The 247,850-nt window shown below is 43.4% G+C and overlaps 4 protein-coding genes and 2 pseudogenes across 4 annotated transcripts; 3 read left to right on the forward strand and 3 right to left on the reverse strand.

The window, feature by feature from the left end:
- Positions 1 to 4,354: 4,354 nt before the first annotated feature.
- On the forward strand, positions 4,355 to 17,202 carry TSKU (tsukushi, small leucine rich proteoglycan). Its single transcript, XM_047753018.1, has 2 exons — positions 4,355 to 4,421; positions 14,843 to 17,202. The coding sequence occupies exon 2, from the start codon at positions 14,851 to 14,853 to the stop codon at positions 15,922 to 15,924; it is 1,074 nt and encodes a 357-aa protein (XP_047608974.1). The 5' UTR covers positions 4,355 to 4,421; positions 14,843 to 14,850; the 3' UTR covers positions 15,925 to 17,202.
- Positions 17,203 to 32,586: 15,384 nt separating this feature from the next.
- Positions 32,587 to 33,707, forward strand: LOC125111575 (ferritin heavy chain-like). The gene is given in 2 exon segments (XM_047753558.1): positions 32,587 to 33,241; positions 33,243 to 33,707. Coding segments are annotated over 2 exon segments (819 nt in total). The 5' UTR covers positions 32,587 to 32,647; the 3' UTR covers positions 33,468 to 33,707.
- Positions 33,708 to 37,913: 4,206 nt separating this feature from the next.
- Positions 37,914 to 39,498, reverse strand: LOC125112071 (small ubiquitin-related modifier 2-like; annotated as a pseudogene).
- A 42,583-nt stretch (positions 39,499 to 82,081) lies between these two features.
- On the forward strand, positions 82,082 to 240,026 carry ACER3 (alkaline ceramidase 3). The gene is made up of 11 exons (XM_047752005.1): positions 82,082 to 82,273; positions 137,557 to 137,667; positions 164,531 to 164,583; positions 181,234 to 181,286; positions 183,565 to 183,646; positions 188,601 to 188,636; positions 211,798 to 211,856; positions 221,660 to 221,761; positions 224,991 to 225,095; positions 237,220 to 237,265; positions 237,907 to 240,026. The coding sequence occupies exons 1-11, from the start codon at positions 82,171 to 82,173 to the stop codon at positions 237,958 to 237,960; spliced, it is 804 nt and encodes a 267-aa protein (XP_047607961.1). The 5' UTR covers positions 82,082 to 82,170; the 3' UTR covers positions 237,961 to 240,026.
- LOC125111272 (protein MIX23-like) lies at positions 193,980 to 196,126 on the reverse strand (annotated as a pseudogene).
- LOC125110625 (uncharacterized) lies at positions 196,378 to 198,627 on the reverse strand. Its single transcript, XM_047752004.1, is given in 2 exon segments — positions 196,378 to 197,948; positions 197,951 to 198,627. Coding segments are annotated over 2 exon segments (1,662 nt in total). The 5' UTR covers positions 198,051 to 198,627; the 3' UTR covers positions 196,378 to 196,386.
- Positions 240,027 to 247,850: the final 7,824 nt, after the last annotated feature.

The raw sequence follows: 247,850 nt of genomic DNA on the forward strand, positions 1-247,850 counted from the left end.
AGATGAAAACTCTGCAAGAGGAGTGGTTAGAGATCCTGGAGGTTCATGGACGTACAATGGATTTGGAGGGCTTTCTGCTCAGGGCTTGACAGCTATGATGAGAGAGAGAAAAGAAAGAATTTTAGCTTTCGCAAAATGTGGGACATGAGCAAGGTAGCCAAAGGGAGGAATGGTGCCTTGATCTCCAGTCTAGAAAGTTCTGAGAGAAAGGATAGCCTCAACCAAACACTGCCAGCTGCAGTAGGGCTGGTCAAGTTAGTCAATTAAAAGTCCATAGCGCCCTGCAACTGACAACATATTTGCATATGTGTTCATGCATTTGATCCTCCTAGATCCCTGGGAAGCAGGATTTCGTATTTATTCTCATTTTACAGGTAAGGAAACGGAGGCTCAGCGGGAGGAAGCGAGTAGCCCAAAGTCCTTAGGGAGCAAGGACAGAGCAATGATTTGTACCCGGGTCTCTGAGGCTTCAAGGCTTCTCTCTACACCATATTCTGCTTCTCGTGTTGACGGTAAGACAGTAGAAAGAGACCTGTTGTTCCAGATGTGCAAAGAACATGCTGTGTAACCCCAGCCAGATCTCTTGCCCTCTCTGGAGCTATCAATCTAGGGTGGCTGTTTTAGAGATGAAATGATGTGATGACCTTAAAATTATCCAGCAGAATCCCTGGCGTGGGATAACAGCCAGGATGACCGCAGGAAGGGCGAAGAGGATGGGAAAGTGATAGTGCGTGGGTACAGAGGGCGTAAGAGAAGGAGGGACCCACCTCACCGGCGTTGGGCTTCTTAGGGGAGGGAATCAGGACAGGGATTTGAAGAAGGTGGAGGCCCTTCCTTCCCTCCCCTTCCATGTGACTAGAGGACTAGAGCCTGGGCTGTGTAAGAAAGGAGTGGCCAGAAATGAGGCGGAAGAGGTAGGGGCAAGGAGAGCTTGTCACAGGGGCCTTGAATGCCAGGCCAAGGAGTCTTGAATGCCAGGCCAAGGAGTATGGCTTTTGCCATTAAAAGGTTTTAAGTGATGGAGTTCCCACTGTGGCTCGGCAGGTTAAGGACCAGAGGTCTGAGAATGCACGTTTGATCCCTGGTCTCGCTCAGTGGGTTATAGATCCAGTGTTGCTGCAAGCTGCGGTGTAGGTCCCAGATGCGACTTGGATCCAGGGTGGCTGTAGCTGTGCCAGAGGCCGCAGCTGCACCTCTGATTCAACCTGACCAGAGAACTTCCATATACCACAGGTATATGGAAAAAGAGGGAAAAAGCAGGTTTTAAGTGGGCAAGTGTCATGATCCATTTTGAGATGTGCAGTTTAGGAAGGTCATTTTTGCCTCAGTGTGGACAGCATAGGGGAGGAGGAGACTGGAGGCCCAGGGCCCCTGGTGGGGAATGGGTGGGGGGAGAGGGCTGCTGGACATCCCCTGTCCAAAGTCCCTGGAGGCTTTTCCCCACCTCCCACTTAGGGAAGATCAAGGGCAATGGTGAACCTAGACGGACTCAGAAACTGCCACCAGCCACCAGCCAAGGTGGCAGGCTTCTGTCCCCGCTGGCTAGAGCCCACAGAGGACAGTGGGAGTGAGCCTCCCTGAGTTCCCTGGGAGCTGAGTATTTATCTCCGTTGCTCAGAGGAGAGCAGGAGCTGACCCACGGTGGGGGGGGGGTAGATGAGCAGAGGGTCAGGTACCATGCCTTCGTCTTCTCCCCTCCCAAGCCCGCTCGACGTTCCGGCTCTACTGCATCCCAGAGGGGGGACAGCTTGGTATAATCATAACGGCAATAGCAACCCACAGTGGTGCCCTGGGTGAGCCAGCCCAGTGCTTTACTGAGTTAGCTGTTTCCTCCTCACAACAGCTCTTTTCCAGGTGCAGAAACTCAGAGAGCTTAGGTAACTTGCCTGAGGTTACCCAGAGCTGGTAAGTGATAGGGCCGGACCCCAAACCCTGTGCGAGCTTGGGGCCCTCACCAAACACTGATTTGGGGGTCTCTCTCCCCTCTAGGCAGGGAGGAGAGTGCAGCAAGGGCTCTGAGCCCTCCTGAGGGCCCCAGGATGGAGAGAGAACTGCCAGGGCATGGAGACTTGAATGTTTGAATGCCAGCAGCGCCACTGGATGCAAAGGGGGCGTGGTATAATTTCAAAGTCCGTTTGATGAGACGTCTGAGCGGGTGGCCTCCCAGTTCTAGAAGCTGAGATTCTAACCGGGGAGAATGATAGGCCGAAAGGAGAGAGGGGCGCTCTCCCTGCTGCACATTGGTAAGGCCAGGCTCCCAGGCTTCTCCCCCGCCCTCCCTAACCGCCAGGGCCCCCTGGCTTCGGCCCAAGTCACCACGACCACACAACCACACAGACTGAGTACCAGCAAGGACCTGCAAGAGCACTTTGTTCTCTGGGAAGCAGATTTGATTTGGTTGCCCTGAGGCCTGAGGCAGTGGCTTCTCTCCCACCCCGCCTCCAATCTCCCTACTCCCCCCCCCCCCCCCCCCCCCCCGGCTTCCCCAGGCAGACAGGCAGACACAGACACACAAGCCCCAACAACTTTTTTTTTTTTTTTTTTAATTAAAAAGAAAAAAAGAACAAGGAAAGAAGGAGCAAAAAGGCCAGGTGTGCAAGCCTGGGCCTCGGCGAGAGGAACACTGCCCAATCTCGGCCCAGCGGGTATGGTCCTGGGAGGTCCAGGGTTCAAGGCCAAACCCTCCCTCAACCCCCAGGCTGCATACCTCTGGGGTGCCTGAGAACGACCCCCCTCGCTCACCCACCACACTGTCTGGGTGTGTAGACAAGGAGATTCAAACTCGCCCCCCTTGGAGGGAATGCATTCACAGGCAATTTCTCTCCCCAACCCCCATATCTTAAAAAAAAGGATTGGGGGATGTTTTCCTGTCCTTTTTATCACAAATTGGGGTGAGAAAGGATGGGCCACAGAGGGAGGAATAGACTTAAACTGCTGCCTAGTTACACTCTCAGTTTCCCTTCTTAGAAATCCAACCAGAAGTCGATAGCTCCCTCCAGAAAAAAAAAAAAAAAAAAGTCTGTCGCTTTCTCTCCTCTCCTGCCTGCCAGCTTTTCTGCCTAAGCCTGGCTCTCTCCTCTGGGTCGGTTTGTCTTTGAGCCAGCCCCTCTCACCAACGTCTCTTTCACTCCTTTAAAAAAAAACCTGAGGAGATGAACACGAGAAGAGGGAACCCTCACCATCCAATCTCTTACACACACACACACACACACACACACACACCACACTCCAGCGACCTCCAGATGTTCCCGACCGTGCGGCCATCTGCTGAGATTGCTCAGGCGCTCCAGGGAAGGGGGCAGGGACCCGGGATGCAGGAAGCTGGGAGCCAGGCCGACTGGAATGGGCGGGAGCTGCGTGCGCACTTTTGAGACGCTCCCTAGGGTGGAACCCGGGCTCCGCGCGGGCTCCGCCGGCGGTCGGGGGGCGGAGCGGGGAGCGCGCCGGGAAAGGCTGGCACTTTGTCGACACTCCCTAAATCGCCGGGCGGCCGGCCCGAGCCGCCCCTGGGCGCCGGGCGGGCGGGGGAGCGCCCAGCGGCGGGCGAGGGCCGGGGGGCGGGCCGCCTCGCGCCGAGAAAAGCGCCGGCCGGAGGGCCCGCTCCCTGGCCGCCCGAGTGAGCGTGCCGAGGCGGCTGCGGTACAGGCTTCCAGGTGGGTCCGTGCAGGAGGCGGAGAACCCGAGCCCCAGACCCCAAGCTCGGGGCTCCATCGGGCCGGCGAGCGGCGCTGAGCGCAGGGGCGGGGCCGGGGCCCCTCAACTTTTCCTGGACCCGGGGCGTCGGCAGCGGCCGCCGGGCGCCGGGGGGCCGGCCGGAGTGGGGACCCCAGACCCAGAAGGGGGCTTCCGGGAGACAAAGGCTCTGACCTGGGGCCGTGGGCGTGGGCCGGCGCCTCCGGGGTCTTTGTGCGGACACGTGCATGTCGCGTTTGGGGGTCTTTGTGAATTGGGGTCTGGGGACGTGCGTCTGCCCGTGCCTTTGTGTGTCCGTGATCTGGGGAGGCTGTTTCGCGCCTGTATCCCTGTTTCGTGGGCCCGGTTTGGTTGTCGGTGTTGGTGGGAGCATCGCCGTGTCCGCGTACGTGGTCTGCGCCTGTCGACGTGTCTGGATTGGGTGTCCGTGGAGTGTGTGTGCGCAGAGAGCCAGACACCGCCCCAAGCCCTCGCTCCCCTGCTGTCCACCCGGGGCCCCGACTTGGCTTCAAACTTTTCTCCCGGTTCCTCAGCAACGGCCCCCCATCCTCCTCCCCCTGCAGCCCGGGCGAGGGGCGCTGGCAGCCCTCCCCTCATTCAACTCCAGGGGCCCTGAGAGCCACGACGGGGTGGGATGGGATTGGTGGGTGAGGGCATCAGCAGTGCCTGGGGACTGACCCGAGAAGGGTGAGCAGAGCGTGCCGGACACCGCAGCTGGGAGGAGAGAGGTAAGCAGCCGGTCCTGGCCCCGACCCGACCCGGGGCTGAAGAGAGGAGAGGAGCGGGCAGCCGGCGTTGGCCGCCCCACGCTTCTTGGAGAAAGTGTATGTGATCGAGAGAGACGTGTCTGCTTGGCGGAGAGGCCAGCTCGGGGCCCCCCGCCTCCGCTTTGAGATCCGTTCTCGGTTTGCCTCCCGCCCCTGGGGTGGGGGGGTCCGGTCTTCGATCCAGAGGGTGAAAAGGCCATGGCTGCCCGGGGCACCAGCTCCCCGGGGCACCGGCTTCCCGGGATCTCCAGCTGGGCTGCGGGGCGTTGGAGGCTTGCACACCCTAGTTTAAAATGGGACGTCCACTGCTCCTCAGTTAGGGCCCTGGGCTAGCTGCTCGCCTTTCTGAGCCGCAGTAACCCTGTGATGGATGGGAGTGCGAACTCCTCGGGGCTGTGTTGGGGATAAGCCCCACCGCCAGAGACGCCTTGAGAGCAGAACCCGCCCACACTTGGCCTGGGCAAGGAGGTGACTCAGGAACTTCTGATCCTTCCTCCCTCCCTGCTCTACCCTGCAGATAAGTCCAGACTTGCCCAGCTCAGGTCTGACCCGAGAGGGAGGGCCCAGGCGGTGGCAGCCTGCTGGGCTTTTGATCCTGGGTGGCAAAGATAACCCTAACACCTTCCCTCCCCGCCCCGCCCCTGCCCTAGTCTTTAACCTAAAACTGTGCCTGTCCCTGGAGACGTAAAGCATGGGCACAGGCCACTCGCTTCAGAAGGAGGCGGCCGCGGGCGCTTTCCCTCCCTGGGCCTCAGTTTCCCTCCTGAGAAGGGAGGTGTGGACAGCCTCTCTCCTCCCTTCCTGTCTGGCTGACTGCTTGAGATCCTGGAGCCTGGAAACACTGAGATATTTAACAGCTCCAGTCCTACTTGACCAATTCCCAGGCACTTAATTTGCTCTTTGGAAGGGGGAGAGGGGCGATGGCTTGGAAGTTAGGTAGAGATGAAGCAGGGAGCCCCTGCGGCCCAGGAAGGAGCTTGGCTCTGAGCAGTGGAGAGCTGTTGGAGGGTTTTTTAAACAGGCCGAACAGGGTGGAGTTGGTAATTCTAGGAAACCTTCTTCTGGCTTGTGGGTGGTGCTGGAGCCTGGGAGACCAAGCTGGGGGCTGAGTGCTGCAGCCTCTTAGAGTCAGAAGGAGATTTTCACTGAGTTCTTTGCTTCCTTTGCCTCCCTCCCCGACCTTGCAGGCCAACCTGCCCCTCATCCAGTAAAAGGGCAGCCTCCCCTTGGGCCGCCCCCCCCCCGCCCCCCCCCCCCCCCCCCCCCCCCCCCCCCCCCCCGTCAAGGTACAACACACTTCGTGGTGTGTGGCCATCTCCAGATCTGACGTCCAGCTCCTCACCTGCGTGAGGCCTGGTCACGTCAAGGGGATAAGCCAGATGAGTGAAGTGTCTTGAACAGAAAGCTTCCCTCCGCTTGGAGAGGGTCCCCGTTGGCCCGGGCTTGCAGGATACTTAGGGCTTTGCCCGGTGGTGAAATCAGGTTTCGGACCAGAGTAGATGCTGGCTCGACCTTGCAGTGTCAGGGGCATCCTGCACATGTCTGCACAGTGTCATACCGACTACAAGCTCGCTTCACTTTCTTAGCACAGGTAATTCATTTTCCTATTTAAATGCACAAGAGATTGGTGAGACAGGGATTGCTACCCTCATGGGAGGAATAAGGAGACTGAGAATGAGGGAGGTAGAGGAGAGAGGGCCCACCCGGGCCCCCTGGCAGGAGGCTCTGGGGGCCGCAGGTGCCGTGTCTGACTACGCAACCCACTTCCTCTGCCCCGTACTGCCTGCCAGGCGGCCACACGTGCCTCAGACCAAAGGGAACTTGCAAAGCTTTAGAAAGGAGAAGACAGCACCGACAGCCCTGTCCATTGCCCTGTAGATTGTTCTCCTCAGGGAAGGTTGCTGGCCCCCCAGGCTCCCCCTGCACCTGGGGTGATGGCAGGGAGGAGGCCAGGCACTGGGTGTCAGAACTCTGGATCCTGAGTCCAGCCCCTGTCCTCACTGGCTGTGTGACTCTGGACAGATCGCTGAACCTCTCTGGGTCTCTTTCCACAGCTGTTAAATAGATATTCATCTCACCTGCTGCTTGTACCGGGTGACTGAACAGATGAGAGTTGAGGAGGCATTGCAGAGGTGTCTTGGGCGAGGTGGTAGTATTCTAAATTCTGCCATGTCTGCATACAGTACCTGCTCTGTGCCAGGCTCAGCGCTCAGCTCCAAGGACGTGAAAGTGAGTCTAAGCCTATCCCTGCCCACAGGAAGACAGAGCAGTTGTATGTGATCCACGCATGCTCATTTGTACATGGAGGCACAGCGACGTCAGGAGCATTGGGTTTGGAGCTCAGCCTTCGAAGTTTGAGACCCGGTTCCTCTCCTGCTCGGCTGAGTAATGTCCGTTTCCTTGTCTGCAAAACAGGGACAGTAATCCGCAAGGTCAGGGGTCGTGGTGCGGCAGAAGCCAGATGCCGCTGGAGAAGCGCGTGGCGAGCTGGTGTTTGCACAGATGTGCGGCTTCAGGGCTTCTGTTGGGAGAGCCAGCCTTCAAGGCTCTGGGAGTTTGGCCCTGCCTTCCTTTGGCCTTGCATCTCTGTCTCCAGAACCAACTAAGCGGTTGGGGGCCAGGCTGCTCATGGAATTTCCACCTGGGGATTTTGCTGGCATCCGCTTGAGTGAGCTCTCCATGAGCCTAAGCAGGGTGGGAGGCAGCTCAGCTTCCCGCAGCCGCTGAGACAAAGCCCATCTCAGGTGCATGTCGGCCCCCTGCCCGCCTCGTCCCTGTCCCTGTGCCAGGGGCTCCCTCTTGAAGTTGTGGCGATGAGCTGAGGAAGCTAGGGGCCAGAGATGCTGGGGTGCGGCGCCCCAGGCAGGCTGCTGGGGCCAGGAGGACCCAAGCTGGAGCCCCTCACCCTGGAGAGATCTCAGAAGGGGAGGGGGTTGGAGGCCCTGCCTGCAGACACCAGCCCAGGGACCAGAGGATGTTAGCACGGGCAGTCACAGACCCCTTTGGGAAGTCGGGTGGTGAGGCACAGAGCGGAGAATGACACGGTCACGGCCTGCAGGAAGCTTCATAAATCGTCACGCTCCCTGCCAACTGTGCCTTCGGCATCAGCGTGTGGCAGTTGTGGAGCCGAATGTTTCACGCGCTGTCCCTTCATGCTGTCCCCAGCCCTGCGTTGTCATCCCTCTGGAGGCCACAGAGACGGGCCCGAGGCTCGGAGGTGCGGACTAGACTCGCAGCTGGGCCCCAGTCCCGCAGCTGACTCTTGGGGCCGGGCTCTTCATTCATCCCTGGTGTTTGCCGCCCGCCAGGCCTGGCTCTGGCCCCGGGCCCCAGGCGGGGGAAGGGGGTGAACAGGTGAAGAAGGTGGGATCGCGGCCCCAGAATGTACTGGGTGGGTGGACCGTGCCGTGGGGGAGGCCCTGGAAGTGAGGAAGGCAGGGGCGCGGGGCCCAGGTGCCCGGGAACCTGAGGGCACAGAGCGGGTTTTGTGCCGCTGGAGGAGGGCAGGGCAGCGTGGGGGGTGTGGGGGTCCTGGCAGTAGTGCAGTGCATCAAAACCCAGGCCTGGGTCCTGCTCTGGCGACTCTTTCCATCACCGCCTGTCCCTGGGCCTCAGCTGCCCGTGGTCTCCGAGGGGCCTCGCAGCTCCCCGGCCCTGGAATTTTCTGAGCTCGGAGAAGTGTGAGCAGAGGCTGAGAGGTGTTTGGAGGCCACCGTGTGTTAATTCAAATCAAGATGAGGAATTTAGCCAGAGGAGGGGGGGAAGGCAGGGAGAATTCAACTTCTGCAGGTAAAGGAGAGGCCAGGAGCTTTCTGACAAGCGGGGAGATGCAGCCAAAGCTGTCGCGGAGGTTCCTCTTGCAGAGTGTGGGGTGTTGCAGTGGGGACCTCTTCAGACCACACCACTGACTTTTTTGGCCTCCCAGGCCAGCAACAAACTTTCCCTAGAGTCACAGGGGGCCCGCAAGGAATAATTCATGGCCCCTGCCCAGGGAATCTTATGCTGTGTCCCCTAAACCAAGGGTAGGTGGGTACAGTTACTAAGGCCTTGTCCTGCTGCCCCTGTGTTCTTTTTTTTTTTTGCTTTTTGGGGCTGCACTCTTGGTGTATGGAAGTTCCCAGGCTAGGGGTCGAATCGGAGCTGCAGCTTCTAGCCACAGCCACAGTCACAGCAAGGCCAGATCCGAGCCTTGTTGCGACCTCGACCACAGCTCACCGCAACACCAGATCCTTAACCCACTGAGCCAGGCCAGATTCATTTCCGCTGAGCTACGACGGGACCTGCCTGCCCTTGTGTTCTGTAACCTGGCCGATCAGTGGCTATCTTCTGTCTGCAGGTTGGAAAGTGAGCAGTGTGTCTTGGGCCAGAGGTCCTCCCTTGGCCATCCATGGTGCCTGTCTGCCTTCCCTTTCTCCCGAAGGTACCTTACAGGGTCCCAGAAGGAGAGAGGCAGAGTTGATACTACACAGATAAGAAAACTGAGGCTCCAAGGAAAAAAGTGTGAAGGTCACACAGGAGCAGAGCTGGGGCTAGAGTCCTGATCTCCTGGGACCCAGGCAGGGGCTAGTGATCTTGTTATGAGTTGGTCTCCTGTCCCCATTGCTGGTCTGTAAGCCCCATGAGGACAGGGGCCCTGGGATCCCCCACCCTGACAATGACATGCACCTCCCAAGGCCTGGCACACTGCCTTGCATTTGATAGCAATTTAGTGCTGTGGTTGATTAGTTATGTCTGCAGTGGATACGGGTATAGGTAGAATGAAAAGGCACCGTTTTTCCATTATGTGGCTGCCACTCCTTGGGGGCCTCCTTTGTCTATAGGAATATTCATCTTCTCTGTAGGAGTCTGATCTCCACAGCCACCCTCTCTGAGGCCGATGGGACCATCGGATTCATAGCTGAAGGAACTGGCCCCGAGAGGTAGAGTGACGTGGGCATTGGTGTCCTGGGTCTTCTGGCTCTCTGTGAAGGCCTCGCCTCTCAGGGGGCTGAGGCTGGTGTTTTTTGTCAAGAGGAACTCCTGTGACTCAGCCCTTTCCAGCCCCAGAAGCCCTGTTGAGAAACAGTGTGGCTTCCCAGGGCAGAGCCGCTTTCCAGGAGGGCGCTGGTAGGAGCCTTGTCACGTTTGGTATACGTGTGCTGGAGGAAGAGAGATGAGGCCAGGCCCTCCCGCTCGCCCCACCCCACCCCACCCGCTCTGTGTGTGTGGAGGAAAGCAGGGGAGCCCCACTGCACCCCTCCCTGAGCCAGGATCCTGCCCTGGGCTTACATCTACCACTTTGTGGTTTTTTGGGGTTTTTTTTGTCTTTTTAGGGCCATACCCGCTGCATATGGAGGTTCCCAGGCTAGGGGTAACCCGCTGGCCTACACCACGGCCACAGCAATACCAGATCCAAGCCACATCTTTGACCTACGCCACAGCTCATGGCAACACCGGGTCCTTAACCCACCGAGCAAGGTCAGGGATCGAGCCTGCAACCTCACGGATGCTAGGCAGGTTCGTTGCTGCTGCTCCACGACAGGCAGTCCGACTTTCACCCCTTTGTTTCATCTTCACCACAGGCCCGTGAGCTGGCTGTGCTGTCTCTTTTCCAGCTGAGGAGACTGAGGCTCAGGGACTAGCCAGCCAAAGTCAGAGAACGTGCTGATGGCCATGAAGCAGTGCTATTAGGAGCCTTTGTTACTCAGTGTGCTTCTTTTGGAGTGGTTTTGTGTGTGTGTTTGTTTCTCCTTTGGCCTCCCTGTGGCATATGTAAGTTCCTGGGCCAGGGATCAGATCCGGCAACACTGGATCCTTAACCCACTGTGCCAGGCTCAGGCTTGAACCTGCGTCCTGGCACTGCAGAGGTGCCGCTGGTCCCGTGTGCTACAGTGGGAACTCTCAGTGTTTTTTATATAAATACTGTAGGAAAGGAAATCAGGAAGGAAAAGGAGATTAAGGTGTTTAAATCATGGAGTTCCCGTCGTGGCGCAGTGGTTCACGAATCCGACTAGTAACCATGAGGTTGCGGGTTTGATCCCTGGCCTTGCTCAGTGGATTAAGGATCTGGTGTTGCCGTGAGCTGTGGTGGAGGTTGCAGACGCGGCTCGGATCCTACGTTGCTGTGGCTCTGGCGTAGGCCAGTGGCCACAGCTCCAATTCGACCCCTAGCCTGGGAACCTCCATATGCCGCGAGAACGGCCCTAGAAATGGCAAAAAGACCAAAAAAAAAAAAAAGATGTTTAAATCACGTGAAGTTCTGGCACTAATGGGATGACATATTTTCTTCTAGACGTTCTAAAATTAGGATTTAGGTTGTGTGTTTAATGCGTAGTTGGAGTTTTCCTAAGCAGTACATTTATCCTGATGATCCCACATGCTATGGCATCAGCCATGGGGTTGCAGATCCTCCGGGCATTTTTTTGGTTTCATTTTTGGCCACCCCATGGCCTATGGAGCTCCCGCAGTCTTGACCTAAGCCACAGCTGCGGTGACCCTGGATCCTTAAACCGGCTATGCTGGGCCAGGGATGGAACCCACATCTCAAAGTTCCCAAGAGGCCACCAATCCCGTTGCACCACAGAGGGAGCTCCCTTCTGAGCATTTTTATTGGCTCCATAGGGCTTCTGGGAGGCTCCACAGGCATCTGGAGTAGCAGGGCTGGGAAGCCCAGGGCCTGGAGTCAGGAGGTCAAAGCCAGAGCATCGGCTGCCACTGCCTGCAGGAGGATCCACAGACACGTCCCTGCGCACTCTTTGGGCCACAGGTTCCTTACTGCTAAAGTGAGGGATTGCAGGCCCTGCTCTGTGCCCCTGGCAGCTTCTTTTGGCGACTCTCCAGGGCTGTGCCCCCAACAGGAGTTTTCTTTTTCTTCCTTCCATTTCTTCCTGGGAAAGTGCTGCCCTTCCCTTGGCTCCTGGGCCTTTCGCTCAGAGGCTTGGAGTAGCAGCGCCAGGCAGACCCCGGCATCTCTGAGACACTCACACGAAGGCGCCCCTCCGTATGTCACCCCAAAGGGAATGTCGCCTCTGAGCAGATCAGTGGCGCCGAGCCTCACAGGTCACCAGCCCACACTTGCTGGGTCCAAAGTGGTGAGGCCACTCAGATTTCTCCTCTTCTCCCCACAGCCTGGAGGGGTCCGGAGAGGCCCCCGTTCCCCTGTGACCTCAGAAGGGCCCAGAGCCATTGCCCGTCCCGCAGTCAGTGCAGCCGAGCGCGGCGCTAGGTGTCTGGACGCTTGGCTCTTCTTTTCTCAGCAGCGCGCAGACGTACAGGTTCCGCTTCAACCAAACCAGTGACAAAGTTACAAACGCCTGGCCTCTGGGCTCTGCCACCTTCCTTTGTCCACGCTAACTTGCCTCCGCTCTAGCGTGGACGTGAGGCTGCTGACCTCCGGGAGTGACCGAGGCGGACATGAGGGAACATGTGTCCGGCATGTCGTGACAACTGGCTCTGTCGCTGTCAGCCCTTTCTCCTCAATGTCCAGGCCTGGCACCGAGCAGGGGCCCGGGGAGAGGTGTCCGCTGGGCTGGGCGAGGACCTTGTCTGGGGAGCACAGCTGCCCAGGACGGTCTCCGCATGCGTTCCTGTCCCCCCTTTGTCAGCTGTCACCTCCATAGCCACAGTGGCCCGGCGATGACCACCTAGCACGTGTGTACCGCTCTCCACAGTGTGCACCGCGCTGCAGTAAGCTTTGCGTCTCGGCAAGGAATTACTGCCTTGTGATACAAAGGACAAAGCGGGAGTTCCCATCATGGCACAGTGGTTGAACGAATCCGACTAGGAACCATGAGGTTGCGGGTTCAATCCCTGGCCTTGCTCAGTGGGTTAAGGATCCAGCTTTGCCGTGAGCTGTGGTGTAGATCGCAGATGCCTCTTGGATCCTGTGTTGCTGTGGCTGTGGTGTAGGCTGGCGGCAACAGCTCCGGTTAGACCCCTAGCCTGGGAAGCTCCATATGCCCCGGGAAGCAGCCCTAGAAAAAGGAAAAAAGACCAAAAAAACAAAAAAAAAAAACAAAGGACAAAGTGGAGGCCAGGAGAGGCCCCCTCTCTAGAGGGAGGAGGAGCTCGGGCCGAGTTACATAAGCAGGGGTGCCTGAGGGGCCATTTGACACTTAAGAGGCATATTGTATAATCACCTTTGGGAACCAGAGGGTAATCTCGGGGCCTCTTGGTGTGCGGTTTGGTGTTTGTTTAAAGCCCAGGGAGGGTGGGTGTGAGTAGATGGGCTTAGCAGGGAAGGCGAGGCCCTGCCTGGTCATGAGCCCAGCGGTGAGGCGCTCACCCCGGGAACAAAGCGGGTGTGAAGCAACTTAATATTTTCCCTTTGGTTCCAGACATTGGAACACTCTGTCCTGCCTCAGTTGGGCCCATGCCCAGGATGCACCTGGGCTGGCTTTAATCCTCAGCTTGGACTCTACAAAAGCAAGGGGCGGGAGAGGAGAGGCCCCCATAGGGGGGCGGGGGCAGGAGAGCCCCCCCTTCTCCCTGCCTCTGCACAGAGCTGGAGTGAGATCAAGTGGCCACCCCTTTAAAGTTTCATGGAGGGCAGGTAACTCTAGATCCTGCTCCTGGCTCCCCACACGGGGGCAGGTCCCCTCCCTGAAGGCCCCAGGGGAGGCTTGGGAGGGGATAAGGCGGGGCAGGAGGGCAGGGGTTCGGAGCAGGGCCCCGCCAGCTGAAGAAGCTGCTGGAGTGAGGCTTGGTGCCTGCAGCTCCCAGGCTTGGCGGCCGCTGTGCGTTGTGCGGTAAGAGCAGGTAGCTGCCGTCTGAGCAGTTAGAGGCTTTCCCCATGCAACCTTCTCTCTCAACCTCCTGCAAGCACCACGTCCCAGGAGCTACAGGTGTGCGTGGGTATGAGGACTGAATGTGACACCGGACGTGGAGTGCCTGGCATCCATGGCAGCTGCCATTGTAATTGCCCAGGGAGGGGAACTGAAGCCAGGGAAGGGACAGTGGCTCGCGTCATAGTGTGTGTCGGTGGGAAGAGCCCCTCTGACCCCGTCTGTCCTGCCAGTCCTGTGGGAGGCAGCAGATAAAACTAGAGGAATTAGAACTGAGCGGGCCTGGGTTCTGATCCCGCCCTGCTTTTTTCCCTGTTCCTCTCTGAGCCTCTATTTCTTCATCTGTATAATGGGGGGAACCAGCCAGCTGCCTGCCTGGTTTAGGAAGGGCCCGAGAGGTGTCCTGTCACTGACAGCCGGGGCGCGGGGCAGGGCAGATGGGAAGGCGCTTGGCCCAGGTGTCCTGAGTCCCTCCAGATGTCTAGACACAGGGTCCCTAGGTGGAATAAAGGATCCTGCCTCTGGAGGCCAGGCCAGATGAGGGGCCCCGGGACGGTGTACGCCCCTGTTACTTACAGAAGGACTGAGGTGGGGACAGTCATTGCAGGCCCCCCTTGCAGGGGGAAAGGCCTCGGTCTGGGAACCTGGAGTGCAGGTGTCAGGCATGGCTCAGACGCTGCCAGACCACAACAGGGAGCCACGCTTCCTCTGTACGCCATCAGGCTCCACGCCCACTTAGATGTGGCCGTGCAGGACTCTCCGGACCTCTGGGTCTCTAAGCCTCAGTTCCCTCTCCGTGAAATGGTGACGGAAAGCCTTGCCTTGCAGTTGGGGGGTTGGCAGGGTTATGTGAGACCTGCAGGGGGCAGGCAGCATAGCATCCCGCACGTAGCACGTGTTCAACAGAGGTGAATGGAACCCCGAAGCTGTGACCCCTCCATGTTGGGGCCTAGGGCCCAGGGAGAGCCAGACCCATCTGGTGCCTTCCAGCTGGGTGCCTTAACCAGAACAGGATGGTGAATGGGCCCAGGAGGCTCCAGGCCTCCACGCTCACTTCAGAACAGGCCTGCTTTCTTTCACCTGCTGATCTTATTTAAGAAAGGGTTCTCCTGGGAGTTCCTGTTGGGGCGCAGCAGAAACAAATCCGAATAGTATCCATGAGGATGCGGGTTCTATCCCTGGCCTCACTCAGCAGGTTAAGGATCTGGTGTTGCCGTGAGCAGTGGTGGAGGTCGTAGGCGTAGCTCCAATCTGGTGTGGCTGTGGCTGTGGCTGTGGTGGAGGCTGGCAGCTGTAGCTCGGATTTGACCCCTAGTCTGGGAACTTCCAAATACAGTGAGGGCGGCCCTAAAAAGCAAGAGAAAGAAAGGGTTCCTCTGCTTCCAGTTTAAAGTCTAGCCATCTGGCCTAACCCCCTTTACCATACAGACGGGTAGACCGAGGCCAGAGAGGAGTGGGCCAAGGAGTTATATGAGGCGTATTTAGGGAAAGCGTCGTGGGGCCCCGAGGGGCTGGTGGTCACTTTCAGCTGCGCCACACGGGCTGGTGTCTGACGGCGGGGGTGAGAACCATCTGGAAGGGGTCCCTGCTGCCAGCCCTCACCTGTGGCTCTCTTTCCAGCCCCCACCATGCCGTGGCCCCTGCTGCCACCCCTGCTGCTCTTGCTGGCCGCCAGCGGGGCCCAGGCCACGCGGCCCTGCTTCCCGGGGTGCCAGTGCGAGGTGGAGACCTTCGGCCTCTTTGACAGCTTCAGCCTGACGCGGGTGGATTGCAGCGGCCTGGGCCCCCACATCGTGCCCGTGCCCATCCCTCTGGACACGGCCCACCTGGACCTGTCCTCCAACCGGCTGGAGACGGTGAACGAGTCGGTGCTGGCGGGGCCGGGCTATACCACGCTGGCCGGCCTGGATCTCAGCCACAACCTGCTCACCAGCCTCTCGCCCACTGCCTTCTCCCGCCTCCGCTACCTGGAGTCGCTGGACCTCAGCCACAATGGCCTGGCCGCCCTGCCGGCCCAGAGCTTCACCAGCTCGCCCCTGAGCGACGTGAACCTGAGCCACAACCGGCTCCGAGAGCTCTCGGTGTCCGCCTTCGCCACGCACAGCCAGGGCAGGGCGCTGCACGTGGACCTCTCGCACAACCTCCTCCAGCGCCTGGCGCCCCACCCTGCACACGCCAGCCTGCCCGCACCCACCATCCAGAGCCTGAACCTGGCCTGGAACCGCCTCCGCGCCGTGCCCGACCTCCGGGACTTGCCCCTGCGCTACCTGAGCCTGGACGGGAACCCGCTGGCGGCCATCGGCCCCGGGGCCTTCGCAGGGCTGGCGGGCCTCACGCACCTGTCGCTGGGCGGCCTGCAGGGGCTCCCCCAGCTGGCGCCCCACGGCTTCCGGGAGCTGCGGGGCCTGCAGGTCCTGGACTTGTCAGGCAACCCCAAGCTCACGTGGGCCGGAGCCGAGGTGTTTTCGGGCCTGGACTCCCTGCAGGAGCTGGACCTGTCGGGCACGGCCCTGGTGCCCCTGCCCGAGAAGCTGCTCCTCCACCTGCCAGCACTGCAGAGCGTCAGCGTGGGTCAGGGCGTGTGGTGCCGGCGCCTGGTGCGGGAGGGCACCTACCCCCGGCAGCCCGGCTCCACCCCCAAGGTGGCCCTGCACTGCATAGACACCGGGGAGCCGGCTCCTGGGGGCCCGGATATCTTGTGACAAACGGTGGGGCCTGGGGCCGTGTCACGGACTGCACCCTGGGCTTCCTCAGGTCCGGGGTAACTTATATTTTAATGTGCCAATGCCCACGGGGACTCTGCAGGCCTATGTGGCAGCATCATTGAAAGTGAGGCTTTGGACCTGGGACCCGCCCGGGAGCTAAGTCTGGTCCCTTTGTCTCTGTTGCTCCCCAGACCATCAGCCGAGGGTCTTTGATGCCAAACCAGACAGCAGTCCCCTGCTGTCCTTCCCCACTTTTCCCCAAAGTGCCTTCCCTGGGCCCTGGACCAGCCTGACCTGTGACAGGAGGGTGGGAGGCACGTAGTGCTCGGGGGCAAGAGGTCAGGCCCAGCCACTGGGGCCCGGGTTTCTTTTAGGACAGAGCCCTCTCTTTGCTCTGGGCGTAAGGCCCACTTCATCCTTTTTTCTTCCCCTGGAACTCTGGGTGGAACTTCAGTTATGGAAAGGACTGGAAAAAAAAAAAAAATCAAATCTGCCTCCTCATGTGGCAGGTGGGGAAACGGAGGCCTAGAGAAGGACACATGCTCATCTGAGGTCCCGTGGTGGCAGAGGCATGACTGGACCCAGTGCCCTGCCTCCAGCAGGGCCCCTTTGCTCTCTGCTCTAGCTCATGCCCTCCCGCTCCTCTTTCTAGGCGCCCCCCCCCCCTTGCTTCCAGGATCCGCATCCTGCCATAGGTGCCCTGTCCCTGCCAGCCCCAGGAGGACAGGCCAGGGCTGCGGAGTGGGACTCGGGGCCTAGTAGCCAGCTCTGTGGCACAGGCTACGTCAAGTCACTTTACCTCAGAGCCTCTGGAAGCTTTAGGTATGCCAGTCCCAGCCCTGCCAGTTTCCCACTGGGGTGGGGTCCCCCAGCACCAAGAACAGAAATGCACCCATTGGCCCCTGAGGTACCGCCTCCAGGCAGTCCCCCAAGGAGCAGACGCAGCCCTGGAGCCCCGCCAGGCCCTGAGCTCCGAGGGGCCTCCTGGATTCACCCCCCCACCCCTGCCCCGGCCGGATCCCCAGCAGCCCATCTCATCCTACTGAGAAAACAGCGGAGGAAGCAGGGTAGCCTCCTGCTCCATGTTTTTGCTCCGCCACCAGCGGGCATCTCAGCTTCTCAGCTCTGGGCTCTTTCCTTAGTATGGGTTTTATAAAAGTTGTTGCCTTTTATAATGGACTGTCACTTTCAGCCACCCCACCCCCGTCCAGGCCCCTGCTGGCAGGGAATGGAAACGTGTCCTTTGTAAAAGATGAAAAGCATTGCGTTTGTTCACGTTTGTGGTCTTGTGTCCTGGGGGTGTTGGGAAGAGGAGCGGCGTTGGCTGGAAGCCAGCCATGTGTGGCCGTGGGGTCATCAGGGGGCTGGTCCCACATAGACACCCACAGGACAACGAGAGCTCTGTCCTCCCCCACCGGCCCCACCCAACATCTGGCCCTTGGTTGCATAAACACTGTCAAGAGTCCCTCTTGCTGTCCTTTGACCAGCATCCACCCACATTCCCTAGACGGGGCCCTGGGGCCACAAGGATGAATTAGGACAAGCTTCTTTGCAAGGCCCAGAAAGCTCCCAGGCTGAGGGGGGTGAGGGGCCATGAGGGAGGAGGTTCCTGGGGCGGGGAGGGGGGGGGGCGGGCTGCACCTGTCACTGCAGCCTGCACTCCCCACCTCCCTGTCTCCCTGCCGCCCAACTCCACACACTTGGCAGGCCCTCCTATGCCTCTGCTTTGGCTCAGGCTGTCCCTCTGGGACCTGGCCCCTGCCCCCATCCCTGCCTCGCAGCTCCTTCCCACTTCCCGCCTTGCCTCCCTAGAAGCCTCCCCCGAGGTCCCCTTCCACCTGCCTCCTCTGAGCCCCAGCAGTACTGAGTTCCTTCTCGTGGGAACTCTCGTTTGCACCCTTCCAGTGACAGGGACCCCATATCTAGCTCATCTAAGTGGCTCTGCCGTCGGCAAGTTCTTCCAACCGGCCAAGACCTGCAGGAATATCCATCATCGTCATCACCACCGCTGAGTCCTTCCTGCTGCGGGTGCCCTGGGACTTGATCTTGGGGCGGGATAAGGAAGGACACAGGCCCTGGACTGTAGGAACAGCACAGGGAGTTGGGGGGGGGGCCGGCCTGTGAGGGGTTGGGAGGGCTTCCTGGAGGAGGCGCACCCACAGAGCTGAGAAGGGCCAGTGGACCTGGACAGGGGCCTGGCACTTCGGAGGGGTCAGGGGTGAGCCGCGGCACAGATCCCAGGGCATTCAGGCCATGGGGAGGGCGGGGATGCTCACCCCTCCATGTGGCTTAAGCCCCCCAAGGGCTTGGGCTCCCTGAGCCGAAGTCTAACCCCCATCTATATGGGAAGGGGCTGGAGCTTGGGGAGCAGGGGACAGGAAGGTCGGGGTGAGACCCGAGCTTTCACAGTCCCGCAGGCTGGCACTCCATTCTCCCACCTTCCTGGGGACAAGACAGGCCTCTGATGCAGGGGCGGGAGAGATTCCTGGGACCTTCAGCCCCGCAGGGAGCTTCAAAGCTGCGCTTGAAGACGGCCTCCTGGAGGGCCATGGAACAGAGGGGTCTCAAAGTAAGCGCTGAAGGAAGGGGAGGAGAGCCATGGGCGGCGAGCAGGTCACCTCCGCTCTGAGCTGCAGCCTCCACATCTGCAAAGCGCAGCGCGGTCGAAGTTGCAGCGGGAGGATGGGCAGACGCCGCCGCACGTGCGGGCTCCTCCTTCCTGGTGGGGGCATCACCCCGCACGCCCCCAGCCCGCGTCTGCAGTAGTAGCGCGAGCAGAAGCCGCCAGGAGCGACGGGCCTCGCCAACCGGTGCGTCTCCGCGGCCCCTCCGGAGGCGCCCATGCCGCAGCGCCACCTCGTGGTCGCGCATGGCCGCACACCCCGGGTCCCAGGCCTGGCGGAGTAAGACCCGGGGCCTCTCTCTAGAGGCCAAAGAGGACCTGCGCGGTTTGGGGGGCCAGCCGCTCCCAGTCCGCCGTCCTCCTGCCCCTCTCCGCCTTCCTGGAACCCTGGGGCTGAGAGTACGCATCAGGATCTTACAGAAAGAGAGAGATTAGGGCAGAGATCCCGTTTTGGCGTTCCCAGAAAAGGGTTAAAAAGCCCGAATCCTTGGGTCACATACCAGTTGTGTGACTTTGGCCAACGCACTTTACGTCTCTGTGCCTGGAAATGGGGACGAACACAGGTCCCCCCCGCACAGGGTTGTGTGAAGAGTAAAGGAAGTAACATTTGAAAAGAACAAGTACAGGAGTTCCTGTCGTGGCGCAGCGGAAACGAATCCGACTGGGAACCATGAGGTTGCGGGTTCGATCTCTGGCCCTGTTCCGCGGGTTAAGGATCCGGCGTAGCTGTGGTGTAGCTCACAGAGGCAGCTCGGGTCTGATGTGGCTGTGCCGTAGGCTGGCAGCTGTAGCTCCGATTGGATCCCTAGCCTGGGAACATCCGTGTACCCAGAGTGGGACCCTCAAAAGCACACACACAAAAGAATCAAGTACAGTGTCTGGCACAAACTAGACACTCTGAAAATGCTTGCTTCCTCCCTCCCTCAACCAGACAATTACGAATTAGGTTGCAGAACCATGGTCTTAGACTCCTATTTTGATAACCGACTCAGAGCTGAAGAATTTCGTAATGATTTAGGACGGGAGCCTGGCAGAGCAAGAGTGTAATCCGCAGCATCTTCGCTCTGTGCACCTCACACAGAATAGGCTTTCAGCACATGTGTCTGTTGAGCGTTAGAGACGGGGAAACCACTGGGCCGCGGTTTGTCATCATGGCTGGGTCGCAACCATTCCACTGCCCTTCATTCATAATTCGGCTGCCATTCCCTGGGCACATGCCCTTGGCCTTGGAGTACATGCTAGGTTTTCTCCCCACAGCAACTGCCCTAGGCCTGGCTTCGTCTATCAGAATTTCAAGATGGCAAGAGCTGAGCTTTAAACCAAGCATTAGGCCTCTCTAAGATCCCGCGGCCCATGAAACCAGCCCTGCTATGCTTGAATCGTATCATTGCAGAGAAAGAAAAGGCAAAAGTCTGGCGTTGGTCAGGATGGCAGGAGAGCATCTGCATGGATTTGTGTGAAACTCATTCCCTCTGGAGCTCAGGGAGCTGATGAGTTTCAGACCCAGTCATTTCCCTCCATGGGGGTTATCACAACACGCTCTGATTTCCACAAATTGTCGCGGCCAAGGGCCTTTCAGAGACAGAGAGCAGGTGGTGATGGAGATACCAGCACCAACCAGCTGCCTCCAAATGGAAACCATACACCTCAGATTACAGCTCGACCCCGTGCATGGGGTCTCTAACACAGCCGAGGCTCAGACTGAGACTCAAACCCACCAGCCAGGATTCAAACCTGGCCGAAGCCCAGCCTGGGACTTGAACACACCGTGGTTGTTTGTCAATTACAGTCACACACCCGGTCCCTTACGGAAGCTCGGGGCCTGTATATCTCAGCGCCGGAGGGATTCAGCAGGAGGCAAAATGGTAGGTAAGGAGCAGGCGTGCTGAGAGATGGAGCGAGTGTGGGCCATGTCAAAGGGCCAGAGAGGCCGTGGGAGACACACACGCCACTGACAGAGTGTGGGCCCGCTCGGGAGGTGAAAGGTGAGAGGCCATAGTTCAGTATGGGGTGGTGGGGTTTTATGGGCTGGGCAATCTCACAGGCTAATGAGCAGGAGGATCGTTACAGCTATTTCAGGGAAGAGGGGAGGGTTTCAGGATTTGGGCCACCGTCCACTTTCTGGCCTCTTACGGTCAGCCTCAGAACTGTCCCGGCGCCTGTGGACACATCCTTCACGATGCTAATGTGTTACAACGAACGTATGATGAAGCTCAAGATCCACAGGCACCCCTGTCTTGGACTTCGTGGGTTCTAACCAGTTTGTGTCACATCCTCAAGGACTTTTTTGGGGGTCTTTTTTATTTATGCATTGTTTTTAGGGCCTCCCCCATAGCATATGGAAGTTCCCAGGCGAGGGGTCAAATTGGAGCTGTAGCCGCTGGCCTACGCCACAGCCACAGCAGCACCAGATTCAAGCCTCTTCTGCGACCTACACCATAGCTTATGGCAACACTGGATTTTTAACCCGCTGAGCAAGGCCAGGGATCGAACCTGCGTCCTCATGGATACTAGTCAGATGCGTTTCCACTGAGCCACGACGGGAACTCCCATATCCTCGCGGACTTTTAAGGGTCGTGCCTGCCCCCTTACCTCCTGTTTCAAAACCATCTCATAGGATGTTTCTCTGGACAAGACTGCCAGGCATCTAAGGGGCAGAGGCCTCCCTCCGCTTATTCCTAATGTCCACCAAGACTTTCGAGGTGATTATAGGCTCCCCGGGCTTTGTCCACTGACGCTCAATGTTCTGTGCTGGTGAATTTCATCAGGGAAAAACTGTCCATCGGTACCTCATATTTATCGGTATCTAAGGTCCATCAATGACAACCCCCACCAATGGCTGACATCCACAAAGGGAAAATGTCCAGTGGTGACAGAGTCCACCACGGCCCAACATATACCAATGCCAGCGTTCCCGGGCTGCTCATGGCCATGGTACTTGCCCTGCGTGTTAATAGCAAAGGTCAGTTTATAGCTCAACATCTAGCAACAGCAAATAGCCACCTAGTTAAGTCACATGCCCTGTGTTTATTCTCCTCTTTTATTTCTGTAAGTCTCAGTAGTTGAATTTATAGAGTTTATTGGGTTTGTTGAGCTGGGCGAGAAATTCTTCCTGTGTTTACTATTTAATTCCAAAAGCTATTTATTATTTTAGCATATCCATTAGTCAGAATATGCTGAATCAGGAACACAAACATCCATTATGTTTCCTGACATATACACCCATGTATATTAGCATGTATATATCATTGTTAACTAGAGGAATGACACAGGAAGTCGGAGGAAAAGAGAAACCGCTTTGAGACAGAAGTGTCAAGCCTGGGCTCCTTTTCTAATGAGCTGAATCCTGAAGGCAGCAACTTTCCCGAAGTTGAGTGATAATCGGAGACATCTGCCCTCCTGCTTTGACAAAGAAGGACAAAAAGCACAAAGCTGAACACAGCTGGGTTCTCTCATAAAGTGAAGGCACGGGTACAAGGGCTCCTCGGGGCAGTGTAACCAATGGTTAAGGCACAGACGCCAGAGGGGGGCTGCCGGCCTCAAGGACAGCTCTGCTGCTTAACAGCTAAGTGTCCTGGGGTAAGCCACTCGACTTCTCTTTGAGCCTCAGTTTCCACATCTGTAAAATGGAGATGGTAGCCTTCTCATAAGGAAGTCAGTCGATGTTCACCTAACACTTAGAATGGTGCCTACCATTATTATGCGATATGTGCCATATAATAGATAATATGAACTACGACGGACTCTTGCACCGCAGAGGTCAGGGAAGTCAACCTGCCCAGCAGTCAAAGGCCAGGGAGTCTCACTTTGTCGTCAGCTCCCTGCATCCACCCTTCTGTAGCCACCCACGGTTCCGCGTCCGTGGATTCAACCAACTCTGGGTTGCATGGTGTGCATTTAGTGAAAGAAATTGGCATCTAAGTGGACCCATGCAGTTCAAAGCCTTTTCGTTCAAGGGTCAACTGCACTTTTTTTTTTTTTTTTTTGAGTTCTTTCTTCTGTCAAGCTTATAAGCACGCTGTGACTCAAAACATTCAGGCAGGGATTCTTTGATGGCCATTGGCTCTCAGCAGGGGCCCTCAGAGAAGCCATGATGCTTAGGAATTTGTCTGAGAAGAGGTTCGACTCTGCACCGGGACAGTTCGGAATGGGCTCCCCGCACAACCTCCTTGCTTAGGAAGTACCCTCCGACCGTCCTTGCCTGGCCTGGCAGTCGTCGATGGAAGGGCCGACCTGCCGGGATTTGAGATGCGGGGGGACCTTGCCACTCCTGTCACGCTCCCCGACAGCTTCACTTTCTGTCTGAAATTTTGGCTTAAGCTGTGCCTGCTGTCTGGCGTCCTTGCTGGATAGGCAGGGGCCCACACGTGTTATGCTCTAAAGAGTGATTTTAGGAGTTCCCATCGTGGCGCAGTGGTTAATGAATCCGACTAGGAACATGAGGTTCCGGGTTCGATCCCTGGCCTTGCTCAGTGGGTTAAGGATCTGGCATTGCCGTGAGCTGTGGTGTAGGTTGCAGGCACAGCTCGGATCCCGCATTGCGATGGCTGTGGTGTAGGCCGGTGGCTATGGCTCCAATTTGACCCCTAGCCTGGGAATGTCCACATGCCGTGGGAGCAGCCCCAGAAAACGCAAAAAGACAAAAAAAAAAAAGAGTGATTTTAAGGCGACATGTTGGTAGGACAGTTGCTAAGATGTTGACTCTAGGAGTTCCCGTTGTGGCGCAGTGGTTAACGAATCTGACTAGGAACCATGAGGTTGTGGGTTCGATTCCTGGCTTTGCTCAGTGGGTTAAGGATCCGGCGTTGCCATGAGCTGTGGTGTAGGTTGCGGATGTGGCCCAGATCCCGAGTTGCTGTGGCTCTGGCGTAGGCCGGTGGCTACAGCTCCAATTAGACCCCTCGCCTGGGAACCTCCATATGCCGTGGGATCGGCCCAAGAAGTGGCAAAAAGACAAAAAAAAAATAAATAAAAGTGGATTGGTTCTATTTCCTATTTAAAAAAAAAAAAAAGAAGATGTTGATTCTAGAACACTGTGAGACCCGTGAAGAAGGTAGTGGGAGGAGATGGGCTTTTCCACATGCCACCAGTGTGATATCCTGTTGTACTGGTGGCTCCCAATGAGCCACGTCTGGAGTCCTCACCTTGTGTAGACCCGTCCTCTCGCATCTGGGCTGGGCCTGTGATTTGCTGTAGTCAGTACAATGCAATAGAAGTGGCTCTGGGTCCGTCCCCGACTGGGTCTGGCAGCTTTCCCTTTTGCAATGCTCAGAGTCTGGAGCTGCCGTGGAGAGTCTGGTGAGACCCTGTGGAGAAGTCCTCAGGCCTTAGAGAGAGAAAGAGAAGCTTAGCCATCCTCCATTCCTGCAGATCTCAGACCCCAGCCAACCCTTTCCACCCAGGAGTGATTGCAACAAAAGCAGCAGAAGAACCACCCAGCTGATCCCAGGCCTGATTGCAGAATCCTGCGCAAATAAAACGATTGCTGTGCCAAGCCCTCTACGTGCCTACATGGCAATGGATAACCAACACCACCAAGTCGGAAGTTCCACTCCTGCAACCCTGTTTCCCCTCCTCCACCCTCTCCGCCTTCCCTGGTAAAGGAAGTGCTAGCCTAGCCGTGGGATGTGAGCGGCTGAAGATGAAAAGGTGCTGAATGACAAAACCAGGCAGCTAGAGCTTCCCTGAGGATGGCCAGTCCGAAGGGACCAGGCAGAGAGGCACAGGTGAAAGGGAACACGTGTGCCTGGTATTTTAAATTTATGAGGTGCCACCCTACTCATAAACTCAGCTCTTGTTATTCTGTATTTTTATTTAGTTAGTTGTTTTATTTTAAATTTTTGTCTATTTAGGGCCACATCTGTAGCATAGGGAGGTTCCCAGGCTAGGGGTCAAATAGGAGCTACAGCTGCCGGCCTACACCACAGCCACAGCAACACCAATCTGAGCCGCGTCTGCGATCTACACCACAGCTCATGGCAATGCTGGATCCTTAACCCACGGAGCAAGGCCAGGGATCGAGCCTTTGTCCTCATGGATGCTAGTTGAGTTCCTTACCACTGAGCCACAACAGGAACGCACCTTCTTGTTATATTTTAGCCCCCCAGCAGGCCCCCCAGCAGCCCGTCTCCACTCAGCCTCACACTCTCCTCGCAGTCCAGACAGTGACTTGCAGGTCCCCAGACAGACCCACTTCTCACACTGAGCCTGCCTTGTCTACCCACAGCCCCGGCTGGGAACCCGGACAGAAAGGATCCAGACCCACTGTCCTGCTAGGGGCCTCCTCCTTCCCTCAGGCCCCTTTCTCCCACCCCAGGGACTCACAAGCAGGGCTCTGGGGCTGCGGTGAGGCCGGGCACTGGGTGGGGGCAGGTGAGACCAGTCAGAGGAGGGCAGGCAAGATGGAAGCGTCTGGAACACAGGGGGCCCCAGGGAAGGCGTAGCTTTTTAGCACTTCCCGCAGACTGTGGAAAAGTCATACTTAGCTCAAGCTTTAAAAATACTCTCCCCCAACACAGACACGAACGCTGTAATTCCCGTGACGGGCCCCACCCACCAGTAAAATCTGACATTCACACAGACGCGTGGAGGATGGGCGTTTGGAGGAAGTGTGCCTCGGGTTCAGGGCAGACCCCTCAGGACTGACTGTGCAGAACTTCCTTTTTTTTTTTTTTTTTCCGGCTTTTTAGGGCCACACCCACGGCATTTGGAGGTTCCCGGGCTAGGGGTCGAATCCGAGCTACAGCTGCCGGCCTACACCACAGCCACAGCCACGCCAGATCCGAGCTGCGTCTGTGATCTACCCCACGGCTCATGGCAACGCCGGATCCTTAATCCACTGAGTGAGGCCAGGGATCAAACCTGCAACCTCACGGTTCCTAGTCCGATTCGTTTCCGCTGCGCCACCACGGGAACTCCAGAACGTCCTTTTGCTAACATGTTCTAATGGAAGTTGATGCTCCGAGGAGCAGAGGAGGAGACAATGAATGCTCCCCCGTCCTCACGCCCACCAGCCTCATTACTTCCCACTTATCCCGTCCCAGTGCACCCCCGCCCCCGCCGCCGCCGCCACCTCCTCTGAGAAGCCTCCCTTGACCACCTCCCCCGACCCCACTCCAAGCAATGTGAGCTGCACCGCCTCTGGGCTAAGCCAGCACCTCATCTTCCTTCCAGAGTGCCACTTGTCATTTTGTTTATTTTTCCAGCTTTCACTTTACACAGAGGGCAAGAACTGTGCCCACCTTGCTCCCCAAAAGTTCCCTTGCACCCATGCTGCTGCCTGGCACCTGGTTGGTTATTAGGACACATCCAAAAAATGAAATACCTCCGTTTTATTGAAGGTTAAACGGAGACTCAGAGAGGCTACGGGACTTTTCCTAAGGCAGCACAGCCTGCTTATGGCCGAAACCAGCTCGTGCCACCTTCAGTTCTACAACCGGACCCTCTTCCCTGTCCCCTCCCCCTCCCTCAGGTGGCAGCTGTGACAGGCCTGAAAGGGGCGAGAGTCCCATGTGAGGGTCCACATGGGATCTTGCCAGCTTCTTGGCAATTGTACCAGAATTTTACTTCCAGAAGACATAATGTGATCGTTTTCAGGTTTTAAAAACAAATAAATCCAGATGATTGTACTGCATAATCAGGTCCCGGCAACACTTTAAAGTTTATACAGATCCGGGGAGTTCCGTCATGGCTCAGCCGTTAGCGAACCCGGCTAGCATCCATGAGGACGCAGGTTCAATCCCTGGCCTCGCTCAGTGGGTTAAGGATCCAGCGTTGCGGTGAGCTCTGGTGTACGTCCAGACGCGGCTCGAGCTGTGGTGTAGGTCACAGGTACAGCTCGGATCCTGTGTGGCTGTGGCTGTGGTGTAGGCCGGCGGCTACAGCTGCGATTCGACTCCTAGCCTGGGTACCGCCATATGCCCCAGGTGCAGCCCCTAAAAAAGACAAACAGATAAAATCAATCAACAATCCATCAAGTTTACACAGATCTGACACCTCACACCTGTGTCTCATCAAAGTAGGGCAGGGCCAACCACCAGCCCACAATTTCACAGATGGGGAAAATAGTGCCCAGAGAGTGAGTGGGAGGACCTGGGACTGGGACTCAAAGCCCTATTCCAACCCCGTCATCTTCCCACTCCTCCGTAGAGTGACTCCTGTTCAAAAAAAAAAAAAAGAATGAATGTAATTCCTTGGCTGGTAGACCTGCCCAGAGAGCTTGCTTAGCCCTGCCGTGGAACATTCGTTCGGTGGGAATCCCATTCTCATAGGAGACAAGGTGAGAGATAACAGGAATAATTAAACTCTGGAACAAAGGCAACAGGATGCTGAGAGAGGGACTCAAAGGATTAGGGCAGCTGAGGGTATGAGCCCAGGCCTCAAAGCTCTGGATCTGCCCCCCACCACTTTTTTCTTTTTCTTTCTTTTTCTTTCTTCCTTCCTTCCTTTTTGGTGCAGCACATGGAAGTTCCCAGGCTAGGGGGTAAATCCCCGGCCTATGCCGCAGCCACGCAGGATCCAAGCTGCTTCTACGACCTACACCACAGCTTACGCCAATGCTGGATGCGTAACTCACTGAGCTAGGCCAGGGATCGAACCAGCGTCCTCATGGACGCGAGCTGGGTGTGTTACCTCTGAGCCAGGAGGGGAATGCCCACTCCCCCCCCCCCACTGCCACTTTTAAGCACGGTGTTTATCAGAAAGACACCACAGTCCTGGCCGCAGGGCACCCAGAGGCGGGCCCAACACAGCCCTGGCCGCAGGCGCCAGGTGGCTACAGCGGCGGGGCTGGAAGTTCCCTTTTTTTTTTTTTTTTTTTTTGTCTTTTTGCTATTTCTTTGGGCCCCTTCCGCGGCATATGGAGGTTCCCAGGCTAGGGGTTGAATCAGAGCTGTAGCCACCGGCCTACGCCAGAGCCACAGCAACGCGGGATCCGAGCCGCGTCTGCAACCTACACCACAGCTCACGGCAACGCCGGATCGTTAACCCACTGAGCAAGGGCAGGGACCGAACCCTCAACCTCATGGTTCCTAGTCGGATTCGTTAACCACTGCGCCACAACGGGAACTCCGGAAGTTCCCATTTGAGAGGCAAACAGGAAGGAGGAGCAAGAACGTGCGGCAGGAGTTCCGCCCTGGCGCTGCGGAACCGAATCCAACTAGGAACCATGAGGTTGAAGGTTCAACCCGTGGTCCCTCGCTCAGCGAGTTAAGAATCCAGCTTTGCGATGAGCTGTGGTGTAGGTCGCAGATGAGACTTGGATCCTGCGTTGCTGTGGCTGTGGTGTAGGCCGGCAGCTGTAGCTCCGATTGGACCCCTGGCCCAGAAATCTCCTCTGCCGTGGGTGCGGCCCTAAAAAGCCAAAAAAAAAAAAAAAAAAAAAAGAAGGTCCACCTCCGTGCAGCAGCCGGGTCTTTGCTCGGCCGCAGCGTCCGGCTGTAGCGCTGTCTCCCTCCACCAGAGGGCGCTGCGAGCGGCACTCCCCCTGCGTTTCTCCCCGCGCGGCTTTTCGTTCTAGTCCGGAGGTGACGCTCTAGCCCCAGGCTTGGGGAGGGATGCGGGTGGGGGCGTCCCTGGGGAGCGCGCAGGGGGCAAACTCAGAGACGCAGAACCAGGGTGACAAATGGCTTTTGACAGTCGCCCAAGACTGCATTGCCTTCACATCTTCCCCCTCTGATGCAATAACTTCCCATCTGCGGCTTTTACAGAATTTTAAAACTAACGTGTATTCAGGTGGGTTTTCGTTTTGTTTTTTCTAGTTCAATGACTAGTTAATGCTCATCCCTCATTTCGTTCTCACTGAACCAAAAGATGTTTGACAGTTGAGAGAACTGAAGCTCAAAGAGGTTAAATAATTTGCCCAAGGTCCAGCAGCAGGTAGGTGACAGATTATAGATTTTAAAAGCAAGCCTGTTGGGTAGTAGAGCCCAGAAGTAAACTAATTAGGTGTGTAGAATGTACAAGTGGAATGCTAACTTTAGGAGTTCCTGTGGTGGCACAGCGGAAATGAATCTGACTAGGAACCATGAGGATGTGGGTTTGATCCCTGGCCTCGCTCACTGGGTTAAGGATCCAGTGTTACCATGAGCGGTGGTGTAGGTTGCAGATGCAGCTCAGAGCTCAGATCCTGTGTTGCGGTGGCTGTGGCATAGGCCGGCAGCTGTAGCTCCAATTTGACCCCTAGCCTGGGGACCTCCATATGCTGCGGGTACGGCCCTTAAAAGAAAAAAAAAAAAAAAAAGACTGCTAACTTTACAGATTCAGAAAGAGAATCCCAGAGAGTCAGCCTCCTTGACTCACTCCTCAGGGTTGGCCGTGACCTTGGAAGGGACTCTGGGCCCTGCCGCCAGTGGTCCAGGTGCGTTGATCCGGGCTCCAGCCCAGTCCACCAACCTCTGATCAGCCTCTAGTCGTGCTGCTTGGTTGCTCTCGTGGCCAAGGGCGGTTATTCTGGGGCTGGGAGAAAGTCCTGCGGCCCTAAGTTTGTGTTCTTCTTCTTAGGTAACCTGCTCAAGGCCGCTCGACCAAGTGGCCTCGGATTTGAACCTGGGTCCTCTGAGCTTCCTGGGCAGGTGTCCTCCTTGCGCCCCACGGGGCCCTGCTCAGCACAAGGTAAACACAAGAACGTCTCGTGGGCCACTGCTCACGGCTAGTCCGCGGCTTTTTAACAGGAAACAGAGATTTTCCTGAGATTATTTGGTTATGTGGGATTCCCAGGCACAAGGGGAGGCCAGCAGGGAAAGTATTTTGTCTCTCAAATGAGGGTGGCAGGGAAAGTTGGGGGCCTCTTGCATCCTGGCTGCTGCTGCCACTTTCTAATTGCATCACCCCATCCAAGACCTTTTACCCTCTGAGCTCTGTTCCCTCATGGGACTCTGGGGACATTAACATTAAAATGTGTTTACAACACGTTTACACCACACTCAGAGCCCCCATCCCATGGCCTGGCCTGCTGAGGGCCTCAGGGAGCTCCTTCGTGTGTTCCCCAAGGCTGAGGTTCAGGGCCGTGTCCCAGCACAGGGCCCCATGTCGGTTTGGGCTGGTGCCACACCAAATATTTCAATCCTGTGACCCTCTCCCTGCTGCCCTTACACCATTAGTCTAAGCCGGATCCAAGTGAGGACTGGGTCTTGAGCTCGTTGACGGCTCAGCCAGGAGTGCTGATAAGTTAGGAAAGGGAACTGCTAAAAGTAACAGTAAAAATGGGAGTTCCCATCGTGGCTCAGCGGTTTACAAACCCAACTAGCATCCATGAGGATTCAGGTTCGATCTCTGGCCTCGCTTAGTGGGTTAAGGATCCAGCATTGCTGTGAGCTGTGGTGTAGGTCGCAGATGAGGCTCGGATCCTGTGTTGCTGTGCCTGTGGCATAGGCCAGGGCTACAGCTCCTCTTGGACCCCTCTCCTGGGAACCTCCTTATGCCGTGGGTGCGGCCCTAAAAAGACAGAAGACCAAAACCAAAAACAAAAACAGTAAAATGAGTGATGCCTTATATCATGAATAGCATGTAATGTCTCAAAGCACTGATATTTTGTTTGTTTTATTTTTTTATTACTGTATAGTTGATTTACAATGTTGTACCAATTTCTGCTGTACAGCAAAATGACCCAGTCATACATAGATACACATTTTTTATATTATTTTCCATCATGGCCTATCCTAGGAAATTGGATATTGTCCCAGTGCTGTATTGTAGGACTTTGTTTTTTATCCATTGTAAGTGTCATAGTTTTCTGTCCATGATATATATATATATATATATTTTTTTTTTGTCTTTTTGCCATTTCTTAGACCACTCCCGCGGCATATGGAGGTTCCCAGGCAAGGGGTCCAATTGGAGCTGTAGCCACCGGCCTACGCCAGAGCCACAGCAACGCAGGATCCGAGCCGCGTCTGCAACCTACACCACAGCTCACAGCAACGCCGGATTGTTAACCCACTGAGCAGGGGCAAGGATCGAACCCACAACCTCATGGTTCCTAGTTAGATTCATTAACCACTGCACCACGATGGGAACTCCATGTCCATGATATATTTTGATCTCAGCAAAAACCTGTGAAGACCTCGGATGGCATTGTTAGTTCCCTTTACAAAAGAGGGTCCGAGAGGCCGTATGTGGTTTGTCCAGGGCCATACATCCAGTGACAAGAGAGGAGAGTACATGGGAGCCCAGAATCCCCCACGTCTGCCCCTCTCCAAATTGCCTTTAGTAATCAAAGAAATACAAATTAAAATACCATGGAGGAGTTCCCGCTGTGGTGCAGCAGGTTAATGATCCAGCTTGTCTCTGTGGAGGCGCTGTTCCATCTCCGGCCCAGCTCCGTGGGTTAGGGACCTGGCGTTGCTACAGCTGTGGTGTAGGTCACAGCCCTGGCTCGGATTCATTCCCTGGCCTGGGAACGTCCATGTGCCGTGGGTGCAGCAGAAAAGGAAAAAAACAAAACACACCGTGGAGAGCCCATGGGCGCTGTTCTATTTCCAGGAGGTGGTCCCTTCTGGAAGGAGTGGCCAGGGGATTAGGTGTCTCGTGCCCAGCTTGAGAGAGCACATTGGCACAAACTTTTTTTTTTTTTTGTCTTTTTGCCTTTTCTAGGGCTGCTCCCGTGGCATATGGAGGTTCCCAGGCTAGGGGTCCAGTCGGAGCTGTAGCTGCCGGCCACAGCCACAGCCACTCCAGATCCGAGCCGCTTCTGCGACCTACACCACAGCTCACAGCAACGCTGGATCCTTAACCCACTGAGCGAGGCCAGGGATCGAACCCGCAACCTTATGGTTTCTGGTCAGATTCGTTCACCACTGAGCCATGATGGGAACTCCCACATACTTTCCTGAAGAGCAGTTTGGCAATACGTACCCAATGCCTTAAACATTGCCGCAGGAATTCCACCTCTAAAATGCTCTTCATAGGGAATAATCATGGTGAAGAATATTCCTCGCCCAGTGAAGGATATTGAAATCATTCTGCAGATTCATGAGCAGGGCGGCTGTGTGAGGAGCTTATGATACGTCTAAGGATAGGATATCGGCCACCCGTTAAAAATTAAGCTCTGCATAGGCAAAACCAAAGCCGAACAAACCAAACCCAGCCCTTAATCCAGCTTCACACTTTATGCAAAATTAGCTCAAAATGATCGCAGCTCTACATGTAAGATATAAAATTACACGTCTTAGGCAAAAAGCAAAAGAGCCTCTTAAAGACGAAGGGCTAGGCAAAAAGATTCTTAGACTTGATATCAAAAGCACAGTCCATAAAAGAAAAAATGAATAATTTACATCTCATCAAAATTTTACTTTTTGCTCCGCGAAAGACCCTGTGAAGAGGATGGAAAAACAAGATACAGACCGGGAGAAAATAGTTGAAAGCCACATACCTGACAGAGGATTTATATTGAGAATATACAAAGAACTCTGAAATCTCAGCAGAAGAGGAACAAATACCCCAAATGGAAAATGGGAAAAAAAAGAAAAATTGGAGTTCCCATCGTGGCGCAGCAGAAACAAATCCGACCGGGAACCATGAGGTTGCAGGTTCAATCCCTAGCCTCGCTCAGTGGGTTAAGGATCCAGCGTTGCTATGAGCTGTGGTGTAGGTTGCAGACCGGGCTCAGATCTGGTGTTGCTGTGGCTCTGGCGTAGGCTGGTGGCTACAGCTCCGATTAGACCCCTAGCCTGTGAATCTCCATATGCTGTGGGTGCGGCCCTAAAAAGACAAAAAAAAAAAAAGACAACGGAAGTAAAAATGGAAAAAAAAAATTGAAAACCACAGTGAAAGGAGTTCCCGTCGTGGCTCAGAGGTTAACAAACCCAACTAGCATCTATGAGGACGCAGGTTTGATCCCTGGCCTTGTTCAGGGGGTTAAGGATCTGGCGTTGAGGGGGAGCTGTGGTGTAGGTCGCAGATGAGGCTTGGATTCCGTGTTGCTGTGTCTGTGGTGTAGGCCGATTTTAGCCCTAGCCTGGGAACGTCCATATGCCATGCGTGCAGCCCTAGAAAGACAAAAAGCAAAAACACAGAAAACACAAAAAACAACACAGTGAGATGCCACCACACACCTCTCAGAATGGCCCACATCAAAAATAGTGACAGCACCAAATACTGATGAGGCTGTGGAGACGCTGGATGTCTTGGGCGTTGCTGGTGGGAATGCAAAAGGGAAGGGCCGTTCTGGAAAAGAGTTTGACAGGTTATTGTAAGTCATTAGAGACAGTCTTTGTGGAGGGCCCCTGCGGGTTCCTGCTTCAACAGTGCTTGGACGGAACCAGGTGCTCGTCCCCCGCCCTGGCTGGCCAGCCGCTCAGAGCCAGCCCAGGCCACCTCTTCCCAGCGTCCTCGGACCGCCCCAAGGCCACCGCTGCCACTACCACTTCTCCTCAGCCTCCCACCATGACAACCTCGTGCTCCTGGCAGGTGCACCAGGACTTGGAGGCAGCCATCCACCGTCAGCCCAACCTGGAGCTCTGTGCCTCCTCCGTCTCCCTGTCCACGTCGTACTATTTTGACTGTGATGATGTGGCCTTGAAGAACTTTGCCAAATACTTTCTTCACCAATCTCGCGAGGAGAGGGAACATGCTGAGACACTGATGAAGCTGCAGAACCAACGAGGTGGCCGAATCCTCCTTCAGGATATCTGGCAACCAGAGCGGGATGACTGGGAGGACGGGGCTGATGCAGTGCAATGTGCCCTGCACTTGGGAAAAGAACGGGAATCCTTCCCTGCTGGCACTGCACACACTGGCCACTGCCAAAAATGACCCCTACTTGTGTGACTTCGTGGAGACGCGTCACGCAGATGAGCAGGTGAAATCCATCCCAGAATTGGGTGACCACGTTACCAACTTGCACAGGATGGGGGCCCCCGAGTATAGCCTGGCCGAGTATGTCGTTGACAAGCACACCTTGGGGAGCAGTGAGAGCTAAGCCCTAGGCTGGCCTCCCGGAGCCACGGGGGTGACTCCCTGGTCACCAAGGCAGTGCATGCATGTTCGGGTTGCCTTCCCCTTTTCTGTAAGTCCTACCAAAGCATCTACTTCAGTTCTTTCCTTAGTACCATTCCTTCAAATAAAGTAATTTGACACACACACCCCACAAAAAAAGTTAGTATGAAACTAAACAGTGTACTTATTGCATGCCCAGCAGTCACACTCTTGGGCATCTATCCCAGAGAAATGAATTTATGTTCACACAAAATCTGTACACAAATATTCATAATGATACAGAATAGTCAAGAAACAGACACAACTTAAAAGTCCTCTGACAGGTGAATGGTTAAACAAATGATGGAATATCCATACCGTGGAATACTTCATAGCAATGAAAAGAGTGAACTATTGATACATGCAAAAACCTGGATGGATTTCAAGGAAATTATACTGCATTACAAAAGGCAATCCCAAAGGTTATATGCTGTATGCTTCTATTTATATAATATTTTTTTGGGTTTTTTTTTTTTTTTTTTTGCTTTTTAGGCCCACACCCGCAGCCTATGGAGGTTCCCAGGCTAGGGGTCAAATCAGAGCTGTAGCTGTTGGCCTGCACCACAGCCACAGCAATGCCAGATCTTTTAACCCACTGGATGGGGCCAGGGATTGAACCCATATCCTCATGGATACTAATCAGATTCCTTTCCACTGAGCCATGACGGGAACTCCCTATTTATATAATACTCTTGAGGTTAAAAAAATCAATTGAGGAGTTCCCGTCGTGGTACAGTGGTTAACGAATCCGACTAGGAACCATGAGGTTGCGGGTTCGGTCCCTGCCCTTGCTCAGTGGGTTAACGCTCCAGCATTGCCGTGAGCTGTGGTGTAGGTTGCAGATGCGGCTCGGATCCCGCATTGCTGTGGCTCTGGCGTAGGCCGGTGGCTACAGCTCCGATTAGACCCCTAGCCTGGGAACCTCCATATGCCGCGGGAGTGGTCTAAGAAATGGCAAAAAGACAAAAAAAAAAATCAATCGAGATGGAGAACAGATGAACAGTTGCCAAGGGTTAGGAGCGGGAGTCGAGGAGTGGATGTGGTTATAAAGGGATAGAGGAGGGAGCCTTGTGGAAATGGAGCAATTATGTTTGTATTTTTAGTGTAATGGTGGTCACGTGAACGTGTACCAGTGATAACATTGCTTGGAACTTAAAATGACACAAAACACACACACAGACGAGTGTATGTAAAACTGGTGAAATCTGAGTACTCAGTAGATAATACCAATGTCCATTTCTTTTATTTTTTCAATTATTTATTTTATCTTATTTTTGCTTTTTAGGGCGGCACCTGCGGCATATGGAAATTCCCAGTCTAGGCATCCAGTCACAGCTCCAGCTGCTGGCCTACACCACAGCCACAGTAATGCCAGATACAATGTTTATTTTATTTATTTATTTTTATTTTGTCTTTTTGCCTTTTCTAGGGCCGCTCCCACGGCATATGGAGGTTCCCAGGCTAGGGGTCTAATCGGAGCTGTAGCCGCCGGCCTACACCACAGCCACAGCAACTCGGGATCCGAGCCGCGTCTGCAACCTACACCACAGCTCAGGGCAACGCCAGATCCTTAACCCACTGAGCGAGGCCAGGGATCGAACCCACAACCCCATGGTTCCTAGTCGGATTCATTAACAGCTAAGCCACGATGGGAACTCCTGTTTTATTTTTTAGAACTTATTTTTCACTGAAGTATAGTTGATTTACAATATTGTGTGAGTTTCAGGTGTTCAGTAAAGTGATTCCATTATATAAATATATATATATTTTAGATTCTTTTCCCATTTAGGTTATTACAAAAGATTGAGTATAGTTCTCTGTGCTGTACAATGATAGGTCTTTGTTGTTTATCTATTTTGTATATACTAGTTTAAATCTGCTAAACCCAAACTCCTGATTTATCCCTTGTCCCTACTTGTCCCCTTTGGTCACCACAAGTTCGTTTTCTAGGTCTGAAGCCGTAATCCCGGGTGGTAGGCGATGGTGGCTGGAAGGGCCTGAGGCCGCCCTCTGGGGGGTTGGTAATACTCTCGTCTGGTAATCTGAGTGGTGGTTGCACTGATGAGTTTGGTTTGTGAAAATTCAGTGAGCTGTTGTTACTGTTGTGGCGCAGCGGAAATGAATCCAACTAGGAACCATGAGGTTGCGGGTTTGATCCCTGGCCTCGCTCAGTGGGTTAAGGATCTGGCGTTGCCCTGAGCTGTGGTGTAGGTTGCAGACACAGCTTGGATCGCACATTGCTGTGGCTGTGGTGTAGGCCGGCGGCTACAGCTCTGATTGGACTCCTAGCCTGGGAACTTCCATATGCTGCAGTTATGGCCATATAAAGACAGAAAGACAAAAAAAGAAAACAAATTCAGTGAGCTGTACATTTATAATAGTTATGATTTTCTGTACTTATAATTCAATAAGATGTTTTCTTAAAGGTTGAACCTATAGACAAATGTTTAAGGATGTGAGAAAATGTTTACTTATATAGAGATATCTTTTTCTTTGGCCATGCTCACAACGTACAGAAGTGCCTAGGCCAGGGTTCAAACCCAAGCCACAGTAGTGACAATGCCAGATCCTTAACCCACTAGGCCACCAGGGAGCTCCAATATATACAGATATCTTAAGTAGAAATAAAAGCAGAGTACAGAATAGTATATGTTATTTGATACAATATTTGGTTTAAAAATTATATGAATGTATATATGCATAGAAAAGTGACTAAAGAAAGATATGCCCAGGAGTTGCTGTTGTGGTTCAGCAGGTTAAGAATCTGACTAGTATCCATGAGGATGCAGGTTCCATCCTTGCTCAGTGGGTTAAGGATCCAGTGTTGCTTCAGGCTTCAGCATAGGTTACAGATGTGACTCGGATCCCGAATTGCTGTGGCTGTGACGTAGGCCTCAGCTGCAGCTCTGATTCGACCCCTAGCCTGGGAGTTTCCATGTGTGCAGGTGCAACCTCCCCCACCCCCCCAAAAAAGGGAAAGATATGCCCAAATGTTAACACTGGTTGTCTCTAGGTGGTGAAATAATTCTAATTCTAAAATTTCTTCTTTGGTCTTATCCCCATTTGCTATGATAAATATGTATTACTTTTTTTTTTTTTTCCTGGCCAAAGCCATGGCAGGTGGCAGTTCCTGGGCCAGGGACCAAACCTGTGCCATAGCAGCAACCCGAGCTGCTGCAGTGACAATGCCAGATCCTTAAGCTGGTGTGCCACAAGGAAACTCTATTTTTGAAAAAACACATACAAAAAAGTTCTTTTATATGCTTATCTTTGATATTTGCATAGAATTTCTTAGCTTACAAGTAATTTTTAAAAATTTATTTTATTGAGGAGTTCCCTTCATGGCTCAGTGGAAACGAATCTGACTGGCATCCATGAGGACCCAGGTTTGATCCCTGCCCTCCTTCAGTGAGTTAAGGCTCTGGTATTGCCGTGAGCTGTGCCACAGATATGCCTTGGATCTGGCGTTGCTGTGGCTGTTGTGTAGACCAGCGGCTGCATCTACGATTTGACCCCTAGCATCTACGATTTGACCCCTAGCCTGGAAACCTCCATGTGTCAGGTGCAGCCCTAAAAAGACAAAAAAAAAAAAATTGTATCTTTTATAAAAAGACAAAAAAAATTGTATCTTATTGAAGTGTTGTTGATTGTGTTAGTTTCTGACGTAGAGCAAATGATCCAGTTGTGTATACACACACATATATACTTTTTTTTTTCATTTTAAACAAGAAGTTTATTTAAACAACAAGATGCTTGACTTGAAGGGAAACTGATCTAGAATTCATTTCTTTTAGAGTAATTTATCCCTGCTTACAGACAGATTGCCTTGCATGTAACAGCTACGGACAAAAAAAGTTATAAAATTGTCCTTGATTTTACAATGATAAATGAAAAACATTAAAATTCTCCAAGATATGCAAGGATTTTTATGTTGTTGGGTTTTTTTTGTTAAACAGTGAGAGCAAAATAACTTACTGGAATATAAAGATAAGAAATGAATGACCATGCCACTAATGGAGAAAGGGGGGATTTTCACAGAACCAGTATTTTCCCCATCGCATCCCCACTTGAATGTCACTCAAAACATACCATTGGCCGTTTAGTTTTTATTATTTATTTATTTATTTTTGTCTTTTTGCCATTTCTTGGGCTGCTCCTGCGGCATATGGAGGTTCCCAGGCTAGGGGTCTAATCGGAGCTGTAGCCGCCAGCCTACGCCAGAGCCACAGCAACGCGGGATCCGAGCCACACCTGCAACCTACACCACAGCTCACGGCAACGCCGGATCGTTAACCCACTGAGCAAGGGCAGGGACCGAACCCGCAACCTCATGTTTCCTAGTCGGATTCGTTAACCACTGCGCCACGACAGGAACTCCACCATTTAGTTTTTTTTAAAAATGCAGTGTACTTGTGCACACACAGCAGTTACTTTATGTGCAGTAAAGGAGTGGGGAAGGGGGAAATGACAGAACAGAGAAAACTGTTCTGTCGTCGTCAGGGTTGGGTAGAACCAGATGGCGGTTTTCGAATTGAGAGTGTCTCCTGGGTCTGGAGGAGCAGAATTCTGGAGTAAAGGAGCAGGTTCCCTTTTTAGAAGATGCCTCCTGTCTGCTGCTGGCGCACATCAGTTTCATCTTCATCCTCCAGAGCCACCTGTGCAGGTGTGTCTGTTGCGTTGATTGGCTGCCCATCAAGTCGGAATCTGATCTGCCTCATTGACAACCCCTGTCGTTCACCGCAGGCTTTCATTGTTTCCTAAGGGGTGGATGCCTCTTAGCCTTAAACTGACCGCAGAACCATCTTGCCCCACCTCCTGCCAGTTAATATGATGGTTATTCTCAGTCTTGACTCCTTCCTTGGGCTTTTCATTGGAGCCTCCTCCGCTGCCGCTTCACGAAAGAAGTACCAGGTCCGCACCGAGTGAGCACACAAGCAACCCCAGGAGCCATGTATACGTTTTCATATTCTTTTCCTCTTTTTTTTTTTTTTTGTCTTTTTAGGGACGCACCCGTGGCATATGGAGGTTCCCAGGCTAGAGGTCGAATTGGAACTGTAGCCGCCGGCCTACGCCAGAGCCACAGCAACTCAGGATCCGAGCTACATCTGTGACCTACACCACAGCTCACGGCAACGCAGGATCCTTAACCCACTGAGCGAGGTCAGGGATCGAACCCACAACCTCATGGTTCCTAGTCGGATTTGTTAACCACTGAGCCACAACGGGAACTCCATCACATTCTTTCCCATTGTGGTTTATCATAGGATATTGAATATAGTTGCCTGTGGTATACAGTATGCAGTAGGACTTTGTTTATTCACTCTGTATATGCCAGTTTGCATGTGCCAGCCCCAAATTCCTAGTTCATTCCTCCCCACTTCCTCCCACCCTTGGCAACCACAAGTCTGTGCTCCATATCTGTGACTCTGTTTCTGTTTCTTAGATAAGCTCATTTGTCTCATATTTTAAATTCCACATATAAGTGATATCATATGGTATTTGTCTTTCTCTTACAAGTGGTTTGTTTTTTTAACAGCCATGTTTTTAGAAAGGTCAGCCAGACAGAGGTCGTTATTCCAGTTTTTAAGATCAGGCAGTTGTCGCCCAGCGAGTAGGAATCACTTCTCCTAAGTCTCACCACGTTTACAAATCTGAGTGCAGACCAGCGCTAGGTCTGCCAGCTCCGATCCCGAGCATTCACCGTCACTTCCCTGCTCACCGGGCGAAAGGCCGTGCTGAGCACAAAGGGGACTTCCTGGTGACTAAAATCATAGCCCTCTGAGCCAGACTCACAGGTCATCCAGGCCAGTACAGCCAGCCTCTAGATCATGCCCCCGAATGGCCCCCGGCCCCTGCTTGCATACCTTCAGTGACGGGAGCTGCTTCCATTCTAGATCTGCTCTAGTGCTCAGGCAGTTGCCCAGAGTGTCCCCTGACTCAAATCTACACCCACTCCTCTGCCTTCCCTTATGCATCTTACCCCTTGGGCTGCACACGTAAGTGTGACGCCCTTTGCTTGTGGCAGTCCTGTCGAATGTGGAGACAACAGTCTGACCCTCGCCCTCGTTCCTAAGCATAGGACTCCCAGCTTCTCAATTTTCTAGATCCAGACCCTGAGGCCCAAGGAGATGGTGCGACTCACCTAAGGTCATCACGCAGCAATTTCAGTAGATGATGAATGAGTGTCTGCCATGGCACAGCACTCTGTCCACCCTGCTGACGTGGCTGGAGCTGTCTGGACACTGGGGAACCCCTGGGACCCCCCTTTCAGGAGCAGGGAGTGGAAAGGAGACATGGGAGATGCTGAGTGCCAAAGCTGCCTGAGGGCCAGCATCACCCTCCCCCCATGAACACTCAGGGGAGGCTGCTGGTGCTCTGCCCACAAGCTTTACTGCCCAGAACTACTTCCAGGCGGTTCAGATGCCTCAGAGCCCCCCCCCCCCCCCCCCCCCCCGCCGCCGAATCCCAGCTCTGCTCCTGCAGCCCCGAGGGAAGTGAGTCAGGTGGGAGGAGCTGGGGGAGAGCAGATGAGGAAGGCAGGAAACCAGGACATGGTTCCTGGTCTCCCATCAGGGATTCCAGGGTGACCTTGAACAAGTCACTTCTGGGATCTCCGCTTCTTCATTTGCCAACCAGAGCCCCATTTAGAAAAGTGGCAAGCGTAGTTTATGGGTTAAAACAGCTTAGTGCTGGAGTTCCCTCATGGTGCAGCGGAAACGAATCCGACTGGGAACCATGAGGTTGTGGGTTTGATCCCTGGCCTCGCTCAGTGGGTTAAGGATCCAGCGTTGCTGTGAGCTGTGGTGTAGGTCACAGACGCGGCTCAGATCTGGTGTTCCTGTGGCTCTGGTGTAGGCCGGTGGCTACAGCTCCAATTTGAACCCTAGCCTGGGAACCTCCATGTGCTGCAGGTGTGGCCCTTAAAGGACAAAAGACAAAACAAAACAAAACAAAACAAAAACAGCTTAGTGCTGTTTTAACCCATAAACTGTGGGTCCCCAGCTATTAAACCACTTCAGGGCTGCTGTGAGGATCCAGCAGGATCAGGGATAAAGAAGGGCCTAGAGAGTTCCCAAAGTGGTGCAACATATCAGTAGCGGCTTGGGAGCGCTGGAACACAGGTTTGATTCCTAGCCCGGCATAGTGGGTTAAGGATCCGGCATTACCGCAGCTGTGGGAGAATCCCAAGACAGAATCAACTCAGTCTGAGAGATACAAGGATGAAGGAAGCAACCTTAGGCGGGGCTTTGGGGAAGGAGGGAGAGTTTGCCCTGGCGAACAGGATGGGGAAGGACAGAGCTGACTCAGAGCAGGCAAAGGCAAGGATGTGAGAACGGGCCTCCCCATCCTGGTGCGAGAAGAACTTTCTAGAAATCCATGCAAAGACCAAAAAGCCTTCTTGGGAAAGAAGTGCCTGGGAAGGAGCTGGGTTTGTTTGGAATACTCTGGGGAGAAAACATTAACTAGAGAACAGAGAGGCTGGAATAAAAGGCCTTTCATGTCTTAAAAAAGGCTGAGATTCCAAGGTGGCCCTGATGAGAAGGAGAACATAAGGCCGTTTTCCCTCTGCACCTAAGAGGCAGTGTCACGTCTTGGGACTAAAGAATGATCTAGAGCCAAAGTTACAGGATTACAACACTCACAAGTGGGATTTGTATGCCGCAGCCGGCAACCTCAAACACGCACCCCACCCCGGCATCTCCTGCCCTGGGGGGCCTTCGTCTTCCCAGAATCAAGTTTTAGCTTCCCGCTCTGAGCTTCTCTAGGGAGGGCTGGAGCCCCACGCCTCCTGCCAGAGTGAGGCCTCGTGAAAGAACCCATGTGCAGGCCAAGGATGGGAAGGGCGCCGGCCTGTGGCCAAGGGCTGAGCTCCCACAAGCTGAGCTGTTAGCAAACACAAGTTGGAGTATCCGATGCGCGGTGAGGCCAAACAAACCAAGAGGTCAGAGTGTGGAGCGGAGAAAGGCTGATGGCAGGGCCAAGTCAGGAGAACTTGAGGGCGCTCAGAAGCCCTCAAACCCTCCAGTGGTTTGGAGGGAGAAGTTTTTATAGGCAAAAGTTTTTTGAGGGCTGCAGGGTGTGTGTCTTTCTTATGATGGGTGGGCAGTGAGGTAACTGGGTGGGGCTCCAGGAATCCTGTGCTCAGCCTGAAGTTACCATCCTCCACCTGGCTGGGGGCCTTAGTTCCTGCAGAAAAAGTCAAAGATATCGTTAGGTCTCTCCCTCGAGGAGGAGCCGGGACCCTGGCCCAGTGTTTCTGGACGGCTCTTCCCTTGTTTCGGCAGCCCCTTCCTGTCCTGAGTAGCAACTGTTTGAATCAGGGAAGGTCAGGGAGGTGGGATAAAGCCTATATCCCGTTGTGGCTCAGCAGTAACCTGACCAATATCCTGATGCCTGGCCTCGCTCAGTGGCTGTGGTGCAGGTGGGCAGCTGTAGCTCCAACTCACCCCCTAGCCTGGGAACTTCCATATGCTGCAGGTGCGGCCCTAAAAAGACCAAAAAGGAAAAGAAAAAGAAATGGGAGACTGAAGTTCCCGTCGTGGCTCAATGGTTAACGAATCCGACTAGGAACCATGAGGCTGTGGGTTTGATCCCTGGCCTTGCTCAGTGGGTCAAGGATCCAGCATTGCTGTGAGCTGTGGTGTAGGTCACAGATGTGGCTCGGATCCTGAGTTACGGTGGCTCTGGCGTAGGCCGGTGGCTACAGCTCCAATTCAACCCCTAGCCTGGGAACCTCCATATGTTGCGGAAGCAGCCCAAGAAAGGGCAAAAAGACAAAAAAAGGGGGGGGGGGGAGACAAAGGAAGGACTTATAGCCAGGTAGACCCTGCGGGGTCCTGCTCTGGTTCAGAGGCAGCCCAGCCAAGGCCCTGAACAACCCCCGGGGACTCGCAACAGGTACCTCGGCGATTCAGAAGTCCTTTCTCATTTTTCTCGTTCTGACTCCCCATCACTAATTTCTCCCCTGTCCCCAGAAGCTGCCTCCTCCAAGCAGGGCGCAGCCATGCCCACGAGACACGCTCTCATCCTCTGCCAAGAGCTTCTGGCTTCGTTCTCTTCCCTGAGGATACGGATGAGTAAACTGGCTCCCGTCCTGATTCCAGGATGATTCAGGGTGGAGAGGAAGAGGAGGCGAGGGGAGGCTCTGAGGCCAGCCCTTTGTGATGGTCCAGAGGGCGTCAGTGAGGTCTGAGCTAGGGCTCAGGGCCCGGAAGAGGAAGAGTCCACCGGGGGACTGGCAATGACTGGATGTGGGGGTGAGCAGCAGATTTGAAACGGAAGCAGCTCAGCCTCGAACCCAGCCTAAACCCAGCTTGGGACTTGAACCCAGGTGCCAGGACTCGAACCCGATTGGAATTTGAACCCACCGTTTTTTTTTTTTTTTTTTGTCTTTTTAGGGCTGCACCCACCGCATGTGGAGCTTCCCAGGCTAGGGTCGAATCGGGGCTGTAGCTGCCGGCCTACACCACAGCCACAGCAACGCAGGATCCGAGCCTCGTCTGCGACCTGCACCACAGCTCATGGCAATGCCAGATCCTTTACCCACTGAGCAAGGCCAGGGATTGAACCTGTGTCCTCATGGATACCAGCCAGGTCCATTTCCACTGAGCCACGATGGGAACTCTGAACCCATGGGGTTTTTTTAATTAGATTCACTCACCTGGTGTCTGGACTGACTGAGGCTCGGGTTCTTTGTGTCTCAGCGCAGAAGGAATCCAACGAGAGGCAAAATGCTAGGCAAGAAACGGATTGTTTTTAAGATAGGACGCTTGTTAGGGATACAAGCTGGCAGCCGAGGAGGCTCTGCCGGGGGGATTAGGTGGGCTACCTTTTTATAATCCAAGGAAAGTGGGGATTGACGAAAGACCACCTTCTTCCTCACTCTTGAGATTCACCGTCAGGCTTCCATCACTAGCTCCTGCTTCCTAGAGGGTGAGAGAGTATTTGACCCTATGAGGTCAAACTAGGACTGTCCTGGCGCTTAGTCATCAGATCAGCAGAAGGGTAGCAGGTGCTGAAAGAGGTCGAATCAGCTCAGGTTTGCCTGTAGTGAGGGTGTCCAGCTTTGGAATGTCATCTTTCCCTTCCATTCCTGTCCCTGGTCCCACGGATCCTTATCTTGCTGAACTTGAATGCAGGCCTCATTTTCTCTTTCACCTGATGCCCTGAGGCGTATCACATACTTTTATTTTGGTTTTACAGTTACGCAAGGCCGCTTCATGTCCCTCTGAGGTCCCTCCTGAGCCACCTGTCACTGACAGTGGTCTCCCGCTGTCTGCGGTCCCCTCCTGGGACTTCCACAACCGCCCGGGCAACTCTCCTACCCCATCCCTGTCAGATCGACTCTCGCGTTCTGGCCTGGCTGGCAAGCTGGTGGTGGACACAGATGGAAAAACCAGAAGAGAAGGATACATAGGAAGTTCATAAGAAATGGCCAGCCTCTCTTTGAAAAATTCACCTTTGGCCCAGTGGGAGAAAGACTGTGGATGACTTAGATGTCAGCAGGGAGTAAATTAACTAAACGGTTACGGCCATGTTAGGCACTATTAGGAAATACGAGCTATGGGGAAATAGTCATGATAATTTATGCTCTGGAAGGAGGTCATAAAAAGTATCGCAATGGCGTTCCTGTTGTGGCGCAGTGGTTAACGAATCCCACTAGAATCCATGAGGTTGCGGGTTCCTTCCCTGGCCTTGCTCAGTGGGTTAAGGATCGGTGTTGCCGTGAGCTGTGGTGTAGGTTGCAGACGAGGCTCGGATCCCGTGTTGCTGTGGCTCTGGCGTAGGCCGGTGGCTACAGCTCCGATTAGACCCCTAGCCTGGGAACCTTGGGAGAGGCCCCTGAAAAGGCAAAAAGACAAAAAAAAAAATCACAAGAGTAATCCTATTTTTGTAAAAAATAGCAGTTCGTGTCCTTATCTGAAATGTTCTCCAAATAAAGAAAGAAAGAAAGAAACACCAAAATGTTAAAAGTGGAGTTCCCATTGTGGCCCAGCAGGTTAAGGACCTGACATTGTCTCCATGAGGGTACAGGCTTGAGCCCTGGCCTCTCTCGGGGGGGTTAGGGATCCAGCGTTGCCACAAGCTACTGGGTAGGTTGCAAATGAGGCTCTGATTCTGCTCCTAGCCCAGGACCTTTCTTATGCCTTGGGGTGCAGCTGTTAAAAAAAAAAAAAAAAAAGTCAAAAGTGATTATCTCTTGATGGTAAATCACAGGGGATTTTTACTGTCTTTGTATATTTTCTTCTTTCCTTCATAAGGAACAACAGCAGCGCTGCTGCTCCTCCCTCTCCTCTGCTGTGAAGATGTGGAGTCTGGAATGACCGTCCCTTTGAGCAACACCAGAGCATCTAAAGGTACTTCTGCTCCCACCCCTGTGTGCCCCGCATCCTGGGGGTTCTGTCACCTGGGGAAGCAGCCCCTTGGGCCCAGGCAGCAGCTGAGCAGCTGCTTCTCTGGCTCCTAAGAGGCACAGTCCTTCTTGATGCCTAGATCCTGATCCAGGTGGGACAGAGGTCACCAATGAATTGCATCAGGCTCTCTGGCTTCGGAAGGTCCCCAGGGCTCCTTCCACGTAAGATGCAGAGAAGGACAAAGGTGAGATGCTGTCAAGCTGACAGGAGCACACGACAGATGTGCGGGAAAAACACTGAGGGAGTTCTCTTGTGGCTCAGCAGGTTAAGGATCTGGCATTGTCACTGCAGCAGCTCGGGTCCCTGCTGTGGCCAAAAAGAAAAAGAAAAACGCATTGAATTAATGAAGGGGTGAGGTCAATGTTGTGCATCTTTTGGACACATGGGGAATTCTTTTCTCAAACGAGTGACGTCAACAGAATTATAAAGAAATTAAATCCCAAATACAAGTCGCGGTATATCAGCTCCCCAGATTCGTCGAGCTCAGTCCTAGTGAAAGCCACTGACTCCTTGGGGTCCCACCGAGTTGGGGAGTGAGAGAGCGTGCTCTTCGCTCCTGGCAGGGCCCAGGCCACGCAGGGCTCAGTTACATTCCACTAAGTGCAGAGAAGACGATGGAACTAGGGGCTCACTCTCTGTCTTGTCACCTGTCCCCCCTACCCCCACCCCAGCTCACTAATCCCTCGCTGTTCCCGCCGGAAGTTCGCCACACCTGGGATGGCCCTGGACACTTGACTGAAATTGGCAGAAAGCCCCTGACCTTTTCCCAGTGAGAACGTTACTGATGGTCTCTGATGCCAGAATGACAGCCTACTGTTTTTTACTTCTTTTCCTGACACCTGTTCCTGGCGATGACCTTGACAGCTTCTCAGCTGCCTGCCTGGGGGCCCTTGGGCACTCAGTGGTGTTTCATGAGCCTCCCAGGAAGCTCCATGATTTCTAGACCAGTTCCCATCTAATCACTCTGACACCTACAGAGCAGCGGTTGCCGTTTCCCGGCAGTTCATCCTCATCCCGCCTCCCTCTGCTCTGCTCCGCTGTGATTTCTGCCCCAGCATCGGCAGAGGATTCGAATCAGACACTGAGGTGGATTTTTCTAATGTGTGCAAAGGCCCCGAGCGGGCTGCAGGTGGCCTGGTACTTGTGGTGTCTGTCTTTCTGCTTTCAAAAGTGAAGCTCTCACGAACCGGTGGAGGTTAGCAGAGCTTCAGGCTTCGTGCCTCTCTTAAGCGGTCTGCCCGGGAGCCCTCCCAGCCGCTTGGGCCACAGTCCACTGGGTCCCAGGTCTCTGCCTCGGGGCCTGGGCTGTATCCCCCTCAGTGGTAGACACCTTTCCCCACAGAAGCCCTGTAGGAGGTGGGAAGAAATGGGGCTCCTCCCCCCGCCGTCTGTTCCTCAGTCCCCAAAATTATATATCCAACTGGGTAGGGGGTAAATCTATCTTTCTTTCTTTTCTTTCTTTCCTTTCTTTCTTTCTTTCTTTCTTTTTCTTTCTTTCTTTCTTTCTTTCTTTCTTCCTTCCTTCCTTCCTTCCTTCCTTCCTTCCTTCCTTCCTTCCTTCCTTCTTTTTTTTCTTTTCTTTTCTTTTTTCTTTTTTGGGCCACAGCATATGGAGGTTCCCAGACTAGGGGTCCAATCGGAGCTGTAGGTGCCAGCCTACACCACAGCCACAGCAGTGCTGTGGGATCCCAGCCATGTCTATGACCTACACCACAGCTCACGGCAACACTGGCTCCTTAGCCCACTGAGTGAGGCCAGGGATCAGAGCCCTGTCCTCATGGATACTAGTTCGGTTCGTTACCCCTGAGCCATAAGGAAACCCCTGGGGGGATGAAGCTTTCTGCATGGAAGGAGTGGATAATCCTAAAGGTGCCACGGTGTCCAGGAGGAAGGGGCAGGCTCTCCCTGTCCTCACGTGGAAGGGGAACCCTCAGGATCCTTCCTAAAAGGAGAGGTTGCCGCAGGGCACACTCTACTTTCTAACCTCCCCTCTCTTGCTCTGAAATTCACACCCCTCTTCCTCCAAAAGCCTCCTCCTCACAAGCCGCTCACCTGCCCCGAAGCTGGTGCCACAGAAATCCAGTCCCCACCACGGGGAGGGCGGTCTCCTTCTCTGGATCCATCCACCCAGCCCCCACCCAACCCTAGTCCTGCTGAGTCAGGGTCCTGGGAGGTGGGTGGGGGGAGATCAGATATCTGTGCTTTTAACCTGTTTCCAAGTATTTTTAGACACGTTGAGGCTTGGAAACTTCTGCCCTTTGGTTCTCTCCCATAAACAAAGGAAGGACTCAGGAGTTCCCACTGTGGCAACTCAAGATACAACGGGATCAGCTACCTCTTGGGATCGCTGGGATGAGGGTTTGATCCCCGGCCCCACCCAGTGGGTTAAGGATCTCGCATTGCCGCAGCTGCGGCTTAGGCTGAGACTGCAGCTCAGATCTGATCCCTGCCCTGGGAGCTCCATGTGCTTTGGGGTGGCCAAAAAAAAAGGACTCAGATTAACCTTTCTAGTATGGATTTGATTAAATTCCTTAATTATCTTCTTGGTATATGTGTGTGAGGTGTGTGTGTGTGTTGAGAGGGCAGCAGGCAGCCAGGGGGATGGTGGATCTGTTTATCACACTACACACCAAAATGATAAAACTGTTTATCTTGGGGTCTTGGGGTCATGGCTATTTTTCTTTCTTTTTTTTTTTTGCTATTTCTTGGGCCGCTCCCTCGGCATATGGAGGTTCCCAGGCTAGGGGTTGAATCGGAGCTGTAGCCACCGGCCCAGGCCAGAGCCACAGCAACGCTGGATCCGAGCCACGTCTGCAACCTACACCACAGCTCACGGCAACGCCGGATCGTTAACCCACTGAGCAAGGGCAGGGACCGAACCCTCAACTTCATGGTTCCTAGTCGGATTCGTTAACCACTGCGCCATGACGGGAACTCCATGGCTATTTTTCTTTTGCCTTCCCTGTATTTCCCAACTTTTCAACAAGGAAGAGTTAATTATGTAATAACGAAAAGTTTTTAAAGACTTCACCATATTCCATTATCATCCATCTTGAATCTCAGGCCCAGCAAATCCTGCGAGCTCCCGCTATCCCAGCCTGATGTGCCGGTGGGTGAGAGCGGACAGACTGCTCTCAGAAGTGGCGCTGTTCACGGGAGCCATCTGGAAGCATGGCCCCTGCCCTGTTCTGTCGTCCAGCGCTTGCCCAGATGGCCTAGTAGGGCCTTGGCAAAACCCTGAGCATTTGATTCCCAGGGTTCCTGGCAGCTTTGGAGCTGGATCCAGGCCAAGGTCAGGGAGCCAGGTGCAGGCTCCAGCTCTGGAGAGACCTGATGAGAGGCAGGATGGCACCGGACCGTGCCGTCCAGGAGAGCGGTCTTAGCCCCTCACTCCAAGACTTGCATCATCCTCTGTGGATTGTTTTTTGAGATTGAGATGGATCTGAAAATTTGCATGTACATTTAGTGAGGTGATGTTCCTTGTTTTCCCAAAAGGTTCTTATTAGATCTGCAAGTTAGGAGTTCCCTTGTGGTGTAGAGGGTTAAGGATCCGGCATTATCACTGCAATGGCTCGGGTTGGATGAGTTTCCTAGCCTGGGAACTTGCAACATGCCTCGGGCCCAACCGAAAAAAATAAACAAAAAAAAACCCCTGCTAGTTATATACAGAATGGAGCACAGTACTTGACACATAGTGACATGTTTGTTAAGAAATGAATACGGGAGTTCCCGTCGTGGCTCAGTGGTTAACGAGTCTGACTAGGAACCATGAGTTGCAGGTTCAATCCCTGACCTCGCTCAGTGGGTTAAGGATCTGGCATTGCCGTGAGCTGTGGTGTAGGCTCGGGTCCCACGTTGCTGTGGTTCTGGCGTAGGCCGGTGGCTACAGCTCTGATTGGACCCCTAGCCTGGGAACCTCCATATGCCGAGGGTGCAGCTCTAGAAAAAGGCAAAAAGACAAAAAAAAAAAGAAAAGAAAAGAAAAGAAAGAAAGAAATGAATGTATTTATGAAAAAGAAAGAACAGTATCTAGCTTTTTGTAAGAGTGTGATGCCTTCCTATCATCCCAAAGTTACTGATGTTTGATTTAGGGTCTCCCTGGGGCTTGGTTCGCTTGGCACAGTCTCCTTGGGGACCTCACAGAGACACAGTGACCTGTGAGCCCTGCCTGAAGCCACAGGCATTTTCTCTCATTTATTTATGAGAAAGTTCCTTGCAGAAAGTTGAAGCTCCGTGCTGGGTCCCACCATGTGCCGGCCTCCTCCCATCCGTAGCACATGGATTCCTGTCCTGACAGATTCGTGCTGGACCGATTCCTGTCGGGAGCAGAGCCTTTCAGGAACATCTGTGATCACAGAAAGTAAGGGATGGAACTGAGTGGACGCAGCGTAGCCAGATGTTAATTTAAAGCAACAGGCCCCTCCTATTCCTATTCCAGGCCAAAGGAGTGGCAATCTTGTAAGGGGTACTAGATGGAACCTTACTAATATGCAAAAAAAAGGGGAGGGATTCGTTCCAGATGTGGAGTATTTCATCACTACAAGAAAATTAACTATTCTGAATGATTGTCACTTTGGCCTCCAAGGGGAGTGACTGGGTCCAGTGGGTGCCCTTGGTGGGCTGGCCACCTCCATGCCCATTCTCTAGCTACTGTTTTCACATTGCGCGCGCACGCGCGCGCACACACACACACACACACACTCTCTCTCTCTTTTTCTCTCTCTCTCTCACACACACATACACTCTTAACCCCTGTTAGGTGGAAGTGGACAGGCGGTGAGACGGGAACAGCCAAAGTCTAAATTGACAGGTGCACACCTAACTTGGCACTGGGGCCTCCTTCAAGATAGCTGTGCCGTCATTGGCATTTGTCTTGTGGGTGGGTCCACGGGTCCCTCACAGCCCTTCCCCATCCCTGGGGACCACCCACTTATGGCACCTTGACCCAGCTTTTGCCTTTTCTGGCTGAAAGCTATACCTTTCCCCTCAATTTGGCTCCCATTCAAGCCCTCTAGGAGTCACCTGCCCTTCTGGAAGGTCCTCTGAATCCAGCTCATCTCCATGGAGACACACCTGGCCATGGGAAACCCCCAGGCATGCTCGCGCAGCCAGAATCTGGGCCCTTCCCAAAGTGGCCCAGCTAGTGACTTGGCCCCCAGCGAGTGCTCTAGCCAGGCTCTCACCCATAGACATTCTCAGGTGTGGGTCAGGAACCAGTCCTACACCCACTAAATGTTAAGGCACACAAAACACATTCTCTAGATGGTTCCCTGGAAGCCCCCCTCTGTTGGTTTAAGAGAGGAGGAACTCCCATTAACCCTTCCCACGTGGCGGTGGGGACTGGGCGCAGGCCATGCCCACTTTCCAATGAAACCTTCATTTCTTCTTTTTCTGCCCAAGTCTCCGCCTTTTGTGTGTCTTCACGGAGGGCGTTTTGATCTCTCGGCCGGTCTCCTGTAGGTTATCGTGCCCTTGGTCTTTGGCGCCTCCAAGGATACTCCCAGACAAAGAGGAAGTCGCCTCAGCACCGAAGGCTTCCCTGATTCCAGCGCCCCTTAGATTCCAGCGGAATGTGGATTCAGATCCCAGCCCCTTGCTTAACACGCCCTTGGGGGCACCTCGCTAAACTCTTGGCTTCAAGCTCCTCACTTGCAAATTGGGTTTAAAAAATCCTTAGTTCACAGGGCTTGGGAAAAGTTTAGGGAGATATTATTGCAAGTGCCTGGCTTGTAATAACTGCTCACGAAATAGGACTCCCTTAGGATCCACGCAGCCCTACTGCGAGGTGCGCTTCCTGCTCTCAGTCTGAAGGCGTTCAGGCTTCCAGGGGCTGTTCTGCCGCAGAGATAACCTCATCCATTTTGCTGCTGGTGGCGTGTTTGGCTCCCTGAGGCAGGAGACCTTAGGGGTTATCTGATTCCCATCCAGCCTCAGCTAGACGACCTTCATAGCCCAAGCTCTGGGTTCTTCCCCTGAAAAGTGAAAACAGCATCAGACTGTATGGGAAATAAACCCTCCTTGACCTCACGGAGCTCTGGCAAGGATGAAATTAGGTGGCATATGGCAGGTGTCTGGCACCAGGCTTACGGCTCTCGGGGGCCCTCAGCAGTGGTGAATTCCATCACCTTCCCCACTGAGAGGGAGCAGTGGGGGTGGCATCTGTCAGCTACACGTCTTAATCCACAAAACTTGCCGTGGTTGCAGAAAAGAGTCTGCAAGCGTGTACGTTATAAAGGGTCAGGTGCCTTAGAAAGCGCCAGTGGGCTCTGACGGTTAGCAGGAGGAATGCAGTCTAGCGGCCTCGGAAGACTTTGTGGAGAAGAAACCACTTCAAATTTCCTTCCCTAAGGAGGCTTCAAGACAGTCTGTTTGGCTGAAATGTGTGTTTCTTCCATAGGAAGAGCACATGCAGTGCTGGTAAAGAGGGTGCAGTGTCCATAATACGTGGAAGCCCTATTGATCCCTGTGCTGTCTATGCCAGCACGTTCTTTCTTGTTTGCTTCTTTTTTTTGCTTTTTTAGGGCCACACCCGCAGCATATGGAAGTTCCCAGGCTAGGGGTTGAATCGGAGCTGTAGCCGCCGGCCTATGCCACAGCCACAGCAATGCAGGATCCGAGCCGCATCTCCAACCTACACCACAGCTCACAGCAATGCCAGATCCTTAACCCACTGAGCGAGGCCAGGGATCGAACCCGCCACCTCATGGCTGCTCGTTGGATTTGTTTCCACTGTGCCAAATACAGGAACTCCATCCAGCATGTTCTTTTGAGGCAGCTAGGAGCAAGCCTTCACACAACTAAAGAGGAAGCCGTTGCATTTTGTGAGGAGCTTATAAAAATGTGGAAAGTCCTGCAGAGCTGCTTTTTTCTGGTGCCATTCCTCATTGGGTTAATGGCTTCAAGAACCACTACCCTTCCCGGTGTTAGGCTCTCCGGGGAAGTGGGGAGTGCAGATACTTCCTTCTGATATTTATGAAAAAATTCTCAGTGTTCTTTTTGAAGAAGTCTAAAGCTTCGATCGGATTTTTCACTTTGGTAGCCCCAGTCTCTGTTAGAGGCAAAGATCCTACATCTGGGAGGAAGTTCAAAACCTCGGGTTCAAGGCTGTGAGGACAAAGTGACTGTGAGGCTGGGTGCAAATGCTGGCGGCCGCTTAGCCCTGCTGCTGTTTTATTAGGATCTGGGCTGGGCTGTGTTTGTTAGAGCGCTGCTTACCGAGACCTTTAGGCTCTAAATGATCTGTCCAATTTGGTTTTTTGTTAAACCCTATCATTTTTATACCACGTGATTTTTGCAAAAAGATTTTTTTCCTTTACCTTGTTTTGTTTTCAGGATCATATATATGGCATTATGGCAAAAAAGCCCCAATCAGGATCCTGCTGGCAAATCAGAATGACCCAGACCTCCAAGAAGCAAAACTAAAGTGCTTTCATTTCCCCTCACTCACGCATTTTCAAGGCTTGCTGAAAGCCATGTTATCAGGACAAGAGAATATTCCTCACATAGAAAAAAGAGAAACTCAGATAGCACCTCCTCCAGGAAGCCCTCCCTATGGCCGTCTACCAGACTGGGTTAGAGGTCCTTCCTCTGGGCCCTCCAGGTTCCTGCAGTTTTTTGTCTCGGCTCAGATTACATCATAGGGTCATTACCCGTGTCCATGTCTGTTCCTACCCCCTAATCCGATGTCACTGGGCTTCCAGGGTCCAGGGCCCAGCACGAGGCTAGCCACTGGGGTGACATCAGGAAGCCTCAATGCACTGAACAGGGTGATGCAGGAGCACCGTTGGGGGCTGGTGGATATAATAGTGAGACTCTGCCTGTACTTGTAGTCATTGAGAATTTACTTCAGAGTTTACTTGCAAGCCAGTAGTAAGCCCATTGGAAACACGTTTTATAAAGCTCGTGAAGTATTTCAGTTTTGTTTACTAGCTCTGGCACCGTCTTCCCACAGCCTAAAAATCCCCCTGGGCCTCAGGGAGCTATTTGGATGCCTGTAGAACCGAGGCCAGGATCCAGAATGCTGCGCGTGAACAATGAATAAAGCCAGAGCAGCAGAGACCGGGGCGGGGAGAGGGGACGCGCTGGGCTCTAAGTTAAGCCAGACTCTAAGCCACGCTCTGCCATTCACACGCGCGACCTGGAGAGTCACTCCGCCTCCCTGGGCTGCCCCTGCGGAATGAAGATCTTGGAATAGCTTCCCCTATTTGTTCAGCATATACAGGTCTTCAGGACCTGCATGGCCCTACCGAGGAAATGCTGAAAACAAGGCTGCCCTGGGGAGGTCACAGCCTGGAGAGGGAGACAGGCTCGTGCCTACACGGTCCCTGGATGTAGGGAGGGGAATTTAACATTGAGCATCAGCTGTGTCCCCAGCACTTTATATCTAATGTCTAATGTAATGCTTCCTCTAAGGCAGGTGTTATTACCCCTGTTTTATAGCTGGGGAAACTGAGGCTCAAGAGGTTAAATGACCTTGGAGTTCCCGCTGTGGCACAGTGGGTTAGGGATCCAGCATGGCTGCAGCTGTGGCTCGGATTCAGTCCCTCGCCTAGGAAATTCCATACGCGTGGGTACTGCCACTGGGAAAGAGGGGAAAAAAAAGGTTAAGTGACCGACTATGCTAGCAAGGAACAGAGCTGGCCTTTGAACCCAGGTCTGCCTGACTCTGAAAACCAAGATGATTCTCACCTAATTTGAACAGTCTATCACTCTGTGATTTAAAAAAAAAAAAAGAAAATTTAGTTCAGGAGAATGCACGTTCATTTCCTTCCTTAAATCTGGGCTTGCAGTTATTTAAAAAAAATTTCTTTCTGGCGTTCCTGTCATGGCTCAGTGGTAACGAACCCAACTAGTATCCATGAGGACACGGGTTCAATCCCTGGCCCTGCTCAGTGGGTTAAGGATCCAGTGTTGCCGTGAGCTGTGGTATATAGGTCACAGATGCAGGTTGGATCTGGTGTTGCTGTGGCTGTGGTGTAGGCCAGCAGCTATAGCTCTGATTGGACCCCTGGCCTGGGAACTTCCACATGCCTCGAGTGCGGCTCTAAAAAGACAAAAACCAAACAAACAAAAAAACTTTTCTGATTCAGGAAACGGATAATGTTCTGTTTCAAATTATATGTTAGAAGCTGAAAGATGGCTCCTTCCTTCCTTCATTTATTCATTCATTCCCTTAATTGTTCAACAGACACTTACTGTCCGCTGTGTGCTGACCATGTGCTGTTCGAAGCCCTGGATGCAGCATAATGAGCGGAGGTCTCCGTTCTCCTGGAAATGACTTTGTCATGATATGTTAAGACATGATGAAGATGAACACAACTAAATAAGATGATCAGATTTATTATAAGTTCTAGGAGAAATTTAATCTAGGAGTACTGATATGGTAGATTGGAGTGCCAACTAAATCAAGGTAGTTAGAAATGGCCTCTCGGAGCTGAAATTTGAGCTGAGATCAGGTTGAGAAGGACCCAGCCGGTGGTGCTTTAGCGGACGTGCTTCCTGGGCTCAGCGAACAGCCGGTGAAAAGGCACTGTGGTGGGGACAAGTGAGACTCTGGGTGGAACAGAAAGGAAGCCAGTGTGGCTGGGGTAGGTTAACGATAGGGAGAGCGGCAGAAGATAACCTGAGAGGCAGGGGGGATCATGTGCGGCCTCAGCGCAGCATCGAGACAGCTAGAGAAAGTCCCTGGCAGAAGGTAAGCAGGGCAGTGACATTCAGCCTTGGCGACCGCAGGGACAATGGACTCATTCTGACTCAAGCATCTCCCGTTGGTCCAGTGGAAGAGACCTGTCCAGAGACTGCCAGGGTCAGTTCGTGGCAGAGCCAGGAGTGAGTGAGAGACCCCGTTCAAGCAGAGCTCTCGGCCAAGCCACTGACACCCAGGTTGTAATGCAGCTGCCCAGCCACCACCCTGACCCTCCCCCCTCCCCCCGGGCTACCAATGTGTCTTTCTTTCTTTTTTTTTTTTTTGTCTTTTTAGGGCCTCACCTGTGGCGTAGGGCTAGGGGTCGAATCAGAGCTGTAGCCGGCCTACGCCACAGCCACAGCAAGGCAGGATTCGAGCCACCTTTGCTACCTACACCACAGTTCACGACAACGCCAGATCCTTAACCCACTGATCAAGGCCAGGGATTGAACCCGCGTCCTTGTGGAGGCTAGTCCAGTTCCTTAAGCACTGAGCCATGATGGGAACTCCCCAATGTGTCTTTCTCCTGATCAATTGCACCAACCTTCAATGGGCTTCTCACTCTCACCCTTACCTTCTGAGGATTCATTGTCTACGCAGCAGGCAGGATGATCGTGGTAAAGCTTCATTTAGATAATATTTCATCTTTGCTCAACCCCTCTGATGCCTCCCTGTATCTCACTGTATCTTTTCATTTCTTTGTCTTCCCTCCAGCCCTGCTGGCTCTTGTCTTAAATATCCTTGGATCCTCCATGCGCTGGCTCTAGGGTCTGGGGCACAAAAGGAGCTCAATAACTGCTGAATGAGTAAGTAAACATATGTAAATGTGAAATCTGCGAACATGACAGGAGGTGACTTAACGTAGGTCCATGTAGGAGAATCTGTCTGCTTATTATTTATGGATAGGACATTGGTTAAGAAGAGCATGGGCTTTGAACCAGACTGCCCGGGGTTCGAATCCTGTCTCTTCCCCTTATGAGTGGTTTGATCTTGGTTAAGTCATTAGCCCCTTTGTGTCTCAATTTCCTTGTCTGTCTAGTGGGGATGAGAAGCGCATCAAACTCAGTGATGTTGCAAGTATTAAACTAGTGAGTATACATAAACAAACCATTCTTGGTATCTCTCAACTCTCAGTCATGATGTCATGACTGCTGTCTCCATGTGCAGGGAGGAAAATGCCTGCCAGGAAGGTCTGGTGGCTTCGATGGAGACCCCTCGTGTGAGAGACACATTGCTGCCTTTGAGAGGTTCCTCTGATTTGCTGGTTCCACCTTGGGCAGGTCATTCACCCTTCAGGGTCTGTTTCCATATCTGAGAAATGGAGATCATCTTATTTGTTGCAGCTTCAAGACTGAGCATAGCAAGTTTCTGGCACAGTACCTAGCACCTGATCCAAAAGCAACAGATGCTTCCTTTCTCTCTTCTCCCCACTGGCCTGTGAGCCGCAGGATTCCTGTGCCTGCATCGACCCACACCCTCCTGCCCAGCACAGAGCCCCGCCCTGGGAGCAGACAATAAACACTGAACAGAGGATCAAAACTCGCAGACGCCTAAGGAGGCTGCCCTTGCCGCCCTCACACATCTGTCTCCACAGGGTCTTTTATTTTTCTGCCAGAAATCTCACCCAGAGAATCAGTCGTCATCTGTCACGGTGGCTAAGCCAAACGACCAGCTCCCATCTCCCCATTCGGGGAGGGGCGCGTCCCTCCCGTTTACTGAACATGGTACCAGACGTGTGTTTCTAAAGCACAGCTGAGAGCGTCCCCTCGCCTCACCCAGAAGCCTCTGGGACCCTCCAGAGCTGCCCCAGCCACCCCTGCTGGGGTTTGAGGCTCAGCACAGGCCACCTGGCCGCCCTTGCCGTGTCCTCTCTCCCTCCTTCTGATCTGGCGCGCGCACACACGCACACACAACACACACACACACACACACACAGAGCAGACCAAATCATCGTTCTTAGGCCTTGCCATCCCCAAACCCTTGCTCTCACTGTCTCCTCTGCCTGGGATGACTTTCAAAAGCATCAGACCCCCCCCACATCCCCAGGTCCCACTCCAAGGCCACCTCTCCACCTGGCCTCCCAACCACGCAAGCTAGAAGCGTCCCCCCTGTACCTCAGTTCCCACAGTGCTCTGCCCTAGGGCTCCTCGCACACTTATTGCTGCGAGCGTCGTATTTACCTGCGTGCAAGAGCTAAGCCGGCCTCAGTCAATGAGACAGATGACTGTGGGTTGGCCTCCGCCCTGCTCCCCGCTCCCTCGTACATTTTTCTTGCCTGCAGCAGGAGCACAGCTCATGCGTACTGGATGGGTCACCCAGCCTCATCTGTTCAATGCGCAGAGGTGTCTTGAATCAGCCTCTTGTTCCTCAGTCCTGCTAACGCCCGAGGTCAGACCACACTGTCTTTCACTCCACCTGTTACAACAGCCTCCAGCAGTTTTCCTTTTTCCTCCTGAGTCCCTCACAGACTATCAGAGTAATCGTTCTATTTTTTTTTCTTTTGTCCTTTAAGGGGCGCACCCACAGCATGTGGAGGTTCCCAGGCTAGGGGTCTAATCAGAGCTGTAGCCCCCAGCCTACACCACAGCCACAGCCATACCAGATCCGAGCCGCATCTGCAACCTACATCACAGCTCACGGCAACGCCGGATCCTTAACCCACTGAGCAAGGCCAGGGATCGAACCTGCAACCTCATTGTTCCTAGTCAGATTCGTTTCCACTGCTCCACGATGGGAACTCCACCTTTCTACAAAGAGAATCTCATCCTGCCTTTCCCCTGTGGAAAGCATTTCATTAACTCCCCACTGCTTCGGGGTGAAGCCTCAGCTGCCTTCCTCTTCTGCCCAGTCTTTGCCCCCCCAGCGCCTCCCATGTACTTCCTTGCACTTCTCCAGAGCTACTTATTTGTTTGAGCGTTTTAGAGCCACAGCATGCAGAGGTTCCCGCGTCAGGGATTGAACCCTCACTGCAGCAGCAACCCAAGCAGAGCAATGACAATGACAGATCCTTAACCCGCTGGGCCACCAGGGAACTCCCAGAGCTACTTGTAATACCACAGCCACCTGGTGTTGTTTCAGGCCTCTGTGTCTTGGCATATGCTGTTCTGTCTTTTTCAAATGACACCCACCCCCACTCCCCGTCCCCCAACATCTGATAACCACTACCCGAGCCTCAAAACCCAGTTCTGACAAAAGCTTCCTCTGTGAAGGGAGAGCCGGCTGCCTGCATGAACACCCCGACACTGGCCATACATCCACCCTGGAGCGCTGGGCATTCTCTGTGTGCCAGACGCTCCCTCTGGGCAGCCACTGCACTGGCCAGATTCCTGGGCTTGTAGTCATCAGCCTGTTTGACATGTTGACGTGAACTGTGCTTGTACCTGCCTCGTGTCCTGGCCTGCAGCCCTGAGGTCCAGGCCGCTCCTGGCTCTTGTCACTGAGGGTCCCTCATCATCAAGGACTCACACGGTGCTGGCACATGTGGGAGACCCATATGTGGAAGGGAGGAAGTCCAGTGGGAAATAGGGCAGGACCACTGTGAGATCTGACCCTAGGCTGCTGGGGCCTCTGATAGCAGAACCAGGATCCTGCTGCTTAATACAAAAGATGCTTCATCTTCGATAGTCCTGGGGCTCCTGCTCTGACTTTGGGTGAGTGGTTCTCAGTGGAAAAGTCCTCAGGAAATTCCCTGCAGCTGCCCAAATGCTGAGCCAGTGAACTGGTCCAAGAGGCTGCTGACAATCCAGCTCAATATGAAACGCAGCTTTGTTATCGGGGTGGCAGGAAATAAGTCAGTTCTGTCCCTGGCTTCAACTGCTCAGACCCTCAATGTGCCATTCTGCCATTCTTTCTCTCTCTCTTTTTTTTTTTTTTGTCTTTTGTCTTTTCAGGGCTACACCCGAGGCTTATGGAGGTTCCCAGGCTAGGGGCTGAATCGGAGCTACAGCTGCTGGCATACATCACAGCTCATGGCCACACCAGATCCTCAACCCATTGAGCAAGGCCAGGGATCGAACCCGAGTCCTCATGGGTGCTAGGCAGGTTTGTTAACCACTGAGCCACGATGGGAGCTCCCATCCTTCTCTTTTACAAAGCTTGCCGATGCCCCCGCTTTGTGCTTGGCACCGAGGACAGAGAGAGAAATTAGACCGTTCCTGCCCCAGAGAAGTGGCTTGTCTGGGGGAGCAGGCAGTGTGCTCCAAGACACAGCCCAAGACAGGTGAGTCACCACGTGACTGCATCCCCAAGAGTAGATCCCTGAAGGAGGAAGGAGTGTGGTGCATTCCAGGAACAGAGAGAAGACAGGTGAGGGGTACCAGGAGCTCAGGGACAGGACCCCACGGTGAACCTGGGGAGGCCTTGCAAGGTGGGGGGAGGGGGAGGGGCAGAGTCTTGTAACTACAACAACAGCTAATGTTACGTTACTTGGAGCTCTCGTTACCTGCATTCCTCTAGCTGGTTCGCTTACTTTAACTCCTTAACTCCTTTAGTTGTCTAATAACTCGTGAAGTTAATAAATGAAGTTAATAAATTGGGAGCTCCCAGCTCAGGTTACAGCTGCGGCTCCGATTCAACCCCTGGCCGGCGAATCTTCCGTATGCTGCAGATGTGGCCAATAATAATAATAATAATAATGTTGTGATTATTATTATGAGCCAAGGGAAGCCATTGAATGGTGTCAAGCAGGGAAAAGCAATCAGATCTCTATGCGAGAAAGTTCCCTCTGGCTCTGGCAGGGAGCACCGAAGGGGCTCAGAATGGATCCTCTGATGGGGATACTCTGGGTTCATACCTGACGGGGAGACCTGTGGGGACCCACATCCTAATGGGCCAAGGGGGTGACTCTGGGGTGGGGAGAGGGAGTGTGTCTGAGAGCTGCTAAGAGGGAGGGCTCGCAGCACTGGCTAGCACTTACCATCAGCAGGACTCAGCCCCGGCCTCCAACAAGCTTCCCCTCCTGCCCTTGGCAGGGTAGGGCCCTTCCGCCCGGCTGGCCCACACCTGGTCTCCTTCCAATAGCCCCGCTCTTACCCAACACCAGACTCCAGGTCAAGTTTCCAGCAAACCAAGCCAAAGAGTCAGCGGCGCAAATGAAAAATTCCCCAAACCATTACTTTGCCGTATGGCTAATAAGTCAAAAACCAATTCACCCAAAGCCAAATCAAAGTTAATCCCCTAAATTTGCATGTTTCTTTTCAAAACCAGTAGGCAATTTATAGCAGTTGGTATTAGGTGGGGTAGATTTTGGGTTTGTATTCATATTAAGTAGATAAAAAAGAATACTTACAAAATATGCATAAAGTATTAAAAATACAAAACCCTCACCACTAAAACCAGGTTTTTTTTTTTTTTAATTAACACTTCCAGAAACAATTTTTAAATTACAAAATGAACATTCCCGTAACTTTGGGAACTCCCTCAGTGCCCTTCCCCCGTCCTGTCGCCTTCCTTCCATCCCAGAGATAATCGCACTGCCAGATGTTCTGCCTTTCTCCTTTGCTTTGTTTTTTTTTTCTTTTTTCTTTTTTTTTGTCTTTTGTCTTTTTCCTTTTTTAGGGCCACACCTGCATATGGAGGTTCCCAGGCTAGGGGTCTAATCAGAGCTGTAGCCACCAGCCTACACCACAGCCACAGCAACGCCAGATCTGAGCCACATCTGCGACCTACACCACAGCTCGTGGCAACACCGGATCCTTAGCCCACTGAGTGAGGCCAGGGATCGAACCCGCAACCTCATGGTTCCTAGTCAGGTTCGTTTCTGCTTTGCCACAACGGGAACTCCTCTCCTTTGCTTTTCTTTATGGCTACATAATTGTATTTTCAAAGAGTATTTTTCTTTTAGTTTTGCATGTTGTTTTTTTTGGCCGTGCCCACAGCATGTGGAAATTCCCCAGGCCAGGGCTTGAACCAGAGCCACAGCACTGACAAGGCCATGTCCTTAACCGCTAGGCCACCAGGGAACTCTTGGTTTTGCATGACTGTAAACTTTATATAAAGGGAATTCGAGTGCGTGTATTTTTCTGACTTATTTTTTTCATTCAATATTACGTTCCTGAGATTCAGAGCTGTTGATGCTTAGAGTTCTAATTCATCCATTTTTCTTGGCTATATAGCTTTCTTCTGTATAAATACATTGTAATCTACGTATCATTGAATTGAGGGACACTTAAGATGGCTTCAGTGTTTTCCTTTTACGAATTGCGCTGCTAGGAACATTCTCGAAGATGTCTCCTAGGGCACATATGCTATGGAATTGATCTAATTCATTCTGTACAACAATCACATGAGGTACATATAATTAGCCTCGTTTTGTAGATAAAGTCATTGAGGTTCGGGAGATTTAAGTGACTAAAGATAGGAATCTAATAAGTGTGAGACTTGTAGGAGTTCCCGTCGTGGCACAGCAGAAACAAATCCCACTAGGAACCATGAAGTTGCAGATTCGATCCCTGGCCTCGCTCAGTGGGTTAAGCTTCCTGCGTTACTGTGGCTGTGGCTGTGGTTGGCAGCCGCAGCTCCAGTTAGCCTGGGAACCTCCATATGCTGCGGGTGCGGCCCTAAAAAGCCAAAAAAAAAAAAAAAAGGAAGTGTGAGACTTCTATACGTTGAATCTCCCCACCTCATGAAGTGGTCTCCCAGGAGAAATCCACCCTCTGACCCGTTCCCTGAGCGGAGTTCCTCTCTGGACACTTCTACGCCCCCTCCTCCCCTTCCCCCATCCCATTCCTCCCAGCATCCACCAGCCTCATTCCTCCTTGGGCCCTTCCTCTCCATCCCTACCCCCACTGCTATCGGGGTTTCAAGTTGCTGCCAGCCACCCCTGAGTTAGAACCTCAAGTCAAGGACCTTACTATCTCCCACCTACTCTCCCCACGTCCCCTGTCTTGCAGCCTCTTGCCCCTGGTCAGGCATCTCCCCTCCCCTCCTGAGCACCCACAGCTCTGCTCTACTCTGGGAACCCTGCCTCCTCTGCCTAGGATGCAGCATCTCCCTCTCCCAGTCTTTCTTGTCCATTTCCCCAGCAGTTCCAGAGAACTCCTCTCGTGGTATTTAGCACCTTCTAGCTCATGTCATTAGGACCTGTTTTATTCTCTTTTATCTCCCTTGGGCTTTGCACAGGATGAGTAACAAATATTTAATGAAAGGATTGATTATCACCCAAACCACTTCCTGTGCCGTGCCTGGATTCGTTTCAGTTAATGTTTACTGACCTGCTTTCAAGTACCAAAGGTTGTGCAAAGCCCTCTTGCTCTGGGCCAGCCGAGCCACACTCTCTCCATCTCATCTCTCCAAGCTCAAGCAGAGGGCCTCCCCTGCATCTGGGACCTTGCTGGGCACATTCTTCCTCTTACCTTAGAACTAGCCCCTAACAGCAAGCACATAGCTCTTTCAAGTTGAAGCAGCACTGTCAGACCCATTTGATCTGGCCAACCATTAAGTGCTACAGGTTTCATGATTTCCATTTTGCAGATAAGGAAAGTCCAGAAGTATGAAGTGATTTGTCCTGGTCCACACAGAAAGTCTCCAGAATTGAATCCAACTTTTTCTAACTTGGGAGCCATTCATTTTTGAGTTGCTTGCTTTATTTTATTTTGTTTTATTTTTTAACATACTGCCAATTCTTCCATGAAGGCTTCATGAAGGCAGTGGAAATTGACAAGATCGTGTGGCGTGGCAGAAAAGGATGCCAGCTTGGGGTAAGGCAGCCTTTAAGTTTGAGCTCCATCATCTAGTAACTGTGTGACCTTCGTCAAGTCACTAACCTTCCTTCAGCTCACAAAATTATGAAGATTCAATGGAAAAAAAAAAATGTCTATAAATTGCCTTACCTGTAGCCAGGGCTCAGTCAATCTCAGCCCCTTACCGGCCTCACTCTGCCCTCCCCCACCCCCAGTCCCTATGACAGTACTCCAGTACTCCCAGCTCTGGGCCCTAGAGCCAAGCGTTAGTGTGTGCATGCCAGGGATTGCTCACCCGCAGAAGATGGGGACACCGGGTTTGGGACAAAGGACAAATGCATATTTACGCCCTCACTCCTGGGTCCAGCTCTTAATGTTCCTCTGGTTGTTTGGTTGCCTTTTTGAAGCATGTATGTTTGGGTTTGCCCACCACCTCATGTGGCCTGGTGTAGCGACAGTGCATAGTCTCTGCGCTCCTGCTCCCGGGGTGAACCCTTCACCCTGCGCACGAGCTACCAAGCTACAAAAGAGTGTGGGCTTCCCTGAAGCCCACAGCACCTTCAAGGGATTTTTTTTTTTTTTTTGTGGTAGCTGCTTTTCATCTCAGAAATTATTCCCTGCCAGACAAACGGCCTATCAGTCCATTTCTGAAGACTGAACCAAGTGCCAGCTCATGTTACCACATACCAGAAATAAATACTATAATGACTGAGGCTGGCAGTTCGTGGGCATTTATATGTGTGCAATGGTACTAAGTGCTTTATACACATGATCTCATCTACTCTTACCAATAAAATATTGAGATGTGTGGTTACTCCATTTCAAAGATGAGAAGACCAAGGATTAGAAAGGCTTGGTGACTTGCTTAAGACTGCACTAGTTGCAGAGCTGTGGTTCACAACCCTTTCTGATTCCGAAGCTCAGAGTTCTTTTCCTGCCCGAAGAATCTTCTCAGTCTCTTAGTGGAAGGTAAAAATCCAGAAATGCCTCATGCATTGCAAATGTCCCTTTGCTTCTGAATATAAAAATCGGTTCTGAACATAAAGCCCTCCTCTAGAGAGAAAGGTTAAGGAACTGGGGTAAGAGGAAGACCTGCTTTTTTTTTTTTATTTTTCTGGCTGCACCAGCAACATTTGAAATCTCCCAGGCCAGGGGTTGAATCCCAGCCATGGCCGTGGCAACGCTGAATCCTTTAACCCACAGTGCCGGGGCTGGGGATCTAATCGAGCTGCTGCAGTGGGATTCTAACCCACTTGTTGAGTACTTTATCGTATTGAACTTTTGAACTTACTGACTGGAAAAAAGAAAGAAAGCCCAACGTAAAAGTTGAGAATTACGTCTTATTCGGACAGCTGCGAGAGATTGCTACAAAGACGTAAGGGAGGAGCCAGGATACGTAGGAGTTTTTGCATCAAAGACCAGTTAGTCCGAACGTCAAAAAGATTACTGTTAGTTAAAGAAAACCAGACATCTCAAGTTAATGAATTTAGGGAGGAAGGATCAAGAGGGCGGAGGAGTAAGACTTCGGAGCTCAGCTTCTCCCATAAGCACCTCACATTTATGAATGTAGTGCCTTTTTATGCATGGGAACGTGCAAAATAATTACGGAAATCCTTTCTTTGATATGTATCTCATCTGTCTGGGGCCAGTAGCCTGTGCTTTCTCATTCTGAGTCTCCTCTGGGTGCATCATTGGTGGTGGCTGCGGTGCCGGCTGCTTGCTGTCAGGCATCGCTTCTGTCCTGGGTGGCCTCAAGGCTCACTGCAGAGGGGTGGCTGTATTGGGAGGCTTGATGGCTGCAAGCAACCCTTTGTTTGTTGATGTGGCAGGCAACATTTTTTCATTGACAACCTATGTCGTTATTCTTCTTTTAACCTAATCCAGAGGGATGGAATATGCCACTCCACAGTGTGCCACTTTGGCATGTGGGTTATTCTGAGCTGAAAGCAATCAAAACCTAGCACTTAGGAAAAGCTTTTTACCTCTCCCTTAACTGCCTAAAACTATTTAGAAAGGAGGCCTGTACCAAGAAGAGAGTTATTACTAGAGACAAGTAGAGAAAACATATCTGAGGAACATATCTGCGTGGCAGGGCAAACGTGTTTGTCAAACATTTGGCTCTTCTCACTGTTATCAGATGAATCAGATCCCCTGCTTGCTGCTTACAAAATCAATTACATACGCAAAAATGTCTGAAGAAAGGAAAGGGGGCATTAATCAAAGGCAATCTGGGGAGACGGTGGACCCAGCATCCCCCCAAAACCAGCTCCAAAGATTCTGCTTGGCCGTGAACGCTTTTAAAGGGACCCAGGAAAAGAATCTCTGTTGATCATTGATTGAACTGGGGGGGCAGAGGGGTCGCCATTCCACACAAGCCTGTGTGCAGGCTTGGTGGCACCTCGAGATCTCCCCCTAGATGCTGTCACAGTTTGGTCACACGGTTTGTTCAAGAGATTACTCGAGGGGAAGCTAGCGAAGAGGTCTGGTCAGCTGTTAAGTACTTCTTCTTTATTTCTACTTCTTTGATCTGTGGAAGGAACCAACCAGTTAGGCGAGGTATAGTGTGATTAAAAGATTTGAAAGATGTGCGTGGGCCAGAGATGCCCTGTTTAAAAGTTAAGATGGAGCTTTGCTAAACTGACAAGGAAAGGGGCTTCCTGCTGAGGGGGTTTCCTGCAAAGAGCTGCTTACATCACCTCCCCCCTTCCTTCCTTTCTTCCTTTCTTTTCTTTGCTTTCGCTTTTTAGGGCCGCACCCGCGGCACATGGAAGTTCCCAGGCTAGGGGTTGAATCCGAGGTATGGCTACCGGCCTACACCACAGCCACAGCAACAGGAACGCAGGATCCGAGTTGTGTCTGCAACCTACACCACAGGTCATAGCAATGCTAGATCCCCGACCCACTGAGCAAGGCCAGGGATCGAACCCCCAAACTCATGTATACCAGTCAGATTCGTTTCCACTGGGCCACAGCGGGAACTCCTTCCATCACCTTTCTGGGAATTACCTTCCCTGCTTTGAAGCCCCAGACTCTTATCCCTTTCCTTAGCTCAGGATGGTAGATAAACCTCAATTGCCTGGCTGCCTTTGAGTCTCATATATTTGCATAAATTTGTTTTTCTCATGTTAATCTTTTTTTTTTTTTTAAATATGGATGTGGGGTGTCTCAGCCAAGAACCTAGAAGGGTAACAGGAAAATTATTTTTCCTCCCCTACGCAAACTTTTTAAACAAATTAAAATATAGTAGAACAGGAGTTCCCGTTGTGGCACATCAGAAACGAATCTTACTAGGAACCATGGGGTTACGGGTTCGATCCCTGGCCTCCTCCCTCAGTGGGTTAAGGATCCGGTGTTGCCATGAGCTGTGGTGTAGGTCACAGACACGGCTCAGATCTGGTGTTGCTGTGGCTGTGGTGTAGGCTGGCAGCTGGAGCTCTGATTTGACCTTTAGCCTGGGAACATCTATATGCCGTGGATGCAGCCCTAAAATGACAAAAGACAAAAACAACAACAAAAAAAACATAGCAGAACATTTAGAAGGTACAATCAGTAATTTAAAAAAACGCCATTCCTAATCTTACTTTCCCTAGGTACTCATTTCTGGCTTTTTCCACGCACATACTAAAACAATTGGATTATATTTACATATACCATTTTGTAACCTGCTTTTTTCTCATATTACTTTTCATGTCTGAATATAGATCTGACAGTAGTGGTGAAGTTTAAGCTGTTTCCAAACCTATGAGAAGACTGAGATGAAAAATTAAAAATAATAATAACAATAATAAAAGGAAAAAGGAGTTCCCATCGTGGCACAGTGGAAACGAATCTGACTAGGAACCATTAGGTTGCTGGTTCGATCCCTGGCCTCGCTCAGTGGGTTAAGGATCCGGCGTTGCTGTGGCTGTGATGTAGGCCAGCAGCTGTAGCTCTGATTTGACCCCTAGCCTGGTAACGTCCATCTGCCGCGGGTTCAGCCCTAAAAAGACCGGAAAAAAAAAATGCTGAGATGAACTTTTTTGATTGGGAATTCGTGGCATCCTGTGCCCTTTACCGCGGCATTGGCTGGGTCACAGTAGGGAGGCAAGAACCACAGGGAGGCAGCAGCAACAGCCGGCTCACCGCAGGGGCAAGCTGGGCCCCGGGCCCCAGGGCGCTGGAAAGGAGGAGTCCAGGGACGGGGCCAGGCCCGGGAGGCCAGCCGAGGGCAGCAGGGGCAGGTCTGGGCTGGTGTCGGCTTCTCTCCTGTCCCACGCTCTCTGGCTTGGCTGGAGCTGGATAGAGCACTGATGGAGCTGCAGAGGTTCCTGGCTGGGACCAGCTCCTGGAGGGAAACCTTGATTCTCCTCTGGATCTAAACTCGGTGGCTCTGGCAGACAGGTGTCCCCGCTGGGAAGAGGTGCAGACTAGGTCATGCGAGTGCCCAGAGCTTGCTACACTTAAGATCTGCAGGCGCCCAAGACTCTGGTCAGTCCCTTTGACGGAGTCAAGGCGGGGTCCATCCCCTGTTGCCTGAGGGGAGGCGGGTGTGGGCATGGGGAGGTGGCCACTCTCAGGGATGCTGGTGGAATGGTGGGAGGGGAGACTTAGGACCTGTGTGGACCACAAGGCCCCTACACTCGAGTTTCTTTCTTTCTTTCTTTCTTTCTTTCTTTCTTTCTTTCTTTCTTTCTTTCTTTCTTAATCATTTTATTTATTTTTATTTTTATTTTTTGCCATTTCTTGGGCCACTCCTGTGGCATATGGAGGTTCCCAGGCTAGGGGTCGAATCGGAGCTGTAGCTGCCAGCCTATGCCAGAGCCACAGCAACGCGGGATCCGAGCCGAGTCTGCAACCTACACCACAGCTCATGGCAACGCCGGATCGTTAACCCACTGAGCAAGGGCAGGGATCGAACCCTCAACCTCATGGTTCCTAGTCGGATTCGTTAACCACTGCGCCACGATGGGAACTCCTCTTTCTTTTTTTTTTAAGGCCTCACCTATGGCATGTGGAGGTTCCCAGGCTAAGGGTCAAATTGAAACTATAGCCTCCAGCCTATGCCACAGCCTCAGATTGGCCTGCGCGGGACCAAGCCATGTCTGTGACCTACACCAAGGCTCAAGGCAATGCCAGATCCTTAACCCACGGAGCAAGGCCAGGTATCGAATCTGCGTCCTCATGGATACTAGTCAGATTCATTTTTGGTGTGCCACATTGGGAACTCCCACTCAGAGTTCTTAATGAAACCTTTCAAAAATTATAAAATGAGGCATACACAAAAATAGAATAATATAAGCAATCTCTATGTACTCCTTCCCCAGCTCAGTCACTTCTTGTATTTTCCTATATTTGCTTGTCAGCTGTTTTGTTCTTTAAGCAATGAAGCATTAAATATACACTGAATGTCTCTGTGTAATACTCCCTAATTCCATTCCTTTCTCTCCCGTCTTGAATTTGGGGCTTATCAATTTATCAGCTCAATGCGTGTTTTTATGCTTCTAGTACATACGTATTTATGCACAAAATAGGTGGCTTGTTTTGCCTGGTTTTAGCTTTATATAAATGCTACCCTCCTGTAACTATTCCTGAATATCCTTTTTTCCCCCTCTCAACATTACGTTTTTGAGCTTCCTTCAGTATAACTGCTGTATACTGTTTCATTTTGTGATTATGCTCCAGTTTGTTTAAACGTCTTTCTGTTCGATAAAGGATCACGCAGTGAACATTCTTGAAGATACCTCCTCATACACATACACAGCTGTGTCCTAGGATTGTATTTGCTGAATCATGGTGTCCGCAACAGCTTCACCTTTGCCAGACAGCGCGTCCCGAAGTGATCATCAGTCATTTCCATTCCTGTCAGCCGTGTATAAAATTCCCTATTCTATGTGGTTTCCAAACTTGAGTTATCTTAAGAAAGGTTTAAAAAGTTTCCTTCCTGAAGTTCAAGTTTCATCTCTCCCATTCGCTCTCAATTATACCATGTATGAATTATTCTTCCTCACTAAGCCTGGACATTCTTATTTGTAAAATGGGGGGTAATGATACTTATCTTGCTATGATGACTAAGAGAGTTAAATAAAATAAGGCAACAAAAATTTGTACTTCAATGCTTGGCTAGAACTTGATAGTCGCCACACAGATAGTAGCAGTAGCTTCAGAAGCAGATGGTCAGTGTGTGTTGAGTTCACAATATGCGTCGGGTTGTCCTAAACGCTTAATGCTCATTATCTTCATTACTTGTAGTGGCGACCTTATTAGCTTGAGGTGCATATTAGCATAGCTTTTCAGGGGAGAGCCACAGTATAGATAGTTCAAACAAATTGCTCAGAGTTACAGTGAGAATTAGAGGCACTGCTGGATTCCGATCAGGTGTGTCAGAGTTTGGGCTTGAAACTGCAGACACTGGAGACTCACTGAAGGAGAATCATTCATTCATTTGCCTGGCAGCAGTCTGTGCCACCCTCTAACTAGTAATCGTTATGATTATATCCATGAGGCTGTGTAGGGGAGAGGAAGGAGAAAAGGTTGGATTTAGATGACCCACTGTATGCCTGGCCCCGTGCTGGGCACTAGGGATGCCCTAAAGAACAAGGCACTTTCCTTGCCCTGAGGCTGCCTGGAGCCTGGGTCCGCGTCTTTCAAGATCTGGTTCCCGGACCATCCTCTGACAGGGACCCTGGCTCCTAGTTCAACATGCGGAGTCCCGGGTCCCTGTTCCCCAGAGATTCTGATTCACTTGGTTTCTGGAGGAACATTATGAGCAGAGGTTCTGACATTCTCATCAGTTTGAGAGCCACTGCTCTTGCTGGTGAGGAAGACAAATAAAAAGACGGCTACCATACAGAATGATGAGAGTTACCAAGGCAGGTCCTAGAAGGAGGTTACAAAGGCCGGTTCTGGAGGAAGCTTGGTCTGAGCTGAGACCTGACAGATAAGAACAAGTTAGCTAAGAGGGCAGGAAAGAAAGGGGAAATTCAAGCTGAAGGGAAAATGAGAGAAGTGGCTCTTTTAGAGATTATTTTAAAGTATTTTCGTGTGACTGGAGGGTAGGAATGAAGCGAGGCCTCAGAAGTTGACAGAGGGAGTTCCCGTCGTGGCACAGCGGAAACGAATCCGACTAGGAACCACAAGGTGGTGGGTTCGATCCCTGGCCTCACTCAGTGGGGTAAAGATCTGATATTGCCGTGAGCTGTGGTGTAGGTCGAAGACGCGGCTTGGATCCCAAGTTGCTGTGGCTGTGGTGCAGGCTGGCAGCTGTAACTCCAATTAGGCCCTTAGCCTGGGAACCTCCATATGCTATGGGGACAGCCCTAAAAAAGCAAAAAAAAAAAAAAAAAGGACAGAGAGTCATAAAGGTCACCAAAGCCTTGCTGGTTATATCAAGGAGTTTGGGCTTTACCCTACAGGTAGTGGGAAATTTATTTTTTTGGAGGAAGGCAGCAGTAGTTTTGAATTTAAGAAAGAGCCCTCTGGGAATTCCCACTGCGGCACAGTCCATTGAGACTCTGACGACAGCAGCTTGGGTCTCTGTGGAGGCGCGGGTTTGATCCCTGGCTGGGAGCAGCGGGGAAGAGTTGAGAGTCTGGCATTGCCACAGTTGCTTCGTAGGTTGGAGTCAGTCCCTGACCTGGAAACTTCCATACGCCACAGGGGCAGCTGTTAGAAGAAAGAGAGAGAGAGAGGAAGAGGAAGGAAGGGAGGAAGGGCCCTCTGGCAGACACAGTGTAAGGAATAGGCTGTGGGACTGGAACAGGGTAAGGCTTTCAGGAAGGGCATAGGCATTAATGACTTAGAGACAGTGGCGAAGAGAGAAGGGGAGACGTGAACAGATGGAGGAATCCATGCGGGTGATAACTGATTAGATTCAGCCGGGTGGGGATAGAGAGGCGTTAAGACTTTCTTTTTTTTTTTTTTAATTAAAAAAAAATTGTAACCAAGTGTTATTTCCCCAATACATTTTTTTTCTACTGTACAGCGTGGTGACCCAGTTACACATACATGTATACATTCTTTTTTCTCCCATTATCCTACTCCATCATAAGTGACTAGACATAGTTCCCAGTGGTTTTTTTTAATTTTTAAAAATTGTAATCAATTGTTACTTCCCCATTACATTTTTTTTTTCTAAGACTTTCTTGAGGAAACTGGGTCAATGGTTGTGAATTTCACTGTAGTTTAAAAAACACTGAAAGAGAAACCAGTGCGGAGGAAAAGGACCAGATTGCTTTAGGACATTTCGAATTTGAGATCCTTATGAAATATCCAAGTAGAACTGTCTAGAAGATAGGTGGAAATACAGGTTTGTGGATATCCTGCTGGTTACTCGCTCAATATCCTCTCCTTCTGCTTTCCTAGCAGAATTCAGTTTTATTCGGGACAGTGACGTGCCCAGTTGAAACGTCCACCGCCGCCACCCAGCCTCTCTTGCCAGTCCTCCCAGACTTTCTATGGTCGGTCATGAGCTCCGGTTCTGACCAATAAGCTCTCAGTGGCCATCCCTGAATGGAGGTTCTGGGAAAGCTATTGTTTTCCTGCTAATAGTGTACAAGCCCAGTTGATATTTACCTTTCACACTTGTCCTCCTTCCTTCTTCCTGCATAAACATGGTCGTGATGCTTGGACAAGATGCAACCGTTTTGAACCGTGAAGATGAAGGCTCAATGCTAAGGGAGGCAGAGAAGAAAGAAGGAATCAGCCTTTGTGGAGCTATTGTATGGCCCTGGGCTGTCCACCCTCTGAGAAAAATAAACTCCAATTTAGTTAGGCCACCGGGACTGGTTTTCTGTCACCTGCAGCAAAACATGATCCTAACTGATTCAAGGACTAAAGCTCTGGAGACAGATCTGGGTTAGAGATAGAGATTTAGGTCAGCATCTAGATGGTAGCTGGCAGCGTTTGGGTGGATACAGGGAAGCTAGGTGCTCAAATGTGCTCAAGTGTAAGAAATTCTTATGCATAAAAGGACAGGGCTTAGTTTGTGGGGCAGTGTTGACAGGAGCAATATGTAGTCACCAGGCAAGTGTCTCTGGGTTACCTGTTTTGTTGTTGACGTTTCCATAACCTTATTCAAAACAAAACAGTCAATTTAGGGCTATTCAATTTATAACCATCCCCTCTCCCCCCTTAAACTTTATTTTGTAACACCTTTCCAGGTGCTTAAGCAAGGGCTAATGACCCTGGTGCTAAGCGTGACATGCTTCCCAAGGGTGTGGCGTGTTTGGGTCTCGGGAGCAGACTTGGGAAACCTCAGCTCTCCTCTCCAGTGCCCCTGGAGTACCTTCTGGGAAGGTTGGTGCAAGGACTGCCTGCCCAGGACCCGTGTTGCCACTTAACCTGACTGTCCTATCTTTTGTCAAGATTATTTGCAACAACCTCCTAATTAAGAGGCCAGTCAAGCTCATTTGCCTGATTTCTCTCTTCTCCCTACGCTGCCCCCAACAACCAAAACAATCCCCACACCAAGCCTCTTCTCCCTAAAACACATGGAAACAGGTGGTTTTCTTTCTTGATCCCTTTTGTTGTCTCTGGGATAAAGCTCAAATGCCTTACCAGAGCCTGTTAGTTCCCAACCTTCCATCCTCCATCCCTGGAAGCTGCCCCCGTGGCACTCCCACCTCTGCACACGTGGTCAGCCACCCTTGGTGTCTCATTCTGCCTGAAATTCTGTTGCCCTTTCAAGCCTTTGCGGGCTCTTTCCTTGCCTAGTAATGGCTTGTCCATCTCCTGCACTGACTGACTACCCACATCCACCCAGTGCAGCTGCATTAATCTGCTGGTCTTCCAGCAGCCAAGAAGGGCTGGAAACGCTGGAGCGGTCCACTTCCGAATCTTCCTCCACACCCCCTGCACTGAATCGCTCTCCGAATCCTGTTGATTTTACCCCTTAAATGACTGTAAATCTGTCCCTTCCTCTCCACCACTGCTGCTACTTGCCAAATCACTGTAAGTCCCTTCAGGAGCCTCCATGTCTTCAGTCTTGCCCAATGCAGTCTCAATCCATCTTCCCCTCTGTAGATGTTCCCATGTCAATCTGTTCCTTAAAACCTCTGGGTCCCAGAGGTCCCTCCTGGCGCAGCAGGTTAAGGATCAAGCCTTGTCACTGCAGCGGCTCGGGTTACTCCTGTGACTTGGGTTGGATTCTTGGCCCAGGAAGGTCCACAGGCCACAGATGCAACCCCCAAAACCCCCAAAACCCTTAGGTCCCTAAGGGAATTCCCCCGGCAGAACTCTCAGGCCTCATTTCCTACACTCCAGGTGCAGAGGGAACTCAACTCCAACGCTGGCCCCCAGTCCTCTCTGTCCTGCATAGCCCCTCTTTTGAGCCCCTGCAGGACCTGCTGGGCACAGTAGTGAGAATGTGGCCTCTGGTACCAGGGTGCTTAGATTCCAGCCTTGGCTCAGCCACAGTTAGCTGGGCGCGCTTGGGTGATACCTCACCTGTCAGTTTCATCCTCAGTCAATGACAGCGAAAGTTGCCTTCATCCACAGCGTTGCTAGATTTTTCAAAGGTAAAACTGAAGAATCCTCGGAACAGTGTCAGGAGCAGAGAGAACATTATCCAAGTGTTAACTCTTATCATTGTTTGCGAGACTTCATTTGGGTGCTTGAGATTTGTCTACTTTGGCCTCTCTACTGTCTAGAATAGTGCAAGAGAAACGGCAGCAGATGGCTTGTCGCTGGGGTACAGGGTGTGGGGGGGGAATGGATTGTGAGAGGAAATTCTGAGAGATTAGGGGCCAAGGAAGTTTAGCTGTTTCAAGGCCTGTGAAATTGATTTTTCATTCTCTGTAATCCAGGTTTCATTTTAGTTTAGAAAACAGGTCTTATGGGGACAATCAGGCCCAGATGTTCCCCATTCTCTCCCCCCAGCACCAAGGAGGCCTTCTCTTCCCTTCAGAGCAATAATACCGCAATACCAGGAGATGTATTGATGGCATTCCGTTTCCAGGTACTGTATTTTGCAACTATGTTTCGAATTTAATCCAAACATGAAGTGGGTACTACTGCTTCCCCATGTTTTAGACCGGGAAACCGAGGCTTAGAGAGGTTAATAGGGCCAAAAATCACAGCTTATTAAGGGTGAGTTTGGCCTACAAGGTCATGTCTGCCACAATCCAGAGCCAATACCCTTAGCTACTATGGCCGATTGCTTCATAAAAGTGGATTTGTTACTTCATCTGAGAAATATCTACAGACTTGTTCGCATGACGGGCGCTGGAAGCATGTGATGGATGTGGGTGATTCTTTCCCTCCAGGAACTCATAGCTGCTGCCTCTTGGGTACAAACTAGTCGACAGGCAATGAGGCCAAGTGTGAGAAAGGCACAGGCAGCTGCAAAGCAAGAAGAAAGAAGCACTAATTCTGCCTGAAGAGTGGGGCCTGGGGTCCAGCTACAGAAGCGACCCTTGAGTCTCAAAGTCTGGGATTGAGTGTGATAATTATACTAATGATGTTTCTGGAAGCATAAGCATCAGCAGGGATATAAAACATATTCTTTAATGCTTATCATGTATTATAAGTGACAACAGAAAGCTCCAAAATGATCTGTACTTTTTTATTCTACCTTAACAAAACATACGTATCTATGTTTTAATAAAACACACACACAGAAAAATGGAAAAATGTTTGACCAGTTATATAGCAAAATATTATCAGTGAGGAGTTCTTGTCTTCACTCAGTGGTAATGAACAAGACCAGTATCCATGAGGACAGGGGTTTGATCCCTGGCCTTGCTCAGTGGGTTAAATGATTGGGCGTTGCTATGAGCTGTGATGTAGGTCGCAGACGCAGCTTGGATCTGGTGTTGCGGCGGCTGTGTCATAGGCCGGCAGCTGTAGCTCTGATTCGACCTCTAGCCTGGGAATTTCCATATGCAGCGGGTGCAGCCCTAAAAAGGACACACACACAAAAAAATTATCAGTGGTTACTACCAGGTGACGAAATATCAAGTGATTCTTTATATATATTTTTATTATGAAGTATATGTTTATTGTATAAATACATTGTGTATAATGAAACAATTTTATTGTGGGACTGTAAATTGGTACAGCCACCTTTTTTTTTTTTTTTTCGTCTGTTCTGGGGCCGCATGCGTGGCATACGGAGGTTCCCAGTCTAGGGGCCTAATTTAATTGGAACTGTAGCCGCTGGCCTACGCCACAGCTCACGGCAATGCCGGATCATTGACCCACTGAGCAAGGCCAGGGATCGAACCTGCAACCTCAAGGTTCCTAGTCAGATTCGTTAACCACTGCGCCATGACGGGAACTCCTACACAACCCCTTTAGAAAACTATTTGGTGTTATCTAATAAATTTGAAAATGTGAAGACTCTTCCATTCATAAGTAATATGGCAAAGAAACTTTTGTGCATGTGTAGCAGATTTGTATAAATGAATGCTCAGAATAGCATTGGTTATAATAGCAAAAATGGGAAACAACTTATATTTATCTTAGGAAAATGGATAAATCCATTGTGGTATTGTCAAGCAATAAAATACATTATAAAAGACTAAAATGGGAGTTCCCGTTGAGGGTCAGCAGAAACGAATCTGACTAGGAACCATGAGGTTGCCGGTTCGATCCCTGGCCTCCATCGTGGGTTAAGGATCCGGCGTTGCTGTGAGCTGTGGTGTAGGTCTCAGACGTGGCTCGGATCTGGTGTTGCTGTGGCTGTGGTGTAGGCCAGCAGCTGTAGCTCTATTCGACTCCTAGCCTGGGAACCTCCATATGCCGTAGGTGCGGCCCTAAAAGTACAAAGGACCAAAAAAAAAAAAAAAAGACTAAAAATGAAGAAACTACAGCTTTATGGAGAAAGTGCAGCTTTATGTCACAACATGGATAAATCCCGTTTTTGTTTGTTTGTTTGTTTTTGTCTTTTTGCCATTTCTTGGGCTGCTCCCTCGGCATATGGAGGTTCCCAGGCTAGGGGTTGAATCAGAGCTGTAGCCGCTGGCCTACACCACAGCCACAGCATTGTGGGATCCAAGCCGTGTCTGCGACCTATACCACAGCTCACGGCAGTGCCGGATCGTTAACCCACTGAGCAAGGGCAGGGATTGAATCCGAAACCTCATGGTTCCTAGTCGGATTCGTTAACCACTGCGTCACGACCGGAACTCCTGTTTGTTTGTTTTTTAATGGCTGCACCTGCAGCATATGGAATTTCCTGGGCCAGGGATTAAATCCAAGCCATAGCTATACCGCAGTTGTTGGCAACACCAGATCCTTAACCCACTGCCCCACTGCACTGGAGCAGGGGTCAAACCCATGCCGCTGCAGTGGCCCAGACTGCTATAGTCAGGTTCTTAACCCACTGTGCCACAGCAGGACCTCCTGGATGAATCTTAAAATGTTGATCTTAAAAAAAGTTTTGGGAGTTCCCATCGTGGCGCAGTGGTTAACGAATCCGACTAGGAACCATGAGGTTGCGGGTTCGTTCCTTGGTCTTGCTCAGTGGGTTGACCATCCGGCGTTGCCGTGAGCTGTGGTGTGGGTTGCAGACGCGGCTCGGATCCCAAGTTGCTGTGGCTCTGGTGTAGGCTGGTGGCTACAGCTCTGATTCGACCCCTAGCCTGGGAACCTCCATATGCCGCGGGAGCGGCCCAAGAAATGGCAACAACAACAACAACAAGAAAAAGACAAAAAAAAAGTTTTGGAAAAGTACTATATGAGTCCACTTTTATAAAATTCAAAAACATACAGAATCTTTGCTCAGGGGTATATTCATGTGATAAAAGTGTATAGAAAGATAAAGGAATGATAACAAAATTCAGGAAGTTGGTTGTGGTTGCTTTTAGGAGGAAGAGTCGTGAAATTGGAGAAGGACAATCAAGGGCTTAAGGAATCCATCAAGTTCTATCTCTTAAGCTATATTGATTTTGCTTCATTATTATTCTCGAAACCTATGTGTAAGTGATATATTATTTTTATGTATTTCATAATAGAGCTTTTCTCTCTCTCTCTCTCTCTTTTTTTTTTTTAGGGTCCCACCTGTGGCACATGGAGTTGCCCAGGCTAAGGGTCCAATCAGAGCCGAAGCCTCCGGCCTAAGCCACAGCCACAGCAACTTGGACCCAAGCCGCATCTGTGACCTAAAACCACAGCTCACGGCAACGCTGTGTCCTTAACCCACCGAGGAAGGCCAGGGATCAAACCCACAACCTCACGGTTCCTAGTCGGATTCGTTAACCACTGCGCCACGACGGGAACGCCAAGTGTTACCTTATTATTATCGTTGTTCTATAAATATTCCCTGAGCAGCAATTGTGTCTGGCCTGGAGATTCAGAGATAGAATGAGTCAGGGGCTGAGAGATCAACTCCTAAACAGACTATTCTGCAATGTGAGAAAGGCTATGGTGGAAGGAAGGTCTGGGGCTGCAGGAACATAGAGGGGCCCCAACCCAGGCTGGGTTCCCCGAGAAACTTGGGGTTGTGTCCCCAGGTTGGGGTCTGTTGGACTTGAGCAACAGTCTAATCCCCCACAGATAGGGGCTGGGGAGGATGGGCCTCACTGTAAGAGAAGCTGAGAAGTAGCTTGTAGATCATAAGATCACTTAATCTGCAATGAGCCTACACACTCAGTCTTTGTGGGTTCAAATTTCCTTTTTCAGTTATGAAGTTATGGCGCAATGTATCTCATGTGGAAAAAATGGATTACAGCTTGATTTCTTTTGTTGTCTTGGAAACTAGTAGAAAGGGTTTCCTTAAAGGAACCTGAATAAAACCTTTCAAAATGTGGGTTCTCATTTGTTAGCTGGAAAATAAACACAAACAATGGAAATATCCTAAATACCCAGGAGTAAGGGACTAGTAGCATGGATATTTAATAATTAGGTAAATTGTGGTATAGCTGTAAAATTGATAATAACTATTAATATATTTACAAGGATTTTTAATGGCATGAGAAATGCTTGTAAAAATACGCTGTACAAAGGCGTTATTAGTTCTATCATGTAAAAAAAAATCCATAGATAAAATGCTCGGACGGAATATACTTTAATGTTGACAATGGTTATAGCTAGTTGGTGAGATTATAGGTGATTTCCTCTCTTTTGATATTTTTCCTCTATTTTTGTACTTTTTTGATATTTTCCAACATGAGAATGTATTTTTCTTTTTTTAAAAAAAAGCTTTTAAGATATAACTCACATACCACACGGTTCAGCCATTCAGAATGTTTAGTGTACAATTTAAAGTATACAATTCAATTTTTTCGTATTTCCGGAGCTGTGCAACCTTTACCAGGAACTGTTTTATTTTATTTTTTTTTTGTCTTTTTGCCTTCTTTTTTATGGCCGCACCCGTGGCCTATGGAGGTTCCCAGGCTAGGGGTCCAATCGGAGCTGTAGCCGCCGGCCTACGCCAGAGCCACAGCAACGCAAGATCCCAGCCTCGTCTGCAGCTCATGGCAACGCAGGATCGTTAACCCTCTGAGCAAGGGCAGGGATCGAAGCGGCAACCTCATGGTTCCTAGTCGGATTCGTTAACCACTGCGCCACGACGGGAACTCCCAGGAACTATTTTAGAACACTGTTGTCATCCACAAAGAAACCAACCATGTTCCCACGAGCAGTCACCAGTATTTTTATTCCCCCTCGCAGCCAACAACGAATTTATTTTCTCTGTGGATTATCCTATTCTGGATCTTTTGTATAAACAGAATCATCCAATATGTACCTTTTAGTGTTTGGCTTCTTTGATGAAGCATCATGTTTTCAAGGTTCATCCATGTTGTATCCTGTATCAGTATTTCATTTCTTCTTATTGTCAAATAATATTCCAGCATATGGATAGTCCACCTTTTATTAGCTCCTTCATCAGTTGATGGCATTTGCATCATTTCCACTTTTGGCTCTTGGGAATAGTGCTGCTGTGAACATCCTCGTACAGTTTTTTGTGGGCCTATGTTTTCAGTTCTCTTGGTGTACATCTAGGAGTAGAATTCTTAAGTCACATGGTAACTCCTCTTAGCATTTTGAGGAACTGTTTTTTTCAAAGGGCCTGCATCATTTTACATACCAGCAATGTTCGAAGGTTCCAGTTTCTCCACATCTTTGCTAACAATTGTTATTGTTTGCCGTTTTGATTATAGCCACCTTAGTGTGTGTGAAGTAGCATCTCAGTGATTTGCAGTTTTTTTTTTTTTTTTAAATGCCTGCACCGGCAGCATATGGAAATTCCCAGGCCAGGGACTGAATCTGAGCCATAGCTGTGAACTATGCCACAGCTGTGGCAGTGCTGGATCCTTTAACTCAATGCACTGGGCTGGGGATTGAACCTGTGCCTCCACAATGACCTGAGCTGCTGCAGTCATATTCGTAACCCACTGCGCCACAACAGGAGTCCTGATGTGCATTTATAGTATGGCAAACGTGAACACCTCTTCATGTGATAATTGGCATTTGTTTGTCTTCCTTGGAGAAATGTCTATTCAGATGCTTTGCCCAATTTTTTTTTTTGGTGTTATTTTTCTGTTTTTGAACCGTAGGAGTTCTTTATGCATTCAGAATACAAGTCTCTTATTAGATACATGGTTTGCAAATAATGTTCTGACATATTTGATATCACTTGTATCAAAAGTTTTTAATTTTATTGAATTCCAATTTGTTTTTTCTTTTGTCACCTGTGTTTTTTATATTTTATAAAAGAAATTATTGTCTAACTCTAGGTTACAAATATTTACTTTTATGTAAACTTTTTTTTTAGTCCTGCACCTACCTCACATGGAGGATCCCAGGCTAGGGTCTAAGAAGAGCTACAGCTGCCAGCCTACGCCACAGCCACAGCCATGCCAGATCCGAGTCTCGTCTGTGACTGACACCACAGCTCACAGCAACTCTGGAGCCTTAACCCACTGAGCAAGGCCAGGGATTGAACCCGCAACCTCATGGTTCCTAGTCGGATTCATTTCCACTTCACCATGGCGGGAACTCCACGTTCATGTAAACTTCTAAGAGTTTTAGCTCTTACATGTAAGTCTAGATCCATTTCGAGTAACATTTTGTTTATTCTGGCAGATGGACTCCAAGTTCATTCTTTTGCATGTGGATATCCAGTTGTCACAACACCAGTTGTTGAAAAAACTTTTCTTTTGCCTATTGAATTGTCTTGGCATCCTTGTTGAAAATCAATTGACCATAAATGTATGGGTTTATTTCTGGAATCTCAATTCTATTCCATTGATCTACATGTTTATCCTTATGCCAGTACCATACTGTCTTGATTGGTGTAGGCTTGTAGTAATTTTTGAAATCAGGAAGTGTAAGTCCTCTAATTTTGTTCTTCTTTTTCAAGATAGTTTTCGCTGCTCTGGGTTCCTTAAAATTCCATTCATTGCTTTTATACTCAGGGGAGAAATTTTTTTAGAAAAGAGGGAAAGGAAAACAGGCATTGCTGAAGGAACCATGAAATCCATTTTGTATTTTCTCAGTGATACCTTTTCTTTTGGTCAGGGAAATTCATTTTTCTCTCCTAAATTTTGTCCTGGTCGTGGTAGGTCTCCCCCCACCTCACCCCACCGCTGATGAACAACGTTCAAAATACTGACTTAGCCAAGCTGCATCCCCTACCTGAGTCACCTGGCTGGGCTAGGGGTTCTTTCTACAGAAAGGGCTCCCACAATACCCTAATTTTTGCTATATTCTGAGTAAGTATTATCCCACTCTGTGGTTGTGGTCTCTATGATGTTTTTATTGCAATCGCATCAACAAATCACTTTTAGGATGTATTTCTACATACTCATTCTGAGTATACAAATATGTATATTCATTCAGGTATAACTGATATACTTATGATTATTATCTACATTAAGAATATACATGAGACAAATTTTAGAGGACAAGATAAAAAATGAGTTAAAAGTTCATTAGAAAGAGAAGTTTTCCCACGCCTCAATATTATCTGTCTGAAGACTGCCCCCATAGAGCTTTCCTGTTTACCTCTGTGTGTTCTCAGCACAGAGCCAAAGTCTGAGTACATAGCAGAAGCTCAATGCCTGCTGTTGAAAAAGAATTTCAAATATCCTACTATTTCTATTAAAACACACTGCCTTGGAGTTCCCGTCGTGGCGCAGTGGTTAACGAATCCGACTAGGAACCATGAGGTTGTGGGTTTGATCCCTGGCCTTGCTCAGAGGGTTGAGGATCCCGAGTTGCCGTGAGCTGTGGTGTGGGTCGCAGACGCGGCTCAGATCCCCCGTTGCTGTGGCTGTGGTGTAGGCCGGTGGCTACAGCTCCAATTGGACCCTTGGCCTGGGAACCTCCTTATGCCGCTGGAAGCGTCCCTAGAAGAGGTAAGAAGACAAAAAAACAAAACAAACAAACAACCCCCCCCCCCCCCGTACTGCCTTTATTCCTAGGTTTTGCACCATGCAAGGAGACATTCTGCATCTATCATCTGCTAGTCACTTTGTAGAGAGGCTGTGGGTGCCTTATCGTTCCTTTTTTTTTCTAACCTTTTGATTCCACCTTATCTGACATTTCTTCAGAAAATAGCAGTTGTGTCATCCTCACCTATGCTCTTCATTTCAAACTGCATAGTCAGGCAGAGTCCTCGGTGTTAGGACGGTAAAGAATGAAGATCAAGCTTTCCGATCAGGATGTATCTGACACTGGAGGATGTGAACAAAAGGCAAAGGAGCTCTTGGGGGTGAGTATGTAGAAATACATCCTAAAAGTGATTTGTTGATGCGATTGCAATAAAAACATCATAGAGACCACAACCACAGAGTGGGATAATACTTACTCAGAATATAGCAAAAATTAGGGTATTGTGGGAGCCCTTTCTGTAGAAAGAACCCCTAGCCCAGCCAGGTGACTCTGGTAGGGGATGCAGGGTTTCCTGAAGCTGGATTCTAAAGGACCCTGGGAAATTAGCCAAGTTGTGATGAGAGGAAGGTGGTTCCAGCTGAATCGCTGGAGCAATGTCAGAGGATGGGAGTGGACCCTGCACATTCTGAGCTAGGAAAGAGTTTGGTGTAGCTCAACACAGGGGCAGGGCACGGTTGCATTTGCGTTTACATCTCTGCAGCAGTTTTATTACCTATCAGGGTCTTGAGGCTGGTAGTAGGGGAGGTTGTTGGTTGCCTGGAGAGTAAGGCCAATTATAGATTGTTCGAGCGTAGAAACTTCGGGGCTTGGAAGCGCAAATGGAAGCAGGCGAACTGCTTTAGTGCTCTGGCTGCACTGTTTTTTTAGGATCTCAAAGCCTCCTCTGCGCGGGTCTCCCCCCCACCGCGGTCCAGGGTTTGTTGCCCTTTCCCTTTGTTCCCAACTGACACTTACACCTTTATCAGAAATTTGGCGTTTATTTCCTGGGAGTTCCCGGCAGGGCTGTGAGTGTTCGGTTTCTGGGCTCCGTTTGAGGCCTGGGGCCAAAGGATACTGAGGTGCATCTGCGCACAGGTTTCATCAAGTCACGGCTCGATTGAAGGCTTCACTCCACCTCCGCCCGAATAAAATCACCCCCGCTTCCCCCCCCCCCCCCGGCCCCAACACACACACACACACGCGCGCGCGCACACTCGCCCTCTCCCTCAGACACCCAGACAGAAAACAGCCTCCGGGATGTCAGGAACGCCTAACCCGGGGCCCACCCGCGTGTCTGGGCGGGGCCGGCTGCGCCCGTCGCACCCCTCCCCGGGGGAGAGCGGGCAGGGCAGCCGGGGGCGGGCGGGCTGGGCCTGGCGCCGGCCGCGGTGGGCGGGGTCTCCGGCCCGGCCGGGTCGCTGATGGCGCCGGGCCCCGCCCCTCGGGGGAGGGGGGCGGCCGGGCGCGCGGCGAGCGCGGGAGCGGGGCCTGAGCCGGCCTGGGAGCCCGCGGAGCCGAGCGCAGCGAGAGAGCGAGCGCGCGAGCGCCTGGGCGGCTGCGGCGGCTCCTCGCGCGATGGCTCCGGCCGCGGACCGCCAGGGCTACTGGGGCCCCCCGACCTCCACGCTGGACTGGTGCGAGGAGAACTACGCGGTGACCTGGTACATCGCCGAGTTCTGTGAGTGCGGCCGCCGGCCTGAGGCGGGAGCGAGCGAGGGAGGGCGCCGGGCTGAGGGGAGGACGGCGCCGCGTGAGGAAGGGAGAGGGCGGACTCGGCCGCCGGAGGAGGCGCGGGGCCTGGCCGGGGGAGGCGGCGTGGGGAGCCCGGGGCCGGGAACGGGAAGGCGGCGGCCAGGGCAACCGGTGCGGCGGGCGAGGAGGGGAGGCCTTGAGTTCGAGAGGAAGGGGGAAGAGAAGTGAGGCGCGCCTGCCGGACCTCGGGGAGGCCCGAGGGGCGGCGTTGGGAATGGGGATCCCTCCCGGGGGGGCCGAGGGGGGGCCTGCTGGGGGCAGCCGGGAAGAGCTTGGGACGGTGGGGGACTCTGCTTATTTGAATGCGGGCTCGGGACACCTGCTCCTTCTGCGGCTGCCACCCCTTCGTCCTAAGGGCACAGGCGAAGGGAACAGGTCCGAGCTCAGTCTTCCCCCACATGCGAGAAAACTCGGTCCTTCCCTCTGTTCGCGTGAGACCTCACGGGTCACCTCCAGGGAACGGTTTTCCCAGTCTCGGATCCCGACCCTCACCCCCAGTCCACTCCTAGCCAGGGTATCTTCGGGCACCAGAAATCACCCCCTTGCTGAGGACAGTCATTCAGCTGTTACCGCCTTGCTCCAGAAGTGGAAGGCAGGGCACCTAGTCTGTACCTTCCGGCTCCCAAGAGCACAAGGGATAAGTCCCTGCTCCATTCTGCCTCCTCCGACCACCTGACTACGGTTAAGGTTCTTCTGAGGACATTACTTCCACTGATGACACCTTCTGAGGACTTGGGGAAGAACCCTCCTGCTGCCCCTGTGAGTGTGTGTGTGTGTGTGTGTTCAAGATGATTGTTCCTTCCAGGCTAGGAGAGCACCGGAAAAATCTGCTACTTGGTTTGCTGTTGTTTACTCTGGTCCACACACTATATGATCCCTCTTCAGGCACAGTACAGAGAATGTTTTTTGGCTCACGATTATTGTATCTTTTTAGTTGGCTCCACTTTCTCAGGCCATGAAGCAAAGCTCTTTTTAGCTAACCTTCCCATTGTTGGGTCCTTCTCCCAGACATGTGTTTGGTGTTGTGGAAAGAGGCACAAGGTTCATGCCAGCTGATTGTACTTTACTCTGTTCCCAGTAACTGACTAAGTGAAAATAAAAAGAAAACAGAACTCTTTTGTAGTTTTTAAGACTTTAAGTACCATTTCTTTTAAACCCCGATTTATGCCAAGAGTTTTTCCTGAACTACTAGCTTAAATTAATAACTTTTGTAAGCAATGAGATCCTGCTGGATAGCACTGGGAACTCTATCTAGTCACTTGTGATGGAGCATGATGGAGGATAATGTGAGAAAATGACTGTGTATATATATGTGTGTGTGATTGGGTCACTTTGCTGTACAGTAGAAAATTGACAGAACACTGTAAACCAACTCTAATGGAAAAAATAAAAATCATTTAAAAAATAATTTTTATGTAGTAATGGATGAATGTGGGCAAGGGGATCATTTGTAGTGTAATTATTTGGCAGTTCAAATGTTGGCAAAGAAAGTGCTTTACCAATTTGTTGTTAGATCGTATTGGCAAGCCCGTACATGGTCCAGAGGAGGCGCATGAGGGAAGGGACTTAAAATCATGCTTTCTGAACTAGAAATTTGTAATGTGGAAAAGTGAAACTCAGAGGTCTTCAAATATTGAATGGGCTGTGATATAGAGCAGTTAAACTTTCTATATTTCTCTAGAATGTGGAATCAGGGCCTGTGGGTGGAAACTGCCTGCAAAGGAAGAGATTTTGCTTCAACACAAGGAACATTTAAAACTAAAAATTTAATAATTGAATGGGTTGACTTGAGAGATAGAAGGCTTTCTGTCACTGAAAGTGTTAAAGCAGTTAAAGCAGGGCATTGTTCAGCCAACTCACACGAATATTTTAGGGGGAATTAATTGTTTGGTAGAGAAAAGAGATTGGCTCTAGATGGCCTTTAGGTCCTTTTCAGCTTTATGGGTCTAAGTAATAATGACTTAGTGTAGAATCAAGGGTTAGAATCAAAAGAGAAGACTGATGGTAAGTCATGTGAGTTATGAGGGAGCAAGATACCACTGTTTGGGCAGATAGCTTGAGAAATGGGAAATGGCTTTAGTTCTTAATGTCCTCAGAAGAGGAAACTGAGCAGATTGCAGAGGGTTTTGACCCAGGAATCAGGAGTTACCCAGAAGAGAATGAGTGCTGGTAGCCCTCTGCACAGGTACCTTGGGAGAAAATGATCTGGAGGAAGTTGACATCAAGTCTTCTTACCCAGCAAGTGGTGGGTATCTTTCATTTCTTTTTACTTTTTTTGACTGTGCCTGTGGTATGAGGAAGTTCCTCAGCCAGGGATCGAACCTGAGCCACAGCAGCAACTCAGGCCACTGCTGTGACAATGCCGGATCCTTAACTTGCTGTGCCCTAAGGGAACGCCTATCATATCTTTCTGTAAGAGATTTGGTCTTTGATTTAATAATGTGTTTAAAACATTGTAATATTTACAGTAATGATAGAAATATTAAGGGTAGTAATAATGGTGCTAATAGCTATAGCTAAGTGCTTAGTATGTACCACACTTTGTTAAGCACATTATATGTCTTGTCTTTTTTGATCTTTACTATAATTCCAAAAAGAAGGTTACTATTATCCATATTTCACCTATTAGGAAATTGAAATTCTAATGGAGTTCTCTTGTGGCTTAGTGGGTTAAGGATCTGGCATTGTCACTGCAGCAGCTCAGGTTGCTGCTGTGGCGTGGGTTCGATACCTAACCTGGGAACATCCCCAAGCCACAGGCATGGCCAAAAAAAAAAAAAAAAATGGTGTACGGGTGGCATTCAAGTTGAGGTCTGACTCTGAAACTACTGTACCACATTTTTTCTATCACACATTCATTGCTTTGCCCCTACATGTAAGGGATGAGGACAAGCATGAAGTAGTATACTGATCACAAATGACAAATTGAATAGCTATTCAAGAGGTCCCAACCCGCCAGGAGTTTACCTTCCCAACACCTGGGAGCCAGCACAGATCACCCAGGGCGACCACAGCGCTGCAACCAGGGCACCAACTCTAATTACTCAGAATGCACATGAGGAGGTGGGATTAAGATGGTGGAATAGAAGGACTGGAGCTCAATTTCTCTCCTAAAAACAACAAAATTCACAACTAAAGCCTGAGCAGTCTTCACCCAAATGGACCGGAAACCTTAAAAAAGATATCCTACTCCTGAATAGCTATTCAAGAAGCCTGTCTTTGAGCCTTGGGGTGTGTGTATTTTGGGTACTCTCAAGACAACTTTGGGGAATTGCATGTTAAGATGGTAGCAGTTCTTAGTCACTGACAAACTTGAAACACTATCTTTTTAAAAAAATTTTATGGCTGCACCTGGAGCATATAGACATTCCTGGGCCAGGGATTGAATCTGAGTCACAGCTGTGAACTACATACACTGCAGCTGTGGCAACCTGCTGTGCCACAGCAAGAACTCCTTGTTGTTTATCCATCCTAGATATACTAGTTTGCTAATCCCAAACTCCCAATCCTTCCTTCTTGTTGATCCATCCTAGGTATACTACTTTGGACCTTGTCGTTTGTCCATCCTAGATAAACTAGTTTGCTAGTCTCAAACTCCCAATCCTTCCTTTCCCTATCCTCCCTCCCCTTGGGCAACCAGCAACCACAATTCTGTTCTCTATGTCTGTATGTGAGACTTAACTTCTGTTTGGCTGTGTCTGCAGCATGCGGAAGTTCCAGGGATCGAATCTGAGCCACAGCAGTGAGGATGCTAGATCTTTAACCCACTGAGCCACCAGGGAAACGCTGTCTTCTTAACATCACAGAATGAGTAAAAATTGCTTTTTTTTGTTTGAGCAGACTGACGGGACCAGGGGAAAAGGTAGAGGGTTTCTCTCTAGCTGTGAAATACCACATTCCTTGATGTTCCAAGAAGTTAGAGGTATAGGCAGTCCTCACTTTTCATGGTTAGTTCGGGATGATGCAAATGACCACGCGAGATAAAACCTGGCAAAACAGCCTTATTCGTCAGTGAGAAAAGTTCTGAGTGTTCTGTGATCTTTAAACATTTTTATCCAACACTGTAAGTCCTCTTATTGTTAGTCATAATTATAGAGAAATTTTAAAAAATAGTAAAACTGAATTTATTTAGTACACTGTAATTTAAAACATTAAAAACTTTGAGAATTAAAATGTTTTCTTTGTAGAAGAACTTACCTAGTTCTTTCCTTCTTCTTGTCATTAACTGATGATACAAAATGACTGTTTTTCTATGCTTTGGTGGATTGTCGTACTTTTAAGCTTGAGTTAGGTTCCGACATTTCATTCTTCGCATTTTAAAATATTGTGACATATTTCTGAGCAATCCTTTAATGTAATTTTTTTTTTTTTTTTTTTTTGCTGGTGTCACTTCTGGTCCATCTTCATTCTTTTCTCACAACTACTTTCTTCATTGTGTCAGTAAGTTTGCCTTCACTAAATTCCTGGCTACATATTTAGGCAGCAAGGTCATCATTGTCATTTCAGCTCTTTCTTCTATTACTCTGTTAATGTTTGATTGGGGTTTTACTTCCAACACTATTACTTTTTGTTTCTTTGCTGCACTTTAATCATTCTTGGCCTGTTCATTTTTGTGAAATGTCACATACATTCATTGCCAAGAGACAAGGAGGCAGCTCAGCTACATAGTTCGCAATCTGTACATGAACTGAATGACAGATGTGCAGTGACTAATCACCAATAGACTTTGCTCTCATGCTTTATCTATAGTTAGAAATTTAGGCAGATATATATATATATATATTTTCTTATTTTTTCCCCAAGAGAGAGTTTTTTTTTTGAGCACTTTGAAGGTATTATTCCGTTATATCCTGGCTTTTAATGTTACTGATGAGATATCCACCAACTCCCTAGTTGTTGTTTCCTTTGCAATTTATTTTGTCAAATCCACCAACAAACTTTGAAAAAAATGACTTAGTCACCAGTCGTAATGTGCTTCTATTATTTACGTAGTGATTTGTGGATTGAAGATCTAGTAGTGACGTTTGTACCGTTTTCACTTACTCACAATTGATGTACTGGGGTAACTAAAATTTGAAATGTGTTGGGAATCTGTTTTATTTAACAAAACTGTGGTCACTGAAATTTATGCATATTAGAACTTTGCAAAGTGAAGACTGCTTGTGTATTTCTTTTTTCTTTTTTCCTTTTTTTTTCCTTTTTAGGGCCACACCTGCGGCATATGAAAGATCCCAAGCTAGGAGTGGAGTCAGGGCTGCACCTGTCAACCTGTGCCACAGCAACTCAGGACCTGATCCGAGTCTGCAACCCACGCCACAGCTCATGCTAACACTGGGTTGTTAAACCACTGAGCGAGACCAGGGATTGAGCCTGCACCCTCATGGATACTACTCAAGTTGGTAACCTGCTGAGCCACAACGGGAACTTGTGTTTGGTGTTACTTTGTTTTTTTTTTTGTTTTGTTTTTGTTTGTTTGTGACTGGCTTATTTCACTTAACATATGTCCTTGTGATTCATCCATGTTGTAGCATGTATTAGAATGTCTTTTTTTTCTAGGAATTCCCATTGTGGCTCTGTAGGTTAAGAACCCAGCTAGTATCCATGAGGATGCAGGTTTGATCCCTGGTCTCTCTCAGTGTGTTAAGGATCCGGTGTTGCTGAGAGCTGTGGTGTAGGTTGTAGATGTGGCTCAGATCTGGCATTGCTGTGATTGTGGTGTAGGCTGGCAACTGTAGCTCTAATTTGACCCCTAGCAGCAGGTGCGGCCCTGAAAACAGAAGAAAAAAAAAAAGGAGAATATCTTTCTTTCCAAAGGCTGAGTAATATTTCATTGTATATATACACCATATTTTGCTCATCCATTCATCCACTGATGGACACGTAGGGTGCTTCCACTTCCTGGCTATAGTGAATAGTGAGGCTGTGACATGGGTGTACGAATATCTCCTTGAGACTCAAAAGTGGAATCTCTAGATCCTATGGTGACATAGCAGCTCTTTTAACCTTTTCATTAGAAAGAAGAATGTTATTATTTACTTTCTTGGGCCTCATGAATTTATTATTTTTACATAATTGAAATTTATTATTACTTTTATATACATTAAATTATTATTGTACTTTATCTTCATCTCAGATATTCAAAGGCACGTGTGACTGTCCATTAGAGAAGATCTAGTCACTGTCACCACACTGTATTGATCCATATGAGTAAATGAGATAAGGTAATGCATAGTTAATACGTTACCTTAATGTATTGATGTAATTCTAGTCGAAAGCAAAACAGCATAATATTTTCATTGCACCCTTGTTCCAGATAAATGTGATTTTTGAGATATTGAAAATAGGCAGTAGAAATAATAAAAGCTAACATTATAGGACACAATGTGGAAAGCTCTATGTGTTAAGTTATAAGAACCCTTATTACAATCCTTAGAGCAACTCTTTTAAAGTTTAGAATGGTTAAGTAACTTGCCCTAGGTCACATACTATTAAGTGGCAGAGCTTAAGTGACCCAGGGCCACTTGATTCTAAAGCTATGCTGTTAGCTATCATGCTATCTTGCCTCCCTACATTTACTGCTTTTTCAGATCCCAGTGGGTTCAGGGACCTGAAATTGGTCACTGGTGATCTCACCTTCTCCTTTTACATATCAGGAGAAAGACCTGGAGAATCGAAGCAATTTGCCTAATTAATTGTGATACCTAGCCCAGAGTCTACATTCAGTAGTTTCTCAGCATGGGAGCTGTGGAGGATGATGTCAAGTCTTGTTGTTGTCATATTTTTAATGAGTTACCAGATTATAAGACATCGGAACAAAAAGAGCTCCTAATGAACTATTTTTTTATGGTGAAGATACCTTACATCTATAGAATGCTTTATAGTAGTGCTGCTCAGACCTGAACATGCATGTGAATTACCTGGAGGTCTTGTTAAAAATGCATCACCCGGTAGTAGGTCTAGAATGTGCCTTAGAGTCTACAGTTCTCATAAGTTGTCAGGTGATTCCAATGCTCTTGGTCTGGCGACTTAAGAGAGAAGCGCAATTTTACTGTTCACAGAGCAGTAGTAATTCCTTATTCCCTATGGGCTGTAAATGTTATCCCTGTTTGCATGGGATGAGCCACGTTACAAAGGGTGACTTGTTCAGGATCACAGCACTGGTATTAGAATCTAGGTTTCTGACTTGAAAATCAAATTAGGTGTTGATCATCCCCCCACTCCTTCACAGTAGTAACAGGCCGAAAACATTGCGTATGAAGGAACATTTGAAAATGATTCTCTTTTACTGCATGTGATGGAAAGTTTGAAAATGATTAATGAGCAAATTTGTACATATATTTTCATTTTGTTTTTTGTTTTTGTTTTTTTTAATTACTCAGTGAATTTTATTACACTTATAGTTGTACAACAATCATCACAACTGTATTTTCACTTTGGAAACAATTTTTTTTTTCTCATTTATTACTAATACCTTCACCACGCTCAAACCAAACTATCTTTTAAATTTAGGTCTATAGTTAGTAGTTAGTTTAGTAATATAGTAGTCCTCACTTATCTATGGGAGATTTGTTCCAAGATCCCCAGGAGATGCCTGAAACTGCAGATAGTACCAAACCCTATATAGTTGACTTTTATACAACACCGATCCTCTATGCAGTCAGAAAATCCGTATACAGCGTCACAGTCAGCCCCCTATATCCCTGGTTCTGCATCTATGGATTCAACTAACCGAGGATTGGATAGTACTTCAGTATGTATTTACTTAAAAAGGTCTACGGAGGAGTTCCCATCGTGGCGCAGAGGAAACAAATCCGACTAGGAACCATGAGGTTGTGGGTTCGATCCCTGGCCTTGCTCAGTGGATTAAGGATCCAACGTTGCCGTGAGCTGTGGTGTAGGTTGCAGATGAGGCTTGGATCTGGCGTTGCTGTGGCTGTGGTGTAGGCCGGGGGCTACAGCTCTGATTGGACCCCTAGCCTGGGAACCCCCATATGCTGCAGGTATGGCCCTAAAAGGACAAAAGACAACAAATAAATAAATAGGTGCACATATAATTGGATCTGCACAGTTCAAGCCTGCTTTGTTCATGGGTCAACTGAACATACTGTGCTTTTTTCCTGTACATAATACACATATGGTTATATTTAATTTATAAATTAAGCACAATAAGATTTAACCACAGCTCAAAATAGAACATTTATAATTCTATATGCTGTAGTAAAAGATATGTGAGGAGTTCCTGTTGTAAGCTCAGTGGAAACAAATCCCACTAGGAACCAGCTGTGATCTGTGGTATAGGTTGCAGACGAGGCTCGGATGTGGGGTGGCTGTGGCGTAGGCCGGCGGCTACAGCTTTGATTCAGCCCCTAGCCTGGGAACCTCCATGTGCTGTGGGTGTGGCCCTAAAAAGTTAAAAAAAAAAAAAGATATGTGAATGTGGTCTCTCTCAAAATATCTTTTTTTTTTTTGCTTTTTAGGGCCGCGCTTGCGGCACATGTTTCCCAGGCTAGGGGCTGAATCAAAGCTGTAGCCACTGGCCTACAACACAGCAACAGATTTGAGCAGTATCTTCGACCTACGCCACAGCTCACGGCAATGCCAGATCCTTAACCTGAGTCAGGATGGGAACTCCTCCCAAAATATCTTATTGTATTGTACTCATCTTTATTGTTGTGATGATCTGAGTTGATAAATCCCTACCTGATGAGAAGACATCGTGACCTAGTATTAGGCTAATATTACTTTCTGCCGTTGTGGAGGAGATTCATTTGCTTTGAGTGATCCTGGATCATTGAGCCACGATGTTGTTGAATGTCAGGAGCAGATGATGGTGATGGTTTAGGATCCTGGGCAAGACAGAGCAGGACAGTGCAAGATTTTATCATGCTACTCAGAACAGTGCACAGTTAAAAAATTATGGATTGTGTATTTCTGGAATTTTCCATTTGGTATTTTTGGCCTGTAGTTGATAGTGAGTAACTGAAAGCTTGGGAAGTGAAACTGCAGATAAGGGGGAACTACTGTACTAGGCTAAGTACATTTCGAAGTCTAATCTCTCTCTCTCTTTTTTGGCTGTGTTAGTGGCATGTGGAAATTCCAAGGCCAGGGATCAAATCTGCACCACAGCAGTGACCCAAGCCACTGTGGTGACAACACCAGATCCTTAACCCGCTGTGCCATGAGAGAAATCCCTATTATTTGTAGACTTTAATGATGGCCATTCTGATCGGTGTGAGGTGATACCTCATTGTAGTTTTAATTTGCATTTCTCTAATAATTAGTGATGTTGAGGATCTTTTCATGTGCCCATTGGCTGTCTTACATATGTATGTATGTATGTATGTATGTATGTATGTATGTATGTATGTATCTTTTGGCGAAATGCCTATTTAGGACTTTCTGGCTAATTTTTTTTTTTTGGTATTTTTATTTTTGTTTTTATTTCGCTTTTTAGGGTCACAGCATATGGAAGTTCCCAGCCTAGGGGTCAAACTGGAGCTGCAGCTGCCAGCCTACACCACAGCCACAGCAACGCCAGATCCAAGCCCCATGGGATCCTCATGGATACTAGTCGGATTCTTTTCCACTACGCCACAATAGGAACTCCCTTCTGGCTAATTTTTGATTGGGTTTTGGGGATTTTTTTTTTGATATTGATCTGTAAGAGCTGTTTGCATATTTTGGGAGTTTATTCTTTGTCAGATGCGTTGTTTGCAGATATTTTCTCTCATTCCGAAAGTTGTCTTTTTGTTTTGTTTATGATTATAGCAAGCTGCTTTTAACTGTAAGTGGAAAGACTGGATGGAGTCAGAAAACAAAACAGAACCCCAAAATTAGGCACTTTAAAATCTTGATACCACCATAAAAACTGTTTTTATGACTTAACATTAACTCATGTATTCATTCATACAAAATGATAAGGAGAGATTCTAGATAAGATAGTGTTCCCACAGTGAAATATTACAGATTCTAGGCTATTTTACCTGCTGGGTAGCAACTACTGCTTCCCCCAACCCCATGTACACACACGCTTTTTTAAAGCAGACATCAGGGCAGTCTGGCTTTGTTGTCTGATATTCTCATGATCGTTTGATCACTGGGGTTGTTTCAATTAGACTTTCCAATCAAATAGATATTCTTTGTTCTTTCACTATGCTAGAAATGTCCAATTTAATCTTGACACTTGAAGACTTTTTTGGTTAAGAGGAGCCATTGTTAGATAAACATTTAGCCTTAGCCCCCTCTGTGCCCTTCCCTCATCCTGTCATCTTCCTTTTTCTTGAGAGATAACCACCAAATGTATTTAGTGTTATCATTTCCTAGCTTTTTGCCACTTCTGAATTTCTAAAAAATACAGTTTAGGTTTGCTTGTTTTATATTTTACGTGACTGGGATTTTACTATATACGTAGATTTTTTTCTTGCAGCTTCTTTTTTTTCCACTCAAATTGTGGTCCTTAGTATCATACATGTTCTTGTGAATTCTATGGTGATAGGTTAGGTGGTTCATTTATTTTTACTATTGTTGGGAATTTCATTGTATGAATATATTGATTTATCCATTCTTCAGTCACTGGATGTTTTTTTTCCAGTGTTTGCTGTTACATATAATGCTGTGAACATTCTGGTACATCTTATGGACACAAATGTAATAGTATCTGTATATATTTAGGAGTATAATTATTAGATTGTAGTCTATGCCTATATTCAACTTTTATTAGATCAGAAGACTTTTTGGTCTTATGACACCTTTATACATTTAAAGTTATTGAGAACCTGGGAGAACTTTGTGAGTTAAGTCTGTTGGTATTAGTTAAAATTGAAAAAGATTGAATGCTTTTTTTTTTTTTTTTTGTCTTTTTGCTATTTCTTGGCCCGCTCCCAAGGCATATGGAGATTCCCAGGCTAGAGGTCGAATCATAGCTTCAGCCGCCGGCCTACGCCAGAGCCACAGCAACGTGGGATCCGAGCCGCGTCTGCAACCTACACCACAGCTCATGGCAACGCCGGATCGTTAACCCACTGAGCAAGGGCACGGATCGAACCCTCAACCTCATGGTTCCTAGTCGGATTCGTTAACCACTGCGCCACGACGGGAACTCCTGAATGCTTGTTAATCTATTTAAGATTTATGCCATATCTGCGACCTACACCACAGCTCGTGGCAACACCAGATCCTTAACCCACTAAGCAAGACCAGGGGTCGAACCCGCAACTTCATGGTTCCTAGTTGGATTCGTTTCTGCTGCCCCACGACAGGCGCTCCTCTTACTTTTGAATTCTTACGAATTTTTTTTCTTGCCTTTATTGCAGTGCCTAGGACCTTCCAGTTCATCCTTGAGTAGAAGTGATATAAACAGACATCTTTGTGCAGAGGCACAAGTTCGATCCCTGACCCAGTGCAGTAGGTTAAAGGATCTGGCATTGCATCTGTGGCCCAGATTCAATCCCTGACCCAGGAACTTCCACAGGATACAATTGCAGCCATTAAAAAAAACCAAAACAAAACAAGCAAAGGAGGAAGGTATTAAATATTTCATTATTAGCTATATGGTTTTTTGGAAACACCTAGGAACTATTTTTAATCAACTTTATTAAGATATAATCTACACACAATAAAATTCATAGTTTTAAGTATATGGGGTCAATGACTTTTGAAAATGCACAGACTTACTTAGCTAGCACCCTAATTAAGATGTAGAGAATTTTCATCTCCCAGAAAGTTGTCTTTCATCCCTTTTCAGTCAGTCTTTTCCATGCTGTTCCCTGACACAGAGAACCACTGATAGGGTTTTTGATCAGGATTAATTTTTCCTGTTTAGGAACTTTTTTTTTTGTCTTTTGTCTTTTTAGGGCTGCACCTGCGGCATATGGAGGTTCCCAGGCTAGGGGGTCGAATTGGAGCTGTAGCTGCTGGCCTACACCACAGCCACAGCAATGTGGGATCTGAGCTGCATCTGTGACCTACACCACAGCTCATGGCAATGCTGGATCCTTAACCCACTGAGGCCAGGGATGGAACCCATGTCTTCATGGATGCTAGTCGGGTTCGTTAACTGCCGAGCCATGACGGAAACTCCCCTAATTTCTAAATATTTGGAATTTGCAAGGTATCTTTCTGTTACTGATTTCTAGTTAATTTCATTGTGTTCAGAAAATACATTTTTAATTTAAATTCTTTTCAACTTTTTGACTTGTTTTGACTCTTCATATGTTTTACTTGGTGAATGTTCCATGTGGATTTGAAAAAGATATGTATTCTTCTGTTTATATACGTAGTATTCTATAAATGTCAGGTTAAATTGGTTGATAGTGTTGTTCGTCTTCTGTATATTTATTGATGTTTCTTTCTGCTTCAATTAGTAGAAGGTTATTGGAATCATTATAATGATATATATTTTTTCTGTATCTCCTTCCTATTTTTGTAATTTTTGCTTTGTTTTTTGTTTATGGCCTTGCCTGTGGCATGTGGAAGTTCCCTGGACCTGGATTGAACCTGAGCCATAGCAGTGACAACAATGCCGAATTCTTGATCAGTAGGCCACCAGGGAACTCCTATTCCTAAGCACGCCTTTTTTTTTTTGCTTTTTAGGACTGAACTCATGGCATATGGAAGTTTCCAGGTAGGGGTCAAATTGAAACTACAGCTGCTGGCCTACACCACAGCCACAGCAACATGGGATCCAAGCTGTGTCTGGGACCTATACTACACCACAGCTCATGGCAATGCCAGATCCCCAACCCACTGAACGAGGTCAGGGATCAAACCCACATCTTTATGGGTCCTAGTCGGGTTCATTACTGCTGAGCCAAGACGGGAACTCCTTAAGTGTTTTGATGATGCTTTTCTTTTTTGGGCCACACCTGCAGCATATGGAAGATCCCAGGCTAGGTGTCAAATTGGAGCTGCAGCTTACGGCCTATGCCACAGCCACAGCAATTCTGGATTGGAGCCCCATCTGTGATCTCCACCACAACTTGTGGCAGTACCGGATCCTTAACCCACTGAATGAGGCCAGGGATTGAACCCACATCCTCATGGACACTTCGTCGGGTTCTTAACCCACTGAGCCACAACAGGGACACCCGAAGCTACATTTTTAGGTATATACACTTCAGGATTGTCATATAATATTGAGGTCTTCCTGCTTTATCATTAGATCACCAGGGAACTCCCTTTCTTTCTTAATTAGTACAACCAGTGTTTGGAATTCCTGTCGTGGCTCAGGGGTTAACGAATCCGACTAGGATCCATGAGGTTTCAGGTTCCATCCCTGGCCTTGCTTGCTCAGTGGGTTAAGGATTGGTGTCGCCGTGAGCTGTGGTGTAGGTTGCAGATGCGGCTCGGATCCCATGTTGCTGTGGCTCTGGCATAGGCTGGCAGCTACAGCTCTGATTGGCCCCCTAGCCTGGGAACCTCCATGTGCCATGGGTATGGCCCTAGAAAAGGCAAAAAGACAAAAATAATAAATAAATAATTAGTGCATATAATTCATTTACATTTAATGTAATTATCACTGTGATTATGTTAATATCTTGCTGTTTATTTTATATTTTTTCTTCTCTCTCACTTTGTTTTTTGGCTTTTCTCCCCTCATACTTTTCCTGATTTCTTTTAAGTTAATTTATGGTTGTGTGTGTGTGTTTAGTGTTTTATTTCATCTTGTTTACTAGTCTTTGTGTTACATCTCCTTTTTATTTCATTAGAAGTTGCTACGGAGTTTACAGTATATATCTTTAACTTATTATAGTTACCACTTTAGGGAGTACCTGTTGTGGCTCAGCGGGATAAAAACCCGATGTTGTTTCTGTGAGGATGCAGGTTTGATTCTTGGCCCCACTCACTGGGTTAAGGATCGGGTATTATCACAAGCTGCAGCATAGGTTGAAGACGCGACTTGGATCCAGTGTTGCTGTGGCTCTGGCATAGGCCCCAGCTGCAGATCCCATTTGGCCCCTAGCCCAGGAACTTCCATATGCTACAGGTACAGCTTTAACAATGTGTATATTGTATACCACTTTAATGTATAATGTAAGAACATTAAATTGTATACTTTAACTTGTAGTACACTTCTGTGATAAATTTTGTCAGCTTACATTTATGTGAAAATGTCTTTTTTTACCTTCCTGTCTGAAACATTTTTGCTGGCTGTAGAATTCCTTCCTTCCTTCCTTCCTTCCTTCCTTTCTTTCTCTTTCTTTCTTTTTCTCTTTTTCTCTCCCTCTTTCTCTCTCCCCCTCTCTCTCTCCCCCTTTCTCTTTCTCTCTCTTTCTTCAGCTGTGCCTGTGGCATATGGAAGTTCCCAGGCTGGAGTCAGAGCTGCAGCTAGGGCCTGCGCCACAGTCGTAACAATGCTGGATCCAAGCTGCATCTGCAGCCTATACTGCAGCTTTTGGCAACGCCAGATCCTTAACCCACTGAGCAAGGCCAGGGGTTGAACCTATGTCCTCATGGGTACCAGTCAGTGGTTCATTACCGCTGAGCCACTACAGGAACTCTTTTCTCTTTATTATTGGATTTCAGCAGTTTATTACTGTGTTCCTTAGTGGTTGTGTGGTGGTGTTGCTGGTGTGTCTGTGTGTGTGTTAATCTTGCTTAAAGTTTCTTGATCTTCTTAGATCTGTGGTTTAATTAAAAAATAAAATAGGAGTTCCCATCGTGGTGCAGTGGAAACGAATCCAACTAGGAACCATGAGGTTGCAGATTCCATCCCTGGCCTCGCTCAGTGGGTTAAGGATCTGGCATTGCTGTGAGCTGTGGTATGGGTCTGCTTTGCTGTGGCTGTGGTGTAGGCCAGCAGCCGCAGCTCTGATTCAACCCCTAGCCTGGGAACCTCCATATGCAGTGGGTGAGGCCCTAAAAAGTAATAAAATAAAATAAAATTTGGACTATTTTAAATCAGTACAGCTTTAATATTTTCCTACTTTGTTTTCTGCTACCTCTTTTTTCCTAGTACTCTAGTTATACATATGTTAAATATTCTGATATCATCTTATCTGTTTTTTTTTTTTTGTCTTTTTAGGGCCATACTCATGGCATGTGGAGGTTCCCAGGCTAGGGGTCGAATCAGAGCTGTAGCCGCCGGCCTACGCCAGAGCCACAGCCATGTGGGATCTAAGCTGCATCTGTGACCTACACTACAGCTCTTGGCAGTGCTGGATCCTTAACCCACTGAGTGAGGCTAGGGATCAAATTCGTAACCTCATGGTTCCTAGTCAGATTCGCTTCTAGTGTGCTACGATGGGAACTCCTTATCTGTTGTTATATTCTTTTTTTTCTTTGCCTGTTTCACTGTGTGCTTCAATTTGTATAGTTTCTATTTCCTTGAGTTTAAGTTCACTGATCCTCCTGTTAACACACATACAATAAAATTTTTTATTTCAGATACTGCATTTTTCAAGCTCTAGAAGTTTCATTTGATTTTTATTTATTTATTTTATTTTAAATTTTTTTTGTGTTTTTGCCTTTTCTAAGGCTGCTTCCCACAGCACATGGAGGTTCCCAGGCTAGGGGTCTAATCGGAGCTGTGGACGCCAGCCTATGCCAGAGCCACAGCAACTCAGGATCCGAGCCACGTCTGTGACTTACACCACAGCTCATGGCAACGCGGGATCCTAACCTACTGAGCAAGGCCAGGTATTGAACCTGCGTCCTCATGGATGCCAGTCAGGTTCATTAACCGCTGAGCCTCCACAGGCACTCCTGCAGTCATATTCTTAACCCACTCCACCTCAGCAGGAACTCCACATGTTACATTTAGATTTCATGTCTGTTTGGTCTCATTCATTTTTTTGGGGGGGGGGGTTGAGGGCATACAATAAATTTTTTTTACTCAGTGAATTTTATTATATTTACAGTTGTGCAAGGATCATCACAACCCAGTTTTATAGCATTTCCATCCCAAACTCCCAGCCCCTGCCCTCCAACCTGTCTCCTTTGGAAACCATAAGTTTTTCAAAGTCTATGAGTCAGTATCTGTTCTATAAAGAAGTTCAATGTATCCTTTTTTTTAGATTCCACATTTAAGTGATAGCATGTGATGTTTGTGTCTCACTGTCTAACTTCATTTTGCATGATAATTTCTAGATCCATCCATGGTGCTGCAAAAACCATTTATTTCATTCCTTTTAATGACTGAGTAGTATTCCATTGTGCATATGTACCACATCTTTTTTTTTTTTTTTTTAAAGGCTGCACTTGTGGCATATGGAGGTTCCCAGGCTAGGGGTCGAATTGGAGCTATAGCTGCTGGCCTATACCACAGCTACAGCAACGCCAGATCCATAACCCACTGAGCGAGGCCAGGGATCGAACTCACAACCTCATGGTTACTAGTCAGATTTGTTTTTGCTGAGCCACAACAGAAACTCCAATGTACCACATCTTCTTTGTCCACTCCTCTGTCAATGGATATTTAGGTTGTTTCTATATCTTGGCTGCTGCATATAGTGCTGCAGTGAACACTGGAGTATATGTATTTTTTCAAATCAGTTTTCTCTGGATAGATGCCTAGGAGTGGGATTGTATTTAGTCTTATTCTAACTGGACTATTTCCTAAATCTTATTTGACCATTATCATCTTGACACTTTTAAAGATTGTGTACCTTTTACTTTGTGGAATGTCTGCTGTTTACGGACTCCTCCTCTCATAAGGATTGGGTTAGTGTTAACTCTGGCAAAGAACAAACTCTTTCCTCAAATTAGATTAAAGTTCTAACCTGATCAAACTCAAAAGCAGAAACGTAGAATTTCAGGACAGAACCCAAATAGTTACTCCTTTAACTCAACGCATAGACTGTGCATCTGAATTATCAGTAGAACCCTTGAACTTTTTGTTTAAGTAAGAAATCCATTAGAGGTTGTTTTTTTTTTTTTAAACCACCTTGTAGCACATGGAGTTCCTGGGCAAGAGATCACGTCAGAGCTGCACTTGTGATCTGTGCCTAAGTTGAGGCAGTGCTAGATCCCCCAACCTACTGGCCCAGGGATTGAACCTGTGTCCTGGCACTGCAGAGACACCACTGATCCTGTTGTGCCACAATGGAACTCCCAGAGTCATAGTTTTATTTTACCCTTTTTTTTTTTTCTAGCCATTTCCGCAGCAAATGGAAGTTCCTGGCTCAGGGATCGAATCTGAGCTGGAGTGGTGACCTACGCCACAGCTGTAGCGACGCTGGATGCTTAACCCACTGCATAAAGCTGGGGATTGAACCCGAGCCTCCCAGAGACAAGCCAGATCATTAACTCACTGTGCCACAGTGGGTACTCCTTAATTCGTTTTTAGGTATAAAGGGAGAAGGACATTCCTTTTTTTTTTGTCTTTTTTTGCTATTTCTTTGGGCCGCTCCCACGGCTTATGGGGGTTCCCAGGCTAGGGGGTCGAATCGGAGCTGTAGCCACCGGCCTTCGAAACAGCAACTTGGGATCCGAGCCGCGTCTGCAACCTACACCACAGCTCATGGCAACGCTGGATCGTTAACCCACTGAGCAAGGGCAGGGACCGAACCCGCAACCTCATGGTTCCTAGTTGGACTCGTTAACCACTGCGCCACGGGACGGGAACTCCCAGAAGGACATTCCTAAAGCTCTTGTAACAAAGAAATATCTTAAACATTTGTATTTTTAAAAACAAAGAAAACCCTGAGCAGATTAACACTTTAAATAGTATCAACAAGGCAACAGAATATCAGTTTTTATCTCTGGTTAATATGGTTGAGTTTGGGTCTACCATTTTATTTATTATTATTTTTACATTGGTTTTCTGTGTTCGTTTCTACTTTAAAAATATTTTGTTAATTTTTGAGAATTTAATTTTCCTGTTTGCTTTTCAACTGTATTATTTATTTAGTGGTCTCTTGAGGAATTACGTATATACATCCTTAACTTTTTACAGCCCACTTCATGAAAAATACAGCAACATGCAGAATAAGATAGTGCTGGAGGTCCATATCCTGCTTAACTTGTTCTTTCTGCTATAGTTGTTACATGTATTACAGCAACATATGTTATGAAATTCAAGACAGTTACATGTTAGAAGTAGATAAATTATAAAAAAAAAGGCAAAATAATTAACTTTTGCATTTGACCAGAAGTTTACCATTTATAATAATGCTCTTTATTCCTGTCTGAGGATCTGCATTTTCCTCTGGTATCATTTCCCTTTAGCAAGTTGAGCATCTTATAGCTACAAATTTTTATCTTTAATCATATTTTGGAAAAATTTGGTCACTCTTTAAATATTCTTTTCTGCCTCAGTCTCTCTCTTCTATCATTTGTTTCCAGTTACAAGTATGTTGAACTGTTTAACAGGCCTTTAAATTCAGTTCATTTTACCAAAAATCTTTTCTCTCTTTCTGCATTTGCAGGTTGGATAATTTTGATCTGTCTTCAGGTTCACATACCTTTTTTTTTTCCTCCTGTCATCTCCATTTGTTTTTTAAGTCTATTCAATATTTCAGATATTTTCTCAGTTTTAGAACTCTAGTTAGTGCTTTTAAAAATCATTTCTATTTTACCCCCAGAAATACCCTGTCTTTTCATTATTGTCAGCGTACTTTGTTTTAATTTGTTGAAGACAGTTATAATAGCTGCTTTAAAGAAAGCCCTTGTCTGCTTTTATTTTTTTTATTTTTAATTTTTTGTCCATGGGGTGGTTTTTGGAGTTCCCAGGCCAGGGATCATATCTGAGCTACAGTTGCAAACTACACCACATCTGTGGCAACACTGGATCCTTTAACCCACTGTGCCAGGCTGGGGGTCAAACCTGTGACCTGGTGCTGCAGAGATGCTGCCTATCCATTGCACCACGGTGGGAACTCATTGTCTGCCTTTTGAACATCTAGGTGATGTCAGGGTCAGTCTCAGTTGATTTTTTTTTTTTCTCTTAAGGATGTGTTTCATTTTCCCTGTTCTTGGTATGTTGAGTAATTTTACTTTATTTTGGATAGTAAGAATGCTAAATTGTGGGGAATCTGTTCTTTTGTTTGTTTATTTTTTTCCTGGTGAATGCTGTTTTTTTGCTTTTAATTGACAGTTGTCTTGACTGATTTGACTTGAACTGTAAACTGTTTCTTGGCCAGCATCTCTTTTGCATTTAGCCACACTTCTTTCAGTCATGTTAATAGCAGAGATACAGGCAGACAGAATTTGTGGAATCCCTTCTCTGACTTGTTCTTTTTAAGGATCCTCCATTGTCTTCAGTGGTCATGTTTCTTCTGGCTTCAGTTTTCTGGTTCCCCAAGCTAGAAATCCTGCAGTCTGCTCCTTGTGTGCTGTGCTTTGCCCAAGGCTGAAAGCTGTGCAGGTGGGAACTCACTTTGTACGACTCCCCTTCTTCAATGTGTACTCTCCTTTGGAGTCTGTCTGCTTCTCTTTTACTCCCCAGTGCTTTTACTTCAAATCGCTTTTAGTATTACTCCAGATATTTACCTTTTTTTTTTCTGAGGGAGAATTAGCCAGTAGGATCTTACTCTGTCATTACTGGAAGCAGAAATATATTTGGTCTTTTAAAATATATTCCCTTTCTCTCATCATTTTCATGTTTTCCTTCAGATTCTTGAACGAAGTTACAGTAGCTCATTTAAAATCTTTGGAAATTTCATCATCACTGTCATTTCTGGGTTGTTTCTTTTGACTGATTTTCTTGCTTTTTAAACTTAGCAATTTTTGTTTGGATGTTGAACATTATAATGTGATGTTTGTTGGGTCACTAGATTTTGTTGTCTTCTTTTAAAGGGTGTTTGGCTTCTTTTTGGCCAGGAGTCATATTTCTGGCCAGCTTCTCCTTTTGTCAGGTTCCTGTGCTCTGCATTGTCTCTGTCGGCTTTTGCCTACACAGAGCAAGGATTTGGAGGTGTAGGCCCAGAAGCGCGGTAGCACTGTAGTGGCGCTGGGATACAGCTGGGGGCTCATGCAAAGATGGAGGCAGGCGGTCTGGAGGGAGGTTGTTCAGGCTGGGAGGTGAGCAGCAGCGCCAGGAGAGACTGAGTGGTCTCGCTGCATAGGGATGGAGAGCAGGAGCTCTGGGTTCAGGATGGGAGCAGTTCAGGGTGGAAGAGAATTTCCCTTCAAAGCTACACTGCCTTCACATGGCAGCTCACATCTGGGATCTTTTTTTTTTTTTTTTGTCTTTTTGTCTGTTTAGGACCACACCTGCGGCATATGGAGGTTTCCAGGCTAGGGGTCTATGGGGTGCAAGTTTTGATCCTCTGATTGGTTCTGGGCGGGGACGCCTTATTTGCAAGGGGAAAAGGTTATAGGGAACCTCCTAAAAGCATGTGTCATTGTTTGATCACAGGCAAGCCTCCTATTTTAAATACCAATAAATGGCCTTTTTTTTTTTTTTTTTTTGGTCTTTTCAGTGCCACACCCACAGCATATGGAGGTTCCCAGACTAGGGGTCCAATCGGAGCTACAGCTGCCGGCCTACGCCAGGACCACAGCAATGCTGGATCCGAGCCTAGTCTGCGACCCACACCACAGCTCATGGCAACGCCAGATCCTTAACCCACTAAGCGAGGCCAGGAATTGAACCCACAGCCTCATGGTTCCTAGTTGGGTTCATTTCCACTACACCATGACAGGAATTTCACATGGCCTATTTTGAATCACCCTGGTCAAGTCCCTATCCTATCCTACCTAATGATTTTAAGGCTTTTTTTTTTTTTTTTTAAAGCTTGTTTTAAAACATATTTCTGGGTGGGTTTAGAGTTGTTTTTACTCTTTTGCTAGTTCTGCTTCATTACTAAAACATGGTCTTTCTGGAATCCCTGTTAAATGCTTTCGGTGTTCAGTGTGATCTCTATTCTGTGTGGTCACACTCAAATGTCTCCAGTTCTGTGTGCTCTGGTCGTTGTTCAGTTTACAGCTCTATAGTATTTTTCCCCCCAGTAATTCATTTCTCTGCCTAGTAGAGTCTCACTCTGTGCAGGTACAGCTTAGTATTTAGCAGTAGACTCAAGAGGATTCCCCTGCAGACTTCTGGACTTTTTTCTCTTTGGTATTCTGTCCTATAATTCTTAATGTCTCAGTATTTTTGAAGTCTCATTTCTGTCTCCCCTAAAATTTAGTGAGACTTCCGTGCTGTTTGGATTCCCTTTCTTTGCACCAAGATTTGGAAAGCTCATCCTCCAGAAAACTGGGGTGATCTTAAGATTTACCTTGTGAACTGAAGTTTGGCACTTGCCATCAGCCTCTGCATGGAGTAAAACATGAGCCATTGCAGCTACCAACCCGCAGCACCCCCTGAGTGGAGCTCAGGGTGGAGACCAGGAGTTAGGCACTCTGCTCTAGGAAAACTGGGAGAACAGGCCTTCAGATAGTCAGATACATTTAGGACAAGATTTTATGTGCCCAATTCTTGCATCTCCTCATATTTAGGAAAAAACTAAAATCCTTCATGGTAATGTCTCCTCCTTGTGACTGGTAGTAACCTTCACAAGATCAGCCACGAACTTTTGTGTATGCATTGTAAAATGTGTGTACACTCATGCGCCTCCCCCTCACCTTTATCATATCCCGATATTCCCCCTTTTTCTCCTTGGGCGGTATTTCAGCCCGGTTGGCAGTTAAGGATAAAGAATGTCACAGTCGTTTGTAAATGCAATCCCCTCCAAGGGTGAGAGCCGGTGAGTCCTGCAGGCTGCTAGCTGGTGTAGCTGTCTTCTGTTCCTGCCTCCTGCCCTTTGTTGCAAAAACTCCTGTATATCCTTGTTCCTCCCTCACCGCCTTGGAGCAGTTTCTCTGGGCTGCCTGAGCTGCAGTCTCCTGGACTTAAGTCCTGGTTTCACCCCAAATAAAACTTAACTCTCAACTTTCAGGTTGTGGATTTTTTTTTAGTCACCAATCTCCTTTGCTTCCCTTTGCTCAGAGGTCCCATTTCTCAGGGGTACTACTTTGTCGTTCAATTTCTGAAGAGGTTTTTTTCCCCCCATATCTTTTGCCCTCTTTTCTAGTTGTTAACATCAAGGAAAAGTCCAGTCTCAGTCACTCTATCATAGCTAGAAGTAAAAGTCCCTCAGATCATTGTAGTGTTATGTCTATTAGTGCTGTTGTGTATTAGTTCAAGCCAATTAAAACCATGAGGCTGTGGGTTCAATTCCTGGCCTCGCTTAGTGGGTTAAGGATCTGGCGTTGCCATGAGCTGTGGTGTGGGTTGCAGACTAGGCTCGGATCCAGCATTGCTGTGGTCCTGGCGTTAAAATCTTCTGGAACCCTACTGATTTTGGGGCGGGAGGTGGTGTGGAGAGGGGAAAGTTGCTTCCTCTTTCAAACACTGAAATGGCTCTATTCAGTATTCCACCATGTTGATGGATTTGATTATTTTCCCTGTTTTACTGTCCATTTTTTGCTTTACATGTTTTGAAGCTGTGCAGTTAAGTTAGATACAGGTGCATTTAGGGTTATGATATCTTCCTGATGAGTTGGATCCCTATTTTTGTAATACTTTTGTTTTAAAGTTATTTTTGTCTGATATTATGAAAGCTATACCAGCTTTTTATCCTGAAGTAATTATAGATTATCTTTTTCATTCTTTTATTTTCAACTTTTCTGCATTCTCATATCTTATTTGAAACTCTAATGATCAGAATATGCCTATGTTTTATTCATCCCTGTATCTTTAATGATAGCTACCTCTTCTTGGGCAAAGAATACATGTTTTACAAATGATTTAATTATTAAAATGTACTGAAGAATCATGAGTAAACTCACTCATGCTAAGAACGGAAAGAAAACAGAGGAATTTATTCTCCAGGTTTATTAACAAATATTTATGCAGCAAATTTATTCAACAAATATTTGTTGAACTTATACATTATGCTGTTCACCTGGGATACCTGGGATTTGTTTTAATTAGTTATGATGAGACACACAAACGTGGAAATGATTGCCGTAAAGGAAGAGGTTTTTATTACAGTGTCCTAGAAATAGGCATATGTACATGCAGGACCAGACGGGGAAACACCAGGGTCAGTCCAGCGAGGGGAGGCTATGGAGGGGTGCTGTGGGTGAGCGCCTTTACTGTGGTTTCTGTAGGAAGGAATGGGAGAGGTAGGGTAAGCAGGTCTAGAATTGGTTAGTTTGAATAATGTCAGTGGGCTCTGGGGTGTAGCGGCTGTCTTTGTTGTCTGGTATTTTGCTCTGAAGTTAGGACAAGGGTGAGAATCTATAAATTTAAGAATCTAATAAGGTAATTGGGTTACAGGCTCTGAATTGTTTGGTTTTCATATAAAAGCTGTGCTTACAGGCAAGTAGTATGCTAGCCCTGAGAAGAATAGTCCTGCTAAGGTCAGCAAGACCCCACATGTCAGAGCATCAATTACAAAACCCAGGAAACGTGGCTATTACGGTATTGTTCTAGGAGTTTGTGATATAGCAGTGAATAAAATACTTAAGATTGCTATTAAAGCGAAATAGCTTTCTAATGAAGGGGGATGTCGAATGCATAGGGAGTGTATTAATGGTTTCTATTGTGATAAATGCTATGGAAAAATAAAGCAAGGTTATATGATAGAGAATGGCTAAAGGACTTCTTTAGATGGGGTAATAATTAAGAAAGGCTTCTCTGAGTTGGTAGTATCTGGCATAATACCTAAAGAATGAGAAGGAATGTGCGGTAATCTGGGGTAATGATGATCCCGGCACTTCGGCATCTGGTTCTGAGACTGGAATGGACTTGGTTTGTTTGGGAGCATTAACAAGTTTAGTGTTGTTGGAGTGGGTTAGCAATAATCATAGTTAGAAGAGGCAGGCGGGGGTTGATTGTGTTGGCTTTGTAGTCCATGGTAAGGCTTTTATTTTATCTGTGATCCAAAGCCTTTGGAAGATTTTAGCCAGAGGAGTAAATTTTTTTACACTCATTTCAGAACAAATAGTACAGTACTAGTGACAATGACAGTGTAACATTTGGGAGATACATTAACATGTTATGATTATGTGATTGAAAATGTTACTAAATTGGGAAAAATTTCATGAAACATCTGTCTTCTAAGGAGGATGTTGATCATGGAGGGAGACTAAGATTGATGGAAGATAAGAATGAAATTTTAAAGGGGAAGAATCTAACAAAGCAGACCTATGTGCTTGGGGTAACCTGACTTTTTTACACATAAGAACTTATCAAGAACAACATATAGATAAGAGTTTAAGATTGGCTAGAATAAATGATGAGAGAAGGGAGATATAAAATAGCTTTAAAGGTCAGACAAGGCTATTTTAAAAGTCCTCAACTTTATGTAAAATATTTTCAATAAGAGATTGGGGTAGACCTTTTTTTTAGGTCTGCATGTGGAGGTTCCCAGGCTAGGGGTTGAATCAGAGCTGTAGCCACTGGCCTATGCCACAGCCACAGCAACACCAGATCCAAGCTGCTTCTGCGGCCTACACCACAGCTCACAGCAACACTGGATCTTTAACCCGCTGAGCAAGGCCAGGATCGAACTTGCAACCTCATGGTTCCTAGTTGGATTTATTTCTGCTGAGCCACGACGGGAACTCCTAAAGGTAGATTAGCTTTAAGAGAGGGTAAAAATTATGAGTGGGTGATGAGAAAGCAAAGGAAAACTCAAACAGTAATACAAAGGTAGTTTAAAATAAATTTATGTCTTTGCATTAGATGGATCAAGAGAATCATCTTCATAAAAAACACATAATTGGTTGCCAACATATTATAGTTTTAAATATTTTACATTGTGTAAACTGTTCGTGCTCTTGTTAGTTTCTTATAATTAAATTTTGTTTCAGTATAAGAAATGATGATTTTTAGGGTATGGATTGGCCATATGTATTTTATTTTATTTTTTTATTTACTTATTTTCTCTTTGGGCTGCCCCACTGCATATGGAGTTCTGGGGCCAGGGATCAGATCAGAGCTACAATTGTGACCTACGTTGCAGCTGTGGCAGTGCCAGATCCTTTAACCCACTGTGCCAGGCTAAAAGACTTTTACACTTTTGCTCTGTATCTACAGTATTTAGCACAGTGTCTAATATAGATTAAGTTCTCAGTAAATGTTGGCTAAACCAGCGAGGAATTGCTTGGTATATTCTGCCCATTGTAATCTAAAAATGAAAAAGATATTTTGCCTGGTTGTCATTCTGAAGCCATTTTGATAAAAATGGAGAATACTAGAGAAATGATGAATCAACTCATAACTACTAGAGTGTCTTGGTCATGATTGATTTAGGTAGAACCCTTTTTCAGACTAAAACTCTTTAAGTCAGAATTTAAAGACCATTGTCACTGATGGCTAATCATGTCATCAGCTATTCAAGTACTTGCTGATTTCAGGGCTTTGTGGATATGCTAAGTATTCAACCAACAAATAAATACTTAACACCTACTGAATATATATATTACTTTGCAACATCATATAATTTTTTTTCCCCCCATAGTTTATGTTCTAGTTAGGGTATGAACTTAAAAATGTGAAAAGATAAATAGCACAAAAGATAAATGATTCTCATTACACCAGTGAAGGAATTGTCTTAAAATGGTATTATTTCCTTAATCTTATGGATTACAAATGAATACATTCTATAGTGGTTTAGATAAATCTAATATAGTTGCTAGAATTACATGATTTGCTTCCTTTCTAAGAACTATTAGAATAAACTAATGCTCATGATTATATCTCTTTTGCCATTTTCTTCTCTTTTTCTTTTTAAATGATGTAGGAGGAATACAGCTTTGTTGTTAAAGAGAAATGGCATGAGATTGAATCTAGATATTCCCAGATATGATGCTGGGCAAGTTTCTTTTTTTTTTTTTAAGATATTTATTTTTTAATTTTTTTAGCTGCACTTGTGGCATGTGGAAATTCCGGGGCCAGGGATCGAACCCCCACCACAGTTGCAGCCTGTGCCACTGCTGTAGCAATGCCAGATCCTTAATCCACTGTACCACAAGGGAATTTCCTGGGCAGGTTTCTTAATCTTAACTGTGTCTCAATTTCCTAATATATAAAATAAGAATGATAACACCCAGCTCACAAGGTGATAGTTTATATTAAAAGAGATCATGTAAATAAAGTCACTAGCATGATTCCAGGCATACAAGTTCACTAGATGTTAGTGCTCGGTTTTATTCTTTTTCTTTTATTGTCTAATTTGTTACATTGTCTTTATTTTTAAAAAGAAAATTGAAACCAAGTTTTTAAAAAAATGGTATTTAGATTAAAGGTTAATGGGAAAGACCATAGAAATATTCCAGTTATATATGTGTAGGAGTGTAACAGCACTGCTATTTTAGTTGGCTCACAGAGAAACGTCTGTTTGCTACACTGCACACTTGTCTTGGCTGTCCTATTTCATTTTCGCTGGTTTTCTTCAAAGCAGATTTTTTTCAGACCTTTAAAAGCTGCCACTTGGGCAGTGAATTCCCTGGAAAACAGTCTTATTCCAGTGGAACTTGGTCTAAGGGATTCAGATAGAACTAGAGAAGTTCATTTGAGAGGTTTGGGAATTAAAAAAATTTTTAAACCTGTGTTTTTTAATTTTTTCTTCCTGCTTAGGAATTTGGCTTAAACACTGCTTAAGAATTTAAGTTGAATGAATTAAGTTCATAAACTTTTTTTTTCCACAGGCAATGCGGGATCATTAACCCACTGAGCCGGGCCAGGGATCCAACCTGTATCCTCATGGATACTAACTGGGTTTGTTACTGTTGAACCACAATGGGAACTCCCATTAACTTTTTTTTTTTAACTTAATTAATTTTTATATAATGATTTTTATTTTTTTTTCATTAACTTAATGTATTTTTTGGAAAAAATATTTAGTTGCTTACACTGATCAAGAATGAGATACTGTTAAACATTAACAACTAGTCATTCATTTTCAAAAGTTCCACAGCTCAGATAGCTTTTCATGTTTAAAAAATATGTATCTAAATTTAATTGTGATCTGTAGGCTGACTAAAAGAAATGAATGATTTTTATTTCATTTACCAAAAAACTGTTTAAAATTACCTGGAGGTTAAAGATAGGTAATTCAGTAAATGTTTAAGAAACATGATAGTAACCATCAATTAGAAAGAGAAGTAGATCAACTATGCTTCAATTTAAAAAAGAAGTTATTTTTCGGAGTTCCTGTCATGGTGCAGCCGAAACGAATCTGACTAGGAACTATGGTTGTGGGTTTGATCCCTGGCCTCGATCAGTGGGTTAAGGATCTGGCGTTGCCATGAGCTGTGGTGTAGGTTGCAGATGTGGCTCAGATCCTGCTTTGCTATGGCTGTGGTAAAATAAGCAAATGTTTTACTTAGTTATTTTCATTTTGTGGATTTTTTTTAAAACAGAAATTGAAACAGAACTTTGAAATTCAAATCAGCATAAGGATAAGAGTAGTTTATAAGGTAGAAAGAAAATAAATTAATAGAACCCTTGAATTTGAATCTTGGCTTTGCCTGATACAAGCTATGTGATTTTGTATATATTAGAACAAATTATTTAATTTTAATTTTCACTTTTCCTTAGTTCTCAAATTCAATTAGAAATACCTTATAGGTTTGTTATGAGGATCAAATGAGGCAGAGTAATGACCTCACACACTGTAAAGTACTATATAAATGTTAGTTAATAGCTTTCTTAAGAATTTAGAATATCAGATTATGTACTTAGATTCAAACTTTCTATTCATCCATGGACTAAAAAACTATTAGTTTTTCTGCTTTAGAATGTCTCACTTTTTCACCAAAATTGTAAGCTCTCCCTAACATAGCCTAAGTTGGATCATTTGGTAGTTCTATTTTTAGTTTTTAAAGGAACTTCCATACTGTCCTCCACGGTGGTTGTACCAGTTTACATTCCAACCCACAGTACAGGAGGGTTCTCTTTTCTCTGCACCCTTTCCAGCATTTGTTATTTGTAGACTTAATGATAGTCATTCTGACTGGTGTGAGGTGGTACCTCATTGTAGTTTTGATTTGCATTTCTCTAATTATTAGTGATATTGAGCATTTTTTTAAATATGCCTGTTGGCCATCTGTATGTCTTCTTTGGAGAAATGTCTATTTAGGTCTTCTGCCCATTTTTCAATTGGGTCTTTTTTTTTTTTTTTTTGTCTTTTTGCTGTTTCTTGGGCCGCTCCTGCAGCATATGGAGGTTCCCAGGCTAGGGGTCAAATTGGAGCTGTAGCCTCCGGCCTATGCCAGAGCCACAGCAATGAGGGATCCGAGCCGCGTCTGTGACCTACACCACAGCTCACGGCAACGCCGGATCATTAACCCACTGAGCAAGGGCAGGGATCGAACCCTCAACTTCATGGTTCCTAGTCGGATTCGTTAAACACTGCGCCACGACGGGAACTCCCGTTTTTTGTTTTTTGTTTTTTTTTTTTGTCTTTTGTCTTTTTTTGTTGTTGTTGTTGTTGCTATTTCTTGGGCCGCTCCCGAGGCATATGGAGGTCCCCAGGCTACGGGTCGAATCGGAGCTGTAGCCACCGGCCTACGCCAGAGCCACAGCAACTCGGGATCCGAGCCTCGTCTGCAACCTACACCACAGCTCACGGCAACGCTGGATCGTTAACCCACTGAGCAAGGGCAGGGACCGAACCCACAACCTCATGGTTCCTAGTCGGATTCGTTAACCACTGCGCCACGACGGGAACTCCCCGTTTGTTTTTTTGTTGTTGAGTTGCATGAGTTGTTTAGGCCCTTGTCTGTTACATTGTTGGCAAAGATTTTCTGCCATTCTGTGGGTTCTTTTCATTTTTTTATTGGTTTCCTTTGCTCTGCAAAAGCTTTTGAGTTTGATTAGGTCCTATTTGTTCATTTTTGTCTTTATTATAATTATTCTAGGAGGTGGATCAAACAAGATGTGATTTATGTCAGAGCATTCTGCCTGCGTTTTCCTCTAGGAGTTTTAAGAGTGTCTGACCTTGTATTTAGGTCTTTAATCCATTTTGAGCTTATTTTTGTATAAGTTTTGTATAAAACTACAATGAGCTACCACCTCACACCAGTCAGAGTGGCCATCATTAACAAGACAATAAATGATAAATGCTGGAGAGGGTGTGGAGAAAAAGGTACCCTCCTCCACTGTTGGTGGGGATGTAAATTGGTACAACCACTATGAAAAACAGTAGATCCTGTTCTACTTCCATTTTTTTACATGTAGCTTTCCAGTTTTCCCAGCACCATTTATTGAAGAGGCTCTTTCTTCCACTGTATGTTCTGTCTTCCTTTGTCATAGATTAGTTACCCACAGGTATTTGGGTTTATATCTGGGCTTTCTATCCTGTTCATTGGTCTATATTTCTGTTTTTGTGCCAGTACCATATGTTTCTATGACTGTAGCTTTGTAGTATTGTCTAAAGTCAGGAAGCTTGATTCCTCCATTTTTCTTTCTTTTCTTTTTTTTTTTTTTGTCTTTTTGCCTTTTCTAGGGCCGCTCCCACGGCATATGGAGGGTCCCAGGCTAGGGGTATAATTGGAGCTGTAGCCGCTGGCCTATACCACAGCCACAGCAACTCAGGATCTGAGCTGCATCTGTGACTTACACTACAGCTCATGGCAACGCCAGATCCTTAACCCACTGAGCAAGGCCAGGGATCAAACCTGCAACCTCATGGTTCCTAGTTGGATGCATTAACCACTGCACCACAACGGGAACTCCTCATTTCTCTTTTTCAATATTTTTTTGGCTATTTTGGGTCTCTTGTGTTTCCATACAAATTTTAAAATATTCTGTTCTAGTTTTGTGAAGAATATCTTTGGTAATTTGGTAGGGATTGCATTAAATCTGTAGATTGCCTTGGGAAGTATAGTCCTTTTGACAATATTGATTCTTCCAATCCAAGAACATGGTATATCTTTCCATCTGTTTGTGTTGTCTTTGATTTCTTTCATCAACGTTTTATAGTTTCCAGAGTATAGGTCTTTTGTCTCTTTAGGTAGGTTTATTCCTAGGTATTTTATTCATTTTGATGTGATTGTAAATGGGATGGTTTCTCTGATTTCTCTTACTGATCTTTCATTATTAGTATATAGAAATGCAACTGATTTCTGTGTATTAATTTTGTAGCATGCAACTTTGCCAAATTCATTGATGAGATCTAACAGTTTTCTGGTGCTGTCTTTACGGTTTTCTAAGTGTGGTATCATATCATCTGCAAACAGTGATAGTTTTACTTATTTTTTTCCAATTTGGATTCCTTTTATTTTTCTTTTCTAATTGCTGTGGCTAGAACTTCCAAAACTGTGTCGAATAATAGTGGTGGAAGTGGACATTCTTATCTTGTTCCTGATCTTGGAATATTTTCAGTTTTTCACCATTGAGAATGATGTTAGCTATGGGTTTTTCATATTTTTTTTTTTATTATTTTGAGGTAGGTTCTCTCTGTACCCTGTCTCTGGAGAGTTTTTATCAGAAACAGGTGTTGAATCTTGTCAGAAGCCTTTTCTACATCTCTTGAGATGATCATATGGTTTTTATTCTTCAGTTTGCTGATGTGGTGTATCACACTGATAGATTTGTGCATATTAAAGAATCCTTGTATCCCTTGGATAAATCCTACTTGATCATGGTGTATGATCCTTTTAATATATACTTGGATTTGGTTTGCTAGTATTTTGTTGAGGATTTTTGCATCTATGTTCATCAGTGATATATATTGGTCTCTAATTTTCTTTTTTTTGTGGTATCTTTGTCTGGTTTTGGTGTCAGGGTGATGGTGGCCTCATAGAATGAGCTTGGGAGTGTTCCTTCCTCTGCTGTTTTTTGAAAGTTTCAGAAGAATAGGTGTTAACTCTTCTCTGAATCTTTGATAGAATTCACATGTGTAGCCATCTGGTCCTGGACTTTTGTATTTGGAAGGTTTTTAATCACATTCAATTTTGGTACTTGTGATTGGTCTGTTCATATTTTCAACTTCTTCCTGATTCAGTCTTGGTAGGTTGTACTTTTGTAAGAATCTGTCCATTTCTTCTAGGTTTTCCATTTTATTGGTGTATAGTTGCTTATAGTAGTCTTTTAGGATCCTTTGTATTTCTGTGGGGTCAGTTGTAGTTTTTCCTTTTTCATTTCTTTTTTGTTTGTTTGTTTGTTTTGTCTTTTTGCCATTTCTTGGGCTGCTCTCACGGCATATGGAGGTTCCCAGGCTAGGGGTCGAATTGGAGCTGTAGCTGCCGGCCTGTGCCAGAACCACAGCAACGTGGGATCCGAGCCGCGTCTGCAACCCACACCACAGCTCACGGCAACGCCGGATCGTTAACCCACTGAGCAAGGGCAGGGATCGAACCCGCAACCTCATGGTGGTTCCTAGTCGGATTCGTTAACCACTGCGCCTCGGTGGGAACTCCTTTTGGTTTTTTTTTTTGGTTTTTGTTTTTTGTTTTTTTGTGTTTTTTTTTCCATTTCTAATTTTATTGATTTGAGCCCTCTTTCTTTTTATTTTCATGATGAGTCTGGCTAAAGGTTTATCAATTTTGTTGATCTTTTCAAAGAACCAACTTTTGGTTTCATTCATCTTCTCTATTGTTTTCTTTGTCTCTATTTCATTTATTTCTGCTCTGATCTTTATGATATCTTGCCTTCTGCTAATTTTGGGTTTTGTCTGTGAACACGTACATATCTTTATAAAGTGATTTAGAAGGTCAGCTTTAGTCTATAGGAACTTACCTTTAAATTAAAAAAAATAAATATCAAACCTACATTTTTCTATCAAAAGTAAACAATATCTGTTGACCCTGCTTGTAAAGTAATACTCTTATCATTCATTGTTCTTTTACTTTTTTGCTTACTTTATTTTGTATCATACAAGTCAAGGGTAAGGCCTTAAGGCCGCGATAGTGAGGATGGATGTAAAGGAACCCTACTCCAGTGAGTATTTCCATCCCTTGTCAACTGACTTTCTGCCTCCTCTGATAGCTAGGACCCCTTTCTCTTTTCTCTTTTCCTTTCCTTCTTTCCCAGCTAGAAGGATATATGTATATAGAACATAAACAAGACGTCAGTATAAAGGTACGTGGAGGATTTCACTGAGATACTGTTTAATAGAAAAATATAGGAAACGACGTAGAATGTCCATTGGTATGGGAAATAAAATTCAGTATATTCCTAGGATAACATACAGCAGCTGAAAGCAATGAACTAGAGCATCTTATAGTCTGTTTAATGGATCTCTCAATCAATTTTTTTGATGAAAACTATTGGTAGAATGATGTATACAAAGTTATTTAAGTAAACATCAAAAACACAAGGCAAAACTATATGTTTATGGTTACACATATATGTAAAATAATTTTGAAATGAATTACAATGATGTATACCAAATTAACTGTAATCACTACCTCTGGAAGTTTATGAAGGTGAATTGGACTGGAGAGATGAGTGATTATTTTCTGTAATAATTCGTTATTAAAATGAAAAGCTTGAGGTAGACATGACAGCATATAAACTGTGATCAATTCTGGGTAGTAGATGTGTTTGTCCCTTTAGTCTTTATTCTGCATTTTACGGTTTCTGAAATTAAAGATCATGTTGTATAGCAGCTGGATGGATATTTAATGAATTTCAGCTCTCTTTCTTTTTTTCACCTATTCTTTTAGAAGGAGTGGATGAGTAACTTGTATTACACAGCCAGTTTATAGCTTCTCTAGGCACTTTAAAGAAACTTCTCCCCCAGTGATGATATTCTGAGGTACAAATTCAGGAAACATTTTTTTTAATTTATAATGATTTTTATTTTTTTCCATTATAGCTGGTTTACAGTGTTCTGTCAATTAGGAAACTTTTTTTTTTTTTCTAACGATGACTGGGCCAGGAACTAGTTCTTATGAGAAATACCAATAATCCCTGTCTAGAAACTTCTGCACTTGAATGTCTTCTGTAAATTACAACTCTCCAAACACGATTTCAAATGAATTTATTGTGAAACCTGTGCTCTTTAGCTAATTTGTTCTTAGTGAACATGCTATTAGTGTGATTGTCTGTTTCTGTGGTTACTTCTTTCATATCATTGGCAACAAGGATAACTAATAAACCCATATGGTGATTTTCTTGAATGCTTTTATTTGTTTCCACCTAGATTTTTTTTTTTTTTTGTCTTTTTAGGGCCACATCCACGGCATATGGAGATTCCCAGGCTAAGGGTCCAATCAGAGCTGTAGCTGCCAGCCTTCACCACAGCCACAGCAACACTAGATCCAACCTGCATCTGTGACCTATATACCACAGCTCACGGCAACACTGGATCCTTAACCCGCTGAGTGAGGCCAGGGATCAAACCTGCATCCTCATGTATCCTAGTCAGATTTGTTTCTGCTGAGCCATGACAGGAACTCCCCATATTGATTTTTAACTATTCAGATTTACAAGATTATTTTTGAACACAAGAAAATAAGCCAACGATGTTCAGTTTCATAAAATTATTGTTGCTTATCATGGTATACAAGCTATAATTTTCACAGATAAGTCTTAGAATAACCATTTCTTATTTTAAAAAAAATTACATGTAATTCCAATGAATCTATTACTGTTTTTTTTCTAACAATTTTTCTAAACTGTTTTCACCTTAATAGAATAAAACTATTATATCTTATTACAGAATAAAAATCTTAAGAAGGGAACTCACATTTATTGTGTATTCATTTCACTTTTGCAGTATTTTATCATGACAACAATAGGTATTACACCTAATCTACATATGAGATGATTAAGCCTTAGGGTGGTTAAATAACATGAATAAGCATTTATAAAATAGAATATATCACTAATAAACAAGAGGAAAAGTGAATAAACAAACATAAAAGTGGTTTAATAACCCAAAGAAATATACTAATATATAGTTGTCTACCTCTTAAGTATAAAATTGTTCAATTTTAGAATTTTAGTGTGAGACACTCACCCTTATACACTGTGAATAGGAGAGTAAGTGGTCCAGCCATTCTGGGAAGCATTTTGGTTGTGCTGTGAAGTGTACCCACAAGTATAATGATGAAAGTGATTAATTACATGGTGGAACATTATACTGACATCCAAATGATTTTTTCAGTGATTATTAAGTTACAGGGATGGATACTCATGTGATCATGTTAAGTTTGAAAATTGGCATTCAGTGCTTTTGAAGTTATAACATGATTCTAAGTTTATTTTTTTAAAATTTTTATTTATTTATTTTCTTTTTGCCATTTCTTGAGCCGCTCCTGTGGCCCATGGAGGTTCCCAGGCTAGGGGTCGAGTTGGAGCTGTAGCTGCCGGCCTACGCCACAGCCACAGCAACTCGGGATCCGAGCTGCACCTGCACCTCCACCACAGCTCACGGCAACGCCAGATCCCTAACCCACTGAGCAAGGCCAGGGATTGAACCCGTAACCTCATTGTTCCTAGTCGGATTCGTTAATCACTGAGCCACAATGGGAACCCCTCTAAGTTTATTTTAAATAGTATATGGAAATATAATTAGTGAAGGGCTTATGCGTGATTTTGATTTTATGTTTCTGTATTTTCCCTTTTTTAAGTAGGTATATAGTACTTTTATAGTCATAAAAACAATGACTTTTTATTTTTATTATTTTTTAATGATTTTTATTTTTTTCCATTGTAGCTTGTATACAATGATAAGCATGGTTTACAGTGTTCTGTCAACTTTCTACTGCACAGCAGGGTGACCCAGTCACACATACATGTATACATTCTTTTTTCTCACATTATCATGCTCCATCATAAGTGACTAGATATAGTTTCCAGCACTACACAGCAGGATCTCATTGCTTATCCATTCCAAAGGCAATAGTGTGCATCTGTTAACCCCAGATTCCCAGTCTATCCCACTCCCTCCCCCTCCTTCTTGGCAACCACAAGTCTGTTCTCCAAGTCCATGAATTTCTTTTCTGTGGAAAGGTTCATTTATGCCGTATATTAGATTCCAGATATAAGTGATATCATACAGTATTCGTCTTTCTCTTTCTGACTTACTTCACTTAATATGAGAGTCTCTAGTTCCATCCATGTAGCTGCAAATGGCATTTTTGTTCTTTTTTTATGACTGAGTAGTATTCCATTGTGTATATATACCACATCTTCTTAATCCATTCATCTGAACAATGACTGTTTTTAGAACTTCAAAGTTACTTGTAGTTATTAAGATTACTCTCTGTAGTGTCCACTGCTGTATTGTATGTCATGTCAGCTACTCTCTGCCCATCTGTGCCTTTTCTCTATTTCTATGAAGCTTTCTCTACTTCATTATTCACAGTCTAAATGTGGATGTCTTGACTTTAGCTATTTATCACCTTCCAGTAGAAATATCCAAGAGTGTTGTTTTATTTGAGTCCTAATTTTAATTTACAGACAAAATGTCTGGAATTACTGTGAGATTTGTATAGGATAATGAGGGAATGGGGAAGATCTTTTAACCCTCCCATCACTGCCAGGAGGGGATAGGGAGCCAACACTGAAAGGAAGCTGGACGCTTGCTCCAAGAGATTTTACCCCTAGAAATTCATCCTGCGAACTTAGTAATATAAAAAGACGAATATGTTTAAGGATTTTGTAGTGGCTTTAAAAATGTTTCCCCAAAACTTATGTATATTTATAGCCTCAGAATATGACCTTATTTGGAAATAGTTTTTTAGATATAATTAAAGATCTTGAGATGGAATTATATTAGATTTAGGGTGGGCCTTAAGTCCAATGGCTGATTTTTTTTAAAAAAATTTTTATTATTGTCATTTTCCCAGTACAGTTTTTTTTTTTTCCTACTGCACAGCTTGGTGACACAATTACATATACGTTTATACATTCTTTTTTCTCCCATTATCATGCTACATCGTAAGTGACTAGACATAGTTCTCAGTGCTATACAGCAGGATCTCATTGCTAATCCATTCCAAAAGCAATAGTTTGCATCTATTAACCCCAAGCTCCCAATCCATCCCACTCCCTTGCCCTCCCCCTTGGCAACCATAAGTCTATTCTCCAAATCAGTCCATGATTTTCTTTTCTGTGGAAAAGTTTCATTTATGCTGTATGTTAGATTCTAGATATAAGTGATATCATACGGTATTTGTCTTTCTCTTTCTGACTTCACTCAGTATGAGTCTCTAGTTCCATCCATGTTGCTGCAGATAGCACTATTTTGTTCTTTTTTATGGCTGAGTAGTATTCCATTGTGTATTTATACCACATCTTCCTAATCCAATCATCTGTTGATGCACATTTGGGTTGTTTCCATGTCTTGGCTATTGTGAATAGTGCTGCAATGACATGCAGGTGCATGTGTCTTTTTTAAGGAAAGTTTTGTCTGGATATATGTCCAAAAGTGGGGTTGCTGGGTCATATGGTAGTTCTATGTATAGCTTTCAAGGATACCTCCATACTGTTCTCCATAGTGGTTGTACCAGCTTACATTCCCACCAACAGTGCAGGAGGGTTCCCTTTTCTCCACACCTTTATTATTTGTGGACTTATGAACAATGGCCATTCTGACTGGTGTGAGGTGGTATCTCATGGTAGTTTTGATTTGCATTTCTCTAATAATCAGGGATGTTGAGCATTTTTTCCTGTGTTTGTTGGCCATCTGTATATCTTCCTTGGAGAAATGTCTATTCAAGTCTTTTGCCCATTTTTCAGTTGGGTTGTTGGCTTTTGCTGTTGAGTTGTATAAGTTGCTTATATGTTTTAGAGATTAAGCCCTTGTCAATTGCATCATTTCAGAGTATTTTCTCCCATTCTGTAGGTTGTCTTTTTGTTTTCTTTTTGGTTTCCTTTGCTGTGCAAAAGCTTGTCAGTTTGATTAGGTCCCATTGGTCTATTTTTGCTTTTATTTTTGTTGCTTTGGGAAACTGAGCTGAGAAAATATTCATAAGGTTGATGTTAGAGAATGTTTTGCCTATGTTCTTTTCCAGGAGTTTGATGGTGTCTTGTCTTATATTTAAGTCTTTCAGCCATTTGAGTTTATTTTTGTGCATGGTGTGAGGGTGTGTTCTAGTTTCACTGATTTGCATGCAGCTGTCCAGTTTTCCCAGCAATACTTGCTGAAGAGACTATCTTTTTCCCATTTTATGTTCTTGCCTCCTTTGTCAAAGATTAATTGACCATAGGTGTCTGGGTTTGTTTCTGGGTTCTCTTTTCTGTTCTATTGGTCTGTATGTCTGTTTTGGTACCAGTGTCACACTGTCTTGATGACTGTGGCTTTGTAATATTGCCTGAAGTCTGGGAGAGTTATGCCACCTGCTTGGTTTTTGTTCCTCAGAATGCTTTTGCCATTCTGGGTCTTTTGTGGTTCCAAATACATTTTTGGATTGTTTATTCTAGTTCTGAGAAAAATGTCGTGGGTAATTTGATAGGGATTACATTGAATCTGTAGATTGCTTTGGGTAGTGTGGCCGTTTTTACTGATATTTTTATGAGAAGAAAAAAACACACAGAGACCCAGAGAGAAGAAGGCAATGTGAAGGTGGAGGCTAAGATTGGAGTGATGCATCTACAAGCCACATCAAGAAATGCTGGCAATAACCACAGCTTAGAGGACATGTGAGACATTTTTTCACTGCAGCCTCCAGAAGAACCAGCCCTGCTGATCCTTGATTTCTGATTTCTGGCCTCCTGAACTGTGGAAGAACATAGATTTTTGTTGTTTTAAGTCACTCTACTTATGGTAGTTTGTCATGGTAACCCTAGGAAACTAATACAGATGTTCACAGCACTTTTTTCAAAGTTAAAAATCTGGAGATAACATAACTTCCCTAATAAGGGATTTATTATATAACTTAGAATATATCCATACAATGTAATACTATGTGATCATCTTTTAAAATGATGTATCTATCTAGAAAAGTGATGAATTTTTATCTTTTATCTTTCCAGGGCCCCACCCAGGGCACATAGAGGTTCCCAGGCCAGGGGTATGTCTGATCAGAGCTGTAGTTACCAGCCTACGCCACAGCCACAGCAATGCCAGATCCGAACCATGTCTGCGACCTACACCATAGCTCACACAACACCAGATCCTTAACCCACCGAGCAAGGCCAAGGATTGAAGCCGCAACCTTCTGGTTCCTAGTTGGATTCGTTTCTGCTGCTCCAGGATGGGAACTCCAGAAGTGATAAATTTAAGGTAGCATATCTGGGATGCATAAAACAAGGTCTTACTGAACAGAGAAGTGTATTCAATATCCTGTGATAAACCAAAATGGAAAAGAATAAATAAATAAATAAATAAATATATATATATATATATGTATGTATAACTACATATACAAATACATAGATACGTATGTATAACTATAATTGAGTCACTTTGCTCTACAGCAGAAACTAACACAATATTGTAAATTAACTGTACTTCCATAAGACTTTTAGAAGATAAAGAAGGCAGTGATATTTATATTTTTAAATTGTTCAGCATTCAGGTAGTTTTTTTCTCTTTTTTTCTTCCAGTTTTATTAAGATGTGATTGACATACAGCAGTTTATGAGCTTAAGGGTACAGTATGATTTGACTACCATATATCATGAAACAATTACCACAGTAAGTTTAGTGAACATCCATCATCTCATAGAGATAGAAAAAAGAAAAAGAAAAAAATTTTTTGGAGTTCCCATCCCAGTGCAGCAGAAACCAATCTGACTAGGAACCTTGAGGTTGCAGTTTTGTTCAATCCCTGGCCTCGCTTAGTGGGCTAAGGATCTGGCATGGCTGTGGCTGTGGTGTAGGCCGGCAGCTGTAGCTCTGATTAGACCCCTAGTCTGGGAACCCAATATGCTGTGGGTGTGGCCCTAAAAAGACAAAAAGACAAAAAAAAATTTTTTTTTTTTCTTATGGTGAGAACTCTTAGGATTTAACTCGGTTAACTTTCATATATAACTTATAGCAGTGCTACTTATATTTATTATGTATATTACATCCCTAGTACCGTCTATAGGAAGTTTGTACCTTTTTACAACCTTCATCCAATTCCCCCTTCCCCCATCTCCTGCCTCTGTTAACCAAAATTTGATTTCTTTTTCCTCTGAGTTTGTTTTTGAAGTATAATTGATCTGTAACATTGTTAGTTCCTGGTATACAACATAGTGATTTGATTATTTCTGCACATCTCAAAATGATCGCCATGATGAATCTAGTTACCATCAGTCACCATACAAAGACACTACATAGTTATTGGTTATCCTCCCCACACTGCGTTTCATACTCATGACTCATTTATTTTATAACTGAAAGTTGGTACCTCTTGATCTCCCTCACCTATTTCTCTCCCCCCCCAATCTCTTTTCCCTCTGGCAACCACCTGTCTCCTGTCTCTTATCTATAAATAAGTTTCTGTTTAGTTATGTTTGTTCACTTATATTTTTTTAGATTACACATAGAAGTGATATACAGTATTTGTATTTCTCTTAGAATAATACCCTCTAGATATTAGAACCATCCATGTTGCAAATGGTAGGACTTCATTCTTTTTTATGGCTGAATAATTTTCCATAGTATATGTTTATGTGTACATGTATGTATGTATCTTCTTTATCCATTCATCACTTGACGGGCAAATAGAGCGCTTCTGTATCTTGGCTATTGTAAATAATGCTGCGATAAATGTAGGAGTATGTATATCTTTGTGAATTAGTGTTTTTGTTTCCGTAAGTAAATACCTAGGGGTGTAATTGCTTAATCATGGGGTAGTTCTATTTTTTATCATTTGAGGAATCTCCATGGTGTTTTCCATAGTGGCTGCACCAACAGTGCACAAGAGTTCCCTTTTCTCCACATCCTTGCTAGCATTTGTTATTTGTTGTCTTTTAAAAAAATATTATTAAAAATTGAGGTATAGTTGATGTACAATGTTATATAGGTTTCAGGTCTATTACATAGTGATTCACAATTTTTAAAGGTTATGCTCCATTTATAGCTATCATAAAATATTGGTATGATAGTTACTGTATATGACTGTATATAGTTATTTTAAAATGTCCCTGTGCTGTACATTATGTCCTTGTGGCTTGTTTTTTTTGTGTGTGTGTGTGTGTATACATAACAGTTTGTATGTCTTAAAACCCTACCCCATTTTGCCGCTTCTCCCTGCCCTCTCTCCACTGTTAACCACTAGTTGTCTATTATCCATAAGTCTTTTTTTGTGTGTGTGGTATTCATTAGTTTTAATTAATTAATTAATTGTTTTGTCTTCTCTGCTTTTAGGGCTGCACCTGCGGCATGTGGAGGTTCCCAGGCTAGGGGTCTAATTTGAGCTGAAGCCTCTAGCCTACACCACAGCCACAGCAATGCCAGATCCGAGCTGCATCTGCAGCCTACACCACAGCTCATGGCAATGCTGGATCCTTAACCCACCGAGCAAGGCCAGGGGTTGAACCTGCAATCTCATGGTTCCTAGTTGGATTCATTTCCGCTGCACCACGATGGGAACTCCTGTTCTATTTCTTTTTAGGTTTCACATACAAGTGTTATCATTCAGTGTTTTTCTTTCTCTGTCAGACTTATTTCACTTAGCATAGTACCCTACCTGTCCATCTATGTTGTTGCAAATTTTAAGATTTCATTCCTTTTTATGGCTGAGTAGTATTCCATTGTGGCACATGCATGTGCATGCACACACACAGATATGCCACATCTTTACGTGTTCATCTTTTAAAAAATTTTTTGTTGGAATAGGGTTGATTTACAATGTTGAGCCAGTTTCCACTGTACATCAAAGTGACCTAGTCATTTAAACAAGAAGAGATGCAAAATACAATAACTGAAATAAAAAATTCACTAGAAGCAACCAACAGCAGAATACAGGAGGCAGAAGAATGAATAAGTGAGGTGGAGGACAGATTAGTGGAAATTATGGATCCGAAACAGAAAAGAGAAAAAAGATTGAAAACAAATGAAGAGAGGCTCAGAGAACTCTGGGACAATGTGAAACGCAACAACATCTGTATTATAGGGGTGCCAGAAGGAGGAGAGAGAGAAGGGGACAGAAAAAATATTCGAAGAGATAATAGCCAAAAACTTCCCTAACATGGGAAAGGAACCCATCACTAAAATCCAGGAAGTGCAATGAGTGCCATATAAAATAAACCCAAGGAGGAATACTCCAAGACACATATTAATCAAACTTACTGAAATTAAAGACAAAGTATTGAAAGCAGCTAGGGAAAAGAAATGACATACAAGGGAACCCCGATAAGGTTGTAGGCAGATTTTTCAGCAGAAACTCTGCAGGCCAGAAGGGAGTGGCATGATATACTTAACGTGATGAAAGGAAAAAACCTCCAACCAAGATTCTTTGACCCAGCAAGGCTCTCATTCAGTTTTGAAGGAGAAATCAAAAGCTTCACAGATAAGCAAAAGCTAAGAGAATTCAGCAACACTAAACCAGCTTTACAACAAATACTAAAGGGACTTCACTAGGCAGAAAAGAAAAGGCTACAACCAGAAACAAAAATACCACAAATGACAAGGCTCACCAGTAAAGGTATATATACAGTAAAGATATGAAATCATCCGTTCACAGTTTTGCCACCAAAATCAGAAATCATGAGAGAAGAGGTGGGTACAAATGCAGGACACTGGAGATGCACTTGCAATTAAGAGACCAACAATTTAAAACAATCTCATATATATATATATGAGACTTAAAACAATCTCATATGTATATATATATATAGACTCATGTATATATATGTCTCATATGAGTCTCATATGTAGTCTCATGTATATATATGAGTCTCATATATAGTCTCATATAGACTTAAAACAATCTCATATTTATACATATAGACTCATATCAAAACTTCAGAATAACTGCTAACCAAAAATCTACAATTGATACACAAACAAATAAGAAAAATCAACTCAAATACAACACTAACGATAGTCATCAAACCAGAATAGGAGAGAAGAAGAGCAACAAAAACAAATCCAAAGCAATTAATAAAATGGCAATAAGAAAAAAAAAGTGACCTAGTCATACACATTCCCTTCCATATATTATCTTCCATCGTGGTCTGACTGGATATATAGTTCCCTGTGCTTTACAGTTAGAACTCATTGCTTATCCATTCTAATGTGTCCATTCATCTTGAGAGACACGTAGGTCCTTCCATATCTTGGCAATTATAATGTTAATATGAACATTAGGTTGCACATACCTTTTTGAATTAGTGTTTTGATTTTTTTCAGATGTATACCCTGGAGTGGAATTGCTGGCTTACATGGTAGTTCTATTTTTTAGCTTTTTGAGGAAGCTCCATGCAGTTTTCCACAGTGGCTATACCAATTTACATTTCTGTCACCAGTATATGAGGATTCTCTTTTCTCTACATTTTTGACAGCATTTGTTATTTGTGGTCTTTTCATTGATGGCCATTCTTTTTTAAAAATATTTTTATTTTTTTGTTATAGTTGATATACAATGTTCTGTACATTTCTGCTGTACAGCAAAGTGACCCAGTCATACATATATATATACACACATACATATATATGTAAAAAGTTATATTCTTTTTCTCACATTATCCTCCATCATGTTGCATCACAAGTGACTAGATATGCCGAGACCAGCTCAGCAGGATGGGGCTGAAGAACAGGTACTGTGGAACTTAAGGAAAAAAAGTTAACATAAAACAAGACACAGAGACATTTATCCTAAGTAAAGGTGGGAACCGGGGGACTCAAGATCTCTGGGACCAAGAGCCCTGCCTCAAGAAACCACACTGCTTTTATTGTGCTCTGGAGGATTATGTCAAGTGAAAAGGGGGTTGTAGGTGCAGGATATAGGGTTTTTTATTATTATAAGTTCTTTTATTATTTTAAAAGTCTCTTAGCTGGTAGATGGTTTAACTTTTCCTCTAAACTTTAGGCATTTAAGAATCATTTACATTTGAGTTACCTATCTATGCATAGCATTTCAGAGAGTCCTCACTGTGCTTCTGCAAAAGGCATGCTTACCTGTGGCAACCCTGGGTGCCTAGGTTTGCACCTTGGTTCTCTTTTCTAATGCATATTCTGTTAATGACCACTTGGCCATGAGGTTCCTCTTTCTCTTATTCTTTAGAGGACATATCATGCTTGTGCAAATGGCGTGCCAATTTGCACAAGTCTGGAGTGCCTAGACCAATGTATTATGTCCTCTTTCAGCTGACCCTGCGGAATAACCGATGCCTTTAGGTCTTTGTTCTTAAGCTGAAGTCATTTACAATCACCGTGACTGTTTCTCAAGCAGGAAGACGGGACAAAGTAAAGAAGGACAAGATGGAGTTTTCAGCAAAGAGGCTAAGAAAATATTATAAAAACAGGTCTTGCAACATAGATACAGTTCCCAGTGCAGGATCTCATTGTTTATCCACTCCAGACACAATAGTTTGCATCTACTAACCCCAAGCTCCCAGTCAGTCCCACTCCTGCCCCCTTCTTCTTGGCAACCACAAGTCTGTTCTCCATGTTCATGAGTGGTTTTTTGTTTTGTTTTGTTTTGTCTTTTTAGGGCCGCACCCACAGCATATGGAAGTTCCCAGGCTAGGGGTTGAATTGAAGCTGTAGCTGCTGACCTGCACCACAGCCACAGCAATGTGGGATCCTTAACCCACTGACCACACCACAGCTCATGGCAATGCTGGATCCTTAACCCACTGAGCAAGGCCAGGGATTGCGTGCTCATGGATCCTAGTCAGATTTGTTTCTGCTGAGCTGCAATAGGAACTCCATATGAGTTTGTTTATTTCCTATAGATAGGTTCATTTGAGCCATATGTTAGATTCCAGATATGTGATATCATATGGTATTTGTTTTTCTCTTTCTAACTTTTAGTATGAGAGTCTCTAGTTTCATCTGTGATGGTCCAAAAGACATTATTTTGTTCTTTTTTATGGCTGAGTAGTATTCCATGTTGTATATATACCCACATCTTCTTAATTTATTCATCTGTCATTGGACATGTAGGTTGTATCCATGTCTTGGCTATTGTGAATAGTGCTGCAGTGAACATAGGGGTGCATGTATCTTTCTCAGTGAAAGTTTTGTCTGGATATATGACTAGAGTGGGATTGCTAGATCATATGGTAGTTGTATATTTAGTTTTTTGAGGTACCTCCATACTGTTTTCCATAGTGGTTGTACCGATTTACATTCCCACCAACCGTGTAGGAGGGTACTCTTTCCTCCATACCCTCTACAGCATTTGTTATTATTTGTTGACTTGTTAATGATGGCCATTCTGACCGGTGTGAGGTGGTACCTCATTATAGTTTTGATTTGTATTTCTCTAATAATAAGTGATGTTGAGCATTTTTTCATGTGCCTGTTGGCCATCCGTATATCTTCTTTGGAGAAATGTCTATTCAGGTGTTCTGCCCATTTTTCAGTTGAGTTGTTGGGGTTTTTTTTTGCTGTTTGAGTTATATAAGTTTGTTTATTTTAGAGATTAAGCCCTTGTTGGTTGCATCATTTGAAACTATTTTCTCCCATTCCATAGGTTGTCTTTTTATTTTCCTTTATGTTTTCCTTTGCTGTGCAAAAGCTTGTCAGTTTGATTAGGTCCCATTTGTTAATTTTGTTTTTATTTCTGTTGCCTTGGAGACTCTTCTAAGAAAACATTTGTATGGTTTATGTTAGAGAATGTTTTGCCTATGTTCTCTTCTAGGAGTTTTATGGTGTCTTGTCTTATGTTTAAGTCTTTAAGCCATTTTGAGTTTATTTTTGTGCATGGTGTGAGGGTGTGTTCTTGTTTCATTGATTTACATGCAGCTGTCCAGTTTTCCCAGCACCACTTGCTGAAGAGACTTTCTCCCATTTTATGTTCTTGCCTCCTTTGTTGAAGATTAATTGACAATAGGTGTCTGGGTTTATTTCTGGGTTCTCTAGTCCTTTTTTTTTTTTTGTCTTTTGTCTTTTGAGGGCTGCACTGGTGGCATATGGAGGTTCCCAGGCTAGGGGTCTAATCCGAGCTGTAGCTGCTGGCCTACACCACAGCCACACCAGTTCTGAGCCGTGTCTGCGACCTACACCACAGCGCATGTCGATGCCAGATCCTTATCGGTTCTCTATTCTGTTCCGTTGGTTTGTATGTCTGTTTTCGTAGTTGATAGCCGTTCTGACAGGTATGAGGTTGATATTTTATTGTGGTTTTAATTTGCACTTCTCTGATGATTAATGATGTTGAACATCTTTTCATGTGCCTGTTGGCCATCAGTATGTCTTCTTTGGAAAAGCATCTTTTCAGGTCTTTTCATTTTTTTAGTGGGTTGTTTTAGTTTTTGTTTTATTTTTTGATGCTGAGTTGTGAGCTGTTTACATATTTTGGATATTAACCCCCTTATCGGTATTATCATTTACAAATATATCCCACTTGGTAGGTGGCCTTTTCTTTTTGTTGGTAGTTTTCTTCACTGTGCAAAAGCTTTTTAGTTTAATGTTGTCCCATTTGTTTATTTTCCTTTTGTTTCCCTTGCTTGAGGAGACACATCCAAAAAATATTGCTGAGACTGATGTCATAGAGTATGTTGCCTGTCTTTTCTTCTAGGATTTTTATGATTTCGGGTCTTATATTTAACTCTAATTCATTTTGAGTTTATTTTTGTATGTGAAAAAGTAGTCTAGCTTGATTCTTTTGCATGTAGCTGGTCAATTTTCCCAACACCATTTATTGAAGAGGCTATCCTTTCTCTTTTGTCATAAATTAATTGCCCTTATAAGTCCTTTCTGGGCTCTGTATTCTATTGCATTGATCTAGGTGTCTTTGTGTGTGTGTGTGTGTGTCTCAGTACCATGCTGTTTTAATTACTGTAGCTTTGTAATATAATTTGAAATCAGGGAGTGCAAAAGCTCCAGCTTCATTCTTTCTCAAGATTGTTTTGGCTATTCAGGGTCTTCTGTATTTCCATTCAAATTTTAGAATTATTTGTTCTAGTTCTCTGACAGATGCCCTTGGTATATTGATAGGGATTGCATTGAATCTGAAGATTGCCTTGAGTAAAATGTTCATTTTAACAATATCCTTCCAATCCATGAGCATGGTATATCTTTTCATCTTGTTTTTAATTTCTTTCATAAGTGTCTTATAGTTTTCCAAGTATAAGTCTTTTACCTTCCTAGTTAGATTTATCCTCAGGTATTTTTTTTTTTTTAGTGTAATGAAATTGTTTTCTTCATTTCTAATAGTTTGTTGTTAGTGTTTAGAAATGCAACATTTCTGTATATTAATTTTGTATTTTGCAATTTTACCAAATTTATTGATGAGTTCTAGTAGTGTTTTGATGATGTCTTTAGGATTTTCTTTTATATAGTATTATGTCACTTGCAGAAAGTGACTGTTTTATTTCTTCCTTTCCATCTTGGATTCTTATTTCATTTTCTTGTCTTGATTGCTGTGGCTAGGACTTTAGGTACTATTTTGATTAAAAATGGCAAGAATGGACATTCTTGTCTTGTTCCTGATCTTAGAGGAAATGCTTTCAACTTTTCACCCCTCACTATGATATTAGCTGTGGGCTTGTCATATGTAGCCTTTATCATGTGGAGACGTTCCCTAGGGCATTGATACAATGTTAAAGAAAAAAAATAAAGAAGGTTATAGAACCCTGATCATTCGACTTTTGGGGAGAAATCCCTGAGTTTTGATCGGAGTAACTTGGAGGCAGGGTAACAGTCAAAAATTTTCCCCTTGTCCTTCCTATGTATGAGAATGAGCTATTCGTAAACATTTTTTGCATATTTTAAGGCAGCTTAGGAAATGTTTTATGCCATTTCATAAAAAGTATGAAATCAATAAAAAATGTGGATGGTATCCTCAGTAAGATTTTAATATTAATAAATACTTTGCATTTCTATTATAGTTAATTTAGTATAACATTTTAAATGCATTTTAAGGACTTGTATGTTCATGAATTTTAACTAATGATTTCTTAAGTAAATGAAGAGTGAAGGGAAAATTACAGAGAAATTAGTTTGGAGTGAAAGATGATCTGTTACATCAAATTAATTTGGGAATAAAGAATGACTATTACAACATAATTGAACTACATCGAAAAGAATGTCTGTTAGGTTTTAAATATCTTAACTATTTTGTAAATTTGGTTCTATTTTAATCTGCGTAAGGTCAGAGTCTGTCTGGTTTTGCTTTGTATTCTCTTACAGAGCCTTGCAGAGTAGATGCTCAATAAGTATTTGCTATTGAATGAGTGAATATAAGACTGCTGCTCTCAAGAAATTTAACTTAAGGAGACAAGATACAAATATCTATGTTCTTATTCAGTGAAAAGAGAGCTAGCTGTGGAAAGCAGTCTGTGCTAAGTGCCACATGAGAGCTTAGAACAGTAAGTGCTGTAAGAAGAGAGTGATCCTTTCAGTAAGGTGATTAGGCGAGACTAATTTTACTGAGTTGGGCCCTGGAAAAAAAGTTTTAATAAAAATGGGAGAGAAAGTAGGGATAATCATGATCAGATTTTGTTATTTCAGTAATGCCTCTTCATCCTGAGCATGGTTTGGAAACTTCTTCTTTCTGACCTTTGGATAAGTCTGAAATCTTCATTTCATTAAATATTTCTCTGAGGACTTGAAGATGGTCTTACTTCCCTTGTTCTTCTGACTATTCTCCATCATGCTTATTTGTTAACTGTTTATTCTCACTCTTCAGTTCTCATCTTTAAACCTTCTTCAGAGCAGCAGCATATATAGATAATGCATGTTTTTGCTCTGAGTCTTTACTTTCCCCTATAACTTCAGTCTTTTTAGGCTAGAGTTTACTTGAGCATAACTGGTAGGGATTCCCAAGTCTTCTCTCATCTCATTATTACTCTGTATTTAGATTTTCTTCCCAAACCTAAAATGTACATCCCCTTGAATTTAATATGATTATTTCCATTTTTACAATATATGGTTTTAAAATATTTTTTATAACTTACATGCAATAAAGTAAAAGTGTAAGGTATATTTTTAAAGAATGATATGAGAAATCAATGTTCATAAATAATGTTTTTGAAACTACTGTATGTGTCCCAAAGGAAATTGGGTGCTATATATATATTTTTTTTTATAGAATTCTTCTTATATTGGCAGTGATAAATACTTCTCATCTTTCCCTCTTTCAAGGCATAGCTCAAGTGCTATCTCCTTACTGAAGCCCTTCTTAGGTTCTTTCCCTCCAAGTAAGTTTTTTATCCTCTTTGGTCCAGTTATTTTCCTTCACAAGCTGTTTACTTGTCTTTCCCATTAAATTATATTTATCTTTTCTCAGGACAGGAATCAAGATTGCTAACCTTTCTTCCCATCTCCTGACTCAGTGCTCTGCCCATAGAAAATAATTAGTGAATGTTTGTCAAATTAAGCTGAATTTGTGTTTATCACTTTTTTTTCTTTCTTTTTAGGGCCATACCTGCAGCATATGGGTGTTCCCAGACTAGGGGTGGAATCGAAGCTACAGCTGCTGGCCTACACCACAGCAATGCAGGATCCGAGCCGCATCTGCAGCCTACACCACAGCCCACAGCAACGCCGGATCTTTAACATACGGAGCAAGGCCAGGGATGAAACTCACAACCTCATGGATCCCAGTTGGATTTGTTAACCGCTGAGCCACAAAGGGAACTCTGTATTTATCACTTTTTAAAGTAAGACATACCTGTATTAATTTCCTGTTGTTATTCTGGTATTTGTCTTAATTAAAAGCTGCTATGGAGTTCCCGTTGTCTGCTGTAAGTTGAGATTAGATGATATTGTCTTTTTCTAGCTCTGAATACTCTGAAGTTCTGCAGTTAACATTTTTTGAACATTTGCATAAGTAGTTAAATATTTGACAAAATGAACTTTCCTTGTGGGAAGTACTGGGTTTCTTTCAGGCTCAAACCAGTTACTGCTTCTCTCATCTGGCTCTTTGCTGACTGTGAGGACTCCCCACAGTGGCAAATGAAGCAGTGTAGATCACTTTTTCGGCTTCCCCAGATTGTATTGTTTCTGTTTTTTTAAGTGGTGGTTACACAATTATAAATACGACTGAGTTCTAAATTATCAACCCAGCTGCCCCGGGGCTTTGTGTGTTCTGCCACATTTGGGAGCACTTTAAAGGAGGCTGAGCATACTGGCTCCATCTACTGTCATGCTGAGGCGAATAGCTTTCTATTATATTTTCAAAGTTGTTTCAGACTTACTCTTTGGCACATTAACCCCCCCCCCCCTTCTTTTCTATATTTTGGTACTTGAGTTCTTTTCACTTGGTAAAAGATAGCTTTACCTGTTAAGAAGTCTTGAAATTACTGAAATACCAGCCTTGCCTATAATTTGGGGGCAAGAATTGAAAGATGTGTTTGTGGGTATAAAAATACTATAATTTTCAGATTAAAAAAAAATCATTTAACTCTGTATCCAAACAGGATTCCCTCTATAAAATTTTGTTTTGTTTTGCTTTGTTTTTTTGCTTTTTATGGCTGCTCCCACAGCATATGGAAGTTCCCAGGCTAGGGGTCAAATTGGAGCTGCAGCTGCCAGCCTACACCACAGTCACCAGCCTACACCACAGCCACAGCACTGCAGGATCTGAGCCATGTCTGCAATCTGCACCATAGCTCATAACAACACAGGATCCCTTAACTCACTGAGAGAGGCCAGGGATCAAACAAACCCACATCCTCGTGGGTATTAGCCGGGTTTGTAACCTGCTGAGCCACAATGGGAACTTCCTAATGTTTTAGAACAGTATTGTGTGGTATATGAATGAATCTCTAGTTTTTATTTTTGGAAAAATAATGTTTTAATTGAATTTTCTGGGAGCACTCCAAGTCCAGTTAAACTTGTAGTGGAAATAATTTAGCCTTTATTTTCTATCATTCATCTATATTACCAATATTTTAACTTTAAGTTATAAAAACTGTATACCCATATTGTAGAAAATATGAAAAAAAGAAGAAAGAATCCATTACTTTACCATCTTTTTTTTTTTTTTTTTGGTCTTTTGTCTTTTTAGGGCCCCATTTGCAGCATATGGAGGTTCCTAGGCTAGGGGTTAAATCGGAGCTATAGCTGCTGGCCTATACCAAAGCCACAGCAACACGGAATCCAAGCCTCGTCTGAAAGCTACACCACAGCTCACAGCAACACTGGATCCTTAACCCGCTGACCGAGGCCAGGGACTGAACACACAACCACATGGTTTCTAGTCAGATTCAGATTCGTTTCCATTGTGCCACAATGGGAACTCCCGTTACTTTACCATCTTAAAACTTATTTTGGTGCTGCAGGAACCCTCACTAAACATAGTTTTGTGCAGTAATGATTGGTGAAAACATAGTTTTATAATTGTTATCAACTGTTATCGATAATAGTTATTAATTTATTACCTCTCAGCTTCAAATTCAAATTCATTGCATGCTCTGTGAAAGTGGGCCTGGGCCCTTTAAATGTTTCCTTCAATAGCTTAGCTGCATGTTCAGCTTGGTCAGTAGAGGGCACTGGAGAGACACTGCAAAAGAAAGGATTTTCCTTCCTAGTTCTGGTGTGTCAGCTTGGCTTCAGTGCCTGGCTCTTGCAGTGCAAGTGGTTCATCCATCTTCTGCCCTGTTTATGAAACTTCCCCCAGTGCTCAGATCCAGAAGCTTACTCAGCTTCTCCAGTGCCAGCTCCTGCAGTCATGCAGTCAGCAGCGCCTAGTGGCCCCTAGCTCCTGCCTCCATGTAATAAGCTTTTCCTGGCATCCTAGAAGGTAGTTTAAGCACAAGCTGCTAGGGGTGGATTTTCACTGAGCTCTTCAGGGGTGGCAGCCCAGTAACTTACCTACTGTTTGATGAGCTTTGGTCATGCCCCCTCCACAAGGGTCTGGCTGTCAGTCCTGGCTGGGACCTTTCCTTTTAGTTTCTATCTCCATCTTAGGTGTAGTAGCTGTTCCTTACATATGCTATTTCTGTATTCTCTAGAGTTAGCTTTGCTTACTACTAGCCAATCTCTCACTACTGCAATTTCCTCTTATAATTAACGATTTTTTTTTTTTTTGGCCGCCCCCACAGCATGTAGAAGTTCCAGGGCCAGGGATCAAACCCAAACCACAGCAGTCACAGTGCCAGATTCTTAACCCACTGCATGACCTAATGATTTTTTATAGTAAACTTTTTCAGTTCAAATTACCCTCTGATTTATCTTTCCTGATTGGACCCAGACTGGTAGTATTTTTTTAACCCAAGTTTTCATTTTATGATAATTTTTCATGCATTCTTTTTGTCCAGTAAACTTAAATAAGCTAACATTTATATATCCCCTTATTTACAAAGCAGTTTCATATCTATTATTCTTTAAATCAGCTTTAAAAAAAACAAACTTTTATTCTTTCTTCTTGACTTTATAGTCTTTTTGCCTTTGTGGTTAATCCTTTCTGTGTTCTCTTTAAAAGTTTATTGCCATTTCCAAGCTTGTTTAGCTGTTCTCCCATGTTTTCTTCTAAAAGTTATGCTGTTTAAAAAAGAAAAAAGTTATACTGTTTTACTTTTCACATTTAGATCTGCAATACATCTGGATTTTATTTTTGTGTAAGAAGTGTGAGCTTGGGGTCCAGATTCATTTTTTTTCTCTTGCAAACATCCAGTTGCTCTAGTACCCTTTATTGAAAAGACCATCCTTTTCATACTACATGTTTGTAGTGTGTAGGGCATGTTTGCCATACAGTTATCCACAGGGGAAAGTGCACACTAGCTTCAAACTTCTACATAGTGATGTTTAGTCTGAATAATGAGAGCATAGTGATTAAAAACTTTTGAAAGAAAGATAGACCCCAAAATTTTGTGGCTAAATTATCTTTTGCATTAAAGGCAAAAGACATATTCTCAAGCACTCAAGAAGTCAGGGAATACAGCACATACATATCCTTGAAAAAAAAATATGGAGATGGATGATGAAATTTAAACAAGTAAAACGTGGCTTAAAAAAAAAGACAAAATGGAAAGAATAGCCATGGGGAAAAAGACTGGAGATTGACATTGTATCCATTTAAATAGAGACCTGAAGTTAAAAACAAAGATAACATAGAATTATGAAATGACACAGGAATTCCACTCCTAGGTATATTCTAAAGAGAACTGAAAATACATCCATACACACAAAAAATTACATATGAATGTTCATAGCAACATTATTTGTAATAGCCAAAGAGTGGAAAGAACCCAGATGTCCAACTGACAAGTATATAAATAAAATGTGGTATATCCATACAATGGACTTTTTGGCAAAAAAAAAAAAAGAATGAAGTTCTTTTTTTTGTTTTGTTTTTGTTTTTTTGTCTTTTTAGGGCCACACCTGTGGCATATGGAGGTTCCCAGGCTAGGGGTCTAATCAGAGCTGGAGCCACCAGCCTATGCCACAGGTGCAGCAACGTGGGATCCGAGCCACCTCTTCGACCTATACCACAGCTCACGGCAATGCCGGATCTTTAACCCACTGAGCGAGGCCAGGGATCGAACCTGCAACCTCGTCTTTCCTAGTCAGATTAGTTTCCTCTGTGCCACAACGGGAACTCCAAAAGAGAATGAAGTTTTTAATGCATACATGCTACAGAGTGGATGAACCTTGAAGACCTTATGTTAAGTGAGAAAAGACAAACACAAAAGATTGTATATGGTATGAATCCATTTATATGAGATGTCCAGGATGGCCAAGTCCAGAGACAGAAACTAGATTGGTGGTCACCAGGGACTCTGGAGAGAAGAGTTGGGAAGTAACAGATAATGGGTCTGGGGTTTAATTTTGGACTATGGAAGTGTTTGAAAATGAGATTGTGATGGTGGTTGCACAACTCTGAATACACAAAAAAACACTGAATTGTACACATGGGAAGAGTTATTTTTATGATTTGTGAATTATATTCTGATAAAGCTGTTAGGTTTAAAAAAATCAGCAAGGATGCAAAATGTGTGTAGAACTAAATGTAGATTCTTGACAACGTGAAATATATAGTCCTTGACAATGAGGAAGAAACTAATAAAAATCAGTAAGTAGTGGAAGGGAGGTGGATAGAAATTTAAGAGTGTGAATTTCTTTGTTTTACAGCAAGGATGCATATGCTATAAAAATTGCCATGTAAAAATCAGAACTCTATTTTAGTTATTTCACATTCAGTTTTACTTTCTTTTGTTAAATTAAGATAATTTAATAAAAGAACATGTCTAATATCCTATAAAACTGTCTTTTCTTTCTTCATTCATCCATTCATCCATGCAATATATGTAAATCTTAGCAAATACTAATAGTGATAATTTCTGGGTGTTAGGATATTTAATGATTTAATTTTTTTGCACTTTTCTGAATTGTTCAAAAAATATATATATATATTTTTTGGTCTTTTCTAGGGCCGCACCCGCAGCATATGGAGGTTCCCAGGATAGGGGTCGAATCAGCTGTAGCCGCCATCCACAGCACAGCCACAGCCACATGCAACATGGGATCTGAGCCAGGTCTTTGACTTACACCACAGCTCACGGCAACACTGGTTCCTTAACCCACTGAGCGAGGCCAGGGATTGAACCTGCAGCCTCATGGTTCCTAGTCGGATCCGCCAACCACTGAGCCACAACGGGAACTCCTCAAATTTTTTTTTCTTTTTCTTTTTTTTGGCTGCACCCGTGGCATGTGGAAATTCCTGGGCCAAGGATCAAACCTACACTGCAGTTGCAGCCTGTGCCACAGCTGTGGCCTGTGCCATAGCTACGGCAATGTTGAATCTTTAATGCACAGTGTCACACGGGAACTTCCTGGACTGTTTATATTTTTTACAATGAATATTTGTCACTTTAAAAAACTATATTTATTTATTTATTTATTGGCTACACCTGCAGTATGTGGAAGTTTCTGGGCCAGGGATCAAACCTGTAGCACAGCAGTAACAATGCCAGATCCTTAACCACTAGTCTACCTGGGAGCTCCTTTTTTATATAGTTTTTAATTTTTTCATTTGTCACGTTTTTAAAAGAGCGAAGTCATGCTAAACGAGCTGCTACCCAGGATGAGCAATGAGATCCTGCTGTATAGCACTGGAAACTATATCTAGCCAATTATGATGGAGCATGATAATGTGAGAAAAAGGAATGTATACATGTATGTATGACTGGCTGTACAGTAGAAAATTGACAGAACACTGTAAACTGGCTATAATGGAAAAAAATAAAAATCATTAAAAAGGCTGCTGTCTACTATAACCATTGTTAAATCAAAAAAGTCAGAAACTGGGACTTCCCATTGTGGCGCAGTGGAAGCGAATCCAACTAGTATCCGTGAGGATGTGAGTTCAATACCAGGCCTCTCTCAGTGGCTTGGGGATCTGGTGTTGCCATGAGCTGTGGTGTAGGTTACAGATGCTGTGACTGTGGTGTAGGCCGGCAGCTGTAGCTCCAATTCGACCCTTAGCCTGGGAACTTCCATATACCGTGGGTATAGCCCTGAAAAAAAAAAAGTAAGAAACACGTAATTTTGTGAATAATACCAGAGGATAGAGGAGGAACTGCTATACTTAGGTTTCAGTAAGCATGCATACATGAATTTATTAATTCTACCAGACTTTCCCATCATTTTGTTTTGAATGTATTATGCCACTTTATTCCTAGAATAAATGCATAAAATATTACCCCAAATCAATAGTTTAGCCAACTCCAATAGGAAATAGGGCTCCAGTAGGAAAGCCCTACTTTACTGTTTATTTCTACTATTGGGGTTTCTATTGTTTCTTTGCTGTTCCTGTTTCAGCTTGTTTTTGTAAAGAGAGGAACAAAATCAAATCAAGATCCACTGCCTTTTGTGTTTTACTAGAAACAGAAACTAGGAACTAAAAACATTACCACAAAAATTAAACTATAAGAAGATATGCAAAATGCAAACTCTGATTTGTTGCTATTCAATTCAGGAGACAAAATTAATTCAGTTCTATATTTTATCTTGTCATATTGTTATCCATGGACCAACCTTTCAGTAGCGTTGGTGTAAGGTGCTTTCTCCAACTCATTTTTTGCTGTACCTTTTGAGGTTCTTTCTTAGATATTTTCCCTTTTTACCTTGAGAAACTAGAATTTCCTTTAGTGGAAGTTCTGGTTGAAAATCCTTAGTTTCAGTTGTCTGAAGTTGTCTTTATTTTACTTGGATTATTTTAAGAATTTTTTTGTTGACTATAGAATTATTTTCCTTTGGCATCTTATAAATATTTTCCCATTATCTCTCTGAGAAATCACCTACTTAATTTTTGCTAAGGGCCAAGTGTGTGTATCTTTATTTAAAGTACTATTTATTAATCATCTTGTGTGTTTTTTTTTTTTCTTCTATAGGGAATACAGTGAGTAATCTGATTATGATTATACCTCCGGTTTTTGGTGCAATTCAGAGTGTTAGAGATGGACTGGAAAAGCGGTACATTGCTTCCTATTTAGCACTCACAGGTATGTATAACACTTCAACTAAAAAATGATGTACAATATTCAGACAGGCTGTTTTTCTCATTTATTCCTGAAATTGTTTCTCAATTTTATATTGTTTATTACACAACTTATCTCAGGCATACAGAAAAGAATAGGAGTAATATAACAAATATACCCCTGTATCTTATAGATCTTAACACTTTATAATATTTGTTTCAGATCTTTTTCTTTTTTAAAGAAGTAAACTACTGTAGATAAAGTTGAAGCTCCCTTTGTATCTCTGCCTGATTTTATTTTCATCACTCTCCAAGAGTTAACCTCTATGCTGAATTTGATTATCATTTTCTCATGTTTTTGTATTTTTATGTATGTATCCTTAAAAATATAAAAAAGTATGGTTCACGTATTTTAAAATTTTGTGTAAAGGATGCGTTCCCATTGTGGTGCGATGGAAACAAATCCGACTAGTATCCGTGAGGATGTGGCCTCGCTCAGTGGGCAAAGGATCTGGTGTTGCTGTGGGCAGCAGTGTACGTTGTAGACGAGGCTTGGATCCCGAGTTGCTGTGGCTGTGGTGTAGGCCGGCAGCTGTAGCTTCAAACCCACTCCTAGCCTGGAAACTTCCATATGCCATGGGTGTGGCCCTAAAAAAAGCCAAAAGGATATTATATTGCATCTAACCTTCTGCAACTTACTCCTATTCCTTTACTTGCCTGTGAGATAAGGACTCTGTCTTAGCTATCTCTGTATCCCTATTGTTGGGCAGTTTAGGTGTCCCCAATAAATGTTGGGTGGAGAGATGAATGAATTTTACCAGAGCCTAAGAGGGGAAAAACATTCTGTCGTGTTCTTGCATTATCATCATAAAGTCAAAAATAGCGAAAAAAAAGTAGATTATAGTTTGTTTCTTTTATATAGCTTTGTTAATTAAACATAATTTGTTTTAGTTCATGACATATTATTTACACATGGGCAGAAAGGACTTCTAATTATGACACAACTGTAAATTGTAGTGTATCATATCAGATTCTAGATAATTATATTAATCACCGCATCTGAGAGAGTAATTTCTGAATCTGTTTCTCATATGTCTAGTTTAACAGAGTTACTTGATTCATCTTGAAATGGAAGACTTGTCCACAAACGTAGCCCTCTGCTTTATTTCCTGGGGTATTTTAAGAATGCTTATAAGATACCAACAAATCATGATCCATAGTAATCATAATAATAAAATAAAAAAATGAGAGTGACTTACAGGTTGCTCTAGGATTATACTGGCCTCCTGAGTTAGAATTTGTCTACTCGTCCTTCTAGAAAACCATACAGATTAAGAAGGAAAGTAAATAAAACCACATTTAGTCCATATTTTCAGCCTTACTAGGAGAAAAAGAATACTTTGCACTTCAAATAATTTTTGAACAAAAAATAAATACCAAATTCTAAAACAACTGTCTTTAATGTCTTAAACTTGGGGACAGTTGAAAAACTATGGGGGAAAGAGATTTGAGGGCTTAATCTGACAAAACACCAATGGAAAGGGAAAGCCTCACAATAAATGCAAAATTTCTGAAAGTGTTCTAAGATCATAGTACTGGCTAAAGTACACAGTACTTTAAAGTACATGGTAAAGGACTTGAAACTGTGCAAGACCTACAGTGGCAGTTTTAGAAAGGTATTACCTCTGGGAAAGAAAGAACTTGAAAGAGGAAGATATCCTTTGGAGATGTGTAAGTGTAGGGAAAGAAGGAAGAAAGGTAGGAATTAAGATCCTACTGGAACAAAAACAACTACAAAATACACTGAACCATTTTCTCAGGGTTTTATTTAATTTAAAATTACTTAAATTTGCCACATGTAGCTAGCAGCTACTATATTAGAAGAGTACTTGTGGATTCATCAGAAAGTATTCAATGAGTACTTGCATGTGTACACACATGCACACAAACACACACAGTCACTACCCCCAAATAAACATATATGAAAAAGAATACTAACCTTTATTATTCTGACAGAAGAGGGCAGTCTTGAACTAGAAATTAAAAAAAAAAAAATTATATCTTTTTGCGTTTTAGGGGAAGTTCCCAGGCTAGGGGTCGAATTGGAGCGATAGCTACCAGCCTACACCACAGCCACAGCAACGTGGAATCTGAGCCATGTCTGTGACCTACACCATAACCCATGGCAATGGATCCTTAACCCACAGAGCGAGGCCAGGGATCGAACCCGCACGCTCATGGATATAATTCGGGTTCCTTATCATTGAGCCGCAACAGGAACTCCCTTGAACTAGAAATCTTTTAAGCCACCCCAAACCTTTACTCTTTCCACAAAATAGACACCTCCCCCAACCCAAATCAGTTTACATCCATACAAAGTTACTGTAGTAAGAAAACAAAATGAGAATCAAAACCTTTTGGCTCATGGACATTCTTCTCCTGCAGTTAATTATAAAGCAGAAAGAAACCGTAGCACAGTACTCTTAACTGAATTAAATCACCTCAAACAAAAGAAGTAAATAAAAGTTTTAAAAACCAATAACAGAAATAGCTCCCTCACCCCTGAAAGAAATAAAATTAGAATTGATTAAACTTAGGAAAGGAATTAAGACTGAATTACAATGTGTTGAATATTTAATAAGGGCTGCTTAAGAAAGGCAGAGAAACAAGAAAATGAAAATGAGATAAAGAAATACAAAGGGTCAAAGAAAAAGTGATTGAAATGGAAGACAGGCAAAAATAATTCACTATAACTGTAATTGGAGTCCCTGAAGAATCAGGAAAAAACAGTGAAACAGACCTTATATTTAAAACTGTAATTTAAAAATTAATTTGAAAGAAGACTTTTGGTGATGAAACAGAAGACTTGAATCTCGATATTGAAAGGTTCGTTTTTGTCTCATAAAACTGACTTGGAATGGTCAACTTTGAGAGGGACTGTGAGAAAGAAAATTGGGCTGGCACTAGACCTCATCAGCAACATCAAAAGAACTAGTGGAACAGCATTTTTAGTGCAAACCAAGGATTTTATGTTCTAAGTTGTTTTTCCGGTGTCTAGGTTGTAGAAAAACAGTTTTAAACATGCAAGTACTCATTGAATACTTTCTGATGAATCCGCAAGTACTCTTCTAATACAGTAGATGCTAGCCACATGTGGCAATTTAAATTTAACTAATTTTAAATTACAATGTAATGTTCAGTTCCTCTGTCACACGAGCCATGTTTCCAGAGCTCAGTATCCATTTGTGGCTTACGGCCACCATACTGGGCAGTGCAGTATGGAGCATCACATTCGTCACAGAACGTTCTACTGACTGCATTGTACCAGAGAATGATTTTATCCAACTAAGAGAAGACAGGCAGACTTGGGCAAAATGTCTGATGATGAGAATTTAGCATATTTAACTATAGATCTAAGACCAAAATAGAGATGGGATAAGGACCAAAGAATAGTATATGGACATTATATGGTCTGGTACAGTAGACACAATGTGGTTTTTTAAATGGGAGAAGGCGAAGGCAAAGTAGAATAAGTTCATTGACTGATGCCTATGTAATAAGTTGAGTATTGAAGAATATGATCTAAAAGTAACAAATCAGATAGGAAAAGGTTAAGTAACAAAAAAAAGTGGAGGATTCAGGGTACTATGAAAGGCATAATGACAAAGTAACCCATAGACCAAAAAAGCCCCTTTCTAAATACTAGAAGAATCGTTTTAGGTGCAAAAAAATATATTTTACTTAGGGAAATGAATTAAATATAAAATAATATATGTAATAATTATAATAAAAGAATATAACAGAAATGAGATTAAACATCAGTCATTTCAGGAGTTCCCACTGTGGTGCAGTGGGTTAATGATCTGGCTTGTCTCTGTGAAGGTGCCAGTCCAATCTCTGGCCCGGTGCCGTGGGTTAAGGATCTGGCATTGCTGCAGCTGTGGTATAGGTTGTAGCTCCAGCTCAGATTCTGTCCCTGGCCCAGGAACTCCCATATGCCACAGGTGCCACCAAAAAGGAAAGAAAGAAAAAAAAGACCATCAGTCATATCAATCAATATGAAATAGCTTAATCAAAAGAAAAAGCTTTTCAAATTTACTGAATGAAGAAGACTGAACTTTATGCTATATCTAAAAGACACACCTAAAACAAAGTGATTCAGAACAGTTAGAAACAATATGAAAACAAGGTAGTGATCCTGATATCATACAAATTAGAATTCCCTTGAAAAAGCATTAAATATGACAAAGAAGGATGGTTTTTTGGTTTTAAATTGTATTGGAGTATTGTTGATTCACAATGTTACATTAGTTGCAGGTGTACAGCAGAGTGAGTCAGCTACACATATACATAGATCCATTCTTTCTCAGACTCTTTTCACATGTAGGTTATTACAAAATAATGAGTAGAGTTCTTTGCTATATAGTAAGTAGGTCCTTGTTAGTTATCTATTTTCTATGTAATAGTGTTTATACATTAATCCTCAAACTCTTACTAATTTATCCTTCCCCACCATGTTTCCCCTTTAGTAACCATAAGTTTGCTTTCAAAAATCTGTGGGCCTGTTTCTGTTTTGTAAATGAGTTCATTTTTAACATTTTTTGTTAGATTCCATGTATAAGTGATATCATGATTTTTTTTTTTTTTTTTAGTCTTTGTAGGGCTGCACCTGCAACATATGGAGGCTCCTAGGCTAGGGGTTGAATTGGAGCTGTAGCTGCCAGCCTACACAGCCACAGCAACACTGGATCTGAGCCGTGTCTGTGACCTACGCCACAGCTCACGGCAATACCAGATCCTTAACCCACTGAGTGAGGCCAGGGATTGAACTTGCTTTCTCGTGGATACTAGTCAGATTTGTTTCCCCTGAGCCACAACGGGAACTCCAGTATCATGATATGTATCTTTCTCTGACTTACTTCACTTAGTATGATAATCTTTAGGTCCATTCGTATTGCTGTAGATGGCATTATTTCGTTATTGTTTATGGCTGAGTTATATTCGTGTGTGTGTGTGTGTGTGTGTGTGTGTGTGTGTGTACATGTATACACCACATCTTCTTTACCCATTCCTCTTTGAAGGACATTTAGGTTGCTTGACTATTGTAAATAGTGCTACAGTAAACACTGGGGTACATGTATCTTTTCAAATTATGGTTTTCTCCGGATATATGCCCAGAAGTAGGATTGCTGGATTGTATGGTAGTTCTATATTTAGTTTTTTTTATATGTGTATGAGATATGTATATGAATATGTATATGTATATGTGAATATATAATAAATACACATCTCATATATATGAAGATATGTATCTATGAAGTATATTGCTATATAGCAGTTCTCAGGCTAGGGATTGAATCCAAGCCACAGCTGCAAACTGTATCACAGCTGTGCCAGCAGTGAATCATTTAACCCACTGCTCTGGGCTGGAGCTGAACTGATGCCTCCTCAGCGACCCAAGTCTCTGCAGTCAGATTCTTAACTCACTGTGCTCCAGCAGGAACTCCTATATTCAGTTTTTTAAGGAACCTCCATACTGTTCTTCATAATGGCTGCACCAGTTTACATTCCCATCTACAGTGTAGGAGGGTTCCCTTTTGTCCACACCCTCTCTAGCATTTATTGTTTGTAGACCTCCTTTTTTTGGGCAATACCCAGAGCATATGGAAGTTCCAAGCCCAGGGATTGAACCCACACCATGGTGGTGACCCACGCTGCTGCAGTGACAATACTGGATCCTTACCTCTTTTGTAGCACAGGAGAACTCCTATTGTTTATATGCTTTTTAAATGATGGCCATTCTGACCAGTATAGGGAGATACCTCATTGTAGTTTAGATGTGCATTTCTCTAGTATTAGTAATTTAAGCATCTTTTCCATGTCTTTTTGGTCATCCATCTGTCTTCATTGGAGAAATGTCTATTTAGATCTTCTGCCCGTTTTTTGATTGGATTGTTGTGGTTTTTTAAATAGAGAGCTGCGTGAGATATTTGTATATTTTGGAGATTAATCTCTTGCCTGTCACTTTATTTGCAAATATTTTCTTCCGTTCTGTGGTTTGTCTTTCTGTTTTATGTTTTCCTTTGCTGTGCAAAAGCTTTTAAGTTTGATTAAGTCCCATTTGTTTATTTTTATTTTCATTACTCTGGAAGGTGGATCCAAAAAGATAATACTGCAGTTTATGTCACAGAGTGTTCTGCCTATGTTTTCCTCTAGGAGTTTTATAGTGAACAGTCTCACATTTAGGTTTTAAATCCATTTTGAGTTTATTTTTGTGTATGGTGTTAGAGAATGTTCTAATTTCATTCTTTTACATGTAGCTGTCCAGCTTTCCCAGCACCACTTATTGAAGAGATTTATCTTCTGTTCATCGTATATTCTTGCCTCCTTTGTCATAGATTAGTTGGCCATGGCTGCGTGGGTTTATTTCTGTTTTCTGTCCTGAAAAAATGGTATTTTTAATGTTAGAAGCTATGATTCAAAGTGAAATTATAACAGTTATTAATATCTCTTTACCACATAATGCAACACCACTATTATATGGCAGAAACTACAAGAGATACAAAGAGAAATAGAAACATAAGAATAGTAGATTTCATTAATAAAAAATTTGGGGCCCCTCCTGTAGCATGAGGAAATTCCTGGGCCAGAGCTCAAACCCGTGCCATAGCAGTGACCGAAGCTGCTCCAGTGACAATGCTGGGTCCTTATCCCACTGTGCCACAAGGGAACTCCTCTTATAGCCTTTTAGACATAATGTCATCTCTCAATCAGTTGAAGTGTGGCATAGTGTGAGATGGATGACGTGAACAGAAAATATCAACTATATCTGAAAGACCTAAAGAGCTTAACCGGTAGAGAAGATCTTATGGACTTATGCCAAATTTTACACTTTGACAATAGAGAATATACCCTCTTTTAAAGTATACATAGAATATTCATAAAAACAAAACAGTAAGTTTCTGTTAAGTAGAAATATTAAAACAGCATGTTCTTATCACAATGCATCTATGCTAGAAATTAACAACAAAATTAACAGCAATTCAAACCCTAAAAAAGCTCTTCCTGGAGTTCCCACTGTGGTACAATGGGATTGTTGGCACTTCTGCAGCACTGGGATGCAGGTTCAATCCCTGGCCTTGCACCATGGGTTAAGGATCTGGCATTGATTAAGCTGTGGCATAGGTTGCAGTTGCAGTTCAAATCTGATGCCTGGCCCAGGAACTCTGTATGCTATGGGGCAGCTAAAAAAGAAAATGGAAAAGAAAGAAAGATAAAGCTCTTCCTCTTTGAAATTTTAAATCTTCTTTTAACTCTTGGTTAAAAGTGAAAGTGTAGACAGAAATTACGGAGTTCCTAAAATACAGTTGCAACAAAAAGTCTGCCTATCAGAATCTATGGGAATTTTTATAAAGCAGCCATCAGAATAATCCATAGGTTTAGATAACTAAATAATTATGAAAGATAAAAGTGAAAAATTAATTAAAATCTCAACTCAAAAGTCAGGAAGAAAGACCATAAAATAAACCAGATGAAAGTTCAAGCAGGGGAAATTATAGAGATAAAAGCAGAAATTAACTAGATAGAGTACAGAAAAACATAGTTTAATTAATGAATCAAAAGTTTTTTTTTTTAAAAGACAACTAGCTAATTTAGAAAAAAGTAAGTAAATGTAAACACAAAATAAGAAATGATGGTGGGGAAGTATCCAGTGAAACAGTGGAAAAAATTAAAAACTTCTATGTAAATAAATTTAAAATTGGATAATTTCCTAGGAAAATACAATTTGCCAAAATTGACACCAGGAAAGATGGAAAGCTTTGGACAGACCAATTTCTATATAAGAAATAAAATAACTTATTAAAGTATTCCTCCACAAGGTGTTGGGCCCAGCTAGTTTCACAGAGTTCTACTAAGCCTTCAAAGATGAAATAGTCCCAGTGCTACATAAATTTTTCCAAAGCATAGATAATGAAAGAAAGCTTCCAAATTTTTTTATGAGGCGTATAACATTGTTATTTAAACCTGATAAAAATTCCATAGAAAAGAAAATTAAGGACTACTACTGTGAATGAATATCAGTACAGATATCCTAAATAATTAGTAAACAAAAAGGAGTGAACTACTGATACACAGAACAAAACGTGTGAACTTCAAAAACATGCCAAGTCAAGGGGCCAAAAGATGCAAAAGACTAGACTATACAACCCTTTTCCTTTGTCCATTGTTGTTGGCTTTTTTTTTTGTCTTTTGTCTTTTGTCTTTTGTCTTTTTACACTTTGACAATAGAGAATATACCCTCTTTTAAAGTATACATAGAATATTCATAAAAACAAAACAGTAAGTTTCTGTTAAGTAGAAACTTCCATGGCATATGGAAGTTCCCAGGCTAGGGGTTGAATCGGAGCTGTAGCTGCTAGCCTACCCCACAGCCACACAACATCAGATTCAAGCAAATCTGCAGTCCACACCATAGCTCACGGCAATGCTGGATCCATAACTCACTGAAGGAGGCCAGGGACTGAACCTGTGTCCTCATGGATCCTAGTCAGATTTGTTTCTGCTGAGCCACGACAGCAACTCCCATTTTTTTTTTTTTTTTTTGAAACAAGTATTGAGACATACCTTTAAATTCACTCATTGTGAGGGTACAGTTTTATGAGTTTTTGTAAATTTAAAGAACTGTGCTTTCATTGCAGTCCAATTTTGTAATAATTCCATCACCCCCTCGAGCTCAATTTCTTTTTAATTTCTTCCAGTTATATCACTAATATATATTAGCAAGTTCTTCTCCAAATCCTTGAGACCAGAAGTATTTCTGAACTTATTTTTTGATTCTAAAAAGTTGAATAGACTGTGTTTGCCACAGTATAGTAAGCCCACCAAAACCTGGGACAGCACCCTGTGGATGAACATATCCACCCACATTGCTGCTTATCATATGACTGTTCACACTAACTAGGCTAAATAATCGCTATAAAGAGCCTCATGTCTAATCAGGTCAGGTTTTGCTATCAGTGAATTTGTACTAAACTTGAAGAACAAACAGCTTTTGGTTTTAAAAGCTTTTTTTGGAATTGTGTTTTTATACCGGAGATGTAAATGTATTTAATTATGTTTTCTTCTTTTAAAAAGGAGTAAATATTAAACATAATCTAGTCTCACATTAGGAAAATAAAATACTGTGACATCTAGAGTTTGTCCCCAGAATGCAAGATCATTCAGCTTTAAAGAGATCCCTTAATATAATTTACTATGTTAATAGATTTTAGAAGCAAAACCACATGATTATCTCTATAGATGCTGTAAAAGCCTTTGTCAAAATTCAGCAGCCATTTCTGATTTAAAAAGAAAAACTCAAGAAAACAGGAATTGGTGAATCCCGTCTTAAAATGATAATATACATACCTCAGTCCTAAACCCAGCATTTTACTCAGTGTGGAAGCACTAGAAGCCTTCCTACAAATGTCAGGAACAAGACAGATATGTCTGTCTCCACTACTACTTAACATAGTACTGGAGGTATTAAATCAGTGCATTTATACCAGAAGAAATACTTAAGGAACTCAGAATTGGAAAAGAAGGAGAACTACCTCTTTTTACAGTTATCATGGTATTCCTGAAAACTCTAGCCAGAGAATCAATTATCAATTATTATTAAAACAAACTATTCAGTGAGGTCAGCTTTTAAATGATCATAAAAGGCAATAGCCTTCTGGAGTTCCTGTTGTGGCTTAGCGGTAATGAACCCAATTAGGATCCATGAGGATGTAGGTTCAGTCCCTGGCCTCACTCAATGGGTTAAGGATCCGACTTTGCTGTGAGCTGTGATGTAGGTTGCAGATGCAGCTCTGATCCTGTGTTGCTGTGGCTATGGTGTAGGCTGGCAGCTACAGCTCTGATTCAACCTCTAGCCCGGGAACTTCCATATGTCGTGAGTGCAGCCCTGAAAGGACCTCCCCCCCCCCCCAAAAAAAAAAACCCAAATAAACAATAGCCTTCATATATACAAACAGTATCCTTTTAGATATAATAGAAAAGAAAACCCTGCTTAAAATACCATCTAAAAAGTTAAAATATCAAGGAATTAATTTAACAGAAAATGTGTAAAAGCTATATATGAAAACCATAAAACAGTTCTGAAAGCCATGGAAATAAACTTGAACAAATGAAAAGTTGTTCATGGATATCTTAATATAACCTAAAGATGTCACTTATATCTAAGTTAATTTATTAAATAATACTAGTAAAAATACAATATGTCTTTTTTTTTGGCCTCGGTGCAGCAGCTTGATAGGGGATTTTAGTTCCCAAACCAGGGATTGAATCTGGGCCACATCAGTGAAAGCACCAAGTCCTAACCACTAGACCAACAGGGAACTCCCCCCAAAAGTGTATATATAAAATATATGTATATATTTTTTTGCCTTTTAGGGCTGTACCAGCAGCATATGGAAGTTCCCAGGCTAGGGGTTGAATCGGAGCTACAGTTGTTGACCTATACCACAGCCATAGCAACGCAGGATCAGAGCCGAGTCTATGACCTACACCACGGCCACTGTAGATCCCTGACCCACTGACTGAGGCCAGGGATTGAACCTGTATCCTCGTAGATACCAGTTGGATTCATTTCCACTGCGCCACAGTGGGAACTCCCCAAAAGTGTTTTTAAATTAGACGCGTTGATAATAAAATTCTCATGAAAATATAAATGTGCAAAGACGTCTAGGAAACCTTTAAAAAAAGAAGAGCTGGAAGGATGAATTAGCCCTCCTATATTTTAAACATACTGCAAAATATGCCTATGTAAAAATAGTAGAATAGTGGTATTCTGATAGTATAGTGGAATAATAAAAAAAGCATAAATAGACCCAAGTCCATGTTAGATTTGACCCTGTATGCTGCCAAGTGTGGCCCTAAAAAGCAAAAAAAAAAAAAAAAAAAGATATAGCCACTTCTTACAAAACATAATGTGCTCTCACAATACTGTCCAGCAGTCACTCTCCTTGGTATTCACCCAAAAGTTGGAAATTTTCATCCATATGAAAACCTTCTCACAGATGTTTATAACAGCATTATTCCTAATGCTAAAACTTGGAAGCAACCAAGATGCCCTTCAGTAGGCATATGGATTAGGAAACTGTGGTGCCTCTAGACAATAGAATAGTATTCACTGTCAGAAAGAAGTGTGCTATCAAGTCATGAAAAGACCTGGAAGAACCTTAATGCATATTACTAAATGAAAGAAGTCTGTTTGGGAAGTTCCCTTCATGGCCCAGCAGTTAATGATCCCGACCAGGATCCATGAGGATGCGGTTTGATCCCTGTCCTCTCTCAGTGGGTTAAGGATCCGGCATCGCCGTGAGCTGTGGTGTAGGTCACTGATGCGGCTCAGATCCCAAATTGCTGTGACTGTGGCATAAGCTGGCAGCTGCAGCTCCAATTAGACCCCTAGTCTGGGAATTTCCATATGCCGCAAGTGTGGCCCTAAAAAGCAAAAGAAAAAGGAAAGAAAGAAGCCAGTCTGAAAAGGCTACATACTGTGTGATTCCAACTATATGACATTTTGGGAAAGACAAAACTATGGGAACAGTGAAAAGATTAGTGGTTGCTAGGTGTTAGGGATAGAGAATAGAGGATTTTTAGGATCGTGAAACTGTTCTGTATGATACTGTAGTGGTGGATACATGTCGTTGTACAGTTTTCCAAACCTATAGAATGTATAACACCAAGAGTAAACTGTAAATCTTTCCTCATTAAAAAAGGAACTAAATCTTCTTTGATAAGTGCCTGATCTCTGGTGTAAGGCAGGGAAACTACAAGATGAGTCTGGAACATTTTGTCATGCTAGGAGTTAAGAAAGGGCTCAAAAAATGAAAGAATAATGTCAAACTGACACAAAAGTCTTCACAAACTGAAAATTTGAGCTTCCAAGTGAAAAATGACTTGGGTTATATAACACATGGTATAAAAATGTTCATACTAATGCTAACAAATAAATGATGTGCGAAGAGGAAAGCTTTTTTTTTTTTTTTAAGAGTAGAATTGCCAACTAATTAATGTAACAGAATGATAGAGTTTTGTTTTGTTTTTTCCAGGCTGTGCCTGTGCCATGCAAAAGTTCCCAAGCCAGGGATTGAACCCAAGCCACGCTGCATCCTTAATCACTAGGCCACCAGGGAACTCTGATAGGTTTTTTTTTTTTAAATGAGCATTTTGCAACCATCATAATAATTTGTTCACACAAGAGTCTTCAATGAATAGTAAAAATTTTGTACTCAATCTGCATATATCTCCTTGGAAAGTACTCATTAATTACAAATGGAAGAAGGGTAACAACACAGAAGTCTTGCCGATTCCACCTTATCCAAGTAATCAGTGTCAACATCATTAATAACAGTGTAAAGTAACAACCTGGTATGATGCACTGAAAAGGAAACATCATTTTATATATACTGAATATTAGGAATAGTGTGTTAGTAATTAATGACGGTCATTGTATCCTGGGTTAGAGCCGAGATCTACTAATAATTTAGTCATTCAAAGAACCTTTAACTGAAAATTTGATTATATGATAGGTATAGTTCTCAAACCATTGTTCATTGAAGTTTAGAGTTTAGCAGGGGAAACAAACATTAGTCAAATAGCTTGGTAATTTGAAGTATGCACTAACAGTTATGGTAAGTTTTATGAAGAAAAGGTAGCAAGTACAGTAAGAAAGAATTAGGAAAATTAAGAGTTAAAAACATTACTTTTTCATATTTTTTTCCATCCCATGCCCCTGAGCAACTGCCAGTTCTTTTGTAAGCCTGATTTCTGTTTAGTTCGCCTTCCCAGTTACAGCTGCTTTGGAACCACTCAGTCCCTCTTTGTCCTCCTATTTATTTTTCAACTGTATTGTATTCCAAATGTACACATTTTATGAAAGGAAGAGATGCTTATAACAGATCTGTAGGAGAATCTAAGATGTGGGTTAAGTATCCAGTGTTGCCATGAGCTGTGGTGTAGGTCGCAGACATGGCTCGGATCTGGCATTGCTGTGGATGTGGCACAGGCCAGTGGCTACAGCTCTGATTCGACCCCTGGCCTGGGAACCCTCCATATGCTGTGGGTGCGGCCCTAAAAGGACAAAAAAGAAAAAGATGTAGAAAGTTTCAATCACCCCAGAAAGTTCCCTTGTGCCCTTTCTCATTCAACATATCCCTGAAAAGATAACTGTTATTCTGGTTCTATGTATGCCCATATATTAATTTGCATGTTCTTGAACTTTACATAAACGGAATCATATAGTATGTACTCTGGCATATGGTTTCTTTCACTCGATGTGATGTTTTTTGATATTTACCTATGTTTCTATCGGTAGTTCATTCTTTTTTTATTGATAGGTAGTACTCCATTGTGTGAATATAAAACAATTCATTTGCCCATTTTCCTGTTAATGAACATTTTGAGACTTTTATGAAGGAGAAATTCTATGGATATTCTTGCATATGTCTTTTGATGGACAAATGCCCTCATTTCTTTAGGGGGTGTGTCCAGGTGTCTAAATGCTAGGTCGTAGGGTAGTCTGTGCTTAAATTTATTAGAAGCTGCTCAACAGTTTTCTAAAATGATTGGGCCATTTTGCACTCTCACTGATAATATCTGGAAGTTTCACTTACTCCATATTGTTGTCCATACTTGTAAGTATTTTTTTTATTTTATTTTTTTTGTCTTTTTTTGTCTTTTCAGGGCCACACCTGCGGCACATGGAGGTTTCTAGGCTAGGGGCCTAATCGGAGCTGTAGCTACTGGCCTGTGCCAGAGCCACAGAAATGCCAGATCCAAGCCAAGCCGAGTCTGCAACCTACACCACAGTTCACGGGAACACCAGATCCTTGACCTGCTGGGCGAGGCCAGGGATCGAACCCATAACCTATTGGTTCCTAGTTGAATCTGTTTCCACTGTGCCACGATGGGAACTCCCTGTAAGTCTTTTTTTTTTTTTTTTGTCTTTATGCCATTTCTTGGGCCGCTCCCTCGGCATATGGAGGTTCCCAGGCTAGGGGTCGGATCGGAGCTGTAGCCACCGGCCTACGCCAGAGCCACAGCAACTCAGGATCCGAGCTACACCACAGCTCACGGCAACGCCAGATCGTTAACCAACTGAGCAAGGGCAGGGACCGAACCTGCAACCTCATGGTTCCTAGTCAGATTCGTTAACCACTGCGCCACGACGGGAACTCCCCTGTAAGTCTTTAATTTTATCTGGGTTGGTGTGTAGTGATACTCACTGAGGTTTAAATTTGTATTTCCCAATGAGTAATAATGCTGAACACTTGTCAAGTTTATTGGCCCTTTGGGTATCATCTTTTCAGTGTACCTCTGCAAGTCTTTTGCTCATTTAAAAATTGGGTTGTCTTTTGCTTACTGATTTTTGTATCACATTTTCTAGATGTGAGCCTTTTGTTAGTTATTTGATGTGTTGTGAATTTTTTCTTCTAGTTCGTAACTTGCCTTTTTACTTTACTAATAGTCTTCATATGAGCCAAAGTTCCTAGGCAGGAGTTTTGAGAGACACTTAGATACCAGTTTGGTAACTAATATACTAGTCATCTGTTAGTAATGTATTGGTTTTTTATTGTTACTGTAACAGTACCAAAATAACAAACAAGATTAATTTATTGTCTTATGTTTCTTTAAATTAGAATTCTGACTCACGTCTTGTTGGGCTAAACTCAGAGTATCAGTCTGCCTTCCTTTCTGGAGTTTCTAGTGGGGAGAGTCCATTTTCTTGTCTTTCCCAGTTTATATTGCTGCCGACATTTCTTGACTCAGGCCCCTTTCTTCCATCTTCAAACCTAACAGCTTTGTATCTCTCTGACCACTCTTCCATAGTTACATTTCCCAAAGGTTCCTGCTTTTGAGGACTCAGGTGGTTAAGTTGGACATGTTGTAATAATTGGGGATAATCTCCTCATCTCAAAGTCTTTGCCAAGTCATTTTTGCCACTTAAGGTGACACATTCACGGCTTCTGGGGTTAGTGCATAGACTTCTTTGAGAGCCATTATCCTGCCCACCACACTAATTTAACTACTCTGATAGCCCATGAGTTACTAAACTAATCTAGTAGCCTGTCTGCTCTAATGCTGCAGCATCCTTATTGGGTGCAGGAAGGGACAAAGTAATCCAAAATACGTAGATAAAGCTAAATAGGATTTTCTGGCCTCTGTGCGTGTATTGTTACAATAAGGTTATATAGTAGATAAGTGATAGATTCGAAAAGGGAGTGAGTGGTCACTTAGTAGGAGGGGAACAGTTAGAAAAGTTCTTTTTGAATACCCTAAACTGGCTTCCCATCAGCCTAAAGATAAAACCCAAACTTCTTAGGACACCTGTCCAGAACTTGTGCTTTTCATCATTACGCTCAATGGCCTCTCTAATATGATAGCACATTTTGTTTCTAATGTGAATGCTAACTTCACCTGGAAAATACTCATGCATTCCTATAATTGTAGCTGGTATTGTTTCGATAACCACCAATAACATTAAAATGAACTCTGAGATCATAGATTTTAAGATAATCAAATATTACATTGTTAATACCTTTGGTACTTTAGAATAATATGCCCTTTTCCTTTGTCATCTATTCTGGGTTTTTATTTTTATTTTATTTTTATTTTTTATTTATTTTTATTATTTTTTATTTTTTTTAATTATTATTTTTTGGCTTTTTGCTATTTCTTTGGGCCGCTCCCGCGGCATATGGAGGTTCCCAGGCTAGGGGTTGAATCGGAGCTGTAGCCACAGGCCTACGCCAGAGCCACAGCAACGCGGGATCCGAGCCGCGTCTGCAACCTACACCACAGCTCACGGCAACGCCGGATCGTCAACTCACTGAGCAAGGGCAGGGACCGAACCCGCAACCTCATGGTTCCTAGTCGGATTTGTTAACCACTGCGCCACGACGGGAACGCCTTATTTTATTTTTATACATCATGATAAATCTTGATATAATTTAAAAGGAACTCATAGTGTTTCTTGAGCAATTTTGCTGTATGGCAAATAAGCCAAACTTCTTTCAAAACCTAATGACTCCGTTTTTCTATGTACATGAAATTTTTTTCAGAACTTGAATTGGGGACTAGAAAATAAAATTTGTTGATACCTATTATATGCTAAGTGCATGCTAGATAATCCTCATGGCATTGTTAATGTTTATTTTACACCTGAGGTAACTGAGTTTCAGAGATTTAAGCAGCTTGCCAAAAATCGATAAGTAGTAAGTGACAGATTTGAGATGGTAGTTTAGATCTACTTCCAAAGCCCTTGTGCACTCTTTCCAAGGTGTGGTGAGTCAAATGGATCAAAATAAATGTGTGTCAGAATGTATCTGTATTCTTTTGTAACCATGAGAAACCTTGGTAGCATGCCATAATATCTGAATCAAAAGGTTCCAACTTGGTGAAATTCTGTTAAATGCTTGAGAGACCTAAATCTGTGAATGCTGTGAATATGCATGTCTAATCAGAAGACTTGAATAGTGCGTTGACCTCTTTATTCCATTTCCATTACTATTTTGACTCCTTCAGTTTTCACTATAGCCACAACCCATGTAGGCAAACTTGTTTGTCCCTGTTACTTGCTTTTTGGAATGCTCTGGATAATTCCTATGAATGCGAATGTTTAAAAAATTAATTAATCTTTTTTAGGCTACCCTGTGGCATATGGAATTCCTGGGCCAGGATCACATCTGAGCCGTAGTTGTGACCAATGTCACAGCTGCGGCAACGCTGGGTCTGTCCCTTTGTGCCAGGGCAGGGAGCGAACCTGTGTCGTGGTGCTGTAGAGATGCCGCCGATCCCCTTGCACTACAGCTGGGACTCCTGTGAATGTGAATTTTATTTCGACTTTGATGTTTCAGACTTTTTAAGAAAAACATTGTAATGAAATGTTGGCTAAGAGGCACCCTTATATTAATATTTTAGTCTTTGTGTGATTGAATCAATTGATTTGCACTAGAAAGGAAAGGAAAATGCTTAGATTCCTTTTTAAAGTATCCCTGAAATTTCTAATTTGTTTAATTTAAGCATCAATGAACATTGTTTTGCTTTTACACATTTGGCGTTCCTTTGGCCTAAATAATTCAACTTCCCTATCTTGAATTTCTTATTTCTGCCAATTTTGATAGTATTCTAAAAATATGCACCTGTTGATAAATTGCAGCAAGTCAGTGGTGAAAACTGGTTTATTGCGCTAAATTTCACCAGTGTTTTTTAGGCAGGCCTGCTTCTTATGATTGAACCATTTTTCTCTTTGAATAAGGTAAACTGTTTGAAAATCTGTATTCCTTGGCAGATTGGTCCCAGTCTGAACTTTCTGCCTTACTAGCTTCATTTCCCATAACTCTCACCCTTGTCCCTCTCATATCAGCTGTATTAGACTACTTACTGTTTTTAGTACCATATGTATATATCTCTGCCTTTCACCTTTTTCTGGTAAACTTGTCATATCTGTCATTCAGGACTGTTTCTCATTTCTTCTGAAAAGGCCCCCTCCGTTTTTTGGTCACACCCTCATCACGCAGAAGATCCCGGGTCAGGGATCAAACCAAGCCACAGCTGTGACCACACCGGATCCTTGACCTGCTTAGCCACCAGGGGTCTCCTAACCCCCTTTTTTTCTTGAAGTAGAGTTGATTTACAATAGTATGTTAGTTTCAGATGTATAGCAAAATGATTCATTTATATATATGTTTTCAGATTATTTTCCATTATAGGTTATTAGAAGATAGTGAATATTATTCCCTGTATTACACAGTAAACCCTTGTTGCCTAGCTATTTTATGTATAGTACTTTGTTAATTCCATACTCCTGATTTATTCCTCTTCCCCCTCCCTTCCCCCTGTGGTAACCGTAAGTTTGTTTTCTATGTCTATGTGTCTATTTCTGTTTTGTATATAGATTCATATGTATTATATTTTAGATTCCACTTGTAAGTGATATCATATAATATTTGTCTGGAAAGGCTTCCTTTAAACCTTCCTCAGCCCCTGATAGATTTAGATGATCCACTGAATATGATGCATATCTATCATCGTACGTGATAACACCATATTGTAATTATCTGCAAGACTTTCCTCTAATATTCTTTAGTAGTTAAGGGGGAAGTGGCAGAACATGAGGTTGAAGAGATTTAGGCAGGGGCTAGATCACACAGGGCCGCACCATAGGCCAGAGCGAAGAGTACAGATGTTATCCTAAAAGCCAGTGAAGGTTTTTAGCAAGAGAGGGACATGATCCAATTTTAAAAGATCACCTTGGCTGCCTTGTGGAGAACAGATTTGTGGACAGTAAGAGTGTAAGCTGGGAAACCAGTTAACAGAAGCTAATGGCAGTGGTCTAAGATATGATAGTGGTTTAGACTGGGGTAGCCTCAGTGGAGACATTAGAGAAGTGGATGACTCAGGATACATTTTGGAGTTAGTGCCTATAGGACTCTTTAGTGAATTAAATATGTGGGGATTGAAAGAAAGGAACATTTTTCAAAGTTTACTTTCAGGTTTCTATTTTAAGCAACTGTGTAGAGAGATCTGGCGTTCTGTTTTGAGTAAGTTGAGTTTGAAATGCCTGTAAGACATTAAACGAAGAAACAAGTAGGCATTTAAATATGTGACATTGGAACTGAGAGGTAAGGTGTTATAGTTATAAGGTTATAAAGTCATAGTTATAAAGCTGGTATTTAAAGCCGTGGGAACTGATGAAGTCACTGAGAATGAATAGACAGAGAGAAGAGGGCCCAAAGATGAACATAAATACCACAAGTTCATCACCTAGAGGCAGAATCTGGCGTGCAGACATGATTTGTCATATTTAAATTTAAACATGTTTTAAATTAGTTTCCCACATTTGAAAATTGAGAGAGTTCCTGTAAAAATCCAGATCTTTGCCTTCTCTTGAATAATTAGAAGAAGTGACATCGCTGAGCCTGTGTTTCTATGCAGTAACAATCAGCCTGAGCTGTGCCCTTTGGTGTGATCTGTCCAGCTGACCACAGTTCCTACACCGTTCCTTCTTTTTCTTTTTTCTTTGCTTTGTTCTTCTTCTTCTTTTTTTTTTTTTTAGATTTTCTTTTTTTTTTTCTTTTTTTGACCGCTTCTGCAGCGTGTGGAGGTTCCTGGGCCAGGGATCAAATCCGAGCTGCAACTGCGACCTTTGCCACAGCTTCAGCAGTGCCGGATCTTTAACCCACCACACTAGGCCAAGGATCAAACTGGCACTGCCACAGAGACAACGCCAGATCATTAGTCTACTGTGCCATAGCGGGACCTTCCCGTTTTTTTTTTTCCTTAGTCTGTTTTACTCAAATGCTGTTCTGGACATTTGAATTTACAGCCCTTGATTTAGAAGTTAAGGATAGAAGGAGCCCACAAAGGAACATATGAGGAAGCAACACCTCGGTAGGAAAACCAGGAGAATAGAATGTAACAGAAAACTGGAGAGGAGCGTGTTTCCACTTATTAAGTGCTACTAAGAGATTGAGGAGGATGAGTACAGAAAAGGGCAGTTTTGGTGGTGTGGCTAGGTTGAGGGAGGGCAGGAAAGAGAGGTGGCTGAAGTGGAGGCTGTCCTTTTGAAAACTCAGGAAAGTGAAGAAGTGCAGGTAAATGGAGCCACAGTTATCAGAGACCCTCTGAACAGTCCATTAGGGGGATGAAGATGGTTGTTACAGGAGAGAAAGGTGATAAATAATGTGAGGATCTTAGGGACCAGGTGATGTCCTAGGACACGGAAGTCCAGATGGCCTTGGCTCAGAGGATGCGTGCTGCTGCAGGGAAGGATGGAAGGAGCGCCCTGGTACTGAGGAGGTAGCGACTGGGGACACTAACAGATAAAAGTGAGAATCAGCAGTGTTCACATAGAACCAGAGTGTTACTTTAGGCCAAATGTGTAGACTCAAACTGTCTATGTTCTGCGTTGTATGTTCTCCCTATCGCTGCCTATGAATCTATATGTCACCTTTCCAGGCAAACCTTTCCATGTTGTTACTGTTCACATTTCTCCCAAATAACATTTTTTTCCCTATTCAGAACTCATTTCTCCTGTTATATTTTCTCAGTTCATTCCTCACCACCCTGTACTACACATATACATACTCTTAATGTGAAATGCTGGGTCATTAAGAGAGAAGGAAAAAAAAATCAGCCAGTCACCAGATACTTAGTAAGTGTTCTCTGTGTGCCTGGCACTGTGCTAGGCTCTGGAGATTTGTTTTCTCCCTCCCTCCCTTCCTTCTTTCTCTCTTTTTTTCATTCTCTCCGTTTCTTTCTTTCTCTCCATCACTCCTTCTTTTCTCTCTCTCTCTCTCTCTCTCACTCGCTCTCACTCCCTTTCTCTCCCCCTCCTTTTTCCCTCCCTCCCTCTCTCTATTATCTTCTTTCCTTCTTTCCCTGCACCTTCGGCATATGGAAGTTCCCAGGCTAGGCATCAAATCAGAGCTGCAGCTGCTGGCCTGTGCCACAGTCACAGTCATGCCAAATCCAAGCCACATCTGCGACCTGCACCAAAGCTTGCTGCAGTGCTGGATTCTTAACCCACTTAGCAAGGCTAGGGATCAAACCCACATCATGACAGATACTATGTCATGTTCTTAACATGCTGAGCCACAGTAGGAACTTCCTCTTTTTTTTTTTTTTTTTTAATCTTTAGTGAACTATAGAGATGGACAATGCCTTTATGAATCCTAGAATTTAACAGTGTCCTTTGGCTTTTGAAGTTCGAGAAAATCATTGGCAGTCCTTTAAAAAATATGTACCAGGACACCCACTGAATCAAGAGCTTCTGGGACAAGAGGCAATCATTTATAAAGATCTTGAGGCAAAGTAGTGTTCTCCAAAAACCGATAACTACTGGTCAAGCCAAATATTGTGTTAGATGCCTTGAATGGTTGACCTAGCAGGGGAGGAAGTCAAGGAAGATTTAACTTAAGTGATGACATTTGAAATGGATCTGGGATACACACTGAAGTCTTAAGGGGTAAAGGGACAGTTTTCTCAAATGATTCAGAAATAATAATTTCATTCATGTATGTCAAAATATTAAAATTGGTGAATCCGAATAGAACATATACAGGAGTTCACTATACTATTCTTGCAACATTTCTGAAGTTAGAAATTGTTTGAAAAGAAAAAAGCTGAAAGGAATGAAGATCAAAAAATAAATTGGACCTAAAAGTTGCATGTCAGAGTTCCCGTCATGGCTCAGTGGTTAACTAATCTGACTAGGAACCAAGAGGTTGCCAGTTCAATCCCTGGCCTCAATCAGTGGGTTAAGGATCCGGCATTGCCGTGAGCTGTAGTGTAGGTCTCAGACTTGGCTCAGATCTGGCATTGCTGTGGCTCTGGTGTAGGCCGGCAGCTACAGCTCTGATTAGACCCCTAGCCTGGGAACCTCCACATGCTGTGGGTGTGGCCCTAGAAAAGACAGAAAGACCAAAAAAAAAAAAAGTTGCATATGGTTTCAATAAGTTGAAACATAGGTTAGAGTTAGGTAGGATTGGATGATGAGTGGGTAAGTGTTCTAGGCTGAAAGCACAAGGTACTCTCTGAACCAAAGCAGAATAAACTAGAAGTTGATAGTGTGAGGTGAGAGATAGGTAAGCAGTTGTGACTGAACTACCAGATCAATCAAAAGAAGTGACTGGAGCCAGATTATGAAGTGCTGTGTATGCCCTGCAAGGAGTTTAGTCTTCATCAGTTAAACCCCAGGTTGTGAGAAAAATGATCTGTTGGCGGTGCAGGAAGAAAACTTTGTAACTTGTATTTGTATATATTTATGCCATTTTTCTAAATTTCTATTTTATGTGTTTTAAAATATATGTAGTGGAGTTCCTGTCATGGCTCAGTTGTAATGAACCACCTAGGGTCCCTGAAGACATGAGTTTGATCCCTGACCTCACTCAGTGGGTCGGGCATTGCCCTGAGCCTGTGGTATAGGTTGCAGACAAGGCTCAGATCTGGCATTACTGTGGCTGTGGTGTAGGCCAGCAGCTGTAGCTCCGATTTGACCCTAGCCTGAAGACTTCCATGTGCCTGGGGTGTGGCTCTAAAAAGCAAAAAAAAAAAAAAAAATATATATATATATATATATATGTGTGTGTGTGTGTGTGTATGTGTATGTATGTATGTAGTATCTTAACATAGCCATACATATATATACAATTTGTAAATACATATAGAGAGAGTTCCTAAACAATATTTTTTTTGCTATTAGAGTTAGGAGAATACTCCTATAGACATTTTCCTGCCTTGTAACCAGAGTGATGTTTTTTTTTAAATGTAAAATCAATCATGTTAATCTCCGTGTGTGTATATATGTATTTGTGTATGTTATGTGGTTTTTCAACAACTCACTTTATTTTTAGGATGAAGTCCAAATCATGACTCTAAAAGCTCATCTCAGTATACCGGCTACAAATCATGCCAACCTTCTCACTGGATGCAGCCGTTTTCATGGTTTAAGCCAAGCTCTTTTACCTCCTTGAATGCACTACCTTGCCTTTATGTTGAATGATTCTTCTACATAGAATGGTATCATTTAAAAAAGTTCTTTTCACCTAGTTAACTCCAGCTTATTCTTCAGGTCCTAGCTTATATGTTACTTCCTTGATAGCCCTCTTCTGACTCCCTTCACAAGGTAGTAACCCTTTTGCATGGACTCCCCAAGCTTTGAGTGGGCCCTCTCATATTTTTTAATGGCTTGCTAAAAGTTCTTAGGACAGGAACCATATCTTTCTTGTTCACTCTTTTATCCCAGCAGAAATGCTCGGAACATTGTTAAGAGCCCAGTAAACATTTGTGGAAAAAGGAATGGGGTTGTGGAGCAGCAGGAACTCTTATTCATTGCTGGTGGGAATGTAGAATGGCACAGCCACTTCAAAACAGTTTGGTGCTTTCTTATAAAACATAGTCTCACTGTACAGTCCAGCAATCATGTTGCCTGGTATTTACTTGAAAGAAAATGAAAATTGTTGTCTACATAGGAACCTGCACACAGGAGTTCCTGTTGTGGCTCAGAGGTAACTAACCTGACTAGTGTCCATGAGGACACAGGTTCGATCCCTGGCCTCACTCAGTGGGTTAAGGATCCGGTGTTGCCGGGAGCTGTGGTGTAGGTCTCAGATGTGGCTCAGATCCTGAGTGGCTGTGACTGTGGCGTAGGCCAGCAGCTGTAGCTCCGATTTGGTCCCTGGCCTGGGAATTTCCATATGCCGTGGGTATAGCCCTGAAAAGACCAAAAAAAAAAAAAAAAGGAAGGAAGGAGGGAGAAAGAAAGGAAGGAACCTGCACACAGAGAGCAGGTTATTCCTAATGCTACAACTTGGAAGCAACTAAGACGTCCTTCAATAGATGAATGGATAAATAAACTGGTTCCTCCAGACAATGGAATATTATTTAGCATTAGAAAGACATGTGCTATAAAGCTCTGGAAAGACATGGAGGAACCATAAATGCATATTACTAAGTGAAAGAAGCCAGTCCAAAAAGCCTACATATTGTATGATTCCAACTATATGATGTTCTGGGAAAGACAAAATTAGAGAGAGAGTAGAAAGATCAGTGGTTACTAGGGGTTGGGGGAGTGGGAGAGATGAAGTGATACACCACATAGGATTTTCAGGACAGCAAATCTCTTCTATGTAATATCATGGTGGATACATGTCATTATAAATTTGTCCATAGCCAAGAGTGAAGCTGCAAATATGAACTGTGGACACTGGGTGATAATGATGTATTGGCATAGGTTCATCACTTGTAACGAATGTGCCACTGAGGTGGGGGATGTTGATGGTGGGGGAGACCATGCATGTGTGGGAATGGAGGTTATATGGAAAATTTGTGTGTTTTCCTATGAATCTAAAACTGCTTTGAAAAATAAAGTCCATCAAGACACACACACACAATGAGATAAATCTCAAGTGTGGAACATTCTGTAAGAAGGGGAAAAAAAAGGGAATGGGGTAATCATGAGGGCAATGCCAATTAAAACCTCAGTCCATTAGGATGGGTATAATCAGAAAGATAGCCATAAACAAGTATAAGGAAGATGTGGAGAGGTTTACATTACTAATGGAGGTGTAAAATGGTGCAGCCACTTTGAAGAACAGACAGAACATTGTAAAGTATAATAGAAGAAATAAAAATATTACAAAAATAAAAAACAAAAAAATTTAAAAAGTCAAAATAAAAACACCCCAAACACTTTCACAGTTCAAAATGCTAAATGTGGAGTTTCCATATGACCCATATGAGAAGTTCCAGCCTCAGCATATACCCAAGAGAAATGAAAACATACGTCTGCATAAAAACTTATACGTAATTGCTCACAGCAGAGTTATTAATAATAGCCAAAATGTAGGAAAAGCCTAAATGTCTCTTAGCTCAAACTGCCATAACTAAATATCATAGACTGGTAGGTTGAGCAATAAACAGTTATTTCTCACAGTTGTGGAGATTAGGAAGTCCAAGATCAAGGTGCTGGCTGATTCCTGGTGAGAGCCCTCGTCTCGGCTTGCAGAGGGCCACCTTCTCCCTGTGCCCTCCGTGGCCACCCTTTGTTGCATATGAGTGGGACAAAAGGGAGGTCCTGTCTCTTTTCTTACAAGGACACTAATCCCATCAGGGGGCCTTACCCTCCTGACCTCATCTAAACCTATTTACTTCTCAAAGGCACCACCCCCAAATACTGTCACAGTGGGGATTAGGGCTTCAGTATACGAATTTGTAGGGAATACAAACATGCAGTCCTTAACAATGTCCATCAGCTGGTTAATAGATAAATAAAATGTAGTATGTTAATACAGTGGACTATTATATGTGAATTATGTCTCAGTAAAGCTAGTAAATTTTAGCAAAAATTGGTGGTTTGCTTTAAAGTGGCAAAATATAAAATACTGCATAGAAAATGGTGATGTTCTGTTACATTTCTTTGCATTCTAAATGGAATGTTGAAATAAACTAGTTTTTTTTTAATTAAACTTTTAATGGCTATATAATAAACAGTAACAAGAGAACATTTAGAAAGATTTGAATAAAAACAATCCTTGAGTGAGGCATGATTAAGTGGCTAGTCTGACTTTCAGGATGGATAGTCATCCACTTCATTTTTATTTTTTTACTTTATAGTATATTGTTTGGCTTTATTTTATTTTTTATTTTTTGCTTTTTAGGGTCGCACCCGTGGTATATGGAGGTTCCCAGGCTAGGGGCTGAATCAGAGCTACAGCTGCTGGCCTATGCCACAGTCACAGAAATGCAGGATCTGAACCATGTCTGTGACCTACACTACAGCTTATAGCAACACCGGATCCTTAATGCACTGAGAGAGGCCAGGAATTGAACCTGCAACCTCATGGTTACTAGTTGGATTGGTTTCCACTGCGCCACGACGAGAACTCCTTTATTTGACTTTAAATAACTCACAGGGTTTGTTTGTTTTTTTCCCTCCTTCCATATCTACTTTACACCTTTCAATTTTTCCTTTGGAAAAAGGCAATCATCCCACTCCCCCACTTCTTTAGTAAAATGAGTAAATACTTCTTTCGTTTCATTTGGAGCAGTAAAAATAGTGTGATAATGTCAATAATGACTTTTTTAAAAGCAAGAGTAACAAAGAGTTTGAACTTTTTCTCCAGTGGCTTTATACAAATGATTTGGTGACATCCACATTTACTATGTTTGTTGGGGTAATAACTCTTACATCCAGAGGCTGACTCTTCTGGCATCATTCTTATTTTCTCTTTCTTCATAAGTCCCTTGTCTGTGCTCCCATGGTACTCTATGCGTATCTTTTTAAAAAATCATCTGCATATTCTGATATCTCTTATTTATCTGCCTGTCTCCTCCATTAGACTACATCCTTCATTAAGGCCAATGACTGGATCTCATCTTTGTACCTCAGCATCTGTATTCCTATTTGCCACTGAATTTGGCAAATAGGAATTACTCACTAAGAGCTGGTTGAGCTGAACTTAATCACAGTAAAAGCTGCATTATCTGACATGATAGGGACTGATATTTAGTCTATGAATTTTTAGAGTCAAAGCTGTGATTATTGAAAAATGTATATACCCACCTTCATGTTTTTAATTAAGACATATAGTTGTATAATCTTTGACAATTATTTGATGTAGAGCATGGCCTTTGATTATTATAGTTCTGTTTAGTCTTTCTTGCATTAAAAAACAAATGTTTTATCCCCCAAATAAAAAAGTTTATTTTAAATAGAGGTACTTGGAAAGAACTTTGAGACTTAAATGCAGACTCTTTAGATTTTTACTTTTTCCCAATCTATAAGATATATTATCCATACTTAGTTCAAAAGCAATTTTTATTAGCAACTCAGTTTTATTGAGTATGTTAAGCATTTTAAATAGTTTTTTTTTTAATAGAAACAACAGCTCTCTTTTTTAAAGTCATATTTCTGATAACTAAAGACAGTGGCAGCAGCAAGTTTGGGAACAAGCATAACTGACTGACTCTTAGTAAGCATATGACTTAGCTATTTGGCCAAGTGCAAGGAACCACTCACTGAAGGGTAGCTAACCAGCTATGATCATTAAAGCTTATCCTGAGTATCAGGTAATTTATAGAAAGAATGGAGGATGTTGATTATCTAGTAAATACCTAGTGGAGGGAATTTAAGAGGATGTGTGCTTGTTTTTTTCTATACCAAAATTTCATCAGTTACAGATAGAGGTTAGGAAAAGTATGTTATATTCTGCCATGAGATTTCATAAATTTGTTCTTAAAACTCAGTGCTTTGAAATGTCTTATTATCTTCTCAAGTCACTCTGGCCACCCCAGAGAATTTCATGCTAATTTTTTTTATTTGTTTGTTTTAATTTCAGTGGTAGGAATGGGATCCTGGTGCTTCCACATGACTCTGAAATATGAAATGCAGGTCAGTAATGACAAAATTGACTATATGCTTACTTCTCTTAATCCAGAGACACTTCAAATTTGAGGGAAGAACATTGCTAGAGGATGATACTGGGACAAGAAAAAAAAGATGGGATTTATAATCTCTGGAGTTTTTACTTCAGGCCAAAGTATCCAGATTAAGTAAGCAAGCAAGTAAGTTGTCCATAGAGAAAACAGATCAGAGCAGTATGGATTGTTTCTTTTGTTTGTTTTTTTGGCTGCCCCTGAAGTACATGGAAGTTCTCCGGCTAGGGGTCAAATTGGAGCTGCAGCTGCAGGCCTGTACCGCAGCCACAGCAACCCTGCATCCAAGCCACAGCTTGTGGCAGCACTGGATTTTTTAACCCACTGAGCAAGACCAAAGATTGAACCTGCACCCTCATAGACATTGTGGTTCTTAAGCCACTGAGCCACAACAGGAACTCCCCAGTATAGGTTTTTTGACCACCTCTGTGCAGGCATGTATGGTTTTAGAGCAGGATTAGACAGTAGAGTCCCATGGAGACATCTTAAGAAGATAAAAATCAGTTCACAAAAATAATATATTCTTATTCTTAGCTGCCTACCTTCCCTATGTCTCTCTTATGGCATCAATTTGAATGGTCTGGTACCTCTAGCTAGCAAGGTTTTAGAGCTATGCAAGGATTTTTATTTATTGTTCTTGCTCTAAGAGGGCCATATATCTAGTTGTCATTCTTTTAACCTTTTTATTCCCCATCACTAACACAGAAACTTCTAGAATAGCATTATCCAGTAGAAATATAATGTAATACATATGTCATTTAAAATTTTCCAGGAATTCCCATTGTTGCTCAGTGGATTAAGAACCCGACGTAGTCTTAATGAGGATTCAGGTTCGATCCTTGGCCCTACTCAGTGGATTAAGGATCTGGCATTGCCACAAGCTGTGGCGTAGATTACTGATGGGATCACAGATGTGGCTTGGATCCAGTGTTGCTGTGGCTGTGGTGTGGGCTGGCAGCTGCAGCTCTGAGTTGACCCCTGGCCCAGGAACTTCTGCAAATGGAGCCTTAAAAAAGAAAAAAAAAAATTTTTTTTTTCTAGTAGCCACATTTTAAAAAGCCACATTAAAAAATAGGTGAAATTAACTTTGATAATATGTTTTAGGTAGTTGCTGTTGTAGCTTGGTGGGTTAAGAACACGACATAGTATCCGTGAGGATATGGGTTCAACTCAGCCTCGCTCAGTGGGTTGAGGATCTGGTATTGCTATAAGCTATGGTGCAGGTCACACCTTTGGCTCGAATTTGATCCCTGGCCCAGGAACTTCCATATGCCACAGGTGCAGCCATAAAATTAAAAATAATAATAATATATTTTAGTTAACCCAGTATACCTAAAGTATTACTTCAACATGTAATCAATATAAAAATTTATTAATGAAGCGTTTCACAGATGGAAATCCGGTGTATATTTCATACTTGCTATGTATCTCAATTTTGATTAGGTTTATTTCAAGTGCTCAGTAGCCATGTAAGGCTAGTGGCTATTGTATTAGATAGTGTTATTCTGGAAGGATATGTGTATAACAACAGTCTCTATTACAGTCAGTTATTGATTATAGCTATATTAAATACATAAGAATTAATTCTTAGGATTGATTCTAATGTTTACATATTTGTAATAAGGTGTCATTTGTGCTGCACATGCCATGCTTGACTCGGAGAATACATAGATGAGTACATAGGTCTGACCTAATCAAGCACAGAATACATTTCTCGCTCTTTCTGGCTGGGAAAACAGACTTATGAACAGTGGTATAATGGCAATTATATTTTAAGAAATACAAATAATCTGTGACAGTGGTGGAGCTTAGAAGAATCTATACTTGTTAAAGACATTTAAGCAGAATCTGAAAGTAGTAGTTGAAACTTTTTACATAGTGGCATACTATACTTGTACTATGGCAGAAGCAGAAGCAGAAGCAGAGAGTCATTGCAGTGGTGGTATACCTGACAACGGTAATAAAGCTAGAGCTTCTAGTGTGTTTGGAGAAGTGGTAAGAATGATATTCAAGATAAATAACTGTATGGTAAGAATACAAGCTATCAGCATGATGTTACCAGTGAGCGGCAGCTAAATAATAACCTTGAAAATAAGGCTTTGTGTTTTATCATACTGAAAAAAATTAGAATTTGTCCAGTTTAGCAATCATCTAGTGATTTCATATATACTCGCTTAGTTATTACTCATGTTTTATAAATTGCGATACTAGAGGTGAAAGAGGCTAATTGATTTGATCAAAATTAACCACAGTTTATAAATGATATCCACACATATACACACATCGCATGTGGGCATGTACACATGCATACATATTTCTCTCCACACACACACGTATGTGTGTGTGTGTGTGTGTGTGTGTATATATATATATATATATATATATATCTCCATTCTCTAGCTCTGTTCACAAGAGGACCTGGGAGCTGGGAACCCCAATACCAAAGAACACACCTAACATCCAGATCTGGTTTCTAAAGGTCATTCTCGAGCCTGAGTGAATTTTGAGGGCTGGGGCAGAAAAAAGGACAGTATGAGTCTGGAACATCTTTTTGTGCCAGAAAGAATATATTTGGTAAAAGCACGGTGGGAACATATCAAAAGGACACTGAAGCCAACGTGAAGGGATTTTCACTGACCCATTTGAGATAATTTGAGCATCTAAATAGACATTGATAGTAACAGATTCTAACAGTTATTAAACTCATTGAAGATATAACCCATTGAATGAGATGGGAAATCGTGATTTCATATTAAAACAATATATTACATAATAAATAGTAATAGTAAATTATTATGAATAAAAGTTTGATGTTGGATTTACATAGTTTCAAAGTACCTTACCACCAAATAATTATAAGAGGAAAAAGATGTACAATGGGGAAGATTAGCAGGTAACACCTTAATCAAGGTGTCAGGATGAGTATCTTCATGAAGGGAGAAATCAAAGTTGTATGCCATCTGATAGGATGCAGTGGCAAAAACATAGCATCACCTCTCTGATACTCTTGCCACAGATGCATAATCTGAATCTAGTCATATGGAAACATCAGACCAAATCAAATTGAGTGACATTCTGGAAAAGAACTGTCATGTAATTTTCAAAAGTATCCATATATTCATAGTCATAAAATCAAAAAATTGAGGAAATGTTCAAGACTGAAGAAAATGAAAAACATATGGCAAGTACATGTGTAATTCTGGACTGGATCGTGTGTGTGTGTGCACGCGTGCATGCTTATATTTATACTTATATTATTGGGATGCTTGGAAAAACTTGGAGTCTGAGGATTACATGGTAATAATCAAAGTTAATTTCCTGATTTTGTTGTTGATAATATTGTCAATACGCAGGCGAATGTCTTTTTTTAAAGATAGAATTTCACATACCATAAAATATACCCTTTTTTTTTTTTTTTAATCTTTTCTAGGGCCATACCCATGGCATATGGAGGTTACCAGGCTAGAGGTCCAATCAGAGCTGTAGCCTCCGGCCACAGCCACAGCAACGCGGGATCCAAGCCGCATCTGTGACCTACACCACAGCTCACGGCAATGCCGGATCCTTAACCCACTGAAAAAGGCCAGGGATCGATCCCACAACCTCATGGTTCCTAGTTGGATTCGCTAACCACTGAGCCACGACAGGAACTCCACCCTTTTAAAGTATATAAATTAATCTTTTTAAGTATACTTACAAAATTATGGAACCATCACCAATCTCTAATTCCAGAACATTTTCATCATCTCAAAGAGAAATCCCATTCCCAATAGCAGTCATTACCCATTAGTCACTCTGCCTAGCCTTGACAACCACTAGTCCTCTCTTTGTCTCTCTGGTTTTGCCTGTTCCGGACATTTCATGGCAGTGGATTGTATAGTATGTATTGTTTTGTGTCTGGCTTCTTTCGCTTAAGCCAAATAATATTTCATTGTTAGGATATACCACATTTTGTTTATCCATTTATCAATTAGTGGGCATTTGGGTTGTTTCCGGTTTTTTGGCTTTTATACATAATGCTGCTGTGAACTTTCATACATAAATTTTTGTGTGGATGTATGCTTTCATTTCTCTTAGGTGTATACTTAGGAGTGGAATTGCTAAATATGGTTTAACCTTTTGATGACTCGGTATACTATTTTCCAAAGTGGCTGCAACAGTTTACATTCCCACTGGCAATTATCCATATCCTTGCCAGTGCTTGTTATTGTCTGTCCTTTTGATCATAGCCGTCCTAGTGGGTGTGAAGGTGTATCTCATTGAGGTTTTGTTTTACTTTTCCCTAATGTTTAATGATATTGAGCATCTTTTCCTGTGTGTATTGACCATTTATATATTTTCTTAGGAGAAATGTTGTTTAATATCCTTTTTTTTCCCCATGGCTGCACCCACATATGGAAGTTCCCAGGTCAGAGATTGAATCTGAGCTTCAGTTGTGACCTACACCACAGCTGCAGCAATGCTGGACCCTTTAACCCACTATGCCAGGCCAGGGATCAAACCCACACTTCTGCAGTGACCCAAGCTTCTGCAGTTGTATTCTTAACCCACTGTGCCACAAAGGGAAATCTCCTTTTGTCTATTTTTAAATTGAGTTATTTGCCTTTTTGTCATTTTAGTTGCTTTTGATATTATATCTAAGAAACCGTTGCCTAATCCACAGGTCACAAAGATTTATACCTGTGTTTTCTTCTAAGAGCTTTATAATTTTAGTTCGTACATTTAAAATTAGTTTTCATATTTGCTGTGAGGTAGTAGTCTAGCTTTATTCTTTTGCATGCAAATATCCAGTTGTCCAAGAAAAGATTGTTCTTTTCCCTATTAAGCTGTCTTGGAACCCCTGTCAAAAATCAGTCAGTCATAAATGTATGAGTTTATTCCTTGACTCTCAGTTCAGCTGTTCCATTGACCTATATGTACCTTGAATACTGTAGATTTGTAGTAAATTTTGAACTTAGGAGTTGTGAGTCTTCTGATTTGTTCTTTTTTTTTTTTTTAATTGTTTAAGCTATTCTAGGTCCCTTGCATTTTCATAAGAATATTAAGAGTCAGCTTATCAATTTCTGCAAAAAGTTAGCTGGGATTTTAAAAGGGATTGCCTTGAACCCATACTTTGGAGAGTATTGGCGTCTTAATATCATACCTTCCTATGAACACAGGATGTCTTCGCATTTAAGTTTTTAATTCTTTCAATAATGTTTTTTAATTTTTTTCATTTTTAGAGTTTTATTGAAGTATAGTTGATTTGCAGTGTTGTGACTTTCAATGATGTTTTATAGTTTGTGTGTAATTCTTTTGTTAAGTTTATTCATAAGTATTATTTTCTTTTAATGCTATTGTCAGTGAAATTTCTTAATTTCATTTTCCAATTTCTCATGCCTAATGCATAGAAATACCAATGACTTTTGCATATTGCTTTTGTATTCTGCAACTCTAGTGAACTTGTTTTTTTTACTTCTTACAGTTTTAATATGTGTTTATGTATGGATTTATGAGGGTTTTTGTGTATAAGATCATGTCATATGCAAATAGAGATAGTTTTACCTCTTCCTTATCAATTGAATACCTTTTACTTATTTTTCTTGCCTAATTGCCCTGACTAGAACTTCAGGACACTTTTTTTTTTAATCAAAATATACTTGATTTACATTATTTTAATTGGTTTCAGGTGTACAGCGTAGTGATTCAGTATTTTTGCAGATTATACATCATTATAAGGTATTATAAGATAACAGCTGTAATTTTCTGTGCTATGCAAAACAATGTACATACACACTTTGAGGAAGTAATTTCACTCCTAGGAATACTTCCTAAGAAAATAAACAGAGACAGGGAAAAGATCTGTCACTAAGATGCTTATCACAGTTTTTTTTTTTTTTTTTTTTGTCTTTTTGCTGTTTCTTTGGGCTGCTCCCGTGGCATTATGGAGGTTCCCAGGCTAGGGGTTGAATCGGAGCTGTAGCCACCGGCCTACGCCAGAGCCACAGCAACGCGGGATCTGAGCCACATCTGCAACCTACACCACAGCTCACGGCAACGCCGGATCGTTAACCCACTGAGCAAGGGCAGGGATCGAACCCGCAACCTCATGGTTCCTAGTCGGATGCATTAACCACTGCGCCACAATGGGAACTCCGATCACAGTTTTACATATGATAAAGATTTTTAGATGATCTAAATTGTTTAACAGCAGGAAAATTGTTAAATATACTGTGATACGTGTTTAAATGCAATGTGGCCATTTAAAGTAATGTTTTGAAGACCACATGAGAATGTCGTAAAACACATAAAACTTTATATAATATGACATCAACTTTATAAACAGTAGTAAAAAGACTGGAAGTACATTTTCCCTCACTTATATTCCATTTTTATGAAGTTTGTTATCCTTGGCCCCAAATTAAAAAAAAATTTTTTTTAATTTTAATTTAAATTTTTCTTTTTTGGCCGCCCCGTGGCATATGGAGTTTCTGGGCCAGAGATGAGATCCAGGCCATAGTTGGGACCTATGCTGCTGTGGCAACACTAGATCCTTAACCCACTGTGCTGGGCTGGGAATTGAACCTGTGTGTCAGTGTTCCAGAGACACCATCGATCTCATTGCAGCACAGTGGGAACGCCTATGGCCCCAAATTGTAATAACTCCCATGCACCCATATAGATATCCTTAAAGCCCTTGCCCCTTGCTTTTTGAGCAGTATTCAGCCTAGATCAAGATCATTTTTTTTTTGGTCTTTTTAGGGCCACACCTGCAAAATATGGAGATTCTCAGGCTAGGGGTCAAATCGGAGCTGCAGCTGCTGGCTTGTGCCACAGCCACAGCAATGCTGGATTTGAGCTGCATCTGCACCTACACCACAGCTCATGGCAATGCAGGACCCTTAACCCACTGAGCAAGGCCAGGGATTGAACCTGCATCCTCATGGATACTAGTCATATTTGTTTCTGCTAAGCCACAACGGGAACTCCAAGATTAAGTTTTTGCCTATTCCATGCCTGAACTGAGTAGCTAAATGTTGCTCACAGAAATCACAACCCTTTGTTAAATGATCTCACTTTTAAATTATTGAACAAAAATCTCAAATAAGCACTCAGTGCCATAAAGCAGTACAATTACATTTCCCTGATAATTCTTATTTATTTATTTATTTTTATTTGAATTTTATTACGTTTATAGGTGTACAATCATCACAAACAAATTTTAAGGCATTTCCATCCCAAACCCTCAGTGCATTCCCCCCCCCCCAACCTGTCTCCTTTGGAAACCGTAAGTTTTTCAAAGTCTGTGAGTCAGTATCTGTTCTGCAAAGAAGTTTATTGTGTCATTTTTTCAGATTCCACATGTCAGTGATAGCATTTGATGTTGGTGTCTCATTATCTGACTGACTTCACTATGATAATTTCTAGGTCCATCCATGTTGCTGCAGTTGCTGTTATTTCCTTTCTTTTCATGGCTGAGAAATATTCCATTGTGTATATGTACCACATCTTCTTTATTCACTCCTCTGTCAATGGACATTTAGGTTGTTTCCATGTCTTAGCTATTGTAAATAGTGCTGAGATGAACATTGGAGTACATGTGTCTTTTCGAGTCACAGTTTCCTTTGGATAGATGCCCAGAAGTGGGATTGCTGGATCTAATAGTAGTTCTATTTTTAGTTTTCTGAGGCATTTCCACACTGTTTTCCACAGTGGTTGCACCAATTTACATTCCCACAGTATAATAGGGTTCCTTTTTCTCCACACCCTCTCCAGCATTTCTTGTTTGTAGACTTTTTGATAATGGCCATTCTGGCTGGTGAAGGTGGTACCTCATAGTGGTTTTGATTTGCATTTCTCTAATGATGAGTGATGTTGAACATCTTTTCATGTGTTTTTTGGCCATCCGTATGTCTTCTTTGGAGAATTGTCTGTTTAGATCTTCTACCCATTTTTGATGGGGTTGTTTTTTGGTATTGAGCTGTAGGAGGTGTTTATAAATTTTGGAGATTAATCCCTTGTCAGTCGATTCATTTGCAAAGATTTTGTCCCATTCTCTGGGTTGTCTTTTCATTTTGTTCAGGGTTTCCTTTGCTGTGCAGAAACTTTTAAGTTCAATTAAGTCCCATTTGTTTATTTTTGTTTTTACTGACCTAAGAGGTGGATCTGAGAAGATGTTGCTGTGGTTGATGTCAGAGAGTGTTTGGCCTGTGTTTCCTCTAAAAGTTTTATAGTATCTGGTTCTAGGTCTTTAATCCATTTTGCGTTTATTTTTGTGTATGGTATTCTAATTTCATTCTTTTACATGTGGCCATCCAGTTTTCCCAGCACCACTTATTGAACAAGCTGTCCTTTCTCCATTGTATATCCTTGCCTCCTTTGTCATAGATGAGTTGGCTGTAGGTGTGTGTGTTTAATTCTGGGCTTCCTATCTTGTTCCACTGATGTATATTTCTGTCTTTATGCCAGTACCATATGGTTTTGATGACTGTTGCTTTGTAGTATACTCCAAAGTCAGGGAGCCTGATTCTTCCAGCTCCATTTTTCTTTTTCAGGATATCTTTGGCTATTCTGGGTCTTTTGTGCTTCCAAACAAACTTTAAAATGTTTTGTTCGAGTTCTGTGAAAAATGTCCTTGATAATTTGATAGGGATTGCATTGAATCTGTAGATTGCCTTGGGTACTATAGTCATTTTGATAATATTGACTCTTCCAATCCAAGAACATGGTATGTCTTTCCATCTACTTGTGTCATCTTTGATTTCTTTCATCATCATCTTACAGTTTTCAGAGTACAGGTCTTTTGTCTCTTTAGGTAGGTTTATTCCTAAGTATTTTATTCTTTTGGATGTGATGGTAAACAGGATTGATTCCCTAATTTCTCTTTCTGATCTTTCATTGTTAGTATATAGAAATGCTGTCGATTTCTGTGTATTAATTTTGTATCCTGTGACTTTGCCAAATTTATGGATGAGCTCTAACAGTTTTCTTGTAGAGTCTTTAGGATTCTCTAGGTATAGTATTACATCATCTGCAAATAGTGATAGTTTTATTTCTGCCTTTCCAATTTGGATTCCTTTTATTTTTTTTACTTCTCTGATTGCTGTGGCTAGAACTTCCAAAACTATGTTGAAGAGTAGTGGTGAGAGTGGACATCCTTGTCTTGTTCTTGATCTCAGCGGGAATTCTTTCAGCTTTTTACTATTGAGAATGATGTTAGCTGTGGGTTTGTCATATACGGACTTTATCATGTTTAGGTAGGTTCCCGTTATGCCCACTTTCTGAAGGGTTTTTGTCAGAAATGGGTATTGGATTTTGTCAGAGGCTTTTTCTGTGTCTATTGAGAGGATCATCTAGTTTTTATTCTTCAGTTAATGTGATATATCATACTGCTCGATTTGTGGATATTGAAGAATCCTTGCATCCCTGGGATAAATCCCACTTGGTCATGATGTACAGTCCTTTTACTGTATTGTTGGATTCGCTTTGCTAGTATTTTGTTGAGGATTTTTGCATCCATGTTCATCAGTGAAATTGGCCTGTAATTTTCTTTTTTTGTGGTATCTTTGTCTGGTTTTGGTATCAGGGTGATGGTGGCCTCATCAAATAAGTTTGGGAGTGTTCCTTCCTCTGCAATTTTTTGGAATAGTTTCATAAGGATAGATGTTAGCTCTTTTCTAAATGTTTGATAGAATTCACCTGTGAAGCCATCTGGTCCTGGACTTTTGTTTGTTGGAAGTTTTTAAATCACAGTTTCAATTTCAGTACTTGTGATTGGTCCATTCATCTTTTCTATTTCATCTTGGTTTAATCTTGCAAGGTTGTGCTTTTCTAAGAATTTGTCCATTTCTTCTAGGTTTTCCATTTAGTAGTCTCTTCTGATCCTTTGTATTTCTGTGATGTCCGTTGTTACTTTTCCTTTTTCATTTCTAATTTTATTGATTTGAGTCCTCTCTCTTTTTTTCTTGATAAGTCTGGCTAGGGGTTTATCAGTTTTGTTGATCTTTTCAAAGAACCAGCTTTTCGTTTCATTGATCTTTTCTATGGTTTTCTTTGTTTCTATTTCATTGATTTCTGCTCTGATCTTTATGATTTCTTTTTTTCTACTAACTTCAGGTCTTACCTGTTCTTCTCTCTCTAGCTGCTTTAGATGAAAGGTTAGCTTGTTTATTTGAGCTTTTTCTTGATTCCTGAGGTGGGCTTGTATTGCTATAAACTTTGCTCTTAGAATGACTTTTGCTGCATCCCATAGGTTTTGGAGTGTCGTGTCTTTGTTGTCATTTGCTTCTAGGTATTTTTTAATTTCCTCTTTGATTTCTTCAGTTATCCATTGGTTGTTTGGTAGCATGTTGTTGAGTCTCCACGTGTTTGTGTTTTTTTGCAGTTTTTTTTCTTGTTGTCCATTTCCAGTTGAGTAGCCTTGTGTTCGGAAAGATGCTTAATATGATTTCAGTTTTCTTAGAGTTACTAAGGTTTAATTTGTAGCCCAGGATGTGATCCATCTTAGAGAATGTTCCATGTGCACTTGAGAAGAATGTGTATTCTGTTGCTTTTGGATGGAATGTCCTATAAATATCTATTAAGTCCATCTGGTCTAGTGCTTCATTCAGGGCCTGTGTTTCCTTATTGACTTTCTGTCTGGATGATCTGTCCATTGCTGTAAGTGGGGTGTTAAATTCTCCCACTATGATTGTGTTATTGTCGATTTGTCCTTTTAAGGTTGTTAGCAGTTGCCTTATATATTGTGGTGAACCTATGTGGGTGTGTAGATATTTACAATTATTATATCTTTTTGGAGTGATCCTTTGATCATTATGTAGTGACTTCCCTTGTCCCTTAAAATATTCTTCATTTTAACATCTATTTTGTCTGATACAGGTATTGCTACTCCAGCTTTCTTTTGATTCATGTTTGCATGGAATATTTTCTTTCATCCTCTCACTTTCAGTTTTTATGTGTCCATAGAAGTGAAGTGGGTCTGTAGAAGACAGAATATATGTGTCTTGTTTTCGTATCCATTCAGCCAGTCTGTGTCTTTTGGTTGGGGTGTTTAGTTAGTCCATTAACATTTAAGGTAATTATTGATATGTATGTTCTTATTGCTGTTTTATTAATTGCTTTGGATTTGTTTTTGTTGCTCTTTTTTCTTCCTTTCTTCTCTTGTTCTCTCCTCTTGTGGTTTGATGACTATCTTTTGTGTTATATTTGAGTTGATTTTTCTTATTTGTTTGTGTATCCATTGTAGGTTTTTGGTTAGCAGTTATTCTGAAGTTTTGATCTGAGAGTCTATGTATATATGAGATTGTTTTAAGTTGTTGGTCTCTTAACTGCAAATGCATCTACAGTGTCCTGCATTTGTACCCTCCACTTCGCACAATTTCTGATTTTGGCAGCATAATTGTGCATGGATGATTTCGTATCTTTACTGTATATATACCTTTGCTCATGAGCCTTGTCATTTGTGGTATTTTTGTTTCTGGTTGTAGCCTTTTCTTTTCTGCCTAGAGAAGTTCCTTTAGGACTTGTTGTAAAGCTGATTTGGTGTTGCTGAATTCTCTTAGCTTTTGCTTATCTGTGAAGCTTTTGATTTCTCCTTCAAAACTGAATGAGAGCCTTGCTGGGTCAAGGAATCTTGGTTGGAGGTTTTTTCCTTTCATCACGTTAAGTATATCATGCCACTCCCTTCTGGCCTGCAGAGTTTCTGCTGAAAAATCTGATAACCTTATTGGGGTCCCTTGTGTGTTATTTCTTTCTTTTCCCCAGCTGCTTTCAGCATTTTCTCTTTGTCTTTAATTTTGGTCACTTTGATTAATATGTGTCTCAGGGTGGTCCTCCTTGGGTTTATTTTATATGGTACTCGTTGTGCTTTCCTGGATTTGAGTGAGTGGGTCCTTTCCCATGTTAGTGACGTTTTCGGCTATTATCTCTTCGAATATTTTTTATGTCCCTTTCTCTTCTCTCTCTTCTCCTCCTGGCACCCCTGTAATACGGATGTTGGTGCATTTAACTTTGTCCCAGAGTTCTCTGAGACTCTCTTCATTTGTTTTCAATCTTTTTTCTCTTCTGCATTCGTGATTTCCACTAATCTGTCCTCCACCTCGCTTATTCATTCTTCTGCCTCCTGTATTCTGCTGTTGGCTGCTTCTAATGAATTTTTTATTTCAGTTATTGTATTTTGCCGGAGGCCCACTCCGGCAGCCAGGGAGCACTCACTTCCCGATCGGAGAGGGATGTGGCATCGGCAAATGTACAGTGACGGAGACAGCCTCTTTGTCCTTTCTTTCAGGGCACTAGACTGCTCAAACTTTATTGGCAACAGTGGTTGATGATATAGACAGTTTTTCACTACAGATTACAGTGTTAAAAGTACATTGGTTAACTATTACATGGTATAGCAGCTATGCATCCTGTTTTAAGATCTCTATCTTAACTAAACTTAGTGAGTACTTTGAAGAGGCCATAAAACACAAGAATTTAGCATTTACAAACTTTGTTTGTAGACTGGTGCTTATCCTCAAAGCATTATGGCAGGGAGACAGTGTAAGTAAATATAAACCAACTTAATTAAACTAGCTATCACTAAAAAGCTTTTAAAATCAAAGACAAAACTCATAGCTAGGTTTTTTGGATAAGATATGGCTAACTTCTATGGACCTCATTAAAATCCTAACTCTAAAGTTTATTATATAACTAGTTAATAGATAAACACTATGTTTTAACTAAGTTGGATTTAAATAGGGGAAAAGTCCTTCAGGATGAAATTTTTATTATACTATTGTTGTAATTTTGTTAAGTCACAAATCACCACAGGACAATAAGAATGGGAAATAAGAATAATAAGTAAATAATCAGGAAAGACTGAGGAAAACTGAATAACAAATAAAGCAGCAGGAAAGACTAGGTCACCCGAGAAACAATCCATGTTCTCCAGCGCAAACATGGAAATTGCTTTCCCAGGAAAGCCTTAATTCTTCCCCATCAGCATCGGAGTGAGAGCTGTGTACCTGAGGCCTGCCCTCGGCTTGTACCGTGCAGGCAGGCTTTCATCCTGACCAGAGGCCCACCTTTGGCATGCACCGTTCAGGTGAGCTTTTTTCCTGACCAAAAGCCCACCTTCGGCTTGTACCGTTCGAGTGGGCTCCCTTTCTTGGTTAAGAACCTACCTTCGGGAGTTCCCGTCGTGGCGCAGTGGTTAACGAATCCGACTAGGAACCATGAGGTTGCGGGTTCGGTCCCTGCCCTTGCTCAGTGGGTTAACGATCCAGCGTTGCCGTGAGCTGTGGTGTAGGTTGCAGACGCGACTCGGATCCCGCGTTGCTGTGGCTCTGGCGTAGGCCGGTGGCTACGGCTCCGATTCGACCCCTAGCCTGGGAACCTCCATATGCCGCGGAAGCGGCCCAAGAAATAGCAACAATAACCAAAAAAAAAAAAAAAAAAAAAGAACCTGCCTTCAGGTTTTTCTGCCATCAGGCAAGGTCCTTTTTTTGAGTCCCTGCATTTTCTCGGCTCCCCGCAGTATTTTGCATCTCTTCTTGCTTAAGTTTTATATCTTGTATTTCTTTGCTCAGTGTTTCCTGTAAATTATCCATCTTTGCCTCCAGTTTATTTCCAGTGTCTTGCATCATCTTCAGCATCAACAGTCTCAGGAGGCTGAGAATCTCCTGATCACTTAGGTGTTTTTCCAGAGTTTTTTCTTTCTCCCTTATCTGAGTTAGAGTTCTCTGTCTTTTCTAGGTTTTTGGTGTGGTGACCTTTTTGCAGATAATAGAGTTGTAGCCTCTCTTACTTCTGGTGTCTGCCCCCCTTGTTGCTGAAGTTGGTACAGGGGCTTGCTGTAGGTTTCCTGATGGGAGGGACTGGTTCCTGCCCACTGGTATTTGGGGCTGATTGCTATCCCTCTGGTGGGTGGGGCTTTATCTTTGGGTGAGATTAGAAGCCGCTGTGTGCCTGGGGGGTCTTTAGGCAGCCTGTTTACTGATGGGTGGGGCTGTGATCCCACCTGGATTGTTGTTTGGCCTGGGGTTTCTCAGCACTGATGGGTGAGGCCAGATTGTCCCAAAATGGCCACCGCCAGAGAAATGCAGCCTGATGAGTATTCCCAAGAGCCTTTGCTTCTAATGCCTTTCCCCCACAACAAGCCACATTCACCCCCTGTTTCCCCAGGAGATCCTCTAAGAGCTTCAGTCAGGTCCGACCTAGATTCCTATGGAGGCTTTGCTTTGCCTTGGGACCCAGTGCATGTGAACGTCTATGTGCGCCTTTCAAGAATGGGGTCTCCGCTCCCCCCAGTCCTGTGGAACTCCTTCACACAAGCCCCACTGGCCTTCAATGCCAGATGCTCCAGGGGCTCTTTCTCCCAGTGCCAGATCCCCATGCGTGGGGGCTTGACGTGGGGCTCAGAACTCTCACTCCTGTAGATGAGTCTCTGTGAACTAGTTACTTTCCAGTCTGTGGGGCTTCCCACTTGGGATGTATGGGGTTGCTTATATCGCATAATCGCCCCTCCTACCTCTTGGTGTGGCCTCCTCTTTGTCTTCTGGAGTAGGAGATCTTTTTGAAAGTTTCCAGTCCATTTGGTTGTAATTTTGTTGTTTGATGAGAGAAGTTGAGCTCCAGTCCTTCTAATCTGCCATCTTAATCCTGTCTCCCGCTTTCGACATTTAATTAGAACTCCTAATCTTTTCCAGCTTCCAGAGGCTTCCCACATTCCTCAGCTGGTGTCTGCCTTCCTCTGTTTTCAAAACCAGCAAGAGGGGTTCAGGTCTCTCCCATGCTGCCATGTCTCTGATTTTTCCTCCCTAATTTCATTTACCATTCTCCAGAACAGTTATTTCACTCCTGTTCCTTTCTTTAGATTTCTTTTCACATCTCTTTTGCCTCATACCCTATTCTCCTCACTGAGATCTTCTTCAGTGTTTCATTGAGAATATAGAAGGAATCAATTAAGAACTCCCTCATTTTTCTGTCATCACCCTCCTCCTCCTGTTGTTATGGAAGAAAGGTACCAGATCCTGTCAAAGTCCCCTTACCAGGACTCTGAATTTATCTCCTCCCTCCTACTCAAAGATTTCACTCCTGCTCTTAACATATCCCACCCCAGTCTTTTGCTCCACTACAGTCTTTAGAAAGTCACTGCATTCAGCCACTGTCATCTGCATACAGACATGTTCAGATAGTTCCTATCTTTTGGAAATTATTCCTCCTTTGACCCTGTGTCCAGACTAGCTGTTGAGTCCTTGTTCAGTTCCTTATCATATCACAACTACTTGATTGTCTGTGCTCTTTCTCCACTTACTCCCTCTCTTTCCCTCCTAACCCAGTTAGGCCTCTCTTCCCTTTACTTCGCAGAAACTGCGGGGGTCAAGGTCAACAGTGACCTTCATCTTGCCAGATGCAATAGATGCATTTTTTTCTTCTTCTTCTTATTTGACCTTTCAGTAGCATTCCATGTAATGTTTGCTTTTTTCTTCATAAAACATTTGTCTTGGCTCCCAAGTTTTCCTTGTCTTATGGAAAGGGGAATTACCCCAGCTTTCTTTGTTACTTACCCCACTATCCCTTCTTAGTCCTGGGCTACCTTCTCTATATTTTCTGCTAGGTGATCTTACATAATCTCAAAGCTATGAATATGCTCTATATGCTCATGATTCAAAACATCTGTCTTCAGTTCTGACCTTACCTTAGAGATCTAGATTTGTAAATGTATCTTTTTTTTTTTTGCTTTTTTTTTAGTGCCGCACTTGTTGGCACATAGAAGTCCCCAGGCTAGGGGTCGAACTGGAACCACAGATGCTAGCCCATGCCATAGCCACAGGCATGGATCCAGGTCACATTCGCAACCCACACCATAGCCCACGGCAACGCCAGATCCTCAACCCACTGAGCAAGGCCAGGGATCGAACCTGCATCTACCTGATTAGATTGTAAATTCCTTGAGAGTAGTGAATTTGTCTTTTCATCATATTCTCAGCTCCTAATGTGTTGCCCAGCACATAGATATATTATTAAAAAATTAATAAATGCATATCTATTTAATACATTCTCTAGGATTGATTTCAGTATTAGGAATAACTTAACCTCAGCACTTAGCTTAGTGTCCAGCTTGTCATTTAATACGTACATAATAGCTATGGTTATTATTGCTAATACTATGGGTATTATTTTTCAGAGACATTTAGACATCACTTAGATTACCTGGCTTCTCCCAGCCATTAGTATCTCTTCTTGTGTGTATGAGTGGACATTTTACTTATCTTAGGTGCTATAGGATGGGGGAAAATGCAAAAGAATACTGATAGGTAGGACCTGTCACCTGTAGATGGTGGACATCATTCTTTCCTGGAGATATTATTGTTGTTTATGATACTGAGTGATCCAAGCTGTCCAGTGAGTCAGGCATCCTACTTAGGTATATATGGTAGGATAGGCATCTGGATAGATAAACTCATTTGTTCAGAAACAACTAAATATATATACCCAGAGTAAATTTGATGATGATGAATATATGAGGATTAGTAAGAGAGTATTAGATTATAAGAGGTCTTAATCATTCTGATGTTTTACTTTAGATTCACATAATAATTGCAGGTCTGCAATATTCAAGTCTTGATGTCTTTGTTTCTTATAGCTCTTGGATGAACTCCCAATGATTTACAGCTGTTGTATATTCGTGTACTGCATGTAAGTATTTATGTTTATAATTCATTTCCTTGATATGTTTTGAAATTCATATTTGTGTCATAGGAAAGTAATATAATTAATTCAGTTTTATTACTGGGACATTATAATAGTGCAGAAGATGACTTTTGTGATCTCAATGAAGAGTATCATCTCTGGGAGTTCCCGTCGTGGCGCAGTGGTTAACGAATCCGACTAGGAACCATGAGGTTGCGGGTTCGATCCCTGCCCTTGCTCAGTGGGTTAACAATCCGGCGTTGCCGTGAGCTGTGGTGTAGGTTGCAGATGCGGCTCGGATCCCGCGTTGCTGTGGCTCTGGTGTAGGCCGGTGGCTACGGCTCCGATTCGACCCCTAGCCTGGGAACCTCCATACGCCGTGGGAGTGGCCCAAGAAATAGCCAAAAAAAAAAGAGTATCATCTCTGTAAAGTTATAATAATGTTTATAAATTTTTGTGATCTCAAGACCTTATAGCCAGTTTAAATAGGATCTTACTTAAATTTGACTTAAATTGCATAATTTGCCTTTCCTGGAGTTATAAATATGTAAAAATTTAGGTAAGTATTTTAAATATCATGTGTTTTATGTATTATATATTTGTATTATATATTTATCTACTCTATACCTATAATTGTACTGAGCAGCATACAAAGTCTTCTCTAATTTCTCACAGTTGTGCAAGATAAATGGGTATTTTCCTCATTTTATCTAGGGCTATGAGGAGAGCTTATCCTTAGGTGACTTGCTTAAGGTTATGCAGTTAGTAAGAGTCAGAGTTAGAAACTTGGTTACAAGATTAATAACCATAACCTGTAAAGTCTACTTTCTGTTCCCTAGTGCTAGTACTTAAGACTTCTCTGAACCCCTTACATGATGGTTATGATTCTTTTCAACATGATCGTTATCGCTAGCTCAAGAATATCTTATAAAGATATGTAAAAATTAAAATAGTTTGAAAAAATATATTATTGAAAGTACATCATTGAAGACTTTTAGTGTAAAGTTAAAATAATTTTAAATTATTTTAGGCTTTGTGGGTCTGTTGTTTCTGTTGCAGCTCTTTAACTCTGCTGTTGTAGTGTAAGAATAGCCGTAGGTAATAGGTAAACCAATGGGTGTGACAGGTTCCAGTAAATTTTATTTATAAAAACAGGCTTAGGTTGAGAAATTGGTTCTTGAACTATAATTCGCTGCCCCGATCTAGAAAAATATTTTCAGATGAACTTTTTAATAAGTCATCGAGTCACAGATTTTAAAGTAAAAGAGATCTTGGAGTTCCCATTATGGTGCAGTAGAAATAAATTCACCTAGTATGCATGAGAATGTGGGTTCACTTCCTGGCCTTGCTCAGTGGGTCATGAATCTGGCATTGCTGTGAGCTGTAGTGTAGGTCTCAGATGCAGCTTGGATCCTGTGTTGCTGTGGCTGTAGCATAGGCTGGCAGCTATAGCTCTGATTTGACCCCTAGCCTAGGAACTTCCATGTGCTGTGGGTATGGCTCTAAAAAGCAAAAAAAAAAAAAAAAGTTGGATATGTAACTCGTAGGTAAAAATATGTTCATATTTCCTTATTCACTGTATGTTTCCTAGGTGTCAGCCTATCCTAGCGAGTAGGCATATGAATAGAAAATGATTTTATCCCTGCACACAAGGCATTCAGTCTGGTTCGGGAGACAGCTAAGCAAAGAAACATTTGTAATAGAGTGGTATTTTCTGTGACAGTGTATCTTAGCCAGGGATCATTAGTTCCAAAAAGGAAAAACCTACTCAAGCCACTTGATTTATGGGAGATTTTTTATTGTAAGGACATGAGGGAATTATAAGGTACCCAGTAGCAGGAAGTACAGCTCACTAGAACTGGAAGGGCAGCTTCTTTCTCTCTTCCTCTTTTCTCCATTCCTTCTCTCCACATGGCTTCAAGCCTCTATCCGCTCTTATTTTTCTCTTCCTGCAGATCACCTCTGCTCACTCATCTACTTCAAGTAGCATCAGACCTTGAGTCCACATGGCTTTACACTTGGACTCTCTACACTTGATTCAGTCTCTGGCTCCCAAACTCCAAATATTCAGAAGAGAGGCTCTCATTGGCCCAGTTTAAGTCAGGTGCCTATTCCTGGTCTGGCAGCCTGTTAGAGGCTGTAGGTTCTCTAAGATGAGAAGAACTGACTGGGCATCACTAGACCCAGGGATGTAGATGCAAGTGGTAAAACAGCATCCTGTTGTTTTCTTAGTTATGTATTCTAAAACAGGTTTCTTTCTCTCTCTCTCTTTTGTCTTTTTAAGGTTTGAATGTTTCAAGACGAAGAGCTCTGTAAACTACCATCTGCTTTTTACCTTAGTCCTATTCAGTTTAATAGTAACTACAGTAAGTCATATTTTGTTTCTAAAAGATTAAGTATGTGAACTGGCCATTTATAGAGTTTGGTACATTTTGCTTCAAGTGTTTGCTTCATGCTGTTCAAACTGAAATATTTCTATGCAAAACTCACAGATATTTCTCCTTCGTTGCCTGTAATAGGTATTATTTCTTAACAAAATTTGAAACATCTCTTTAAAAAAATTTTTTTTTTTCGGAGTTCCCATCATGGCGCAGTGGGTAACAAATCTGACTAGGAACCATGAGGTTGCGGGTTCCGTCCCTGGCCTTGCTCAGTGGGTTAAGGATCCGGCGTTGCTGTGGCTGTGGTGTAGGCCGGTGGCTACAGCTCCGATTGGACCCCTAGCCTGGGAACCTCCATGTGCCGCGGGAGCAGCGCAAAGAAATAGCAAAAAAAAGACCAAAAAAAAAAATTTTTTTTTTCTTACAAAAGGAGAAAAAGTCAAAATGCAAATATTTAGTAGCAATGGAAAAAAATTAACTTTTCCTCATGGATGAATACATTACCTCCAATTTGTTTAAAAAGAAAAGTGGGAGTAGGGGGTTGGTTCTGCTTTGTTGGGCCTAGTGTAGCTATTTTAATGGTTAACCTTTTCCAAAAAGGTTGAGATAACTGATCACTTCTGATCCTATCCTAGTGCTTTTTGTCCTCAAGTGAATTACATTATGTTAGGAGATTGTCATTTCAACAAACTTTTATTACAAACCTACCATATCAGGTGGTAGAAAATACAAAGATGACTAAGAAGTAGTCGCTATGCTTGAGGAGTGCATTCTAATGGAGAAGTCAAACATGTAAACAAAGAACTGAATCAAAAGAGGGTAATTTCATAGTTCCCGCCTGGCACCATGGGTTAAGAATCCAGTTGCAGTGGCTCAGGTTGCTGCAGAAGTGTGTGTTAGATCCCTGGCCTGGCATAAAGGATCTGGCATTGCTGCAGCTGTGGCCTAGATCACAAGCCCTGGCCTGGGAACTTGCATGTGTCATGGGTGCAGCCTTTAAAAAAAAAGATAATTGCAATAATAGAGGTAAAAACTAGTTATATAATGATGACATAGAAGAGAATTAATGGAGATTTCCTGACTGGGCAAAGGAAGCTGCAGAAAGGTACACTTGACCTGGGTTTTAATTGATGATTAAGAGGTGGCCAGCCCCCTAGGGAAGAGTGTTGTGAAGCACTTCTGAATAGACCATTGCATTTTCCATGGGCACAGAACCTTGAAACATGCTTTGAATTATCGTTTTTAAGTGCTTAGTGTGCCAGACACTATATCGAATACTTTACATTTATTTTCTCATTAACTCATCACTGCCAGTGGAATTGGGAGACATTTAATGACTGGATCATGTATTAAATGGTAAGGAGTGAACGAGTCTAGTGAATTAGACAAATATCAGATTATAAAGACCCTTGTAAACCATGTTTAAGTTTGGATTTTTTTAATCCAGCATTGAGCCATTAACTGATTAAAGGAAAAACATAATTAAATGTGTGTTTTAGGAGTTACCATCGTGGCTCAGTGGTTGATGAATCCAACTAGGAACCATGAGGTTGCGGGTTCGATCCCTGGCCTTTTTCAGTGGGTTAAGGATCTGGCGTGGCCGTGAGTTGTGGTGTAGGTTGCAGACGCGGCTTGGATCCCAAGTTGCTGTGGCTCTGGCGTAGGCCGATTAGACCCCCTAGCCTGGGAACCTCCATATGCCATGGGAGTGGCCCTAGAAAAGGCAAAAAGACAAAAAAAATGTGTTTTCAAAAGATTTGATTATGGATGATGGATTAGAGGAGAATGGGGCTACCCTAGGGGTTTTTGCATTTGCTCAGGCAAGATTTGAAATCCAGGCTGAAGTGAAATAGCTGTCATTAACAGTCCATAGTACCTGTGACCCACTAAGTAGAAAGCGGTTGGAATGGAGTAAAAGAAGGCATTGTCTAGAAAGATTCCTCGGTTTATGGTCTAGTTGTCGGAGTGCATAATAAGTCCTTAACCAAGACAGGAAACTTGGAGGATAAACAGATTTTGCAGGAAAGATAATGAGTAGGTTTGTGTCATGAGGTAGGGGTAAGGGTAGATTAGTTCAATTTGGAATGTACTGAGATTGAGGTGCCTGATATTATTGATATCTGAGACCTAACAGGTAGGCTGGGCTGAAGATAAGGCTTTGGGAGTTGTCAGGCTATAGGCGGTACTAGAAATGTGGCAATAGATGAACTGGCACAGAGAAAGCCTAGACCCTTGTGATGACCAAAGACATAACTCTATGGAACATTGCCCCTTTTTTTCCACAGCAATAAACAAAAGAGTATACATATATGATGTTATACCCTAAAAGTTACAGTTGATTTATCTGTTTGACATTTAAAGCCTCTCAGTATCTAGGTTCTTTTTTAAGATAAAATGAGGATATCTCATTTTATAATGCCTAAGGATTTCAATAAGAATCAACATGCTAAATAAAAATTTAAATTTATGTATTTAAGGTGTACCACACGATAATTTGATATACATAAATACACAGTGAAAAGGTTACTGCTGTCAAGCTAATTAACACATCACATAGTTACTTTTCCTGAGTGTGTGATGACAGCACCTGAAATGTACTCTTTTAGTAAACTTCCAGTATTCAGTCCAGTATTATTAACTCTAGTCATAATGTACATTGGAACACTGACCACTTGAGGGTCGGGTGAAAGAAGTGGAGCCAGCAAAGGAGGCTGAGAACCAGGTAATCAGAAATGTAGTAAAACCAGGAGAGCTTGATGTCACAGTACAAAGAGGTTTCTAGAAGGGATAACAGTATTAGTTGCCTCTGAGAGGATGAATAAAATGAAGTTGAAGTTTGACCAATAAAAATTTAAATTAAAAGACCAAGTAAATTTAATGAGGATACCGTCAGCAGCAGGTTGATAGGAGGCAGAAGCTAGATTTCAGTGAGTTGGGAAGGTGATTAGGAGATTGAAGACCACAGATACTCTGTTTTCTCATGTTTCTCCATTGTCCCGTGTGGTCCTTTGCATAAACTACATACTGTTAACCATAGAAGAATCCTGGGATTTCAGAGGTGAAAGAAGTCTTGTTACTGTAGAAAAGAAGAGAGAAATGTCAGTTTTAGTGACTTGCCTGGCCAGCTTATAAGGCAGATTTGTGGTAGAGACAAGATTAGACCCCTTTGTAAGTTAAGAGCTGATTTGGTTGGAAACATAAGCTTGGAGTCAGATCTGAATTTGAACCAACACTGTTACTTTACTGTGGGACTTTGGGCAAGTTACTCAATCTCTCTCTACTTTAGTTTGTGTCACCTGTCAAATGAAAATAATAATAGCATACATTTCATGTTAGTTGCAGGAATTAATACCTGGCACATAGTGAGGACTCCATAATTCTCTTGCCTTAAAAATTGCCTTTAAGACACATACCCTTCTGCATTTCTTTTATTAGTAACAGTGAGAATCTGAAATTCTATAAAGGAAAATTAGTATTTTGAGGTGACAAATTTCAGAGATGAAAAACATTCTGCCTTACTCATTTAGAGTTATATCTATATAAATGTCTCATACACATCTTACTATTAAAGCTCTATCGGTGCTTAAAGGAAATAATCTGCTCTTGAAGTGAAGGTAGGAACTTCCCACAGGAATAAGAAGATCTGTACCCAAATTTTAGAATTACATAAAATTTTATGAGATCAACACTACATCGAATGAGAATGTAGAGACATTTAAGAATGGTCCTTGCTGCCATAAAGGGTATTGCCTTTATGGTGTTTACCAACATGGGAGGATTTCTAAACAAAGCTAAAGAACAGCATGTTGATAGATACAGAAGCATGAAACTAGCACATTCGGAGTAGGTCTGCACTTTCCGGAGCCTATGATGAGATAGAGATGAAAAGAAAGGAATAAGGCCAAACAGAAGGGCAGTGGCAAGGTCATGGAAAGCTTTGAAATTTGGACTTCGTCTTATAACTGATGGGAATCATTTCAGGATTATGGTTTAAATTTGGTTCCTTTCTATCGTGTCTCCCCAGCCGCCTCTGCTACATCCTCAGCATATGGAAGTTCCCAGGCCAGGGACTGAATCCGAGCCATGGCTGTGACAACACCAGATCCTTAACCCACTGTGCTGGGCCAGGGTTTGAACCTCTGCCTCAGCAGCAACCCAGGCCACTGCAGAGATAGCCCCGGATCCTTAACCTGCTGTGCCACAGCAGGAACTCCACTACCATGTCATTTTAAGAGTATACTCTTATAGGGCAACAAATGCTCACAATAAATAGGCATTGAACTTAATCACCCACGTGAAATTGGAGCCTAAAACTAGGGTTTGTGTAACTGGGAAGGCATCTGGATGAGTGAATTAGAGGTTTTCAGATGCAGAGAAAAGGGTAAGAAATTTATTTTAAATGTTTTCACATGTTAGCACCTATTATGTTCTGGACACTTGCACATATTTTAGCTTATCACTATTATCCCCATTATCCAGATAAGGAAAATTAAGTCTTTTGGTTAAGTGACCTGTTCAAGGTATATAGCAAGTCAATGGCAGAGTTTGAAATCTAACCCTTGTCTCTTAGGCCAGTGTTCTTGCTACTGTAGAACAGTTCTTCCCAGGGATTGTCATCATAGCCTCTTCTGCCGTCATGAGTATCCGTGCATCTCTGCCCCTCAATACTGATCAGAGGCCAAGAAGCCAGGGCAGTCCATAACACTTTTGAAACATTTAGTTTGCCGTGATAAAGCTAGCTCTGGGGGAGACCCAGCTGTAGGTACTAGCCCTTTTGTGGCAGGCCACCTAGTCTGATTGGTTTTATGCTACTGGAATCAAATCTAAGAAGGAAGACAGGGAAGCAGGAGAGGTTTGGGATTTGCAGAGTAGTTAGAATAGGTTTTCTTTCCCCTCCATAATGCGTGTCAGCCACATGTGTTTCTTTTATATTTTTCAGGTTTACCTTAAGGTAAAGGAGCCTATATTCCATCAGGTAATTTTTAAAATTTTCTACACATCTGATTGTTTAGCCTACCTCATGTTATTCTTTTGTAGTAAATTATATGCATATACAGCTTTAGAAAATGAATGGTAGATGACAGTGTTTAAAACAGAAATTGCAAACTCAGGTTTCTGTAGGAGCCCACTGAGAACGAGCCAATGCCCAGGCCCTGCTGGCTGTTGATAGACATTCATGCAGGTATTAGCATTGCTCATATAAGCAGAAAAAACCAGGAAGCATAGAGCACATATAAACAGTCTTCTTACAATATTTTCTAGAAAAAATAAGGGAAAATATTCAAGGAATTTACAGTCTAATGTATATTTTTAATTAGTCTTTTGACGGAGGTTTATTTTTATTTATTTTTATTACTCAAATGTTGACTTGGGAAATTAATTTACATCAAGGGAAATAAATATAGTAAACTTTGATGTAAAAAATAATGATTTAAGTGCATCCTAGAATGAAAACCAGAGTAAAATAAAGTGTCAGACCCTAAATAGAGAGCTATTGTTTATGAGTGCTGTGATGCGCCTGTCACCATGCTCATTATGACACAGACCCTAATCTCCTACAAGTTAGGGATTGTCTACATTTTAAGGAAATGAGCTCAGAGGTATTAGGTAATTTGCCCCAGGGTGACACATAATTTATGAAGGGGCAGAGCCAGGATTGTAACTAGATTTGTTTGACTCTTATCACCATTCTTTTAACAAACTATGATAAACAAATAAGTAAGCAGGCACACAATTCAGGAAGACCAGATGCCTTGTACTTTTAGAATATTTTGTGCTTGTAAGTAAATGTTCCTGTAACTTTTAAAACAAACTAGACAATTGTCATCTGAAATCTGTTTTTTAATTATTACTATTTATTTTTTATTATTTTTATTTATTTATTTATTTATTTATTTTTGTCTCTCTGCCTTTTCTAGGGCCACTCTCGTGGCATATGGAGGTTCCCAGGCTAGGGGTCTAATTGGAGCTGTAGCTGCTGGCCTACGCTAGAGCCACAGCAACGCAGGATCCGAGCCGCATCTGCAGCCTACACCACAGCTCACGGCAACGCCGGAACCTTGACCCACCGAGCAAGGGCAGGGACCGAATCCGCCACCTCATGGTTCCTAGTCAGAATCGTTAACCACTGAGCCACGACAGGAACTCCTATTTATTTTTTTGAAATAAATTACAAATCCCCATTACTGTGCCACAGGCCAGCTAAAAGTAGATGTACTAATGTACTAATGTAGATCTTATGGGGGTGGCATTCTCATATTCATGTTTATTATGACTTGAAATACTGTCATTACGTAGATTAGTATTAAACACAGTGTTTAAAAAATGAAGCAAGGTTTTTTTTTTTTTCTCTTTTTGTCATTTCTTGGGCTGCTGCCACAGCATATGGAGGTTCCCAGGCTAGGGGTCTAATTGGAGCTGTAGCCGCCGGCCTACACCACAGCCACAGCAACGTGGGATCCGAGCCACGTCTGCAACCTACACCACAGCTCAGGGCAACACTGGATCCTTAACCCACTGAGCAAGGCCAGGGCTCGAACCCGCAACCTCATGGTTCCTAGTCGGATTCGTTAACCACCGAGCCATGATGGGAACTCTTATTTTTCATGAAGAATACTTTAGTTTTTATAAGTTTTTTGTTTGCTTTTATAAGAAAGAAAAATTGTAACCACAAAAAACAAAATTTGGAAAGTTTGAGTTAATTTTTTTAAGTTTGTGTCCATGAATTTTCCCATTTGTGTTTTAGACTTATTTAGCACTGTGTTTGTGTGATAAGTAACAAACTATTTGTATAACTTTCCATGCTGCAATCTCCACGTGTTTTTGCAGTAATGGATGTTTTCTTCTCTGTGTATAATGTATGCTGATAGGAAGGGAGGCAGGATGAAAACCTATGGCTATGGCTTATATCCTAGGCTTAGATGTTAAAAACCAGGATAGGGAAGCGGAGAAGTAGAGGAAGGCTAGGGTGAAATAGATAAGCAATCTGAAGATAGAACATTCTTTTATTATCAGGTGTTTACTATGTACTTTCTCAGTACCAAATTCTGAGCTGGAAGTTGAACTAAAGAGGCAGTAGAGCAAAGACTTCAAGAGCTAAAGTCAGTATGACCTGGATTCAAACTAGCATCCACTTATTCACTGTATACTCTAGATAAGTTACTTAACTTCTTCGAGCTTTGGTTTCCTCGTTGTTCAAAAGAATGCTTTTTTTTGGACTTCCCTTGTGGCCTATAGCATAATTATGTGGCACTATCACTGCAATGGCGCTGGTTCAGTCCCTGGCCCTAGAACTTCCACATGCTGCACATGTGTCCAACCCCCCCCCCCAAAAAAAAGTTCTTTTTAAGTGCCTTCAATATGCCAAGTGCTGTACTAGGCACAGAAGATATATTAGTGGCTGAAATAATGAGGTCACTGCTCTTGTGGAGCTCAATAGACTGCATCTCTAAAGTTGGTATGATAATCTCTTAAAGTCGTCTGAGTATTAAGTGAAATAATACATTTAGGAGTTCCCGTCGTGGCGCAGTGGTTAACGAATCCGACTAGGAACCATGAGGTTGCGGGTTCGGTCCCTGCCCTTGCTCAGTGGGTTAACGATCCAGCGTTGCCGTGAGCTGTGGTGTAGGTTGCAGACTCGGCTCGGATCCCGAGTTGCTGTGGCTCTGGCGTAGGCCGGTGGCTACAGCTCCGTTTCAACCCCTAGCCTGGGAACCTCCATATGCCACGGGAGCGGCCCAAGAAATAGCAACAACAACAACAACAAAAGACCAAAAAAAAAAAAAAAGACAAAAAAAGACCAAAAAAAATAATAATACATTTAAACTTTAGGACATAGGAGTTCCCGTCGTGGCACCGTGGTTAACGAATCCGACTAGGAACCATGAGGTTGCGGGTTTGGTCCCTGCCCTTGCTCAGTGGGTTAACGATCCGGCATTGCCGTGAGCTGTGGTGTAGGTCGCAGATGCGGCTTGGATCCCGAGTTGCTGTGGCTCTGGCATAGGCTGGCAGCTACAGCTCCGATTAGACCCCTAGCCTGGGAATCTCCATGTGCCGTGGGAGCGGCCCAAGAAATAGCAAAAAGACAAAAATAAATAAATAAATAAATACATAAACTTTAGGCCATAGTAAACCACTGAGTAAATGTTACCTAAATATATTAAGGCACAGAAGACATGACTGCTGGTCTCAAAGAACTCACTGTCTGGGCAGAAAGATTGACTTGTAAAAACATATTTGTAGTATATACATTTTATAATAATCGTGTAAAAGAAGTACTGATGTAGACAAGGGCACAGTCCCTCTGCTCCAGTGACTCCAAATAGGATTGCAAAATACGCATATTCCACATGGCTACTTACTACTTATCCTAGTATTGAAAAACAAATTAAAGAAAGTAGCCCACTATTTGGATAAAGTAGTATTTCTCACTGCTTTGTAAAGTTTTATTTAAAGAGACCTTTGCCTCAGATGTCTAATATAGAATATCCTGTGCTGATCTGTTAAGTAATTAAAACTGATACTTTCTATTTATACTTATTGCTTTAAAAAAATATATCCCTAATTATTTTCAGGGCATCATTTTTTTAAGGCAGCATACAGAAGTTCCCAGGCTAGGGGTCAAATTAGAGCTGCAGCTGCAGCCTGACGCCACAGCAATGCTGGATCCTGGCCACGTCTGCCACCTCTACCACAGCTGTGGCAACGCCAGATCCTTATCCCACTGAGCAAGGTCAGGGATTGAACCCACATCCTCACGAACATATGTCGAGTTCTTAACCTGCTGAGCCACAACGGAAACTCCCAGGGTATCATTCTTAAAAGAGAACTTCTCGTTCTGAGAATCTTCTAATTGTCTAAGTTTGGAGTATTGCCCTCAATCTTTCATATTATTTTTATGTATAAAAAATTGGAAAAATTGTTTTGTAATTTTAAGTGGAAAAATTGTTTTCAAATTTGGAACAAGATCTATAATATTTTTCAAGATCTTAAAAATAAGGGGAAAGAAAGGAAAAGCAATGTGGTCTCAAATCTAAAGGAGCTCTGGCTTGAGACTGGAATCTTGGTTTCGTACCACTTTGATGCTTTGGAATCTCAATTTCTTGCCATTTGGTTATCCATGGACAGATTTCTTGCTGTGCCTATTTGTCAGTTTCCTTATCTGTAAAGTACTCACAACAAGGAAAGGCATTATTTCATGAGGGTAGTATAAAAATAATTAATATAAGATAATGCAAGGCACAAAGGAATAAATGTAATAATACAGTATGATACTAAAAGTACACATGTAAGATGGCATGCATAAATTCTGCCTGTGATGATCACAGAAAGCTTTTGAAAGGAGATATTTGAGAAGACCTAAAGAGATAAGTAGGGATATTACAATTGAAAGTACCTGTCACGGAGTTCCTTTTGTGGCTCAGTGGTTAACGAATCCGACTAGGAACCATGAGGTTGTGGGTTCAATCCCTGGCCTCACCCAGTGGGTTAAGGATCTGGCTTTGCCGTGAGCTGTGGTGTAGGTCACAGACGTTGCTCGGATCTGGAGTTGCTCTGGCTCTGGCATAGGCTGGTGGCTATAGCTCCGATTAGACCCCTAGCCTGGGAACCTCAATATGCCGCGGGTGCAGCCCTTAGAAAATGCCAAAAGACAAAAACACCCACACACACACACAAAAAGAAAGAAAGAAAAAAAGGAAGTACCTGTCACAACAAGGATGATTGTCTTGCTAGCCAAATTAGTTTCTCTGAGGGGTGATATACCAATAACAGTTCTACTTAACAGTATTAAATTCAAGGTGACCCAGACATCTCCAAGAGAGCCAGATGCTATTTATTTAAATTGATGGCCTTGCACAGGATAATGCTCAAATCACATAGCTGCTATATTCAATAGAAACACTTATATATCTTAAGCAAGAAAACAAAAAGAAAAGCATGTATGAGAATAGATTAAAAGAACATTTTAGAAGTTATTGAACCCTCTTAAAGCAGCTAATTGGCAAGTCAGTAATTATCTCAGATGAGATTTCATCTAAAGTCTCTAAGAGTTCTGTTGCTTAAAATCTACTTGCCAAAGTAGATTTTTCTTAAGACATATTTGTATTTTATTACTACCCCTCTAATTTGACCCTCAAGGTTTTCAAGAAAGGACACACTGTATAGTTGATTTACAATGTTGTGCCAGTTTCTGCTGTACAGCAAAATGAAGCAGTTTTATTTTACTTTTTTATTTTTATTTCTTTACACTGAGTCAGAAAATTATTTTAATAATTACAAAACATCTTTTTTTGTACAGAATCAGTATAAAATAGCAGTTGATTTCTCCAGAATTATCAGAATCATTTCTACTTGGAGGTCTTGGCTAAAGGGGGCTGAAAGCAATAGGAGGTCTTGGACTTTGGCTCAGAAATCTTCCTAGGAAGCCCACCTTGTTGATGTCTGTCATGCTCAGCTCTTATGAGGTGACCTGATCCTTTTCTTAAAAAAAGTATTTATTCGTTCTTTGGAGACTTGAAGTGAATTTGGCAGCGTTCATTAAATACCTTCCAGTTCCTGTCATTTACCACTCATTCAACATTCAGTTCTGACTGCATCCATTTCAATTTTATCTGTTTTTTCTAAGTTGCTTTAATAACGTTAAATCACCCAAATTCTTTTCTCTCCCTTCTCGAAGTTGTTTGACTACCACTGAGGTCTGAGCTATACAGTTTTTTATGACTCTGTCCCCGCTGGCATGAGCCTCCATCAGAGACTCATAAAGTAGTTTACAGGTTTGACTGGCATCAGTTTTCCTTGCGAAGGAAGCTGTTGGAACTATAGTATTTAATTCATGTACTATACTGTCATCTCTCTTCTTCACCACCTTGAGTAATTCCTGGGAATTGGTGAACTCCTCACAGTTCACACTGTCGCTGGGTGCCACCACATTGCTCAGTTTTGTGTGTGTGTGTGTGTTTTATTTATTTATTTTTTATTTTTATTTTTTTGGTCTTTTTGCTATTTCTTTGGGCCGCTCCCTCGGCCTTATGGAGGTTCCCAGGCTAGGGGTCGAAACGGAGCTGTAGCCCCCGGCCTACACCAGAGCCACAGCAACGCAGGATCCGAGCCGCTTCTGTGACCTACACCACAGCTCGCGGTGAAAGGCCAGTAGAAGGAAAAATCCCCCTCGTCCGGACTCGGAAGAGGCGACACCCCAAATCACTCACGAGAAGCGGTCTTGATGCAAACAGCAAGAGGATTTTTATTCCAGGCGCGCTGGGGCCCACAGTCATACGCCACGCAGGGGTAGAGGACTGCGGCCCCGAGTGTGGATTCGGGACAGATTTTATGGGGTTCACAACAAAGCCCGCGCTCCGTGGCCCAATCATTTTAAAACAGCTCCAGAGGTCCGCATTTGCGTGGGCTCCTGGGCAGAGTGACAGATTGCAGTTGAGATAGGTCATTAGGGCTTTTAATGTGTAATCATTTCTTCTATGGCGCCAGCAGTCTTACGGAGTCCAGATAAGCGATAAGTCAGCTCATTTCCTGTTATTTTACTTAGGCCAGGGTCACGCCTTCAAGGGCCTATTTTATGTTCTTTCACCTAGTTTCATACAGATAGCAGGCCCTGGAACAGCAAGAAGTGTGACCTATTTGCTGGCAGGGAACAGGGTCTGGAATTCGGGGGCATTTAGAGCTGTTTATTAACTTCCTGGGTTCTGGGAGGGTTAGGTTGCATTTTCATCCTTTCATTCCCCACTTCTTCTCTTGTTAATAGTTCTAATCTTAGAACTGGGAAGGCTAAAGGTCAGTTTTTCCTTGGCTCGGAAGGCCTTGGTACTGCTGTCTAAGTACCGTGATGAACTGCACTCACTCGTTCTCTAACAAAGGCAACAAACCGATTAATTAAGCAAGGCCCAACTGTAAGCAACAGGAGCAGTATCACTAGGGGTCCTATCAGAGCAGAAAGCAGGGTGGTCACCCATGGGGACTTGTTGAACCATCCCTCAAACCACCCTTGGCCAGCCTCTCTTTCTTTGTGGCGTTTTTCTAACCTTCCTCTAAGCTTGTTCATGGAGTCTCTGATAGCTCCCGAATGATCCACATAAAAGCAGCATTCTTCTTTTAAGGCTACACATAACCCACCTTTTTTTTTAGAAATAACAGATCTAACCCTCTCCTGTTTTGTAGAACCACTTCAGATAAAGAAGTTAGGGATTCCTCTAAGTTGCTGACAGATTTTTCTAGGGCTTGGAGATCTTTCGTTATAATTCTATGTAGCTCACCAAGTCTTTTCTCTAACTGTCGTGGTCCTGTGATTAGGGCAGCCGTTCCTGTACCCACGCCTGCAGTCACTCCCAATCCGAGCATTGCAGCTAATGTCAGGGATATGGGCTCTCTTTTTGGCTAATTATACCTATAGTCATATTTATCAAGGACCGCTTTTTCGGGATGGTAGTGCACCCGGGGGACAATTTGGACCATAACGCAAAAATCTTTAGTTTGGTCGAAAACCAGGGTGGAAACACAAGGGGTTAATCCAGTATTACATGCCCACCACCTGTCATAACCGGGTACCAGATACTGATTCTCAGAGGTTCAATTAAAGGCTTCAGTGTGGTTACAAAGGTGTTGGTGGGATGGGGGAACCCTCCCTATGCAGGTGTCTTTTCCAGAAACCTCAGTAAGGGTAAGCTTATTTTGGGATACCCATGTACATTGATCTCTATGTTTTTAGCTGAGGCTCAGTAGCCTAGGTCAGACAATTCCAGTAGTAGTGCCTTTGTACCTTCTAAGCAGTCCTGTTTGGTGTCTCCTGCTGGAAGCAGGTCATCCACGTAGTGGAGGAGGGTCACCTGGGGGTGTTGGATCCTGAAGTTGGCCAGATCTTTATCTTCTTCCAGAGCTAGGACCTTCGGTCCTTTGTTTCCCTTCTTGGGGCAGTCCCTTGCCCAGTGTCCTTTTTTTTTTTTACAATACGCACACTGGTCTCTGTCGAGTGGGGTCCTATTGCCCAGGTTCCCTGACTGTCTAGGGCCTGACCTAATTTTCCTAAGATCTCTCTCTCTGTCCCTGCTGCTCTTCCCTTCAACCACTGTGGCCAAGATCTTAGTCAACTTCTTCTCTTGCCGTTTATCACGTCTTTTCTCCCTTTTCTCTCTCTCCTTTTTTTTCCTCTGTTCTTTCTCCTCTTCTGTCTCCCTTCCGTAATACACCTTCTCTGCCTCTTTTATTAGATCACGTAACTCAGCCTCCTGTAACCCTTCCAGTCTCTGAAGTTTCTTTCTGATACCCAGAGCTGACTGCCCTATGAAGGCCGGGGCCACTGAGGCTTTCTGGGCCTCCGAGGTAGGATCAAAAGGGGTGAACCGCCTGAAGGCTTCCATGAGCCTCTCAAGAAATACCGAGGGAGGTTCGTTCAGTCCCTGCATCACCTCTCTTACCTTAGCCAAATTACTGGGCCGTCTTGAGGCGCCCCAGAGACCCGCCACCAGAGCCTGGCGATAGAGTTTTAAGGTCTCCCTACCTTCAGCCGTGCTGTAGTCCCAACCGGGGCGAGTCAAGGGAAATCCCATGTCAATCTCATTTTGCAACTGCGTGGGTCTCCCGTCGGCCCCAGGAACATTTTTTCTAGCCTCTAACAGAATTCTCTCTCGCTCCTCGGTTGTGAAGAGTGTCTGCAGCAGCTGTCGACAATTATCCCAAGTAGGCTGGTGAGAGAACATAAGGGACTCCACCAACCCCGTGAGGCGTTGGGGATCCTCCGAGAAAGGGGGATGGTTAGTTTTCCAATTATAGAGATCTGCAGAAGAAAAGGGCCAATACTGGAGGGGCTGCAATTGGCCCCCCGGCATGGGAGGGCCATAGGTGCGCAGCGGTAATGTCACGATCTCGTCTGTCCGCTCCGGGGTGGCGCCCCTCCGGCTCCGGCTCCGAGTCCCGGCAGCAGGTCCCTCCGCCGCCGGAGCTCCAGGAGGGGCAGAGGGTTCTCTCGCAGCACCCTGTGCCGGATAAGGGGGTGGGGGTGGGGGAACAGGTTGGGGTTCTGGCCAAGTCGGCGGCTCCTCAATCTCGGGGTAGATATGAGGAGAGGGCTTGGCTTTTTCGGCCGAGTGTTTGTTTTTCTCTCCAAGAGCCAGAACTCGGGGACCTGGCTTTCTTGGTTTATTTAGCCATGGTTTAACCCATGGCGGAGGATCTTCTGCCAAGTCTTGCCACGTAAGGATATAGGGCTCCTGATCTGGATGAGAGCCGGGTCCAGTCTGAAAAATAATTGCTTTAACAGCCAGGATAATCTCAGAATTAAAGGTCCCTTCTTAACCTGAACCGACAAATTATGAGCCCTGGATTTAACTTCAGTCCAATGGTCGAGAGTCAAACTAAGGGGGGTCGTCACCGTCTGTCCCATATTAAAACTGTAGACAAGGACGCACAAGACAAAGACACGCGAAACAGAAACCAACAGATCCAGACACACGAGACCCGTCCGCGCCTTCCACAAGCAGGCAAAAGAGTTGGACGGCCGCGGAGGGGGAAGCTTTCGCTTCAACAACAGAACTCGGTCCTCTGACCGACAGTAGGAGACCACCAGGCGTCCCTGGCTCTCCCCACCTCCCGGGGCGTCCCCCAGGGCGGCAGCCTGTGATCCTCCTAGCACGTCTGCTGATCACAGTCCTCCAGTCCTCACGGTCTGAGAGGACAGCTGCAAACCGAAAGCGCGCATCACCGAAAACAGACACTCAGAACAGAGACGCTGGCCGACACACACACGTTCCAAAGGGGATCCCTTTACCTCCAAGTCGGTTCTCGGGTGTGAGGAGTGGTCGTGGGGTTCCCGGCCAACGCACCAAATGAAAGGCCAGTAGAAGGAAAAATCCCCCTCGTCCGGACTCGGAAGAGGCGACACCCCAAATCACTCACGAGAAGCGGTCTTGATGCAAACAGCAAGAGGATTTTTATTCCAGGCGCACTGGGGCCCACAGTCGTATGCCACGCAGGGGTAGAGGACTGCGGCCCCGAGTGTGGATTCGGGATAGATTTTATGGGGTTCACAACAAAGCCCGCGCTTCGCAAACTAATTATTTTAAAACATCGAGAGCCCTTCGCAAACTAATTATTTTAAAACATCGAGAGCCCGCGCTCCGTGGACCAATCATTTTGAAACATCGAGAGCCCGCGCTCCGTGGCCCAATCATTTTAAAACAGCTCCAGAGGTCCGCATTTGCGTGGGCTCCTGGGCAGAGTGACAGATTGCAGTTGAGATAGGTCATTAGGGCTTTTAATGTGTAATCATTTCTTCTATGGCGCCAGCAGTCTTACGGAGTCCAGATAAGCGATAAGTCAGCTCATTTCCTGTTATTTTACTTAGGCCAGGGTCACGCCTTCAAGGGCCTATTTTATGTTCTTTCACCTAGTTTCATACAGATAGCAGGCCCTGGAACAGCAAGAAGTGTGACCTATTTGCTGGCAGGGAACAGGGTCTGGAATTCGGGGGCATTTAGAGCTGTTTATTAACTTCCTGGGTTCTGGGAGGGTTAGGTTGCATTTTCATCCTTTCATCGGCAACATGGAATCGTTAACCCACTGAGCAAGGGCAGGGACCGAACCCGCAACCTCATGGTTTCTAGTCGGATTCTTTAACCACTGCGCCACGACGGGAACTCCGTGTGTGTGTTTTAAATATTCTTTTCCATCATGTTCTATCCTGGGAGACTGAGTATAGTTCCCTGTGCTATACAGTCGGACCTCATTGTTTATCTTTCTCAATAACAGTTTGCATCTACTAACCCCAAACTCTCAGCCCAACCCTCTCCTTCCCCCCCCCCCCCCTTGACAACCACAAGTCTGTTCTCTATGCCTAGAGGTCTGTTTATGTTTTGTAGATAGATTCATTTGTGCCATATTTTAGGTTCCACATCTAAGTGATATTATATGGTATTTGTCTTTCTCTTTCTGCCTTACTTCAATTAGTTTGCTAATCTCTAGTTGCATCCATGTAGCTGCGAATGGCATTATTTCCTTTTTTGTTTTTGTTTTTCTGGCTGTACCTGCAGCATGCAGAAGTTCCCTGGCCAGGGATCAAACTGGAGCCACAATAGTGATACCACCAGATCCTTAGCCTGCTGTGCCACCAGGGAAGTCCTTTTTATGGCTGATTAGTATTCCACTGTATATCTGTACCACATCTTCTGAATCCATTCATCTGTCATTGGACATTTATGTTGTTTCCATGTCTTGGCTATTGTGAATAGTGCTGCTATGAACGTAGAGGTGCATGTGTATTTTTGAATTAGAGTATTGTCCATACATATTTCCAGTTGTGAGATTGCTGGATCATATGGTAATTCTATTTTTATATTTCTGAGAAACCTCCATACTGTTTCCCATTGTGGTTACACCAGTTACATTCCCACCAACAGTTTAGGAGGGTCCCCTTTCTCCACCCATCTCCAGCATTTGTTACTTGTAGACTTTTTTTTTTTTGTCTTTTTTTTTGCTATTTCTTTGGGCCACTTCTGGGGCATATGGAGGTTCCCAGGCTAGGGGTCTAATCAGAGCTGTAGCCACCGGCCTATGCCAGAGCCACAGCAACGCAGGATCCGAGCCGCATCTGCAACCTACACCACAGCTCATGGCAACGCCAGATCGTTAACCCACTGAGCAAGGGCAGGGACCGAACCCGCAACCTCATGGTTCCTAGTCGGATTCGTTAACCACTGCGCCACGACGGGAACTCCCACTTGTAGGCTTTTTTAATGACGACCATTCTGACTGGTGTGAGAACCTCATAGTAGTTTTGATTTGCATTTTTGTAATAATTAGTGGTGTTGAACATCTTTTCATGTATCTTCTGGCCATCTGTATGTCTTTGGGAAAATGTCTATTTAGGTCTTCTGCCCAAATTTTTCATTTGCTTTTCGTTGAGTTGTGTGAGTTCTTTGTATGTTTGGATATTAAGCCATTGTGAGTAAGCCATTGTCAGTTGCATCGTTTCCAACTACTTTCTCCCAATCCATAAGTTGTCGTTGTTGGTGGTGGTTTTCTTTTTTCTTTTTCTTTATGGTTTCCTTTACTGTCCAAAAGCTTATAAGTTTGATTAGATCCCATTTGTTTTTTCGTTTGTTTGTTTTTATCTCTACTGCCTTGGGAGACTGACCTAAGAAAACATTGGTGTGATTTATTTTAGAGAGTTTTTTGCCTATGTTCTCTTCTGGGAGTTTTATGGTGTCATGTCTTATGGTTAAGTCTTTAAGCCATTTTGACTTTATTTTTGTATATGGTGTGAGGGTGTGTTTTAACTTCATTGATCTACATGCAGCTGTGCAACTTTCCCCAGCACCACTTACTGAAGAAACTTTTTCCCATTGTATGTTCTTATCCTTTGTCACAGATTAATTGACCATGGGTGAATGGATTTATTTCTGGGCTCTCTATTCTGTTCCATTGATCTGTGCCAATACCATACTCTTTTGACCACTGTAGTTTGCCAGTATTATCTGAAGTCTGGGAGGATTATGCCTCCTGCTTTGTTTTTTTCCTCAGGATTGCTGTGGCCATTCTGGGTCTTCTGTGGTTCCACATAAATTTTTGGATTATTTGTTCTAGTTCTTTGAAAAATGTCATGGGTAATTAGATATGAATCATATTAAATCTGTAAATTTCGAGTAGTATTGCCATTTTAACAATATTAAATCTTCCAATCCAAGAGCATGGGATATCTTTTTGAGGCTTCTTTAATTCCCTTTATTAATGTTTTCTAGTTCTCAGCATATAACCTCCTTGGTCAGGTTTATTCCTAGGTATTTTATTTATTTATTTTTTTGGTGTGATTTTACATTGCCTTCTTATTTCATTGTTAGTGTATAGAAATGCAACTGATTTTTGAATGTTTGTTAATCTTGGATCGTGCTACTTTGCTGAATTCCTTTATCAGATCTAGTAGTTTTCATGTGGAGTCCTTAGGGTTTTCTTTGTATAGTATCATGTCATCTGCATGTAGTGATGGTTTTACCTCTTCCCTTCCAGTTTGAATACCTTTTGTTTCTTTTTCTTGTCTGATAGTTGTGGCGAGGACTTTAATACTCTGCCGAATAAAAGTGGTGAGAGTGAGCATCCTTGTCTTATTCTAGATTTTAAGCAGAAAGGGAAAAGCCCATATTGCTTTCGTGATATATGATATGATATGTCCCCACAACAGAGTACTTTGGAATCAACTTTATTGTCAGAAAGATCCATGGTTTTGTTTTTGTTTTCGTTTTTGTTTTAGGGCTGCACCTACAACATATGGATGTTGTTCCCAGGCTAGGGATTTAATAGGAGATGCAGTGTGGGATCTGAGCCACATCTATGATGTACACCACAGCTTGTGGCAATGCCGATCCTTAGCCCACTGAGCAAGGCCAGGGATCAAACCTCATGGATACTAGTCAGATTCCTAATCTGCTGGGCCACAATGGGAACTCCAGAAAGATCTGTTTTTAAAAATAAAGGAAAATACTATTTAGATTTTGGTACGATAATGAACCTGGAAAAAAATGTGAAGACTATGTAAAAAATTAGCTAGCTGTGGAGTTCCCGTCGTGGTTCAGTGGTTAACGAATCTGACTAGGAACCAGGAGGTTGCAGGTTCGATCCCTGGCCTTGCTCAGTGGGTTGAGGATCTGGCGTTGCCATGAGCTGTGGTGTCGGTTGCAGACGCGGCTTGGATCCCGCGTTGCTGTGGCTGTGGTGGACCCCTAGCCTGGGATCCTCCATGTGTTGCAGGAGCGGCCCTAGAAAAGGCAAAAAGACAAAAAAAAAATTAGCTAGCTGTGTTTTACTTTAAGTAAATGTGAATGCAGTTATCATTTAAAAAAACTGCCCAGGAGTTCCCATTGTGGCTCAGTGGTAATGAACCCAACTAGCACCCATGAGGATTCAGCTTCAGTCCCTGCCCTTGCTCAGTGGGTTAAGGATCCAGCATTTCTGTGAACTGTGCTGTAGGTCACAGATGTGACTCAGATCCTTTGTGGCTGTGGCTGTGGTGTAGCCCAGCAGGTGTAACTCCAATTAGACCCTTAGCCTGGGAACTGCCATGTGCCATGGGTGTGGCCCCAAAAAGAAAAAAGAAAAAAAAAAGAAACTGCCCAAAGTCTAATATAAGTGACCTGCTTTGGGAATAAAAAGAGAATAAGTAATTTTCATAGAAAGATTTCAGGGAGTTACCATTGTGGTGCAGCGGAAACAGATCCAACTAGGAACCATGAGGTTGCGGGTTCAATCCTTGGCCTCGCTCAGTGGGTTAAGGATCTGGCATTTCCGTGAGCTGTGGTGTAGGTCTCAGATGAGGCTTGGATCTGGCGTTGCTGTGGTGTAGGCCAGCAGCTACAGATCCAATTTAACCCCTAGCCTGGGAACCTCCATATGCTGCAGGTGCGGCCCTAAAAAAGAGAAAGATTTCAGGAATGCTTCACATAGGAAATTACATTAAAGCAGGATTTGACCATGGAACTCTTTTTTTATTGAATATGTCTCAGTATCTCTCAGCACAGTGATATTCCGGGGGATACTGTTACTGAGTCTAGGTTCATGCCAATAAATTGAGAGACAAGTTGCCAGGGCAAGGAATAACGACTTATTCAGAAAGCTAGCGGCCCAGAAGATGGTGGATTTGTGTCCCAAAGAACTATCTTGCATGAGTTAGAATTCAGGCTTCTTTTATACTAAAATGGGGGAGGGGTAAGGTCAAACATTTCCTGGTTCCTGTCAGTCTCTGGAGGGGATGCATTAATTTCTTCCTGCCTCCAGTCATTCACACGTGAGCCTGGTCAGGATGTTTCCTGTGAGCGAAACCAAGGTGTTGTTTCTAATTTTTTGTAAGATTTTTATTTTTTCTATTATAGTTAATTTATAATATTCTTTCAGTTTCTGCTGTACAGCAAAGTGACCCAGTCTCTCTCTCACACACACACACACACATATATATACCTTCTTTTTCTCACATTATCTCCCACCATGTTCCATCACAAGTGACTAAAGTATTTTAGCTTAATGCTCAGTTACAAGTAATATCTACATTTAGTTTATTACCATTTAAACTATGATTATGTAGGAAGCACTAATTTTTACCCCTATTGTTTGAGGATAATTTATTTTAACTCCCCCAAAAATTCTTCTTATAAACCTGTTTCGACTATATAGACATATGACACCATAGTCCCTTCATTTTACAAATGGAAGTCCAAGGCCACAATAAATGAAGTGACTTATTCAAGGTTATATACTGAGTCATCAGTCAGGTGGTATAAAAATCTAGATTTGCGCAACTGCAGCCCTTGACTTTTTCCTTTTTTTATCTTTTTAAGGCCACACCTGCAGCATATGGAAGTTTCTAGGCCAGGGGTCAAATCGGAGCTACAGCTGAGGTCCACGCCACAGCCATGGCAACACCTAAGCTGCACTTGTGGCAACACCGGGTCCCTAACCCACTGAGCAATGCCCAGGATGAAACCTGCATCCTCACAGAGTCAGCATCAGGTCCTTAATCCATTGAGTGACAGCGGGAGCTCCGGCTTTTTCTGTTAGAGATTCTCTTTACTATGTTTGGACAATTGATTGTCATTAATGTAATGAATCTACTACAAACTCCAAATTCCTAAATCCTATTCACTATCCCCACTGTAGGTTCCCACTCATCTGGGAACATATCCTACCTGAATTCCCACCCTGATAAACTTCCTGAACCACAGGTGAGCTCGGTGCCTTTCTCTTAAAGTGAAAGACTTGCGCTCCCTCTGGGCATTAAACATTAAGCTAATAATTATTCTAGTGGGTTAATTTTGAATTCTTTATTATATATATATATATATTTTTTTTTTTTTTGTCTTTTTAGGGCCGCACCCACTGCATATGGAGGTTCCCAGGCTAGGGGTCTAATCGGAGCTGTAGCTGCTGCCCTACACCACAGGCACAGCAGCACCAGATCCGAGCCACGTCTGCGACCTACACCGCAGCTCACGGCAACGCCGGATCGTTAACCCACTGAGCAAGGCCAGCGACCGAACCCGCAACCGCATGGTTCCTAGTCGGATTCGTTAACCACTGCGCCAGGACGGGAACTCCTGTTTCTTCAGAATTAAAAAGAACTTTGTAATAAAAATGCTCTGAGACTTACAAAAATATTGTTAATTATTAAACTTTGAGTTAATTTTTATGAGCTCTTGTATTCCTGTTTTATGCAGTGGGTTATGATTTAGTAACAAATCATGATTTATTTTGGTGTGTAGTTGTCTCAGATTTGGCCAGTGGAGCACTTTCAAGTTGGTGTCTGCATCCTTTTGACATGTTCCCGTCATTCTTTGAGTATTTCTTACTTTTTGGCACAAGAAGGCTTATCTTGTTCTTTCCTTGCTCCAGGCCTGACCTTCATGGAGCCTTGGTTTCTTTTAATGGGGAATGAAATTTAGAAACCAGATCCAAGTGCTGGATACCTGATTACGTTCGCCTCTGCTCTATTAGACTGAGCTCTTTGAGGTCAGGAGTAGTGAGGCTTTGCCTCGTTGAATGAGGAATGCCTAGTCCAATGGCTTCACTTAGTGTTCAGTAAGTACTTGGTAGAAAATGAGCGGGTTAGTAATTTGGAGCTTTTCCGCATTTTTTGGCTTAATCCAAGGAATAGGCTATAAGGAATGAGTCATGGAGAATGTTAGCTCTGAAGAAATACTGAAAGTCAGTCTCCCTTATTATCAAAATAATTATATCTGTGATTTCCAAGGTCCCACCCTACAGCCCCATCCCACTTAATTTGCCCTCTTTTACCAATCTACCTTCAAATCTTTCCACATAGGCATCGTAATGCCAAGTCACGGAAGAAAAAATTGTTTTTCAGCTTTCCTCAAGATATTTTAGTTTTCTTTTTACTGATGAAAACACAACCTGCTTTTTTTCCTAGGCTATAGGTTCCTTGAGGATAAATACCAGGTCTCAGTTTTAAAATGGCATATTTCTATGATGCTTTAGCAGAGAGAAAACACTAATACTATTTTTATAGTCTTTGGAGCTTGGAGACTGAAAAAGTATTAAATATGGAAAGGTATGAAAATCTTTGTAAAAATTTTAGATAAAAATAGCAGGGAGTGGAAAAGTATGTATTCCATTATCTTTTTTATTTAAAAAATGACTAATATCAGAATATGCATAGAAAAAAATTCCAAAAAAAAAAAAAAAGAAGGTTATGTAGCCACCTCTAACTTCAAGAGAGCCTGGTAAATCAAGCTTTTATAGATTGGGAGATATTGCGACCCCAATAAAATCAGTCTTCTATAAAGACAGGCAAAAATATATACTTAGTAGGCCACTAGCAAGATCTGTCTCAGATTCCTACGGGAGAATCAGAATGTGTGGGATAGAGGTGCTTGTGAAGAGAAAATCAATTTGAAAAAGCCCCCTTGTACTTCGAGGATATAGATTCTTAGCCATCATTTGATATGTTTACATAATCTTTGAACAGTCCGTTCCTTTTGACTTCTCTATGCTGATGAGTTCTAATTTTGTTTCTTCAGCTCAGATTTTTCTTCTAAGGTTTAGACCCAGTAGTCCAGTTACTGCTGGAGATCTCCACTTGGATATCCAACTGGCACCTCAAACTCTGAACATGTCTAGGAACGAAATCAACATTTTTATCCCCTTTCTTTTCATAAATTCTTTAACGCAGTAAACAATTTTACCGTACACCTAACTGCCCAAGTCATAAACGAGGCCATCATTGACTTTCCCAAATTTGACCAACTCCCATATCAAATGATCAGTCTAAGCCTTAAGTATCTCCCTGATCTATCCATTTCTCTCCTTTCCCACCAACATCCTCCTAGTAGCAGGCCCCAAGTCTCACCTAGGTTCCCACAATACCTTGTCATTGGTCTGTTTTCCATCAGCTTTGCCTCCTCCTCATTTCATTCTCCACCCAGCAAGACAGGGCCGTCTTTGTAATCCGCGGATGATCATGTTGAGCTAGAGGTGAAACTTTCATTGACTTTGCGTTGTTCTTAAGATAAAGTCCAGCTCTTTCACAGGACTTAAAAAGCCAGACTTGACTTACCTTTCTGACTTCATTTTTTCCCACTCTTTTTCCCACAATATATTCTAGTCAGCATTGTTTTCTTCTAATCCCCAGAATATAAGCTATGCCAGTTACTCTCTTTCACCTTCTCTTAATGTTTGTTATTCTGATAATGCTTCAGTTATAAAACTGAGCATTATATCCTCCAAAAAGTTTTCTTTTTTTCTTCCAGTTTTGTTGAGATATAACTGGCATACAGCACTCTATAAGGTATAATCATTAAGGTTTAATGATTTAACTTACATACATCATGAAATGGTTACCGCAGTAAGTTTAGTGAACATCCATCATCTCATATAGATGCAGCATTAAAGAAATAGAAACAGTTTTTTTCCTTGTGGTTAGAACTCAGGATTTACCCTGTTAACGACTTTCATATATAACATATAGCAGTGTTAATTATCTTTGTTGTGCATTACATCCCTGGTCCATCAGGGGCTTTCTAATCTGCGTAAGTGTGGATTAGGTGGCCTTCCCATGTGCTTACCAAATACTCTGTTCACTCTGTTACAGAGTTAAAATAATACATTTTGATTCCTGGTTACTTATCTCTCCCCTCACTAGATTGTAACTGCATTGAGGGCAGGGATCATGCCTTTCTTGTTGGCCATTATAGCAGCATGGCTACAACTACTGATTGAGGCAGGCAATCAGTCTCTAGTAGGCTTTAATCTAATACGGCGTTTACGTAGCTTTATTATAGGATACAAGGTGGTGGATACAGTAGGTCTAACATTTTTATCTCTGGAGATTCAGAACTTTCCATATACACGGCTTCTTTTGCCCTCTCATCTGCATAAGTGTGTACATCTGCCAGGGATGAGAGCTTAGTCTTGTGGAAGTCATTCTAATAGGCAGAAGTTACAGCCCCTTTTTTCTTTTTTTGCCTACCATGCTTTATAATGGGCATCTTTCATACTGTTATCATGCAGGCCCCATCCTGCAGTCTAGGTACAGCCTTCACAGTAACAAAAGCAGATACAACATTCCCTATTTATCTTAACTGTTGTATTCAAGCCTGAGAGACTTGAGCTCATTTTCAACCAGGCCTACATCAGCCTAGGCTGGGTATTAACCCTTTACTCAGAACTTTTTATCTCCAGGGTCTAGTACATTGCTCAATGTATATATTTATTTGATTTCATTTAATAGAGAGACCACAGGTAATAGACAGGAGTCATAGCGAAGCCTTATAAGAGAGTCCACCTAAAACATCAGAATATAGAAAGGCTGAAAATGAAAGTACAGAAAAAATATATACTGCGCAAACACTAATCAAAAGAAATCTTAGAGTTGTTTGTTTCGTTTTGTTTTGTTTTTTGTCTTTTTGCCTTTTCTAGGGCCATTCTCGCGGCATATGGAGGTTCCCAGGCTAGGGGTCTAATCGGAGCTGTAACTACTGGCCTACGCCACAGCCACAGCAACGCGGGATCCGAGCCGTGTCTGCAACCTACACCACAGCTCACGGCAACGCCGGATCGTTAACCCACTGAGCAAGGGCAGGGATCAAACCCGAAACCTCATGGTTCCCAGTCAGATTCGTTAACCACTGCGCCACGACGGGAACTCCTATAGTTGTTTTAATATCAAACAAAATAGACTTTAAGGGACAAGTACTTCTATTGATAAAGAGAAATTAGTTCATAGCATTAAAAGTATTCAGTTCATCAGAAATTATGATAATTTAAAATTTATATCTTTAATATTTATATATCTCAAAATATATAATAAATGACTGAACTAGAAGGGAAAAAATCTGTAATCTTAGGTGATTTTAATATGTAACTCAGAAATTCATAGAAGATACAGAAGACTTAAATAACATGATTAGCAGTTTATGTCTTACATTTATACAAATTGACCATATACTTGCTTATTCAAAGTTTTAAATTTCAAAAGGATGTTAATCTGAATATAATTTCTCACTATAATGCAATTATGTTGGAATTTAATATAGTTTAAATAGCATATGGATCAAAGAAATCAGAAATTGGAAAATATTTTGAAGTGAATCATTGAAAATAAATACACATTTAAAACTTGGATTCAGCAAAATTAATATTTGGAGGGAAATTGTCTAGCCTTGAATAATGTGTGTACCAAGAAAAAAAAAAAAGCTTAAAAAGGAGAGGCTTAGCATATATTTCAAGAAGTGAAAGATAAAAGAAAAAAAGAATATAATAGAAAACAATATACTATCAGGAGTTGCCATTGTGGTGCAGTGGAAACGAATCTGACTAATATCCCTGAGGGTGCAGGTTCAATCCCTGGCCTTGCTCAGTGGGTTAGGATCTGGCGTTGCTGTGAGCTGTGGTGTAGGTCGAAGATGTGGCTTGGATCCCACATTACTGTGGCTGTGGTGTAGGCCAGCAGCTGTAGCTCTGATTCGACCCCTAGCCCGGGAATTTCCATATGCCCTGGGTGCAGCCCTAGAAAATAAAAGAGAGTCAAAATAGTAGTAAACCTTGAGGAAGAAGGGGTATAGGACTTAAGAAGGGTATGTGGGAGTTCCCGTTGTGGCGCAGTGGTTAACGAATCCAACTAGGAACCATGAGGTTGCGGGTTCGGTCCCTGCCCTTGCTCAGTGGGTTAACGATCCGGCGTTGCCGTGAGCTGTGGTGTAGGTTGCAGACGTGGCTCGGATCCCAAGTTGCTGTGGCTCTGGTGTAGGCCGGTGGCTATGGCTCCGATTAGACCCCTAGCCTGGGAACCTCCATATGCTGCGGGAGCAGCCCAAGAAATAGCAAAAAAAAAAAGACAAAAAAAAAGAAGTATGTGGTTGATTTTTGATATCCTGCCAAAGTTTAGTTTTTTGACCAACAAAACTATTTGTTTTGGTTGGTGTTTTTTTCATTGTTGTTTGTCTTTTGTCTTTTTGAGGGCTGCACCTGTGGCATATGGCGATTCCCAGGCTAGGGGTCTAATCGGAGTTGTAGCTGCTGGCCAACGCCACAGCCACAGCAACACCAGATCCGATCTGAGCCATGTCTGCAACCTACACCACAGCTCACAGAAATGTCAGATCCTTAACCCACTGAGCAAGGCCAGGGATCGAACCCACAACCTCTGGTTCATAGTCGGATTCGTTTCCACTGCGCCACAATGGGAACTCCCAAAGCTATTTGTTTTGTGATAACCATCAAACTATTTTTGTTTTGAGCACTTTATGTATGTGTTATATTTAAATTTCAGAAGTTTTTTTAAAGTTAAAAAAAAAGAGCAATTAAATAAGAAAATGACAGACAACTGAAAGAAGAAATAGATTTGAACAATAGAGGACATCAAATGGCTGGTGAACGTAATATACAGTGTTCATCCTGTAGCCAGGGAAATACATATTAAACCATATACACTGAAAAATATTTAGAGGTCTGATTATATCGTGTTGATGAGTATGTAGCACGAAAGAAGCACTCATACACATTGTCAGAGTAAATGCTGGTATAACCACTTTGGACAACAGTTTGGCCTTTTTTGTAATTTTGATAATAATATACCCTCCTAGCCTGCAATTACATTCTTAGATACATGCCGTGGAAACACTTGTGTGTGTATGCCCTGGAATATGTGAATAAGTATGTTCATAGCAGTGAAACCTGGAAATAACCCAAAAATGTCGATCAACACGAGAATGGGTAAATAAATGTGGTATTTGTTTTCAGTTAAATAGTGTGTTAAATCAAAAAGAAATTAACTATGGCTACATACAAAACATAACTGATTTTTAAAAGACAAGACAAAAACAGATGTGTGCAACATTATTCTATATACATGAAAATTTTAAAAACAACTCTTTAGGAGACCAGTTTGAGTTAGTAAATATGTAGAGAAAAGCAAGAGAGGAGTTCCAGCTGTGGTGCAGCGGGTTAAGGATCCAGTGTTGCTGCCGCTATGGTGTAGGTCACAGCAGCAGCTCAAATTCAATCCCTGGCCCGGGAACTTCCATATGCCACAGATGTGGCCAAAAATATATATCTTTCAAAAGAGTGGTTTCCTCTAGAAATAAGGTAGTGAGTTGAACTGGGAAGAGGTATGTCTTTTGACCTGAATGGTACTTTCCCAGCTATTGTCTTTATGAGTATTTGTTAAGCTGTGCATTTGTATTCTATGCAGTTATCTTGAATTTGTATTTCACACTTTTAAAAGTTAAATTTTCCTACTTGGTTCAGGTTTCCAGGTGGTAGTACCTGTCCGGTGCTCAATGTAAAAGAGAAAGAGGTTAGTTGTTGGAGCCAAGCCTAGGAAGATGTGGGAGCGTATATAATAAAGAACACAGGGGAATAGATTAACCTCAGTCAAGAAGAAATGGCCACCTCTTTCTTTGGAAACTAGGAATGGGAGAAAGACTGCAGAGAGAAGATACATATGGAATGCAGAAACTCTTAGGAGGAGAATTTAAAAGAGTTCAGGAGTTCCTGTTGTGGCTCAGCAGTAACAAACCCAAATGGTATCCATGAGGATGTGAGTTTGATCCTTGGCTTCGCTCTGGGGGTTAAGGATCCAGTGTTGCAGTGAGCTGTGGTGTAGGTCATAAACGTGGCTCGGATCCCGCATTGCTGTGGCTGTGGTGTAGGCCGGCAGCTGCAGCTCCAATTCCACCACTAGTCTGGGAAATTCCATATGTAGAGGATTTGGCCCTAAAAAGAATAAATGAATGAATGAATAAAGGAATTCAGATTTTTACTGTTATAAGATGGAAAGTAGAATCATTTGCCGAAAGCGACGCTAATGAGAAGGGAAGGATCTCTAGGGAGTATGACGCAGCAATGCTGCATTTGTTCAGGGTTCAGCAGCTATTTAAAGCTTCATGTAACCATTCACAATTAAAATTGATGTGGGACTTCTGATATTGGTTATTCACGGGCAGGCTCTTTCCTCAAAGGTTAGTATGACTCTATATAGTTACACATTTTTTTTAAAAAAGATTGTCTTCTTTAAAATGTAATGAAAAGTAATAAATGTTTACATTTAACTAGGAGGGCTATTTTTGTAGGCAAAATACACTTCCTTTGCCAAAGAATAGTGACTTTACTAACTTGGTTTCTCCTTTCTTCCTCAGGTCATGTATGGAATGTTGGTCTTCACATTAGTAGTTCGGTCTATTTATATCGTTACATGGTAAGTGGTGTGGATCTTCCCCAGAACGCACTCAGGTGGTAAATCTCCAGCCTAAATGGAAGTAACATATAAAATCCAACTCCAGCAAGGAAACTGATAGAAAACTATATCCCAGCAGTGATTATGGTGTATTATAAGGAATACTAATTCTTTAAGCAAGTTGTTAACAGGCATCATGTGAAAACAAGCACTCCAAAATGAAAAAATTGAGGAAAGCTGTGTAGATGGCCTCCTTTTGAATGTGTATGTATATACATATATATATATAGTGTACATGAGTGTATTAAAGACCTTGAAAAATCCTACAGTAGCAAAGAAAATAACTGTGTTTATGTTTCTCAAACCACTTGGCTAAGTAACCCTTTTTGCAGAACACCTGTCAGGGAAGACTGTTAGTGTCACAGAGAAACAGTACTCCAGAAAGATCATTTAGGAGATAGGCATAATCACTATAGTGCTTATGAAGAATAAAATAAGGAATATTTCTTTTGGGGAAGGGGCATCCCAAGTTAATTTTCTTTTTATTTCTTTTATCTTTATTAAAATTTTTTATTGAAGTATAGTTGATTTGCAATGTGTTAGTTTCAGGTATACAGCAAAATGATTCACTTTTATATATATGTGTATGTGTGTATTCTTTTTCGGATTCTTTTCCCTTACAGGTCATTACAAAATATTGAGTATAGTTCCCTATGCTACACTGTAGCTCCTTGTTGATTATCTGTTTTATGTATAGTGGTGTGTATATTATTAATCTCAAACTCCTAATTTATCCCTCCCCTCTCCTTCACCTTTGGTAACCATGTAGCAGGTACCCAATAAGTAAATAGTATGATTTACCAGTTTATTCCTGTTTTTTTCTTTTTTAATTAAAGCTTTTGTTTTGAGGTAATTGTAGAAGTATGTGCATTTATAAGATATAATAGGAGTTCCCGTCATGGTGCAGCGGAAATGAATCCAACCAGGAACCATGAGGTTGTGGGTTCTGTCCCTGGCATCACTCAGTGGGTTAAGGATCCAGCATTGCCACGAACTGTGGTGTAGGTCCCATACGTGGCTCATATCTGGTGTGGCTGTGGCTGTGGCGTAGGCTGGCAGCAACAGCTCCGATTAGACCCCTAGCCTGGAAACCTCCATATGCCGCAGGTGCAGCCCTGAAAAGACAAAAAAAAAAAGAAGTAATAGAGATCATCTGTACCCTTTACCAGTTCCTTCCAGTGATAACATCTTGCAAAACTATAGTACAATATCACAATCGGGATTTGACATTGGCAGAGTCAAGTTACAGAAGAAAGACAACACAGGAGCCACACCTACTTCCCTCCCACCCTGTCCCCTCACCTCCCATCCGAAACCACTGGCAACCACTAATCTCCCCTTCATTTCTCTAATTTTTTCAAGAGTGTTATTAAGTGGAGTCATACAGTATACATAACCTTTGGGATTGGCCTTTTACATTCAGCATAATTCACTGGGCGTTAGTACACATTGTTGAGTGTATCAGTCATTCATCCCTTTCTGTTGTGATACTCCCAACATCCCCTGATACGCATCTCATGGTAAGGATGTACCACAATTTAATCATTCATCTGTTGAATGACATCTGGATTATTTCCCTATTTTTACTGTTTCAGTAAAGCTACTATGAACATTAGTTCACGGGTTTTCATGAGAATATAAGTTTTCATTTCCCTGGAATAAATTCCCAGAGTTGACTTGCTTGGTTGTGTGATAATTGTATGTCTGGTTCTCGTCAGAACTGCCAAGCTGTGTTCCAGAGTAGCTCTGCCATTTTACATTCCCATGAGCAGTGTATGTGCAACCTAGTTTCTCTGCATCCTGGTCAGCATTTGGTGTTGTCACTTTTTATTTTAGCCATTTTTGCAGGTATGCACTGATATCTCATTGTGGTTTTAATTTTCATTTCCCTAATGTCTAATGATGTGGAACATATTTTCATGTGCTTATTTGTCATCTGTATATCCTGCCCCCTCTCAGGGCTGTGATACCGCAGAGCAAAGAGGAGGCTCCACTCAACATCCAGTGTAGGCTCTGGTCACCACAACAGTCACACACTCTATCAGAGGGATAACAGTCAGCACACACTGAAGAAAGACATGGCAAGCATCCATGCTAAAAAGAGCCCTTACTCCAAAAATATTAGATTCATGCAGGCTATATCCCACATAAAAACACCCCTTTAACACCACAGTAGATAACTTTTTCTCCTAAATTCATAGAGTCAGAGACATAAAAGTAATATGAAGAAGCAGAGGAACTATTCCCAATTAAAAGGACAAGAGACAAATTCCTTCTGTGGTGCAGTGGGTTAAGGATTCAGCATTGCCACAGCTGTGGCCTAGGTTGCAGCTGAGGCTCGGATTTGATCCCTGGCCTGGGAACTTCCATATGCTGTTGGTGCAGCCAAAAAAGAAAAGTGGAAAATTAAAGAATAAAAGAACAAGAGAATCCCCCTGAAGGAGGTAATAAAAAAAATACTGAAAGAGGGATTCTCGTTCTGGCTCAGTGGGATCAGGATCTGAAATAGTCTCCCTGAGGATGTGGGGTCGATCCCTGGCCTTGCTCAGTGGGTTAAGGATCCAGTGTTGCCACAGCTGTGGTGCAGGTCACAGATATGGCTTGGATCCAGTGCTGCTGTGGCTGTGGTATAGGCCTCAGTTGCAGCTCTGAATCAAGCCCAAGAACTTCCATATGCGACAGGTATGGCCATAAAAGAAAAAAAAACAAAACTGAAGGAATGGAGGAAGGCTATCAATAGGAATATACATTCCTGAAATAAGGAGCTAGAGGAGCTAGAAACTATAAAAGGAGCTAATTAAAACTAGAAACTCATTTGCCAAGATGAAAGCCAGGCTAAGGGCAGTAAATAGCAAACTCAATAAAACAGACAAATAAATGACCTGGAAGATAGAATAATGGAAACCACACAATCAGAACAGCAGACAGAAAGACAAATGAATAAAAAATGACAGCAATATGTGAGACCTATGGGATAATATAAAAGTGAGCCAATCTATGCATAATAGGGATCCCAGAAGGAGAAGAAAGAGAAAGGGGGATTGAAAATGTATTTGAAGAACTTACAGCCGAAAACATCTCAAACCTAAAGAAGGAAACAGGAACAGGAATCACAGAGGGTCCCAAACACGATGAACTCAAACAGACCTACACCACGACATGTTACAATTAAAATGCCAAAAGCTAAAGGGGATTTTAAAGCCACCAAACAAAGAGAAAAACAAAGAGTGAGTTACAAGGGAACCATAAGGCTGTAAACTGATTTCTCTACAGAAACATTGCAGGCCAGAAGGGAGTAGGTGGCAGAATGTGTTCCAAGTCCTGAGAGGGAAAAGCCTGCAACCTAGGATATGCTTCCCAGAAAGATTATCATTCAGCATAGAAGGAGAAAGATTTTCTCAGACAAAAACTAAAAGAATGCAACAGCAATACTAAACCTAACCTAACAAATATTGAAAGGTCTTCTCAAAATAGAAAAGCAAGAATTTATAGGAGAGAGAAAATCACAATTGGAAAATAAATCACTTAAACCAGTACATAGATTTGGGGGGGAGGGGTGAAAGAGATAACTGCAGTCAACAGCAGAAAGATAAACATGAAGATGCAAAGGACATCAGAATCATAAAATGTGGGGAAAGGGCGTAAGAAAATGTAGATTTTTCAGGAATTCCCATCGTGGCTCAGTGGAAACGAATCTGACCAGCATTCATGAGGACTCAGGTTCGATCCCTGGTCTTGCTCAGTGGGTTAAGGATCCGGTGTTGCCGTGAGCTGTGGTGTAGGTTGCAGACGCATCTACTGCTGTGAGCTGCACAACAGTTGTGTCATAGGCCTCAGTTGCAGCTCTGATTCGACCCCCAGCCCAGGAACTTTCATATGCCTCAGCTGCAGTGTAGGCCACAGACATGGCTCAGATATGGCATTGCTGGTGTGTGGGCTGGTGGCTACAGGTCCAATTTGACCCCTAGGCTGGGAACTTCCATGTGCCTCGGGTACGGCCCTAAAAAAGACAAAAGGAAGGAAGAAAGAAGGAAAAGGAAAGAGGCTGAAGACTAATGAACTAATGATGTATTCAACTTCAGTAGTTAGAAAACAGATCAAAGAGAAATAAAGAATGATACTAATAAAAAGCAGAAATTATTGGGGAAAAAAAACCCAGGGTTACAATACTGAAGATGATAATTTTGTTTCCTCCGAAACCTTACTAAGTGTATAGCAAAGGAATATATTTATGAAGCATAAACCCACAAGGAGAAGACTCAATAAAATTTTAGTAACTAGAGAGTAGATGGATTACTGCTAATGCCTTAACTAACCCACAAAGGCCAAATTCTAAGCCAAGACCCTCCAGTTTACATCAGAATTTTCTGAAGTATCGGGCATTAGCAGCAGCAGGCAGTTTGACAAAGGAGATCAAGGAGGGATCTAAAATAAAAGTTTTAAGAAACCATTAAATGCTTAGACCCCCTTCACCCAACTCCATGCTATGGAATAAATTCAGAAGTCTGCAGTTTTTTTCTCAGGAAAGGTGAACAGTGTCTCTAGATTGGATTTTGCCAGGCACAGTTGAACATATGAATACCAGACTGAAATCAGGGAAACTGGGTGACCTTATGCTTTCTGAATGCTGAATGCAAAGACTTCTAGGCAGAATACTGAAATAATCTTCTGATAGGAAATATGAGGAGTTCCCATCATGGTTCAGTGGTTAACGAATCTGACTAGGAACCATGAGGATGTGGGTTCGATCTCTAGCCTCACTCAGTGGGTTAAGGATTTGGTGTTGCCGTGAGCTGTGGTGGAGGTTGCAGATGCAGCTCGGATCCCACGTTGCTGTGGCTGTGGTGTGGGCCAGCAGCTACAGCTCCGATTAGACCCCCAGCCTGGGAACTTCCATATGCCGCGAGTGTGGCCCTAAAAAGACAAAGAAAGAAAGAAAGAGAGAGAGAGAGAGAAAGAAAGAAAGAAAGAAATATGAGCAGCTAAAAAACCCTGAAGATACTGATATTGGGAATTTCCTAACAATTGGCCCAAAGAAATCATCCAACTATGAAGGTTACTAATCTAAAGGCCTCAATCATGTGCTTAGAACTTGTGGTCACCTTTTTTAGTTTCCTGCTGTTTTAAGAATGAGGAGACACTAGGAGTTCCCATCGTGGCTCAGTGGAAATGAATCTGACTAGCATCCATGAAAACACAGGTTCAATCCCTGGCCTGGCTCAGTGGGTTAAGGATCTGACGTTGCCATGAGTTGTGGTGTGGGTTGCAGATGTAGCTCGGATCTGGCATTGCTGTCGCTGTGGTATAGGCCGGCAGTGACAGCTGTGATTCAACTCCTAGCCTGAGAACCTCCATATACCGCAAGTACAGCCCGAAAAAGACCAAAAAAAAAAAAAGAATGAAGAGACACTGCCATATATGATGACTGTATCCAAAACAAATAATAAGGGGAAAAAGTTACCTTAGAATAAGCAACTTCTACATGAAGAAAAAAAACAACACAATAACAAATATCATTAAATATATACTCTTGAAAGATGTGGTTGATCAAAATAAGAGAAAGCCAAAAAGGAAGAAGACATAGGATATAAGACATAGGAAGTCCAACACGGAGAGAGGTGAAGGCAGTTGCCAAGGTGAAGGTGAAGGGAATGGATTGCTCGTGTAATAGCTACACTCTCTAGTCAGGCAGCCGGTCCAGAATGAAGCAGTGTGACTCCAGACACAGATAGAAGAGGGACTTCTGTATTATACGCTCCTGACCTGATAATACAGGTAGTCTGTGCCCAGGATCCTGTCTGTACTTAGCTTGGACCATGTACTGATGAAGTTCTCACTCTCTCCTACGTGCCCTGCTACCTGGATAACCAAAGACATTCGTGTCACCCCACAGAGGAATTTTGGTTTGAACTACTTCTGAGAGCTGCAGATTGGCCTTGGTAAGTAAGCGTAGAAGCAGAAAATAGAGCTTATCCCACTCCCACTGATCATATCCCTGTCACATGGCAGCACCTGGCCCACACTGCAGCCCTGCCAGATGCCCTCACTGTGCTGAGCCCTGTGTTTCCTGGGACTCATTCTTGCCTCCCTCAAACAGAGCGATGATGAATTCTGAAAAGCTGAAGACATACTATGACTCTCCTAAGAACATTCATCAGACAGTGGCAATAATGTCCTTTCCATGCATGGCTAGGTTTGTGCTTTCCTGATGGTTTTTAAATTAATCACATTTTTCATTCATTACATGCAAATATTTATAGTTAAAATAACAAAATATTTGAGAATATCTATTATTTACCACATTTCAAAAGGAGAAAAACCACATGATGATAGCAGTAAGTTTAGAGAAAGTATTCTATAAAATTTAGCAGCTATTTATGATCTAAAAAAAAAAAACCCAAAATAAAACCCTTTACAAACTTTTTTTTTTCTTCCTTTTTAGGGCCACACCCATGGCATACGGAAGTTCCCAGACTAGGGGTCTAATCAGAGCTACAGCTGTCAGCCTACACCACAGCCACAGCAGCATGGGATCCGAGCCACTTTTGTGACCTGTACCACAGCTCGTGGCAACGCCGGATCCTTGAGTAGGGCCAGGGATCAAACCACATCCTCATGAATACTAGTTGGATTCATTTCCACTGAGCCATGATGGGAACTCCCTAAAACCCTTTACAAACTTAATAGAAGGGGGATTTTCTTAACCTGTAAACTACAGCCTGTAACACATTTACTCATGAAATGTTATAAAAAGTTATCTTTAAAATGAAGAATAAAATAAGGATAGACGTTGTCACCACTTCTTTTCAACATTCTACTGGTGGAAGTCCTATCCAGCATAGTATTTGCAAATGACATGATCATGTGAAGAAAATATCTGAGGACATGTACCAGAACTACTAGAAGCAGCAAGTAGAATTTAGCTAGGTCATAATATTCAGACCAGTATTCAGAAATCATATTTCTGTATACTAGCATCAGACAATCAGAAAATGAAATTTTTGAAAGTGTAATTTAAAATAGGATCAAAAACATCAAATATTTAAGGATTAAATTTAGCAAATATATGCTAAATTTAAGCCCCTGTATTTTGGAAACTGCAGCAAACATTTTTTTTTTTTGCTGAGTGAATTAAAGAAGACCTAAATAAATAGATGTATCATTTTCATGGATTAGAAAACTTTAGTTTTGGAGTTCCCTGATGGCTCAATGGGTTAAGGATCTGGTGTTGCTGCTGCTCTAGCGTGGGTTCGATCCCTGGCCCTGGAACTTCCACATGCCACGGGTGTAGCCAAAAACATGCGCACGTCTGCACACACACAAAAAAACTTAAGATATCAGTTCTCTCCAAATTGATCTAAAGGCTCATTGCAATTGCAATCAAAATGTCTGTAGACTTTCTGGTAAAAATCGAGAAACAGTTTCTGAAATTTACTTGGGAGTGCAAAAAGACCTAGAGGAGCCAAAACAATTTTGAAAAAGAACAACAAAGTTAGAGATCTTAACACTACTTGAGTTACTCTGTACTACACATCAAACAATGTATTACTGGTAAGAATTAAATATATATTAATGGAACATCTCAAAGCAGATCCACACATCTATACAGACCTGATTTTAAGTAAACATTTTAAGGCAATTCTGATAGGAAAGGATAATCTTTTCAAAAAATTGTGCTGAAAAAACTGGATATTCTTATATTCTTATTTTTAAAATGAACTTAAACTCACACCATTACTATTTAAGTGAATCATATCCCTAAATGTAAAAGCTAAAATTATAAAACTTCTGGAAGAAAACAGAGAAATCTTTGTGGTCTTTGGGTAGTCAATCAGTTATTAGATAGGACAGAAAAAGCACAAACTATGATGAATAGTAGATAAATTGAACATCACAATAAACTTTTGGGAGTTCCCTGGTGGTCTAGAGGTTAAGACTTTCATCTTTGTGGCCCAGGTTCAGTCCCTGGTCTGGTAACTGAGATTCCCCCATCAAGCTGCTGCACACTCAGCCAAAAATAAATAAATACATAACATTTGTTCTTCAAAAGACACTTAAGAAAATGAAAGGAATATATGCAGCATCATGGATGGACCTAGAGATTATCATACTAAGAGAAGTAAATCAGAAAGAGAAAGAGAAATATCATATAACATCACTTATATGTGAAATCTAAAATATACAAATGAACTTACAAAAGAGGAACAGACTCGCAGACATAGAAAACAAATTTATGGTTACGAAAGGGGAAAGAGGGTTGGAAGTGGGATAAATTAGGAGTTTGGGATTAGCAGGTACAAACTATTATATATAAACTAGGTAAACAGTAAGGTCCTACTGTATAGCACAGGGAAGTGTATTGAATATCATAATAAAAGTATGAATCTATAATGTATATTATTTTTCATATGTATAACCAAATCACTTTGCTGTACATGAGAAACTAACAGAACATTATATATCAACTCTATAGCAATAAAAAAATTTTTTTAAATCCACAAAAAGAAAAAGGAAAATCACAGACTTGGAGAAAATGTTTGCAAAGTATATGTTCATTAACTACAGTATCAAAGAAGACATTTGGATAACAAATAAGCACATGAAAAGATGCTCAGTAACATTATTAGGGAAATGCACCTGAAAACCACAATAAGTTACCCCTAAATGCTTACAAGGACAGCTGAGATGAGAAGATTGTCATACCAAATGTTGGTGAGGATTTAGAACAAAAACCGTTCATACACTGCGGTAGAAATGTAAAATACGAAGTTTAACATTCACCTGTCAGACAATTCTGCTATTTTTCTCCTAGCTTTTTACCCAAGAGGAATGAAAGCATATGTCCATAAAAAGACTTATTTCTGAATGTTCACAGCTGCTTTTGTTTTTTTATATTTGTTACAGCAAAAAAATCAGAAACACAAATATCCACCAACATGTCAACAGATAAGTAAATTGTGGTATATCTACATAGTGGAACACTACCCAGCAGTAAAAGGAAATGAATATTGATGCATCTAACAACGTGGACGAGTTTCAAAATAATTATGCCAAGTGAAAGAAGCCATACAGCAAAGAGAATATGCTTTATTATTCCCTTTATATAACATTCTAAAAAATTTATAAACTAAGCTTTTGGATGTGATGGATAGAGCTGTAAAAAATACATTAGTGGAATTCCATGGTGTCCTAGAGGTTAAGGATCTGGCATTGTCACTGCTGTGGCTCACTGCTGTGGCTTGGGTTCAGTCCCTGGCCTGGGAACTTCCTCATGACATGGGTGCAGCCAAAAGAAAAAAAATTAGCTGCTCTTGCTATTTTTAGTTACTCACCAAACTTCACTTTCCTCATTTGCAAAGTGAAGAGAGTAATACTTGCCTCACAGGGTTTATTTGAATATTTTATTCATATGTGTATGTTCATTTCTATATATTATTTGTTTATCTAATATACTGTAGTGCCTGACAGAGCAGATGACTCAGTTAATGTTAACTCTATTCCACCACTCCTCTGCCTCTTCTAAAAGATTGCTAAAGGTACTGGGGACTTTCAGATTGTCTTCTTGATACACTTAACAAAGTCCTAGTGGCATATTTTTTCTCAGTACCTTTTAGTGGCTAAATGTAATAGGCAAATGTATTAGAGAATCTAATAGGTAAGTTTGCTTTTAATACTAATGAAAACCTTTCCTTCTCTGAACAGTGATGACTTCAAGCTCTGATCATGACAAGACTTGACAAAAGTTCATTTTTTTTAACCCACAGGGTTTATCCATGGCTTAGAGGACTGGGTTATACATCCTTGGGTATATTTTTATTGGGATTTTTATTATGGAACATAGATAACATCTTTTGTGACTCACTGAGGTAAGATGTATTTTCAGTCTTTGAAAAACAGTTTTGGAATCTATTAAGCAGACTGTTTCATAGGCTTAATTCATAGAATTACTAGTGCACTGAAGTGAATTTTTGCCATTGTTGAATTTAAAAAGATAGGTACAGCACAAAGTTAAATTTTTGGGAGTGCTTGTTTAAATTACCTAAAAATCTAGTCCAAAGAATATTTCATAACATCTGTAGGGATTTTTGTATTTGTGCATCACAGTACTATATAGTTAATCAAATATTGATAGGATTTTTTGAAAGCTGCCTAATCTGCTTTAACTGAAGAACTAAGAATGATTTGTAATAAGAATATGGAATACATCTGTATAATTTTTTTTTTTTTGTCTTCTAGGGCTGCACCCGAGGCATATGGAGGTTCCCAGGCTAGGGGTCAAATTGGAGCTGTAGCCACACCACTGGCCTACACCACAGCCATAGCAATGCCAGATCTGAGCTGTGTCTGCGACCTACACCACAGCTCACGGCAATGCCGGATCCTTAACTCACTGAGCAAGTCCAGGGATCAGACCTGCTTCCTTATGGATGCTAGTGAGATTCGTTTCTGCTGAGCCACAGTGGGAAATCCATGAAATACATTTATATAATTTTTTATTTTTACATACTTAATATTATTTTCTAAGAAAGGCAAGTATTTCTTTTACCATCTTTTCAGCAGTTATATATTCAATAGAATTTGAATCTTAAGTCTCTGGACTCTATTCTGTCACCTAAGACACTGTCTGGGCTTCAGTTTCCATAAAATGAACATGTTAAATAGGTTAACTGGAGGGTCCTTCCAACTCAAAATTCTGTGACTTAACAGTTTTGCATAATGACAAAGGAATATATTAAATGACAGAGGAATATATTAAACAGCATAGCAGAGGTAATCAGCAAAATTCAAACTGGGCAGTCTACAGAATGAATGACCTGGTCTCTTCAGCAAATACATTGTAGAAGGGGGAAAAAGGGAGGAGGAAAGTATAGGTTAAAAGAGACTTAAAAGGGAGTTCCCGTCGTGGCGCAGTGGTTAACAAATCCGACTAGGAACCATGAGGTTGCGGGTTTGGTCCCTGCCCTTGCTCAGTGGGTTAAGGATCCGGCGTTGCCGTGAGCTGTGGTGTAGGTCGCAGACGCGGCTCGGATCCTGTGTTGCTGTGGCTCTGGCGTAGGCCGGTGGCTACAGCTCCGATTCAACCCCTAGCCTGGGAACCTCCATATGCCACGGGAGCGGCCGAAAGAAATAGCAAAAAGACAAAAAAAAAAAAAAAGACTTAAAGGAGTTCCCATTGTGGCTCAGAGGTAATGAACCCAACCAGTATCCTTGAGGACGTGGGTTTGATTCCTGGCCTTGCTCAGTGGGTTGAGGATCCAGCGTTGCTGTGCTGTAAGCTGTGGTGTTGGTCACAGAAGCAACTCAGATTCTGTGTTGCTGTGACTGTAGTGTAGGCTGGCAGCTACAACTTGGATTTGACCCCTAGTCTGGGAACAGAGCCTGTAATCTGTTAGTATGCATTGTAGGTCTCCATATGCTGAGGGTACGGCCCTAAAAAGACAAAAAGAGAGAGAGAGACTTAAAAAATATATCAACTAGACACAGTATAATTACTTTTTTTTGGATCTTGATTCAAACCAATCGTTTTTTTTTTAAAGCTTATGATCATTAACGAATATTTGATATTAAAGGATTGTTGTTAATATTTTAGTTGTGAAAATGATATTATAGTTATATTTTAAAGAGGTTTTAATCCTTTAGAGATATTTACTGAAATATTTAGAGATAAAATGATACAATATCTAGGATTTTCTTCAAAATAAATGGGGGAGAAGTGGATAAGAATTTAGGTGATATAAGATTGACCTTAAGTTCCAGTTGTGCAGTGGAAACGAATCCGACTGGGAACCATGAGGTTGCAGGTTTGATCCCTGGCCTTGCTCAGTGGGTTAAGGATCCAGCATTGCGGTGAGCTGTGGTGTAGGTCACAGACGCAGCTCGGATCCCGTGTTGCTGTGGCTGTGGCTTAGGCCGGCGACAACAGCTCCAATTAGGCCTCTAGCCTCGGAACCTCCATGTGCCGCGGGTACGGCCCTCAAAAGACACACACACAGAAAAAGAAAACTAAAATCTGAGTGGTTTTCTGAGTCAGTACTATCCATCAGAACCCCCCTTTGGAGCTTTTATAACACTCAGGTAAGTCATCATCCTCTGAATGAGGTCCTCTTTGTTTCTACCAAGAAATAGAGTAGGTTCTTAGAGATATCTCTAGAATTTGTGGGGATATCCAGAAAAATAATTTGGTGTTTCACATTGAATTTCTCCCCTCTAATAAATGAGACTATTAATATTTTACACACTTAATCAGAATAGCTAGAATTTGCGACTCAGCCATTCCACGAGCTGAGGGACTTGGGCAGCTCAGTCTCTTTGAATTTTAGGTTCCCAATCTGCAAAACAAAGCTAATAACAGACATCTAAAGATTCACTATGGGAGTTCCCGTCATGGCACAGTGGTTAACGAATCCGACTAGGAACCATGAGCTATGGTGTAGGTCGCAGACGCGGCTCGGATCCCGCGTTGCTGTGGCTCTGGAGTAGGCTGGCAGTACAGCTCCGATTGGACCCCTAGCCTGGGAACCTCCATATGCCGTGGGAGCCGCGCAACAAATGGCAAAAAGACTAAATAAATAAAGATTCACTATGAAGTGAAATAATAGATACGAAAGGACTTTATAGACTGTATAGTGCTCTTCTAAAATGATGGTTGTATGTAAGGCATAGGAAAACTCGTATCTAGTTTCTTGAGTGAACAGCTAAGTTAATCAGTATTTCCCAAAGTGTTTTCCAAGGAACACTTGTTCCATAAGGTGTTAATAAGATACCACCTGAAAAAGGGTTTAAAGGGTCTGAAGGTGGATTAGGAGCTTACCTGTAATCTTTCAGTGTGCAGTACAGGTCTCCAAGAGGACAGTAAACTGCTACTTCCTACATTTATTTTGACCACAGAGTCACTCTTCATGGAACTTCTGCTGGGAAGATTATTCCTCAAAATACTCTTTGGAAAACAATACAGCAGACTACAGCAGACATAAGGAAATAAAATAATTGCCATGTGTGAGAATGACATTTCAAAATGCTCTAAGTCTGTCAGCATTCATTGTTAAATATGAAAAATAATTGACATGCTGATTTTTTTTCCCCCTCTCCCCACAGGAACTTTCGAAAGAAGGTGCCACCTATCATAGGTGTTACCACTCAGTTTCATGCATGGTGGCATATTTTAACTGGCCTTGGTTCTTATCTTCACATCCTTTTCAGGTAGGAAATAGAGACTTTTTCGGCCTGGTATTAGAGTGTTTCTTTTTTTACTCTTCGAATACGATGGTGTAAATATAAATTGTCAGAGACAGAATCAGGAACTTCTGTTCCAGCTTTGCCTCTGCCACTGGGTGACCTTAGGCAAGTTATTTCCTCTTTCTGAAGCTCTGCTTTCTCATGCCTAAAGGGTGACAGCTGTAGTAACATGATCTACATTTTAAGTAGATCATTCATCTCCTTTTTTAGCGCAAGTAGGATTTAAACATTTCCATTTATTGTCGATCCGTATTATGTTTTGTTTATAGAGAACACATTTGGGGGGAGTGGGGAAGCAGCCAGATCCCCTGAGTGGGGACAGGGAAAGCATGAATTAGTAAAGTCCCCAGCTTAAATTTTTTTCTCCTTCCCTGAAATAAATTGGTCACCACTTTGCTTTCCTTGTTCCCCTAATAAGAATTTGTTGGAGATCAGCCATTTACAGCAAAGATGGAATCAGAATTCTCTCTGATGATCCTACTCAAATAATCCTTGTGTATTAGTCTCTCTCCCTTTTCCAGGCCTTATTTTTCTTCACAGCATTTATAACCATCTATATATTTACATGTTTACCTCCCCCCACTAGACTCTTTAAGTTCCTTGAGAAAAAAAACTTTATTTTATTCACTGCTACTCTTCTAAGTGCTTAGAACAATGCTTGTCATGTACTAAGCACTCAGTATATATTGTTAAATGATTTAATGAGTGGATGTGTACATGTTTGTCGTCATATGCGGTAATCAGAACGTAGGCTGCACATGGAGATCAGCTTGAAGACACAGAGACAGCTGATGCTGTAGCAAGCAAGAGCTCCAGGCAAGCTCAGAGTCTGTCTTTTATTAGGATTTTGAACAAGGGCTACATGTCAAAGAGGCGGAGGCAAGATTCTCGAAGAGGTTAAGCGGAAACAAAACAATAATTCAAAAGCCGATAGGGAGGCAAGGTCTGTTACAGGCCTTATCAGCTCTTATCTCAGAAAGACGTACACTAGCCTTTACAGCAGGCCTGTTTGTTCCCCTCCCAGGGCTCATAAACCTAACTGTCTGGAGTTCCCCTAGCATAACCTCGGCATTCCAGGAAGAGTCATAGTTTTACACGACCCCTATATTCTCTTCTCTCACTCTAGCTACTCACTTTCAAGCTCGAGGCTTACGGCCTTGTTTTCTTCCACCCACATATGTTGACCTCTTTACCAGTGGATCAGGCCATGTTTCATCTCAAATTCATCTCAAGAATTGAGAAAGCTGAAATACTTGTAGAAAGAGGAAAAAATTTTTACTTTGAACCAATATGAAAATTTACTGAAGTCAAATTTTTAGAATACCTTTGCAAAATCATATTTGCATCTCACCTAGCTAGAGATCAACTAGGGAACCTGAATTATCTAAAATTTAACTACCTGAGAATTAAATAAAAAGAACTTCCGGGCAGCTAAATAATAATCACTGAATTCAGGGATTTCCTGCTGTGGCAGTGGGTTAAAAATCCGACTACAGCAGCTCTGGTCACTGCAAAGGTTTGATCCCCAGCCCAGCACAGTGGTTTTAAGGGTCTGGCATTTGCAGCTGCAGCTTGGATTCAGTCCCTGGCCCAGGAACTTCCATATGCCATGAGTGCAGCAAAAAAAGAAATACCCAATTTAATAAGGTTTAAGGGAGGAGATGCTTGAGAAAACTGAAAAATGATAGAAAAGGAGAAACAAGAATAACTGTAAAGCAAACCAAAGAATTGAAAACTTAGCACCTCAACACTGCCCAAGAAGTCCCGAGACGTAAGTTACTGCAGTGTAATAAAATATAGCAATGAATTTTTCCTTCCCCCTGCCCTTTTCATCTACACCACAGCATATGGAATTTCCTGGGCCAGGGATGGAATCTGAGCCACAGCTGCAGCAACACCAGATATTTCGCTGGGATCTAACCCTTGCTGGCCCAGAGAAAATGCTGGATCCTTAACCCACTGCACCACAGCAAGAACTCCAAATTTTTCTGATAAATACTCAAGAACAAGTAAAATTATACTTAGTATATTCTACTTTGAAAGACTAAGGTTTCTTTCCACTTTTCCCTCCCTTTTCCACTTTCTCCTTTCCGTCTTTTTTTTTTTTTTTCTTTCACTTTCTCCTCCTTCTCTCCTGGTGTGGAAATTCTTCAAGAAAACAGGGCAGTGAGGGGGAAGAAGTGCCATGCAGAGGTAGCAGCATGCTGAACTTCCAAGAGAATCAAGGTGATGGGGAAGGTACTGCTGTGTGAGACAAGGGAGCAGGGCGATGAGGGGAAGGGATGAATGGAAAAGGTAGCTGGATTTAGGAAATCAGTCACATTGAACAAATAAATTGATTAAACAATAATATAGTGAGGGTAACAAAAGCCTCATTTCTCCACTGTCTTATGAAGGATTTAAAACTATAGAGAGAATGGAGTTCCCTGGTGGCACAGCAGGTTAAGGATCTGGCATTGTCACTGCTTTGGCTCAGGTCACTGCTATGGTGCAGATTCAGTTCCTGGCCCAGGAACTTTGTGTATGCTGTGGGCACAGGCAAAAATACATATGTATAGAAAGAGGGAAAGATAGAAGGAACTCTGAGAGGGTTGGAATTAAAGTTATTGGTATTAGGAGTTCCTAGTGTGGCTCAGTAGATTAAGAACCTGACACAGTGTTCCTGAGGACATGGGTTCAATCCCTAGCCTCATTGAGTGGGTTAAGGATCCAGCATTGCTGCAGGCTGGGGTATAGGTGGCAGATGCAGCTTGGGTCCTGCATTGCAGTGGCTATGGCATAGGCCAGCAACTGCAGTTCCCTATTCAACCCCTAACCTGGGAACTTCCATATGCTGCAGGTGCGGCCCTTAATAAATAAATAAATAAATATAAAAATATTTATATTAACTCAAGAACATAGCACATACACACACACACATACATATACATACATACTCAGATACAGAAAAGTTAGGAATTCCCATTGTGGCGCAGCAGAAACAAATCTGACTAGTAACCATGAGGTTGCAGGTTCAATCCCTGGCCTTGCTCAGTGGGCTAAGGATCTGGCATTGCTGCAAGCTGTGGTGTAGTGCGCAGGCACGGCTCGGATCTGGGGTGGCTGTGGCTGTGGCATGGGCCAGTGGCTATAGCTCTGATTAGACCCTGGCCTGGAAACCTCCATATGCTGTGGGTGCAGCCCTAAAAAGACCCAAAAAAAAGAGTTAAATGTGTGTGTATAAGTTATACATATGCTATATATGTATGTTTACATATATATAACCTGCATGTTATGGATGTAGATTATATAAAATGTTGTGTATATGTGATATATATGTTATATATGTATACATATTTTGTACATATATATTCATATATTGCCTAGCTCTGCCCCCTATGAAGGCCGTAAAGCAAACATTGGTCCATTGCCAAAGCTAATATGAGTATCAAAATTAAATAGCCAGAGTTCCCATCGTGGCACAGTGGAAACAAATCCAACTAGAAACCACGAGGTTGTGGGTTCGATCCCTAGCCTCACTCAATGGGTTAAAGATCCTGCGTTGCCCTGAGTTGTGGTGTAAGTGGCAGACACGGCTCGGATCCTGTGTTTCTGTGGCTGCAGTGTAGGCCGGCGGCTATAGCTCCAATTTGACCCGTATCCTGGGAACGTCCGTATGCCACAGGTGCGACCCTAGGAAAGAGAAAAGAGACAAGGCCAAAAAAAGAGAAAAATAGCAACAGGGAACTATATCCACTTTCTTAGGCTAGAATGTGATGGAAGATAGTGTGAGAAAAAGAATGTATACATATGTACGACTAGATCACTGTTGTCTACAGCAGAAGTTGGTATGACACTGTAAATCAACAATATTTTATTTATTTATTTTTTGTCTTTTTGCCTTTTTTTGGGCCGCTCCAGCGGCATATGGAGGTTCCCAGGCTAGGGGTCTAATCGCAGCTGTAACCGCTGGCCTACACCACAGCCACAGCAACGCGGAATCCGAGCCGCATCTGCAACCTACACCACGGCAACGCCAGATCCTTAACCCACTGAGCAAGGCCAGAGGGATCGAACCCACAACCTCATGGTTCCTAGTCGGATTCGTTAACCACTGAGCCACGACGGGAACTCCAACAATATTTTAATTTTTAAAAAATTCATGGGAATATAGGCAGCTTACATGTCTACTGACAACAAAAACAAATTGAGAAAAAATTAAATAGCTTGTGTTTCAAATGACAGCCTATTGAATAATGTGAATGCATCTAACATAAGTAAATAAGTGAGAAGGGAAAGCTCTTCCTTAGAGAAGCATTCTGGCTAATAAATGTAGAAGGAACAATGGAAACAGATAATCACCATTTGGCTACTACCTTATGGATAGTTGATATATATTAGTTATCAATTGAGCTCTGGCTGATGGATGAAAATTTGAGGAACACATGCTGGCCTAATTCATAACGTCTCCCCCATGAAATACTAGTACAAAGGAGGAAATAGTGACTTAGAAGTGAAGAAAACTGGCCGCAACCAACTTAACAATGTGTCAGCTATTGACATTGCCCATGGTGGAGTGTGATTCCTGATACAGTGCACTGAAATGAGTTCAGCATCATTTCTGTGGTATTCCTGCCAAAACTGCATGGCCTGAATGTGGACATGAGGGAATGTTAATGGAATTATATTGAAGGTCCTTCTACAGAATGAAAGTCTTGTGCCCTTTAAGACCCCCAAGTGATGAGAGACAAGGAGACTGAAGAACTGTTTGAGTTAGAAGACTTTGGAGTTCCTGCTGTGACACAGTGTGTTAAGAATCCAACTGCAGCATCTCAGGTTGCTGTTAAGGTGTGGATTTGATCCGTGGTCTGATGCAGGTTGCAGCTGAGACGCAGATTTAGTCCCTGGCCCAGGAACTTCCATATGCCATGGGTGTAACCATTAAAGAAAAAAAGACTCTTAGACATGACTTCTGACTCTTAGACATGACTCTTAGATATTACTTCTGGATAGGAACCTGAATCAGGAAGGAAAAGAGAAATTGTTGGGACATTCAGCAAAATTTGAATGAATTCTTAACTTTGGTGGTAGTGCTGTTTTAATGTTTTCCTGATTAGAATGATTATCCTATAGTAATTTAGGAGAATGTTCTTTTTTTGTAGTGATACACATCGGAATATTTAGTGGTGATGGGCATGAGGTCATAGAATGACTATAGTATACATAATAATATATATGCATCATGTCATAGAATGACTACAGTATATGTAATAATATAGATACATCATGTCATAGAATGACTAGTATACATGATATATATGCATCATGTCATAGAATGACTGCAGAATACATATATATACACAGGTAGGTATGTTTATAAATATAAAACAAACATGATTAAATGATAACAGTTGGGGATCTGAGATAAGGGGAAATGGGAATTCTTCATACCAATTTTATTACTTTGCTGTAAATTTGAAACTATTTTTAAATTAAAAAAACAGGAGAGGGGAAGGACAGGCCTCCAGATCATGTCTTTTTGAGGTATTTGTAGGAATAAACAACTAGAAAAATGATCCTCAAAGTAGGAGTCAGAAATGCCTTCTAAAACAATGGAATATTCATTTTTGTGAAAAAAGGGATCAAAGAATACATATATGCTTATAAATGTATAAATTCTGTAAAAGTATATAAGCTAGTAAATAGTAGTGGTGGTCATCTGTGTGGCTGAGGGTTGAGGTAGGAGACAGACTTCCTTTTTCCTATATACCCTTTCATACTGCCTGAACTTTTTACCAAATGATTGTATTAGCTAGTCAAAAAGTTTTTTTTAAATAAAAGAATGGGATTTTTTTTATATCCATTGAGTGAGCTATAGTAGTATTTGTATTCTGTATGCTTTAATTACAGTGAAAATGGTATGATTACACATTACTCGTCAGTGTAAATTAGTACAATCCCTTTGGAAAAGAAGTTTGATACTACATGTGTTCATGAAAGGAAAACATTTGTTTTTTAAATCCCAGTTATTATATTCCTTGGAATTTATCCAAAAGAAACAATCTGGGAGTTCCCCTCGTGGCTCAGTGGTTAATGAATCCGACTAGGAACCATGAGGTTGTGGGTTCAATCCCTGCCCTTGCTCAGTGGGTTAAGGATCTGGCGTTGCCATGAGCTGTGGTGTAGGTTGCAGACACGGCTGGGATCCCATGTTGCTGTGGCTCTGGCGTAGGCCGGTGGCCACAGCTCCAATTGGACCCCTAGCCTGGGAACCTCCACATGCGGCAGGAGCGGCCCAAGAAATGGCAAAAAGACAAAAAGACAAAAAAAAAAAAGAAACAGTCTGGAAAAATGAAAATGTGTATGTAAACACAAAAATGTTTGTCATGATGTATTTAATGTAGCAAAACATTAACAATAATAGGAGAAAAATAAACTACCCAATAGTTGGAGGAGAATTATAAAGTAGATTTTTATGTGACCTTTATTCAATCATTTAAAATATGAATATGAAAAATTTATAGCAACATAGACATTTTTATTTTATTTTATTGTTTAGGGCCGCACCCACAGCATATGAAGGTTCCCAGGGGTTTAATTGGAGCTGTAGCTGCCAGCCTACACCACAGCCACAGCAATGCCAGATCGTTAACACACTGAGCAAGGCCAGGGATCAAACCTGCAACCTCATGGTTCCTAGTCAGATTCGTTTCCTCTGTGCCACGACAGGAACTCCTAGACATTTTTATTTTTAAGTGAAATAAATAGACTAAAAGCATATATATGTAATTATTAAAATTTTGTAAAAATTTGCATGGGAACAAAGGTTAAAGTAAATACAGTGAAGCATTATGATGAGATTTTTGTGACAAGATATTGAATTAACTTTTCCTTTGTTTTTTATTAATGTTAAAATCTTTTACTCTGATTCTTTTTTAATGAGGCAGGGAAGAATAGAATATATTTTAGACATATTTCACCCTAAACAACTAAAATAAAAGAAGCTTGGATGTTTAAGTTTCAGTTATACGGAAATTTGATTCTATAGGTACCTCGATGAAAGGACCATGTGAATAATAATACTTAAGAGGGATGATTTGAGAACTTAATAATGTGCCATTTAAGACTTATGTATTGTACAAATAATTTGTTCCAAAGAGTTAACACAATAGATTAAAAATGTCTGAATTCAGATCTTTGCTCCATTACTTCATAGCTCTGTAACAATCTTGAGCCAAGTTATTTACTTGGCTCTAAGGCTCAATTTCCTGGTCTGTCAAATAAGGATAATACTGTTTATTCCATAGATTGTTGAAATGATTAAATTGAGCAGGACTTTGGTTTGTAGTTATGCCAGCCTACATTATTCAGGCAGATTTCCTGCTAAAAACAACTAAAAGTGTTGGCTAAAATATTAAATCATCAAATATTTGGCAAGATTAAAAGAAAGAAGTCACAGTCTGAAAGAAAGCAGGTGCCTAAAAAAGGAATACCACAGCTGCTTTGGGCCAGAAGAATTTTGGTCAATCCATCAAATTCAGGCTCTGATTTCATGGCCTCAGAATAAAGGGGACAGATGTCAAGGCCTAGGGCTAACCAAAGGAAAGGAGCCAAGGAAGACCCCCCCCCCACATCAAGCTGGATGAATCAGAAGTAAACTTACTCTGTACTCTGCCCTCAGATGACTGCAAAGTAAGTTGTGAAACTGAGCAAAGCAAGAAATAGAAAGGAAGTGGGGAAGAGGACTATGTTTCGCAGAAGTAATTGTCATCAGCCATCCTCACATGGATTTACATCCCATCTACCCAAGTCATCTGGGGGTCCTCATGCCATGAAGCTGGGTGAAAGCTGACCTAGACCTGTAGTATCCCCCAAGTTCCTGGCAAAAGCAAATACCAAATCTTCCTAGAGAGACGCTTCTTCACCTTGGTTTCCAAAGAACCTTCCAAGGTAGCTTTTAAGAAAACTTAGTAGCACACAGTCAACAATGATCAGGCACTTCAGAAAATAAGACACCAAAAGCAAGCACCCAACAGAAATAATATAGCGGAAAGAGACCTGTCAATATATCAGATATTAGGGTTATCAGTAATTATAAAAGTGATTTTAATTCCTGTGTTTGAAGAAATAAACTTTAAAATAACTTTAAGGATGGAGTTCCCTTGTGGCTCAGTAGGTTAAGGATCCACCATTGTCACTGCTGTGGCACATGTTTGATCCCTGGCCTGAAAACTTCATGTGCTATGGGCACAGCCAAAACTAAATTAATTAATTAATTAAATAACTTCAAGGAAAAAGAGACTTTTTCAAACAAATTTCAGAAAGAACAAAATAGAAGCTCTAGAAATGAAAAATTACAGTAGCCAATATGCAAAATTTGATGTACAAGACTAATAGATTAGACTCAATTGAAGAGAGAATTAATGAGTTGGAGGATAGGTCAGAAAAAATTACTTAAATGCAGCAGAGATAAAAATATAGAACATACGGAAGTGAAGTTAAGAGAAATGGAAGATAGGAAATCCCTTGTGGTGCAGCAGGTTAAGGATCTGGTACTGTCATTGCAGCAACTTGGGTTGCTTCTGTGGCACAGGTTTGATCCCTGGCCCAGGAACTTCCACATGCTGTGGGCATGGCCAAAAAAAAAGAGAGAGAAATGGAAGATAAAAGTGAGAGAGTCTAACATAAGTTTAATTGGAGTTCCAGAGGGTGTGTAGTGGAGGGAGGGGTGAATTTCAGTTACTAATATTATATATAAATTTACCAACCTAAAACAATCACTTTTTTTTGCTCACAATTTTGGGGGTCTTGAATTTGAAAGTGCTTAGCCAGGTAGTCCTCACATGGGGTCTTTCATGGTGTTGGTGTCAGTTGTCAACTCAGGCTGCAGTCATCTTAAGGTTCCACCTGGGATAAACGTCCAAGATGGCTCACGTACATGGGGTGTCATTTGGCACTGGCTGTCATCTGGGCACTCAGCTATGCATGATCTCTTCAACTTCAGTGTCATCAGCCTTCTTACCTGACAGATGACTTTCCTCAGGGGGAGCATCAGTTATCTCAAGAGAACTGGTTGGAAGCAGCATGGCTTTTTATAACCCCGTGTCAACTCCAGTGATGTCACTTTTACCATATTTTATTGATTAAAGTCATAGATTCTGCCTCTTGCCCAAAGGACTGTTGAAGAACCTACAGACCACAAACTGAAGTCTGAACAGAAGGCACTGCTCAGCTGGAGATGGTATCTGAGCTCAGAGGAAAGATCCCATTGGGGCTGGGACCCAGGCCTCTTAAGAAGGGCACTGCTGCTACTGGATCAAACTGCTGCTGCCACAATGATGAAATGTTATTGAGATGCTGTTCAGAGGAACCCAAGCCGACAGCCCTCATGAAAACAAAACAAAAAGGAACAAGTCCCTTCCTGCTCCTCCAGCTTTGCAGTCTCTCTCGAATGTGCTAATTAGCAGAGCCTATTAGGGAGCATCTGGCAATGCAGAGATGCTGTTTGTAGTCTCAGCTCCTACATCGCAAATGAGATGAAATATAAAGAGTGGGTTTGAAGCTAAGATTCAGTAACTTAATAGCTGACCCATCTGGTGAGACTAAAAGAGAAGAGGCGAAAAGTATAAATAATCAGTATCAGAAATGTAATAGGAAAAATCTTCATAGATCCTTTAAATATAAGGAAGATAAGAAGAGGGAGTTCCCTTGTGGCCCAGCAGGTTAAGGATCCAGTGTTGTCACTGCTGTGGCTTGGGTTCAGTCCCTGGCCCAGGAACTTCCCGCATGCCACAGGCACAGCCAAAAATAAATAAGGTAAGAAGGTGCTTTTAACAACTTTATATGCCAGGTTCTTTTGTTTATCTCTGAAGTCTTCCACAATAAAAAGTTTAGATTTTTCTGGAGTTCCCGTTGTGGTGCAGTAGTTAACGAATCCGACTAGGAAACATGAGGTTGTGGGTTTGATCCCTGCCCTTGCTCAGTGGGTTAAGGATCTGGCATTGCCATGAGCTGTGGTGTAGGTCGCCGACACGGCTCGGATCCCCGCGTTGCTGTGGCTCTGGCGTAGGCCAGCGGCTACAGCTCCGGCTCGACCCCTAGCCTGGGAACCTCCATATGCCACGAGAGCGGCCCAAGAAATGGCAAAAAGACCAAAAAAAAAAAAAAGTTTAGATTTTTCAGCTCATAGCCTCATCTGGGTTAGGCACTTGATGTATATTATCTCCTTTAATTCTCACAACAGTCCTATTTTATACTTGAGGAAAGACGAGATCAGAGAAGTACCTCACACATGGTCTTAGTGGTATTGTCTGAATTTGAGCCCAGAGCTTTCTGTCTCTTCATACCAATCTAGACCTTAGAAATCACATAACTGCTTCATTTAATGGTGAAGGAAGCTAGGGTCCAGGGAGAAGTGACTTGCTCAAGGTCACTGGCCACTTAGAGTACAGTGTATTGGATAACGATTAGACAGCACCTGCTTCTAACACTTACTAGCTGTGGCACCTTGAATGAAAAATTTGACCTTTTCTGAGACTTTCTCATATACAAAATAGGAATAATAATACCCACTTAGTAGGGTAGTTTAGTAATGAAGTGTATATAAATCTCTGGGTCCAGTGGTTACCCCCACATTGTAGGTACTTAATAAGTAGTTGAGGAGTACCTGTCATGGCTCAGTGGTAATGAACCAGACTAGTATCCGTGAGGACCTGGGTTCGATCCCTTGCCTCACTCTGTGGGTTAAGGATCTGGCGTTGCCGTGAGCTGTGGTGTGGGTTGCAGATGCGTCTCAGATGCTGTGTGGCTGTGGCTGTAGCATAGGCCAGCAGGTGCAGCTCTAATTCAACCCCTAGCCTGGGAACTTCCATATGCCGCAGGAAAGGCCCAATAAATTAATAAATAGTTGAGAGTGGTGGAGATAACAGCAAGGGCTGGAATCTGGGGCCTTTGTTCCCCAGTCCAGGACTCTTCCCTAAAGAGAAGGGAAAATGTGGCAGCTTTCTTTTAGAGATCAATATCTGAAATAACCGAGTAAGGTTTTATTTTAAGACAGTAGAGTATTCTTCATAATATATGACGCTTCTCTTGACAGTTCTGGTTTGGGGGACAATAGAGTGGCATTGTAGCCGCATTAAATCACACAAATTCAACTATACATGTACATATTCTTTTTCATTCTCTTATTTAAAAGAGAAAAATTCTTGTACTATAAAATAATGTTTTGCTGAGTTGCCATTGTGGCTTAGTGATAATGAACCCCACTAGTATCCATGGGGATGTGTGTTCGATCCCTGACCTTGCTCAGTGGGTTAAGGATCCAGCATTGCTGTGAGCTGTGGTGTAGGTCGCAGACATGGTTCAGATCCAGTAGTTGCTGTGGCTGTGGTATAGGCTGGGGGCTACAGCTCCACTTCAACCCCTAGCTGAGACTTCCATATGCTACGAATGTGGCCCTAACAAGATAGATAGGTAAATAAATATTAAAATTATGTCTTGCATATGTACTCAAGATCCACTGTATAGTCCTACTCAAATATGTTTAAATAGTGTGCTCTACATAAATTCTGTATGCTGTAAGTTATGGGCAGTATAATAAATATTTCAGGGTCAAATTTAACTTTATTTTCGCTCTATGGACTGATTTTAGAATCTGACATCATCTTCAGAGGTTACTTATTTTAAAGGGTGCTATGAAATAGTGTTACCTTCCTGGTTATTTCATACCTGTATTGCAATCCTTATAGAGCTACTACATTTCTAAAATATTCTAAGAATACCCCCAGTTAATTTTTATAATCATATGTCTTCAAAGATGAAACTGGCAATCATGATATTAATCACATCAAGCATTAGTGGGAATGCTCCCTACTGAACTGCGAACACTGAAGTCACAGTCTGAGAGCTGATCATTTCTCCTTCTTCCTTAGCATCTTTCCTGCTCTGCACAGAGCAGGTCCTCCGAAAATGGTTGCTAAATGAACCAAGTTCATTTACCGGTGCTGCCTTTTCTTTGTATGTAGAGGCACTGTGGTAAATTTGTCAATGAGCCAGTTTGTATGGATTAAAAATTTGTCTGAAAAGCTTCCCCTCTCTTTTTTCCTTTCAGTTTATATACAAGAACACTTTACCTGAGATACAGGCCAAAAGTGAAGGTAAGTCCTCTTTCTGGGGAGGAGGGCTGATGGGAAGATGAGATGGGGGTGGAAGAAGGGGGTGGGTAGAAAAGTAGTGGAGTGAGTACAAGCTTCGGAACTGGATGCTTTTCAATCTTAAGTCTTCTACTTGCTGCTCCATGACTTCAGCAAGCCTCTTTTCTTTAAGCTTTAGTTTCTTCCACAGTAAAATGGAGCTGTTAATGCCTACATTGCAGAGTTCCATTGTGGTTCAGTGGTAACAGCCCAAATAGTGTGCATGAGGATGTGTGTTCAATCCCTGGCCCTGCTCAGTGGGTTAAGAATCTGGCATTGCCGTGCGCTGTAGTGTAGGTTACAGATGTGACTTGGATCCCAAGTTGCTGTGGCTATGGCGTAGGCTGGCAGCTGTAGTTCTGATTTGACCCCTACCCTGGGAACTTCCACATGCTATACCTGCAGTCCTGAAAAGCACACACACACACAAAGTTTCTGGGAACTGGTGCCAACCTGGAAAGAGTATGCTGTATTCAGGTTATTAGTACCAAGACGGCTGCTAGCAACCTACCAAGCACCGTAGTCATAGCCCATGGGTTCTTTTTCAAGGAAAACATGAACAATTTTATCTTCTTTAATTTTTGTCCTAACTTGTTTCCAAACAGTTTCTCTTCGGAATCTGGCCAGTGATCTTGTTTGAGCCTCTCAGGAAGCACTGATGAATTATTTCACCAAGAAAACAAACAAAAAAAGCGCATACCATAGACCTGGCCAAATGAATAAGGAAATCCTTAAAGATCTACATGTTCAAATATATCTGACCATCATAGCTTTGGAGTGACTTTCTGATTAATGCTGCCAGCCACACAAAGAATGAGGAATGGGGTTTTTGGGTGTTTAACTTGTATCTTTATCTCATTTGTCTTCCTCCTCCTCCTCACCCTCACCCTAATGTGTTTGAAAAGAAATAAGACATGATGTGTATGTATATACTCGAATGCCGGAAAAATTGGGCTTTTCTTAACAGGTTAGCAGTTTATGCTGATCATAGGAAATTAACTGTTCTTCTTTTTTTGACAAGGCTTGCATGTGAATTAAACTTCTCTTAATACTTGATTAAATACTGAAAACAGCTAAGGACTGGCAAAACCCCATATTCAGATGGCCAGCTGTAAGGCTGCACTTAGCTGTGTCAGCCTTGGTTTATATTTTTGTCATAGTAACCTCATGGAAGGTTGTTTCCAGGGTAAAAAAAAAAAAGCTCTCTGTGGGATTCTGGTAGTTCTTCACTGTCTGCCTCTGGGCTAGTCAGTGTCAGAGACAAGCTCCGAGCTGCCACTGGGTTCTATACTTGTCACATTCCAGATCTGTGGTGGGCTCTGGGGTGTCTGTGTGTGGTTACAGCCCCGCAGAGTGGGTGTGTCTTCTTGTAAGCTTTACGAAGGCCATCAGGACGCGTGTAGAATGTCGCTCCTCTAGCTAATTACATGTGATTGCTCTCTTTCTTTTGACCTTTGCAGATATTTAAATTATCACTGTTTTTATGTCTAGGAAAACATGATTGGTGGTCTGACCAATCCACATTTCATCCTGCTATCCTCCTAGCATAACTTACTTGAAGTGAATGTCATTATACTCTGACTTTTTAAATTATGCAGTGTGCTCCAGTTTTCAAAGAGGCTGTAGTTAAGGCCAGGGAAATGTGTTGGTTTAGCTAGAGCTAAAATGATCAGGATCCTATTTACAGAAAGCTTATTGGAATACCTGCTCCTTCTTTTTTTTGAAGGAAATGCATATAAGGGTTGAAAACAGCTGTAATTTACTTGAACTTGTAACAGAACTACCAAAAATTAAAGTGCTAATGGCAGTGAAATCTCCTTGTAAGGCAGCTAGTTCTAATTTGGATTTGAATGTATAACAAATAGAATTATTCTTCATAAACATAACACCTTCCTGGAGTAAAAACCTGATTTTGACTCCTTTGCACACACATCACTCTATTTGTAGCTCTGTACCATTTAGCATTTTTATAACTTTTTCCTGCTTATACATTGTTATAAAATCCAGGCTGTTTTTACTACATGGTGTCATGACCACAGATTAAATTCTGAGCAACAGCTTCTAAAAGAAAATCATTTTTTCTTATGCAAAGGTATGAAACACTCTTGTCATTTTTCCAATTTTCAGGAAGTAGCTTTGGTACAAATTTAAAACCAAAACAAAATTTGTTGTTTTTCTTCACCAGCTGGCCTTAATTTTAGTCCAAGTACTATTTTCCTTACTTTAGCATGCCAACACGCCCTTAGGCAGATACTCCCACCTACTCTTATCATCCTCCAGCAGAAAAAAACACTTGCCAAAATATAAATCTAAAAGAACTTTAGTTGTGCCTTAGGAAAATATAAACTAAACAGCTCCAACACAAGCCCTTAGGACTATTCTTTTACCACAAGATTCTGGCATCTGGCTACATTTCATGTGCAGCTGCCTAGGCTGTCAGCCATCTGACATTTTTAAATTAGTTCGTTTGTTTCACGCCATTGTCTTCTTGTCCTTTTCTCTAAGATATACTTCTGCATAAAGAATCCATGTACAGAAACAAAGGCACATCCTTCCTGACTGTGCTGCTAACCCCGAGACTGAGGTTCTGCCCTATTGAAGTCAGACTCAGGGTCTAGAGAGCACACCCTGACACTGAGGCCCTTTACAACAGCATGTTGAACGAGCGGCTCAGCCACCACCACCTGTAGTTCCTCTTGAATAAAGTCTCATTGGAGACCTGTAACACTGTGGCCAGTTCTTCAAAGGCCCTTGCTTCTGTTGTGAAAACAAACAGTGTGAAAGCTCAGCAAAACACATTTTAGAAGTGTTGAGCAGAAAGCAGAGACCAAATCCAGCCTCCTAGATTTTTTCCCAGTTAGTTTGTGGCTCACACGTGGTTCTCTTGTTAGCAACTCAAGTATTAGCACACTCAAGACTTTGTGCCATATCAATCAAGTACTATGGAGATAATGCTGACCTTTGACCATTGCCAAGTCATCTCTTTCAATGGCTTTATTTTTTCTCTTCTAGGATTCTGGGTTGTGTTTTTACCGGGTTGGGTTATTAACCACCCCCCCCCCCCCCCCCGCTGCCCTTTATTTTCTTGGGAGAGTTCCTGATAACAGAAAAACCTGTTTCCTGCTATGCAGATAGTTTGTTTGCATATCACCTGGTGTGAAAGGTGGAGGTGTCACATCATCTGTGAGCCCCGTAGCAAATTGTATGTCAGAAAACATTAGTGCTTCATGAGGATGTGAAAGAAGCAGTTACCTTGGGCATTTTAGTATCCTACCCTTGCTGCCAATTTTACTCCCGAAAAGTTGAAAGCAATTTGATTCTTTTTAAGGAAAACCTGTGTGAAAGGTGGAGGTGTCAGCTGACGATCACTACTCACCCTCCCCGCCTCAGTGCTTTGGTGAAACATTGCCACTCCCGAAATGATCTCTTTAGCCTTGTGGTAGTATATACATGAATGTTCCCCAGGAGAAGCATTTATCTTTGAATAATCCACAAATCAGAACCCCAAACAGTGGTTTAGAATTACATCAAATATTGTGGTTTAAACTCAGCGGAAAGTTTCCAGGACTGGGCTCTCCTTTTACCAGGAGGGTTTTTCATATACCAAGGAGAGGAAGAGGTGTGAGTCAAAGAAAATCAAGGAACCAAAAACTTCAGGTACACGATGCATGAACATCTTTATAAATACCTGAAAAAAACTAAGTTCTGTTTTAATGCCAACACTTTCAGAATTTAACCAGGGTCCCTAAAGATGACTAACAGCTTAGTTTAAGGTTTTGAAGAGTCCAATGGGTTGCATATTACTTTGCTCTTGAAAAAAAAAAAATCATCTGTTACTTTGTTTTAGCTCTTAATTCCATATTTACACAACAGAAAAAATTATTCTAACCCTGTAGTTTATGATGTACTACTGGATAAGCATTTATGTAAAATTTATGTTTCGAAGAGAATCAGTTCTAATTGGAATGTGCAACTGTGTGGTGATTTGCAGATATACCTCTGTCTTAACATTTTGCATCATATCATTGCCATAACGTAATTAGTTTGATCACTTTGTCTTATTTTTCAGTGTCTAAAATTACAGCTTCTTCACCATGCTGTAAACATTTGGAAATAATGACTAAAATTTAGCTAAATGTAGTTTAAATCCCATTGCAGAGGGGAATGTAAAGTGAAAAGAAGTTAAGACCTATCTGAATGGAAAACTTCAATGCTGTTTTTTAAACTGCTGCACTTTCTTTGAAAATAAGGAAACTTTTGGAGTTCCCGTCATGGTTTAGTAGAAATGAATCTGACTAGGATCCATGAGGACATAGGTTCTATCCCCGGCCTCGCCCAGTGGGTTAAAGATCTGGCGTTGCCATGAGCTGTGGTGTAGGTCACAGATGTGGCTCGGATCTGGCGTGGCTGTGGCTGTGGCATATGCTGGCAGCAACAGCTCTGATTAGACCCCTAGCCTGGGAACCTCCATATGCCGCAGGTGCGGCCCTAAAAGAAGACACACAAAAAAAGAAAAACAGGAAAAAAGAAAAAAGGAAACTTTTCCTTTGTCTAATTGTGGCTGCTAGATGGGGAGAAGCTGCTTAGCATTGCTGAGGTTTACGTGAGCATGCTGCTGGACTTAACAGTGTCTCCTGTTTTTGGGGAAACCTCTGCCCTCTTCGACTGAGTTGTTGGGGGCCTATAAAATAAACTGACGAAAGACAGATTGGCAAAAGAAAGGACAGATTTTTATTTACATACATAAATGGGGGTTCAGAGAAAAATGTGACTCAAGGCAGAATTCAGAGTTTATATACCATCTTAATAAGAGAAGGGGACAGTGAGAAAGGGCACTGGAGGGAAAACTAAGGACTTTTAGGAAAGATAAATAGGCCCTTAGGAGAACAGATGGGAGATACGATAGATCTGTGGTAACATCTTTTTAGATGTGGCACTGAAACTCCCAGGGGAGAGGATTTGTGACAGTTGACTTCTTTAGGGAGGCTCTGCTTTTAGGCAGATAAAGGGAATTCAGGAAAAAAGCCTCCTCCTGCATCTGTTGATTATCAAATGCATTCAGCTCAAAATATTTTTATACCACAGTGGTATATTCTGAACCCCTTTATTTCCCCTGTCTAAAACGTTGCCAGTAGTTTCACAGACCAGAAGCCGAGTTGGTGGCTGTGGAGAGAAGATTCAGGTTAGAAGTTAGTAAGAGATCTGCAAAAGGAAGGAAGATACAGATTTATAGAAAAATAAAAGCAAGACAAAAATGAAAAAGCAGATTATATATAAGCTCAGTTATTGAGTACAGAAGGTGGTCAGTCAATAGGATTTCTAGGAGTTCCCGTTGTGGCTCAGTGGAAATGAACCCAGCTAATATCCATGACGATGTGGGTTCAATGCTTGGCTTTGCTCAGTGGCTTAAGGATCCAGCGTTGCTGTGAGCTGTGGTGTAGGTCACAGACACAGCTCAGATCTGGCGTTTGCTGTGGCTGCGGTATAGGCCCAAAGCTATAGCTCTGATTCGACTTCTAGCCTGGGAATCTCCATATGCTGTGGTGCGGCCCTAAAAAAAAAAAAAACAAACAAAAAAGGCTAACCATATATTAAAACTGGTCATATCTATGCACATCATCCTCAGATGTGACATTCCAGTGAGAGCCTTGGTAATACAATCAGTGCTTCCAGTTGTGTTGTGTTACCTGGAGAACAAATTCTTATTGCCATGGAAAATAAGTATTTGAGAGTTCCTATTGTGGCTCAGCAGGTTAAGGACCTGACTTAGTTTCTGTGAGGATGAGGGTTTGATCCCTGGCTCATCAGTGGGTTACAGGTCCAGCATTGCTGCCAGCTACAGCACTGGTTGCACATGCAACTCAGATCTAGTATTTCTGTGGCTGTGGTGAAGGCCACAGCTGCAGCTCCAATTTGACCCCTGGCCTGGGAACTAACATATGTTGCAGGTACAGCTGTAAAAAGAAGAAAAAAAATAAGTATTCAATAAGAGTTTTTTCCAAATTTTGGAGGGTTCAGGCAGGGAGAAAAGATAAAATGTTTCATTTTTCTTTACAAAGATATAATCTAAATTGCTGTAAGTTACAGATAGTTTAAGAGAAGAGGGGTTCCTAAAATCCAGAAAAGAACATTAAAGAACCATTTTTGCTTTTTCCCAAGCAATAATCATAGAAGGAATTATTATCATTCTTTATCACTCTGTTCACTCCCTTGGCATAAATTTAGGTCTTTCTTGATTTGGGTCAGCAATTTTATGAACCCATGAGCTTCTCCATTAGTTCAGGAACTGGAAATCCTTGTTCAGCCCAGTGGTATGATCTTACAGTTATGTAAGCCTATTATACCTCAGAGTACCTATTGTAGTCTTTGCCATGGGTCTCTGAGAAGATGCTGTTGAAGATGAAGCCTGTAGCTGATTACAGGAGTTTTCAGGGGCATTCCTACCCATGGCACAGTAGGTTAGGAATCTGACTGCAACGGCTCATGTCACTTCGGAGATGCAGGATCGATCCCTGGCCTGGGTTAAAGGATCCAGCATTGCCGCTACTGTGGCGTAAGTGGCAGTTTCTGTTCGGACTCAGTGCCTGGCCAGGGAACTTCCATGTGCCATGGATACAGCCATAAAATTTACTTTAAAAAAATAAAAGTTTCTAGGAAGGCATCAGAGTAAATATCTGTGAATGACAGAGGGCTTAAAATGGCTATGGTTAAAGGTTTGATGAGAGTTCACAGTAATGCAGGTAACAAATCTGATTGTGACATTCAACATTTTGAGATAACTGGAGTTCTGATATACCAGAGCATATCATGGACAACTGTGACATTAACAAATTTCTGGAAATTTCGTACAGTTTCTGAAATACTTATATTAATAACATATACCCATACAAGTATAACCTAGGGAGGGTTTAAGCGTCACTTAATGACAGTGCTTGCCATGCATCTAAACATGGCAAATAAACTAATTAGTTTAACACCTCTCTTTTTACGAGGTGAGAGAACAAATCCTTTGAGACTTTCCAGGTACCCTCTGGGAAATCTGAAAGTCAGAGGTCAAGAAAATTTCATTTAGAAATTGATTTGGAGAAGCTGTTAAAAGGTTTGAATATTTGATTAAATAAGATCACTGTGAAAAAATACTTGTTTCCCCCTGTGACCAAAGTGACAGTTATTACTTTGCCTCTTACTAAGTTCAGGCCAATAATCCAAGAAACTTTGTCCTTTTAACAGAGAGGAAATTTCAACCTCTAGTATTGCATGTATACACTGTTGAGCTCATTGTATTAAAAAATTATAGGAGTTGCCGCCGTGGCTCAGCAGAAATGAATCTAACATCCATGAGGACGCAGGATCAATCCCCGGCCTTGTTCATTGGGTTAAGAATCTGGCATTGCCACGAACTGTGGTGTAGGTCGCAGACACGGCTCAGATCCTGCGTTGCTGTGGCGTAGGCCAGCAGCTACAGCTTCAATTTGACCCCTAGCCTAGGAATCTCCATGTGCCGCGGGTGCAGTCCCAAATAGACAATATATATATATATGTATAGGAGTTCCTGCTGTGGTGCAGTGTGTTAAAAATCTGACTGCATCAGCTCAGGTTGCTGCAAAGGCCCAGGTTTGATCCCCAGCCTGGCGCAGTGGGTTCAAGGATCCATAGATTGCAGCTATGGCTCACAATCAGTCCCTGGCTTGGAAACTGCCGTATGTCACAGGTGCAGCCATAAAATTTAAAAAAATAATAAAAATATAAATAAATGTATTCAGTCTTAGCCAGCTTGGTCACATGAATAAGATTTCTCCCCACCCCCATTCTGTCATCTACCTTCCCTCCTCTCCTACTTCTGTAGAGCCATTATAACTTTCTATACCCATTCAGGTTTTTGTCCTTTGTTTTTTTATTTTTGGTTTTTGTGGGTTTTTTTCCTTTTCAGGGCCGCACCCACAGCATATGGAGGTTCCCAGGCTAGGGGTTGAATCAGAGCTACAGCTACCGGCCTACACCACAGCCACAGCAAGAAAAGATCTGAGCCACATCTACAACCTACACCACCGCTCACAGCAACGCCAGATCTTTAACCCGCTGAGCCAGGCCAAGGATAGAACCCACAACCTCATGGTTCCTAGTTGGATTTGTTTCTGCTGTGCCACAACTGGAACACCAGGTTTTTGTCCTTTACTTTGCTCTTTCCCATTTTGGAAAACCATTTGACACCCTCTAAGCAACTACTTACTTTAGGACAAAATTACTCTCCTTTTTTCCTTAACAAAAACATCCTTCATTTCTTTCAGACTTCAAGACTGCTTCCCTTCTTTATTGTTTCTAGGATATTTATTTATGTATATTGATTATTATCCTTACACTTAGTAACCTTAATTTCCAGTGAAAATGGGGAAGTAGACAATTGTGAACTGTCACACATCATTCTGTAGTAGATTAACTTTGTAAATGTGCCACCTCAATTTATAGAAGTATATGCTTATAGTATGGGTTTTGAATGTGGTGAAAAAATACATATTAACAGACGCAAATATCTTTAGTCTCTAAAAATAAGAGATCAAAAATAAATAAATTTATGCTTAGTAATTAATATCTTAGTATTTTATCTTATTTGGAAATTACCTAGACCCAGATATAGAGATCTCTTAAAATTCATAATGAAGGAGTTCCTGTTGTGGCTCAGTGGTTAAACGGACCCAACTAGTATCCATGAGGACACGGGTTCGATCCCTGGTCTCACTCAGTGGGTTAAGGATCTGGTGTTGCCGTGTGCTGTGGTGTAGGTTGCAGACATGGCTCAGATCCCAAGTTGCTGTGGCTTTGATGTAGGCCAGCAGCTACAGCTCCAGTTCGACCCCTAGCCTGGGAACCTCCATATGCTGCGGATGTGGCCCTAACAGGACAGAAAGACCAAAAAAAAAAAAAAAAAAAACCATAGTGCAGATAAATCTCCGGCTTTAGGCCATAAACTTTGATCTTGGGTAAGAAACCTTGACATATTTGAAGGAAAAGTGAAAGACAGTTGGTAATCAGCAGCTCAGGAGAAGACAGCTGATTAAGGAATTTAAGCAGTAGCACTGGCTACAGAATTTCTACTGTTGTTGATGCACATCTGGAATAAGCAGTACACCCCCATTTTAACACACTTTAAATATTTAGTATTGTTTTATAAGACCTTCATTTATCATTAAATCATCAAATTGCTGCCTGTTTCGATTGGCAGCCAGCGTGGAAAATGATCACAAAAATATTTCCTACTAAAAGACGCTAAAACCCATTGCACTACAGGCGTGCAGGTGACCTAAAATCACCCACTCTGTTTAGCTCAGCAGCTGCCAATACTATGGCATTAACCACTGGTCACACTTGGCTCACAGTTCCTTTTCAACCCTTATTAATGTAACCTGCTTCATTACATTAAAAGACACAATGTTGATACATGGACCAGACTGGTAATTGATAATTTAAATACAAAAATGGCATAAAGCTTCTGAAACTTCTCTGGCAAACTTAAGATCTGCAGATCATCACTTTTGACCTGAGTTTGCAGAAGTAACTTTTAAGGGTGCAGCAGACCATGTTTGTTAAAGAAATCTTTAAGCACAGAAATATGGTTCCCTGCAAATACTCCTGACATCATCTGCACCCAGAAGATGTGATAGAAGTTTAATGATATCAAATGACTCAGGACCACAGGTGGGCACACTGTTGCCCACAGATGAAATCCAGTCTGCAGTTGTATGGCCTATAAGGTAAGAAAGATTTTTACATTTTAAAGGCATTGTTTTGGCATACAAAGAGGAAGAAGACGAATACGTAACAGATGTGTAATGGCCTACAAGACCTCAGGTGTTCACTCTGGTTCTGGGAATTGTTTCCCACTCTCTAGACTTTTAGCAAGTGTGGAAGGATGGTAGTTCTTCCCGCTGCACGTCTCTGCGGGTGAGTCCAGTGTGAATTTGTCAGAATGAAAATACTTTATACATTTAAGACATTGCTCACTTTGTTGAATGTCGTCATAGGATTCATGTTTAAACAGTTAGGCTGTAAATTATTTCTTCCTATCAGTCTTACTACTACTGCAAAGTGCTTAAACCTTTGGGGACAATTACATGATTTTGTTTTCATTATAAAGGGAATTCCATTCCCTACTGTAAAGTCCAAAAATGCTAGGGCTTCATTCAGCTTTTGAGTTGTCTTCCAGAAGCTGCGATCATTTGACCGTTTTTTTTTCTCATGCCATATAAAGTGTGTCATGGGGGAATTGTCAAGGAACTAATAAGCTATCGTGGTCACGTGCACTTCTTCTTACTTTCTAAAAAGAGACGTTTGAAATCCTTCCCACAATTAGACCTTGTTTCTTTTGACTCCTTTAGAGATAAATTGCTTAATACCAATTAATAAGTGAATCATTTTAAGAAGTAGATACCATCAATTTCTGTCTAATGTACTGACAAGGTATTGTTTACTATGAAGCATTTCCATGCTTTTGATACTTCTGAGTTATTTATCATTGTGACTCTTAGATAAACTTTTCAAGCTAATGTAGGGT

This window comes from Phacochoerus africanus, chromosome 11 (assembly GCF_016906955.1).
Source record: "Phacochoerus africanus isolate WHEZ1 chromosome 11, ROS_Pafr_v1, whole genome shotgun sequence".
In the NCBI taxonomy this organism is placed as follows: domain Eukaryota; kingdom Metazoa; phylum Chordata; class Mammalia; order Artiodactyla; family Suidae; genus Phacochoerus; species Phacochoerus africanus.

Excerpts from the sequence above, each read along its gene's own strand:
- ACER3 (XM_047752005.1), top strand. The coding sequence starts at position 82,171 with ATGGCTCCGGCCGCGGACCGCCAGGGCTACTGGGGCCCCCCGACCTCC. Across the intron at positions 181,287-183,564 it reads TGTATATTCGTGTACTGCAT|GTTTGAATGTTTCAAGACGA; the intron begins GTAAGTATTTAT and ends TGTCTTTTTAAG. Across the intron at positions 188,637-211,797 it reads AGGAGCCTATATTCCATCAG|GTCATGTATGGAATGTTGGT; the intron begins GTAATTTTTAAA and ends TTTCTTCCTCAG.
- TSKU (XM_047753018.1), top strand. The coding sequence starts at position 14,851 with ATGCCGTGGCCCCTGCTGCCACCCCTGCTGCTCTTGCTGGCCGCCAGC.